At 44.9% G+C, this 288,358-nt stretch overlaps 1 protein-coding gene across 1 annotated transcript; it reads left to right on the top strand.

Annotated features, from left to right (window-relative positions):
• Positions 1-117,233: 117,233 nt before the first annotated feature.
• Positions 117,234-278,192, top strand: LOC133349280 (disks large-associated protein 2-like). Its single transcript, XM_061562650.1, has 12 exons — positions 117,234-117,281; positions 189,581-189,662; positions 194,256-195,463; positions 199,028-199,233; positions 201,338-201,482; positions 213,794-214,022; positions 263,509-263,783; positions 265,977-266,305; positions 268,762-269,303; positions 270,022-270,113; positions 275,352-275,510; positions 276,656-278,192. The coding sequence occupies exons 3-12, from the start codon at positions 194,300-194,302 to the stop codon at positions 276,893-276,895; spliced, it is 3,381 nt and encodes a 1,126-aa protein (XP_061418634.1). The 5' UTR covers positions 117,234-117,281; positions 189,581-189,662; positions 194,256-194,299; the 3' UTR covers positions 276,896-278,192.
• The last annotated feature ends 10,166 nt before the right edge of the window (positions 278,193-288,358 follow it).

Genomic DNA, 288,358 nt, shown 5'->3' with positions numbered 1-288,358 from the left:
GGCGGCGATGTCTTGCACTGCCCCTCCCTCGTCGTCATCCTCTCCTGGGTCTTGGGCACGAGTCTTCCGTCTCGTATCCATGCTTGGACCACTTCCAACACCAGATGTAGTAAGTAGAGGAGGAGACGATGTCAAAGTTGAGGCACACTCTGTTAATTAACCCAGGGACAGGCACAATAGTTGAAGGGGTATCGGCCCCTTCACCCGTACTATGGGAAACCCACCCTAGTACTAAGCCCTCTGTCCTGTCCCCCAGTCCTCCTCTACTGGGCTACGGGAGGCTGACTGATCTGGCCCTGGCAAGCACAGATCTCGGCACCAGCTAACCAGCCTTGCCCTGATAAGGGCAGCGGTCTGGAAGCTCTTGGGCCGCGCCACTGGCTTACCCGGCTCGGCCCTTATAAGGACGGCGAGACCGGGGAGTCCCAGGGCCTAATCTCCGAGTCTTGGATCTTCACTGGTCAGCTTCGTGTCGAACTCAACTCGAGCTCTTTGGGTTCCACCTTTTATAGGGATCGCCTCCGAGGGCTGGGGGCGTGGGCAATAACTGATGCGGACGTCGGTGTGACCCCCCGTGTATGTGAGTGCCGACAGCCCTGTGTTTGTTGTCCGCCGTTTCTCCCGTAATAACCCCTACATCACCCCCCCCTGTACAGCTCGCAGCCGTCCCGGCTGCAACAATCCCTCAACCCCCAAGAATAAAGATTAACACCGTCAATACACGTGTGCCTCGTAACAGTAACAATAACAAGAACAAGCGTAACATCAACCGATGGTTCCCTATAAAAAAAATAAACCCCCACCCGGAACCGCAACACATATACAGAACGGTATAACAGCACATGCAATCAGCATATCGCGATCACACGCGTACATTGAAGCACAATAGCAAGCAAATCTGCAGGCGACCAACACACCATCAATCCCGTCGTAACTTTTCAACCACAACACAGTTATTCCCTCTCATGCAACGACCGCATCGCACACAGCACCTCGCAGCACAATACAGCCCAAAAAAAACATTTTTTTTTCTTTTTTTTTTCAATTAAGCCCATCGCGCACGGTGACCCACGAGATGGTACAGCACAGGATACCCGACGCTCCCACGTTAATAATTAACTTTACCATCAAGATAACAACTCCACGCAGCAGCGCACACACTCCCTTTGAAACTCAGCAACCACAGCAGACTCTCCGTCCATTCCCAACACACGCACACACTTACATGGACAGCAAGCAACAAGCAGATAGCGTGGTGATCGTAATTACACACACATACAACCATTAAAAAAACATATATACAATGAGCGGGTTCCGCAGCAACGGAACACGCGCGGAAAGCTAATCATAACAACCGGCGCGTTTTGGCGCGAGTCCGTGCAGCGGGCCCGTCACAAGGGGCCGGCTTGGTAGAGTCGGTGGCAGGTGTCGCATCAAAAGGTGCCTGGTCGTCCGGTTTCCCGGACGTGCCAGCGCCGCCCCCCACGGGGGAGGCTGGCAGCCAAGAGGGCTTCAGTCCTGGGGCTCCTGAAGACGGGACAGTCATTAGTGGATCAGAGGCTGGCATCGATTCCGCCCCCCCGGAGTCAGAGGACTCCCCACATGTTCGGCCATTTACGTGGGAGGAAGCGTGCGGAGCAAAAAATGGCTTTAACCGTGAAGGGTGCACAAACCACCGACGCTTCCCCCACTTAATGCACACACATTGAGGCCGCACAACCTGCACAATTTCAACGGGGCCCCTCCATGGTCGCAACAACTTAGCCGAGGTGGCCAATGGCACCTGGGGGCAGTGCAACCATGCTCGGTCGCCCGGGTGCCATTCGTGCGTGTGAGTCCGGCGCGACCGCAATCTCTCGTTTTGTTTCTGGCGAGAGTCAGAGTTTTGCATGGCTGCCTGCCGTGCCTCCGCCAAGCGAAGGATGTTAAATTTAACATGGTCGGCGATTTTCGACTTAGCATGAGGCACGGCAATCGTCAGCTGAGTCGCGACAGGCGGGTCAACCTCGCGACCATACATCAAAAAAAATGCCGAGAACCCGGTCGCCGCGTGAGGAGCCATCCTGTATGCCGCCAGGACTCCCCCGATCCGTAGATCCCAATCGTTTTGGGACTCAGATACCTGGTGGGATAGCATGGACGTAAGAGTCCTATGCAAGCGTTCCACCATCCCATCCGTTTGTGGATGGTAAGGCGAGGTACGAACTTTCTTTGTACCCAGAAGGCCACATACCTCGTGTAAAAGGGTACTAGTGAAATTCTTTCCCTGATCGGTCAACAACCGTTCCGGAGCGCCCTTGTCGAGGACGTAGCCCTGAACAAAAGCCTCCGCAACGGCCGCTGCGGACTGGTTGGCGAGGGGCCAAGCCATAGGCCATCGCGTGAAATATTCCACGCCAACCAGCAGGTACTTATTACCCCTCGGCGTGGAAGGAAACGGTCCCAAAATATCAAGGGCGACCAGCTCGTTAACCCGGGTGACCGAAATGGACTGGAGCGGTGGACTGGCTCCCTTCGCCGGCGGCTTCCGTTGTGCACACTGGGTACAGGACCGCAGCAGATCGTCCACGTCTCTTGCCATGCCCGGCCAAAAGTAGTTAAGCTGGAGCATGGCAAGTGTTTTGAGGGTACCCAGGTGCAGGAGCCGTTCATGAGCAGCCCATACAGCCCTACCCCTCAACGTGGAAGGCACCACCAGCCTGTGACGGCGGATCGTCCCGTCCCAATGCATGAGTAAGCCCTGGCACCACCCCCATGAGTCAACGCCCGACTTCCCTTGACCTGATCCTTCCGCGCGACGTCGTAGCGCCAGGAGGGTCGCATCCTCCATTTGGAGGCGACCCCACTCAGCACTCGACAAGCCAAGTAGGGAATCACTCCCACCCTCCGAAATAGGACCAGCGTCCGAAGGAGTATCAACTGCGGCCGCAAGAACCCGATCCTGGCCGTCACTTGCCGATTTGCAACGGCCCGAACCCAAGAAACAAGTGCAATCCGGGGCGATCGGCAGGCGTGATAGGGCATCGGCATTGGTGTGGCGAATCCCCTTCCGGTAAGTTGTCTCAAAATCGAAATCCTGCATTATCTCGAGCCATCGGGACAACTGCCCCGATGGCTGGTTAATTCGTAGGGCATACTGCAACGCTGCATGATCTGTACGGACGGTGAAATGCCGGCCGTACAGATATGGCCGGTACTGTTGGATAAAGAACACGATAGCCAACAGTTCGCGGCGGGTGACGCAGTACCGCTGCTCGGCCGGGGACAGTACTCTACTACCATAAGCCACAACGCGCTCCACGCCACCCACAATTTGTGACAGTACGCCTCCAATCCCGGTATTGCTTGCGTCCGTGTCGAGCACGAACGGCATGGAAAAATCGGGGTAGCTTAACGGCGGGGCCCCCACCAGGGCATCCCGAAGAGAGACAAAAGCGGCGTTCTCCACTGGCCCCCAATGAAATTTGACCCCTTTTGACGTCAAGGCATGTAGTGGCTTAGCGATGGAAGCAAAGTCCGCAACAAACCGGCGGTAATATGAAGCAAAGCCGATGAAGCTTCTAACCTCCCCCACTGAGGTGGGAATAGGCCAGGAGCTGACACAACGCGTTTTGGCGGGATCGGTTGAGATACCTGACCGGCCGACGATGTGACCCAAATATTTAACAGATTCGCGCAGCAAATGGCACTTTTGTGGCTTGAATTTCAAATTAGCAGCGCGCATCTTGAGAAAGACGGCCCGAAGCCTATCAAGGTGTTCCTCGAACGTCTTACTGAATACGATAACGTCATCCAGGTAAATCAAACACACCTCCCATTGCAAGCCAGCGAGGACCAATTCCATCAGGCGCTGGAACGTCGCGGGAGCAGAGTGTAATCCCATGGGTAAGCGATTGAATTGGAAGAGGCCGTGCGGCGTTCGGAAAGCTGTTTTGGGCCTAGATTCGTCGTCCAAGGGAAGTTGCCAAAATCCTGAGAGCAAATCCAAAGTGGAAAAGAATCGCGATCCCGCGAGGGCATCCAGTGATTCGTCCATTCGAGGAAGCGGATAAGCATCGGCCACCGAGATCTTATTTAATCGCCGGAAATCAACGCAGAACCTTAGGGACCCGTCGTGCTTTTTAACCAACACTATGGGTGCACCCCAAGGGCTGGTCGAGGGAGAAATGATGTCCGATTTCAACATGTCATCTACAGCCGATTTGACATGATCCTTTTCGGCGGGACTTAACCGAAAAGGATTTTGGCGGATAGGAGCGTTGTCACTGGTGTCAATATGGTGGCGTAGCAATTTGGTACATCCGATATCGTATTTGTGTTTACTGAAGACGTCGGAAAATTCTCGCAATAAGGCGCGTAATCTAGCACGTTGTGCGTCGGACAGGTCAGGTGACTCAGCACACAACGCATCCAGCCAACCCTCGTCAGCGTCTGAGGCTAATCGCGTTTGAGAATCGGTGGCCACCTGGCCAATGATCGGCGTTTCCGCAGGTACCGGAACCGCATGTGCGAACACGGTACCTTGCGAAACCACTGCCGTCCGTGTCCCGACATTGAGGACCGCGATAAACGGGTCCCCATCCCCTTTAACAATAGTCTGGGCCGTCACCAGATCTGGCCCACTCACCCCGGCTCTAGATGGTCCCAAAATAACGCCCCGGTCAGAGACCCCTTTATCGAACGGTCGACGCAAGCGCAGGGGTACCAACATCTGTGCCCCCGGGGGTACATGCACCGTCCGAGCAACAAGCGCCTGTACCGTAGCACAGGCAACACGCAAGGCAGGGGTGGCAGGTAGGAACGTCATACGTCGGCCCGATGGAAGCTCGATGCATTGCTGGTCAATCAGAATTTTGATGGGCAATTTGGCCAAAAAGTCTGTCCCCAACAGGCACGGAATAGCCAGCGAGGAGGAGACGAACACCGGGCCAGATAGTTTAATGTCCCCTATCGAAATTTGCGCTCGAATTTGACCGATAATACCCAACGAGCCCCCATTCGCAGCGTAAAACGGTATATCGACAGGGAGCAACGGGCGACTCTGAACGGGCAGGATATTATAAATCAAATCCGAAATGATAGTTGCCGAAGCTCCCGTATCGACCAATAGCCGTACCTCCACCCCGTCAATATGCCCCGCGACAACGGACGACCCCGCCGATGCAGCCACAACTCGGTGAGCCAACTCGGACCATTGGCCCGGTTGGAGCGCCCTCCCTGACATGCCGCGACCCGACGCACCAGCACCCAAACCCCGAGAATCGTGTGTCGGACCTTGTGATAGGAAAGTGGGTGTGTGTGCAGGCCGAACATGTGGGGTGCCATGACTTGCCCGAGGATGTTGCGAAGGCTTGTGAGGAGGGCCGTCCGCAGCTCCAGGTCTCGCACCGCTCTGTCGAGGAGCCCGGCATCCGGACGCCACGTGGCCCCGGAGGCCACAATTATAGCAGACGACGAGCGTTCCAGAGGACTTGGGCTGGTCTCGGTGGCTTGGAACGTCCCGAGCCGGTCGCTCGGCAGATCGCCATCCTGCAGAACGATCCGCAGTGAAGGCTCCCTCCATTCCGGAAGAGGTCGCCGCCACGGTGTGTCGTGCAGCTGCTTTGTTTGCCTTCCTCCGCTGGGAGATGAGATTGGCGTGAATGTGCCTTGCAGCCCGCAGTGATGACATATCCGCATCGTCCTGCACTAAGATGGTGAAGTCCAAATCGTCAGCCAGCAGCAAAATTTTCTCGGCCACCATCGCATCGATCCCCTCTTCATCCATACGCGGGAAAGCGTCCTTCGCCAATGACAGCAGGGCCGTGCGATAAGCGAGTGGCGATTCCTTGTCACCCTTCTGCCGTTCATAGAAGAGCTGGCGACAATCGGAGGGCGGCCCATAAACGGTGGCCAGCAGCTGCAGCGCCGACTGAATGGTGGAGCGAGCCGACTTGGGTGCAGCAGTGAGGGTGCCCAGGGCGTCGCCGTCCAGTAACGCCGGGAGAGCACACAGCGCCTCGTTGTCCGACCAGCCTGCCATCTCTTGGTGGGCCAAGAACCGGCGCTGGAACCCCCCCCAATCGCCGTCGCTTGCAACAAATACCTGCAGGGCCGGCAGGCATTGCTGGAATGTCGGCTCCGTCTCCGATCCTCTTGCAGCATCCGTAGCGCGTCCCCGTACTGTATGAGTAATGGCGGACTCTAATGGGTGTCGCGCCGTCAGTGACGTGTTGGTCGGGGCTTGGTCGGTGCTGGCGTCCGCTGGTGGTGACGTTGCAACCCCTGATAGGCCGCCACCGCGACCCGCCTCCGCCGATGACGTGGCGGCTGCTGGCTGGGCACCGTCCCCCGCGTGACGAGCTGGGACTCCTCCCTCCGCCCCTACTGTCTTCGTGGCGGGAATTTAGAGTCGCCCCGCTGTTGTAAAGGCGGGAGTTTCTGGCGGGCGTTGTCCATCTTCCCGCCGCGTCGCTCCTCCCGGCCCCAGGCGAGTTATTTGTTCCAGCATAGCGGCCGCTGCATACAAGAGCTCCGCCAGCCGCGAGTGAGCCAACGCCAACTCGTCAGTCGACGTCCCGGCCCTCTCCGACGACCCCGCAGATGTCGGAGCCGGCAGCTGTTGTGCAGGTACGTCGGCGGCGATGTCTTGCACTGCCCCTCCCTCGTCGTCATCCTCTCCTGGGTCTTGGGCACGAGTCTTCCGTCTCGTATCCATGCTTGGACCACTTCCAACACCAGATGTAGTAAGTAGAGGAGGAGACGATGTCGAAGTTGAGGCACACTCTGTTTATTAACCCAGGGACAGGCACAATAGTTGAAGGGGTATCGGCCCCTTCACCCGTACTATGGGAAACCCACCCTAGTACTAAGCCCTCTGTCCTGTCCCCCAGTCCTCCTCTACTGGGCTACGGGAGGCTGACTGATCTGGCCCTGGCAAGCACAGATCTCGGCACCAGCTAACCAGCCTTGCCCTGATAAGGGCAGCGGTCTGGAAGCTCTTGGGCCGCGCCACTGGCTTACCCGGCTCGGCCCTTATAAGGACGGCGAGACCGGGGAGTCCCAGGGCCTAATCTCCGAGTCTTGGATCTTCACTGGTCAGCTTCGTGTCGAACTCAACTCGAGCTCTTTGGGTTCCACCTTTTATAGGGATCGCCTCCGAGGGCTGGGGGCGTGGGCAATAACTGATGCGGACGTCGGTGTGACCCCCCGTGTATGTGAGTGCCGACAGCCCTGTGTTTGTTGTCCGCCGTTTCTCCCGTAATAACCCCTACATATGTGTATGTAGGCCAATGTGTGTGTGAGTTTATGTATGTGCGTGAGTCCATGTGTGTGTGTGTGTGTAATTCGATGTGTGTCCGTGGGTCCGTATGTGTGTAAGTCCATGTGTGTGTCTCTTAGTTGATATGTGTGTGTGTAAGTCCATATGTGTGCTTAAGTCGATGTGTGTGTGAGAGTCTACGTATGTGTGTGTGTCAGTCGATATCTGTGTGCATTTAGATCCATGTGTGCGTGAAAGTCGATGTGTGTATGCATCTTTTTTGCATGGGCAACGCCAGATGTGTGTGTGTGTACATCGATGTGTGTGTGTGTAAGTCCAAGTGTGTGTCTCAGTCCATGTGTGTGTCAGTCACTGTGTGTGTGTTAGTCGATGTGTGTGCATGGCTCCATGTGAGTGTAAGTCACTGTGTGTGTGTCTATGTGTGCCAGTCGATGTGTGTGTGACTCCATTAGTGTGTGTGTTAGTCCATGTGTGTGTGTAAGTCAATGTGTGTGTGTGTGAGTCGATATTTGTGTGTGAAACTTCATGTGTGTGTATCTAAAGTCCATGTCTGTGCGTCTGAGTCCATATGTGTATGTGTATGTAGGCCAATGTGTGTGTGAGTTTATGTGCGTGAGTCCATGTGTGTGTGTAAGTCGATGTGTGTACGTGGGTCCGTATGTGTGTAAGTTAAGTCCATGTGTGTGTCTCTTAGTTGATATGTGTGTGTGTAAGTCCATATGTGTGCTTAAGTCGATGTGTGTGTGAGAGTCTACGTATGTGTGTGTGTCAGTCGATATCTGTGTGCGTTTAGATCCATGTGTGCGTGAAAGTCGATGTGTGTATGCGTCTTTTTTGCACGGGCAACGCCAGATGTGTGTGTGTGTACGTCGATGTGTGTGTGTGTAAGTCCAAGTGTGTGTCTCAGTCCATGTGTGTGTCTCAGTCGCTTTGTGTGGATTAGTCGATGTGTGTGTGTTAGTCGATGTGTGTGGATGGCTCCATGTCAGTGTGTAAGTCACTGTGTGTGTGTGTCTGTGTGTCAGTCGATTTGTGTGTGTGTGTACATCGATGTGTATGTGAGTCCATATGTGTGTGTGTTAGTCCATATGTGTGTGTAAGCCTATGTGTGTGTCTTCGTAAATATGTGCTTAGGTCCTTGTGTGTGTGAGAGTCTACGTATGTGTGTGTAAGTCGATGTCTTTGTGTGTGTGGGTCAATGTCTGTGTGTGTCGGTCAATGTGTGTGTCTGTCTTTTTCGCCCGGGAAACGCCGGGTACTTACTGCTAGTGGACTTTAAATTCAAACATATCAGGTGCCACGGTATTCCAGGAATTTGTGGGTTCGATCCCAACCCAGACGCTTGTACATTTGGAGTTTACATGTTTTTCCCATGGTTGCATGGATTTGTCTCCAGGTCTTTCGGTTTTTCCCTCCACATTTAGAAACATGCATCTGGAATATTTGGCTGTTATTCATTTCCACATAAGCCACTTCGTTTGGGCTCTCATTTGTGTACCAGGTCACTACTGCAAACGCGCTATATTAGCTTGGTGGACCTCAAATTGTAAAATGAAAAAAGTTTAGTTTCAGTATCATTGTTACGTGGTTTCAAAACAAATTAATTTCCGTTTTCATGTCGAGTGTTGTATTGCAAGCGTAGAGCTACAGTAATTAGTAAATTAAAGTCATGCCGTAACACGATACATCTGTGTCCAGAGACGAGTGCTGCATTTATAACAGCTCTTTGTCTTGAGACACGAGCGTAGTTGCAGAGATAAGGCTTTGGTCTCTGTAAAATGTACTATCTTAACATGATGATTGACGTATTATCATTCAATTATGCATATTATCTGGGTCTTTCGGTAAAGCCACGTAGATAGATCAAATAAAAATTATAAAAAGCTTTAAGTCAATATTTAAATTATGCATGTGGAGTGTTTTTATTTCACGCAGACAACTTATTTTTCTCCTGTGTCACTTTTTATTGAACAGAACTCCTCGCGGTCAACACCCCGTGACTCCGTCACAACTCTCCCGCTTGCTCTGCTCGCCCACTTCGCTCATTTCGCTCTCTCTCAGCCTCTCCACTGCTAGCCTGTTACCATACACTCTGCTAGCCTCTCCACTGCTAGCCTGTTCTCTCTCTCTCACTCTCCTAGCCTCGCCACTGCTTGCCTGCTCTCTTTCCTAGCCTCTCTACTGCTAGCCTGCCTGCCACGCTTCGCTCGCTTCGCTCTCTCCACTGCTGGCCTACCACTACACACTCTGGTAGCTTCCCACCGTACACACTGCTAACCTCTCCACGGCTAGCCTCTACACTGCTAGCCTTCCGCTATATGCTCTGCTAGCTTGTCTACTGCAAGCCTGTTCTACCCTCGTCTCTCCAACTAGGCCTCGGCAAGGTAAGGTAAATTACCTTTCTTACCGGGTAAAAGGGTAAAGGGTAAAGGTTTCGACATGCCAAGTGGTAAGGTAAAGGGTAACAGGGTAAAGGTAGCTCAGAAGAATTGCCCGGTAGGGTAAAGGTAGCTCAGAAGAATTGCCCGGTAGGGTAAAGGTAGCTCAGAAGAATTGCCCGGTAGGGTAAAGGTAGCTCAGAAGAATTGCCCGGTAGGGTAAAGGTAGCGCGAATAATTACCTGGTAAATACGGTGTCTTGTTTACCGCTAAAAGCTCCGTGGCGCAGTCCGTGGCCTCAATTTTAAATTGCGATAATTGATGTCGGACCAGATGGAGACGGTCCACGTTCTTGAGGTAGAGGTACTCGAGGACGAGGTCGAGGATACCAGCAACGACATTCTTGGGGTTGCTGTGAACAGCAATCAAAAGAGGCAGCGGCATGCGTTCCCGTGGCAGCACACGCACAATTGGATGGAGGGTGATCCCAATGTACAGCGTGCACTGCCGCAAGTAGTTTTACACCCATACGAACGCGTCGGGGTAGAAAGCCCACCTCAAGAAGCACAACGTGCTCGCCCCAGGCAGCGAGGTCGGGACGTCGGCGTCGGCTGCCTGAAGGTTCCGTCTATTTGGGCCGGAGCGGCGCAGGATCTTATTGCCTGTCGTTCGTCTGAGGACGATGGCAATGACGAACTTGATCAGGTTGTTGATGAGATCGCCATCGACCAAGACGACTGGAACGAGGAGGTTATGGAGGACGGTGTCGTCGACAGCCTCAACGCCCGATTAGAGAGTATTCTATATGTATAAAGCGCTCTACCTAGCATTTACCGTTATAAACCTTGTTCGTGTGTAGTAGTACCCCAGTAATTACCCTGTAAGCGGGTCATTTGTATGGGATAAGGGTAAAAGGTAGGGTAAAGGTAGGCTCGTTGCTTTTTACCTTTTACCTTTTACCTTACCTGCTAAAGGGTAAAAGGTAGGGTAGAGTGATTGTATTGTGGTAAGGTAAAAGGTAAGGTAAAGGTAGTCTTGTTTTTTTTTACCGTTTAACTTTTACCTTACCTTGCCGAGGGCTATCTCCAACCTCGCTCTTGACTCCAGTGGGGGTTAAGCCATCACCGCTGGACAGGGCGAGAGGGGCCTTGGACTTCTCTCGTCTTTCCTCCTCACTCCGACCAACTCAACTCCCTCTCTCTCACGCTCCCGTATTTATCCCCCTCCTCATTCTCTCCTCGTTAATGAAGCTGGCGACGTCCCCGTGACTTCCGCCGCTATCGCCTCAAACTCCCGCCAACCTGGCGCCTGTTCTGTGCCGCCTGCATTTGCAGCCAGCCAATCACCGCTATGCATCTTACTTGACCGTCTCCTTTCCGTTGCTCCCTCTCGCCGCACCTGTTTCGTCCCGATGCGACCTCACTGTCTGCAATTCGCACGTGCGTGCACACAGCTTGTAGACGCCCGCGAGCGTTATTCCACTACACTTGCATAGAGGAAATTAATTTCATCATTTGTAAGCTGCAGTTTTAACAGATGACATCCGCCTAGGTCACTGTGAGTAGTTCAAAGCTAAAATATTAATGCAGGCATGGTACTTGACAATCTGGGGTAATTAACATTTCAAATTGCCACTTAATATCGAAATGTGCAATTTCACATTGCTGGGTTTTGACTATTAACACAGAAACAGTATTTGTATCAGTAGTATAGGTTGTTTCAAATACTGTACCTTGTTTATAATGATAGAACTACACATGGTTAGTTGAACACTTACGTTTTCGTGACCAATATTATCCATAATAGAGGTTTTTTGGGTTAGATCGCGTAAATATAAATGTGTCGTTAAACCCGCCACCACCCGACACCGCTAATTAGTAAAGTTCGTCACGTAAACAAAACATGCCAATTCGTTACGAGTTCAGCCCACCAGTGTGTTAGACAGTAAACCCACAACATTTACAATTCGAGTACGACGTTTTGCGGGTAATTACAACCAGCATCATCAAGGCTACATCCAGATTTGTGGAGAAATCCTCCTGTTTCGGTCACATGGTTATATACATTACATACATCTTTCTGACCAAGACATTAGCGATCAAAGGTACATAATTTCCTTGTGCTTTATAGGACTTGAAACAATGATTTCCTAAGACTGTGAATTATTAAGCATAATTTGCAATATATTTAATTGTGCAATTGCAATGCTAATATAATTCACGTGCAATTTCAATGATAAATGTCTCTAGAAAATGCACTGCAATTGTAACGCATCACTAACACCACAGTAATTTTGTAGGTCACGTGTGGAGGGTTAAGGCCAGAGTGGAAGAGTGGGCCAAGTACCCCCTAGAAAGGCTCTCTGAAAGTCTCTCCAGTGGAGGCCCTTCTGTCATGTTGGTGAGCCAGGTCACTCCGTATTTCTACTCCAATCGAATTTTTACCATCATTCTTTTGTTACATTTACTATGGGAGTTACCCTGAAGCTTAACAAAAAAAAATACCGAAGACCGGGCCTCATGTACTCGTTATTTCACATTCAACCTCTGCTGAAGACGTAAAGCTCTGTAATATATCCATGCATAAAACGTGAAAAATATAAACAAAAAATGGTTTGTTATTGTGGCAATTCCACAATCTTAACATTTTGGCTGAACATCTCATTATCACAATGTTGTAATCGTCTGGAATATGTTTGCATGAAATCACTCCCCACATGCTTTACAGAAGAAGAATATCAGTGGAAGCTTGATATAAGCACACCTTATATAAAAAGTTATGTTTTAAGCAACACATGCTTACATTCCACTTGTGCGGGGGATGGGTATGTGTGCTTATATCCAGATTCTCCTGCAAAGACATTAGAAATGGAGTTGCATGTGGTTTAGTCATGTTACATGTGTTATATCTTACGAAATATTTCACCCTTCAGTCACAGATGTGCCCTTGAAATAACTGCCACAGTTTAAATAACTCAGAAGTCTTATAATTAACCAGCAATCCATCGCTAAAGATAGACATGCGTATGATATTTTCCATCTGCTAAATCTATGGTCTTTATGTTACCGGTTTAATTGTGGCAGCGCCTTCGGAATGACTGGCATTGTGGAGTGGTCTGAGGATATCCCTATGGGATAGTATAGATTGGTTCTATGCTTGTGTGCTAAGGGCTAACGCTAAAGCTGTGGAAATGCAATTGAGGCCAATGGGTGGCAATGAGGTTGGAGATTGGGAAGTGTCCTCTAGCTCTCATTGTAAAATCTTACCACTGCTCATTTTCAACGGCTTCAACAACGACGCATTTGTGTTGAGGATCATAGTCATCTGGCTAAACGCATTGCGGCAACAACAGCCACTCCCGATGGGTGTTGAAATATAAGCAGTATTTCAAGAGCAATATTTCAAGAGCAGTGAGGCGTAGCTATTTTACGCGTACAGTGTTAGTAAAAATAGAGTGAGCGTCCGACCTGGTAAACGCTTTTTGTTGTCGAAGCGAGGTTATTTGGTCTTACGATGCTGCTACTTTTTCTCTGCAGCCATTGCACCACCATGTGCTAAATGATCCGTAAAATTGCAAATTGATCGAGAAGAAACTCACTATCGGGGAAGCTCTACGTTTAATTATGAAAAGCGCGGTTTCCCTGCAATGGCGTCATTTCTTTAACGCGACCATTATTGTTGCTGGTGGTATGAATGGCTGCATGTGTCTACATCATTCATCTTGACAATGAGCATTGTATTTATAATGCAGTACACATGTAACGTAAGCGGTGGGGCGATATGTGGCCGTAGTGTTTCACGCAATGCACTGTGAACTCCGGCGGGAGATAAGTTGACATCTAAGGTGGTGCAGCGCGCCTGGAATCCAGCGCTGGTGGTTCACAATACTCTGGCTCGCCAGGAGATGGCAGTGCAGCGAGTGGATTCGTCTCCATCCGTTTCCATCTGTATGGCAATAGTGTCGCCCGGTTGCGTGCTCTTGCGTTTTTTCCTAGTGCTCTAGTTTCCTACCACACGTATAAACCACTCGTCATTGATTGGCAGAAAGGCTCCGATTAATTGGGTTTCCTGGATAAATAAGTACATTAGTTCTAGATTTGAAGCTTTTGTGGCTGCAAGGATTCATATTCTTAGGTTTTTTCGGTAAAGTCACGTAGGTAAAACTTGGCCCTTCCCCTCTCCAACCATTATATATACGGAGTGGTAGCTCTTGTAATCTCTAATTTACTTGATACAGCTGTCGTGGCTGTGACGGTTCCACCTGAAGACGGAAGCTTGTGTTGCCTCCAAAACGTCGTGATTTTTATATTATTTTACTTTTATTAATTTTAATGTTTTACCTACGTGACTTTACCGAAAAAACCTAAGAATAAGTACATTAGTATTACTATTTATAAGTAAATGCTGCTCATTGCTGGTTCAATTAGAATGTTCTCGAGCTGTAACCGTTGCAAACGTTGTCTCAGTGTGTTTCAGCAAATTGTAAAAGTGATAATACTTCAGAAATATACCCCTCTCACTAATCTTAGTGTGGCTACATTGTTATATTTGATATTTAGTGCATGTTTAGTGCCCAGTATACATGTAAATGCTGTTTATATAATGGTAGGTCAAACGTATTAATGAACCTTCAGCAGTTTGCTGTAATCTTTCTAATTGCAAGGCCTACTTTTTATCTTTGCTGCTTTAACTTTGAGTAATTTCAAACCGTACGGTACGATACCTTTTAATGTTTGGAAACTCTATAGCAGATAAAATAAAGAAACCTGTTCATGTAAGGATATTGATTTCTCAGTCTTCTGCCAGAAAATTGAGCCCAGTGATCATTAGAAACATGATGTACCCTTTAACTTTCATAAATAATTAACGTGCGTTTGTCCAGGTGGTATTTGATCATACTGGTATTTCCGCTGAGGCTGAGCTTAGGTTTCGAAAACACTGCCAGACAATGAGCAGATTAGTTTAACATGTGGTAGGCTTTGGCGACTAATATCATCCATAATAGAGGTATTTTTCGGTTAGATAGCGTAAATATAAATGTTTCGATAAATCCGCCACCACCTGACACAGCCAACTAATAAGGTTTGTCGTGTAAACGAAACATTACAATTCGTTACTAGTGTCAGGGATCTGCGAGCCATCCTCACGCACTCGCACCACGCAGACATGAAATCTCCGCACTCAGCATAGCACGCACCAATCACACGCACAGGAACACACTCGACGGGGGTCAAGGGTCAAACGACACTGACGTCACACGGACCCAACGTGCGAGGCGAGGATGTGTATTGGGAACGAGGGCGGAGATCGAGGGTTTAAAAGGGGCTGCGAGACGCGTGTTCGGGGTTGGTTTTAGGAACGAGTGTGGCTGTGGGTTGAAGAATAAACCAGTGCGTAAACTAGTCTCCGACTCCTCTTCACTAGTAACGAATTGAAATGTTTTGGAAGAGTAGGCTAAAGTTCCCTCTGGATGGGGCTCTCTAGCGCTCCCTCTAGCAGATGCCTTTCAGTCAGTACTGTAGTTACATGAGCAAGAGTTTTCAGTATGTAATGATATGAGACGCATGTTGTATGTACACCTCTGCGGGGTTTTTTATGAGCAGTGGTGTCTTCTGTGAAATGAAGGTTGGGGCGCCCAGAATCTGACCTGTAACCACGTCACCCTGAATTCACCTGATCTCGTGAGTCTCAGAAGTTGAGCAGGGGTCATCCTAGCCAGTGCTTGGACGAGTGAATACCAGGGCTGTAGGTGTGGGGCATCTGAACAAACTAAACACAAAAATCAGTTCTAAAGATATGAGTTTTAAATCTAGATTTTAAATTGCATAGCGTGCAATACAGTGACGGTCTTTGTTCGATAACTAGGCAAAAGTTGCTGCAAGGGTGACCGGAGTTTGTGTAATGGTTTATGCTTATTGACGAGATCAGCAATAATCGAGCCTCGTCAATACTGTGCGACATGCCACCGTATTGGAAATGTCACTCCTAAATAGTGACCGAATGTGTCGCAGAGCCCCGATTAGAAAACTGCAAGACCTGGCTATATTTGGCAGGTGGTGATCAAACGGCATGTTCTGGTCGAGTATGGTGCTTGGGCCCTTCAGATGAGTAGAGAACTGAGTCCTGGAATCTGCGACCGTCACACCTGATCCTCACACGAAGCATCCCACTGCAAGATCCTCTTAAAAACGTTACTTGAGGGAAGAAATTGCATTCTTCTTCTTACTGCATTACAGGATAACACATTGTAAGACATACACAGTTTCATTGAAAATGTAATTGGACCCCCTTCTATTCTTAGCTCAATCAAGAGGGGGCCCTTTAAAACAATCCAATTGTAATTTAACATAACTAGCGCTATGTAAATGCAGCTTCGGCAATATATTGTTACCTTTCCACTGCAGGAGAGATAAACAATTCGTTCATTTTCATTATAAAGTCGCATACAAAGACAGAGCTTCATCTCATCTCGGGGAACTTGGTACCAAGCGTCAATCAGAGGCACGGCTGTCATACAATTATTTTGAGCGCTTTATTTTCAGCACCGAGGGTAATGGCGCTCACTTGGGCCTCGGTGGACTTTCAGTGACGGATGGAAAAGGGGCAGCCTCCGTAGCATAGTAATCAATGGTGAACACCTCAAGGTTGTGTAATGTATTAACGACGAGGTTTTATTTTACATTGTCACACACATTATTGTTTTTCCTCCCGTGCTTTAATTTGTTCTCGTAACATCGCTATTGTATGTCTCCAGCCATTTTAAATCCACCAAGAGATGAAGGCCTTCCACAAGGCATGTCATATAATGGATTTGTATTTTTTAGTTTTGACCATACTTCATCACGCTGGTCGGTGAAGTGGGAGAGGGCAGGATAGGTTCTGATGTTACTCGCCACTGACATCAGCCGTGACGAGGAATCAAACTCGGGTCACCGGGTTTATATTATACGAAACAATCTATCTTTTTTTTACCAGGTTGGGGCCACTGAACTATATAGCTCCTTTTTAGAAGTGACCTGGCCACAAATAATAGCTCAACGAAGTTCGCTATTGAAGTGGCAATTTATAGCAGCGAAAATTATCTCAATGCATGTTTCTAAATGTGAAGGGAAAAACGGCGACCATGGAGAGAGAGAAAATGCTCAATCAAAATACAGTATACAGCAGACGTCATGGTCGGGAATGAAGCCACGACCTTCCGCATACCAGACGAGGTAGTTCACATCTCGCCACCGTGGCGCCTGATATGGCGGTGCATTAACCGCCATACCACCGCTTCCCACTCTGCTACAGTATACTGTGCATCACTTTTCAAAGGGGACATGGGTTGTTGGCGGTGCTCTATTCTGACCTGATGCCACGTGTTGTGAGCTGCAGAGAGTTGGTGATTGACATAGCCACTGCGAAATACAACGGGGAGGAAAGAGATTGCCGGTGATGAAGCACAGACACAGAGACAGGCAGTCCCATCACTTATGACCCGGGTGAGAGCCCATTGAGACCAAAAGTATATTTTTCAAAGGAGGCTGAAATAAATAAATAACGGCATACAAAACAACAGCAAAAAGAAACACGAACCCAAAAAACTCACTCATTTACATGGCAACGAATACGTACTTACTGTACATTGCTCGTGACAGAAGTTTAAGATGTTTAATGCGCTATGCGTTTATACTAATGTCATAGAAATGAAAAAAGATATCATATTTCTTTACATGTATAATCTGCATCACATTTGTAAAATACCACTTTGTTTTTGTATTGAGAAAGAACGACAACAAAACTAACCGAATTAAAAATAAACCTACGTTTGTTATTGCTGTTTTGAGGCCATCCTGAATTAATGTACAAAGCCTCCAATTAAAAGAAGCAATATGCTTGCGTGTAATAAGAAACCAATATTCTTTTTTATGAGACTCTCATAAGAATTGTATAAAATCTTGTATGAATTTCGCATTCCTAGGGGGGGGTCTTGTATTATTTTTTATATATTTGTATATACAATAAATGTAAGTCATTTGGTACAGAGCCACATGGACCCAAGTCCACATCGTAACATTTTACAATAATTACTCTATTAAATGGTTGTCAGAATTGTGCCAAAGTCACTTGAAAGCGACGTTTGCCCAACACGCACGCAAGCCCGCAGCCTTCAGGCCATTAGTGTCCCGCTGACAGCAGGCAGCTCATGGGCCACGGTCCCCTTCTTGCCCTTCGCCACCTCAAGGAGCGACTCGGGACTGGAGTCGGCTCCTGTAACATGAGCGGCAGCGACGTGCGAAGCGACCTCAGAGAGGAACGCCAACCGCGCGAGTCGGGCGAATCGCCCCTCGTGACGGCAAGAGATTATTGCGTCGTTCGGTAAAAACTGACGTTTGCGACTTTTTTGTGAAGTTAATTCTCGAGTCTGAAGCCAAGCTGCAGACGACCTTCCGTCTCAAATCAACATTTTCAGTGGAGAGTTAACGTTAGAACTGGCTCAGCGGTAGAGTGGGCAGGCTCGCATTCAGAAGGTTGCGAGTTCAAATCCTGCTGGGAGGTTCACCCAGCCCATCATTCCTCCGGGGTCGATACAATCAGTAACCATTAGTCCACAGTGGTTGTCCTCCCATAGACCCCACCTCAGCGATGTGGATTTCATCCACTGGCTCAGGGTAGAAAACAGCGGAAGAGCAAATTTAATCAGCAGATCTATTTGACTAATGTTCTGAAAAACAGTTGTAAGCATTTGATGAAGTATTACAGTTATCGGAAATCCTGTGCGCATGTAATAAGATACTTGCTGTTATGACCGCATGTTGCATCTGAATGAAACATGTGCAGATGTCATCTATATGTCAGCTTCTAAAGGGTAAAGTGCTGATTAGGTTGTGATTTATTTAACAATGTATTTCTTAAATTACAAAACATGAGCCGATGTTTTTTTCCACTTGTTTATTTCCATTACATAATGTACACTGCACTTTGATCATGTAATTTGTCATTAATGAAACAAAAAAGAACATGATAAATAGATATGTATTCTTTTGGCATAAATGTAATGTCTACCATTTCATGGATGTTTGTGTGTACATGCATACTATGCTATGCATGCATGGCGGTAGTGTAGTGATTAGTCCACTGCGCTACAAACCCGGCCACCTGAGTTCAATTCCCGCTCACGACCAATAATAAGAACTCGTCCTGGGCCTCCCCCTGGGTCAACTCACCCTCACATGAGTAGCTCGTGCAATGTGTACATCAGCATTGGGGGAGACAAAAGCAGCCAGGCGTGGTGTTGGCAACTCACCCCCATGTGTGCCGTGCCGGCCTTAATAGGTATTAAATCGTTACATGTACAGTAAATCTATATATATAAAATCGTTCATGTCTGTCTGTGTGTGTGTGTGTGGACTTTGGCCCATACGCACTTTCATTGGACGGCGGTTGCCCCTGGCAACGGCTAGCCACGCCTTCGCCGCTTTCATTGGACCTGGCAACGGCTAGCCACGCCTTCGCCAAGGGCTGCAGTTTCATTGGACGGCGGTTGCCCCTGCCAACGGCTAGCCACGCCTTCGCCACTTTCATAAGCTCCGTATTTAATTAAATAATAGCCATTACACAGTATTGTTGGAGTGCTAGGGGGGGGGGAAGGAACGCCACCCGTACCCTGCCTCTTCCAAGCCGACAATTTTAGGTGAGGCCGCAGGCTTTGCACGCTACTAGGCCTCGACACCCACAACGCCACTCTGAGGTAAATTCATCAAAGTTTTTCCTACTCTTCACTACACCCCCACCACAATGTGTGCTATTAATATTACTTTTAAACCCAACGCGCCAACAATCGATTACTTTAATGTTCACTGTACAAATACTCATTAAGCTGGGTGAGCGTACTGCCAGTCTATCATGTACACTGTAGCCTGCTTATTAAGCTCGGTGAGCGTACTGCCACTCTATCATGTACACTCTAGCCTGCTTATGAAGCTGAGTGCGTGTACTGGCAGTCTATAATGTGGACTCTTGCCTGGTTATTATAATCGATTCTTTATATGTTCTTTGTACAAACAGTCATTAAGCTGCTTGAGCGACCCCAGTTCGATTCCAACTCACGCCCACCACCGCTGACGATTATTTGAAACGGACCTGGCCCTCCCCTAGGTCCACTCAGCCTCAAAAGCGTAACTGCTGTCGTGTGTGAACATCGTCACTGGGGAGACAAAGGCGACGGGGCATCGTGGATCCAAGTCCCGGGCGAAGCCGGGTCATGTGTATGTGTGTTTGTGTTTATGTGTATGTCTGTGTGTCTCTATGTATGTGTGTATGTATGTGTATGTATGTGTTTGTGTGTATGTGTGTCTGTATGTATGTGGGTTTTTTTTATGTCTTTATGTGTATGTCTGCGTGTCTCTATGTATGTGTGTATGTACGTGTGTGCATGTGTTTGTGTGTATGTATGTGTGTGTCTATGTATGTGTGTGTCTATGTATGTGTGTGTATGTGTGTGTATGTATGTGTGTTATGTGTCTGTCTGTGTCTGCATGTATGTGTGTGTGTATTGTGTATGTGTTTGTGTGCATGTATGTGTGTGTTTGTGTGTATGTGTATGTCTGTGTGTATGTGTTTGTGTGTATGTGTGTGTATGTATGTGTGTGTATGTGTTTGTATGTGTTTGTGTGTTTACGCTCGCATTACACAAATGTGTTGCTGGTCTAAGGCGTTCCTCGCACAGCATTGCCGCTTTATTATTTCAGTCGTTTACTGCCTTACGCACCCTGAAAGTCGTGTGTGTCTGCAGCAAGCGCGTGTATGTGTACCTATGGACGCGCGCGCGTGTGTTGTGTAGGGGGAACGGTAGTGTAGTGCTTAGCGTGCTGTCTGTGTCTGTGTGTGTGTGTGTCTGTCTGTGTCTGTCTGTGTGTGTCTGCGTGTGTCTGTGTGTGTGTCTGTGTGTGTGCGTGTGTGGTGTGTGGGGAGCGGTAGTGTAGTGCTTAGCGTGCTGTCTGTGTGTCTGTGTGTGTGTGTGTCTGTCTGTGTCTGTCTGTGTGTGTCTGCGTGTGTCTGTGTGTGTGTCTGTGCGTGTGTGGTGTGTGAGGAGCGGTGGGTGTAGTGCTTAACGCTACGCTGCGCTACCAACCCGGCGAACCCAGTTCCATTCCCGCTCACGGCCACCACCGGTGACGATTATTTGAACCTCCCCTAGGTCCACTCAGCCTCAAACGAGTAACTGGTGTGGCGTATTAACATCGGCACTTGGGAGACAAAGGCGGCTGGGCGTGGTAGATCCAAGTCCCGGGCGAAGCCGGGTCATGTGTATGTGTTTATGTGTATGTCTGTGTGTCTGTATGCATGTGTGTATGTATGTGTGTGTATGTGTTTGTGTGTATGTCTGTGTGTGTATGTATGTCGGTTTTGCCGCCGTGGTGGATCCAAGTCCCGGGCGAAGCCGGGTCATGTGTATGTGTTTATGTGTATGTCTGTGTGTCTGTATGCATGTGTGTATGTATGTGTGTGTATGTGTTTGTGTGTATGTCTGTGTGTGTATGTATGTCGGTTTTGCCGCCGTGGTGGATCCAAGTCCCGGGCGAAGCCGGGTCATGTGTATGTGTGTATGTGTTTATGTGTATGTCTGTGTGTCTGTATGCATGTGTGTATGTATGTGTGTGCATGTGTTTGTGTGTATGTATGTGTGTGTGTATGTATGTGGGTTTTTTTGTATGTGTTTATGTGTATGTCTGCGTGCCTGTATGTATGTGTGTATGTACGTCTGTGGATGTGTTTGTGTGTATGTATGTGTGTGTCTATGTATGTGTGTGTATGTGTTTCTGTGTTTGTATGTGTGTGTATGTATGTGTGTTATGTGTCTGTCTGTGTGTCTGCATGTATGTGTGTGTGTATTGTGTATGTGTTTGTGTGTGTTTGTGTGTTTACGCTCGCATTACACAAATGTATAATGCGGGTCTAAGGCGTTCCTTACACAGCATTGCCGCTTTATTATTTCAGTCGTTTACTGCCGTATGCACCCTGAAAGTCGTGTGTGTCTGCAGCAATGGACGCGCGCGCGTGTGTTGTGTAGGGGGAACGGTAGTGTAGTGCTTAGCGTGCTGCCTGTGTCTGTGTGTGTGTGTCTGTGTGTGTGTGTCTGTGTGTGTGTCTGTGTGTGTGCGTGTGTGGTGTGTGGGGAGCGGTAGTGTAGTGGTTAGCGTGCTGTCTGTGTGTGTGTTTCTGTCTGTGTGTATCTGCGTGTGTCTGTGTGTGTGTCTGTGTGTGTGTCTGTGCGTGTGTGGTGTGTGAGGAGCGGTGGGTGTAGTGCTTAACGCTACGCTGCGCTACCAACCCGGCAAACCCAGTTCGATTCCCGCTCACGGCCACCACCGGTGACGATTATTTGAACCTCCCCTAGGTCGACTCTGCCTCAAACGAGTAACTTAACTACTGTAGCATATTAACATCGCCACTGGGGAGACAAAGGCGGCCGGCCGTGGTAGATACAAGTCCCGGGCGAAGCCGGGTAGTACAGCTAGTATGATATATATACACAGGAGATATTAAAGTCTCTAAATATAACATGTTTAAACCTGTAATTGCACAATTATGAATGAAATTGCAATGATTGTCTCTGATGAGAAATGTGTTAGTGCAGAGAGCACTGTGCCTTTTCGGAACGCCGTTGACTTTAAAATGTTACAAACCGAAATAGCAGTAATCTGGGTGTGCCTTAGTCATCGCTTGTGGCCTATCTTTAGGCATCTGTGGAGGCATGTAATCGAGAGCCATCGCGTGCCATTCAATATCCATCACGTGTGCGCAGCAGAATGGACATTGAACGACGCGCAGTGATACCGTATCACGATGTAACATGACATGAGCCGACCAACTGATTGTTGTCAGTGTGTGCATACAAATACAAACTGTGTTTATCGATATGTAAAGAAATTAAACTATCGTGATTATATTAGTTGCCTTTATATGAATTTGTTTCATATGAACTCTGTGTGCAGTGAAACACAATCTGCATCAATTTGGGGACTGCTATTGGTGAATGCAACTATCTGCAGCTATGAGAATAGCTACTGTATTAGTATCCACGCATAAATGTGAACGCAATTACCTTTATGGTACAAACCTCCACACATAATATGATGAATGTAGTCTTCCCATGAGACCACTTTTGGGTGACAATCTGCAGTTATTTGCTGCTAATGAGCTGAGGGTTTCACGACTTGTGGCTGGCTCCTCCTATTTACGGATACGTGTGGATGATTAGGACTGCATTGTCATCCCTTCTGGGTGACTCCCATTAATCCCCTTAAAGATTCAGACACGGCAAAGAATACAACTGCTGATAGTATAGAAATGTTGTTGCTGTTTGACCGGGACTCACAGATAATAGGGCAACAAGTAAGAGGATTCCCCCCTGTTTTTGTACGTGACATTTAGTAGGGACCGTCGGCGCTGTGTTGAGGACAGGGCCTTGAGTTCGGTTTCCCAGCCTGAGCTAATGTCAGTGATGAGTCCCCTCCCTCTGCCCCCATCCACCAAACCGCAATGATTAGTGCGGCAAAAAAACACATGGTCACACAACCCCACGATCAGCAGTGGATTGACAAAATCACTGTTTACAATTATCACTGTATGAGAATAGGTTTTCCCCTTTTATCTTGCAACAAAACAGGTGTAAAGTTGTTAAAACACCAAACTGAAACCTTTTACAAGGAATCATGTCTGCATTAACCACAATACTTGTGGTCAAAATGCAAACAAAAAACACTGATAATATATGCATTGTCTTTGAAACTGATTGGTCCACACCAAAGACAGCTTTCTTTCGAGCCTCGTCTCAAACAGTGTTAGACCAGAGGACGCCAAAAGGCGTACAGCCCAAAGACAACGCACTATCAGAGTAATGAGAGCTCGGGGTGAGCAGCTACATCATGGGACCTCCTTTGCCAGTACCAAAATATGAGAATAGGTTTTTCCCCTTTTATCTGGCAACAATTATCATTGTAATTGGCATTCATGGATTATCTCTCCTAGCCACAATTTGAATTTAATGGTCACAATTTCGGGGTCCCAATTCCAGTAAAGAATCAATTATATTTTGCGTCGTATTGTACCGTTAATATGATGTCTTGTTTGCTTCTTTAACCTAAATGGAGCATTTGCATGCGAGTTTATTTCTCAAATGCACGATTCGACCGTGAGCAAAAACATAACCGTCGTGTACTACAGCATACGGTACATTGATTGTCAACATTACATCTTCGTTTGACCTTGTCACGTGCACTGTACTGAAAGAACCACAAAAGAAGCACTGTCGTTACGTGGAATCTTATTCTCGGGTAATTTTCTGACATAGGGTAGTGCAATGCTCGCTGCAAGCCATCTGAATGCAATTTTCTTTGTCTAACTTGAGCAATGATTATAGCGCAAGTGGGGGAATCTGTATGGGGGGAGGGAAAACCAACGAGGCAATGTTAAAGAAGTGAATTTCTCGTGAAAAATCACATCTCATTGGAAATTATTTGAAAAAGCCAACTGCTAACAACTGTCATAATTTTCAGGTTTCGATTGTATTTCGTTTCGTGAAAAGCTACGCGATTTTTTATCACCGGGAAAGAGACGCTTCCAATTCTCAGAAATGTCAAGAATACCTGTCACCATGTGGTCCATTCAGACACTGAAATATATCCCAGAGCAGAGCCTTGGCAGTAGATATCCTGCTGACAGATGAGTTTGGAGGGTCATCTAAAGTGCAACAAAGTGACGACACTCCTGCAACATTCATATTTAGAATTCGTATTGATTTTTGTAACCTTCGTCTTATTCGTTTTTTATTTAGGTCTTATCCGTACAAGTCTTCTGGGCAATACATTCTCTGAGATCACTCACAGCCGAATGCTATCTTATATATATGGACAGCATATGTTGGAAATAATGTACGCATAAAGTCCATTATTTCATATCTTGATGAACAAAAAACTTGAATCTGAGACAGAACATATCTAAACTTGAAACGATAATACCAATTACAATTATTTATCCGGGAAAAGCCTCACGTCAGGTAAGCCTCCAGGTTATTTTCCAGAATCGTATTGCATTGGGATGTTCCGTTCAACACCATAAATGAGCGTATGGCTTTATGTGGCAGGAAACTGGAGACATCCAGAGATAATTTAAACATATGTAATAACAGCTATAGAGGATTCACGTGGGGATTGGCTTGCCAGTCCTTGCTTTGTAGCCAATAAGGGGTGAGCCAGGGAGCATGGCCCCGGCGTGATCATGGCATGTTAGCAGGGGTGATTGGCTTGGCCAATTGGGGCCTCAGCTAATGGGGAGCCGGATCAGGGGTGTGGTCCCGGGATTGACAGGGAACCATCTGGAACGGTCAACGCTGTCCATGGAGGATTGGCTGGGGAGTACCACGTGACGATGGGATAAAAGGAGAGAGAGAGGAGACAGTCGGGAGAGAGACTGGGAACCGAGCAGAGCGGGAGTCACGTGCGTACGGGGCTCCGGGTGCCACGTGCGCGGTGGGGACTTAGCGAGAAGTCTGCCCTCTCTCCGTTGTCAGCCAGCAACGAAGAGTGTGTACTAAAGTGTAACTGTGAAAAGTTGACAATAAAGGACTGATTCCGGAAGCCGTGTCAAGAAGGTTTATTACACATATCAAGATTGGGTAACACTCAACACGGGCATCTCACGGTAATTCTGATGCCCCACGCATACAATGGCTCTCAATCAATGAATAAAATGGTTTAATTATTTCAACATGAGCCCGGTACAGAGCACAAGCCGTGACGTGGGGAAGGGGGCACGGAAACTCCACGGACAGAAGTCACCAACTGCGCTCCTGGGTTTAGAGGAGGTGAGACGTTGGGCTCGCTGGTCCCTCCCAGGTGGGGCTTGCGAGTAGGGTAAATGGACGTTCATATGGGGAAGGAAAGGCGAGGGAGGACAAAATTAAGTGAGGGGGTAAAGGGGACCGGGAGAAGGAGGGGGGAAGGAAAGGGGGGGGGGGCAATCCAAGATTTCTTTACGTGCACCATATTTAGAAAAAAATCTGACATCACATTTTTTGCTTATTTTATTTTACCAGGTAGGGCCTACTGAGTTATATAGCTTCGTTTTCAGAAGCGACCTGGTCGCAAATTAAACTCCAATGAAGTGACTTATCACGTTTTATAGCAGCGAGATACTCCAAACGCATGTTTCTAAATGTGGATGGAAAATCAGAAGACCCGGAGAAAAATCTGCACGACCACGAGGAGAGAGACACGCAATTTCCAAATATACAGCAGGCACCAGGGTCGGGATCGAACTCACCGCCTCCTGTATACCGGGCGAGGTAGTTAACATCAATGGAAGCGTGGACGGAACAGAGAAAAAATCACGCCCTGGTGGGGGTCAACCATACAATTATTTTTTAGACTAATTTATTTTTATTTACCAGTTAAGGCCCACTGAGCTATTAAGATGTTTTTTTTTTCAGAAGCGACCTGGCAGAAAATGATAGCTCAACAGAGTGGCTCATCGTGTGAAAGTGTAACGCAGGCAAATGCTCTAAACTCATGTTTTTAAATGTGGAGAGAATAAGTAATATTAAAAAATACTTTTTAAAAAACACGCTTTAATGAAATGTACCGTACGAGTAATGGCAGAACTCCACGACTCCAGGAAGTGGCCCCGAGGCTTGCCATAACATAAGGGAACGTGGTGATTTACAGCCAACGTCAGTTGTACGTGGACAATTAGACCCAAGGCGAAACATAACATATAAAAAGATGGTTTAAATTTTTATTTTTTTATGATAGAATATAGTGTTGGCATCAGTATGACATAAGTATACCAAGTTTGCAATCGATACCACATTGGGAAGTGGGTTAAAATCGAGTTACAAGATTTGAGGCTACAACAACAACAGACAGAGTTAAATAAAAGCGTGTAATAATAAAAAACCGGAGGACTCGGAGGAAAATATACAGGCGGAACATGCAAGCTCCAAATATAGAGCAGGCGTCAGTCGGGATCGAACCCACGATATCCTGCGTACCAGGCGAGGCAGATAACATATCGCCACCATGGCGCCCAATTAAATAGACTGACCCCTGCTTCACCTTAGAGATATGGTGAAATTGAGCACATTTAAGGAGCTTCGAAAACCTGTTGAATTTTGTTTTAAAAATACATTTGTGTGATATTTGTAGACTAGCCCACTGACCAAAGGAATCCAGACATTTTGCGCCTTCAAAGTGCTGGCCTTGGAGTAACCCTCTATAACTACAAACAAGGAACACCAATGTAATCTACAAAAGAGCTTACACAGATAAAGCCAACAGCCATTGTTGAGCTATTTGAGAGATAAGGGGAATTGCCACAATGCGGAACAACATCTTACAAAGCGTAAGGGAGAAGCCACTGAAATAAAAACCTGCATTCGGCAACGGCAGCTGAGAGGGGTACACGTGCTGCATGTGCCTGCACAGAGAGTTGCTGTGGCTATATGAGGGCCTTTCTCCTGACAAGTCAACACCCTACGCAGTGGCAGCTGCTGCTGGTGCCAGGCCTCACTTGTGACAACATATACAACCTTAATCACTTGCTTGCTCATCACAGTGCTGTATACCCCCCCCCTTCCCCCAACGCCCCCCTCCCTCCCCCTTCATTGGCTTCAAAGCCCCACCAAGACACCGGCTGCCGCTAACTCGGAGTGGAGTTGTCCAAAAAACACAGAGGTTCTTTCTTCACCAAAAAGCTCCACGTGTTCCACGTCTGCTGTCAAAGACAACATGCTCTGAACAAAGCCCATGGACGGCTCAAATGTGTTGTAGAAACCTGTGTGCATATGTTAAGCCTTCTGTGCTGGCTTTTGAAAAGGCAGATGACGCATTCTCTTTGACTGAAGGAGTTTGACCTGCCTATCTCCACATGCATTATACACAATGCATTATAGTTGGTTTTTTTTAACCAAAATAGCCCTGGATGCATTTCAGCTTCTTCCAATTGTATGCATGTTTTGCAAATTTACTAAATTATCAATCACTTTGAGAGGAAGAAAGTGTTATAACGAGCTCAAGTTCAGATGTCTATTAAGAATTCATGCCAGAAATGTTTATAGCTGTTTGACTGTACCTGGCACAGCATGGGGAAGCCTTCATCCAGCAGTGTTTTGACAGAGGGCTGAATCATCGTTCATATTATGTTTAAAAGCAGCAACATAACAAATATGAGTGATACCGCAAAAATAACGCTTATTGCGTTTGCTCAATAACCTTTTTGTTAATCTAAATTTAAAAAATGTACTCATGGAATCGCCGCAATCATTTATCTATTTTTGTCAACATAATCTCCGTTGTTTTTCTATGCAATTTGCGCCAACGTGAAACCAGGGTTAGCATTCAGGAAGAGTTTGCATAGAGCATCCCTTGCAGCGGCGACATTTTCAAATTGTTGCCCATCGATGTGCCATCCTTCAAAGGTCCGAGCGGATGAAAGTTTTTTTTTGAGTGCCGGATCTGAGCTGTACTCAGGCACGTGCACGTACGTGTAATTTCAGTAGAGGCATACGTATTTACTTTGCGGATGTCACACGTACGTTAAACCAAAAGGGTTGTCGTGTAAATGTTCGTTTCGTTCGTTGTTCGTTTCTCAATCCGCTTGTCCTGGTGAGGGTCGTGGTGGCAGCGTGTTGAATATATTTGTAAGTGGGTTGCCAGTTTGGGCCCCCATTACCGCTGGGCTGAAGGCTACAGAAGCATTTGGCAATCCAATTATAAACACATGCCATCTGCCTCCACACCTGATATCGTCTCTTAAATAATGGCATTATTACATTTAAATACTAAATATGCACTAATGCATTTAATCACATATACATATGTTTCGCCGAATTTACAAATTCGTTTCTTTTGCTGCAGAAAACTTGTTTACGTGTTCCCTTAAATGTAGGGTATTCATGCGGCTTCTTTCGTGGTTTGTTTCTGTATAATTTAATTTCAATTTTAATTAAGTAGGACAATGAATATCTTGAATAGACTGATGCTGGCCATACATGTAAAATAAATTACATTACGATCTTAATTAAAACCCCGTCATTATTTGAATCGGTAAGATGGAGCCAATGAACGAAATGTCAACAATGATGAAGGCAAACTTGTTGTCTATTTTTGTAAACAGTGCGGGGTACATCTCAACTGAACCATACCATCGAAATGCGTTGTCTATTTTTGAACTGCTGTACGCATAAAGGAAGTAGAACGTGACATTCGTATGAAGAGAGGCTCTTTAAGCTCTACGGGGTCACAATAAGCAAAGGAGTATTGTTACATTTGCTTCATGGCCATGCCCTGGCTGATCACTCACGCTAGAGTGTGAGCAAATTGGCAGAGCAATTCTAATCATTGTGAAACTGGACATCATGTTCAAGTGCCTTATTAACATTTAAAGTCTCATTTGTACTGAACCCTGTTCAACAAAGTTGGGTAATAAATGTAGAACTATATTCTCTTTAGCCACTGAGATCGTGGTATTGTTTTGTATAGGAAAAATGCCAAATGTCTTGCAGAGGTAAATCAACAGACAGTGATGCCTATCTGCAGCGATTCAGAAGTCATCACTACCGACAAGTCGTTGGTGAGAGTGGCAATCTTAGAGCACCCGTCGTCATATCAGAGCAGGAAGCTGTCACTGGGTTTCAGGTTATACCTTGAAATTGTAGATGTTTTTCTGCACGAAAAGTGATGCATCGCTTACCACAAGGCCAGACAGGTGAACCAAAGCAGCTGTCTAAAATAAATATGCAATGTTTTAAAGATGGGCCACTGTGATGCTCAGTGCATTTCTGTGTTTTACCTGTCTGTCGTTGAAATTATTCACTTATTCTTCTTGTAAACCTAATGAACTTCGCGGTTTATACTGTACGTAATTAACTGTCACAACTTACATGAGGCCATGTGCATAATACCGCCATGCATATCAGCGGTGTATTACGTGAGCCATATTTATTTACCGCTGGTTCAGCTGTTCCACTGCTGGATTATATTTTTTCCGCCTGAGGACGGCCGCTTGTGTTGCGATCGAAACGTCGTGATTTATTATTTTTTGTTTTATTTTATTTTTCTACCTACGTGACTTTACCGAAATAACCAAAGATTATATTTATTTTATTAAGGACATACCACCACTTAAGTTTTCGCGGTCGTGGTGTATAGTTGTCCAATCTATTATCTAGTTGTACTGAATGTTTATTGGCTCGATTACAACATTTCACATCACGTGCTGAATTGCATTCAGTTCCTGAAGAATTTAACCAATGCAACACTTTGGATATTAATACATAACAATTTAGAGAATGTTGTATATTGTTCAAGGTAATCTCCATCATTAATCTAAGCACTTGTGCCAACATGGAACCAGGGTCAGCATTCCATCCAGAAAAGCATTTTCACAAGCAGGAACATGAAAAAAAACCTGCCAATGTAAACCATCCTTCACAGGGCCGAGCAGATAAAAATCTGAGGTCCCAGATCTGGGCTGTACAGGGGATGGGGTAGCATAATCCACCTAAACTATGCATTTGCATCTGATGTTCTCAGGATCATGTGTGAGATGCCATTGTAATGCTGAAGGAGAACTTTTTCCAAATTAACATATTTTACATGGCATGTATGTATGTTGAACTTCTTTCGCACTGTACGTAGCTAACCAATGTTCTCGGCATTACATTTTCATTCATGAATATCTATAACATATATAATCAATACTACGTTATTGAGAAAATTGTGTTACTTTTAAGGGACATCTCTCATATTAAATGTCACAAGAATCTCAGGGAACATTGGTGATAACGGTGTTCAACCTCTTGACAATTAGTATTCAGTTTATGCTGGGTCAAAGTTTGCAAGGTGTTACCTAGACACGATGACAACATTCAAACCCAAGCCTGTGTTGGGGAAGCACACTTGCACAAGCGACGAGTATAACCCAAATGTGTCGCTATCCCCTAATCCCAGTTTCCCACACGGGGCCATCCGTGACGTAAGTTATGACCTTGAAATGTGAAAATGGCACAGTGAAGTTTAACATCGTGGTGCCATTCTGTCTTACTATTGCAATTATTAAAAAAAAAATACTTTCTTACGGCCAAGTAGAAAGCAAAGGTCATTTCATAGACCTTTGGAGCAGAGCAATGCGTTATCGATGGGATCTCCTTAGCATATTTATAAGCGTGACACTTGAGCAATTCCCTCCGGCGCATACCCACCCAATGTTCTCTGCACATAGCGGCGTTACACTGCAAGACGTGAACAATCTATGAGTGCCCAACACAAATTGAGGATGCAAAACGACCCATAAGTCGGTCCATAAATAGATTGACTGCACAGCAGATGTGAATTGTATGCCCGATACAATGATGATGAAATATGTTAATTTGGCAATTGATCATTGTGTGCGTGTCTGCTATTGAACACTTTCATAATGCAGAGTTAGTAATGCTGGAATAACATTTCTCAGCCACTGGCCACAAATTTGTTAGTTTTATGGCAAGTGCAATGCAAATTCAGTTGATGCCACATACCTCTAGAAAGTGTCAATTAACACGTTCACACCATTCTGCAAAATTACATTCCTGTCATTAGAGTGAATATCTTTGTGTTTAAAGGTTATGTGAAGGGGATTAGAAAAAATATACATTTTCAAAGATCACAAATCGTTGAGGTTATCTTAACATTAGTTTTTTAAAATAGTTAAGCTCCTCTCAGTATTTCTATGTCTGAAGGATTACTGTCTGTCCTGACATAAAGTCCGTTTGCATCAGCGTCTGGATTTCTTGCAAGGCAGGGGACTTGCACAGCTACTGCCATCACTTCTGGCCATTTCCCAATTGTATTGATTTAAACATTACTACAGTGGCGACAGGAAGAAACATCTCAGTAAGTATGTCTGGATGGCTGCTTGGATAAGTTGCAGGAGTATATTCAGTGACCCTGCGACCAGAGGACCAATTCATTTGTGTACTCAAAAACAAAGATCCCCCATATAGCCTTAACAGGCTGTTGGGGCAAGTGCTGTTAGCGAGCACCTATGAAGGCCAGAACGGCACACGAAGGGGTGGTTGGCCAGTACCACACCCGGCCGCCTTTGTCTCCCCAGTGGCGCCAGGTACTTATTTGAGGCTAAGTCGACATAGGAGAGGCCCAGAACCGGTTCAGATAATCGTCACTGATGTCGGCCATGAGCAGGAAACGAACTCGGGTCGCCAGGTTCGTAGCGCAGTGCGCTAACCGCTACACCACCGCTCCCCACTGAAGTGTGCTCACACATACACTCGTTATACTGTGTGTATGCAGCACAGTGCAAGTGTACGCAAATAGTAATTCATAGAAAAAAGGTAAATTTTCACTACGTAGCAATAAAATAACATTTCCGTCCAACGGCCATGAGCCACATGAAACAATGTTTTCATTAGCTGAAGAACATTCTCTATCTAAACAGGGAAGAGCATATGTAGCTAAACTTTTTAAATCGTGTTTGATAGAACATTCCAGTAATGCTCTTTATTGTCGTTTCAGTATTTGATTTAAACCAGCCTCGGAGTGAGACACGTTCACTGTCTCGTCTGGTTAAGATACGGGCTTCTCGTTTAAATCTTAAGTTTTATATCATACTTATCGTAAGACTGAAAAACAGCAGAATTGCTCAGGAATTAAGTGACAAATAAAAATGACAAATTAGAAATTGATCATGTGGCAGATGCACTGCTGTGAACGTGTGTGCTGAATGAGAATGTATGGCCACCGACAGTCAGTCGATTGGCAGGCCGCGTGCGGTGGGGCAAAGTGTTGGATACTCCTTCCCCTTCCTCGATGTCTGAACACCGTGGAAGAGTAGGCCAAATAACCTCTAGAGGGGGGCTCTCCAGAGTTCCGTCTCTTGGAGGTCCCTTCCACAAGCAGTGGTGTGAGCAAGTCATTGTGAGCCTGCAGCTTTATTTATTAGTTCAGTCAGAAATATTTTGGGGGAAATTGTGGAAAGTTCGATAAAACACGGACATCAGAAAACCACGAGGCTTGATGGATTCGTGACGGTCAGAGTGTATCGACAATACTTTGTTAGATGCTGATGATTCTGGTGATGTCAAGAACATGTAAATACAGTTCATTTACATACATTTATTTATTTTCAATTGTCAAACTAAAAGGTTTTTTTAATCAACTTATTTATGAATTAGCGATTTCTTGCCTCAGCTGTCAGAACTAAATATTACAATATTTCAGAGCGAAAACTATTTTGTAAGCTATTGTCAAAGCCATTTAGGCCTATTATATTAATTTAAAGCTTTCGTGACTGCAGGGATTCATAGTCTTGGTTCTTTCGGTAAAGTCACGTAGAAGGGAAACAACAAAATAATAAAAATATAAAACAATAAAATTCTCACGACGTTTCGACTGCAACACAAGCAACCATCATCAGGTGTGAAAAACACAGCAAGAAAATTTGCTTTGTGATGATGGTTGCTTGTGTTGCAGTCGAAACGTCGTGAGAATTGTATTGTTTTATATTTTTATTATTTTATTGTTTCCCTTCTACGTGACTTTACCGAAAGAACCATTTAGGCCTATTATATTAATTTTACATGATCAAGCTATCCAGTAGTGCACAACGTTACAACGTTGCCTAGAATGTATATGTTCTAATTCTAGCTGAAGGTAAATGCAGGTAACATTGTTTGAACTTTGCGTTTTCTTTTTTACTGGGCATATTACAATGCTAAAACGTTCACAGGTGAATGACACGGACTTCAGTAATTCTTCATCTTTCAAAAGAATGGTCCAAAATGATTCATTCCAATTTTAATAGTCTCAGCAAGTGTTATCTTAAAAGTCATTGTGTCAAAGTTAATTCCCACTGTCACTTCTATAAAGAGCAAGCTTTTTAATAACCTGAACTCCTAGTCCATTACATTGTGAGGTCCCATAAATAATTATGAAAAGGGAATCTCACAAAACTTCTCATTTGTAGACATGCGGGTTGTTTACAGGCCACTACGTTGGTATATGTCCAAATTGATCTTGGTCTGATGAGACGTGAGGTATATATTGTAAGAGGCTGAGATGCAATGCTATAAGCAGACATTACTGAGAAGTATAATCATAAAGGAGGGTGGCATATGTGGGACATGCTAAAGAGGTCTCTGCTGGAGAGAAGGATGATGATGTACAGGGGGAAATGTAAGGGAAGAGGAGGAAACGGATCAGTCGGTGCGCCGACGTCAGCAGTTGGATGGAACTCTGCACGAGCGAGAGGCCGAAGGTCGCAAAACGTGGGAGGCGTCCATCGTGAGCGTCGATCCTCAGCGGCGAGGACGACACTAGACGGATAGTGCGTGTTGCAAAGCGATGTCGGGTCGTGCACTCATGAAAAAGAACGTTCAGAAAAGCCATTCGATGTGTTGTTAGTGTTTAATCAACACAAATCATGCTTAATTACGTCGCAATTGACATCTAAGCAACTTGAATGCGTATCAACACAATTTGCCATTATTTAATTTGACACATAATGAAAGGAAGTATTGATCATTGTTGTTTACATTGTTCTTGGTTAATATGAGGTCCATTTTTGTTGGCCCCAAATCACGTACATTTGTCTTTAATGTAATGATCTGAAAAAAATCACCATTATGACAAATTGCATTCCACTTACAGGTTATTACAATGATTGAGTCTTGTCACTTGCAATCAATACAAATAAAGTAAACTAAGCCTTGCCCTTATTTAACTTCATGGTATAACACTATCCCTTCACTTGAATCAAGTGAACAAGTTTATTGCAAAATATATGAATACATTCCTAAATTAGTGAAGATACAAATGAACAGGTACCAACTTCCCGGGTTCAATGTTTGTATGAAAGTGTGTTAACGTTGTTCGAATTTAAATATTAGATCATGTTTAAATGCATTTGCTTGAAGTTTGGCTGCAGGGAAAATTTGCACAAGATGTTGAGTGTTTTCCCACCCCCTTGCTGTGGCAGGCTCAATTATGTTACCAAGATGCATGCATTTTTAAATATATATTGAAAACTCATTTCTTTAGAACTGCTTCTTGTGTTTAGTGTGTTGTCCTTTCCCCGCACCTCCGCTTAGGATGGTTGGCTACATGCAGTGTGAAAGAAGTTCAACATCCATACACAATTTCTCCACCATGGAGGCATCTGGAGAGGTCGAGAATTTCTAGAGAAGGTGCCTTGGATGTCCTCGAAAGAAATTGTTCATTACCGAGGCCTCAATGTGGCAGATGTCGTCATTGCTGCAATGTCCGTAGGTGGACACCTCAGGGCAATTTAGAAAAAAAACATATTTTACTCAACAGGTTACCAACCGGTTTATGTCAAACGGATACCCATCACGTCCCCTGAAAGGGTCCTTCCCGATAGACATTGGGCCGTTCACCAGCGTTGGTCCATGCAAGTCTGACTCTGCTCATGAGACTTTGAACGTCTAAATTTGTCCAGAGTTTTGCTTGGTAATGAACCAATGCCGCTCACAAGATGCTTTCCTAAAAGTCCCAGAAGGCCATGTGGCCTATTGGTTGTGTTAAAAAAAACTTTGTTTGATGAGGAGGGACTATTATAGCAAAGAGGTGTTATTTATCATGTCTTGTGTTAGGTGGACTCAAGTTCGACGTCAGTCTGCTTCCAATTGTATACCCAGCAGGATCCTGGCCTGAGGAATGTACTCACTGCATTTTTATTAATTCCCTCTCATTATAAACAAGGCGAACCACACACAACGATGCAATGGACTTCACTGACGGTATTTACAAGTGCTATACATGACCGAATTCTGTCGGGTTGGGTAAAAATGATTCTCGAACGAAGGCACTATCCGCACAAAACCTCCCTGAATGTGATGAGTAAGTTTAGAAGCCGTTGTGCAAAAAACGAAGTTTGGAAATTTTGCACAAACCTGTGGTGAAACGCCCATGGTATGTACGCTGCCAGCCAGAGATGCTGCGGAACTCATTGGGGTCTGCAGTTTTTTTTACGTCAACAAACCTGATGGCTCGGTCTCAAGAAATGGTCTACGCCTTAATGAGGCCTGTCGGCTAAAAAAGAAACCACACACATTGACACTGCCGTGTTTTCCCTTCCGGCGAGAATATCTCGGGGTTTTATCGTTCGCTATATTATCGCACACGTTGCCAGCGAAGCGCATTCCTGTTGCAACCAACGTACAAGTCCACCACACGAGGCTGATTATGGCTAGACCGTCGTAGCAAATGGCGTTAGGGGCCGTCCATAAATGACGTCACGCGATTTTTTACGATTTTTGTCCCCCCCCCCCCCCCTTCGTCACACGGCGTCACAAAGAGTCAGACCTCCCCTCAAATATGACGTCACAAAGCTCTGCTCCCCTCCCCCCCCAAAAAACATGCTTCAAATCGCTTTAAACTATTGTCATTGTAGTGTGTTTTTAATGTGGCACTGCACTCTGTTGTTGTAGGTGAAACATGTATTAAGAAGTCTATTTAATTAAGTAGAACGTCTTCTTGGTTTTTTCGGTAAAGTCACGTAGAAGGGAAATAATAAAATAATAAAAATAAAACATAATAAAATAATTCTCACGACGTTTCAGCCACAACGCAAGCAGCCGTCCTCAGGTGAAGAACAGGTCTGTCGGGAAGACAGCGTCTGAATGGGCACCACCATGCTTGGCAGCGTATATTTAAGCTGGGTTGGAGGGGGGAAGGGGCGCCTTGACAAAGGAATTTTCATATCAAAAGGAATTTAGCATATTTATGGAAAATGCAGATATGGGATTAGTCACTACTTGTGGAATGCGTAGGAGGTGGGGGGAGTTTCAAAGTCATATTATGCCCGTGCATTATGCAGTATGCAGGATTAGCAGCATCAAAGGGAGGGAGTAGGGTTAGCAGTAATAGAGGGAAGGAATTTTAATAGTAAGGAGCTGCAGAAGCTAAACCACCACGTAAAAAACTAAAATATAAACTACATCAGTATCATCAATATACTAATTATACTCTCCAATAAGCTGAGCTACTAACAGTAAGTTATACATTACAATTATATGTCGCAAAAAATATAATATGCTTCCAGCTAAACTTTTTTCTCTTACATCACATGGGTCTACCCCGTACTATATACTGCCATAGACAAACCCAACATTAAATTATATACTGCATTACTATACACCACCCTATACCTTAGACTATACATTGTAATATTACACTATGTATTATTCTACCCACCCTACTGTATACCACACTGCTGTATATTCACTATACAATTACGATACTATATATTACCTTATACATTATATTAAACATTACACTTTTATACTATTTATTATTATACAATCTTCTATACACTATACCATTGACCGTCGCGTGAAAGGTACTAAGAGGAAGCAACGAAATATGTCAATGGGAGAGTGGTGGTAGGAGACTTGCAGCGGAGCAAAGAATCCATTCCATGCGGAGAATAAAAGATATATAGTCAATGCCAGTGAGTGGACTGTGGTCTGAAAGTCACAGTAAACGTGAACACAATCAGTTAAGATCCGAAATGGTTTATTACGTCCTTCCAATGATTGCTGAGCCAGAATCCATCTTCTCGGTTGAAATTGTCTCTGTGTTTGTATATGTGGATCGCCTCATGAACGAATCTCTCATGGTAGCCAGATGGCTTGCAGAGAACCTCTGTCTTGGAGAAGTCAATGTCATGTGAGCCCACTGAATTGTAACAGTGATCTGCCACGGCTGAGGTGTTTGTCCTACCGTGTTTCAGGTCTGCTTTATGTTCACGGATACGGTCCGAGACATGTCGTTTGGTTTCTCTAATGTAACTGCTACCACAGAGGCAGCTTAGTTTGTAGACGCCAGGGTACGGTATGTCTGGAACCACATCTTTTACAGACGGGACCAGATCACGGATTTTATGTACTGTGTTGAATCGGACCTGGATCTTGTGTTTAATCAGGATTTTGTAGATACTGCATAATGCACGGGCATAATATGACTTTGAACCCCCTCCCCACCTCCTACGCATTCCACAAGTAGTGACTAATCCCATATCTGCATTTGCCATAAATATGCTAAATTCCTCTTGATATGCAAATTCCTTTGTCAAGGCGCCCCTTCCCCCCTCAAACCCAGCTTAAATATACGCTGCCAAGCCTGGTGGTGCCGATTCAGATGCTGTCTTCCCGACAGACCTGTTCTTCACCTGAGGACGGCTGCTTGCGTTGTGGCCGAAACGTCGTGAGAATTATTTTATTATGTTTTATTTTTTTTTTTTTATTATTTCCCTTCTACGTGACTTTACCGAAAGAACCAAGAAGATGAATCCCTGCAGTCACGAAAGCTTTAAATCGAAATTTAAGTAGAACGTGTTGTCTATATTTTTTTTAAGTTGCGTATTTTGATGTGACGTCACATTTCTCACCCCCCCCCCCCCCTCGTCACACATTGTCACAAATGTCTGACCCCCCCCCCTAAGTGCTTGACGTCATTTATGGACGGCCCCTTAAGGATTACCTGATATGGTGGTCACAGCGCATGGTGCGGGTGTTCGAGTCCTGAGCCATTCTTGGCACCTTCATTTTTCCCGACTGCTCTTTTTTTGACATGCAACACTGGTTGTGGTTACTGAATCACTTCGGACTGAATTATATTCCTGCGTATGGCATTACGCTCAGAGGCTAAATGCCAATGTCGAGGTCTGCTGGCCATGGCGAGAGGGCTTCAGGAGAGTGTCCATGTAGTCTTGCTGTTCCTTCACTGAAGGAGTTCAAACAGGGGCGGTTTCTTCATTAGGGCGATTGGGCGACGCACCACCAATGTCATTCAACCACAGTCACGCTAGCCGTCACTGTGCAGCCTCTGGATATAGTCCAATCAGCGTCATGTCACGTTCTGTGGAGTACCGCCTCTTTTGGGGCGATTTCACTCCGGCTGAGAATCGCCCCGAGTGGTCCCATAGACTTACATTCAAAGATGTTTTTTTTCGAACGGGGGCGCTCCAATGCATTCTCTATGGCTACCGGGAGGGCAAGCCCTAACGTGCTTACGTCATCATACGTGCTTACGTCATCATACGTAAGCACGTTTCATCCAACAATATAATTTATCGCTACCTAGTGGAATCTTTAATAAAATAAACTTGAGTGGTTTGTTTTAATAGTGAGTATATAAACAAACAAGATGTATTGTAAGAGTCACTTTATTTTGCATTAATATTAAAGAAGTGAAGTTGCCTTTACATGCTTAAGCTGTTAATTTATTCATTGCATGGGTGGACCTTATCCTTATCAATCATCCAGACATTTGCCCCCCCTGAGAGATTTTGCAGGAGCCGCCACTGAGTTCAAATGACAGCGTTTGAACTGGATGACCATTTATTATCATTCGTGAAAGGGTATTCATCACCTGCTGATGTGTAAGCCGCTCATAAATTAAAATACATACGCGTGTAATATTATAATCATCCTTTTAGGCCTCATTTTGCTTTTATTTAAGAATATTTAAAGGATTAGGTTTGGGTTGTTTTAAGGAACGATAGGTTAATATCACAGCCTGCGTTAGTTTGTACTGTTTGTTTTATATTGAGCCTCGTGGCACCATACATAATTGTGGTGTTGGAGTCACCAACTTCTGCTCACCACACTGACATGATGGCATCCGAGTCTTCTTCGAAGGGTAAACATAAATTTACATCTGTGCCTTACGTTATGTTGAATCCCACCGAAGGATAGGAGAAACACATGGTTATCCAAAGGTAATGTAGGAGGTAGAGTACATTTTTTCACCAAAACTACTTTATTGAGATGGCAGAAGTGAAGACTTCCACTGCAGTGCAGTGTTCCCATTAAAGTGACCCTGTTATGGGTCGGGCCACTTGCTCTGAGCCAAACAAAAAATTGTGATCTGTCATTGGAAGGAGAATATCTCACAATGACAAAAAAGGGGAGAGCTACATGTAAATGAATTGCCTTGAGTGGTATTTTAATATGCGACTGACCAAAAAAAATCCAGCATTTCGAATGTCTTACTAATTTCCTAGGACAGCTCCTCGTAAAAAGGGTAATCCTGGAAAAAAAACCAGGACAGGTGGCACCTCTAATTATGGAAGCCTTGGAAAGGAACACTTTCGAAATCATGGACTTAATGAACTGAACTGACTCTTTTAACAACAGCAACAAAGGTGGAGAAAACCATTGACCTTCGCATTCCAGCGCTGGAGGAGGCGATGAATCAGCTGGAAGCCAAGGCCAAGGGCCCCGCACATCAAGTTATTCTGCCTACAGGAGGGCACAGAGGACATCTTGCCAACGGCTGCACTAGACTACACGAGGCAACATCTATTGCCTATGCTGTTCCCTACGGACAAGAGGCAGCCAAGGAAAATGAATCGGCGATAACTTGGGATTATAGAATGGGTCGACCTCCAGATAACAGCATGGATCCCAGCTGTCCGTGGGGTCCTAGACCCATCCTGGCCACTTTGATATCAAAGTCCGGCACTTTGTAAGCACTCGCCATGGCCAGGAACTTCAAGAGGCATTGGTCTCATCCGAGAAGACACAGACTATATTTGACTCTTGACGAAATTCCAATGGATGTCTGCAAACGTGTGGCCTTACTGCCACTAAGTAAGACCTTGGTACGATAACCGGGAAAATTATTCTTTGGTTCTTTCGGTAAAGTCACGTATAAAGATAAAATAATAAATTAAATAATAGCATACGACGTTTCGATTGCAACACAAGCAATCATCATCAGGTATAATGAAATAGCGACATAAAATCTAACCAGAAAACTATAGACATACATATAAGCAGACATATCACCAAGATACATAGAGAGAGCAACACAGGTACAGAGAGGGGTGATCGTCTCTGTGGGGTGGCCTTAAATAGACAGAGGGGGGCGGAGGCAGAGAGAGGGAGGGGTTAGAGAAACAATTTACATGTCAATGAGTACGAAGAGACGCGTAGTAAAGTACGCAGGCTTAGAGGGAGAAAGAACACACTAAATTAAATAACCTAGCAAAGTATCGAAATGTTATGTAAAACGACACAGAGAGTCGGTCAACACACAATTAACGCATAGCCTGGTCGATTACGTATTTCAAAGATTGCTAAGTTAGAATTTAAGTGTGAAAATTCCAAAGAAAGACAAAACATAAAAACAAGAGGAACGGAGACACACAGACAGAGCAGAACATAAGAACGACAAAAAACGAGTGTAGACAGAAAAATACACTAAATATACAGGCAGAGAGAGAGAACAAAATACCAGAGAGAGAGAAAAAGGTAAACTTAGAACTTCCCCGTAGAAGTGGTTCAATCTTAATTTTGGAGCTTTCGTGACTGCAGGAATTATTCTTTGGTTCTTTCGGTAAAGTCACGTATAAGGATAAAATAATAAATTAAATAATAGCATACGGCGTTTCGATTGCAACACAAGCAATCATCATCAGCTTTAATGAAATAGCGACATAAAATATAACCAGAAAACTATAGACAGACATATAAGCAGACAGATATCACCAAGATACATAGAGAGAGCAACACAGGTACAGAGAGGGGTGATCATCTCTGTGGGGTGGCCTTAAATAGACAGAGGGGGGCGGAGGCAGAGAGAGGGAGGGGTTAGAGAAAAAATGTACATGTCAATGAGTACGAAGAGACGCGTAGTAAAGTACGCAGGCTTAGAGGGAGAAAGAACACACTAAATTTAATAACCTAGCAAAGTATCGAAATGTTATGTTAAACGACACAACGCATAGCCTGGTCGATTACGTATTTCAAAAATTGCTAAGTTAGAATTTAAGTGTGAAAATTTTAAAGAAAGACAAAACATAAAAACAAGAGGAACGGAGACACACAGACAGAGCAGAACATAAGAACGACAAAAAACGAGTGTAGACAGAAAAAATACACTCAATATACAGGCAGAGAGAGAGAACAAAAAAACCAGAGAGAGAGAAAAAGGTAAACTTCTACGGGGAAGTTCTAAGTTTACCTTTTTCTCTCTGTCTGGTTTTTTCTGTATGTGTGTCTCCGTTCCTCTTGTTTTTATGTTTTGTCTTTCTTTAAAATTTTCACACTTAAATTCTAACTTAGCAATCTTTGAAATACGTAATCGACCAGGCTATGCGTTAATTGTGTGTTGACCGACTCTCTGTGTCGTTTTACATAACATTTCGATACTTTGCTAGGTTATTTACTTTAGTGTGTTCTTTCTCCCTCCAAGCCTGCGTACTTTACTACGCGTCTCTTCGTACTCATTGACATGTAAATTTTTTCTCTAACCCCTCCCTCTCTCTGCCTCCGCCCCCCTCTGTCTATTTAAGGCCACCCCACAGAGACGATCACCCCTCTCTGTACCTGTGTTGCTCTCTCTATGTATCTTGGTGATATCTGTCTGCTTATATGTCTGTCTATAGTTTTCTGGTTAGATTTTATGTCGCTATTTTATTATACCTGATGATGATTGCTTGTGTTGCAATCGAAACGTCGTATGCTATTATTTAATTTGTTATTTTATCTTTATAAGTGACTTTACCGAAAGAACCAAAGAATAACTCTAATTACATGTTTCTAAATGTGGAGGGGAATCCCAGAGCACCCAGAAAAAAAATCCATGCGACCACTGGGGAAACACGCAAACTCCAAATACACAGGCGTCAGGGATCGAACCCACGACCTCTTGTATAACCAGGCGAGGGAGTTAACATCTCGCAACCCACATACTATACCCACGTCCAATATAAATTAGCACTCCTAGTTTGATGGGGGGGGGGGGGGGTTTGTACGACTGCATGTGGGTTTACTGTCAACACTTGGCTTTAAAGTATTCAGTGTTCATTCGGTGCCCTCGATTTGGGCAGTGTTTTTTTGTTTTTCATTCGTGATACACAGCACCTAATGGGCTGTACTTCTGTAGATAACAGTTTTTTCCACTTTATATATATTTTTCCTTAAATCCATAGGTTAAATAAAACGTTGAATAGTTGAGACCTGCAGAGATACATAGGCACCACTTGTTTAAAAAGGTGCGTAGACTATTGGAATTGTAGAGTTAATTCATTGATGGGTTCCAGTTCATCCGACAGTACTGCAGATGAGATTGTTTTTGTGAATGTTTCGCTACTTTTAGGGGTTTTTCTTTCCTTTTTTCTCTCGTTTTATTTATGTATTGCCCCCCTCCGCGCCCCCACAATATGACTCAATCCTGCATGGGGAATGACAAAGAAGCTGTTTGCTTTGCTCTTTTGAAAATGTTTATTTTTTTATTCAATGCAATTAATACACATGCTGCACTTGTAAAATGTCTTGCTTTGACACGATATCTAGGACGTGGTAGGTTTTATTTGGCACATGCTTTTATTTATTTGACAAGCATTCATTACATAACAAATAAGCTCATCGTGTAAATTACAGCGCTGCAGAAAACTGCTCGTCCTAACCAACAATCAGCGGCTAAATGGTTTAAAATAAATTCACACGTGTATGGATACAAGATCCAAAGTGCACGAGCTGCAGGCAGCCCTAAATCCTACGACAATATTGTCTACAGGAATGGAATCACGCAGTCGCATTTTAATCCTTGCCTTGAGCTTGTGGGAGGGAGGAGTGGTTTGGTGGATGATCCTGGTGACCTGAAATTCCCGGCCACGGCTCACATCAGTAGGGAGTGGTCGTTATCTGAACTCACACTGGGCCCCTGCCTTCACCAACCAGGACTTACCAGCATGGTGAAGTATGGTCAAACGAGCCCTGTGAGCACTCGGACTCGGAAAAAATCCAGCAACGGATTGGCAAGATGATTTACCGTCATTATTTAAATGTAATTGCGCTCAAGTTTTACACTCATATGGTTTAGTTAATATTGTTTTTATTATCAACGTGAGAAACGATACATACCAACTTCCACATGTAAAGAAAATACATTTGTATATGGACCAAGAAACAAGGCAAACTTTAAACCAGTGGCCAATTTCCAATAACATTGTACGTTATTATAATGACTTGCTGGGGTGGGTAGAGGGGGTAAAGTATTTTTTCCCCACAGAAGTAGAACGAAACGGGTTGAACATGCTCTATCCAAATTTTCACATAAATATGCCAATAGCGATTGGTGTCTACTTGCATTGTCAGGTACATTTTACTCGATGTATACTTTCATCTACACGGAGTTAATTTTGCACGATGGCTGGAGTTTGCCGATTGCCCCCTAACCCATGGTTCACTCCAATCTACCCTTTAAGGCCGTAGTCACGTAATTAAGGAGATCAAATGAGTAATTAACAGAACAAAGTATTCCTTTATCAGAGCTGGAAATCTTATTACACTAAGATAAGTAGGATAATCATGGTAGAGTGGCAGTAAAATGCTCATACTGCCTTGACAATCCACTTTAAAATCCAATTAGTGCTGCTTATTCGTCATATGACACATTAAAAAAGAGTAAGTTTACTATACTAATGTTCAGGCCCATTGTCATCTACTGTTTAACAAAGACTTTCACATCACACTGCGTTGATTGTGGGAGTTGTTTGTCCGTACTCTGCCTAGCTAGACAGGGGAAGGGCTCAAATATCACCGTTGTTAGTTGTAGACGAGGATGCAGATTAAATGCATAGCTCAGTGTGATGACCGCTGCACCACCACCACTCCCCCTGTAATAAAACACATGTAGGTTTTCTTGTGTTCCTTTTCTCTATCTTGTTCTGATGGAATTTTAATGGGGTATGTGAAGAGACGTTTTGTCGAGATAGCTTCCACAAATGACAATTTTTTCCAGCCTTGTCTTATGAACATGCAGCGAGATATTCACAGCACAAGCAATGCAGTAAATCACATTAAAACCCGTATAGAGTCTCAGATAACTTTTTTGCATGCATTGATAGATTGCATTTTTTCCTTCCCATGTTTATGTTGCAGGAATGCGTGTGTGTTAGGCTTCATGGAGTTTTGGCCATCGTAAGGGTATAAACAATTATCATGAACACGACGACTGTAAGCAGCTTGAGAGTGCTGAGGCTGAAAATCACCCGCCTGGATAGAATGTTCCAGTACACCGGTTAGCCAGGCGAGGAAGGGTGAGTCACAGCCTTTCTGGCTCTATGCGGAATACACCGCGATAAATTAATTGAGAGCCTTTGTTGTGGTGCTGCCTGTTGCTAGGGCCCAGTGAAGGTGCCAACATTAGCAACGGTGCACAATATTGTATTGTGTTGCTCTCCGAAGTGTTTTCCACGTGTACCACGTGTGGTTAGGCATTATGTCCGACGTTTCGATCCACGTGCTGGGAGCTTCTTCAGGAATCGAATGGGAGCAGGTCACTTTCTCCTCTTGATGTTATGAAGTTGCCCGTAGAGTTGCCTCCCTTCGCCGGGTTTGAACCGGAGAGTCCAGGAATTGGCAGCCGTGTTCGGGCGGCATGAATCGATGCATGCTTCTGTCTGCTGGTATTACGTTGAACATTATGAACAGTTAACTGCACAGTATTGGTAGACCTAGGCTGCCTGAGACTTATGTTCAGCTTTGGTTTGGTGGAAAAGGTGGCTAGGTTCGAGGCTGCTGCTGCTGCTGCGAGTATTTAATGTAGGCGAGGAGTCGATATTATTCGGACGTCGTGCACAGCAAGACGCGGAGCAAGCCAACGCCACATCAGAGAGCTGTAACAGCAACAACCGCAAAACAAAACCTGTGCAGTGTTAATGATGCTACGTTACCATACACACCCTTCGTCTTGTTCACAGTATAGGGCAACCGTGTTTGTGTAAATATATCTTACTGCATTCTCTTAACTTTTTTGTTCCCACCCCCAACAATATCGCTGCTTTACAATGATTTTCATCTCATGAGAGGAAGACGTTTCTATTTAGAACTCTGACAGTCAGGAAGCGTATATCGCCTCGGATTAGAATATGGCCCCGGAAGATGAAATCATAGAACTACTCTACTTCTTAAGCTATTTCGGGAGCCTTAGCTGGACCGCGCTGAGCATGGCATACGTTTTTACAAGCCCCGAAATGAGTCTTGCTTGTGTAATAATCCTTCTGAAACGGCTTCGGAATCGGTCCTTTTTATTTCCACTTCCACAATACACTTTAATCACACACTCTCCGTTGCTGGCAGACAACAGAGAGCGGGCAGACTTCACACCAAGTTCCCACCGCGCACGTGGCACCCAGAGCCCCCGTACGCGCGTGGCTCTTGCTCTGCTCGTTCCCCCGTCTGCTCTCGATCGTTCTCTCTCTCTCTTAATCCCTTCGTCACATGGTACCCCCCAGCCAATCCTCCATAGACAGCATTCACCATTCTCGATGGTTCCCTGTCAATCCCGTGACCACGCCTCTGATCCGGCTCCCCATTAGCTGGGGCCCCGAATGGCCAGGCCACTCCCCCCTGCTAACACGCCGCAATCACGCAGAGGCCATGTTCCCTGTCTCAACCCTTATTGGCTACAAAGCAGGACCGGCAAGCCAATCCCCACGTGAACCCTCTATGGCTGTTATTACACTTGCAAGGCAATCAAACGAGCACCTTGATTCTCGTAGCCGGAATGTTAAACATTTTACGTACTAGCTCCTGCGAAGGGCTTCTCAGCACTTTACCCGTCATCCCCCACTGATGCCCCCCCCTCTCCCCACCACATGCGGATACTGCTGGCTCTATTGTATGTAGAGTGTGTAGCCATATATGCCGACAAAATGTTTTGGGTGGGGGGTGAAAACTAATTTGGGGGGGGTCGACAATTATTTGAACCCTGTTTGATCAACTGTTTACCCTCACACCTGGGGGTTGGGGGGTCCACTTTCTATAACTTTTTTATTCAGGCCTTTTGAAAGGTTCTTATAATTGAGTTGATGGACAAACGGAATGCAGGGCTTTTATAATAGATGCATGTTGAACTTCGTTTGCACCTTACGTCGCCAACCGTGCTGATCGGAGGTACGGAACACAAACCGACTTAAGTGACAGATCAATTTTAGTATTCATGTGTAGTCATTGATGACCAAATTTGAGACAACTTAAGAATCTGGTTTAATAGGCACTTATTTGCTCCCACTTTTAAACAAATGATTTCAGCAGTGCTGACTCAGTGCTTTGAGTTGCTCGTCGCCTTCCGAGCCATCTGGCTGTATCCCTTGCTGTATATATTTAAGATGAACTGTCTCGGCCTCGCTGTGCGTTGCGTTGCACCACTATCCGAGTAGTTAACCTCGCATTCAATAAACCTTCAGACTCCGAATGTATTTAATGAATAGAACGAGGTAAAACTGATGGAAAACACAGCACAATATACGGCATCTGTTTCTACTTGGAATATCAATATAATGAACACTGCAGCATCATAGCATTGTCTTAGGTAACATGAAACTCAACAATAGGTCCTGGATGGACCAGGCACCTACATTAGCACTGAATAGCTATACAAGAGAATAAGCTACTGTGTTGAATAAGGTAACTTCGTGTAATCACCATATTGCAGCCTAAATGTACAACGCTGCACATAACACTGAACTGTGGATGAGATACTTCTTCATCCTTGCTCTCAAGATCACATTAAAGTTACATGTGTACAAGTCTGGCTCGACTTATCCAACTACAAGTAACATTCACAATAATGCAAGTGGCAGGCTTCGTTGTTAACTAGGCCTCATATTTATCATAACAATTTAACAGCATTATGAAGGCATTTACAGCATTATAACGGCAATCCTAACATTACAACAGCATTCCCAGTATTATAAAAACATAAACGAAATTACAGACAATGCTTCTTAAAGTTCCACAATGAACAGATGCACTTGTCTTCACTGAGACGCTATTTGTGCCTCCATTTTGTACTCTGTGTAATGGCGGACACCCTGACACATGGCTTAGAGAATCTTAACTTCCTGGTCACGTGACCAAACTCAACACCATATCCTGTATACGTACACCCCCATACCTGCTGTGAGGCAGAATATGAACACACTTCACATATTTTAATCTCCAGCAATTAAAAAGGTGGTCTAACATGTTACGGAAATTGTGTTTTCATGCAACCGATTTTATTCAAAAACATCCGCTCTTCAAAAACATTCCGATATTTCGTTAAATTGCATTGTTACGAAAAATCATTAAATCCATACTCTTTGGTTCATTCGGTAAAGTCACGTAGATAGAAAATTAATAGATCACGACGTTTCGATCGCAACACAAGCGAGCGTCTTCTGCTCTCACCTGAAGACGGTCGTTTGTGTTACGATCGAAACGTCATGATCTCTTAATTTTCTGTGTACGTGACTTTACCGAAAGAACCAAAGAGTATGGATTACTGCAGTCACGAAAGCTTCAAATCAAGATTAAATAATTAAATCGTCCGTAAACCTGATGCGCTGTTATCTAGCTTTAATAACTGTGTGTATAGTTGTACAAGAGATCATACGATTGAAGAACGATGTATAATATGTAAAATTAGACACAATAGCAATGTATATAAGGGTTTATTCATCATCAGCAGCCATGCTCTATCCACTGCTGTATGAATGCCTCCCCGAATTGTTGCCATCCCTTACATTCCTACGATGCCACAATCCGTCTAGCTCCTGACCGTGATTTGATTTCGTCGCTCCATCTCCGGGGTCACTGGCCTATCGGGAAAGGTTCCCTCCTTGGACTGCAATGCCACCACCAGTCTAGGTCACCAGCCCATCATGCCTTCTCGCCACGTGTCCCTGCGTGAACTGACTTACATTTCTTAACACTCACAATGACGTCTCAAGCATCAAGGTTCAGCACTGAGACATCAGAACCAGCAGAACAAACACCAGGACTACAAGGACTACCAATTTGACCTCCAAAACTATTAGAAAGCCACTGGAGCTATATACTTTTAAATCCAGATTACAAACTCATTTCTTGAGAACTGATTTTGTGTTTTGTTTGTTATCCTTCACCCGTACCTCAGATGAGCAAGGTTAGTTACATACAGTGCGAAAGGTCAACATACAAACTACCACTGGGACTCATCAAATCACTGGAACTACCACGTGGAGTACCAGGACTACTATTTGGTCTATTAGAATACTATGGTTGGCACAGGTCCTGGTAGGAGATATGAAATTGGGTCCTCTGTATTTCATCAATGGCCCCTCTCACCTCCTGTGTCCACATGACGATGCATTTCAACCACCGTGCTTCAGGACACAGCACGTTCTGCTTCTTTCCTCGCACTGTTCGATTTTCGAATTCGCTCCCACCATCTCTTTTTTCAAGTTTATATAGCCTTGACTCAATTCAAGGAATGTATGTATGTTGCTAATCAGAGGTGCGGGGGTGGGGGGTGAAAGGACAAAAAACTAAACATGCAAAAGCAATTCTCAATAAATTAGTTTTCAATCGAGCTTTAAAAGTGCACAGCTCCAGTGGAAGGACGAGCATTCCAGACGGCCACAGTAGCGCATCTCAAAGGGCGCAATGCCGTGACCGTCTTTAAAGTTAAATGTGTTCACTTTGGTAGCGTTGTGTCTTGCTGGTCGCTTGATAATGTGTTTCCCGTGCTTGGCAACTGGGTAAAGAAAATGTGAATGCACACGTGTGCATTTCCATTGATGTAGATCGAGGCAACGTGGTTGTCACGTGAGCAGTCCACATGAGCACGTGGTCAAGTCCATGGTATCGGAATTACAGCATTGGACTGCGAACCGACGATGATGGCATTGAATAAGCACAAATGAGGCTTTGTCTTTTTTTTACAAATCTCGCACAGCAGGTTCATGCATTGCATAACAGAACCCATCTCATTGCTTTTTCTAATATTTCCCAAAATTGCTGTTGTTTCAATGAAATTACCCATATAAACAGCATTTACGATGCAAGACATCTTCATCTGATTCAAGTAACTATCGTGCCACTATCCACGTCATTCCACAACATAAAATGCATTATTACTCTCATCAACTATCGTTATCATCGTCAGTATCAATATACTGTTATTGCCAAAGTCATTGGCATCATTCTTGTTATCACGAGGAGATTCCCTGCAGCTTACAGACAACAATATACTGGGACTTGGATTCATTTATTTCTTTTTTTCATTTGGCGCCGTTCCATTCATTTCTAGGTCCCACAAGGTCACATCAGTGGCTTAACTGCTTGCCTGTGGGCGTATGTCCCCAGAGCCCTTCATATCAACAACGTATGCATTGTAATCCTGTAAGAAAAAAAGAAGTAAGCCGCTGGATGAAAAATGTGTACTCAAATGGATCCAACGTAATGAGCGTGGACAAAGTTTGCACATTTATATGCAATACCATTACCAGCAACCTTTATACTTTTTATAGCACTGTTTCTTTTCAGCACATACACCTGCTTACACTCGGACAACACTGTTATAAAGTTAGCTTATGCTCATGCTATGCATGTACGCAATAGGTAAAGCATATGTTAAGCCATAGACGATATTGCACTGCATGCTGTATCATCACCAACCTTGGTCTATCCACTGCTGGACAAAGGACTTCACCATCGAACATGGTCTTGAGATGCAACAATCCATCTAGCTTCCTGCACACAAGATGCTCTCATCACTCCATCTCCTCATTGGTCGCCAACTTACTGTATATCGGTATACTAAAATATCATCATCAGAAATGTATACACAACCATATGAATGTATGTATAAGTATAGAGTATATAGGTGTAACAATACAATTGATCAATTCATTGAATCGCAATTAATCGATCTGCTTTTGCTTCGGCTGAACCATTCACAATGCCAATTCGTTACTCGTACAACACACCGGTGTGTTGGAGAGCCAAAAGTAACGAATTGGCACGTTCTGTTTACGTGACAAACCTTACTAATTGGCCGTGTCGGGTAGTGTTCGGTTTAACCTGTATTATAGTATATACATATCTTGCTCTTCCACCACACAATGTCTACTGCATTGTAAAGGCTACTAAACATTTCCCAATACGACTGAATTCGTCCTTTAACTCGGTGACTTGCAACATCATCATCATCTCCATAGCAACCGAAGGGATTCTCCCTTAAGTGGGAGATTTTTAAAAAAACCTGATGGATGGCCGTGCGGGTGCAGAATTTGCTGACATCCGTGCACCGAGCGAATGCCGTGTTCAGGACACAGAGAGGATGGGGAAATCCTTGGCGTCACTGCGCCTTGCATTAAAGGCTGTGTGGGAAGAGGGCGAGCCACTCTGTGTACGTTAAGGCCGGAATCTGATCCTTATGGCAGTACCCCGGGGTACCAAATAATACAAAATGGCCGAGGCAATTAAATATTTTATTTCTGGAACGCTTTTTTTTCCAGGGGTGTACTTAACTCTGCGACTGGGGTACCAATCAATCCGAAATCAGTGCTACTCCGCGATGTCGAAATGCAGCGAGGACGATTGCGCCGAAACCATGAACGCTCGTATGCACCGTAGTGGTGCATCGTGTACAGCTCGTCGAGATGAGTCGGTTGCCACGTCGCCGACCATCAACAGACTAAAAGTGACTGCATCACGGACATGATGCGAGAGCCGGGGTACTATGGTACCCCGGGGTACTGCCATAAGGTTCATCTGTCCACCACCTGGGCAGTCTACACCACCAATGCTTGCCAAGTGATTCCAGGAAGGGTACAATAATGTTTTGCCTTTTCAGAAAACTGCACGAGAACACGTAAAAAAAAACCCATGGGGAGACAACACTCATACGAACATGTGGATACGTCAACTAATGAAACCTTCGTTGGTATTTTAATATATTTCAATTGCTAAGTTAAATCAATGCGAGTGCAGTAGTGGAGTGCTGTGCCGTATGGGCCAGGAATAATATATAGTCGTATGCATCAAAGAGTACGAGTGTGTGTGAGTTTGCCTGTGCAAACTAATATCAAAGTGAAATAGTTGATTAGAACATACATCTTTATGCCAATTATGTATTCACTATATTTATGCATTGCATGATCCATGTACGTGCCTCTTTCTGCCAATGAATGATGAATTATTGTGTTCCACTTCATCTGAACCACTTCTATTTTTCGCACGCTTCATGCATTGGATATGTAGTGAGTCCAACTGAGTCGCAGACGTTGTCTTGGGAGCAACACTATTTATTCTAGTAACTCAACACAACACAACCTACACTTGGGTGTTGAATGCCCATCTAGCCATGCTACGGCAGAACTAGACACGGTTCGCTATCCCGGCCCGGACCACAAGCTGGGTCCCGGACCGCGTGGCTAGAGACTTCTTTAACCCGACGTGGATCTTCTTCACCAGCAACACGAAGAGTCCCGAGCCCCTCACAGGGCCCCGTTATATCCGCCTGGGTGGGGCTGGCTCCACCCCTCGGCCGACCCACCTTCTAGATCTCTCGAGCTCTTTCCCGAAGGCTCCCGAGAGATATTTTGTACCACCTGACCGCCCAGCGGCCCACATTCACCGGTGGCCCCCCTCCAATATCATCCAGTCACATGTCAGCAGGTGAACCAACGTATCATGCCCCAACGTAACCCTGGCTGGCTGACACTCCCTCTCGCTCCCTCACCGGGAGCCCGCACCGCACACTGTACGTGGTGCGTTCGCGCTGACCAGCGCTCTCCCAAGCCCCTCTAGGGCTGGTACTATGCCCAGTAAGCGGGCGACACATAATGCCAACACATTATCCGCCGTGGCTTCGTAAGCCCGGCACGACACAGTGATATTCACAGTCACTCCAGATATGTTGCTCTTTGTAACTGCACCACAGTGCTACCTAATGCGAACATCACTCACTCACTGCGGTACTGCGTATATTTCGTCTGTGTTTTTTATTTGCATGCCAACGTTGTTTTTACGCTGGAACATGACACACTTTATGATAATTGTGTGACAGTTCTCACAAAGATTCCTTATGATTTGAATCGCGTAATTTTGTATGCCATTCATTATTAAATCTTGTATTAATTGTACTGAATGTTGTATATTTATCCTAATACGTTTCTTTACAACTCATTAAGGCCAACAATATGACATGATTCAATTTATTTAATTCGTAAAATGTCTATCTTTATGCTGTTTTTCACTTTTTCACATGCATGCTCAACAAGAGGGAATTGTGATATTTATATATCATAACAATTAACTTTTTTCACACAAATCACGCAGACATGGAATAATATGAATGTCAAAACAGAGTTCTCTTGATGTGAAATCTTGATGAGATGGCACAACCTTTTTAAACCATCACTTTGGAGGCAAGGGTTCGTGAATCACAAAAAATGCGTGAAGCTCCAAACCCCACTGAAAGTGCGAGTTGTCTGGGAGACAGACAGCAGTAAAGCAAATGTGTCCGTGTACCCAACTGTGTCCCACCTATGCATGGTATCCAAATGCAAAACCCTCCTGAAAATTAGTATTGAGACTCAGTGAGGCCTTTCTGGATAAAAATAGGCATTTACACTACGGGGGAGGTGGGGGTGGAATAAAATATCGATTCATCTATTAATGTTGATGTATAAGCTCACGATGCACCCATGAAATTACTTTGCAATTATAATAAATGTGATTATTTTTTTTCGTATACGTTGTATCTAATGGGTTCTCGATACACCTTTAACCATGAGTGACTGCTACAATTACAACATTTTATATATTTTAAAAAAATCTACTCTTGAATGAAATTGTGAATCTACATTGCATCAATTCATGTAATCACCAGTGAGTAAATTATTATAATTCACATTTTCATGACTTTATTATGGACATGCTTTGTAAAATTCAAATTACAGGGGGTAATAAACTGTATAATATACGAGAAACCAATGAAGGGCCTTGCCTGCTTTCTACTCACACTTTTCTGAAATTGCAATAAACTTTGAATGATTGAAAATATATTGGCACATTTGGATTCAGCACCCTTGTAGGCCTATTTTAAAACAAGTTCACAAAACTGTAACCTTTGGCAGTTGGATGTTTCTAAGTTTGGACCCAATCATATGTATGCCAATTGTCAGTTTTCTAACTATTTAAGTCTTAGTTTCCGAGAGGCCGTAATTTTTAGGAAACTTTTACAATTTTTTGTTTCTGATACCACGTTTGTATTTGGGACCTCGCAAAACATCTACTTGGAAACAATCATAGGCAGAAGTTTAAATAATAAAACGTAAAAAAAATCCCCCAATTTTTGAAGGCCCAAAAATCAAACACTTTGTTGTGTTTTTCTCGCTAACATGTCAGGCTCACCAATATTTGTGCCAAACTTCAAATTTCTAACCCTTCTAGAACATCTATTCTAAACGTTGTTAGAACTTGTATTGGTCACTCACTCACTGACGACTCATTATATATGTTACATATAAACTTAACACATCAGTTAATAACGCTGCCTAAAAAAAAAATCGGTGATATTTCAGGCAATGACCCTTCATCTGCTAAGATGTGTGAAGTCTACAAAGCATATTTCGGAATGCCTGGGCACCTCATTTCACCTGCGAGCAATGCAAAAAATACTCTGGAAGGTAAGATGGATAATTGTTGCTCGGAATTTTATGGTATAAAATTTGTTTTAAAAAATGTAATTGTAAAAGTTCTTAATTTTAAAATGTATTACAATTTTTTATGTTATTGAAAAAATATATCATATATGAAAAATGTTGCGAGAATCACTTATACATTAGTCATTGGTAAAATAAATGTATTTTTACACGCTTTGATTTAACTCACTCTGTCTGTTGTTGTATCCTCAAATCTTGAAACTCAATTTTTACCCACTTCCCAATGTGGTATCGACTGCAAACTTGGTATACTTATGTCATACTGATGGCAATACTATATTCTATCATAAAAACATCTTTTTTTTAAACATTATTTTTTATATGTTATGTTTCGGCTTGGGTCTAATTGTCCACGCTCAACTGATGTTGACTGTAAATCACCACTGTCCCTTACGTTATGGCAAGCTTCGTGGCAACTTCCTGGAGTCGTGGAGTTCTGCTATTACTCATACGGTACATTTCATTAAAGCGTGTTTTAAAAAAAGTTTTTTTTAAATATTACTTATTGTAGGATGGTACAGAGGGGAAAAGAGAGCCATGAAGTTCACTATCCCAAGAATTTGGCGGGAACCCACTGACCACTCAGGCAACTGCTACTTCTTCATGGTGGACCCTTCCAAACGTTGGAATGGCAACAATGCACCTGCTATCACGTATCTGGACCTTCCTTCATCACCTCGGTGCCACACTGCCATGAGCTCCCCATACCCACTCCTCCAGAGAGAGAGCAGCCGTGTTTAGAAGAGAGCAGCAAGTCAGAGAGCGAGGAAGACGTTGTAGATCCAGATGACAATTTCAGAGGTGGAGCTGAGGAGAGAAACCCATACTACCCCAACCAAAAATACCTCAACGACTTGATAAGAGATCTTGGTCTTACCAAGTCCAATGCTGAGCTTGTGACATCTAGGCTCAAGCAGTGGAACTTGTTGGATGAAAGTGTGCAAGCCGCAAATGAGAGGAAGCATCACCAACCTTTTTGCAGCTTCTTAACCCGTCAAGATGGGCTCTGCTTCTGCCACAATGTGACCAGTCTGTTCGAGGCAATCGGAATCGCCTGTAACCAGAATGAGTGGTTCCTCTTCATTGACAGCTCATCTAGGAACCTCAAAGCCGTGCTGCTCCATAATGGTAACAAGTACCCGTCTCTTCCCCTGGCACACTCGGTGCACCTCAAAGAGGATTACAACAGCATCAAGACCTTGCTGGATGCCTTGAAGTATGATGAGTACGGCTGGGAGGTCATCGGAGACTTCAAAATGGTGGCATTCCTGATGGGTCTCTAAGGCGGTTTTACCAAGTTTCCCTGCTATCTTTGCCTTTGGAACAGCAGGGACACCAAGGCGCACTACCACAGGCGGGACTGGCCACAGCGGACTGAGTTCTCTGTGGGGAGGAACAACGTCAAGTGGGAGCCACTGGTGACCTTATGAAACAATTTGTCAGAGCTGTAGATAAGGAGTCGGCAGCCTTCAAGTCCCTTCAAGACATCTTCCCTAAGCTGTTTTAGGAAAAGGTCAAAGCCGGTGTCTTCATCAGACCACAGATACAGAAGATACTGGAGTGCAATGAATTCCCCAAGAAGCTCACTAGTAAGGAGAAAGCGGCTTGGAACAGCTTTGTCGCAGTGGTTTGTTGCTTCCTGGGCAATCACAAGGTCGAAAACTATGTGGAGCTGGTTAAGACTGTTGAAGAACTATGGCACATTGGGCTGTAGGATGTCCCTCAAAGTCCATATTCTTGATGCTCATTTTTATAAATTCAAGGAGAACATGGGAGTGTACTTGAAGGAGCAAGGCCTGTGCTTCCACCAGGATATACTGGACTTTGAACGCCGTTACAAAGGAAAGTAAAACGAGAACATGACGGGAGACTTCATTGGGGGCTGATTCATGAAAGTGATTTACAGTATAATCGTAAATCTCGAAAAACTACTCACTTCTAAATCTTTTGTAGTAATTTTTGTATAACTTTAGTATAAATACATGTAAATTTTGATTCATATGTTGTTGTTTTCTGACTTTATGTGAACGAAAAGACACACATTCGCCCGTTTTCTCATTGAAAATATGTAAATTTCAAAATATCACTGTCCTGGTCACAAAAGCAAAGTTTGTGGGGAATAATAGCCATTTTCTATACTTTTTAGGCATAAGAAATTACGAAATAACACTTACTACCCAGGAACAAAAATTGTGTTACATAGTGTAATTATTCAAGTCAGCTGTATCATCCTTTCGAATTGAACAGTGATGAAGGCATCATTGCATGAATAAGATATTTCATTTTGTGTAAACATTTAGTAAATATTTCCACTTATGTTTTTCAACAACACGCCCACTTGTTTAATGGTATTCACAGTTATACTCTCTCCAGTTCGTTTACCTTTTTCATACTGTGAAGGGCAGCGTTCACTTTCAAGTATGACATCTGGAACTTCTTTTCATATGAAAAATGGTTTGATACTTAGGATACAAACTGTTTCTATAGAGATCTGCATAGCATTCTAGAAAAAAAAACCACATTCCTGCGGAGGGAGCTGGTAGGAACGTTGGGTTGCTCGGTCAATGGCCTGCAGGGTCAACGGCGGCGTGGTGTATTCCGCAAATATGCCCGACTGTGAGGGCGGGCACAAGCCGGCGTGAGTAGGTTAAACGTTGAGTTTTATAAGGGCACCACGAGGTGACCAGCCCCTCCCCACCCAGCCCCACCCCTCCCACCCCACACTCAGCCCCACCCTCCCCACCCAGCCCCTCCCCACCCTCCCCACCCAGCCCCTCCCCACCCTCCCCACCCAGCCCCTCCCCACCCTCCCCTCCCCACCCAGCCCCTCCCTGCACGATGGACACAATAATCCCCTGTGGGCTGGTGTAACCAGGAGGTTCCTACCAGTATAAGATCCTATCTCTCACGCCATCATATGCTATTTGGCCATTTTTTCCCCAGAAAGGGTTACGATTTGTGAATGATCAATCAGCAACCTCCCGTTTGATGCTTTCATGCTCCCGAATGCTTGCAATGATGTCTTCAATTTTGACATTTTGTTATGTTGCCTCCTCTGATTTCGTTTCTCATTCGTTCCCAAAAGGCTTTACGTAATTTTGTGATTGATTCTTTAATTTGGAATTGTCATCTTTATATATATTCCCTTAGACTGAGATTTCAATGATAAAATAGCAAATTACATTTTACAACGGGAGTCAGACAAGGAGCGAAAGTTTCCCTAACGTAATTTACAAAAACTGTTTTCAAAATATTGGATTGGACAAATGTATTTATCTTTTTTTTTATCACAAAGTCATTATTACAATCAATGGAAATGAACTTCAGAAAATGTAATCAACAAGACTGCAAAGTTGAGCTCAAAATAAATATCAGCAAAATAAAAGTCACGAATAATGAGCTTGCTAAACAACTGGAAATGTCTTGCTAAACAACTGGATATACCACAATTCCCTCTCGTTGGGCATGCATTTAAGGAACGAACCAGGATGATTTCTCCGCAAATCTGGCTGTCCGCCAGATGATGTTAGTTGTAATTACTGGAGAAACGTCATACTCATATTGTAAATGTTGTGGATTTGCTCTCCAACACACCGGTGTGCTGTACTAGTAGCGATTTGGCATGTTCTGTTGACGTGACAACCCTTACTAATTGGCTGTGTCGGGTGGTGGCGGGTTTTAACGACATTTATATTTACGCGATCTAACCCAATAAAAACGATACAGTATTCTGGAAACATTTGTTTGAGAAACACAAGCAGAAAACACATCAGAGTATGTCAATTTAGGGCATATATTGAAGGTACACTGGGTTGAAAATTATGAATATAGAAATTTTTTATAAAAGTGAACTTAATAATGAAAAATTACATAACAATTTGCCTAAAGAAGAAAGTTTTACATTTCACCATTAGCTCATAGACAATGCAATAATGCAAACTATAGGGTTGGCTCTGTCCAATATGTATATTACTCACCAACAATGAAAGTGCTAATTTCGCTCGAATAACAAGAGGAGCTGATATTCTGTGTTAAGCTGCTGAAATTCGTCGCATATTATGAAGTTAATAAGCGAAACAGGTTGCATAAAACACACCGTCTGCCAAATTCGTTGGGTAAAATGTTTTGAGAAATAGCATAACATTTATCGCACTGTGGCGGACTGTCCTGCGTTTTGATGTTATTGTGGTTATTATTAGTATTATTTGCAGCCCCTTGTCAATCCCCCTGCTGAATGAAGGGCACCCCGTGCCATGTCTGACATGGCACGGGGTGCCATGTCAGACATGGCGCTTGCCTGACTTGCTTGACCGTACTTCAAAATGCTGCACAACGCAGCACGGCACCGCTACTCGCATGATAAACATGGATGCAAAGTAAACCAGGCATCAATGAGCAAACACTATGGGAACCTCATTTGCCAGTAAAAATATGATAATTGGTTCTTTACCCTTCTATCTGGCAACAAAACTGACACCTTTTTACAAGGAGTCATGTTTGCATAGACCGCAATACCTGCAGTCATAATACAACCAAAAGAACATAACTCTGATAATGTGCACTGTCCTTGAAGTTGATTGGTCCACACCCGAGACAGCTTTCCTTAGAGCCTAGTCTCATATGGGTTGGACCAGATGACGCCAAAAGGCGCACAACTCAAGGACAATGCACCATCAGAGTATGAGAGCTCGGGGCAAGCATCTACACTATGGGAACCTCATTTGCCAGTAAAAATATGATAATTGGTTCTTTACCCTTCTATCTGGCAACAAAACTGACACCTTTTTACAAGGAGTCATGTTTGCATAGACCGCAATACCTGCAGTCATAATACAAACAAAAGAACATAACTCTGATAATGTGCACTGTCCTTGAAGTTGATTGGTCCACACCCGAGACAGCTTTCCTTAGAGCCTAGTCTCATATGGGTTGGACCAGATGACGCCAAAAGGCGCACAACAATGAGCAAACAATTGTTGACTTGGTTATTATTTTATGGTGTGTAGATGTTGACTTAATTCTGTGGTAAAGTGAATGTTTTCTTAGTGACGTTGGCAAATTACATTCCCCATTCTAGTACCAGCTGCTAAATGTGCCTGGGTCTAAAGGAAGTAAGGAACTTATTGTATTGTATTATTTGCGAGTGATTGCTTGACGGAATGTTTTACTCTTAAAAAGCTTCCACTGCCATTGGAATTACAAGTGGCAATGAATCATGCAATGTCTGGATTGACATGTCCTTGCCATTTGACACTTCCAATTTGTTTTAAATATAGGCGAGAGTGCGGAAGCACGAGGTCACCTTTAGACAGACATGGAAACTTTGAATTCCCTATGCTACGGGGAAGTTATTGCATTGCCAAGATCATGTTGGCGGAAAATGCGGACTATGAGACTCGCGCAACATCCATAAAAGAAAAAGAAAAGCCACGAAGATGTGCAGTTCAACTGCAATGGAGCACAATGGTAAAACATAACTGTTAACTGAATTTAAATTCAATGTCTGGTCTCTGTCGCTCTGTTTGTAGCTGACCAATTGTGGCTCGTATCTGTAGCGCTCACAAGGCTAATGAGACCCAAACCATCCCAAGCAAACAAACAAATTTTGATTTATTGCATCTAAAGAGAAAACATTACCCACAATATACTCTAATTGCCATATATTATGGGTGTAATTATAGGTGTGTCTCATGTGAAATAACTATTCTACCTGTCAAGACAAATGGTGCATGTCGCCCCTACTGTCGTGTTTGCACATGTGTGTTAGTTAAATCTCTATAGCGCTGACATGGAAAACTATCTTAAAAGTGGCATTCAGATGTCCTGGTGGACGTAAAAATAGCGCTGTGATAATGTTCTGTATGCAATGCACACGGAAATGGAGATGCTGTCCTGGTTACAAGTCAAATAAGAATATGTTTGACCCTTTCTGGCAATTAAATAGGTTCTTAAAATGTTCAAACACCAAGTAGATACCTTTTGCAAGGAAGGCTGTCTCTGGTGCAGGTCAACCAGTGTCAAAGACAACGCATACATTATCAGAGGACGTTTGTTTGCATGTTCATCACAAGTACGTGCGGCTAATGCAGATTTTATTCCTTGCAAAAGGTTGTTTGAACATCTGTTTTATTGCCAGAAATGGTAAAACCTTTTCTTATCTTTCATACTTTGATACTGGCGAAAATGTCTACGTGGTGATTTGCAAAATATCAGAGGCGGCAATGGTGGGATTTCGAGCGCACACGTTGACAAATGTAGCACGTGATTTTGTGATGCTGCCTTGTTGGCGTACAAGGACAAGTAACATTCGCCAAAAACACTGCCTAGGACAATCTGCTTGTGTGTTTGGTCTCCAGCAGCTTTGTTTAGTGTCTGTGTACAAGTCATTGCTCGGATTGTAATGAAGAGATACACTGTGTATCACATTTGTACCATCTCAGGACACCCATGAAATAAAACCTAACGGTTTACTGGTCCATATTCTTAGGTTTTTTCGGTAAAGTCACGTAGGTAAAAATTTTAAATTAAAATTAATAAAAGTAAAATAAAATAAAAATAAAAATCACGACGTTTCGATTCCAACACAAGCAATCATCATCAGGTATAAATGAAATAGCAACAAAAAATTATAACCAGAAAAACTATAGACAGACATATAAGCAGACAGATATCACCAAGATACATAGAGAGAGAGTAACACAGGTAGAGAGAGGGAGATCGTCTCTGTTGAGTGGCCTTAAATAGGCAGAGGGGGCGGGGGCAGAGAGATGGAGGGGGTTAGATAAAAAATTAAGGCCACTCAACAGAAACGATCTCCCTCTCCGTACCTGTGTTACTCTCTCTCTATGTATCTTGGTGATATCTGTCTGCTTATATGTCTGTCTATAGTTTTTCTGGTTAGAATTTTTTGTTGCTATTTCATTTATACCTGATGATGATTGCTTGTGTTGCAATCGAAACGTCGTGATTTTTATTTTAATTTTATTTTACTTTTATTAATTTTAATTTTAATTTTTTACCTACGTGACTTTACCGAAAAAACCTTAGAATATGAATCCTTGCAGTCACGAAAGCTTCAAATCTAGGTTTACTGGTCCCCTTCCTGCTGAAATAAATTCTAAAATCGAAAACAGGTTTGACTTGCAACCAATGATAACAGTGACGCCTTAACGATTGGCTTTTGGATATTATTTTGTATTGCCTGTGATTATGGAATAAATAAGTCAACGAATAATCATTTAAATATAATGACCACATTTTTGCTCGCATGATTTGACTTGCAGCCAGTGATGATAGTAACTCTGTTATGTTTTGCTTTTGGAAATAGTGTCATTTTGTATCCACCGTGCTTCTGGACTTTTTATATGTTTATATTTATGAATAATAATTTTAATTTGTATTTAATTGTACTGGTGGATTTATTGCTTTTTCATGTGTTGACAGATCTGACTTGCAGCCAGTAATTATAGTGACACCTTTATATTTTGCTGTAGATATAATGTTATATTGACTGTGCTAATTGGGTTTGTCTGATAAATTAATAAATATTCGCCAAATATATCTGATCTGGTCTGCATCTGATAAGTGCGTTGCATTCTTAGGTTTTTTCGGTAAAGTCACGTAGGTAAAAAATTAAAATTAATAAAAGTAAAATAAAAATAAAAATCACGACGTTTCGGAGGCAACACAAGCTTCAGTCTTCAGGTGGAACCGTCACAGCCCGACAGCTGTATCAAGTAAATGAGGGATTACAAGAGATACCACTCCGTATATATAATGGTTGAGGGGGGCAGGGCCAGGAACGGCACACTTTTTATTAATATGGTAAGGTGAGGCTTAAGACTAACAATATACTGCATAACAATTGACTGAGCCTTTGTTATGGAGAGGTGTGGTTTGTGACTAACACCTAGCCTACATAACAAATTCTTAGTCTTAAGCCTCACCTTACCATATTAATAAAAAGTGTGCCGTTCCTGGCCCTGCCCCCCTCAACCATTATATATACGGAGTGGTATCTCTTGTAATCCCTAATTTACTTAATACAGCTGTCGGGCCGTGACGGTTCCACCTAAAGACGGAAGCTTGTGTTGCCTCCGAAACGTCGTGATTTTTATTTTACTTTTATTAATTTTAATTTTTTACCTACGTGACTTTACCGAAAAAACCTAAGAATATGAATCCTTGCAGTCACGAAAGCTTCAAATCTAGAATTAAGTACGTTGTACAAAATGATTATGCCCACAAGCATAGGGTAACATTTCAGGGCATAGGCTGTATATATTGATGCAGGATGTGTTTATGCATGTGTAGTGTCAGTGATTCGGAGACAAGGTTTGTCGGAGGCACCTTCTTTATCATCAATGTTCACGGTCTCGTCCACACACTCTTCACAGTCGCTTAGCCTCGCCTGTACACAACACGAACCATCAATCACTGACGGCGCCGACTGGGATAGCCAACAACTATCCTGCAACGCACGACAGCGACGACGGCGACGAGACGACAGCAACAACGAGACGAGTCCACTCCTAGAACCGGCAGCCTCGAGCTCCCACTCTCGGCTCCTTTTATGCTCCCAGCGCGGCCTGGCTCCGCCCTGACCGCGCCTCCCTTCTCGAACCCGCTAGCAGGTTCCAGGGGCCTCCAGATGGGGTCCTCCGTGACTCTTGCCCTAGTTTCTCTGCTCTGCCAACACACACCGTGCTCACGCTCACCGGTGTGTATCCCATCTGTCCACTACAGTTGCTGCTGTCCACCAGCCAGCGCTATTACACTACACATACATCGACAGTGCTTTATAGTGCTTTATAATGTTTGTTTTAAAAAGTGTCGTACATGTGTATTGCGTCTCATAATCACTGAGGATCCACCAACAAGCTGGCGCCAATAATTGTCCAAGCTCTGCAGTCCTTTACATAATAAGACGCTTTCAGACAATTAATTATTGTGTATACACTCGTGTGTTAGTATATACTGAGGTTTCTTAAACTCCAGTGTGTAACTTTCACATTCACCAACCTTCTTTAATTAAAATACAAATTAACCTCCTTTAAGATTGCACACATCTGATTATCGTTGAAAACTAAGCGTGTAGTATTGGATCGATTAATCATATAAAACGCATTGAATCATGCGTGTGAGAATCGATTGCCATACATTTAATGAAAAGTACATTCAAATATTTACAATTTGTGTTAATTCCGTTATCAATAACCTGGTGGATGAATGCTTCCTCATTGCCTTTCGGACACGGGATTTGTTAGTCTGGTCAGTGCAGGTTCGTGACATGGGTGACCCAGCATTGATTCAGATATCACTTGCCACTGCCGTCAATAGTGTCCAGAAATTGAACTCAGGTTTCCGGTTTCACAGCGTAGTGCTCGAACCACTCCATCGCTCTACCCCGCTGTTACATTTAGACTAATTCTGTATAGGAGATGGAACACATGCACACAATAAATATGGAGAACACTGTGAAAACGAGATGGAAACAAACACCCTCATAATAATATCTTGAATCGAATTGTTACACTGATTGGGACGATTTAATCTATCTCTGCAGGGGCAAATTATTACGAAAATAGTAAATTACAAAGACCTGCGCCATGGTGAGTCATAGAGACTGCAGTTTGACAAACACTGAGAGACACTAAAGAGGAAACCATGTATTACGTAACATACTATGTAAGTATGTATATGTACGTACAATGAGGGAAAAAAGTATTTGATCCCCTGCTGATTTTATACGTTTGCCCACTGACAAAAAAATTATCAGTCTTTAATTTTAATGGTAGGTTTATTTGAACAGTGGGAGACAGAATAACAACAACAAAATCCAGAAAAACACATGTCAAAAATGTTATAAATTGATTTGCATTTTAATGAGGGAAATAAGTATTTGACCCCCTCTCAATCAGAAATATTTCTGGCTCCAAGGTGTCTTTTATACAGGTAACGAGCTGAGATTAGGAGCACACTCTTAAAGGGAGTGCTCCTAATCTCAGCTTGTTACCTGTATAAAAGACACCTGTTCACAGAAGAAATCAATCAATCAGATTCCAAACTCTCCACCATGGCCAAGACCAAAGAGCTCTCCAAGGATGTCAGGGACAAGATTGTAGACCTACACAAGGCTGGAATGGGCCACAAGACCATCGCCAAGCAACTTGGTGAGAAGGTGACAACAGTTGGTGCGATTATTCGCAAATGGAAAAAACACAAAAGAACTGTCAATCTCCCTCGGCCTGGGGCTCCATGCAAGATCTCACCTCGTGGAGTTGCAATGATCATGAGAACAGTGAGGAATCAGCCCAGAACTACACGGGAGGATCTTGTCAATGACCTCAAGGCAGCTGGGACCATAGTCACCAAGAAAACAGTTGATAACACACTACGCCGTGAAGGACTGAAATCCTGCAGCGCCCGGAAAGGTCCCCCTGCTCAAGAAAGCACATATACTTTCCCGTCTGAAGTTTGCCAATGAACATCTGAATGATTCACAGGACAACTGGGTGAAAGTGTTGTAGTCAGATGAGACCAAAATGGAGCTCTTTGGCATCAACTCAACCCGCCGTGTTTGGAGGAGGAGGAATGCTGCCTATTACCCCAAGAACACCATCTCCACCGTCAAACATGGAGGTGGAAACATTATGCTTTGGGGGTGTTTTTCTGCTAAGGGGACAGGACAACTTCACCACATCAAAGGGACAATGGACGGGGCCATGTGCCGTCAAATATTGGGTGAGAACCTCCTTCCCTCAGCCAGGGCATTGAAAATGGGTCGTGGATGGGTATTCCAGCATGACAATGACCCAAAACACACGGCCAAAGCAACAAAGGAGTGGCTCAAGAAGAAGCACATTAAGGTCCTGGAGTGGCCTAGCCAGTCTCCAGACCTTAAAACCATAGAAAATATGTGGAGGGAGCTGAAGGATCGAGTTGCCAAACGTCAGCCTCGAAACCTTCGTGACTTGGAGAATATCTGCAAAGAGGAATGGGACAAAATCCCTTCTGAGATGTGTGCAAACCTGGTGGCCAACTACAAGAAACGTCTGACCTCTGTGATTGCCAACAAGGGTTTTGCCACCAAGTACTAAGTTATGTTTTGCAGAGGGGTCAAATACTTATTTCCCTCATTAAAATGCAAATAAATTTATAATATTTTTTACATGCGTTTTTCTGAATTTCTTTGTTGTTATTCTGTCTTTCACTGTTCAAATAAACCTACCATTAAAATTATAGACCGATCATTTATTTGTCAGTGGGCAAACGTACAAAATCAGCAGGGGATCAAATACTTTTTTCCCTCACTGTATGTTGAATTTCTTTTGCACAGTATGTAGCCAACCATGCTAATCGGAGGTGTGGGAAAAGGACAACAAACTAAAGACAATAAGCAGTTCTAAAGAAGTTCGTTTTCAATATAATGTAGACTTTAAAAGTCCATAACTCCAGTAGCTTTCAGATGGCCGCAGAAGCGCATCTGAAAGCACGCGATGTGGTGACCGTCTTTGTTCGATGGCCAGCCAAAAGCCGCTTCTGCGAGCCTGACCGGAGTTCGCGTGATGGTGGTTTATGCTCCTTGACGAGATCAGCAGGGCGTTGTGGTTCATTTGTGCCAAGCACTTTGTGTGTAATGAGCGCGACCTTATAATGTGTTCGTTCAGCAACTGTTACAGACATATTGACTGCTTAAAAAAAGTGAGTTGGCTTGGGCAGTGCACGTCCTGAAAAAGATGAAGTCTGCAGGTCAGGACGAGCGATGGAGTGGCTCTTTACAAAGAGAACATGCCGAAGAGTCTGGACCTCCAAGGAATTGAAGCGGGCTGCAGTTGTTCATTTGCAATTATCATGAAAGGCATGAAATTATTTGCGCTTGTGAAAATGTCTGAATAGATTAAAGTGTGTATGTGTGTTTGTGAACCAGTCCTGGGCCTCCCCTAGGTCGACACAGCCTCAAATTAGTACCTGGTGCGGTGTGTGAGCATCGCCACTGGGAAGACAAAGGCGGCCGGGCGTGGTGCTGGCCACTCACCAACTCGTGTGCCGTCCTGGCCTTCATAGGTGGTCTCTACCAACACTTGCCCCAACAGTCTGTTTATGCGATACGGGGGATCTTTGTGTTTGCTGCATTGTGAGACCGTCAGAGATGGTGATGGCTTTAGGAGGCCTTCAACCAGCAGTGGATTGATCACGGTTGATGGTGATGATGAATTAATGATGAATTGTAGAAGAGGCAATTAACCCTAAAAAATGTACACGTTTGATAAAACTCCATGTACATGCTGGAGCAAGTCTGATGAGAATAATACACTGCTTGGCCACAATTTAAGACATTTTTAAATCGTGCGGTGAAAGTACTGTAATTTTTCGGTTCATGAAAGTGTCCGCATTCTTTCTGAAACTTACTTTACAAAAAAGTCACTTGACATGTGCTTGTTACAGAACAAAGAAAGCATGCACTTAGCGTTTTTTTATTCTTTATTTACTGTCACCAGATTCACTTCCCCGAGGCTGCGAATGCCAGAGCTAAAATGTACAAAGATTGCAGCTTCTCACTATTTTTTGCTGTTGCTGCTGTGCTGAAAGTGAAACTCCACCTTCGTCGATGCATTTTGGCAGGAATGGGGGGGGGGGGTGAACACTTGTGTAGTGTTGACCACGGAGGCACACACTTGACTTGGAGGCAACACGTGTATTACACAGCCCAACGGGGCTACACTACATAAACGACACTACTTTAATCGGATAACTACATAACCGGGTCAGTCAGTAACGGCCTGACTGACCCACGATGCCGAGTGGAGACCGAAGATTGGAGAGACGTGGCGCCGAGGGTTGATTCCAGAGACCAGCCAAGAACGCTCTAGGGGCTGCCCCTTTATGCTTCCGAGCGTGGCCTCTAGCTCCGCCTCCCGCCACGCGCCCTTCGAGACCTTACCCGAAGGATCTCGAGCGAGCATCACGTGTCCCTCAAGCCCCCCTCGGGCCCCTCTCCCTACCTTCTTCCGGCCACGTTCCCTCTCGGGTTCACCCAGACTACCATGTCCTGACTTGACCTCTCTCAGGCCGCCACCAGGACTATGCCCCCTCGGGCCCGTTCGCATGCCGCACTCACTCTGGCCCCAGGGAGAGGTTCCAGACGCACAGTAGCACTCTTGTGACAGTCTCTGGCGCTAACACCATAGTGACACCCTTAACGTCACTACACTTGTACATAACATCAGGGAGGAGCTCGGGAAGAAAGGAAAGGGCTCTCTTCCCCCCCAAACCCCAACTCTGCAGCCGCAAAGCTCAAGGGGGCCTCTGAGAAATGCACGGCCGTCAAAGGGAAGCCCCCAGTCCTTTTGAAAGCAATGGGAGATCTGCAGATTGAGCCACATGTCAATGTCAGGGCCAGACGAGTTCAAATGTAGCTATCTGATGGGAGGTTGTAGATCCAATTCTGTTTACAATTAACCCAGCATTACCTCAAAGATGAGGCAGAAAATAATAGTTTGCAGGACTTAAGAAGAGTTTGAAATGATCACTTTTCCGAATACGTTTTTTTTTCTGATTACATTTATCTCTTACCTGCGCTTCCAATTAGAGTGCTTAATTATGTACGGTGCTAAATAAGTTAATACATCCATCTGAATCAGAAAAGCTGCCATAATGTGATGGTTAGCGACCTGGACTCACAATGCTGGCAACTCCCCGGCACGGCAGTTAAAACAATGGGACCCTTCTTCCCTCCCCACATCTACCTCTGTCGGTAGGTCACTGTGGTAGGATAAAATGTTGTACTCCCACCTCGTCTGGTCAGTGTGGAAAGCCTCGGACGAAGTAGCCTCGAGTGGAGCTCTTCAGAGCTCCCTCTGATCGAGTCCCTTCCAACGGTGGGGGTGTAAGCAAGAACTTTGAAGTGCTGCACATTTGCCTTCTGTTTGAAACGCTCTGACACATTTTTACACTTTACTTTGGTAGTCGTGCTTTTGTGAGGTTGTAAAGCGGCTGTGATGTTAACACAACGTTCTGCATTCCAATGTTGTGTAGCAGTATCCCCCACTGCCACTTTCTTATACTAATGGACATTGCTTCAGTCTCCAGCAGAGCCGAGTCTGACATGTGTATGTTGTGCCTTGATAAATTAAATGTGTTTCCGCAATGGAGTTTTAATTTAACAGTATGATACATATTGTTGAATACAACTTTTATTTTTTTATTGGTTATGACGAGGCTTTGTGTTATATCTGTAAATATTAAATAGCTTTTTAAACTAAAAACGAAACTATTTGTCTTTTACCAAGAAAGGCCCACTAAGCTAGACAGCTCTTTTTAAATCCTTTATATTAAGTTCACTTGCTTGCTTGCTTACGACCGTGCAAATCTTTCGGTCGTTTTTTAACCCACTTCCCGTGATCCAATCGAGCTGACATTTTCCACACAGACTCGTTGTGCGTGACAATTAATCTTCGTGAAAATTTTTTCTCCAAAATTTTACACTTTTTAGGACAAAAATATTCTATTTAATTACCAATTGCTTAATGCTTTCATGCAATCATCTGACCCATAGGTGGCAGCCATCTCAAGCCAGAAGACGAAAGGACTCTAGCCGCCACGCATATAAAGGATTTATAGTGAAAAACTTTGTTTTTACGGGTTAATTTTTTCAGAAGTGACCTGGCCACAAATGACAGCTCGACGAGGTGGCTTGTCCCGTGGGAATTTCTAGCAGCAGCCAAATACTCAAAAAGGGACACAACTACACTCCTACCCATATTTAATTACAGCATGAACATAGACACAATCGAGACGGCCTTTAAATAATAAACTCTACCGAATCGCAAATTAAAAAAAGAGTTTAATAATCAGGTGACCAGATGGCTCATGGATCAGAACAATGCGCCGGTATTGCTGAGATGCAGGGTTCAGATATGGGTTGCATCCGTCTGTGATTAAATGGGGTTCTTAAGTACAGCGAGTTGATCGTCTCAGCCCGATCCACAGACCGAAGCTATATGGGGGCACTGCGGAGCGCCATGCACTACCAAATGTCCCTTTATCCCTTGCCGAAGTTCACTCTCCTTAGCGGTGAATCACTGCTATGATGCCCCCCCCCCCGCCACCACCCCCCCCCCCCCACTCCCCATCCGAGATGAGCTGGAGCCAGACCTGCTGGTCACTAATGACTGCAAACAACAAAAAGCAAATCCTTGGTAAATGTCGTGATTCACCTACTAAAGATACATCCCAGCTCTACAAAAGAACACATCGTCCAACTGACATTTCTCTCTGCGTCAGGGTGCATAGGAACGCGCACACACCGCCACCATCCCCTCTTAAAGTGTGTGGATGCATTTTATTCGGAGGGATATCAATAGTGTTGGGCATTGTATATGCCCACGGCTTATGCGCTGCGTTCCAAGAGTTCACAAATTATATATCGTTAAATTGTATGACTCCAGGAGATCGGTTGGAATAAAATTGGAAGGTGGAGGGGTGAAATACATACAAATGTGATACAGTAGTTGAAAAAAATCCGTCGCATTACATATTTATCTGTGCATTGCCTCTAAATGTTTTAAAACAGCGAGGTTAGGTTGCACATTGCAAATTATTTGGTTGTGCGCAAGGAAAAAGCCGGCGGGGTCTCGGCCATTAGGGACACCTGAATCCAACTGCCGATGGCGGCTCTTGTTAACTGTTGCCTGACCAACTGCCGATGGCGGCTCTTGTTAACTGTTGCCTGACCAACTGCCAATGGCGGCTCTTGTTAACTGTTGCCTGACCAACTGCCGATGGCGGCTCTTGTTAACTGTTGCCTGACCAACTGCCAATGGCGGCTCTTGTTAACTGTTGCCTGACCAACTGCCGATGGCGGCTCTTGTTAACTGTTGCCTGACCAACTGCCAATGGCGGCTCTTGTTAACTGTTGCCTGACCAACTGCCGATGGCGGCTCTTGTTAACTGTTGCCTGACCAACTGCCGATGGCGGCTCTTGTTAACTGTTGCCTGACCAACTGCCAATGGCGGCTCTTGTTAACTGTTGCCTGACCAACTGCCCTAAAACCACTGGTCACGTTCACCTGCCCACGTGCCCACCAACTGCTTGTGCAGGATGAACCCCGTGTCAGTGAGAAGTGGGCTTGCTTGCCGTGCAAATTTATGTCCTCGAAATTAAAATTCCGTGGGCAGAAATTGTTTTCGAATATATTTTGTCCCGACGTTCGTGTGTTTTTTTTCTTCTTCTCCGTTTCATTCAAACTATGAAGTCATTTTTATCATTTAACTCATGCATTGGCATACTGCAATCTGTGTGATTTTGTCTCTTCGTGTGCTCCTAAGACTCTCTCTTGATGTTGCAGTAAAACTTAATTATTATTATTTTTACATTATGTTTAAATAAATTTTAGAACAACCTGCGGTTTCGTCAACATGATATCTCTACAGTGTTACTTTAATATTTGCAGACAAAATTTACGTATTCGTTTATTCATGCCAGGAATGTGATACGCTCAAAGTGAAGCTAATTAATCATTTAAAAGTATTATAAATACTATTAAATAGACACGATCGCATATAATCAATAACAAAATACGATATAATTAAGTCCAGCATGCATGCTTGGTCTGGTACATTCACTAAAACATTCCTAAAATATGTCATTGAGATGGTCAATAATAGTAACGGAATGGCAGTCAAGGAATAGAATGCGCCCCAGATAACGTCCACTGAGGAGATGGAGCGATGCACCCTTTTTGTGTGCAAGTGCTAGGATGATTATTACATCATGAGGAGTGGTGGTGGCTTGGCGAGAACTTCATCCAACAGTTGATTGGCCATGGCTGATGATTACGATGATGATGATGATGATGATTTCACTGTGGAGGATTTGTTGGAATCTTCGCTCGGCTTCTGTGAGTGTCCATCTCGAGAAATGTGCTGTGCACTGCAGGGTTAAAGAATCCTATCCCAAGGCCGCTGTCTGTATGCATTTAATCACCCTCAGTCAGCATGGGGAATCCTATGTCATTTTTCACAAAGGCATCATCCATTTTCTATTATCTCTGGCCAGACTTGGGGCATTTTGGAGGCTTTTGATTTCGCAGCCGGACTGTGTTTGGGATTTCCTTTTGGGAAGGAGTGGGTGGTTATTTTCCTGTACGATTTTTTTTTAATACAGTGCATGTACTATGTTATCCTCTTCTAGAGTGGAAGAGTAGGCCAACTATCCTTGAGCGGGGCTCTCGAGAGCTCCCTCTAACGCAGGGCTCTACAACCTCCTACACTTATCCTCATCGCTTTGAATATGTAAATATGTACAAATAGTCAAATATAAAATGCAAACATATGCAAAACATTGGCATGTTTTGCTAATAGGAAAAATAAGTGGTTCCGGTGATTGAACACATTTACGCTTATGTTGGCAATCATGGTTATAATTGAAGTGGGCTGCAGTTGTTTATTTGTAATTGTCATGAAAGGCATAATGATTCGTGCTTGTGAAAACGTGTGAATACATGAGGGTGTGTATGTGTGTTTGTGAATCAGTCCTGGGCCTCTGCTAGGTTAAATCTGTTTTAAATGAGTACCTGGTGAAGTGCGTGCACATCAGCACGAGGGAGACAAAGGTGGCCGTGCGTGCTGCTGGTCACCCATGCACTATGTGCCCTGCCAGCCTTCATAACAGCACTTGCCCCAACAGTCTGTTAAAGTCTACATGTGAGAACTTTGTCTTTGTCGTCATACAATAGATATTTTGTACAGCATATTTTAAAAGTGTGATTAATAAGGACATGTTATACTGAACGTTGATGGATACATTTATTGCCGAGCATTTTCACTTTGAATTATACCGAACTTGAGTGTGGTTATAACTATCCATAACTCTTGACTTGCCACTTATGTACATTGCGCTTTTAAAATCACGTTCTTAGCCATTTAATTTAACGTGAAGAAATTAAAGCTTGATTGCAAAGTTTAAAAAGTAATTGAGAGCACATTACCTCTTGAGCAGTATTTACCCATATAGTAACCTCACTGCCACGTGGGTAGCATGGTTAATTAAGTAGCTAAATGCACTGCTATATGTTTGGAATGTTGGTTTTTATTAAATTGGCGAGCAAGTGTCCAGTCGCAAGTTAGGCTCTTGGTTTGTCCAATTTGCTCTTGAATGAATTCCAAGAAAAACATCTATCGGTACTAATTGCACAGCATCCAGACGAAAGTGGGGATGGGCCAACACACTCCGAGCAGCGACTGCTTGCACGCGTAATCCAATTAGACCCTCGGTGTTCAAATCCCTCAGGATCCCACTTGGAATTAAAACAAGTCAACTATCAATCCAGAAGGTCCTATTCTATTATTATTGAAATCATTTCTGTAGGATATTGCATGAGACATATGATTATATTTCGGGATTGTTGCGGTCGCAGTCTCTGTGTGGCTGTCGTATACGCACCGTAATTTTGAGTTTCATTTTGGAGAAATTTTAAGCGGCTGTACATATCTCCATTTAAGTGACCTTTAAGCTCCAGGGAAGTTCATAGGAAATCACAGAAAATCCCAAGCAATCACGATTTATCGTGTGAATTATATATGTAGTCAACATTACTTGACACTGAGATGGCTGAGTGGCTCAGGCGTCAGAACAATGAGCGAGATCTGCTGAACTCTTGAGTTAAATTCTTGAGTGTCAACCACCCGTGGATACACAACGTTCTCAAGTGTCATGAGTTGATGGTCTCAACAAAACATATTTTTGTTGCTAAATACCAGCTCTAAGAGTTTTAATATATTTGTTTGATTTCCATTTGATTAACAACAAAAACAACAACATTAGAAGCATGTCTGGGCCATCTCCTGCTTGGGGGCATTCTAGAACGCATGGATATTTGGTCTCTCGGTGCCGATTGTGTAACTGTAATAAAATTATGAAAACAGACAATATAAAATATTATCCAAAAGTAAATTATTTCGCTGTAACTATTATTACTGGTTACAAGGCATACATGTTTCTGGTCAGATTTTTTTAAATGAAAAGTTGACAATGCCCTCACTGTCCACAATGGGACAAACTAATACAATTACAGGGTTCAGTCCATTTGTCAAAATAGCAATGTGGCCCAGAGTGTGCAACTTCTAGAACTATGAACGAGACTCTCGGATGTTTTAAGGTCGCACATTGTCCGATGTTTCGCTCCATGTGTTGGGAGCTTCTTCAGGAACTGACTTGCCAGCTCACGTTCTCCCTCGATTGTGATGAGCTTCTATTAGCCGTTAACGAGATGTTAACTACCTCGCCTGGTATACAGGAGGTTGTGGTTTCAATCCCAACCTGGAGGCCTGTATATTTGGAGTTTGCGGTGCCTCTCTCCCTGTGGTGGCATGGATTTTTCTCCCTCCACATTTAGAAACATGCATATTAGAGTATTTGGCTGCTATAAATTTGTGCTGTCATTTGTGGCCAGGTCGCTTCCGAAAAGAGCTATATAGCTCAGTGAGCTTTACCTGGTAAAATAAAAATATATAGTTTAGTTGAAAAACATGAAACATCACCAGCAGCCAGCAACTGTGAAAATCTATGCAATCATGTTAATGAGTATCAGCCGCCATGCCTTCGTTTCGCAACTGAAAATTGCAGTGCATGACGCTACACCAGTGACAGAATGGCAACAACACACGAAACATCTTAGCAAGGTGCCCTGTGGCAGTATAAAGTTGCTGTTTAAAACTCGTGTACGTACTTAGTTCATCACCCTCTAAATAGTCGCACCCATATGTGAGCCAGGTGTCGTCCAATGCCTCGTGGAATCCACTGTTTTAATTAGACTCCACATGCTACAAAAGAGTGAAAGAATAGCCTATACAAAGTTTCTTAACACAGCTCGATTAGTGAAAAATTGAGGCAGGTATTGGTTTTATATCCAGCATTAACAGTCAACTATCAATGAACAGCATAACAGAGCATGTACAACAGTAATGATTTAATAATAGTTCTCAGAACTGCCAGCTCTATTATATATTTCATGGATTTATATCTCTCGAGGAGATGACCGTAGTTTTTTTTGTACTGTTTAAAAACTTTCACATTATGAAGCCTCTCTCTACTGATTAATCAGATCTCAGGGTGCGACGTAATGGGTACTGGCAGTTTGTAGTCGTACACATAGTGTGAAGTTGTAGTCGTAGACAGTGTGAAGAGTGCAAGAGATGTACGTGCGGTGGTTACTCCACCTCCGATTAGCTCGGATGCCTACGTACGGTGCGAAAGAAGGTCAACATACAGACATACGTGTGTGATCATATACGTGGATTAAAGTAAAGCAATGGTAGTTTAATACAAAGGCAAATGAAGCATTGATTTACACAAGGAACATTACTGAAGTACAATATTAGTATAAGGTGATTAATTTTTCCAGCAATTGAAAAGAATAAACACACATCTCGAATAATGCTTATCATGTGTGTATTAACCACGTGTATGCGAGTGCTTACATATGTAATGCGGGCGTAAATGGGCGGGGCGGATATGACGATCCGAGAGGGAGGAGTCAGGGTGACGTGGGGGAGAAGTTATAGCGGGGAGACAGGAAGCTATACGGGAGCAGTCGGGGGAGTGAAGGGTGGTGAACACGTTGGGTGGTCGCCGTGCCTCAGCCTGGTGGCTGAGGGGCTCATGACGGTGCCAGCCAGCGGGGTGGAAGAGAGAATGGAGGATTGAGGTTGGAGATGGCGAGGTAGCCATAGAGGCCACGAAGGGCTAACTGGGGAGGTGGCGAGATCGCCACGCACGGAGGAACAGGGAGCAGCGATGGAGCTGCTGTGGGGGCAGCCGGAGGGCTGCACCAAGAGCCTGCAGCGGAGCTGCAGGAGCGTGGAAGGCTACGGGAGCGAAGGCAGATGTGGGGCTGCCAGGGAGAGAGTCTCAGGAGGAGTGCCGTGTGGGAAGGAGAACGCGAACCCCAAATAAAGGACAAGGAGTCAGTAAGAAGTGTCTAAGTCCTTTTATTACACTGGAGTCAGAAGTGAAACGGCATCTCAAAACAACTGAGAGAAAGAAGAAAAAAAAAGAATATTCCTGCTACATCATCCGACGACGACGACCTTCCTCAGACGGTGGACCTGCCTGCGATGGAAGAGGAGATCCGTTCTGGAACGAGTACGGGTCCGGGTGAGCAAGGTGTCGCCGCCTCGGTGGACCTGTCTGTGCCGGAGGACGCCAACTTACGATGGAGACAGATGGCGGCGCAGATGGGGACCTTGAAAATCGTGCTGGCGCAACTGTGTGAGTTCACCACGCCGAGGACGACGTCGGGGAGGCCCGGTGGTGATCCGCAGGCCTCTGCCTTTCCTGCGCTGCCAGCGCCATTGCCACGTGGCACGAAGACGCCATCTTGTCTTCACCGCGGCGGGAGGACGCCGCCATCTTCAACATCGCGGCGGAGAGGCAGCCTTGCGCTGCCATCTGGAGGTGCCGCGGGGTGAGCAGCCTGCTGTGAGCTGCTGTTTTTCGAGGGGGTGCTGCGAGGAGAAGACGCCGATGCTGCAGCTGCTGGGGCGGGAGCTTCCCGTCCTGGCTCGGGTGCGTGACAACGGAGCCGTCAAGTCGCCGAACGAGTTCTGCGAGGCGTCTCAAGTTGCCACCCTGCCGTCCTCTTCTTGCTGCAGCCCCGGGCGAGTCATAACGATACGCACCCGGCCTTAACACACACCTCACTCATCTTTCGAGGGCCGGGGGGCTATTTTGGTTTTCTCTTATGACTCGATTGTGCGGAGCGCGGTTCGGACTGTGTGTATATGTGTGTAATAACGATGAACGCGCTATCTGCTTGTTGCTTGGTGTCAATATAAGTGTGTGCGTGTGTTGAGAATGGACGGAGAGTCTGCTGTATTTGCTGAGTGTCAAATTGTGTGTGTGCGCTGCTGCGTGGAGTTGTTATCTTGATGGTGAAGTTAATTATTAACTTGGGAGCGTCGGGTATCTTGCGCTGTATTATTTGTGGGTTACCTTGTGTGATGGGCTTAATTGAAAAAAAATATATATATTTTTTTTGGTGTATTGTGCTGCGAGGTGCTGTGTGCGATGCGATTGTTGCAAGAGAGAGAATAATTGTGTTGTTGCTGCAAAGTTACGACAGGATTAATGGTGTGTTGGTTGCCTGCAGATCTGCTTGCTATTGTGCTTAAATGTACGCGTGTGATCGCGATATGCTGATTGCATGTGCTGTTATACCGTTCTGTATGGTTATGGGGTGCGATGCAGTGGTTGACTATTGGAATTGAGATTGTTATTATATTGTGCGTACTTGTTGGAAATTGGTAACAAATTGGAGGGGGACCCAAAAATTTGGTTGTATGGGTGTTGTGCACACGAGATTGCGTGTATATTATAGGGGTAATTGAGCTTTTTGAAAATGAGAGTGCGCGATGACGCCGTTGTGGGTGGCTTAGATGTTAATGCTAATGGGATCGTAAATGGGCGCCAAGTGGCGTCGTGTATTGGTTGATTGCATGCAGCCACGAGTTGCTTTGCGAGTTGGGTTGTGTAACTAATGTGGTTGGTAAAATATTGGTTAAAAATTCCCCGATATGACTGCTGCGCGCAGCAAGCTGGGGCTGTGCGTCTATCGTTGTTGGGGTTGTTACAATAAGACGGGGGATGCATTTTGTGACCCCCAGCATAGGGAAGCTGGGGTGCACGAATGGAGAAAACTGGCCACGTGTTCGCACGTTGGGCCGCCATTTTCTGGCCACGTGTTCGCACGTTGGGCCGCCATTTTGCGCGCACGCGGGGTATGGCGACGATGCGCTTTGCGGAAAGGGCCGCCATTTTGAGTGCGCGCGAGAGATTGCGCGAACGCGCTGGGCGAAGGGGGACGCCATTTTGAGCGCGCGGGAAAAACCGGGGTGGGGCAAATATTCCATCTGTTATGCCTGCCATTGTTGATTGGGTGATGCACGAGTTGTGGTCACATCGGCCTATGGCTGATGGCTGACCTGACAGCCCGGAGGCGAAACCTCCGTGGTATGTCTTAAACTAATGGGCCATGTGCTCATATGGCTCGGGGAGTCATGGTTCAGTTGTGCGGTGGCAGACTGAACCTGGTGTGCCGGGGGCTCACGGGATCTGGGTTAGGGTGTTATTGTCTCTATAAGAGAACATTGCCCCGTGGGGGGAGTACAGGGGGTCTGGCATTGCTGGGGGATGAACCTTCCCTGGGCTATAAAGCATCGGACTATACGAGGCTGGTGTGTGTCCATCTCTGATGGGATAGTAAGGGAGGAGCATGGCCGAGTTGCTGCTCATCCCCGAAATTGCACTAGCTGAGAGTATGGTCAGTGGATGTTGCTGTGGGTTGACGACCACGGTGGGGGTTAGGGCGAGTTAAACGTTACCGCTGGGGAGCGTGGCTCTCTCCACGCGAGGGTGTGTGATTAGGTGTTTTGTTGGGTTGCTGAGAGTGACCGTGGGTACATGCTGTGTACGTGCGATGTCTGTGCTGGTCCTCAAGGGAGGACTGCTGGTGGGTAAGAGCAGGAAATTTTGTTGTTGTTGTTGTCACGTGTAAATAATATTGTTGTTAAAATGTAAATACTGGGGCATTCATTGCGTTATTTTGGGTATTTATGGGGAGTTTTTTTTTAAGCGGGCCGGATTTACATCATCTCCACTACCCTGGGGCCGGGTGGCTGTCGTGTACGACATGCGGATGTGCGTTGTTGTGCTGTGCCTCAGGGGATTGGATTCTCCTTCTCGTCACAGATTCTTCAGCTCCCGTCGCACTGGGTGTTACCTGGTGTGCTAGCTGGATGAGGACTTGAAGGAGCAATTGAGCGCCGTTCGTCATTCTGCTCTACCACTTGCTCTTTGACGTTGGACTTGAGCCGAGCGGATGGAACTGCAACATGGACACGCACTAAAACATCACATTCTGGGTTGTGCGCGTTGGCCGTTCTTGCGTGTCAGTTGCCGTTGTTGTTCATTGTGCCATTCTTATTCTTGTTGTTGTTGTGCGGAGGACAGGCCGGTGTTCTGTTCCAGTTCCTGATACCTCCCCTTTCGTTGCTTGTGTTGTTGTTGTTATAATCTCCGTTGTGTCTGGGGGACTCCTGATTGTGATGCCTTCGCCCGCATTATTTTGTTCTGTTTCAGCCGAGGACGGCTGGGATTTTCTCTACGGGGGAGGGTAGTGTAATGCGGGCGTAAATGGGCGGGGCGGATATGACGATCTGAGAGGGAGGAGTCAGGGTGACGTGGGGGAGAAGTTATAGCGGGGAGACAGGAAGCTATACGGGAGCAGTCGGGGGAGTGAAGGGTGGTGAACACGTTGGGTGGTCGCCGTGCCTCAGCCTGGTGGCTGAGGGGCTCATGACGGTGCCAGCCAGCGGGGTGGAAGAGAGAATGGAGGATTGAGGTTGGAGATGGCGAGGTAGCCATAGAGGCCACGAAGGGCTAACTGGGGAGGTGGCGAGATCGCCACGCACGGAGGAACAGGGAGCAGCGATGGAGCTGCTGTGGGGGCAGCCGGAGGGCTGCACCAAGAGCCTGCAGCGGAGCTGCAGGAGCGTGGAAGGCTACGGGAGCGAAGGCAGATGTGGGGCTGCCAGGGAGAGAGTCTCAGGAGGAGTGCCGTGTGGGAAGGAGAACGCGAACCCCAAATAAAGGACACGGAGTCAGTAAGAAGTGTCTAAGTCCTTTTATTACACATATACAGTGCAATATATATGTATGAAGGATGTTGGTCATGAGGGTTTTGATCATACTTCACCATGCTGGTCAGCACAGGTTGGTGAAGGTGGGCCGGAGGACAGGACCGATTTTAACATCACACGCCACTGACGCTAACCATGGCCGGTTAGCATCATACTCGGGTCACCAAGTTCATTGCAGGGCACACAGGCCACTACGTCATTGATTCCACCCCAGTGCTTCATTAAAGTGTAGTAACCGCAAGAACCAGGGCATTTTCCTCGTCTCAACCATGGCCTGCACTTTCCTAATGTGAGCTGGCGAAGTATTCGGTCATCTCACACTTGTGTCGCATCCTGCCGAGTTTTGTCATCTTTTTTCCTCCTCTTTCTGCCTTCGACTGCCCCGTCTATCCTTCACACCTCGCTCAATACCAAAGACATCGCCGCATTGCCTCACCGCCCTTTGCCATCTCTTCATTCGGGGCCGTTTACAATCCATCCTCGCTCAGTCTGGCGATCCCTCAGTGTCAATTCGATTCGAGTCTCCAGAGCAGCACAATCCATCGTAATTGGAATTAATCGTGCTTAAATGGAGCAGATGCTATCACATTCAGCTGCTGGCCTGGCTGGGTTTTAGGCACTCACAATATATCCAGAGATATTAGAGGCAGCAGATACGCCATAAGGAGCATAAACCGTCACGTGAACTCCGGTCATCTTCGCAGCGAATTTTGGCTAACCATCGAACAAAGACGGTCACCGCATCGCGCGCTTTCAGATGCGCTTCTGCAGCCGTCTGGAACGCTCTTCCTTCCGATATTAGGAAGCAACTGGAGCTATGCAATTATAAATCTAAATTGAAAACTCACTTCTTTAGAAATGCTTTTCATGACTAGTTTGTTGTCCTTCCCCCGAACCTTCGATTTGCACGGTTGGCTACGTGCGGCGAAAAAGAAGTTCAACATACGCACATGAACCAGGCGGCCGTAGTCTCCTTCCCAGCCACAACTTACACCAGTGGTGAGTGATATGAGAACCGGTCCGGCTCCCCACTCCCGATGCAGCAACCTACATTAACCAGCGTGGTGAAGTATCTTTAAAAATATATATATACAATCCCATGACTGACATGGCGTGGGGAGGCCTTCATCCACTCATGGATTGAGAAAGGCTTGGAATATATTCATAATTTATGAAAACATATGCAGATATTACAAATATCTGGTAAAATGCCTTTGCTTTGGAGCACCTGTATTCTCGTGGAGCCCTCCTTCTCACTCTCACATGACACCCACATACTTGTTAACCCCTTATCAGTGCCTACCTTATTACAGAACAATTCAGACCTTATTGGTCACCCCGTGCCCTTATAAATCTCAACGTTCATCCTACAAAGTCCCATCACAAAGGAGAAACACAAAAAAATAGAAAAAAATTGTGTTGCCCATATTTAAACGTCTGTACGCCATATGGACCTGAAAACTAAATTTCTCTGTACACGAATACGGATACACCGTATGGGTTGACAAGTATGCACCCATGTAGCAGTGGCGTAATTATTTTCATGTTTCAAGCGCTGGATATGTTTTGACTTCAACCGGGATCCGAAAACCTACGAACAACAGAGGAATCTGCTCCCCTCAAGCTAAACCTGTTATAACAGTGCACTTGCTTACTTACAAAATACAATGATCTCGAGTAAACACACGGCAAATGTTACACAACCTATGATTGTTTACTTTCATGTGCAACTTCGGGTAAACCTTTTTTCACGTTGCATTGATGAATAAAGCCAATGGTCGCAGCTCGGTCTTGGGCACATCAGCATGGCTCTTCCGCAACCTACAAAACTCACTCAACTCGTCTTTCTCCACCCTGTGCGACCCCGATGATCACAATCCCACCAACCACCAACCAGGAGAAATTTCTCGAGCAAAGATGATGAGAGTGGGAGGCAAAGATAATGAAAGTGGAGAGGAGGGAAAGATGGATATCCCAGTTTTTTTACTGCAAAACTCCCACTATAAAAGTGAGGAAAGTGAAGTGGCTGGATAGCTCAGAGGTCATAGCGATGAGCTGATACTGCTGAGATCATCGGTTCAAAGCCCACGCAGATTCCGGTACCCTTTAATGGGCTAAAAATATCAGTGTGACCGTCACGTGATTAACAATACTCTCTGTAGCTGGGCAGGTGTGAAATGTCCACTCCCTCGTGTTGGATAAGGGGTCACTGGTAGGCGTTGTCAGAAGTTATTTGCTTTTGTGATATGCACTTACACGGACCGTTCTATAAAACGGAGGGACGTACTGCTCTGCGAGAGTGCCTTGTTTCGTGGCTAAAACAATCAGAATAAATCATGAAAAAGCTGAAAAACTCAAGAATAAAGTTGCAGCCATGACTCTCACTGTATCTAGAAACGATCAAAAACGGGGAATGTGGGGTATCAGCTAATGCAAGAGTATCTTTACCACACCACATTTTAAATGTTTAATTCCCTTCGATGCCAAAATTTGGTCCATCTGCTACCCAAAACATGGATTCCCCCATGGAGCAAATTGTAATAACGTAGACACACATTATAAAGCCCCATGTTTCATCGGCAATTTATAATATTAATTGCTTGATTTCAAGACAGATTGATGTTTCCAATGGACACTGGACAAGCGGAATTGCATCGTGATTTGTGGCGTCTTTAAAGTGCACAGATGCGCTGTGCACTCTCGGTTTCGGCAACAGACTTCTCTTCACAATCCATTGCCCTTAAGCAGTGCAGTAATAGTTCACCGTCTGCTGTGGATTCCATGGCATCCAGTTGAAGTTCTGGGATCGACTGGTTGTTGGAGACAGGAAGCTGCTAGATTTATGACGACATATCTGTAAACACGTGAATTAATTGACTGTGGAGGACATTGGAACGAATTGAAATGTATGGAAAAGATTAGAGTCATCGCACTCATTTGGTCGAGTTGAATAGCAATTTTACTCAATTAAATACGACAAACTATAAATGCAATCATTCACAGACCATTGTCAGTCCACTGCTGAGTGAGGGCTTCATCGCGCTGTGTCGATCATGGAGACCTTTGACCATATGTCACACTGGTCGGTACATATACAGTAAAACATATATTTATAAATGTAATCATCATCAGTCATGGTCAATCCATTGTTGGATGAAGGTCTCACCAAGCTTCCACCATCTATCTCAAAATGCTAATATTCCCCGCTACCTTCACCTTGTCAAGAGAGATAAATCGGTGTTATTAATGTTTTCCTTGGTTAAAGAAATTAACTGTTTGGAGGAACAACAATTGTGAAACACAGCAGATTATGTTCGCTACTAAAAAAATGTTTCGAAGATAGAAGAGATTGAGATGATGACGTAGATAGTCGGACGAGAGTAGGTTGGAGTATTTTTTGAGACATTCAGTTTGATAGAGAACAGTGACCTGCCAGGAAGTAAGTTTTCAATCAGTGCATATCGCCTGCTGCAACATGTGGCTCTGAAACGTGGACCTTGACACGCGATAATGGAGTAAAAACAGAAAAGTGCACAAAGAAGCACAGGGAGGTGTATGCTTAGAAGCACGCCGAGACGCAGAAAGTGGGACTAACAGATCGGGCTGACGAATGAGACTGGTGATGGAATTGGAACCGAAGGAGAGAACGTGCCTCGGAGGATCACAATTGTGGAGATGGAGCGATGACATCAGCTCACCTACAGTAGATGGAGTATGGCATTGCAGGACCACGAGGGATGGTGATTTCATGGGGAGACCTTTATCCAGCAGTGAATAGACCATGGCTGATATGATGATTTTTTTTACTGCATGTGGTAAATCTATTGATTTGATAGTTTAGTTCCAAACAGCCAGAAGCTCGAGAGCATTGACGTGCACAAAATGTGCATGAGTCAGAATATTTCCTAAGGTTGTAGTTATGGAATCGCTTCACATGACATCAAGCAACTTTGCCATGAGTAAATCGTTATTCCCGGGGCAATAGAACATTTTATAATGCTTTCTGAACACACTGAATCGGTTTTAGCTAAACGTGTCATCCTTTAGCTCCGGAATGCTCTTGATCTGCATTCAGCTCGTAAAAAATGTATTGCAAAGGTATTATCCCTACTACACGTTTGCATGCAAATTCAGAAAATGCTGGTATATTCTTTTAAATAAAAGCATTTTTTTTGTAGGAATAGTAGTTTTGAACGTTGTACACCTGGGGAAATGGTCTGAAACGCACTCAACAATACACATTCCCAGTAGAAACAACACATAGTTAGCCGCGTTCATGTGCAGGTTGCTCAGGCGGCAGGAGTGTGTCTAGATACCAGAATGGGCAGGGCCTGCGTGCCTAATGGGCCCCGTTGCTTCCGAAGTGTGCATCGGACGTGCACGGTCTACGCAAACTGAAGGCAACATCCCAACTACTGTGACGTCAACAGAAAGCTCCTCTTTAAACAACAGAGCTGTCAGGAGGGCTTGGGACATTCTTCTCGCTACTTTAACATTATCTTAAATTTAAATTGCTTTTCAGTTTTTTTTTACTCTTAGAGCCTTTGGCATTTATACTGAATCGTAGGAAGCCCTAAATGTGGTTTGGAGTGATTTAGGTAAGCGTTCAATGGATGTCTCCATCTCAGGATTATTATTATGAATAATATTGGTCGCAAAAGCCTACGTGTTAAACCAATCCATCTCAGGACCATGCACCGTGGAAGTGGCTGGGAGGGGTGTGGGAACTTCATCTTGCAGTGGACTGATCATGGCTGAAAACGATGACGGGAGCAAACCTTGCAACGTTTAACACGTTGCTTTCGCGACCAATATCATACATAATACAGGTTTTTTTTTGTGGTTAGATCGCGTAAATATAAATGCGTCGTTAAACCTGCCACCACCCGACACGGCCAATTAGGCTTGTCACGTAAACAAAACGTGTCAATTCGTTACTAGTACAGCACGCCGGTGTGTTGCAGAGTAAACCCACAATGTGTACTAGCAACGAATTGGCATGTTTTGTTTACGTAACAAACCTTACTAATTGGCTGTCGGGTGGTGGCGTGTTTAACGACATATTTGTATTGACACAATCGAACCCAAAAAAAACCTGTATTATGGAAAACCTTGCAACGCTATTCACTTCCGGCCATCCTCTGACAGGTGTAGCACAATCCGGCACAAACTCCAAAGACAACGGTCATTTTTACATTACGGGCTTTCATTTAAAATGCACAACGGCAGCTGTTAGAACCAAAATCGCATTAACATTGCAGTGCCGGTGCAGCGGAGCGCTCAATCAAACAAGGGCATCTCATTGGGACCCACGGTGAGTACACCCCTGCAGTGTCAGAAAAAGAACACACACACACGTGCCGAAATCCACTTGCAAACAATGTCTATTGAACAAGTGCAGTACACTTGATTTATAAATGAGCTTCAGTGGCGCAGCATGGATGGCATTGGCCCTGGTGTAAAGATTGAAATAGGACACCCCTCCCCCTTTCCAATTTTGCACCCTCCCCTCCTTTTCGCATATATGTTGAACTTCTTTCGCACCGTACGTAGCCAACGGTTTTTATCGGAGGTACGGGGGAAGCACATCGCATGGCCCCCCGGGTGCGATTTGAATCCCGAGTGCCCAAGAGCAGTTACACCGCCTGCACACTCGATAGCTACGCCGCCGATGGACTTGCCAAAGATGCTTGTGCGTTTGTATGAACGGGCACAATGTCGTAATGAAGCGTACGCATGCGTCTCATTTGTGTTACGCTGTTAAACATTCCATTGTCTTGTGTGTATGCGGTCAACAAAAAGTGACCACGTGGTCGTCTTTATGGCGACAATTTCAAATGTCAGCATCTGTGAAGCATTTCATTTGGTAACTGTTATGGGTTCCTCGTCTGACCTCGTGTGATACTGTGCCGGTGAGAATTTATGTGCATAAAATTACATCCTCTGTATGTACCGTTTACATCTCCCACGTCCCATTTTTTTTAATGTGAGAATATTCTCCTTAATGACGATAACTTGTGTGCAGCAGCAGTGGTGTATGAACCGATGAACCCGGTGATGTGAGTTCAATTCCCGGCCATGGCTAACATCAGCGGCGAGTGATATGTGGATCAACCCGCACTGACCAGCGTGGTGAAGTTTCGACAACCCCCCACCCCCTCCCACCGCATGAATGGAAACAGCATGGCCAGGCCTTCAGCAATAAATACGCTGACGAGGGGCTGTAATTGAATATTTGATTCTTATAAGAGGCATGTGTTACTGTGGCTGTTATGTACTTCACTATCAAAGTATTTTTAATTGCTTACCGCTCGTCTTCATACCTGTGCTTAGCAAGTGTGTTCACACCAAGAAGAAGACGAATCCTTAAACGGAACAGTTTATCTTTCCAGTTCGGAGTGTATGCGTCTATATCGCGCCAAAGTTTCCCAATATTAAAGTTTCTGTACAGGGTGATCCAGATGTCTTTGTGATCCCTAACTAATTGACCCCTAACATATTTTTTTCCCTTTGCATATTCATTTCTGTTTTCACGCCCATTGGTATAAAAAAAATATGACGTTTTAGAAAATTAAATGGGGGGGGGGGGGGGTCACAAGGACATCCGGACCACCCTGTACCTGTGACTACAATGTGGTGGAAGAGATGCGGTGGCTTCAACATCAGCGCTCGCACCATGGATACGCTTGTTCGTGACAAACGTGCGCCACTATAATTAGCTACTTTTGCTAATTTGGCACATGGTGCTGCGCGTACCCTGGCAATTCAGATGCACTTGCTGACCCAACACTCTTCTAATCGCTGGAGAATGCACTCGGCCGTTGTTTTAATTGCCCGCACCTGGAGAAGCTCCCCCTGCTACATGTTCAGCGTGCTCGGGCGTCTGCGTGGTTAATGCAAGACTGGTGAATCGATATTGTATAAGTTGTGTGTCCGTGCCATGCTGGCCTCTGTACAGTGTTGATTTTATGAATGAAATGAGTGCTTTAAATATGTCAACAATGTTTTTTTTATTTTAGTCAAAAATATTACTATTATTGTACAAATATGATCAACCCACCAATGACATAAGCGTGACTTACTATGACGAGATGGAATTCGGCTGCACAAAGGTGGAGACAAGGATAACTTAACAATTCTATTTGGGACAGCAGTGAACTTAAGAATAACAGAATGTTGTGTCCGTGGCGTGCATGTAACTAGTTGGTGGGGAGCGGTGGTGTAGTGGTTCGCACGCTCTTTTACGAATCCGGCGACCCGAATTTGATTCGGGCTCACGATCAAGACCAGCGAAAATTATCTGAGCCGGATCCTGGACCTCCCCTAGGTCGACTCAGACTCAAATGAGTACCTGATGCAATGTTTAAACGCCAACACTGGGGAGACAAAGGCGGTCGGGCGTGGTGCTCGCCATCTACCCCCTCGTGTGCCGTGCCGGCCTTCATGGGTGCTCACTAATGGCACTTGCCCCAACAGTCTGTTCAGTCTGTACGTGGGGATGTTTTGTCTTTGTAACTAGTTCGATGTCCCGCTGAAGTAAAACCATAAATACAGTGCAGCCGTTTTGTCAGTCCACTGCTGCATAAAGGCCTCTTCCATGCCACGTCGGTCATGGTTGGTCAGTGAGGGTTGGTGGAGAATTTGGAGAGGGCCAGGAGTGATTCAGCAACCGGTTCGGATAACAATCGCCACTGAGGCCAGCCACGGCTGAGTTGATGGCGTGCTTTGTGCAGAATCTTTGCACCGCCGCGTGCACAACGCTCACGCTTTGGTAATGCCCCTTAATTGCTGTATATGTGAGACCTAAATGCACAGCCCCTTTCTCATTACATTTTAGACATGCTTCATGAAGCCTGAATAGTCCCAGTGGCCTCTGATATATATCATTCAACTTGGTGTAACCATTTCCCCAGTCACTGGCAAGCTCAATGCACAAAATCATTATTCAAGCATTTTGCGTTACCGAAACATATTTGTTTTTCGAACATGCTCAAAGCAATATTTTCTAATATAATAAATAAAAATAGTAATTGTTCGTTTAAAATATATATGGGGAAAAATGTACTTTGTAAAAGGTAAATGAGATGAAATGTCATCGTGCAACGGCCGATTGAAAAGAGAGAGATTAGGCAAATAATTTAGTTACGTCTCTGTAAATTTCCTTGGCGGCTGTAATGGAAGGGAGGCGTGTGAGAGTTACCGTCTGTGACTTTCTTTGAGAGAATCAGGTAATAAAGATGCCTAATGCCGTATTCCCTCACATCCTTACACACAGCTGTGATGTTGCCACCATACTTAAACAGATCACTGCACGGCATGCACTGGCACACTAAGTATACCGACTATCGTTGTTACTGCACAGTCGATGTTAAATCCCGCTGGAACATTTGGAATTTGCGATCGTGTTGAAGACTAATTGCTCCGAGCAGCTTCTTGCTTCAGTCCTTTTCTGACGAAGCACAAATTCCTTCAACCCATGGGCATCACAACACACGCAACACACACACTCACACACCATTCAGTTCTCCACCCAACACCAAAATGCTCCCCTGCTCCCTCTTTAATAACCTCTCCACACTCTATCACGTGCAGCAGATCCTTTGTGATGTGGTTAAAGAGTCAAGGGGAGGCGAGAGAGAGAGTCAACATTCGGGCTTTCATTTCCAGGCACCGTAGCATGGTCTTTTAGGCACAATTCACACTCATTAACGATGCACGCGCATTGGTGCAGATGACACAAAATGCCTGAGTGCGCTGACCCAGTCACATTGCAATGCAATTCACAGCCACGCATTGCTTACTCTGTATTCCCTCTTGCATTGCAGCGTGAGCCTGGTGTGGCGATTAAGGGCAGACGACGACGTAAGAGAAGCTGATGGGAGACGGGCAATATTAAACTTTGGCGTGGATTCTAAAGAGACAGCCAATTAAGTTGAGGCAAGTCAGCGAAGGAGGTGGTGAGACAAAATCTAAAACACTTCGGAAGCAACGACTGGACTGGAGCCACGAACAAAGGATGGAATGGAAGAAAATGTGGGAGGCCTTTGCAAGCCGTGGGATGTTATTGGCCGGCAACTGCAATGGCAACAACAAAAACTTCAATCTTGATCATTGAAGCTTTCGTGACTGCAGGAATCCATACTCTTTGGTTCTTTCGGTGAAGTCACATAGATACAAAATTAATAGATCACGACGTTTCGATCGCACCACACGCAACCGTCATCAGCTCTTTCTCCTGCGTCAGCAGTTCTCCTGCTGTTTGTCTCACCTGATGACGGTTTCTTGTGTTGCGATCGAAACGTTGTGATCTATTAATGTTCTATCTACGTGACTTTACCGAAATAACCAAAGAGAAGAGAAACTCAGTTAAACTTGGAATAGGTCATCTACAGCAAAGCCAGACTCTTAATTATTTTCGAACAAGTTGCAGTGAATGTTTTTTTTATTGTTAACATTCGCGCAACCATAAAAAAGATTGATGTTTTTATTTTATTAAAAGCGGGGGCTGTTAATTTTTGATGTTGGTTTATCTTATTATTTATTATTATTATCATCCACATCAGACATGATCTATAGAACTGCTGGATGAAGGCCTCCTGTTGGCGTCCTTGACGGTCTCGCAATGGCAATAATCCATCTAGCTCCAGCGCACGACAATTCATCGCTCCGCTCCGCGTCCAAGGTGGACGCCCCATCCGATGTGTTTCCCTCCTTAGGCTGCCGCTCCGACGTTTGCCTCGACCACCGACCATCGTCAATTCTAGCGACATATTCTGACCAAGCCCCGCTTACTTTTCTAAGCGATCGATATAAGGTCTCCTCCGACTTGTATATGTTCTCTGATCCATGTTTTCTTCTCTTTGCGTCTCTCAGTCTAATTCCGAGCGCACATCTCCCCATGCTTCTTTGCACAATCTTCAGCTTTCCTTTCATTTTCTTTATCAATTTGTCATGAGCCTGACCCATATGTCATAGCATGTATGCAGAAAACATATTATTATTATGTTTAATATCTGCAGCATATATCCTGCGTGCATGGTGAACTCAATAAACTCATCTTTACGGTCCTGTATCTTCTGTTTGAATCATACAATGTGCACATAGCTCTGGCCAAACCACTTTGACATTAAAATTTATCGTGGCATTTCTTCGTGATTTCATTATTCAAGCCTCTGAAATGCTAACCAGAATATCACTCTGGAATCAGAATATCACTCACGATGGCTTGAATAATTTAAATGATACCTTTTTTTGCATGTGCTTAGAATGCATGGTCTAGCCGTTGCAGCGTTTACTAAAATGTGGTGTTATTAGTAATTCTTAACTCGTACATCGCTGTTGGGGAGAGTTTGGAAATGTATCTTAGAGCTTTTGTAAATATTCAGCAGACATGTGATGAATACTGAAGTGAAAGAGCCATTTGAGTCCATTGTTTACTTTGTATTATAAGAAGATTGCCATATCTGTGTGTGAAATTGACTTTGAATTTCAGTTCGAGACTGCATAATACATTGCCATAAAATGTACTATGTTAAACCCACAGGAATGGAAAGAAGAACCAGTTTAGGCATTTATTCCAAAGTAAATTCCACATATGGTTTTTTATCACTTCAACCTGCATAATAATATAAACATTGCCACCAAATAAAATGTAAATCAGAAGAAAATTATCAATGATAAATAAAAGCTAATATCTAAACATTTCTTGATTCTACACCGTAGCTTTAATTACATTGAAATAAGAGATAGCAGACATTTTAACTTCCTGTGCAGTGATAATGTATATTGCCTGCTCGTGATGTCCCATTTGGATATATCATGTACAGCGGAGCGGCCCACTTTAGTGTGAAAGTATCAGGAACATTTTAACTTGGTAGCCACATTTTTTTCAATAATAAAACCTCCACAGGGTAGCAATTGGCATGCATGTGCGAAAGTGATTGTTGCACCCATGATACAAGTTCAGTATTTGCGTGAGGAGTCTGAAGTTTGATTTCATGTATGTTACTTATATAGGCCGAGGCGAACCCAGGAGGACTTGAATTGATGACGCAATTGCTTGGACAGCGCTCAATGTGGGGCAACTCAAGGAACTTGCCGAAGACGGAGCCCTGTGGTGAAGACGATAGATCATCTCGCAGCCAGCACTCGCACTTAGGTAGCCGAGAAACGGAGTGGTATGTGACATGTAATTGGTTGATGTAAACCCTGCAGCCACTAGAGGTGCTACATTGACCACATATATTAAAACATAAACATTCGAAGTGACAGATAAAGTACACCCATTGTTAGTAAAGCCATGAGTTTCGATTTAAAGCTTTCGTGACTACAGGGATTCATATACTTGGTTCTTTCGGTAAAGTCACGTACAAGGGAAATAATAAAATAATAAAATAAAAATAAAACAATACAATTCTCACGACGTTTCGATTGCACACAAGCAATCATCATCAGGTGTGAAACCCACAGCAAGAAAATTTGAAAAAAGTGGCGTTTTTTTCTTAACGTTAGCACCACGGACAGGCGGTTGTGTGTTTATATCCAAAGTGTGCTTGTATCAGAAGTTGGCCTTTTCTTTCCCCTCACCAGTGGAACGTAAGCATGTGTTGCATGCGACAGAACTATGCTTATATCAAACTTCTACTGAAAATGATTCAGGAATTGGATTCTCAAACCACGGTATTTTTGAATCTCATAGAATTCCCCGATGGAAAATGTAATGATCAAAAGTTATGGACGCATTATGGTAGAATGCGTATGATACAATTATAAGCGAATTTTAGCTGGAGGTAATGTTCGCCAGTAAAACTGTGACTAATGGGTTCTCTCTGGCGACTAAATACACATCCACTGAAGCAACCGATCAAAACCATCATTTTGGGATTTATTTATTTTTGGGATACATTTTTTGCGCATACATCATTTTGGCAAGTGTCGCGTGGGTCGCCAAGCAAGATTTCCAGAGTTATTCCATTGTAACCATATGTTGCTCACACCTTAATTGGTAAATTTGAAATACTGTGCGCTGCAGTCATGTGTGCAGGGTATCGCCATGGCGATGGGCTGCTTCTGTTTGCTGCTTTCATAATTGAATGCCGCGCACGACTAAACGAAGCGATGTTCAATGTCGACGTGTCCAAGTTCTCCAACTTCACGGTTAATTGAGGCCGCTGCAAGCGTATGAGGACGAGGCGAAGATGAAGTGTCACTGATGCTGCTAATTTCAAATTAGTTGCCAGCGAAGTGTGTGCAGATGGAATTCTTGATTTGAATCTCAGACGATTCTCAGATTAAGATATTAAATGTAATTTTATTTTTTACATTCCCCACAACCGAACAACCAACAATTGTGTAGGATATTCCCCATCTAAGTGGGTACATTACGAGGCCACGTTGTAATGCCTAGATTGGAGATCGGTGGTATTTGGAAATGTACGCCTACACATCCTGGCAACATACGTTTCTATTTTTTATGAGAATGAATTTATTAACCATAAAAACTGTAACCCAACTACGATGAAAACATTTAGCACAGATGCAGTTTCAGAAATCACAAATCTGCCTAGTTTATAGCATTTATAGCGATTTTTCTTTTACGCGTTGGCTGTTACGTGCTCTGGTTTTCGTAATTAAACAGTAAGTGCTTCATTATCTCGGCAAATACCAAACACAGCGCCGTTGCTTAATCATTTATTCTTGTGTTCCTGTTTCACACCTTATCGAGCCTACTTTTGCCTTTGTCCTTGAAAGGGGGGGGGGGGAGATCAGGATGAGCCAGTATTTCTTTTGATATGCCATTATGTCAGATCAGATCGTGCCCACGTAGCCCACTTATGAACTGCATATTCAGCCCTTTCAAAATATAATCTCAAGCCTTGTATTTTTGATCCGCTGTATTGTGCCCTTTACATGGAAGAAAGAGCTCCCATCAGTACGTCATGTGTTTTCATACTGATTTGTCATTACAATTTTTTATGAAAGGTAGTTCGGCTAAAAACCCGCGTCCTATAAGGAGTGATATTCTAATCAGAAAGCTCTCTTCATAATCATCTCATCTTTTTCTGCAACAGAAAAGAAACTAAAATATCGAAATTCATGTGCCATTAAAAACGCACTGTGCCTGTGTTTCTGGAGGGTGTTTGTGGCAAAACGTATTTTTCTATATTTTATTTCAGACACAGTAAATTTGATCGAGGACGATATTAAAAAAATCCCATAGCTGTCTCAAGACAGAAATGACCTGTGGGATATTCCTTTTTTCATCCTTATTTGTTTTTAATAACCACAAAATGTGTCAAGTTGTTTGCATGTTTTCCATCTGAGTAGAAAAGACATGCGTGTATATTACCGGCATCATCATCATCATCATATTCAGTCATTATCTATTCACTGTTGCAATCCCTGATAGTCCAGCACTGATACCATACATCTGACTCCTGCATATGACCTCATCGCATCGCTCCATCTCCACTGTGCCGTACTCTTGGACACATTCTCTTCCTTTGGTTGCGATTCTCTTGACGTGACTTGTACTGGTAGGAACCTCCTGGTTACACCAGCCCACAGGCGATTATTTTTTCCGTCCGTCCATCGTGCATCCAAAAATGGGAGGGGTGGGGCTGGGTGGAGAGGGGAGTGTGGGGAGGGGCTGGGTGGGGAGTGTGGGGAGGGGCTGGGTGGGGAAGGTGGGGAGGGGTTGGGTGGGGAAGGTGGGGCTGGGTGGAGGGTGGGAGAGATGGGGCTGGGTGCGGAGGGAGGGGCTGGTCACCCCGTGGTGCCCTTATAAAACTTAACGTTTAACCTACTCACGCCGGCTTGTGCCCTCCCTCACAGTATTTGCGGAATACACCACGCCGCCGTTGACCCTGGCCATTGACCAAGCAACCCAACGTTCCTACCAGCTCCCTCCACAGAAATGTGTTTAAATGTGGGTACTAGAAACAATAGCTTAAAGGTGTTGTACATAGAGCAGACAGTATTTTTTTAACATATTTTATGTACGTTGTTTTAAATTTAAGTGATATTTGATGCTTTTTTTTCAAGTGGAATGTTTTTTTAAATAACATTTTAAAAAATCATTTTGGATCTTTCGCAGAGCAGCGCAACTCTCCGCATTGGAGAATGGCTTACTGAAGCAAATACCGCAGAGCGACTTCTTAGGAGCCCTTAAAGTGACAATCAACCCTTCTCACGACTTGCAACTCTCCATATGAGAGTGAGATTTGTCGCACCATGCTCGGAGCGAAATTGTAACATTGCCATAAATGTAATAATGAGGTTTATTTGTGTGTGTGTCTGCAGTCATTGGTGGACCAGCCTGAGGCCCATCAGCTCACTATAATCAAGGGCCCGGTTAAATCACTGGCAGCTGCCTGGGTTTGAACTCCACTCCTCGGCGTTGCCAGCTCAGCACTCTGACCTCTGAACCAACTAGAAATTTTTCTGTTTGAAAATAAAATTGTAAAAACCCACTCATTTTTGAAACAGAATAACTGAGCAAAATAGGTAATTTAATCAAGTCGTTGCAAGTAGTTGGTGAACTCTCGACAATGACACTTCCTGACATATATATGTCTGATCTGTGCACCCATTCCCTATGAAAATAATATTTGTAGCGCAACTCAATTTACCTCTGGAATAAGTTGTTACCCTTCATTTTGAAACTTTTATTCTGGGTTTGAGGTCAAGGTTCTGACTGTAAGTGCCTTTTTAAACTCTCTCCAGTGTGCTTTATTTATTATTACTACTATTATTTCAAGTGTGTCCCATTTATGTCCGATGGGTGGAAGTAGTGGGTTTGATGTAACAACAAAGGCAGAAATATTTGGAGCAGAAATATCTGACCCAATGGGCTGTATGATGTCCCTCAAAGTCCATATCCTTGATGCTTATCTTGATAAATTCAAGGAGAACATGGGAGTGTAATCGGAGCAAGGCGAGTGCTTCCACCAGGATATGCTGGACTTTGAACGCTGCTACCAAGGATAGTATAACGAGAACATGATGGGAGACTACATTTGGGGGCTGATTAGTGAAAGTGATTTACAGTATAATCGTAAATCTCGAAAAACTACTCACTTCTAAATCTTTTGTAGTAATTTTTGTATTACTTTAGTATAAATACATGTATATTTTTATTAATGTTGTTTTTTCTGACTTTATGTGAACGAAAAGACATAAGTTCGCCCGTTTTCTCATTGAAAATAGGTAAATTTCAAAATATCACTGTCCTGGTCACAAAAGCAATGTTTGTGGGGAATGATAACCATTTTCTGTACTTTTGAGGCATAAGCAATTAGGAAATAACACTTACTACCCAGGAACAAAAAAACTTTGTTACAATGTTATTATTAGACTCACCCGTTGAAACATATTTTATGACTCATTGTGTTGTAGTTCGTGTAATTTAGTTTGCTCGAGTGTTTCTTTCAATGGTCATTCATATTAATCTGTACGCTTGTAAATTCTAAATTTCATTTAACGTGCACTAATGTTGTGCCATTACCGACCACGTGCAGCATGGCAGAGGGAGATGTGTTTGGATGTGCGTGGATGTGCCGAGTGCCTAAAAACAAGCAGCCACAACCTGGCGAAGGGACTTTCGTAAAAACCCAAAAGCAGATTATTTTGACTCGGTTGAATGAAGCCCAGTAACAATCCCCGTGTAAATTTTGAACATTGTGTGAACCACAGACACTGTGCCCTCTGAGTTGCTCTTTCCTGAGACTACATCCATCTTCAGCATTACATATGCAGACTCTCGGATGTTTGCTTTAATTAAACCTTTTTTACAATTTTACCAGGAAAGGCCTACTGAGCTATATAGCTCTTTTATAAGAAGCGGCCTGGCCACAAATTATAGCAAAACGAAGTGGCTTATCACGTGGAAATATATAGCAGCCGCATACGCTAAACGCATGTTTCTATATGTGGAGGGAAAAACCGGAGTACCCTGAGAAAAATCCACACGACCACGGAGAGAGAGAGACAAACTCCGAATATACAGGCATCAGGATCGAAATCGAACCCACAACCTCCTTCATACCAAGTGAAGGAGTTAACATTTCGCCACCGCATATACATTCTTTATGAATATATAGCCATCTTCAACATAGAGCATTCAGATTCTGGGATGCATTCTTTATTAATATGTAGCCCAGCAAGTATACATTTTGTTGTCGTCTTCTTATAAGGCTATAAGTCACATACATTTATATGGCGGCGGCTTCCGTTTTATGCCCCAATTTATATTTGACGTGCCTTCGAACTTCGGTAGGGTGATGATGTCTCACCGAAGAATAGTGACATTGCGCACGAAGATGTGTTTATATTTATATATATATAAAACCCGTAGCTTCAACTGATGGTGGACACAATGACGTTGTTCCTGCCTGTTAAACGTATTCTCCGTTGTGTCAAATATTATTTTTAATTTGAATGCGAAATAATGTCACCACTTTGGATACTGAACCACATTCACTGATGGCAACACTAAATAGAACTGAGCAAACGCTCAAACAGCCAAATGAAAGAAATTATTGCGAGGAAAACATTTTTTTTTTAATTCTCAGCATTTTGTTAATCCACTGCTGGATGAAGGCCTCCTCATACATTGTCAGCGGGGGGGTGTTGAACCATACTTCACCTCGTTGGTAAGAGTGGGTTGGTGATGGAGTGGAGTCTCAGAACTGGTAAAGATATCGCCCTCGATGTTGACAATAGCTATGGCTGGGAATCTAACTCAGGCTGTGGAATCATCATGCTCCTTATTATGAATCGCATTGAGATACTTCAATGATGAAAGGCGCTTTATAAACTAGAGGTTATTGTTATATTATAAGTATAATGCAGTGTGACAACGACTGCGCCACTGTACGACCCCTCCACAAATGTGAAACATAGAACTATATATATATTTTGTCATAGTCTTAATTATATTTTATAGATCAATCTTCGAAAGAAGTGCATTCTCTATGTTTATTTTTTGGTATTGAGAGTAAACATGAAGATGTTGTCACGTCAAGGGCAGATGTGTGTCGACTGTGCCATTTACTACCGGGAAGGCAGTGTTTGCCTTAAACAGCAAATCAAAGCCAATCTTGGCATTGTCAAAGCAAGTATGGCAAGCGAAGGTCATCAGATATTACACATGTTACACAAGCTTTGCACGATATTCACTTTTGTCACCTCACTTCAAGCTTTCAGCAGAATTGAATGGAAATTCTTATAAATGACTTTGTCCATATTTTTAACAGCGAAGTGGTTTTAGACTTCTTTAAACATTTTATACCAAAACTCAACCGTATATGTTTATAAATATACATTCGTTCGCTTGGAAAAATGAACAGATTTTTAAAAAAACGAGCTCTTTCACGTGAATTCATTGCTTTCACAATGGGATATTTAACTGTCACCGTTAAGAGAGGACTGCTAAATTATTTTTAAAGAAAATCAAGAAAGCCGCCTGCATGGCTAAAAATAAATAATTTCATACATTTGAAATCCAAAGATGCCAGGTGCATTTAGACAAGAGTGAATCACATTTATTCGTTCATTCTATGAAATTACATGAAGAGGAACACGCGGATATGAGAGCACGTGCTGTTTAAAAAACTCAAGTGGGCTTGGGCAAGGAGACGTCACTCGAATGGAATGGTGACCGATGGTCGAGAATAATGACGGAGTTGCCGGCCACGTAATAAGAATGCGTCCGAGAGGAACGTCCACTGGGGAGATGGAGTGATGATATTAGCTCGCGTGCAAGTGCTGGATGGCTCATTAAATTGCATATATGTTGTATGTATGTTGAATTTATTTTGCACTGTACGTAGATAACCGTGCTAATCGGAGGCGCGTGGTGGAAGGACAACAAACTAAACACAAAAAGCAGTTCTAAAGAAATACTTTTCAACCTAGTTTTCAAAGTGTATAACTAGAGCGGCTTCCAAATATCGGAAGGAAGAGCATTCCAGACGGCCGCAGAAACGCATCTGAAAGCCTCCGTCTTAGTCCGATGGCTAGCCAAAAGCCACCGCGAGGAATGACCGGAGTTCGTGTCATGGTTTATGCTCATTGACGAAATTATAGGATCATAAGAGATGTTAAACTGCTCGGAGGATCCTTCATCCAGCAGTGGGTTGACCATGGTTGACGATGGCTCATTTCACATGTTCAGGTCATGACATTAATTCTGTCATGGTCTTAATGCTCTAACCATCATATTCTCCGAACGTCAAACAAGTGTATCCCAAACAATGTTTTGTCTATGTGTGTGCTCTGTGGCACAAGTGGTTAAAAACCAGACCTCATGATTTTGAAAAAATTAAACTGTCGTCACTCTGTGGCTAATGTGAAGAAGATTTTCTCACAACCTTGTTTTACGTTGTGGTTTAAGACTTCCCCACAATTTGCATTTACATAATCTTTAATAGTTACCACATGATTTGTCTTTCGGAGCTGTCAATAACACTTTAATATTTGGTCAGAATTATATTGTTAACTTGCTGTATTGGGGTATCAAATATAAGACATCAAAGTATCTATGTAGGCCAACGTAGAATTCACATTTAAGTGACCATGAAATGTAACTGAATAGTTTAATATTAGTGATGAGATAGTATTTTTAAAAATGTCATAGTATTTTCTGCAGTTTATTTGAAAAGATCGTTGAAAAAAGTTTAACACGTATGCTTTCGCGACCAGTATTATTCATAATAAAGATGTTTGAGTTAGATCGCGTTATTTATAAATGTGTCACAACCCTCCACCACCCGACACGGCCAATAAGTGAAAAGAGAAGGTGTATATCAGATCAATTGCTTATGCAGTGTTATATTGGATATACGGGACGTAACATTAGCATAAGACTAAAAGAACACCAAAGGAACATTAAATTATACCCAAATACAGCTGTCAGCAGTGGCAGAGAATACTTGACAACAAGGACATTGAATTGATTTTGATAACGTTGAAGTGTTATGCAGAACTAATTATTACTGGCCAAGCTTAGTTAGAGAATCAATTGAAATTGAGAAGAATTCAATTAATTTCAATCGCTGTGATAGCTATAGACTCAGCGCAGCCTGGAAGCGTATTATTAAGTAACTAGCGGTTAGTACCCGGCGTTGCCCGGGCGAAAAAGGCAGACATGTAGTTACACACGCAAATGGACTGACACACACACGTAGAGTTACACACACAAATGGACTCACACATACATACATTGACTGAACAACAACAACCACCATTGGCCACTAAGTGGCGGTGATGTCACGACAACGCTTGTGCCAGGCCATGTCCACCTTGAGGCCACGTGAAGTGTCGAACGCCCGCTGGCAGGAGGTGACGGGGCAAACCCAGATGGCACAGGTCGACTGAGTGAGTCGACTGGCTGATGCACCACCTGTGGCCCCTACTGTGCCAACTTGCTGTACTTTAGCCACCCGGCGCTCTGCTCGTTGTTGTGAGCGTCGCTCCTCTGCCCTCCGTTGTTGTTGGAGGGCGACTGCCTCCAACTGCCCAGTAGCATCCTTCAGGAGCCTCCTCCACAGAGGCCGATCTTGACACGGCTGTTACCAGTCATCCGCAAGTGGACTCAGCTCCAAGTCCTCCTGTACCACATTACTCCATGTCTTCTCCAGCCCGTGCCACGCTCGTTTAGCCCCCTCGATGCGGCCGAACAAAAGCTGTTTAGGCATGCGGTGGGTGACCATGCGGGCTAAATGACTCAGGAAACGCAGCCTTGCCTGCCAGAGGAGGTCACCGATGGGATTTTGTCCACATCTTTCAAGGATTTGTGAGCTCACACAATGCAGCCTGGTTAAAGGCAGGATGGATCGTAGGCAGGCCATCCTAAATGTTCTAACCGGCGAAGATGTTTCATTAGGAGGGTCCAAGTTTCGCAAGCATAGAGAAGGGAGGGAATGACCGTGGCCGAGAAGACCTGAAGCGGAGTGATAGACCAGGTAGATTCCACACAGCGTTACGCAGCCAATGAAAAGATAATGCGGCTCGACTGATTTGGAGTGAGACCTCTGCTGTTAAACCGGAGCCGGTCATTAGCACACTGGCAAGGTATGGGAAACTCTGCACTGTCTCCACAACTGCCCCATCACCAATTGGGAGTTGTGGTGGTAGAGTGTCCGATGGTACAAAATAGGCAGGCAGGTGCTTAGTTTTGGTGGGGCCGATGGTAAGGTCCCACCTCTTAGTGGCAAGCTCCAGGTTCAGCAGCAGCGCCTCGGACTCTTCCGAGTGAGCAGCAATTATCAGATCATCGGCATACATAACGTGGTTGAGCAATAGGGAGCCATCCCTTTACCGCACCCAGACATCGATCAGCCTCCCATTGTATCTGTACGAGATGGGAATTCTTCCGGTACAGGCATTGAAGGATTCACGAACTACGTGGTCGAAATATATGTAAAATAATGTGGGAACCAGAGGACATCCATGTTGCACCCCAAGGTGTACAGGGAATGGCTCTGACTCACGGCCACATAGTTTGACGCGGTGCCGCTCACCATCATGAAGGTCCTTAAGGATGGTGAGCAGTGGGTCAGGGAGTCGAAATGCACGAAGAACAACCCAGAGGGCAGGCCTACTGATGGTATGATAGGCCTTGAGCAGGTCAATAAAACACACGCATGGACTAAGACGCACACATGGACCTACAAACACGTAAAACAATAGAGTTATACTGACTAACATGGAGGCATGCACACACAGCGATTAACACACACGCACATGGACTGAGACACACACACATATCGACTGACACACACAAACACATCGACTTACACACACACATATGGACTCACACACACATAGACATGCACTTAAGATACACACACATGGCGTTACGCACACATATATGGACGTACACACATACAGCGACTCACACACACACACCGACTCACACACAACAATACGTGGACTCAAACACACATTGACGTAAATACACATGTACTTACACACACACATATGGACTAAGACACACACACATGCACTTACACATACATAGACTGACACACACATAGCCCTACACACACATACACATATGAACTGTGACACACAGACATCTACTTTAGATACACAGACATGGATTTACACCAATATGGACTCACACACAGACACATTGACTTACACACACATCGAGTGACACACACATGTATAGACTTACACACACATGTGGACTAACACACACACACATATGGACTGACACACACACATAAATACTTTGACGTACACACACACATGGGGCGTTGTCTGTTCGAAAAAGACACTCACATGGAGTTAAAGACATGCATGGCTCTACACGCACACACATATGGACTCAAAGACACACACATGGACTCACACACACACATCGACGGGCACAGCAATCCCCGATGATGGCACAGCTATCAGTATCGCAGTACTACGTATGAGTAAATAGCGTGACGTGAGCGATGGAAAAAATAGAAATGCATTTAGGAAATAAGCAGGAATCAGACTGGCAGTAGACCGTGGCAGCGGCATAAAAGCGCAGCAAAAAAAGGGGAAATTAAGCAACCGAAAAATGCAAAAAGAGTTTTGTGCACACAAACATAATTATTGTAATATCTGGCGACGTATTTGTTTCATAATAGTAAGCAATGAAGCATATTTTTGATCAGCACACAAACATTATGATTGTAATGTTTGTCAACTAATGTGTTTAACAATAGTAAACAATGGGCTTGAGTTGTTAGCGTAAGAAGCAAGGAAATTTTCACTTACGATAGGCGTGTTGAGGCCTTGTGCCATGCGTAGCCCCCCGTCCTGGCCTACATTGGCGAGGCGGCGGAGTTGGCACGTTGGCAGGCTAGGGGCTGGGCCGCTACCCACCCCCCCCCCCTCTCCAGCATCTCCTGCCCGTGCAAGAATTATGCTATATAAGCAGTAAAATATTATTATCTACGGAGTCTGTAGTATAAACTGGACGCATCGTGTTGGGGGGGGGGAGCGAAGACGACATGACACTGTGAAGAAATGTCCGCAGCGTTATGTGTGTATGTGTTGGCTGTAAAACGCGTAAAAGAAAATGTCCCCCGTGAGCTCGAGTGAATGCGCATCACTTGGTAGGGTCCGTACCCCCACGCAATTGTCGTCAGTTGGTACGGTCGATGTCGTGCAATAAGTAAATAATGAATAATAGAAACGGCACAAATGTGTTAATTAAACTACTTTAAAGTTTACGGATGGGAAAACGGAATAGCCTATTCCCACCACGGGGCTTAGGGCGTACTGGCTGGCAAATTATTTCAGTCTTAAACCCCACCGTCCGAGAGCCAAATCCCCCGCAAGCGCGCGGAGACTTTTATATATAAGAAGATACACAACACATATTGCAATTCCTTACAGGTGAGTCACATGCTAAGTGGCTGATTACTGATCTATTACATAATTACACCCCCCCCCCTCCCCCCACCTCTGATCTCAAATCCTGATGGGGTTCAACAATGATGACGTCATCCTGCACGATTTAAGACCGGAAGCAGGTGGATGGCTTCATTATTCTGGCAAATCACCCGAAGATGCTGGATGTGATTGCCAGTGAAACGTCGTGCTACTCAAATTGTAAATGTTGTGGATCCACTCTTCAACACACGAGTGGGATAAGTAGTGAACTATTTATCTTTTGTCAATGTGACACTTTTTTTATTGACTGGCCGTGGTGGAGGGTTGCGACATGTATAAATAATGCGATCTAACTCAAAATACTTTATTATGATCGTTGAAGAAGACTTCAATTAATAACTGAAAGTAAAGTAAGAAATGTGAACAAATGGTAGTTGGCCCACTTGTCCCAAAGTTTGTAATGAGATACTGGCAGCGATGAACATGAAAATTAGACCATGGTAAACATTATGGGGACCTCATTTGCCAGTAAAAATATGATAATTGGTTCTTTACCCTTCTATCTGGCAACAAAACTGACACCTTTTTACAAGGAGTCATGTTTGCATAGACCACAATACCTGCAGTCATAAATACAAACAAAAGACATAACTCTGATAATGTCAGTGCACATTATCAGAGTTATGTCTTTTGTTTGTATTTATGACTGCAGGTATTGTGGTCTATGCAAACATGACTCCTTGTAAAAAGGTGTCAGTTTTGTTGCCAGATAGAAGGGTAAAGAACCAATTATCATGGTAAACATGTTGTTTTGCCAGAATTAGTAAAGGGAGCTGTAATGGAACTCCAGCTGTTTTTATACATGAATGTGAACATTTGTCTTGCCATGCATACGGCATTTGCTTCAAAACATTTGAAAATATATTTCCCTGAACTGAGAGTGCTAATATTCAAGGCAATTTGCCCCATTCCTGCGCAGAGAAATGTTTTAATAGCTTGCGGTTAGGTATTCACAAATATTTCTATAAAAAACAGAATTGTCATTAAAAAGTTTGGAATCTCAACATCAAGAAATGCATAGCAAACATGTCACAATGTAAAGTTACAGATCAAAGAAAAATTAGTTTTGCGTTTGTCTGGGTATTTTTGTAAATACAAAAATTTAAATGTAAAAAATTAAACCATCAATCTTAGGAGACTGGAAGATTCAGAAACTGGGGGTTTGTGTTCGAGGCTCCGCGTGTTCGCAGTGCCACGAAGTAACTTAGCATCTCCTGGTGTTATGAATGTGAAAACAACAAGAAAACAAAACCTCTTTGTGTGCTGTAACAGCAATGTATTCTTGGCAATACGTAAAAAAATCTGTCTCGGTTTCATATCTTCACATAAAAAAATACATATAAAACTCTTCCATGAAACTTAAGATTTTTACACGAAATAAATCTAGCTAGAGGATCAACAAGCAAACATATGAATGTAACTGCCGGCAAGTCCATTTTAGATTTACCAAAATTGCATTTCAGTCACTTGATTGTAAATTGTAACCTTTGGCGCAGTGTCAAAGGGCTGGCGAGGGTGCCACGACACCTTTTGTAGAATAATCAAATCTAAGCACTGAGCGAGCATTCACTGTCGCGTCACGCGCACTGCAGTACAAGGCACGTTGACCGATGTGCCAGCAAAAAGCTTTCATCTTCTGTATATTTGTGATGTCCCTGCCAGTTTCACTGCTGGAGGCGTTTTCAAAAGTTGGAAGCTTAATATGTAAACTTCTAGTCTACAAGGTTGAACTTTGGGCTTCAGGCTTAATGATACACACTCCTCTTGGAAACCACAAGGTTCATAGTGTTCCCAAGCCTGAAGCGAGTAATAATTCAAGCGTAATCCGTACGTCAGCCCAATATGTGTGTCCGTGTGTTTTCTGTCTCCCTAGCGGAATAAGCACTACACATGCACTCGACTCTTTCACGCAGGAGGAATTTACAGATTTCACTATGGAACACAATTTTTTTTACTGGGTAGTAAGTGTTATTTTGTAATTGCATATGCCTAAAAAGTATAGAAAATGGCCATTATTCCCCACAAACTTTGCTTTTGTGACCAGGACAGTAATATTTTGAAATGTACTTATTTTCAATGAGAAAATGGGCGAATTTGTGTCTTTTCGTTCACATGAAGTCAGAAAAAACCAACATAATAATACAAATTTACATGTATTTATACTAAATATAATACAAAAATTACGACAAAGGATTCAAAAGTGAGTAGTTTTTTTAGATTTACAATTATACTGTAAATCACTTTCACGAATCAGCCCCCAAATGTAGTATCCCATCATGTTCTCGTTATACTGTCCTTGGTAGCGGCGTTCACATTCCAGTATATCCTGGTGGAAGCACTCGGCTTGCTCCTCCGAGTACGCTCCCATGTTCTCCTTGAATTGATCAAGATGAGCATCAAGGATATGGACTTTGAGGGACATCCTACAGCCCATTGTGCCGCAGTTCTTCACCAGAGTCTCAACCAGCTCCACATAGTTGTCGACCTTGTGATTGCCCAGGAAGCCACGAACCACTGCGACAAAGCTGTTCCAAGCCGCTTCTCCTTACTAGTGAGCTTCTTGGGGAATTCATTGCACTCCAGGATCTTCTTTATCTGTGGACCAACGAAGACACCGGCTTTGACCTTTGCCTCAGACAGCTTAGGGAAGAAGTCTTGAAGGTACTTGAAGGCTGCCAACTCCTTATCTACAGCTCTGACAAATTGTTTCATAAGGCCCAATTTGATATACAGTGATGGTATAAGCACCTTTAGGGGGTTCACCAGTGGCTCCCACTTGACGTTGTTCCTCCCCAGAGAGAACTCGGTCGGCTGTGTTCAGTCCCGCCTGTGGCAGTGCGCCTTGATGTCCCTGCTGTCCCAAAGGCAAAGATAGCAGGAAAACTTGGTAAAACCGCCTTGGAGACCCGTCAGGAATGCCACCATTTTGATATCTCCGATGACCTCCCAGCTATACTCATACTTCAAGGCGTCCAGCAAGGTCTTGATGCTGTTGTAATCCTCTTTGAGGTGCACCGAGTGTGCCAGGGGAAGAGACGGGTACTTGTTACCATTATGGAGCAGCACGGCTTTGAGGCTCCTAGATGAGCTGTCAATGAAGAGGAGCCACTCATTCTGGTTACAGGCGATTCCGATTGCCTCGAACAGACTGGTCACATTGTGGCAGAAGCAGAGCCCATCTTGACGGGTTAAGAAGCTGCAAAAAGGTTGGTGACGCTTCCTCTGATCTGCGGCTTGCACACTTTCATCCAACAAGTTCCACTGCTTGAGCCTAGATGTCACAAGCTCAGCATTGGACTTGGTAAGACCAAGATCTCTGATAAAGTCATTGAGGTATTTTTGGTTGGGGTAGTATGGGTTTCTCTCCTCAACTCCACCTCTGAAATTGTCATTTGGATCTACAACATTTTCCTCGCTCTCTGACTTGCTGCTCTCTTCTAAACACGGCTGCTCTCTCTCTGGAGGAGTGGGTATGGGGAGCTCATGGCAGTGTGGCACCGAGGTGATGGATGAAGGAAGGTCCAGATACGTGATAGCAGGTGCATTTTTGCCATTCCAACGTTTGGAAGGGTCCACCATGCAGAAGTAGCAGTTGCCTGAGTGGTCAGTGGGTTCCCGCCAAATTCTTGGGATAGTGAAGTTCATGGCTCTCTTTTCCCCTCTGTACCATCCTACAAAAATACATTTATTTCACCCATGGCTAATGTGTAAGAGATTCTCACAACATTTTTCATGTATGATATCTTTTTTCAATAACATTGAAAATTGTAAAACATTTTTAATTAAAAACTTTAACAATTTTTTTAATTTTAACGAATTTTATAACATCAAATTCCGAGCAACAATTGTCAATCTTACCTTTTGCATTGCTCGCAGGTGAAATGAGGTGTCCAGGGTTTGTCTTGATCCCCGACAGGCATGCCGAAATATGCCTTGCAGGCCTCACACATCTTAGCAGATGCTTCCACAGAGTACTTTTTCGCTCGTCTTGATAAATTGGCCGCAGACATAGCAAAATGTCTGCCGGATGCTTGCAGTCTCTTGATGCCATCTCAGAAAAATGCAGATATGTATCCACTTTGGCAACTGGAACTAAACTTAACTGGTGGGCTTAAAGCCCCTGTATTTATACTATTTATATTACTGGAAAGTTCTAAAATGTTATAGAAGTTACTCCAAGTTTACTCAGCAATTAATCTATCCGGAATGTTCTGGAAAATAGGTACATTTCAAAATATCACTATCCTGGTCACAAAAGAAAAGTTTGTGGGGAATAATAGCCATTTTCTGTACTTTTGAGGCATAAGCAATTCGGAAATAACACTTAATGCCCAGGAACAAAAAATACATTTTTACAGTGTTTTCATCCGCGAGACTAGGAATTCCGTACCGGAATTAAGCCATCCACTGTGTAAGTGGTGTTTTGTTAATGTGCAGTGTTTTTACATACATATTTAAAATTTTGCACTTTAAAAAAATATACTTCTGCCCACGGCGTTGTAGGTTCGATCCCGAAACTGACGACCCCTGTATATTTGGAGTTTGCATGTTCTCCCCGTGGTCGCGTGGATTTTTCTCTGGGTCCTCCGGTTATTCCCTCCACATTTAGAAACAAGTGTTTCTAGTAATTGGTTGCTATCAATTTCCACGTGATAAGCCACTTCGTTGAACTATCATTTGTGGCCAGGTCGCTTCTGAAAAAGACCCCAGTGGGTCTTAGCTTGTAAAATAAAATATGTTTTAGTTTAATGCGTGAGAAATATGAGAACGTTTTGTTAGCAATTGTTGAGATGACATTGTGCACAATTACCTACTCTTACCAGTGTCATGGGAGGGATTATTTTCATAAACAAGGGAACAAGCAGGAGAGATGCATGGTCTTTTTTAAAAATACCAAACTCTTTAAAAGAAAATTCCAACTCAATTTTACCAGTGGCCAAAATGTAGATTAAAACCGGCATATGTTTGACTCAAGGGCAAATACGCTTCTGTGTTTGGGCTTTTGTCAAATACTTTTTATCTGAAATGGCAGTCAAGTCGTTTTGGCAATGACATGCTCAACAAGTAACACTTGCCTATTGTTGGGTTTGTATCGATACCTCTTGTTTTATAGCTAAACGTATTGGTGTTGTGTTAGAGTACGTAATGGTGTATTGCGTACTTGGAGCTATACCTGTTGGTTTACAGCCACTGGAAATTAGCTTGCTGTTGTTTGAACACATATGCTATTCAATGACAATTGCGACAGGCAGGTGAAATCAGTGTGAGCCTGGGCCTACTTAATACCGTAGCCTATGTAATTTCTCGCATACCAGTGTCCCAGGAACCTGGTGAATGTGATCAATCGGTGAAGTGCAATTTATGACGATGCATGTAATTTATATACATGATTGGTAAAACAAACTTTTTTTTTTAAACTGCAATACCACGTAATCTATCCACATCAGAATGGACGTGGGAAATTCATGACAGCAGAGAGAGGCTTTTTGTTCATGAAGCACTCTCTCACTCCACCCACAAACATTGCCTTTTTCGCACTTGCATGTCCATCAGGTTCTGGAACAGAAAGTGCACGAGGTTGAGCATTGGTGGGCTCTGCCCTCTATCCCCCAAGGGGCCCGCCTGTTTCACAACTCCTTGGATGAGGCACTGCCAAGTGCGTGAGGTTGCGTGTGTGAGTGCATTTGGAGCGGCAGTTGGAGCGATTTAGAGAGCTATGAACCGGGCGACCGGAGCTCGATGTTCCGCTGACGGCCACCAACACCAGTGATGATTAGCTGAACCGGTCCTGGGCCTCCCCTATAGGTCGACTCAGCCTCAAATGAGCACCAGGTGCGGTGTGTAAACATCGCCACGAGGGATACAAATTGCGGCCGGGCGTGGTGTTGGCCACCAACCCCCTCGTGCTCGCTAACAGTACTTTTCCCAAGTGTGTTAAGGCTATATGGGGGATCTTTGTATCTGTACATTTGCAGCAGGAATAGCTTTTTGTGCTGATAAAATATCTCGCCTTTTCTGAGCAGGTAATTAGGCCCAAAAGTGCTAAAATAGATGTTTATTTTCCCACGTGGCAATGCAATGTGCGGGACATTCTTTTGTTTTTAAGTTCTTCCCAAACAGCTTATGAAACTATTCTTAGGACTTCGATTTTATTAATCTTTGCAGAGTAATATGGTGCAATGGCTCCGATTCCCACAGCAGTATTGGTCATTCCTGAAGGGAATTACCATATATATGGGCATATTTGTATATATTATATTGCATATGTGTATATATGTACATATTTACGTGTGTAAGCAATGCTGGGATGGAGTGATGGGCAATGGTTTGTGCACTGCAACTATGAACCTGGCAATCTGAGTTTGATTTCCAGTCATTGCTAACATGAGTGGTGAGTGATCTGTGAACCTATTCACCAATCCCACACCACTGTCCAGCATGGCGAAGTATGTTCTAACAATCGTCATTACCCACGTCTTCCTTAGTAGATAATCAACCCAGAGCTCTTCCTCAACAAAGGTTGTGTCCTCCTTGGGAGTAAGATGAAGTAATAATTGTGGAAACCACTTCCTGTGGACCATTAGAGATTCCGAGTCTGTGTCACTTTTTAAATCACTGTCTTAAAACTCACCTATATGTACTGCAGGCTTTCCCTGGAACTTATGTCTGATTGGACTACTCTGAAATTATTCATCTATTTTACCATGGTTCTTCATTTTATAGGAATTTTGAGAGTCATCATTGATAGTGTAGAGATGTTACGTACCGGGGTGTAGCAAGCCATTACGTTGCGGTGTCTACATCACGGTCCGTTCGTGGGGTGTCTACATCAACGTCCGCGTACAGCCCCGCCCCTCGGGGGGCAGTTGGGTATATAAGGCGGTGCGCGAGAGAGCTCGAGGCAGTCGTTTGAGCAGAAGAGCCAGTGAAGACTGAAGACCAGCTAGCTAGCCCAGGGATTACCCTGACTCGCTGCTCTTATAGAGCCGAGCAGGGCAAGCCAGGGGCGACCTCAGCAGCGAGGTCTGTGTCCTTGTGAGGGCCAGGCTCGTGTGGCTGAGGGTTGGACCTGAGCCGAAGCTGGGCCAGGTGAGTTAGCCTCTATAGGATGGTCTGGGTTAGAGGAGTGTAGGAGCTAACGGGGAAACGTTAGCCGAGGGACACTGCCTCGGATAGACCGGGTGAATGGGCCGTTACCCCTTCCAGTGTTAGGGTGCGCTACGTACTGTATAGTACCCATTTGTTAATAAATACGTGTTGCCTCCGTCAAACGTCTCCTGCGCTACTTACGCCGTTACAATAGTATCAACTTTCTATTTCGCTTAGATTTTATTTGTGAGTGTAGTTTATTTTTATATACAGCGCTTTGAGATACTTCAATATGAAAGGCATTTTATAAAATGAAGGTTATTATTAAGATATAAATAACGAGGATAACGTTAAATCAATCCATTAATAAAGAGTAGATCATATTTAAATACACGTGGGCATGCATTTAGATGTATACATTTGTTTAGTTTCTTGCTCTCGTTAATTATTTAGTGGAATAGATTACCGATAACAAAAAAACACTTTGAGTTAACACTTTACCATCAGAAGTAATTACAGTATCATTAGCTAACAGCATTTGCAGTCTCGCAAAGTGGTTAATAGAGTTTGCGCTACTCGCCACAATTAAGCAGGAAATACATTTGCTCTGCCATTCTCGATGAAATTGAACTGGACTATATTCTTCTAAAACATATATAAATGCATTGAACCCTTTAAATCTAGAAGTCCTGTTAATTATTGAAGCGTTCCCCGGGATGTAGAGATGCATGCTATTTCAAATGTTGAATGCGAATTCTGTTATTGGGTTTCTGCAAAAGCCGTTCAGCAACATGTTCGTGCGCTTGTTACATTGAGCCTCAACGCATCCTAAAGGCAGCACGGTTTTCAAGTCCAGACCTGGCAACTCACGTCAACCATTAAGACGCTTGTGGTTGCAATGTTACGGAAACACAATGCTCAGGAAACTCATTATCCACAAAGTGCTTTCCACAAACGAACCACAATACTGTACCTTGCTGATCTCGTCAAAGGAGCATAAAACTACGTCTCAAACTCCTGTCATCCTCGCAGCAGCGGCTTTTTGAGGCCGTCTAGAACGCTCTTCCTTCCAATATTAGGAAGCCACGAGAGCTATGCACTTTTAAATCGAGGTTGAAAACGAATTTCTTTCGAACTGCTTTTTGTGTTTAGCTTATTGTCCTTCCCCTCACCTCCGATTAGCACAGTTGGCTACGTACGGTGCGAAAGAAGTTCAGCATGCATACATGCATACCTACAATATCCAAACATTCCAGTCCGCCTCCCTGTGTGTGCACATGTACTGCCCTTTTGTCAATCTGCTGCTGGATGAGTGCCTCACCACACTGTTAGTTCAAATGTCACCTGCCACTGCTGTTAGCCTTGACTGAGAATGTAATTCCACGTCACTGGGGTCAGAGTGCAGTCCGCTGTACTATCATCGCTCTATTCGCTCGATTTGAATAAGCCCACTTATTTATCTGACTATTTGATAGAAGCACAGTGTGTGACGCTCAGAGCAAATTTGAGCACGGTTTTTTACATTTTGTAATGATACAAATGTACAGTTGATATCCCTTTCACTAAAAATAACAAACTGTGGGCTTTGCAATTAATGTCTTACCCAGAATCGATCTCTCTGCTTTGAAAAATGTAAATGTATTGACTGCATGGATTGGTATCGACACGTGCTGTATTCAGCATGCACATAGCATATGGTATTGTTGTTTTTACGGTAGAAAGTGGTGAGTGTAATTCCGAATGCGCTTCACCCCATCACATTACTGTCAATGATACTGCTGGTGTACTGTAGGAGGAGAACGAATGGGATGTGGAAGAGGGTAGACTTTTCTCGAAACCAAACGGGTACGACGTCGGGATGTTACGCATATACGAGACTAGCTTTACTACCCGGCTTCGCCCGAGACTTGGATTCTGGTCTTGGATTTAATACACGGCCTACGCGGAGGGTGGGGGGATGCGTGACGTCAGCAGGCACACTGCGTGACGCTGCCGCATGCGGGTGACATCACAGATGTGACGTCACCGCTTACTTCCCGTTCAAAATATATCCATTATTGCGCGCCCCCCCCCCCCCCCCCAAAAAAAGAAAAATTTATTTGTATACGTTTTGCATTGTGTACAGTCTGGAAGCTACTCACATGCCAAATTTCAAGTTTGTTGCATGTTGGGAAGTATGCTAAACATTTTGAACAGACACACATATTCACAAATTTCCCTTTTATATACTGTATATAGATATAGATGAGCGCGTTTTCAGTCACTGTTACAGGCTGCTTATTAAAGCCATGTGAATTGCGAAGCACACACTACCAATTTCAAGCTTTACTGCATGCTGCAATAACTCACAACCACCTGAGAGTGAGCCGACCATAGCGATGGCATGGAGATGGGCAGGGGGGGGGGCTAAACTAAGCCAAGCAGAATGGTGGTCAGTGCCTAATTCCTTTGAGTGCCATGGTGAGTGTTGGCTGCATGGTTTGAATTGCTAGCCCCAGGGACCAGGACTTATCTGCAGAGTTATGGGGGGGGGGGGGGGGTTTCTCCTGCAATTGATGACTTAAGTACATATTTCCTCATCTTAAATCCACAGAAAAATTCCTACTGTCTACAGAAGAATAAATAAAAAAATAACCTCCAGGGGGAAACTCGAATTGTAAAGATTCTATCTGGGACGAGGAAGAATGGCGGTGTGGTGGTTCGGGCACCATCCTATGAGACCAGCTTTCTAAATTTGATTCCCAATAAAAGGCTAAGATACATCTTCTTCTTCTAGAACGTTTATTTTTTTTAAACAGGTAAAGCCCACTGAGCTATGCAGCTCTTTTCATAAGTCTCCTGGCCACAAATGATAGCTCGACAAAGTGGATTATCGTGTGGACATTTATAGCAGCAGCCAAATACTCTCAATTCATGTGTCTACATGTGGAGGGAAACACTGGAGGACCTGAATAAAAGTATATTCGACCACAGGGAGAACATGCAAACTCCAAATTACAGGCATCGTGAGGGTCGGGATCGAACCTACGACTTTTGTATGCCAGGCGACGTAGTTAACATCTCATCACCATGGTGCCCTTGATTTTTAAGCCATTGGTGCGTGACAGTTTATTTCAATGATATCCCCCTTGAAGCGGTCTTTCCACTTCTATCTGTGCGTGATTGTGTATTCCAACTAAGATAAATTCCATCCCATCTCAGTGTTTGATGTTTGACATCCAGTCATATCGTGATGATTAACGTCAGTATATAAAGTTGACCTTCACCTTGCTGCACAGACCAGCCATGAGTGAACTATGCTCAAAACCCCCCATGGCCATAAGAGCATGCGGAGGCCTTCATCCAACAGTGGATTGACAATGGCTGACTTCGGTGATGATGACCATGCAGTATTCTCTGGAATTAAGTCCAGAATAGAACGTGGGGTTCTCATAATTCGGGGAATATCACTGTGGATTTAATATAATAGATATATTATCGTTAAGTTTCTTGTTTGCTTTGGCAGATTCATTCACCTTTACTTCTCCTCTGGGTTGGCCAGCTGAGGGCCCTCCTGAAAAAACACAGGACAGTATTGACATCGGCATACATGCTGGGCCGACGACCACATCACCGGAATGGGTCTGATCCCATCAGATCTCCGAAGCGAAGCAGAGTTGAGTCTCGCTAGTGCTTGGATGGACAACCAGCGTGCAAATAAACAGGCGTTATCAAACTAAACTAAGTAACTTTTTTTACCAAGGCCCACTGACCTATATTGCTCTTTTTTTGATGCGACTTGGTCCCAAATGAGAGCTTAACGAAGTGGCTTATCGTGTGGAACTTTATAGCAGCTAAACGCTCGAAACACATGATTCCAAACGGAGAAAAATCCACAAGACCATGGGGAGAACATGTAAACTCCAAAAATACAGGCGTCTGGGTCGGGATCAAACTCACGACCTTCTCGCCAAAGTGGCGCTTTTGTAGAGCTACACTGTGGGTGTCAAAAGGCAGTGTAGCCAAATGTCATCGCTGTACTAAAGGTCTATGCTCCCCACCTGCAGCCACACGGAAACAGTGGAATGAAATTTAGTTTAACATTGTCCACAACCCCGCAAGGATTGACAAAAAACATATCCGTACATTGTGCATGTCTGTCACTTTAACACGGCCTTAGATCATTTGCTTAAGCTTCCTTGGCTGAACGTTTCTAGTGCTTAGCTTACCCACCTTTGATTTGGATTGAACCAGTGGAGTGCTCTTAATCCCCCGTATGCCCTATCTGGCGACACAAATTACTCGGAGCCACCTCGGTGTCACCCCCAAGGAAAAGAGGCCGATCCCAGCATGACCACCAAATGCGTTTTGCTAAAATTCACACAAAGTGAGGAAGTTAAAAAAAAAATCTCCCTTCTTCCATTAACCGTTGTATAAAAAAAAATGTAAAAACAAAAACATGCGCACTTGTGCATTGGTCATATCCGACGGGAGGACTGCTTCTATTATCGACGAAACAGCCGTTACGGAGATTTCGTCCATTATGCTGATAGCAAGAGATTTTACGACGTCTCCTTTTGCGTGCAAGTCGGAGCAACGCACCGCTCACTCAATCAATATGACAATCTTCTTGAGAGCGTGGGGTATCTCTTTCAACATTCTGTGGGCGTCGCAGCTGCGTCAGAGAGCACTGGCCCCCCACATTAGCATATTGTCGTCATGGTGCCGGGCAGTGGTCCTCCCGGGAAGGTAGTCCGCCCAGGCGGGCAGTCTATCTGCACCGTTGTGGGTGGCCCTGATGTTAGGGCACATCAGAACCCGGGACGCTAGGGGGTACCGTGACGGGGTTGGGCCCTGCACTACCAAAGTGTCCCTTTGCCCCCCCCCCCACACCCCAGCCAAGGTAATGGATTTTCCGTAGTGGTACCCCCCCCCCACACACAATAACTCTACTGCCCCCCCCCCCCCATCCGAGAGGAGATGCAGCAGGGCCTGGGCTACAAATTAAACAAAGATGTAATCTCAACACGATACAGGGCAACACGTGAATTACAATCAGATGTTTTACCTCATAACTTGATGATTTTGAATTCTTTCTTTAGCAAAATAGGTCTAAAACAATCCCCTAATCAATATCAGATGTGTTGTTGAAATTTATTTAATTTGCGTGGGTTCTACATTTATTTTACATTTATATTTCGATTACAGAAAAAAAGTCAAACATCCTGATGTGCACGTTATTGGGCATTGCGTTTATCACGTGACGTCTCTTGGTAACCTGCACCGATTTGACATTTTCATTCTGGAAATATTGCCGGAGCCTTCAAGTCTCGCTTGAGACATTTGGAACATTCTCTCAGTATTTTCGCATGTCGGAGGTAACGCCAGAGAGCGCTGAAGGGATAACACACGGACTCACCACGTCGTTGTTGCAGAAACCGACTTGGCTATGCTGCCTACTTACAGCTCATTGTCCTGCAGACGGATATTTTACATCACCCCCAACTCCACTTCCACGTCAATGGTTGCAAGCGTGTGTCTGCATACGTTACCGGCGTTTTATTTCACTTTGCCGTTTGCAAAACTTAGCAGAACTGCATTCTGCTTTCCGCGTGGTATTCCGACTGAGCGGATTCCCATCTTTGACAGTAATGTAGTATTACTACGGCACTTTTATATTTTTTACAGAGATTTTTTTTCACATATTTTAGCGTCTGTTGACAGCCATGTGCTTCTTTTATAGCTGCACAGTTGGGGCGCTATTGTGTGTGCCTTACTGACAGCACGTTTGTATTTACAGAGCTTGTTAACCGAAACCACGCATATTAACGTACTTCTATGTATATGTGCTCCTGTCACGTTAAACACATTATCACACGTGATACTTTTACCTAACTCTTCTGCTGGCAAAATATAAGCCGCAACCATTGCTGCAGACATGCAATTTATATTATTATTTTATTACTATTATATTATTCAGGAAAGCGTTGCAGATTCTCAACTCCTTTTGAGGAGGGTCCTGCCAAGTTTTCGCAGTAGGGAGCAATGATTGTTTTCTATGTTCCAATTTGTGGCGTAATTTCTCAAATTTCTACCACGATGCCTGCACACAATGACCTACTCTTGCGAATGACATCACGGGATTTTCAACGTCCGTCGTGAACCGGACGCCGCATAGTATTTGCATGGTTAGTATGCACCACTGTATTATATGCACACTGCAGTATTAACCAGGGTGGCCGCCGGAAATTGGACCGTCAATCTTTGCAACGAGCGGTGAACGCGCTACCTACCGCCAGGGCATGTCACCACCACAATTACAAAAGCAGAAATACATGAAATAGAAAAACATTAAACTGCTTGGATCAAATAATTTGCAGTCAACATAAGAGGCTACTGTGTGCGTGAGCATATCCTGTCATTCGTGTGTGGCTGGGAGGAATTGTGTTCTATGTGCGAACCCCCTTACATCATGATCCCACTGCATCGAACCACAATCTCATTTCTCCTGATAAAGTGCTGCAGGTAAACAAATGATCAATATCAATATGCCCGCCAAAGGGAACGTTCATCCTGATGTCCTGTCTGCTTCATTGTGAACATGCAGTGTCCCCTGGTGATACTCACATCCATGTGTCATCATGTGTCCAAGTCGCAATTGAATTTCCTGGAGAGAAAAAAATATATAGCAGCAGTTTTACGAGGTGACCGACCGCTTAGGAGGGGCATTGTTTTGTAAATTCTGAATGCCTTTAGCAGCCACTTTTGTATTTGTGCAACATGATGCGGGGTTACATTTGAAACAAATATCTGCTGTATTCATTGGCCCTCCGGTCTGCTGATATGCAAAGGTCGCTGAAAACAGACGACGGGTAAAACGACAGAGATGATTACCGCGTGGAGTCGCATCCACAGTGCCCTGTGGAGAGTACAGTGTTCGGTTAGTTGCACACTCTCGCTGCTGTTGATGTCAGCCCGGTTGTTTATGGTGTGAACGAGCTTTGCAAAATTACGCACAGTGTTTCCATATCCACACGAGACCCCTCCTCTCCATTTACGACACGTTGCTAATTGGATGGTGTATAACCTTGAGTCAAATGTTGCATGGCAGGATTATTACATCATGCATCTGCACAATACTGTATTTGCAATTATACGTGCTAAATTAAATTCAACGTGTATCCTATATATGCAATATGTCCACCAAGGTGAAGCACACGTCATAATGTGCGATTATGCAACGTCGTTACGTCGAGTGAGAGGGTGGCGGTGTGGCAGCGTCGTGGTTAGCGAACTGGAACGCGAAGCCGGCCACCCCATGAGTTCGATTCCCGGTCACGGCCCACAACATCAGCGGTGAGCGATATCTGAGCCGGTCCTGTGCCCTCAAGCCGCAGCATAGCGATGCCTACGACCCCAGCGCAACTGACGGCCGCTGCTTACAATCACAATAAACACAGTGTCCTCACACACCGCTCACACCGTGAAAACGAGTGGCAGCGTAACGTGCAACGGGGAAACTGCTGTCGATTTACATCTCGGGGCACGCCGGGGGGAACAATCCCGTCGCTTTCACGCTGCTCACGCGATCTGCCATTTTCGGTGACTCTTCAAACACCCTCTGCCGTGCAAAACAAGCAGGGGCTGTAGCTGCTGCTGGGGCTGTAGCTGCTGCAGGGGCTGTAGCTGCTGCTGGGGCTGTAGCTGCTGCTGGGGCTGTAGCTGCTGCTGGGGCTGCTGCTGCTGCTGGGGCTGTAGCTGCTGCTGGGGCTGTAGCTGCTGCTGGGGCTGTAGCTGCTGTAGCTGCTGCTGGGGCTGTAGCTGGCTGTAGCTGCTGCTGGGGCTGTAGCTGCTGCTGGGGCTGTAGCTGCTGCTGCTGGGGCTGTAGCTGCTGCTGGGGCTGCTGCTGCTGCAGGGGCTGTAGCTGCTGCTGGGGCTGTAGCTGCTGCTGGGGCTGTAGCTGCTGCAGGGGCTGTAGCTGCTGCTGCTGTAGCTGCTGCTGGGGCTGTAGCTGCTGCTGGGGCTGTAGCTGCTGCTGGGGCTGTAGCTGCTGCTGGGGCTGTAGCTGCTGCAGGGGCTGTAGCTGCTGCTGGGGCTGTAGCTGCTGCTGGGGCTGTAGCTGCTGCTGCTGCTGTAGCTGCTGCTGCTGTAGCTGCTGCTGCTGGGGCTGCTGCGAGGCAGGTTCACTCAGCCCGCGGCCACCGCAGAGGCTGAGACTGTTGCGCATCCAAGTCGCGGGTTCGTGCGCTCCCCAAAAAAACGAAGTTGCGACCGCGGTGGCGAGGATTGTGAAGGATAAGAAGCGGCACGCACCCACCCACAGCAAGCAGCGTGTGCCGCAGCTACCACCAGGCTCGCGGCAGGCAGCACCCAAGCCGATCCTGCGCTCCTGGGTCTCCCCACCCCCTTCATCCCTCCCTCCTCCCGGCCTCGCCGGCTCTCTTCCCCCCCTCCCGGACCCCCCCCCTCCACCAAACCCCACCTCACACGAGCCTCTACCCCCACCCCCCACACCATTGATCCTCAGTCCACTGCAGCGGCATCAGCATCAGCAAGCGTTCGTCCACGCTGCAATGGAACAATAACGTCTATTCGCTGTTAGCCCTCTGTGGCCGCTGCTGCCGCGTGAATTTAAAGGGGAATTCATAAGTGGGTGGTTTAGTCGACACTTTTTGTGAAGAAATAAAAAAGATAGACATTTAGACACGCGAATCGGGTGCGCGCGTGTGTCGGAAGCGTGTTTTCCACTCTTTTTGACTCTGGCTTGCAGCGAGATAAAGCGACGCAGTTTGTGTTGGGGAACTCTGCCATGAAACAGCAACTGAAAGACGCTCAACTCGCCTTTAGAACTTCCCTGCATCGGGGCAACTAGCATCCAGCTGTGGGTAAGGTGCAAGTGTTGTGTGTTTTTTTACGCGTGTGTTATTTTTGCCCAGTAGTGTCATTGTATGTGTTTATAGTGCATTGCTAGCGTGATTGGTTTTATTATTAAAATCAGAATATGTATTTATACCGGAGTAATCCGATGAGCTATGCGGCTCTTTTTCACAGATGTCAAGTAGGGGCGGGTAAGAAGGTTACAACATCAACAAACAATACAAAACACGATCGTAGTGCAGAGTACAACAGTGTACCTTGCCAGAGTGAGGTGTGGTTTTGTTGCCATTAAAGTTCATGGTTTATTGTAAACCTCTTAACGCACACGTGGAGATGAACCGTGGTCTGGCTTGATCTTTGCTTTGGCATTACCCTCGACAGCTTCAATCTCTGGATAATTAAACACATTGGTCGCACGCGTTTCAGTCTCTGGCTGGTGGAAAACGTGTTTGTGTGTGCGCGAAAATCGACCAAATCCTTCAACTTACATTACGCTGTGGGATGAAGTATGGTCAAACACCCCCCCCCCCCCCATACGAAATTAAGTGGGGAGAGGGCAAGGTCTTCATCCAGCAATAGATTGAAAAGAAAATTGCTGGAAATGTATAATCTTCATTATGAAATGGATCTCGAGATTTAACTTCTCAGTTTTTTGCTCTTTCCTTAAACGCGTGTTTTCATGGGAATCCAAACCTGTCAACCCCTTAGCAGTGCCTACCTTATTACAGACCAATTCAGACCTCATTGATCACCGCGTGCCCCTTATACATCTCAACGTTCATCCTACAAAGTCCCATCACAAGGGAGAAACACAAACAAATAGACAAAACAATGTTTGCCCGTATTGAAACGGCTGGACGCCGTATGGACCTGGAAACTCAATTTCCCTGTACAAGAATACGGGTTAAACCGTATGGGTTGACAGGTATGAAAATGTCGTATTGCATGAGTGGAACCTCAAAATACTTCACAACATCTACGTATGTGTCTGTTATTATATTTTCATACAGTCACTGATTAAGAAAATTTATGTTGTACTGGCACGTTTTCTCTTGGTATATATTGAATGATTTTTTTGAAGGACAGAAACAACTGATGCACAGAATTCAAAATGATAAGTACAGTATGTAAAGTAGTGTTCATAAGTGTGTTTATAAAGCCAAAACACACGTCTGCGTGTGTAAACCCAAAGGACTTATCAGATATATATATATCCCTGGCGAACCTTTGAAACATACTTTTACGTGCAAATGAAAGCAATTATGAGGTGAATACAGGGACTCTTATTGACATTCGTTGATGTAAGGGACTGTTGTTTAGTCTTTTACATTGCATATTTGTGTGCACTCCTAGAAGGATGGGTACATTTCGTTTCAGATTAAAGTACCTAACGATGCAACTTGGGTACTGTGATTATTTTTGAGAAGATAGCAAATCTATTTGGACAGGCGTATCCCATTGAAACCCACCACTATCGCCATCACCATTTGGTCTTGAAGTGATGTACAGTATTTAATCACTGTTTCCATCGCAGTACTTATTAAATGATAATTCCTCCGCAATATCGGCTCCCTGAACGATTTGCCCAACGTCGCATAAAACCTGCAGGATCAGCTTAGTGAAATCAATCTGCAGCGAAGGCAATACTCTGTATAACCTGTAGTTTTAAAAAAATGATGCTTTTTTAATTGATGAACGCTTTTCCAATTACGGACTATACATTGCACATAAATCGGGCTCTTAATGTCATATAACTGCCACCCGAACTGTAGATCGTGAAGACAGTGATAAAGGAGAGAAAACACGTCTGGTGTACCTGGGGGAAACCAGAGTAAGCCATGAATGTGCAATTAAACTGAGGGTGTTGTGGAGGGGAAATTAACGGAATGTGCTAATGACTTGAACATGGCACTGCCTACATTGAAGCTGACGCATACATACTGCACCCTCTCGTCAACATCAGGGGAGAGGGTGGCATAGCGGTGGGGCATCGGTTAGCACCCAGCTCCATGAACCTGGCCAACGAGTTCGATTCCAAGCCCCGGCTACCATCGGTGGCGAGTGACATCTGAACAAGTCTTGGACCAACGTCTTTCACCAACCAACCCGCATTGACCGGTGTGGTGAAGTATGGTCAAAACAACCCCCATAACCCACATGGCATGGGGAGAATTTCTTCCAGCAATTTGATTGGGGAAAAAATATCTGTACATTATTATCATTTACTTTACGATAAAATGACAATGTTGGTTCGGAAACGTAATTTACAGTGGAGTAACAATTATTTTACACGTATTTGAAGATTGTTTTACATAAGTAGTAAAATTAATTATATGTATTAGCATGCAATTGGTTTGTCAGATATGAATTGTCAGACATGAATGATCATTTTTGAGTCAACGTTCAGTGGTGTATCAACAAGAGAGAATTGTTTCTGTTAGCTTACATAACATTGTCAAACCACTGCTGGATGTGCCAGTTGTGGAAGTTAATGAACCATATTTCACCACACTGATCAGCGCCGTTTGGTGAAGGGGGCACCCAGGGACTGGTTCCGATATTACCCTCGACTGATGGTTAGCCATGGCTGGGAATCGATCTAAGGTCACTGGGTTCATAGTACAGTGCACTACTGTTATCACTTTCCCTAAATTTAATCAATATAATAATCGTCATCACATTTTACGTGATAACAATTATCAAGTAATTATCATAACCTTTTCAATCAAGTGTTTCGTATTTACACTCAAGATATGCTAGACATAAAAAAATTAAGCAAAAAAATGTGTAGCTGAGAAATTAAGTTGATTCAAACATTGACCAGAAGCCATTTTCCACGTACGACTCTTTAATCATTCAGTGAAATAATGCACCAACTGGAAATGTTCGATTACATTTAGCAAATGTTTCTTTTTCTGGTTGATTAAATATGTCCTTTAGAAAACCATATTTTAATTATCAAGCTAAATATACATTTACAATTGACTTCTAATTTGGCAAGGATTTGCAGCACTTTTAAAGATAGTATGTTTTAATGTTTTTGTATACTCATGTGTTTAATCTCTAGGTAAAAGTTAGGTCGCAGGCTCGTTAGTTGTTCGCTGCTATCAGCTTACAATGTTGCAAGGGAGCTATGTAATTGGGTGCTGTTGTTAATGGGTAATTGCTTGGAATCTGAACATATTTTTCTTTTCTTTTTAGAAATGTATACAGTGTCACAAGTTCTTGCTCTAATTTACAAACAACGGTTTTGGATAATGAAAGGGTTTAAAACAGGATAATTATCATAATACCAGGAAATAATCTGTCTCCAGGCTGTTAGAAGTAACACTTCGATAAGTTACAAGTACAGCGCATATCTGTGGCACGAGTCAATGGTTGGCATCCATCCCGTTACTTAGAGAGATTGCTTACTATGCAAAACACTTCCTAGCACTCAGCAATATAGGATGAGCTCTGGTTAAGGCTGCCACCCGGCTTTGGAGCTGAGTTATTGCCTTGTTTAATAAGCCTGGAACGGCTGGCAAAGGAAGCAAGTTGACTGTGTTCAGCCCTGGCAAAAAACACATCAGCATTGTTTCACTGAGTACCCATGCCAGGTATGGCCATTGCTATAAATTGGCATAGTGGCATTACACCCGGCGTAATTCACATCAGTGACTTAATTTATTAGCGTCAGTCATTTCTGTTGCCAGAGTTCCAAACGCTGAGATATATCTGTCTGCCTCTCGCCTTAGCATTCTACATTTGAAATACAAAAAAAGATGCCCGTGGAAGGTATTCAGGTTACATGTTCAACTGCTACTCAAATTGGCGTGCCAGCAACGAGGATTATGCGTGGCAATTTTAGAGCTTTCCACAACTCAGTGGAACATTTCATCATAACCATGTTTTGCGGGGGATTCAAATGTGACATGTTTATCGCATTCCTTGTTTTTTTTATGGCAGTTTAATATTTTTATTCAGAGAAAGATTAAAAAGTGCCTGTTTCATTATTCAATTGGAAACCTTATGTATGTATGTCTTGTTAGGATTTCATATAGAGACCAAAGTATTTTCACACAGCATTGCAACGGAGACAGTCTCAAGTGTTCTCACGACAGCAACAATCCTGCATTCAGGAGAATCCCGTCTGTCCATGGTCAACAGACGTGGCCACTGTCTATGAAACACTGTCATCTTTGTGCGGCATTTGGCTGCATAAATCTGCATTCCTCGTCTCCAAAAGTAAAAACAGCGTGGGCCTCTCAATAAGTTCTTGTCATCGAAATCGCGTTAGATCCTTGGGTGATTAAGGAAAATCGAAAAAGGAAGTTGTAATTTTCATTCAAAAAAAAATCATGGCTCCTTTAAACGTTTCTCAAATGTTCTGGAGCAGCGATGTTCAATGCCTGGCTTTAATGCCCAAGAGACCAGAGCCATCCACATCTTCCATTCAACATCCACATCTTCCATTCGACATCCGTGCGCGGTGGCGAGTGAAGAAATCCATGAAGCCAAGCTGCTCTCCAGGGAAGTACGACCTCGACATGGACGCGGTTGGGGTTTGCGTGACGGACAATGCTCCGGCCTTCTGAGATCACGACTGAAAGGGAAAAGTGAAGGCCGAGGGGCTAAAATGAGCCTATTTAGCAATCAGCGCACATTTATTTTCAGATTGCGCAAGAATACGGTCGAGACCGTAGCGTTAAGAAATCACCAACCGCTTCCTTTCGTTGCTACAAAAATACGATGTCACGTGCAAGCCATACAAATGCCCTTTAATAGGCGTGAAGTTGTGGGGAGCAATTGGGGGCTTCTTTGGCAGCCTGAGTGAGGCTTCGTCACCACGCATTATAGCGGTGTCCAAGCTGGGCCTGAGTGATGCAAAATTATAGTGCTTGCCACCTCCTCCACCCTTTCATCGGCATATCAACAATATATAATGCGCACCACGTTGTAACACAGCATTGCTCTCAGTGAGTTTACGTGTGTGTGTGGGTATGTGTGCGTATGTGTGCGAATGTGTGCGGATGTGAACGGTTGTGCAGTGTTAGCCGGTTGCGCTGCTAACCTGGCAATCCAAGTTTGATTCCCGCTCATGGCCAACACCAGTGACGATTATCTGAACCAGTCCTGGGCCTCCCCTGGGTCGACTCAGCCTCAAATGAGTACCTGGTGCGGTGAGTTAACATCACCACAGGGGAGACAAAGGCGGCCAGGCATGGTGCTGGCCACCCACCCCCTTGTGTGCTGTGCCGGCTTTCACAGTGCTCGCGAATACCACTTGCCCCAACAGTCGAGTTAAGGTTATACGGGGTATCTTTGACCACTTTGTTACAAATTCGGAAACCTTAGATCGATTCCCGCTCATGGATAACATCGGTGATGAATATCTGAACTGGTATTTCGCCTCCACTCGGTCGACCAACAACAGTGGTGAATATCTGAACTGGTTATGGGCATCCCCTAGGTCGACTTAGCCCTCAAATGAGTACCTGGTGTTTCAAGTTTCATTAATTTGGTATAGCCCTGTGACCCATGGGGCTCTTGAGTCGGGTGCAACCACAACAAACAAAATATGAACAGAGAACATCTAAAAGCGACGACGCGCAACAGAAACATCCTGGATAAACCAGCAAATCTTCCAGAAAAAAACACCGTATTACAACGCTGTGTGCAAAAATCCCAGTGTGATGCAAGTCAAACAATAACAACCATACGACAATTTAAATTAAAGTTATCAGGCCAACTCCGCACTTCTGCAAGAAACATGGCTTAACCATATGTTTTCGAAATCACCAAAATAAAGCTATAAAAACAATGTAACAACAGTAATCATAGGAACTGTGATTCAAATGTAACATGGTGTGATGTGTAAACATCAGCAATGGGGGAGACAAACGTGGCTGGACGTGCTCTGTGCCAGATTGAGTCGATGATGGTCGCTCAAGGCAATTGCCCCAACAGTCTTTGTGTGGGTGCTTGAGAGTGTGTTTTTGTTGCTTTGAAGGATCCATCTCGGGACCAAGTGGCCAGGTTGCATATCTGCCTATGGGAGTCTTTTTGCATGATAAGTTCAGTGACAACCTTCTTGTATGTGCGTATGTTGAACTTCTTTCACGTCGTATGTAGCTAACCGTGCTCATCGGAGGTGCGGGGGAAGGACAACAAACTAAACACAAAAAGCAGTTTTAAGAAGTGAGTTTTCTTGGTGTGTTGTGCTCAGATATTGCGTCAAATCATTGGGAATATAAATATTAGGTTGGATAGGATATTGGTTGGCATGGCCACCACAGTTTTAATGGAGACCACTGTTCAATTCCTACAGCTGCGTACTAATTCCTGTGGGGAATTGGACCCTGGAAATTGAATTCCAAAGATCAGGTGACATCATTCACAAGAGACAACCATTGTGTCCTGCTGTCACAGCTGAAATTTCAGATTTAAGATTTATGGTATTCCAAACTAAACAAAATAATTTGCTAGAAATCATTGTTGGAGACAAACCAAAACAAAGTATTATAAACAGGTTTCCCTCACTCTATGCGGTAGATGCATTCCAAAAAAATGTGTGCACAAAGCGATATTGCATAAAACGAACGCATATTTACATGTACAAGATAGGGACACGTTCCAAAACGTCTGCTGCCTCCCGACCCAGATGCACGTTTACGCGGCAAATGCAAACAATAAACACCGAACGCAGTAAAATGAAACACAATTCAAATGCTCATATGAGTACGCAGAGAGAAATCGGGAAATATGCGCGCCACAGCAATGAGAGCAAGAAACGTGTGTGCGCACAGCGCGCGAGAGGACGCGAGACTGATTTGGTGGCTGCGTGGATTGCTCACCCAATCCACAGTGCACCGCACGAGGCAACCGCTGCCTGGCGAGTAGCGCGCACACCGTCCACGCAAACAAGGCCGCCCCCACGGCTGACCCGCACAGCCGCGTATGAGTGAATTAAAACTCTTTGGTTCTTTCGGTAAAGTCACGTAGGTATAAAATATAAATTAAAAAAATATTTTATATTCCCTGCAGTCACGAAAACTTCCAATCTAGATTGAGTGAATTCATACCGTACACAAGCGAATTTTAGGTCGAAATAGGTTCGCCACGCATATACACATAATCGCAGAAACTGAATCCGCATGAAGTAAGGGAAACATGTCTGGGGCCAATTATTTAAAGTGGGCCAGAGTCAAAAAGTCAGCAGACACAGGATCGAGTGCTTGTGGAAAATTACGTTTTATAATGGAAAGCAACTTAACATTGCTCTCGGAGAATACGGTTTTTCAATCATTGCATTCGTTTTACATGCCACGACACATGAACCAGAGACATTGGTACTCCAGCAAAAAAGGAATCTGGAAACAAAAGTTGAAAACTCCACAAAGAAGCATGGAGAGATGCATCCTGAGAATGATACTGATATGGCATAAAGAAGAGCGCGCGTGTGACGAGAATGTCATCGTATCTCACGATCAATACACGCGAGTGGGCTTGGGCAGGACACTTTGCTAGAAGGGATGATATCAGAGGGACGAGACTGATGATGTCGTATCCAGCACCTCCGATTGGCATGGTTGGCTACGTACGGTGCAAAAAAATAAGTTCTACAAACATACGGTAGAATGTGGAGACGGGACGATGAGATCAAACTTGCGCATATGCACAAGATAGAATGTGGCATCGCACAACTGTAAGGAATGGTAATGATGACGACTTCATCTAGCAGTGGATAGAACATGGCTGCTGATTGTATTCAAAAATGAAAAATTCATCAATGTGCCCTTAATGTCATCCAATTTCTATGAGCAAAAACGTCACTGGTTTCTGTATTGTTAAGTAAATAACTAAATGTAATATTAACATGTTGCTGCTTGGTAAGAGAGTTCAATGATCTTAAAAGCATTCTTTTGTATCCGTGTTGGGTTCATTTTAATTCTCAAAACATTGCAGCGTATGCAGCCAAAATGCATTACCATCCGTCAGATTCATAATACTATGTGTGGCTGAAAATATTTCAGGTAAAAAGGTCGGGGTTTGGGTAACACTCTCCCGAGGTTAGCGAGTGTTGTCTGTTATTTACGTAATTCCAGTGCTCGCTAAGCTGCATTGGCTTCCGGTTGCCGAATGAATACATTATAAGCTTGCACTCATTGCACACAAAGTGCTTGCCACAGATGAAGCAGAACCCCTCGCTGATCTCAAGTGGCATAAACCATTACGCAAATTCCGGTCGTCCTCGCAGCAGCGGCGGCTTTTGTCGAACCATGGAACAAAGACGGTCACTGCATTGCACGCTTTCAGGTGCGCTTCTGCTGCCGTCTGGAACGCTCTTCGTTTCGAATTTAAGAAACAACTGGAGCTCTGCACTTTTAAATCTGCATTGAAAACACATTTATTTAGAACTGTTTTTTGTGTTTAGTTTGGTGTCCTTCCCCGGCACCTTTTATTAGCACGGTAGACTACGTACGGTGCGAAAGAAGTTCCATATACATACATGCTGCTGTGGTGTAATGGGTAGCAGACTGGACTTGCGATCCGGAGGTTGCCGGTTCTATTATAACTTCTGGCGCTGCAGTGGAAGCCATAGGGCAGGTTTATTTAATCCCTCCACCTCCGTTAACTCAACGGTATAAAATAAATGTACAGTACCATAGTTAATCAATGGGTTGATGTGTGGGTACTCTGGTCGCTTACCAAGACGTTTGGCCAGCATGGAAGAGTAGGCCAAAGTTACACTCTAAAGGGGCTGTCTGGAGCTCTCTCTAGTGGAGGCACTACCGCCAGCAGTACAACGGCTGCACCTTATTTACTAGCGCTCAGCTGGTGCTCATATTTTATGCATGGAGATGAATGTTGCAATGCATGTCGAGATGTGGTAGGTATGATTATTATATAACATGCATGGATGATATGAAATGCTCGATACGATTGCTATGACATTTTATATTCATATAATTAATCTTATTTTGGAATACGTTCGGCTTCGGAGATTTTAGTATTCTGCCCAAAGAATACTTGACATGCCAACTGTGTAAAGAATTGTCAGAAACTTTCAGCGGTAATATGTATTTGCACGCCCATCCATACAGAGAAAGAAAATAAATACCCCGATATTTATTTGATTTCGAGGGACATCCGTTGGCAGAGAACAACGCAAAGGTACTTTAATTAACTTTAAAACAATTAAGCAGCAATGTAATGCGTTGAGCAAAGGGCAGAAAGGCTACATTCTGCATTGCATACAATACGCTGAAGATAAAGTAAGGAAAAGTTCAGTTGCATAGAAAATACACAATGTTTTATCATTAATAAAAAAATATTAGCACATATATTGAATGCACTGCATCCTAGCACTGAATTATTTTTAGACAAAACAGTCATAAGATATGAAATGCAACAAAAGATTAAAAAGCAAAATAGGTTATTTTTTAATGTCTTTAGTCTTATCTTCTGAAGCACGAATGGCTTTGAGGATATTCGTGCTGCTGATTTTGTGGCTATACGCGTGGATTCTTTGGAGAATGCAGATATGCATGAACATTACAGATGCAATACTTAAAGGTCACTATTGCCCATCATTGTTGGTAGTGCTACTAGAGAGCAACAACACATCCATGCAATGTTGCATTACCAATATTAATCTTTATACGTACTGTATTATCAAAGTTTTACAAAGTACACGATTTAATACAGCTTTGGTTGGCAATATACCTGGAGCTTAGCAGCAACTCGATTTATAAAAATTCCCATGCTTTATGACTTTAGTTTATGAATTTAATACAAATATAAAAAAACGAATATTTTTCATGCGGGGAATTGCTGTGTAATTTACATAGTCTTTAATTAAAAATGTGACGACTCTATAATGCACGTTTCAATTGTAAATACATTTTATATGACTACATTTAATCAATGCATATGAAATATTGTAGTTTTATAACTGTAGAATTTTTATGCTGGAAACGTTGAATTCATTTTCTCTAATTTGTAAATTGAGTTGTCAGATATTAAGAGATGCATTGAGATACAGAGGGAGGGACATGCATCTTAAATATATACTCAAACTGTTAAGTAAGGTAAGTGGCATTTGCCCTCCCCATATTTTAGAATCAACACGCGTTTAGAGTATTTGGCTGCTATACATTTCCACGTGACAAGCCACTTCGTTGAGCCATCATTTGTAGCCAGGTCTCTTCACAAAGAGAGCTTTATAGCTTTGTGGGCCTCGCCTGTAAAATAAAAAAAAAACATTTGTAGTAGTTCGTAATTAAACAACGTAAGGTAAGTGGGCTTAAGTAGGATACACTTGCTAGCAGGTGGGTCTTGGGTAGGACAATCACTCGAATGGATGATGGCCGATGGTCAAGAATAATAACGGAGTGGCAGCGAAGGAATGGAACGTGTTTGAGATGACGCCACTCGAGTAGATGGAGTGATGAAATCACCTGGTGTGCAGGTGTCGAGTGGATTATCACATTTCAGGATCGCGAGAGATGGCACCGACTTGGAGAGCCTTTCATTCAGCAGTGGATTGATCATGGCTGACGATGATAAACACATACAAACTGATAATGTGTGCAGCCAATAAAATGTAAGTGCATAATAGACTATCTATTCACGGTATGTTCGTGTATGACAGTAGGTGATTGGCTTGTGGAGAAAAGATTAGCTTACTTTCATCTAACAAAGTAAATAAGCAGATAATACACCTTCACATATCTGCCCATCCACATGAAAACAAGTTAATGCGTATTGTTTGTACAGGTAGTCCTCTACTTACGACGGAGATGCGTTACGACGACCCCATCGTAAGTCGGACCATCGTAACTCGGGGACTCTCTGTACATATCATGAGCCATACGGTTTTCTGTGAGTGCACAATTTCAGCAGCAATTGGTTCAAACATAAGCAAAACTCTTGGACCGGTTTCAACACAGCATCTTATCAGCAGTCAGGCTTTCTGAAATTGCGCACTTACAGCAGGGCCATGTGGCTGATGGAATGTGTAGTAAAAAAAAAAGTGTTTTATTACGTGCAGCGACATATATGTGTAGGTGAATTGTCCACTTATTTATTGCGTTATTTTTTATCGTCCACAAAAATGACGCGAATTATAACTTTTAGTTCCATGGTGGGGTTCATCCGAGTTTCACTGAGCTGAAAAGAGAAAAGCAGAAGCGAGTCATTTACATATCATCATGAAGATGAGAGAATAAACAATTCATTATTGGGATAATACATGTATGTGCAGACTCATGAGCACTGCATTCTTGTTTAATGGCTAATAATCCCTCAGGCGAATGGAATAGTTATTGTGTACAATATTATCTCATGTTGCACTGTATTGTATTATGGCAATCAGCGTGTGCGAAGATGGCTCGGTGGTGTATTACATTGCAGGATTGGGAGGCTTGGGAAGGCCTTCATCCAACAGCGGAGTGACCACTGATAATGATAAAAATATAAAAAATATATTTTAAAAATAAATTATATATAAATGCAACTAAAGATGGAAGTTTAATGCATGAAGATGTAAATGTTAACTTAAAATATATTGTTTTGTTGTTATTTATTACGTCTATATATTGAATTATTTTGACTCACGGCTCCTGTTCGACACGATGTAGGCAGCAGGCTGATTTTGTTTCCACATGCTTCAATGTGACGCAAACGATCCTTGACTCATTGGTCCTATAAAAGTCCGGCGTTACCCTTTAAAAAAAATCACACAGGAGTGTGCGGTGCACAGACGGTCACAGGCTATTTTACAGCTGCGCAGGGCACGCAACATTCCCCTCGCAAAGCCGAAGCTCAGAGATGATGCGATCAGCTCCAGTGGAGGGAAACAAAGATGGTCCCTGCCACTGTCAGTTCGCAGCACGGAGTTGCAATGTTGGGGAAAAACCTTGCATGGCCAGAACATTTTGTGGGGCAACGTGGAGTGCATTTATACTGCGCTAAATGAACGGCTGGTTTCTCTTTTTTTCGTGTGTGATCGTGGAGGATAAGTTTTATTTTATATTTGTGCCCTATCTAAAGGTCATCATCATCATCATCAGCAGCCATGGTCAATCCACTGTTAGGCCTCACTAAGCCACTGCCATCTCTCGCAATCCTGTATTGTGATTCTAAAAGGCCAAATCATTCAGATATGCAAAGCACCACAGCGTGCAGCCTGCACATAACCTGCTTATATACTCGATGTGTAAATATTGTGGAGTAGTGGCACTTTAGTTCCCTTACCGAGTTACAGCAGTACAATGTCAGTGGGCCCGCGTTCATTTTTGGGTCCTTCAGACTACTCCCAGAGACTCGCCGTCAACGAACGGGAGCTCCGCTACGACAAAGGTGAAATAACCAAGTCGCCACGGGCCACATCTGACGACAGCGGTTGGGAATGAAAAGCACCGCAAAGTGCAGCATACTTTTGGCAGCCATCGGTGGCAGAATTTCGTGGCATAGGTCTGACCGTTGCAAACAGTGGATACATCGGAGCGTTCGTCTTTCTCTTATGTTGATTTTGATTTTTTTGCGTGTTATTGTTTACAACTCTAGCTTCAGTTTCGTACAGAAATTTTTCAATTTGGACAAACCAATAGATAGGTTGACCCTGAGAGGTATTGTTTAGATATCCCAGCTTCAAAGGACTGAGGATATTCGTTCACGGCGTTTCCCTGACACGTGCTCACCCCAATGGCCTCCCTTAGGGAAGCTGACTCGGAGTGTTTAAATTGCATGACCACTGCTTCGGCATCACAATAATATTGTTAATTTTGTTTCCATCAATTGTTGAAATCCCGTTTGCAGCATTGTTGATGTTTGCTTTTGAAATGTAAACACGACAAATTGTCTTCACCAATTGTCTTGGAACAAAGTACACGTGATTGGATCAGTGAATTGTGAGTGTCTCCAGTCACGCTCGCAGTGGCTTTTGGCTAACCATTGAACAAAGATGGTCACTGCATTAGACGCTTTCATATGCGCTTCTGTGGCCATCTGGAACACTATTCCTTCCGATATTATGAAGCCATTGGAGCTATGCACTTTTCAATCTACATTGAAAACTAATTTATTTTTAAAATGTTTAAGTGTTTAGTTTTGTGTCCTTCACCCGCACCTCCGATTAGCATGGTTGACTACGTACGATGCCAAATAACTTCAATATACATACATGCAACACGTCTAACGTAACACGACTGTCCCTGCCCATTGGCTTTCTGTATGATAGCCCTTCTGTCAAAGCAAAACAAACACTTTAATCTGCGAGCTCACAAACATTGGCTGGACCTGCTTGACAATGTCACCATTGTGATTGATCTTGACGTGGTGCCACCGCGGGCCTTCATTGATGTCTGGTGTGCACAGGGGCCAATGGTGGACACTCATTTTCGAAGACACTGCAATCTGTCAAGGGATTTTGTAGGATCCCCTGAAGCAGCTTTTTTGTCAGGTAATGTGTGCTTGTGATTTAAAAAAATACATTTTGGGTTAAAGTAGACACTGCATGCTATGCTCGTGGAACTGATTACGTTCCTCTTTTTTCTTTCTTGGTGTTTTTTCTCAATTTTATTCCATTAATTGGCTGAAAGTATCTTTATATATAGAGCACTTCAGAACTTTGGCAATTGTTGGTGACAGCTCACTGCCTGGCTGCCTGCCAGCTTGTCTGTTTCCTTTGCGATTGTAAGGTGTAATTTGCATTAAAGACACTAAATACAATTAAAATGATTATTCGAATTATTAGTTGCACTATCGGTGTTATGTGATGAGATGAAATGTCCATTCGGGCATGACTTCATGTCCGTGCTTCACCCTGTGTCTTCGAGAATGGCCCACAGAAAGACATTTCTTATAACTTATGAGATCCATCCTAGTGACAATTATTTTTCTCACAGTAACTGCACCCTCCCACAAGCCCTACACTCGATATGAATACATCCAATAGTGTTTCTTCTCCAGAATTGCAGTAATGTAATAATACAAATATATTGTCATGTTCTTTTGTGTACAGTCACTTTTTGAAAACTAATTTCTCCAGAACTGCTTTTGTGTTTTAGTTGTCCTTCCCCCGCACCTTCGATTAGCACGGTTGACTATGTACGGGGCAAAAGAAGTTCAACATACGTACATCCATTGGTGATTGGGCTGAGACCTTAAACTCACTGGCACTTGAGAACCCAGTTTTACAGCAGGTGTTTGCATATATTCGTGCTCAATGCCTTGACTCTTGAGCCACTGAGAATCACCCTCGTCAGAAACGTTGAGTGAACAGTCAACCGTGCTTGTCAGATAGATCAGCTGTAAACCCCAAGGTTATCCAGGCCCTTCTCCACCACAAGTTATTCTGCGATTGATGTCAACAAATCTGTTCGATGTGTAAGGGATGCCGAGAGGCAAATGTTATGAGGAAATAAATAAATATACTACCACCGAGTCTTAACGGCTCCTCGTGAGTTCAAACAGTGCACTCGACTCTCATTGACGAGGAGCTGCCACTGGGGGAGCCGACGTAGGGGGAGACAATCGCATTTGATGGTGAAGAGCCATTCAAATCGGATTGGTCATCAGGGAAAAATAAATGTAGATGAGGGGTCGGTTGGGAGACCGTTATAGGATTGGTGGAGAGTCATGGAAAGTTTCAGATAGGATGGATAAGAGAATAAAAGGGGGTAGAAGGAGGGGGGGGGGGTGGTTCGGGGCACCTGTACGGAGTGATTCCCTGACGTGCGACACGCTGTGCGGAAGACGAAACAAAGACAAAATGTTCGGCTCACCCTGGGCTGGAGCTTCTTTACGAATGTACTGATGGGTGCATTGAAGCATTGCTGGATGAATTGACTTGCTCTGGTCTCTGCCACTTTATACACGGACATTACATTGCATGCTTGACCAGGGACTGAGCCATGCATCTTAGGGCTACTCAAATGGTCAGTGAGTTAGACAAAAAAAAGTATGGCAAATTACAGCCTCGGTAATAGAAAAGTTTATAATTGCCTCCAGGGATAAAGCTTCAGCTGCCTTATTAAGGGGTTTTTAACCACTAAGCACCTTCTCCATCTCAGTTTTAAAGGGAATTAGAATCTGGTAAATTGGACACTGTGACCAACTAGCCCAGAATGTGACGCATCTCGTCAGCTCTCAGAAGCTAAGCAGGATTAAACCTGGATTGTGCTTGAGTGGGTGACCGCTATGCATAACAGGTGATGTAGGCTGTGGGGCTGACCAGGTGATTAGTGCGTAGTGCTTTAAATTCCATTGTTGGACTGTACTACTGCGTTGCCACATCTGTGCTCCCCATCGTCACCCAACCGCCGCCGACGAGCACGGTAGAATAACCCCCGTGACCCCGAACGGCATCCAGCAGTGGATCGGCACGAGGCTGTACGTGCAAAATGCGCATGTGCAAATTAACACTCAGTGAGCGAAACAACCATGCAGGCAATAATGTCTGGCAGCTCATGCGTCGCCTTCTGTGATGGTTCCATTGTGTTTGCATAGACAAATGCGAAGGCAAAAATATCCCCCGCATGTAGGCATTCACGTGTTGTTGGGGGAAATACTGAGCACTATTAAGGCGAACGTGATGCACAAAGGGGTGGTGTGGCCAGAACCATGTCCGGCCGCCTTTGTCTCCCCAGTTGTGATGTCCTTGCATAGACAATAAACTGTAACACACATACAGAGCATTATTGTAAAGCAATCTTGATTTATATTTATTGCTAGCGGGAAGTACCCGGCGTTACCCAGGCAAAAAATACACACACACACATTGACTTACATACACAAAAACATTGTCCCACACACACATCGACTCACACAACAACAACCGCCATTCACCACTAAGTGGCGGTGACGTCACCACGACGCTTGTGCCAGGCTATATGCACCTTGAGGCCACGTTAAGTGTCAAACGCCCACTGGCAGGAGGTCACGGGGCAGACCCAGGTGCCACGGGTCGACTGACTGAGATGACCGAGATGACTGGCTGATGCACCACCTGTGCCCCCTACTGTGCCAACTTGCTGTGCTTTAGCTACCCGGCGCTCCGCTTGTTGTTGTGAGCGTCGCTCTTCCGCCCTCTGTTGTTGTTGGAGGGCGACTGCCTCCAACTGCCGAGTAGCGTCCTTCACGAGCCTCCTCCACAGAGGCCGGTCTTGACACCGCTGGTACCAGTCATTGGCAAGTCCACTCAGCTCCACATCCTCCTGTACCACATCACTCCATCTCTTCTCTAGCCCGTGCCGCGCCCGTTTAGCCTCCTCGATCCGGCCGAACAAAAGCTGTTTGGGCATGCGGTGATTGGGCAGCCAACGCAGCCTTGCCTGCCGGAATAGCTTACACACACACACACATATCGACTAACACACACACATGGACTTACACATCGAATGACACACACACATCGACTTAAACACACACCGCACACACACACACACACATGGACGTACACAAACACAGCGACCGTCACACACACATTGACTCGCACACACATTGACCCACACACACACTGACTCGCACAGACACAACGCACACATACATATGGACTCACACTCTAACTTTTATGAAGACTAAATAAGTTTGTAAATAATAGTTTTTTTATGTGACTTTAGCGAAAGAAGCAAGGGAGAGGGGAAATGCACGCATGTATAATAAGTAATTAGGAGCGACTGCGAGGGTGTTCCGCCATTTTGAGACGTAGATCAGCTCTGAGCGGCCGCTCCAGGCTGGAGACTTGCTGGGCACTGAAGATTAGCATGCGTCGTCAGTTTCTGCGTTAAGTGCGAACTGACCATGCCTCGCCTCCAAAATCAATAGTGCCGGCCCTGCAGTAAGAGCAGGCGCAGGTTTTTCAAGTCGTGAACATGATATCACATCAGAGACATCGCTGTGCCCTTTACAAATGCCTTTGTTGCATTGTCGCTGAAGGTTAATGGAATCGATAGGAAGGCACAAATTATATCAAAAGAAATTTCAAGTGCGGAATGGCATATTTTTGTTCTGCCATTAATTCACCCATTTTCGAGATAACCTTTAATTAAATGCAAGAGCAAGTGTTTAAAAAGTCTGAAATAAAAAAAAGTCGAGCACTGTTTATAACGCTATTCTCTTGTCTAATTGTTGTAGTTGGTAGATTAATCTGACATCCATTGCTCTAATGGTAGGATTGATTGGATCATTTTCAAATCTAGGCACATGTTTTTTTGGCGACTTGGTTGCTCAGAGCGCATAAGTCGTTCAGAACTCAGAATGCAAACGTGGCTTCAAGGGTAGGTGGTGCTTCTCATCAAGTCTTCGTCGTCAATCATTATCAGTCATGATCGGTCCACTGCTGGATGAAGGCCTCCACAAGGTGACACCACCTTTTTTATGACCCTGCAATGTGACATCACAATCCACCATCTGCCCACACACAAGCTGCTTTCATCGCTCCATCTCGTCGGTGGACGTCCTCTCAGGTTGAGTTCTATTCCTTGGCTGACACTTCTCCTCGCGAAGTGTCCTGTCAAAGCCCAATTTGGTTTTTCATATCAAGTGGTACGTACAAATGAAGAACCTGTATTATGCTACTGTAAAGGTATTATCACTATTATATACTATTATTCTCACCTAGATACAGACTTATCACCACCGCCATCCAAGATGGCGACAGCGCCGCAGCAGTTGGTTGCAGTCCCGTGTCGCTCCCACTGTTTATCTCCTGTTACCACACCTCGTACCTTACCCACGTCCTTCTTCACTATCCCCTGCTTTTCTTACTTTCACTCCATCTTTCTTATTATCTATTTTGTTTTATTATTTGCCTCATTATTACTTTGGCGGCGCCCGAGTTTTGGGCGGTGGCAGATCCCTGCCTCCAACCCTGCCTGCCTCCGCGCGTACCGCCCACACCCCGTGGCGCTGCAACAGCTGACAAACGCCAGCTGCTGCAGTGTCACACAGCCCGGCTTACCTGCCGCCTCGCACCGCTGAGGGGCTGTGCGGGTGAACGAGGCCTGCTGCTCCCACGCACGAGGCTGGAGGACGCCGGCTGCACTGTTCACGCAGTGCGGCTTAACAGCCGCCCTGGGTCCGTTTCCTGACAGCGACGTCCTCACAAGGGGCCTCTTCCGCCACTATCAGTGAGTGGGAGCTTTGGCGTGCATCGCGACGTGTTCCATTCACTGTTCAACACCACCAGCGAGTGGGAACGTGACGCAGACTGTCCACTGCTCAACACGAGAGAGTGGGTTTTCCTGCTGCCCAGCACCACCAGTGAATGGGAGCTCTGTGAGGTTCGTCCACCCTGCCGCATCACCTGTGAGTTGGAGCACAGCTACTCCACTGGACCTCGTGTTCTTCTGGCCGCTCCCATTGTACGCGCCGCGTGCGTGGTCGTGTCCGCCCGCATATGTGCTCAACGAGTGTTTACGTAGGCGTGTACGCACCCGCCACGTGTGGGGAAGCGCGTGCTGACGGCGTGGATGTTGGACACCACTACCTGGACTTGCTGCTCCGGGCAGCACAGCCGCTGATCGGAGTCCACCCGAATCCTAGCCCCCCCCCCATCACCACCACTGGTACAGCATGGGCTGATATAATAGGGCTTCGTCATGCACCATCTCTTCATCACCTGCACTTGGAATCCGCGCTCCTGAGGACGCTCTCTGGCCTCGGGCTTCTATGAGGTCAATGTCAGAGACTGCATTGGCACCGTGGTTGCAGAGGCGGTAGGGGCCGATGTTCACAGGTCAACTTTCAACCAGCTATTTTCTCTGATCGCTCGATGCCGCGCCTCTTCGGATCTTCACATCCACCTTTACACATCCGCCTACTTAACTCACACTCCATTACCAACAAATCAGCCCTGATTCACGATATCATCTCGGACCACCACATTGACCTTTTGCTTATTACCGAGACCTGGTGCAGGCCAGACTCCCCGCCAGCCATCTCTTTGGAAGTCGCGCCCACGGGATACAAGGTTCTTCACAAACCTCGCGCAACTAATCAGCGGGGTGGTGGCTTAGCGGTCGTCTACAATGCACACTTGAAAATTAATGAGCTCTATCTACCGATGGCTCCCGCCACCGTTGAGGTCCAATCCGTGTCCCTCACTACTAACACCGAGTGCTTTTCCATCATTTCCATCTATCGCCCTCCAGATGGCAGCATCACTACCTTCTTAAAAGAGCGTTCCGAATTTCTTTACCTCATTCCTAACCCATCTCACAGGCTCGTGCTTACTGGAGACTTTAATTGCCCCGGCAATACTCCAGCCTTCATTGATAGCCACCTCGAGCCAACCTTGGCCTACCATAACCTGGTCATCACCAACTCAGGCCCCACCAGAGCTTCCTCAACAAATGTTGAGAGTATGCTCGACATGGTTCTGGAACCTGACCAGGATCGACACATCACTGCACTGGGAGTTTTCCAAACTGGTTACTCCAACCACCACCTCATACTATTTTCCCTTCAAATTCCCAAGCCAATCACCATCAAAATCACCCGCCACGGCTGTAATTTCAAGGGTATCAAGTTTTCCACTCTACAGCACCTCTTCGCAAACTCGCCTTCAATTTGATCTCCATCATCCGATCCAACTGTCTGCGCTCTTCAGCTAGAAGCTGACCTGAGGGCGGCACTGGACAGCTGGCTCCATTAAAACCACGAGCCACTAAGCAGCCTTCCCACGACACTCGCTGGCTCTCAAGAGACGCTATCCTTGCTAAGCGAATCAGGAGGCGCCTTGAAAGGATCGCGTCCCACAGTGGTCTTCCTGTTGATCGAGTTGCCTACAGAGCTGCCTGCAGGAAAACTAACAAACTTATCCTTGCCTTACATTCCTCCTACATTGAAGAATGCATCAAAACAGCTTCCGGAAAACCACGCATCCTTTGTAAAACCCTCAAGGATCTTCTACATCCTGGTAGCACCATGGTCCCTCACCTTTGCGATCCCCTGGCCTCACTGAATCTTTCCACCTCTTTTAAAACTTACTTCACAAAAAAGCTGATCACCATCCCAAACTCCTGCATGTCTTCTCTCACATCGCACCATTGTACCCCACTCCAGTTTTCTGAAATTGTAAGCACTCACCCAGACACCTTTCTAACAACGTTCAAGCCAATCTCTTTAAAATACGTTTTCTCTTTGATGCAATCACTTCACATTAAGTCATCTCCAATCAACATCCTCCCAGGTTCCTTGTTCAAGCAATGTGCTCCAGAACTCGCCATCATGATCAGGAACATCGCAAATGCCTCATTCTCTACGGGGTGTTTTCCGTCTAACCTCAAATCTGGCCTGGTTTCCCCCCTGCTAAAGAAACCAAGTCTCGACCCTGATGACCCGTCCAGTTATCGTCCCATCACTAATCTCTCGAACCTCTCAACTCCTCGAAAGACTCGCCCTCACCCAGCTAAAACCCAACATCACCTCCTCCCCAAACTACTGCTCCTTCCAGTCAGCTTAACGTCAAAACTACTCCACAGAAACAGCACTCACCAGAGTGCTCGATGACATTTTAATGATTATTGACTCCGGCTCCATCGTTGCACTTATAAGTCTGGACATTGCATCAGCCTTTGACACCGTCAACCACTCGCTCCTTACTTCCCTCCTGAAATCCGACTTCGATATATGTGGCTCAGCACTCAAGTGGATACTGTCGTACCTTTCTGATCGGCAATCCTCAGTCAGGGTGGGCTCGTCCACATCTCCTGAAACAAAAGCGTTACGTGGCGTCCCCCAGGGCTCCGTCCTCGGTCCCCTGCTGTTCACCGCCTACACTTCCCCGTTCGGCCGCCTCGCAAGCTTCGGTGTTAAGCACCACTCATATGCGGACGACACGATTCCGTTCACCGCCATCAATTCTACCAATGCGTCTGGATTTGAGAGGCTCTCGGAATGCACCACTGCCTTGCAACAGTGGTTCTCTGCACACAACCTTGCCCTTAATCCGTCAAAGTCAGTGTCCATCATTTTAGGTACCAGGCAACGTTTCAACTCATCCACGCTCCCAACACACATACACATCTTTGGTCACAGCATCAGGCTCACCGATCACTTTATCCTTTGATCGTCAAACCAATCATATCATCAGTTCATGTAACTTTCACCTGAAGGCTCTCAGACACTTACGTCCTTTCATCTCCACTGAAATTGCCAACACGTTGGCATGTTGCATAGTTGGGTCTCGCCTCGACTATTGCAACTCCGTCCTAGTCCGGTCCTCCTATGGCAACTTAAATAAAAACTTCAAAGACTACAAAACAACCTGGCACGCATCATTGGCCATACTCATCCCCGTCTCGACTCACTCGCCTGTCTCCATGCCCTCCACTGGCTACCCATTGGCAGCAGGGTCACATACAAGATTGCCTGCCTCTGCCACCATGCCTTCACATCTGCCTGCACCACGTACCTCTCTTCATTATTGACGACTTGCAGCACAGCACCTGGCAGATGCCTTCACAGCGCGACTCACGACCTCCTCTTGATACCAAGATCCAGGATGGTCACGTCTATGCGCTGCTTTTCGGTGGCTGCCCCAACAGTCTGGAACGCCATCCCTCTGCACATTCGCAGCATCACCTCAATCGTCTCCTTCAAGAGACACTTGAAAACTCGCCTCTACAACCACGATTTGGAGTGACACTGAGCCTGGCTCCGTGCCTCTGAGTAACGGTCGTTACGTCCGCAAATTTGTGCGTGTTATAAATTGCATTATTATCTTTACATTACAGTCGCTCGTCCTAGTATATTTTATGTTCTTATTTATTCACACCAACATTGTGCTGTTTACATTAGAAGAGAGGCAGCTGAGCAATACACTTTTTCTTGAAAATTATGAAATACAAATATTTTATCAAAAAAATGTCACTGCAATCACCTTTAAAAACAGACACACAGATGGAATGATGTATACATGTGCGGAATACTTATTGCACACGCAGGGACTCACAGTTCCTATGAACCTTGGACCTGGAACTCACCTCCATGTGCTCGTGACTCTGTTAGAGTCCCGAGAGTCAATTACTTGGGTCTCCTTGATCCCACCCAGAACTTCTTCACTCATCCCCCGTGAGCCCCTATTAGACCCTCGTGTGGGAGCAGCTACCCATGATCCTCTATTATCCCCCGTGTGGCCCGCTAAGCTCACCGCCACCAGTCCATCTTGAGGGGCATGAAGCCAGAGATGGAAATAAAGTTGTTGCTTTTGTTGTTGTCAGCCTGAAACTTCCCGCTGCTGGGAAGCGGCCTCCCCCAATCTCTTCCATTTCCTCCTTTCCTTCGTTGCTCTTGTGCAGTCGTGTCCCTCTAAACGTTTTGATTTTGTTTCGTTGCCATCTCTTCGGCTCACTTTCTCAGCCTTTTTCTTTTTACCCTCTCCTCGGTCTCTGCTTGCATTGTTAATTGTGGCTCTCGTATCCTGTCTGTCGTTGTCATGACATGTCCTGCCCAATTACACTTGATCTCGTTTTGCTTGAACAATGGCATTGGAGACCCATTTTGTTTTCCCCTGTGCCTTCATTCCTTAACCCATCTCTTTGACTTACTCCTAAAATAATTCCTCAAATTCTTTGTTCCATTGATCAAGAGTGAAAGTGCTATCATTAAATAAAGAAATAACCTTGAAACTAAACCACATATTTTTTTACTTTACCAGGTAAGGCCCACTGCCTTGATAGCAATCAGTGGGATACTTTCCGAGTGATCTGTGCCTCATACTTACATGGTCCGTGACTCGTTTACCAGAAATAGTCTAATGTGTCGCTCTTTAAAGCGCAGTGTGAAGCATGCTGCATGAATGCCTGCAAGCGTACCCGACTTTTCATCAACACTCATCGAGTCTGAGTCTGGGTGCCTCTCGATGGCATTTAAACAAGCCCAGAAAATAATCATCGATGCCAGTAGCAGGAATTAAAACCCCCACCTGGGACTAAATATAAAGTTAGGAAGAAGATAAATAATAACATATGGTGCTTTGGCCAAGAGAGGTGGTGGTTGTGCACTTTGCTGAATGCCACTGGGTTTAAATTAAGACAGCACCACCACTCTCTTTTTAAACTTGGGATGCCGAAGCCGTACGTTGTTTAATTTTGAACTTGCCAGCGCTTGTACATTTAAGTCAATTGATCGGGGGAGATGTTTGGCATCAGCCCACTAGAGACACCACCACCACTTTTTTTGAAATGTGTGCCCTGCAAGAGGTTTGGGAAACTTCAACCGTGAACATTAGGGTCAATGTGAATGCAGCGAGAACAAGATTAGCACGTTTTAAGTTGTTTGTTTTTTCACTTGCCAGTTAAACAGGAGCGGGGAGGAAAACATGCTTGCATTGAACATTTTGAACAGACAAGCCATTTGAAAAAGGAATGTTATATAAATGCCTAAATTATTTACAGTGCAATGATATTAGTCTTCATTGTTGAAGGTCGTGCTAAATAATAAATACATTTCCAAACAATCCTTTAAATGTTTTTCCCTGTGCAGTTCAACACGGGTTACAACTATTATTTTACGACGCTTCATTTGATTTTTGCATCCACATTAAAACTACTACTACAGTAGATTATTAATTTTAAACCCATGTAATTAGCAAGAAATTTACGATTTTTTATTTAAAACTGGGAAAAACCAGAGATAATCTATCTGAGTAAATGTCCAATTGCCCACAATTATTTGTAAAATATTTTGTAATGCCTAGCACTGTACTCAATTATGCCCTGAGGCAATCTTAATGACGACTTAATTTTTATGATGAGTTAAATAAATAGGAAGTTTGTAAGGTCGGGCGGAGGGGCGGCATAAAAAATTGTATTTGTAATAGTAAGCAAGCACATTTGATATTGCACACTCTTATGAGTCCAGAACACCACTGATGCGCATTGATCACGCATTGAAGTAGGCTCTCTGACACAACACTGTTTTGAGTTCTTTTGCAGAACTGGCTCAGACTCAGATATGGATCCCCAACATGAGCTGAAATCCCAAATAAGACCGCTGCACTGTGAGTACGTCGAGAAAATACACACAGGCTCTGTGCGACATTGTCCCATGAACCAGAAAGACTTCAGATTGTCTTCTCCTGCACTGGAGCATATATAATGCACTTCCCACATTGAGGGATTCTATGAAGGTGCCGGTTGCTTATTTACTCGGAGGCCTTGCATCCTTTCATGAGACATTAACAGATTATTTGCAATAATAACGTGGCTGACTGGTACACGTGTTTAATTGATATTGCAAGACAGCACAGTTTTTTGTATTAACATGCACAGTAAATATTGTCGTGTGAAAATAGGAAAATATTAATTTATTGTGTTTTTTTCATTACCTTTGACAAACAATAATTTTTGTTGCATTTATATAACGGTAACTACTTACATTGTTGTCATCAACATTCTTCTGCAAAAGGTGATGGCCGACAAGATTGAGCCACCAAACACTGAAACAAATGCCTGTTATCATATTCCAATGTAGGCGCTGTATTCTTTCAGACGATCATTTAAACAATTTTACATAGCCAGGCGCTATTTTTAGCAACTAAATAAATTGGCAAGAGCGTTGGAAATGTACATTCAGTGTTTTGCAGATTAAACATTCTTCCAAATCTGATTTCATTGAATATAAACAAAGAGTAAAGTATGGTATAATCTAAGAAACCCAAACCAATCAGGGAGAGCAGCGATGTGTCATCTAAACATTTACCCTGAATGTTCATGGTGGGGTTGGATGGATAAAATGTGACCTAAAAACCGACCTTTAGACAGAGAATCCAAGAAAGAAAACACATTTAATTAGCAATGTATTCAATTACAGGTTTGAGATTTAATATATATACCTCCACTTTACATGTAACATGCATTCATTCATTGATTCATGTCGATTCCATCACGAACTGTACACGAATCGAATTGTTCATCTTAAAATCAACAACAATGCCCAAGCGTGCAATATGCTGTTACTCTTGTAACAATGATATAACACAACTGTGCGAATAAGATGGGGGATACAAAAAAGAGGATGAATGAGATGACGAAAAGAAATCCGTTTTCAAATCTAACCATACCAACGACTTGAGAATGCATTACATTTTTAGAAGGGGGCTGGGGGAAGGTGAATGGGAGAGGGGGCTTCCTCACCTACAAACATCTGGCAGTTCACCAGCATTGGATAAAGCAAGCCTCATTGCTCATGAGACACTGAATGTCGAAACCGGTCCCGAGTTTGCAAGCATTGTACCAATGCTGCTGAAATTCTTCACTCCCAAATGGCCGCATGACCGATGGGATGTCGACAATATATCTTTATTTCTTTATGTGGAGAGACACATACAGCAGATGCGAAGGAGGCATATCTTGTGCTTATTTATTGTATATAGATATCAGCTCCGCGTGCCAAATGCAAATTGGTTGTTTTGGAATATAAAGTACTTTGCTTGGAATTCACTATCAGCTGACAGGATGCCCTGTTGTTTCCCAGTACTAATGCCAACCGTACCCCACCCTTAGTATTCATCTCAACATTTGGACATCACGGCTGGTGGCTAACCCATTTCTGCTCCTCAAGTGCCAAGCGCTTTTTAGCATCCTGATGCTGCGAGCCAGACCGCATGGCCAGAAAATAGCAAACCCCATTTCATGTCCAACTCTGCATCCCACGAGTGCAATAGCTGTTTTATTGTAAGCATAAAAAAAGCCCTTGGGGTTTTCATGCCACCAGAACTTTTGTGTAACAACCAGGGGCAGCCGTAATAGTGTGGGGTGACTAAGAATAGTAATTATTAAAAAAACAACTGCGGCAGGCTGGATAACAAGAAACCTGCCACCAGCAGAGAAAGAGAGAGAGCTGTGTGTGCGTCCTGAGTCTGCCTGCAAAAGCACATTCACGTATTTTGTGTGTATGTGTCTAAACTCTGCCTCTCCATTGTGTTGATTGAAGGTTGTGATAGCCACAGCACAAACCTCTCATTAGAAGCATTACCTTGTTAAGAATCTCAGTGGAGGACTATGAATAGGCCACACTTAACTATGTTGCCTCCGAAAGGAGCCTAGTTTTGCAGGCACCACTTACTTCATCACTGTCCGTGACCTTTTGGTGTTTAGCTCGTTTTATGAACATGATAAATGGTGAGGCTTATTTTTGATGCAACACGTGTTTTGTTTGCAAAACAGGGCTGCATACTGGGTTCAGATGTTGAACGAAATGGACTTTCACTGCTAAATCAAATTATTGTATCAATTTAGGACTTGCTCAACAAGAGATTATTGTTTTTTTCTTTTCCATTCCCAAATAACCTTTATCAGGCTATGCCAATGATTGACAGTACGCAATTCAGTGCATATTAAGTATATTGCCCGTGTCCTGGGCAATACACTTTTGAAATATCCAAACCATGTCTGGAAATTTCAAAAGTGAGCCCGAGTATTTTTCCATTAGACGTTGATGTATTGTTTGCGTGAGACGTGGCCAGGCTTATCCCGATTGCCCCGACCTCATTGCCCCGACCTCATTGCCATAGTTTATTGTGCGCGAGCATTGAGTGGGTGGATCGTGTTTTTCATGAGCCATATAAACCCAAGCATTTTACTTCTTGGACATATATCCGCGCAATGGCGAGAGGCATAGCCATCCCTCCCTGCTTCCAATTGCCAATGTTTGCATTTAAACACCCTCTAATGATAGCGATGAGGAAGGGGCTGGGTGGCTTTGTTGACCAAGTGTGTGGGCTTGTGACATAGTATTTCATTTACCTTTTTCTTGGTGTGGTAGCGGGGGGGGGGTCATACCTAAAATGGGACACCACCATTTTGCAGTGATTGACACACTGGACTTGCAAACCAGAGGTCGACGGTTCGACCTCACGGTATGGCAATTGATGTAATTGACAGGTTTCTTAAATCTCCCCATCTTTGTCCATCCAGTATTAAACCAGAAATACGACACAAACTAACACACTCAAGATTACTTGACCGATACAGTTTACAAAATCACTAACATATGCAAATACAGGTACAGATACTGTATCAATGCTGTCTGCATTATTGCTGTCGTGCCCAAAACATTTACATTCATGATTATCATTTGTGATTCATTCTGTGAGATGGAGTGGATGATTTGTGCCAGTATATGGCGGTATGCAAGATCTGACCGTGTCCATCAAGTGGTAGCTAAGCTGCATTGGTTTCTGGTTGCTGAACCACAATACCTCGCTGATCTCGTCAAGGAGCATAAACCATCATCATCACGCGAACTCCGGTCACCCTAGCCATCGGACAAAGACGGGCACTGCATCGCGCTTTCAGATGCGCTTCTGCGGCCGTCTGGAACGCTCTTCCATCCGATATTAGAAGCCGCTCGAGCGATGCACTTCTAAATCTAGATTTCAAACTCATTTCTTTAGAGCTGCTTTTTGTGTTTAGTTTGTTGTCCTTCCCCCGCACCTCTAATTAGCACGGTTGGCTACGTATGGTGCAAAAGAAGTTCAACATACATACATACTTGCGTGTGACGGCACTAACCACAACAATTCATTTTCCCATGCCGCGATGTTTCCTCATAGGGGAACTGGCAGTGGATGTGGGCTGCAGGACAAATATATTTTCAAGCCGGGAACTTTTACATTTCCATTTCAACCACTGGCGAGGCATGTGGAGGATTAATTTACCACGCAATTCGATAAATTGTTACAATTCAGTCATGATTCAATGCAATGGATCCATTATTTGTCAAGTTCATGCTGTCCCATTTGTGCTGTCTGCATTCGATATGTTCTGTCTTGTTTACTGCATGCAGTTTGTTCCATTAGCCTAAATCTATCATTTTGTATACAATTTGCATAAATATTACTTGATTCTTGCACAATGCATAATGAGTGCATCATTTTTGACTGATAAATCTGTGAATTGCTCCACGCTTACAATCTGTCAAACTAACACATTGAATGAGTTGGTAGATAAGCACAGACATGGAAACTTTCCATGTATGTACTGCAAAGGTATTTGATGGTATCTTGTATTTGTACTCAAAACGGATCTCAGGTTTGCCGTGCAAAAACAACTATTTTTCACTGAATGGCAAAATGTTGGCGAATGTTTTGTCAACAAAATGATAAAAAAAATTGCAATGCATGCACGCAGCCTACGCATGTGTCATGTGCTCTTCTCTGCCTCGGATCAAATCAGCTAAAATGTGCTCGATCTCATCAGATCTCAGAAGATGTGTAGGGTTGAGAGCCTGGATAATACGTGGATGGGCAACCACCATGCATAAACAGGTGTTATAGGCTTCGACGGGGACTACTTTGTGGGCAGCAGAAGGCAGTGCAGCAAATCCGCTCTGTAATTAATTCTACGCTCCAACGGCTCGGCTTCCTGCCTGCAGCAACCGACACTGATGGGCGCGATGAAGTCCAGTGAAATAAACCCCTCCTAAACTGCGTGACACGGGGAGGCCCTCATCCAGGAGTGGATTGACGGAAAACGTCTTACGTGTGTATTGACTAACTCGGAGACACTAAGATTTGGAGGCACTTCTTTATTAACAAGCACCATCGGGGTTAACACTTTACAATAGGGCCGTCGGTGATCGGCGACGTTACTTAGTCGGGAGAGTTGGTCGTCGGCTGCCTGACTGGTGACGCCCCGAGATGGTGAAGACGGAGATGACGACAAGCAGGATGATGAAGAACGACGAGAAGGATGATGAAGACGATGAGAAGAAGTGTGAAGACTTGAGCAGCACGACGGGGATCCCACTCCACACGACAGCCCCGAGGTCCCCTCCAGGGGCCCCTTTTATACCGTCACGTGGCCTGGCTCCACCCCCGGCCACGCCCCCTTTCTAGAACCTACCAACGGTTCTTGGTGTGCCCCTTCTGTGACCTTTCCCCTAGACCCCCCTCTGGAGTATCACGTGACCTGTGGACGTCAGGGCTGCCGTAAGCCGCGGATCTCCTTCCCTGCCAGCAGCCAGCGCTATGCTGCTACGTTACTATTCCATGCCACTGCACATGAAAGCGTGCAATATATTCCTGCCGTTGAAAGACGTACCAAATGTAAATGACCAATGGGATGTCAGCCATAACAGGCGCGAAGGGTGCAGGCTGGGGTCAGGCTCACCCTCGGCGACGTGACCTTGCGTTTGGGGACGCGGAGATGGGGGGGGGGGGGGAGCCAACGAGCTGATGTCAGTGGCATCCGCCACGTCCGCAGGCATCCAAGGCAGCAGAAGGCAGCAATGCCTCATGGGGACCTGCACAGTTACGGGGCAAAGTTGATGGAGGTGATTTTTTTATTTTTCCAAGATCTCCCGGACATCAATTATTAATAAGTTAGGCAAGCTCACGCTCACTGCCGTGTCTCAGAAGAACTCTGCAGTTGGCCTCGTGGCATTTTTCAAAGATCGCTGAATTCGTGAATGCCACTATGACACCGACAAACAGCGTTAGTCATCGACGTGAATGGGTGTTTTTTTTATATGAAAAAGGTATTCACTCATTTTTTTGCCGAGACAATAGGCAGGGATTTAGTTTGTTTACTGGTGGCGTAGAAATGGTTTGAAATGGATTATGAGCACATTTCGAGCCTCTCATCAGTTGTCACATATGGCACATAACTAGCCTGCCATAAAGGAGTAGCACGGTAAGTGCACACTGCATATAATTGTGACAAGGTGTGCCTCCTAAGCAACAACGTTATGCTTTGAACTGTGCACCAGTTTCACTGGAAAAAAAATCTGATCACGTGAAGATATTTTAGCCATTTTCATTTGGATACTCCCTGGAATGTTTTGATGTCACTGTCATGCTGCCTTTTGGGATCGCGGGATGCACACTTGATATTTAAAGTTTATGGGATACTGCCGGTGGTGTAATGGTTAGCACACTGGACTTGATCTCCCAATGAAGCAGTTGAAACAAAGGGGCAATGAATATTTATTTATTTATATAAATCCCCTTGTCGTTGTTCACCCAGAAGCATACATGGGCACACCAGTTGTTTCATTTGCCGGTCGTCTGTGGTGAGGTAAAGTATGGGTACTATTGCCTCTTCACAAACACTTGTCTGCTGTGGAAGAGTAGACCAAATACCCTCTAGCGGACGCCCTTCCAGAAGCAGTGGAGCGAGGAAGTAATTGCAGGGTTGCAATCCTCCCCCTCGACCCCCCCCCCCCCTGAACAGCCCCTCATTACTGCATTCAATCGTCACTACTTATGATCACCATCGCATACATGAGTCTATGCGATTTTCTAACAGAGGGCGACGTGAGCGTGATGTGTGTTCCCCGCCCTGGTAGCGGCCACTCAGCGCGTTATCACAGCGAAGAACAGGTAAAGGTGCAGCCCCTGCAATCGTTTGCTCGCACCGCTGCTGGCATGGCCCACTTCTGTCTGTAACCTCCACTGTGAGGCAGACAGCACGTACCGTATGGTTAATACAGGTGGGCAGGTGTGATTGCTGGCTCTGTAACCCGCTCACGTGCCATGCAAGGCTGCAGATGGGGGGACTCACCACTAACAGGTCCTTGCCCCCATAATCTGCAATGCTGAATGGGAAACGTTCATGAATGCGCTTGAGGGAATGTAGAATGCGGAGCCGATTGTTTTCCCAAGGATAGGGTGAGTAGAGGAATATGGTGTGGTCATAGTGGGAGTTTGAGCAGCCTCAAAAATTTTGAGGTGAAGCAAAAAGAAAGTGCGGGCTTTAGCTCTCGCGTGAGGCTAACAGAAGGGAAGGGTCATTTGCTATGACCCTTACGGCCTGGCTTTATAAAATATTCATATAACCATTGCTATATGTTGAGTTGTGTATACGTTGGGTAAATATAAAATGATACATGCTCTCTCTCTCTGTCTTTGCTTCGGTGTAAATTTCTGACATGGCGTTTTTGAGGTGTGAGGGTCACACCCTCACCTCCGAGTCTAAGGCCTCGTCCAAAGCCTAAATTCACTCCAATCACGTGGTGCGGCGGATCAGGTCCACAATCCAATTTTGAACTCATCTGATCCGATATTGATCATTTAAGATCTGATTTAACTGTATAACATGTACATGGTAACGACAATACTTTTAAAAATTACGTAAGTATGTTTTAAGTACATACAAAAAGTAATTTGTTTATCCAGAAAAGTCTAATCTTTTCCAGGAAAATTCAGAAATTTAGTTGTTTGGCCAATGCCTTTTTAAATAATGCATGGCTTGCTTCTCAAAGAGAAAACCCATGAGAAGATACTACTCATAGGTCTACACAGATGGGTGAACCAAGCCACCCATATGGTGACGTATCCTGACCACTTCGGAGCCCAGCAGGTTTGTGAATTTCAGGTTTGTGAGTTTCACAAACCTCGATGTGACCCACCAACCATTGCCTTCAAAGCGCTAGATTCAGATGTGGACCACAACTTTGTAATACAGCATGATAATTAATTCCTGAATGTGTTACTACCACAGCATCTATGTATCTATTTATCTATCGCAATGCTAAATTATAGAAATTATAAGTTTATCAAATTGTGAGTCAGGTGGCCGCTATACATTTTTTATGGTAAATACACACATTTGACAAAATCGAGTAATGGATTGAATTGTAGTTCCTTTAGACTAATTTATGATGCTTCCTGATGAAGTTGAAAGTGTTAATTCTTTCGCCATGACCATCTGCCTATAATATCCATTTGTAACGAGGGGGCACTATAACTCTCACAAAGATGATCTAATATGAATCAGACTTTTGTGCAAAGTTGAGTTGCTATTTGGGACTTACCTTTTGGAAAACCGGACAAATTGACCTCCATTAACTCACCACAGCCAATGGCTTGTCGCAAGATCAACTGTCATTATTATGAATCACATAGTTCTGAAGACAAACACAAGTTGGAAAGTGTTATAGTATCCATGCATATGCGTTGTTCTTCTTCCCTATATAATGTATAGATCCTAATCAGATTTTTCTTTTTTAATAAAAGCAACCAATCAGCCGGACAGGACATGACCCGATATTCATTGGGTCGCGTTCGGATCCAATCACAATCGGTCTAGTTCGCCGAAGATGTGTTCCTGCAAAAATCAAATCAATTAATTTCCGAACTGAACAGAAGGTAACCACCCCCAACTAAACATAGTGGGTGGCTGAGATTCGTTTCTTGGAAACGTATCATCCCCAAGCACTCCGTTGTCTCAGGAAGCAAATTAAACTATTAATCTAAACTGTTTTTATTTATTTCTATTATTTTTACCATGTAAGGTTCACTGAGCCACATGGCTCTTTGTCGGAAGCAACGTGGCCATCACAAACGATAGCCCATCGAAATGGCTCGCCATCATCATCACGTGGAAACTTATAGCAGCCACATTCTGTGCTCCTGTTGCCCAGCGTTGCTTGTGAACCGTGAAAGACTTCACTGTTTCTCATTGAAATAGAAATCCTTCAGTTGGCACTGCAGCCAATTTACCTGCTCCAGATGCATTTAATAAGTCATACTCTCCTGGAAAGAGCTTCCTTGTAGTCATGGTGTCTGCGCACTTTCATGTGCACTGTACAGCTTCCTATTAAACCGTGATACGCAATGCGAATAAAAGAACATGTGATTTTTTGCTCAAATGAGCATGGTAGCGTTGGTGTTAATCTCCTGTTTACAGCTCTGAGCCGGTGGTGGAAACTCCACATTCCTCTGGTGGTGGCGAATCTATCCATTGAACAACCACTGTTGACTTGCCCACAATATGGTACTCATCTTAGTGACCGTTGAGGGATGATGGGCTGAGTCAACTCCTAAACGAGCCGTTTGCTATAACACTGAGCCACCTGTCTGGTTCAAATAAATGAACCAACGGTTGCAATGCCTCAATGAGAATTTGCATTTGTCCTGAACGCATTCATGCTCAGTATGCTGGCTCATGCCCTTAGCCCATGGACTCGAATGCAGATTTGGTAGATCGCACATAAATGAAGTATTAACAGTTATGAGTTTCCCACCTCGAGGACAAAAGGTTCACTGAATAAGGTAGTCCAGCAAGTAGGTTCCCAGCCTATATGTGTAACGACTGAGTCTTCTCTCCTTGTGTGCATGGGTCTCTGTTTGTACTGCAGATTTCTCCTATGCACGAAAATGTAATAAAAATGAATTCATAAAAATATTGAGAAATAGTGAGGCCATCCAGGGTGAATCAAATATCACCATGGACGGATGAGGATAAATATTCCAAGTCCTTTATGATTAAGAGAAATACAGTATACAATAACACCCTTCCTTTTAAAACGTGTTTACATAATACATAGTACATACCATTACACACATGACACTTTGCGTGGATTAAGTTAAATTTTCGTTTTCATTAAAGAAACATTTTTGCTGGGCTGGTGATTTCCTTGGCTTTCAGTCGGTCCTGCTGCTAAATTATTAAATTTGGCATCTTGAGCAGGTGGGATCCATAGGCTGAGCTTGTGGAGGTGGAGAGGGCAGAAGTAATATCATCAGTCAACCCCCATTTTCGGAAAAACAAATATATCCTAAATTGAACCACACAGGACTGAGTTCTGCCTGCTTCCAGGCCCTGTGACCCCACTTCACAGGGGAGTTGTCTATGCATAATTACCTAAAATAATATTAAACAATGTTTATGTGATTTGCATGTATGTATATATGTTGAATATTTTTAAGACCGTACGTAGCCAACCGTGCTAATCGGAGGTACAGGGGAAGGACAACAAACTAAACAAAAAGCAGTTCTAAAGAAATTAGTTTCCCATTTAGAAACCTACAATTTTCTATGTAGGTTTCCATTGAAATAAAAGTTGGCTGATGCTTACGTCCTGTTTACCGGCCAGCTATGGAAATTCCACATTCCTATCAGAGATGCAAGTCTGTCCATAAAACAATAATGTAAATCATGCACACAAAGTATTGGGAATGTTGAACAATCAAATCCTTTTGCGAGTAATTTACGTATCAAATACATTGCAATGGAAACGTAAATATGGTTTACTGCAATAAAAAAAATGCTTGCAGTCATTTCCGAATGCATTTACATTTTCTCTGTAATATTTTCCATTACGTCGTTTGTTAATTATCACCGTCGCACTTACGTGTTTCTGTACTAATTAGCTTTTTTGTTTAATATACGCATTGGCGATAGCAATCATTTTAGACAATTGGCACGCACTGGAAAAGCACGTCAGTTCGCTCCACCCGTGTATGGATAAATTGCGTACATGTACAACGCATCAATTTCCTGGGACTCAGCTGGGACAGTGTCAGAGCGACAATTTTCGAGAGTGTCTTTTGGCCTCTATAAAGAACTGTGCGTACAGAATATACCCTCCACTGTTGTGATACATACACACTGCTGCATTGTTTTATATTGCAAGCCGCAGCGGCTGTGGTCACATGGTATCCTTTCTGTTTTTTTGTTTAAAGTGGCGTTATCACATCATAATATAGTGTGGCTGCTTGCTGCTGCTGCTGCAGTATTCAGGAATATGGATTAAGCAAAGGATGCACAATACTCGTGTGGCGTTAATGAAGTAGGAATGGATAATGATTTATAATTTATCCCTAATTACATTCAACAATAGACTTCCCCTTCACCTCTGGCAGACAAAAGGACTGCATTCCGGCTGGGTTTACTCGTACACATATATATATTCTACTTGCTCGCGTTAATGTCCACAGTTAAGTGCTGCTATCAGGACAGGCATTTGAACTGCTGTGTGCCAATTTTGTAAGAAGAGAGAAAGCAGAGCAAATGCTTGCATAAAATAGATCAATTACGTAAAGTACGTCTACACTGTCGTCTACAGCAAGAGTGGGACAACGCATTTGCTATGTTAAAAATAACAGGGTTATATTTTCGCTCTGTTTTATCCCTAGTAAAATCATACCGTTTCATGTTCGCGAGGTTCGTTACTGCGTTTAAACAAGGGGTTTGAATTGTGTGTAATGATAAAACAGGAACATGAGCAGTTAGTTATACAGTACCATCATATCGTTTAATACATTGCATCTGTTATGTGATTGCCGACCATAATAATTAATTATTGAACTTGGCACACATCAGATTTTTACATTTTGTTTGAACATCTTTTACTTTTAATGCGATCCAAAACAAAGTATGGTAATTTGTAAATATTTTGAATTTTGTTTGCGAAAAAGTAAACACTGAAATAAGCTCATTAAGGCCTAAATACTGTGAGGAAATGTGCTGTATCAATGTGCTGTATCCATGGGCTGAACCCGCCGTTAATGCCGACTCCGGAGAAACATTCCAGACCAAAATCTGCGCCCTAATCTGCCGTAACTTCAAAGTGAAATTCCGTTTCCATCCACCTCGGCCACATCTTTAGCACGCGGTGGCCAATGGGGCCATTGACTTGCTCCGAGCATTGCACAGATCAGTAGCTGCTGAGCTATATTATACGAGAGAGGCGGGGAGGTGGATTGTACTTTGAAGTCGTCGCACAGCCTTGTGCCTCAATTTGTGAGACATCTGGAGAGACATCACAGCAAAATGGGGGCCACGTGACCCTAAGCCCTCATGAATAGCCCGGAGTGCAGTCTGCCAAAGGCCAAAGCAAAGGAGCTTCTAAAAAGTTGTTTGGATCCTCTGATATATTTCTTTTGTTGGGCTGTATCCCTCACAAGAACAAACCGGTGAGGAGTTTTCAGATGTGGAAACTTTATAGTGTGATCAATTTTATTTGTGTGGACTTGCAAGTTGTCTGAAATGTATAATATGTGTGAGTGTGCTCTGTGTGTGTGTACATACATACCATATTTATGAAAAATAAGTTTTACCCTTGCTGGCAATAAAGCAGTTTCGATGTTCAAACACAACATACCTTTTGTAAGGAATCAAGTCTGCATTAGCCGCACGTGCTTGTGGTGAACATGCAAACAAACATGCTTTGATAATATACGCATTATCCCTGCAGCTGATTGGCCAACACCAGTTTCAAACATCTTAACACCTCTTCTTGGTTCTTTCGGTAAAGTCACGTAGAAGGGAAGTAATAAAATAATAAAAATAAAACATAATAAAATAATTCTCACGACGTTTCGGCCACAATGCAAGCAGCCGTCTTCAGGTGAAGAACAGGTCTGTCAAGTCATTCAGACTCTGTCTACTTGACAGACCTGTTCTCCACCTGAAGACGGCTGCTTTCATTGTGGCCGAAACGTCGTGAGAATTATTTTATTATGTTTTATTTTTATTATTTTATTACTTCCCTTCTACGTGACTTTACCGAAAGAACCAAGAAGATGAATCCCTGCAGTCACGAAAGCTTTAAATCGAATCTTAACACCTGTGTTATTTCCAGAAAGGGTCAAAACCTATTGTTATTTTTATTAACTCCCTCTGTCTGTTGCTCTCGTTGTTGTCGTTGTATCCTCAAATCTTGTAACTCAATTTTTACCCACTTCCCAATGTGGTATCGACATCAAACTTGGTATAATTATGTCATACTAATGACAATACTATATTATATCATAAAAAAACATATATTTTAAAACATTATTTTTTATATGTTATGTTTCGGTTTGGCTCTAATTGTCCACGATAAACTGACGTTGGCTCTAAATGGCCACGGTCCCTTACGTTATGGCAAGCCTCGGGGCCACTTGCTGGAGTCGTCGAGCTCTTCCATTACGAGTACGGTACATTTCATTAAAGCGTGTTTTTTTTTACGTTTTTTTAAATATTACTTATTTCATACTTTGGTTCTGCAAAAATGGCCCCATGATATGAATGCATCACGTGTACAAGAAGAGTTATTCAATGCTGAATGAAAGTGACTTAACGAGCACCTTCGCTAACATAGTTTGCAATATGTACGCGAAGATAGCCGGGGCTACGCTGACGGCACCGCCTCTTACCTTCAAGCTCGCCGTGAAGTCACCACACAGACGCGGTGGCACGCTCAGCCGGAGGGACCCCCCCACCGCTCGCCGTGCCCCCTGTGGGCCGTAACTGTGTGAGATCGCGTGTTTGTGCGCGACACATCCCTGCTGGCATACACGAACAAAACGACAGATTCTCTGAACATGGAAAGCGACGAGACTTATCTTGGTGCGTGTAAGTATCTGGCAAATTACCAAATATATATATACTTTAGTGCTATGTTAATGAAGCAGCCGTGTGAGTCGTGCATTTTTATAGAAAATGCACGATAGCTTTACTTATCAATAAAAATGTAAAAAAACATTTAAATTTACAGCTTCTGCATCTTTTTCTTCGAAGACAAACGTCCCATTATCGCGCCAGGTTAGCCGCTTGGATTTCTCTCCCTCTCTGTCTGAGTACCGTACTTCTATTCCACTATGAAAATTATTTAAATAATTTCAACGACCCAGAGGCACGAGGAACCACAGACAAGTGGATAAGGCAGCCGGACGCTGAGCCGGCACCTTCGATTGCCCAAGCTCTGCAGTCCTCTATGTATCATGGTGTTATCGGTCAATTTAATACGTCTTTACTGGAAAAAACCCCACGTGAACAAGGGGGCAATACTCTAAGTAATTGTTGTTCATTGCAAGGCCTACGGAGTACTGGTGGCCCCTCGTGGCCTTTAGTGTGGCCCCTGTTATTATACAAATGCGAAAACACCCCATCAACGTGCTGTCAAATCCAATGGATTAAAATGTGTAGCGGCCCACATCCTGATGTCTTATCAGCGAAAGTGCCCCCCCCCGACAGTCAAGAACAACACTGCTCTAAGCCAAGACTCGTCGTCTCTCTTATCTCGATTCACCGCATCCTTCCCTCTCACCCTCAGTCTGCCTCTATTCCTTCTGCCCTGCGCCAGCATCTTGAATTCCCTTCTCATTGCATCTTCTTTCTCAACTCCTGAATACGACAACAAACGTGCACAATGATTGAAATAAATTCCCTCCCACTTCCTGCAGAAAAAGTAGGTCTATGATATGGATAATTAATTATTATCCATAACATAGTTGCATGACCATTTTGAAATGTTTGAACGAGGCAATGAATAAAAAAAGACACGTGTTTGATATGCATCTGGAGTTGTTGCATTCATAAAGTTGTTAACATTCTGTGACAGGTCCACACATCAATTGCTGACCTCTGCAATAGGCAAGAGCAAACCCCACTTAGTGAAATAATTCTCAACGAGCGGCTGGATGAGCCGAATCCTCGGCAGGGCAGTTTGAAGAATCCCCGAGGTCACGTAAGTCGAGAAAGCGGAAGGGAAGAGAGAAAGGTTGTGATCGCAGCGTACATTTTTGAGAGGGTAAAATGTTGTTACGGTAAACTTGATGGAACAAGGTTTGCATTGGGTTAGCCTGAATAGATTTTTTTTGGGTAATTGATTCCAGGGTGTAATTTGATTAAGACAGATTGTTATGTTGGATTCTCACGACTATCCCACAAAATATAATGAACCAGTAGCAATGGGTGATGCACAATATTTGATATTGTTCACAATTCTTTGACCTACAGAAAAATACACTTAATATTTTAACAAGGAAACAACATTTTACAAGCAAAAAAACAATCAGGGCTAAGATAATCATGTCGAATGATAATCACATTGCTACACCAAGAATCACAATGTGCGAGTCAACATTTTCCAGTCTTTTGGTGGAGCGCACATATTGGATTTGTGCCGCCTTGCCAATTCGTGGAAATGGCTACCAAGACAGTGATGCATTTTATTTAGTTTACTAAACTGCTGTAATATATTTTAGTTGATGTATTTTCTCAAACTGGGATATTTATTTTTTCTCCCGATTTCTGGCAGGGTAAAACAACAGCACTCCGCTGTTGTGCAGTTGCTGTTCTAATCCACGTGGATCGTTTCACTCTTAAGCAACACACGTTTCCTGATACCGTATCAGCAGCGGTGCGCAAACTCAAATTACAACAAAACGCAACGCATTCATCAACAACGCTGCGCGGCCTTAGCAGGGGGAGAAAACACATATGCGGAAGGTGACGTTTTGGGGCAATGGACCTTCCTCATCGCTCGTTTCCTCGACCAAAGAGTCACCTCCCCCACCTCCCCTCAACAAACATTCTGGGTAAATTGTGTAATAATCGTTAAATTTTGTATAGAGGGTTGACACAAGAGTTAAAAACATTGTTGTGTAGCAGGACATTGATCCCAACCATTTCTAAGGACATGGCCCAAAACGTTGAAATGCCCTTTCTGGTGCCCTTCCGATATACATCACCACAGTGCTGCACTGTGTTTGTGGCGTGGAGTTGTGACGCAGCGGTCCGAGCACTGCGGATGAACACGCCGACCTGAGTTCAATCCCCAGCCGTGGCCAACAGCCGCGGCTGGGGATATCTGAACCGGTCCTGGGCTTCCATTTCCACAACCCACACACTGATCTGCAATAGTGATGTTTGGTTGAACAACTTCAATGTATTAACAAGACCGTGTGTACGTTTTATTATGTATTATTCATATCGCGTATAGAGTAGGTCCATAACGAGCTGCACTACTCTATTTGCTTGGTATATTACCACAACATTGAGGTACTAAACGGACTAAGTGATACAACTGAGATGAAATCTGCGATGAATTGTCATTGGTTTCTATGCGAGCGAAATGGATGCGTTTGTAAATCCTTCCGCGGGATTGGCTTTGCAGTCGCCCGTCCCCCACCGATCTCCGAATGCTTGCGATGTAAATATCAGGGGAAGAGACCGTGGCAAAGTAATTACGACGTAACAAAAACGGGCATTTGACCGTTGGCACCTGTCCTGTAATGTACGGAGCTGCATGTGATCGATGTCGCCCTATTAACAAGGTCAGATGTGCAGTTATCACACTGCCACTGGTACACGCAGCTCCCTCGTGGTGTCCTAGTCATGGTGCTGGGTTTTAAATAATCCCCTCGACTTCAGTGGTGTTTGCTGTTGTTCACCACTGCCGATACTGTTGTCTTATCACTGTTATAGATATGTAACGTTGAAAATAACTTACCGTTTGAAAACACATATATATATCGTGTCCTCAACACCAACAGCTTACATTTTAAATGCTTGCAACTTTATGAGAAATTCTAGGCTCTGATGCAAGTGAATTTTCCAAGCAGTGACATTTATTTTCCTGAGTAACGTAGAGTCCAGGATTTAACGTGGCAGTGTTCACAAGCAGCCCGCGTAAGCTCATGCGCGCATCAATCACATGACTCAACCTTTAATGAGACATCTTCAAACTTTCTCCAATGCAGCAGAGTTCTCAAAGTTTCAAATTTGCTTTTTCATCTCACCTTGTCTGTTTTAATATCGCCTACATTTACGTTTTGTTAAACGGGGGTTTTAATTGCAAATTTCTTAGGTAATATAAGGAGCTAAAAGTTAATGTAGGTTAATTATCTGTGATATAAAAAAACCAATGCTTGCATATTCACGAATCTATCCCAGATAAATCATACACGTCCATAACTAAACGTGTGCAATTGCGTTCACTTTTGCATGCTCCACAGTCATCAAGCACTGCAATTACATTCTTGCAGTCGTTCTTAAATCTTCACTTTCTTTCCTTAGACAAAACATTTTCTTACGAGACGTACTGCTTAAACCTATTCACAGAATGTACGTGACATCGGTGAAATACTGCAATCATTTCAAATTCCATGCCATGCCGCGCTTCTAAGGAATATTCTTGCCCTCATCCTGGCTTCAACAGGTTCATTTAAACACGCGCAGCCCAGTCATCGCCAGGAAGGTTGACTAACGAGAAGAACCACGGACCACCCATCTGGAAACAATGGTGCAGCAGTACGCTTATGGCGCATTATGGAATGGAACGCCTGAGCAATAAGCTCAAGGGAAAGGAGGTGGAATTCGAGGCCAGATGGGCCCCCTTCATGCAACACCTGTAACACGTTGCCCAGGAGGGAGGGTCGGGAGACAGCGACCGAGGATGAGGGGCACAACCATTGCAAATTAGATGGGAGCCAGCATCGGAGGGGTGGTCAGGAAAGAAACGCTCATTTAGGTCGCCTCTTGTGTTTGTATTTCCTTTGCGTCAGGCGTTGTTTGGATTATATCCCTCCTCCCCCTTGTCATCCCTTCTCCCTTACTTGAAAAAAAAAGTTACCCTCCCCCTTTCGGTGGGACCCCCCCCCCCCCCAAGCAACCCACGTATGGTTTGGGATAGCAAGCCCGTTCCCCATCTTTCTACACCCCCTGATTTTCATAACCTGTTTGGTTCACGTTGACGGCGTATACGAACGTCACAACGCGATGTATCGGGCCCGCACATTGCCTCCATTAACAAAACAAACAAAAACAGGCGCAGCCGTGAAATTCCCTGCTTGCGCCACTGCCGGTGGAGGAGCCTCCACTCCAACGAGCTCTGGGTCTTGAGAGAGCCCCCTCCTCTGGAGGAGAAGTTGGCCTACTTTCCATGTCTTGGAAGACGTGGGAGCACCCACACTTTATCCGACCGCACGCGACCTGCCGCTCAACGAACTCTGGTGAACCCATTTGTACCACGGGGTGGACAAAGGCACGGGGGGTGGGGGGGGGTTAACAAACTCGCCTCATTGTTTCAGCTGCCACACGTGGAGGTCGAATCGCTAACCTCTGGATTGCAAGTCAATTGTCATAACCATTACACCACGGCCGCACAATTTAAACAAACACCACTTATTCAATACAGCAAAGGGAATTTGTAGAATGTTTAGCGTGAGGAAGACTTCACGAAATAAAAACGGCTATAACTAAATTGTAAAACAAAGTATGTCATTGTAATGTCCTCTTGAGCAAGCTAAATGTTACATGTTGTCTCTATTCAGCATTACAATGTTTTTGTAAATAGCTGCTTAAATAACGAAGCAATAATAAACATCGCTCATCACCATTCCAAATTCCTAAAACAGGGGCCAGTTTATGTATAAAACAAGCACTTATTCAGCACATTGAATAGATAGGCCTTTGTCAGCACCATGCTGGACGAGGTAATCCACACACCACGCCAGTAAATAGAGTTGTCTGACCAGAATTCATCATGCTGCTCAGCACGGGTTGGTGAAGGGGTGGGGGGCTGCCCAGGAGTGTTGGGGGAGACATCACTTACCACTGATCTTAGGAGCCAGGAATAGAACTCAGGTCATTGAGTTTATAGTGCGGCACGCTCACCACGGCACAATTGGGTCACCCCGATTCAACAGCAACATCATAAATTATTATTAATGTTCAATCCACTGCTTAATTGAGGCCTCCCGAAGCCGCTGCCACTTCTCACCATCCTGGGTTGTGACAATCCATTTGGAAGCTGCTCATGAATCGGAATATGTATTTATACTGGAGAAATCTGATGAGCTATGAAGCCCTTTTTCACAGACATCAAGTAAGCTGATAAAATTACTCCATCTCCGCCCGAACGCATTCAATTCCTATCCAATACATGAGCGTGAATTTAAAGCCATGCAGTAAAATGCTTTTCTTTTGTATGTAAGGGATAATCTCCTTGTGACAGTTTGTAGGAATGATGTTTCCATGAAATTCAGCCTTTTGACCTGGAATGCAATTACAGGAGAGATGTGGTTTTCAGGTCACGATTGGTCAAACGGATCAACGGCTATTCTGTGGACAGCTATACACACAGAAGCATGGTTAAATATGGGACCTTTTATAGGTCAGCTTTAAGGTTTTCCAAGGCCTCCCCAGCAATTGCTGCCAATGTTGTTTAAATTGTTCAACGGTTAGAGTGTGTTGGCACTAAGGTCAGCCGCCAGATAGACAGATGCACAGATGAATAACAGGAGGGTTAACTTCGCAGGTGGTAAGTGCTTTAAGATGTTTACATGAGCATCACGTAGCTTCCGGTTCGAGAGTTCAGCCTACCAAATCAAGTCCTTTATTTTGGGCCAGTTTCTTCTAAATGTGCCTCACATCAACAGATCTTGAAAGCCAAGCATAAATTAGCCCGGTCAACACTTGGTAAGGTGACCACCAGGGCTTGTCCAGTCTTTACAGTGTGGAACACTGAGGTGGCCAGGAGATGGAAAACAAAATAAGTATGAGTCCCTTCTTGGTAAATGTGGTATTGGGAATTTGTATTATGAATTTGATCTAAGAGCCATTAGTCTCATTGTAAAAACTGTTGTTATACCATAATGTAAAAGTGATAATAGTAAAAGTAAATATTACAAATAAGCTATTTCATTATCTATATATAAATAGGAAATTTGATCAAAATGTTTAGCGTACTTCCCAACATGCAACAAACTTGAAAATTGGCATGTGGGTAGCTTCCAGACTGTACACAATGCAAGTCTAAAAATTGACTTTTGCACGGAAAGTGAGCGGTGATCTGTAATGTCACCCGCATGCGGCAGCGTTACGCAGTGTGCCTGCTGACGTCACGCACCCCCCCACACCCTTCACGGAGGCCATGTATTAATCTAAGACAAGAATCCAAGTCCCAGGCGAAGCCGGGTAGTAAAGCTAGTATATACAGTGAGGGGAAAAAGTATTTGATCCCCTGCTGATTTTGTACGTTTGCCCACTGACAAATAAATGATCAGTCTATAATTTTAATGGTAGGTTTATTTGAACAGTGAGAGACAGAATAACAACAAAATCCAGAAAAACGCATGTCAAAAACGTTATAAATTGATTTGCATTTTAATGAGGGAAATAAGTATTTGACCCCTCTGAAAACATGACTTAATACTTGGTGGCAAAACCCTTTTTGGCAATCACAGAGGTCAGAAGTTTCTTGTAGTTGGCAACCAGGTTTGCACACATCTTAGGAGGGATTTTGTCCCACTCCTCTTTGCAGATCTTCTCCAAGTCATTAAGGTTTCGAGGCTGACGTTTGGCAACTCGAACCTTCAGCTCCTTCCACAGATTTTCTATGGGATTAAGGTCTGGAGACTGGCTAGGCCACTCCAGGACCTTAATGTGCTTCTTCTTGAGCCACTCCTTTGTTGCCTTGGCCGTGTGTTTTGGGTCATTCTCATGCTGGAATACCCATCCACGACCAATTTCCAATGCCCTGGCTGAGGGAAGGAGGTTCTCACCCAAGATTTGATGGTACATGGCCCCGTCCATCGTCCCTTTGATGCGGTGAAGTTGTCCTGTCCCCTTAGCAGAAAAACACCCCCAAAGCATAATGTTTCCACCTCCAAGTTTGACGGTGGGGATGGTGTTCTTGGGGTCATAGGCAGCATTCCTCCTCCTCCAAACACGGCGAGTTGAGTTGATGTCAAAGAGCTCCATTTTGGTCTCATCTGACCACAACACTTTCACCCAGTTGTCCTCTGAATCATTCAGATGTTCATTGGCAAACTTCAGTCGGGCATGTATGTGCTTTCTTGAGCAGGGGGGCCTTGCGGACGCTGCAGGATTTCAGTCCTTCACGGCGTAGTGTGTTACCAACTGTTTTCTTGGTGACTATGGTCCCAGCTGCCTTGAGATCATTGACAAGATCCTTCCGTGTAGTTCTGGGCTGATTCCTCACCGTTCTCATGATCATTGCAACTTCCATGGAGCCCCAGGCCGAGGGAGATTGACAGTTCTTTTGTGTTCTTCCATTTGCGAATAATCGCACCAACTGTTATCACCTTCTCACCAAGCTGCTTGGCGATGGTCTTGTAGCCCATTCCAGCCTTGTGTAGGTCTACAATCTTGTCCCTGACATCCTTGGAGAGCTCTTTGGTCTTGGCCATGGTGGAGAGTTTGGAATCTGATTGATTGATTGCTTCTGTTAACAGGTGTCTTTTATACAGGTAACAAGCTGAGATTAGGAGCACTCCCTTTAAGAGTCTGCTCCTATTCTCAACTCGTTACCTGTATAAAAGACACCTGGGAGCCAGAAATCTTTCTGATTGAGAGGGGGTCAAATACTTATTTCCCTCATTATAAATGCAAATCAATTTCTAACATTTTTGACATGCGTTTTTCTGGATTTTGTTGTTAGTATGTCTCTCACTGTTCAAATAAACCTACCATTACAATTATAGACTGATCATTTCTTTGTCAGTGGGAAAACGTACAAAATCAGCAGGGGATCAAATACTTTATCCCTCACTGTAAAATATAAGCGCACAACTTTATCTGTGATGAACGCTGCACTTTCCGTCGTTTTCATGCAGGGGGCCCTGCAAACCTACTGCGCCCCCTGCATGAACGACGGAGGCGCAGGGACAGACGTTCGATTACGTTGGGATCGATCTGCAGACGGCGGTCTTCTCGGACGGCCAGCTCTATGTCGCCTTATCTCGATCCCGCAATCCCAAACAGGTGAAAGTTCGCATCGAACCGAACCCCCAGCAAGGCCGTCTACTTAACGACGAGAGAAAATTAACACGAAATGTCGTTTTCAATTAAGTCTTCCAGATGTAAAATGATATACGCTTTTAATGACGAAATAAAACATAATACGATGTTTAATTTTCAAACTTCAAAACGGAGCATCGGGTGCTTGCGTGAATGCGTCGTTCGAACAACCCCTAGTTTCATCATAATAATGGAATCCTTCAGTTAATTGTAGCACTATTCCATACAGCTGTACGCTTTCCTTTTAGCCAAGAAAAAGACTTCTGACAATTTTGCACAGTTTGCACAAAATGCAAATAAACCACTACGCTCCGAGGCGTGGTCGGTTTATAGTCCATCGGGGAAACTGTTGCATTCCAATTTCAAGTGCATGAGCGTTAAAGGAAACATTTTCTTTCAATTTCAGCCACATTGCAGTGGATTTCATTGCTTGGAACACTAAATCTGACTGAAAACTCTTTGCACTTTCAGAAATAGGCTCTTAACGACATGGTGAATGATGGAGTGAAACAAAGTTATAGGTCTCTGGTAGTGCACCAAACAATCCTACGGTTCAACTTCGTGTCATTTCATATTCTCACTAGCTGTACTACCCGGCTTCGCCCGGGACTTGTATCCACCACGGCCGGCCGCCTTTGTCTCCCCAGTGGCGATGTTAATACGCTACAGCAGTTACTCGTTTGAGGCAGAGTCGACCTAGGGGAGGTTCAAATAATCGTCACCGGTGGTGGCCGTGAGCGGGAATGGAACTGGGTTCGCCGGGTTGGTAGCGCAGCGTAGCGTTAAGCACTACACCCACCGCTCCTCACATACCACACACGCACAGACACACACACAGACACACGCAGACACACACAGACAGAGACACACACACAGACATCACGCTAACCACTACACTACCGCTCCCCACACACCACACACGCACACACACAGACACACACTCAGACACACACACAGACACACACACACAGACACAGGCAGCACGCTAAGCACTACACTACCGTTCCCCCTACACAACACACTTTATGCGCGTCCATAGGTACACATACACGCGCTTGATGCGCGAGGAACGCCTTAGACCTGCAACACATTTGTGTAATGCGAGCGTAAACACACAAACACATACACAATACACACACACATGCAGACACACACATAACACACATACATACACACACATACATACACAGAAACACATACACAGAAACACACACACATACATACACACAAACAGATACACACACGTACATAGACACATGCATACAGACACGCAGACATACACATAAACACATACAAAAAAACCCACATACATACACACAAACACATACAGACACATACATACACACATACATACAGACACACAGACATACACATAAACACATACACACATACACATGACCCGGCTTCGCCCGGGACTTGGATCTACGATGCCCGGCCGCCTTTGTCTCCCCAGTGACGATGTTCACACACGACAGCAGTTACGCGTTTGAGGCTGAGTGGACCTAGGGGAGGGCCAGGTCCGTTTCAAATAATCGTCTGCGGTGGTGGGCGTGAGTTGGAATCGAACTGGGGTCGCTCAACCAGCTTATTGACTATTTGTACAAAGAACATATAAAGAATCGATTATAATAACCAGGCTACAGTCCACATTATAGACTGCCAGTACACGCAGTCAGCTTCATAAGCAGGCTAGAGTGTACATGATAGAGTGGCAGTACGCTCACCGAGTTTAATAAGCAGGCTACAGTGTACATGATAGACTGGCAGTACGCTGACCCAGCTTAATGACTATTTGTACAGTGAACATTTAAGTAATCGATGTTTGGCGCGTTGGGTTTAAAAGTAATATTAATTGCACACATTGTGGTGGGGGTGGAGTGAAGAGTAGGAAAAACTTTGATGAATTTACCTCAGAGTGGCGTGGTGGGTGTCGAGGCCTAGTAGCGTGCAGAGCCTCCGGCCTGGCCTAAATTGCCCACCCGGCAGAGGCAGGGTACGGGTGGCGTGCCTTCCCCCCCCCTTCAGCGCTCCAACAATACTGTGTAATGGCTATTATTTAATTATTTACGGAGCCTATGAAAGTGGCGAAGGCGTGGCTAGCCGTTGGCGGGGGCAACCGCCAGTCCAATGAAACTGCAGCCCTTGGCGAAGGCGTGGCTAGCCGTTGCCAGGTCCAATGAAAGCGGCGAAGGCGTCGCTATCCGTTGCCAGGGGCAACCGCCGTCCAATGAAAGTGCGTATGGTCCGAAATCCACACACATACACACAGACGGACAGACAGACATGCACGATTTTATATATATAGATTTCATTGCTAAAAAATACTTAAATTGACAAATACATTGCCAAACCCAAAATGAAAATGTTTCCGTTCGACCCACATTCAACGAGTTTTATACACATATATGCGGGAGATTTTAGAATAATAATTACGATCGAATGTGTTTGATTGTGTAGCCAGAATAATATACACAACCTTGAGTGGGTTGTTGTCATATAAATGTAAGAAGAGTGTGGCAGAGTTTTGCTTTAATTACCATTATATCTGTAATAATATTCTTGGGGAAAACCACAATTGGAGTATTATTTTAATTCTAGATTTGAAGTTTTCGTGACTGCAAGGATTCATACTCTTTGGTTTTTTCGGTAAAGTCACGTAGGTAAAAAATTTAATGAAAAAACAACTAAATTAAATCACGACGTTTCGGAGGCAACACAAGATTCTGTCTTCAGGTGGAACCGTCACAGCAACATTACTACATTAAGTGATTATTTTAATCTAAATGTTTCATACACAAAGTGTTTTTTTACTATGTCAAATTGCATCTGTAATTAAACATTTGCATTAAGTGCATTTATACCCATGGGACACTCCTGCTGTAGTGCAATGGTCAGCAGACTGGACTTTGCAATCCAGAGGTCGACAAGTTGGAGGTCTCGGCATGACGGCTGGTTTCTTCAAGCATCCTGACTCTCTCCAACCCAGCAGCAATTCATTTGTACACACGCCACAGTTGGTCAATTGGCTCTGTCACGCGTGGTGGAGCAGAGTGTGGGTACCCCCCCCCCCCCCGCCTCTTGCAAGACATCCAGCCTGCAGGAGAGGAGTGTTTGGTCAGAATGCCCTCCGCAAGGATCTCTGGAGAATACCCTCGCGTGGAGGAGGCCTTCCACCGGCAGTGGCATGAGCGAGATATCGCAGGGCTGTGCCTTTATCTTACTTAATTTGTACAGCATTTGAAAAGCATTCATCTAGTGTGTCTAGACTATGTAAAATTATGTTAGAATTTTTGTTTGCAATAGAATGAAAAAATATAAATTCTTGGAAACAAAAGTGTTCACCTCCTCCCACATGTAAACTTGTACACATTTTTTTATCTGCTGCAAATGAAAAGGTTAGACGTTCTAATGACATTTTGCAATGGCATTCAAATGCTGATTAGTAACACTTTTAATAATGTGATGCATATTCTACTCTGCTAAAGGTGCCACACAGCGAGATAATGAGTGAGCACCAAAATGTATTTTAATCCCCGCAAACTAAAATTGTTTGCCTTTTCGTAATTCAACAATGTACATTTCATTTTGGCCAGCATACCTTGAACGTGTACCTTGGTTGGCATTTGAAATGGCCCACGAAATTAAAATCGAGGTTCAATGTCACCGTTCACTTGTGTAATTCATAATGATGATAATAATTTTAAATAGCGTTGAATTTTATCTCATTTCCTGTAACCACGCAAGGACGTGTAAGCAATATGACATTCTGATATGTGTGTGCGGGGAGTGGTAGTGCAGCAGTGAAGCTGGAAACCTAAGTTCGATTCCCACTCACAACTAATAACAGTGGCAAATATCTGAACCGGCTATGGGCCTCCCCTATGTTGACTCAATCATAAATGAGTATCTGGTGCCATGTGTAAACATCAGCACTGGGAAGACAAAGTCGGCAGAGCATGGTGTTGGTCATCCACCCCTCGTGAGCCTTGTCAGCCTTCATAGGTGCTCGCTAGCAGCACTCGTCCCAACAGCATGTTCTATACGGGGGAATCTTTCTCTCGTGTTAATTAACCATCATGTAGGACAGTTGCTGTTGCATATAATGATATATCACTCTTGTGTCATATGTGTCAAGGGATCCTGACCATGCTTTAAGCATTCTCCATATACAGTAGCAATTGCAAGTGGCCACTTCAGGACAGCTGGTCAATCTTGAAGGAACCGTATGCAACTCTTACGATTTCCACCTGAACAATGCATGCAGACATCCTTGTTATTCCCTCGGGGTTAAAATATACACACTGTGCGCATCCTTGAGGGAGTGTCTGTGAGGGGTAAAAGTGCACACGTTAGTGTCCAGTTGATAGCAATGGCAGTCGTCTGGTTGGTAGTTCCGGTAGTTTCAGAGACTTGAGCAGTCCCAGTGATCCTAAGAAGGGCTGAATTATTTCACAACTCACATCGTGAGCTCTGGGCCGTGGCAGCGGGTGGAAGCACTCGATAAGTAGGGAAACCAGGTGCCACTGCACGGTTTGCTATGTATGATGCAAAATAAATTTAACATACAGGGACTCCTCCACTTACGAACGAGTTAGGTTCCAGAGGTTTTGTTCGTAAGTCAATTTATTCGTAAGTCCAACTTTACTACTGTCGATTCCAGACATGTTGTACGGCATGTACATACATACAAACATACTGACACAATAAAGCAATAATAGTTAAACTCCACTTTTGGCAGGTGGATCGAGCGGTGAAAAAAACAGCATGTGGATTAACAAACTCAAGTGACTAGATGAGAAGGTGAATCGCGTTCAAGATTGCGAAGGTTGTTGACGTTAGAGCAATTGAGCAGCAGATGATGGAGCAAAACAAGAACATCACACAGGCCAAGGCTCTCGCGACAAGGCGACACGCTGGAGGAAGCAATTCAATGACATCCTCGATTGGCCAGGACTCAACAGCGCAGACAGAACGGGCTTGCACAGCAGGTTCAATGAGCTCAACCGAACCCCAAGAATTGCCACCTTGCCAATCACTCCGGACGAGGTCCGGTCCACCTCCGCACAACTCAGTGGACCCAGACGAGATCGCGGAGGTGCTGCTCAATGGAGGCGGTGCTGACTGCACTGAGTTGCCACTTTATCGCTTCATTGCCACAAGGGAAGCAGCCTGACGACTGAAAACGTGGTGTAAACGTAAAACCAGTCAAGCAAGACGATCCTTGTTACTGCAACAGCTTGAGTGGCATAGTGCTTCTCTCTGTGTTGTGTTGCTGTTTGGCATTAAAAAAACAGTGAAATAGGTTGGATTCCAAATCTATTGGTCATACGAGGATCGATGCATTCTGCTGAAAAAAAAAAACTTTTGAGTTCCAAAGGTTTCACACGTATCACCTGTCAAGTTTGCCAAGGCGTTTGACAGCGTACACTCAATAACACTTTCGAACGTCAATGACTTTACGTGCCAGAAGTTATCAAGTTGCTAAGGGACGATTACAGCGACGGTCAGTGTTGTGTACGGGCCAGAGGCCAACACGTGGATTTTTTCAGCATTACTAGTGTGCATCAACAATGCATCATGCTGCCCCACCCGTTTGGACTTGTCATAGACTAGGGTCATGCATGAAGTGAATGTGACCAGCCTTGGCATAAGCTCGGGACTTACACGTCATGAAGGATACCTCAAGTTTGCATACGACTGGCGCTCATCACCGAGAACACGAGTCAAATGCGGACTATACAGTAACAGATCGCTTCCATCAACTTGGGAATAGCATAGACCCATCAGTCAGCACGAAGAATGCAAAGTAGACGCAATCAGAGAACTTGGGGCGGACAGTTACTTCCCACGGTAAATGGTGATATAGCGGGACAGGCTTGTACGCCTCAGATCAAACTTGCAGCGCGAAGTTAGCGCAGCGTGTGAAATAATAACACACATTGGCAAGCCCGGCATCAGCCTTCACCGTGCCAGGAGAAAATCCGGTACGATGCGTGCCTGGCGCCTGACGACGAGAAATGATTTTCGCAACGGCAATGTCACGTCCGAGCTTGCATCCGGCTCTGAAGCGCAGACTCTAAAGGAAACATGAACTAGACGCCTCTGACTCCCAACTGCCCGAGTAGAACTCTCAAACGTCACTGTCATCGTACGAGGCAGGAAGTGTCGGGACATCAGGACAAAGTGTGGACTTTACAGTGGTCGGGATGTGTAGACCGTATGGGTGGAGAACGTCTTCCGTAAGCTGTGCATAGGAATGGAGACCATTGGGTATGGGGCGATGCAGAGGGCAAATAATGAAATGGCAACAAATGATCACGAAGTCTTAGATAGGAGAAGAGAGGTGTGGTATGGGAGTTGCGGAAGAGAATGGCACATGGCCTTTCATCTACACGATCTGCTCGCTCATTGGCTAAACGGTGCCACACTGGCGAGATGTTAACTCCATCACCTGGTATACAGGAGGTCGTGGGTTCTGCTCAGTCATTGGCTCAGGGGTGCCATGGTGGCGAGATGATAACTCCTTCGCCTGGTATGAAGGAGGTTGTGGGTTCTATGCCGACCGTGACGCCTGCTACATATTTGGAGCTTGCATGGTTTCCCCGTGGTCATGTGGATTTTCTCCAGGTCCTCCGGTTTATCCCTCCACATTTAGAATCAAGATGCATTTAGATTATTTGGCTGCTACAAATTTCCACGTGATAATTCACTTCATTGAGCTATCATTTGCGGCCAAGTCGCTTCTGAAAAAGATCTCTGTAGCTCATTGAGCTTTACCTGGTAGCATAATAATAGTAAATCGTAAAAGGCAATACAATAACAAGAAGCTGGTCATGTTGGCACTGATGGTCCCAGTGGTAGTCCTGGCAGTCTTGATGGCCTAGGAGGTACTCACGGTCGTCTCAGTGACATGCTTTGTGGTCCACTTGCAGTCCAATTGATCCTTGTGTTCCCAGCCCGTCGATATCGACCAGACCTGCCTTTGAAAAGTATTGCATATGCAACGTGCATACCTTTCCATAGAAATTACGCGAGGCTGGCCATGCCCCATAGGCCCTCACTTCTTACTTGAATGTCACGCTGAGCTCAACACAGACTCCCCATGATTCTTATGAGTTTGACCCATTTGGAATTTAATTGAATTCTACGACCTGAATCATGGTTCCCAGCTAGGATATTTGAAATATGCTCAGATATATTTCCCAAAGAGATACTAAAAAAATATATACTGCCCTACAGACATGCTAAATTTGAATGACAATTTTGGGAAATAATGATATTCAGCAGTCTTCTCCTTCGTTTATATGCCATTTGATAAGCAATGGATGACTTATTCACTGTATATTGAGTTTAGGAAGCCATTCGATGGCACCTGGGGTCACCAAGTGGATTCCATTTGCACCTCCTGCAAAAGTGTGCATTGGGCAATGATAGTTGATGTGAGTGATGGGGTGCGCCACTGTGGTGAAATGTTAACTGCCTTGCCAAGTATACAGGAGGTTGTGGATTTTATTCCAACACTGACGCCTGTATATTTGGAGTGTGCATGTTCTCCCCGTGGTCGCGTGGATTTGTTTCCAGGTCCTCCGGTCATTCCCTTCACATTTTGAAACATGAGTATTTGGCTGCAAATAAATCCACATGATTAGCCACTTCATTGAGCTATCATTTGTGGTCAAGTCACTTCTGAAACAGAGCTATATAGCTCAGTGGGCCTTATCTTGTAATATTATTTAAAATATAGTTTAGTTTAGAGGTTGCATTTCACCGACATAGAGACCCATAGACTCACAGAGATTCGTGCTTTTTATTTAAATAAAATGTGATTTGAGCAATGGGTGGCACTTCAACCGCAGTCATAATTTGGCGACTCAACTTATGTAGGAAGTGGCCACACCTCTCATGGGTAGTTATCGCATACAATAGGAAAGTGTAGTCCAGCATTCAGAGGCCCGATTGGAACCCTTTGACCCGAATGGAGTTCCAGGGATACCAGCTGTTCAGCAGTATCAAATAATTATAAATCAATAAATAATACTTGTGACATTCCGAAAGCAGGTATGCATCATAGCTTGTTCTCAAAATTAGCTAAATGTATCCCATGCACATATGGTTATTGATACATTTTCAGAGCTCTTCCTAATAATTGTCTCATGGATATACTCAGCCCCACCTTAGGAATGTGGAATATTCATCACCGACTCGGCGCTGTAAACTGGAGATAAACACCAACTCAATGCTCATTTGAGCCAGAAATTACTTTGACTTTTTTACTTGGTGATCCTAATTAAAGAGGGAAAATATATTGTCACAACAAAAAAGTGCAATGTATTAATATCCCAATTATGAAATCACATGATTAAACATCCCATTTGTCATTTGACGCATAATCTTGCAAAAGATTGTACCTGCTGCTGCTAAATATATTCCCAAGTAGCTGTTAGAACCAGAACAAACTGCACCTAGTGTCTTCCTGCTAAAGACCAGAAAATCAATTATCTTCACAAAAAAATAGCAAGGAACTGTGCAAATTTAATGAAGAATTTTACATTGAATCAGGCTCCAGGAACATAATGATACGGTAAGGTTTAAAACCAAGGTGCTGTGACTGGCAGCCCTATGGGATGATTTCACAGGGCATTGTGTCCGACATCCCTGGGGTCCTGGGTTCAAATACAGCCCCTGGCCGGACAGTTAAAACCAGTTCTGCTCTGACAGTTTTTGGATCAACAGGAGCTGATGAGTTTCATGGTCTGCTGCAGTCAATATCGGCCCACACATTCTACTAAATGTTTGATATTGGCATGAGATTGCCAATGCTTACAAAGTGACTTGACAATAGACAGAAGTCTTGCTGCGCTGCAGCAAAGACACACAGACGAGGCAACAGAGCCATAATCTGACCTGTGTTGTTCTGCTTTGACCCGCCAATATCGATTAGCTTATTGACAGCTGCTTTAGTTGAGCCCGCATATCCGTGGGACACAGGGGCATGAAAGTGTAAATTGTGGAAGCCGTTCCACTTGATTTAGGAAACCCTAACAACGGTTATAACAATTATTGTGGTGATGGGTTGCTTCTCCCCAATTATATTGCAATTGTGCTTTTGGCGGCACGTCTCGAGACGAAGACATTTCAGTGCTCCGGAAGATTGCAGCACCGCCACCACCCTGGAGCGGAGAACCGCCCTGGGAGGTGACATCTCAGAACTGCTTCTGAAGTCACTTCAATAGGGCTCTTTGTCCACATTAGGGGCATGTTTTATATGTCAAGCAAAGAGGCTGTCCTGCATGATAATCAAGACAATATAAGTGGACATACTGTATATATATTATATGATGGGGGAGGGAGGGAATTGTTTATAGCGATTGGTGTTCAAGCTGAGAAATTATGCTTCTGACGATGATTGCAGTATTAGGGGAACTAACATGGAGACTCAATTAAAAAAATGCACAGATTTAGATATGCCCTTGCTACCCTTTAGATCAGGGGTCCTCAAACTTTTTAAACAGGGGGCCAGTTCACTGTCCCTCAGACCGTTGGAGGGCCGGACTATAGGTTAAAAAAAACTATGAACAAATTCCTATGCACACTGCATATATCTTATTTTGAAGTGAAGAAACAAAACGGGAATAAATACAATATTTAAAATGAAGAACAAGTAAAGTTAAATCAACAAACTTGCCAGTATTTCAATGGGAACTATGGGCCTGCTTTTGGCTAATGAGATGGTCAATGTCCGGTTCCATATTTGTCACTGCTAGTCGTAACAAGTGATGCAAGTGTGCATCCGTTAGTCTAGATCTGGTTGGAGATTTCAAATGTTTCATTCTGGAAAAAGTCTGTTCACAGACATAAGTGCTGCCAAAGATGGTTGCCATTTTGAGTGCATGGTTCCTGAGATGAGGATATGTCTCAGAGGGGAGAGATGCATAGAAATTATGAAGGCTGCTTGACTTGAATGCGTCTTTCAGAGAGTCACAATTCTGCAGTTCAGCCAGTTCCATTTGGTAAATTGTATCCACATTTTCAATGTCAATAGAAAATGGGTTACGGAAAAGCTGTATGTCCTGTTCATGGAGATGAAGCTCTTTAAATCCAAATTGGAACTCCTTTTGCAATTTTTCCAGTGAATCCACACGTTTTGTTTGGGAATGCAACCAATGGTTTTTCCGCTAACAGATTTTGAGTTGTGGGGAGATGGCAGAATTTTTCCTCCTTCACTTGTTTGATGAGGAGGCCTAATTTTACTTCAAATGCTTTGACATGTGATTGCATATCACAGATGAGCTTCTCCCTTCCTTGAAGTTGCACATTGAAACTGTTGAGTAGCTCTGTTACATCTGTCAGAAAGGCAAGGTGCCATTTCCATTCTGCATCATTGAGCTCTGGTACTTCTTTGTTTTTTTAAAGCAGAAAAGCTGTAATCTGCGGAAGTAAGTCATAGAAACGTTTCAAAACTCTCCCTCGACTCAGCCAACGGACTTCTGTGTGATACAGAACATCTTCATAGTCAACATTTAGCTCAGACAGAAATGCTTGAAATTGTCTGTGGTTTAGTGCATGAGCTCTAATGAAGTTAACACAAGATACCACAAATTTCATAACCGAGTCCCACTTCAGTGATTTACTACACAGCGCTTGTTGGTGGATGAGGCAGTGTATGGCTATTGGATGAGAATGGTTATGTTTGTCCATCTCTTGGTTAATGCGAGCAATTACTCCTTTCTTAGACCCCACCATGCTAGGAGCACCATCAGTTGTCACACTGGCTAGTTTAGCCCAGTTCAGCTCCAAACCATTCACAGTTTGGCAAACCTTTTCATAGATATCCTCTCTTCTTGGTTCTTTCGGTAAAGTCACGTAGAAGGGAAGTGATAAAATAATAAAAATAAAACATAATAAGATAATTCTCACGACGTTTCGGCCACAACGCAAGCAGCCGTCCTCAGGTGAAAGCCAGGTCTGTCGGGGAGACAGCGTCTGAATGAAACAGCACACGAGCTTGGAGCATATATATAAGCTGGGTTGGAAACGGGGGGAAGAGCGCCTTGACAAATAATTTGCATATCAAGAGGAATTTAGCATATTTATGGGACATGCAGGAATGTTATTAGTACTACTTATGCAGCACGGGCATATGCAGTACTAATCACATTCCTGCATTTCCCATAAATATGCTAAATTCCTCTTGATATTGAAATTATTTTGTCAAGGCGCTCTTTCCCCCGCTTCCAACCCAGCTTATATATGCTCCAAGCTCGTGTGCTGTTTCATTCAGACGCTGTCTCCCCAACAGACCTGGTTTTCACCTGAGGACGGCTGCTTGCGTTGTGGCCGAAACGTCGTGAGAATTATTTTATTACTTCCCTTCTATGTGACTTTACCGAAAGAACCAAGAAGATGAATCCCTGCAGTCACGAAAGCTTTAAATCGAAAGATATCCTCTCATGTAGTTGTTCCTTTGATGCTTTGCAGTGCAGCAAGCTCTTCTGTGACTTCGAAATAGTCATTCGTCGCACGAATAAAATTTTGAAGTTGTGCAGAATCACGAACATCATTGCTTTCGTCGAGTGCCAAGGAAAAATAGGAAAGTTTTTTTGTGGAGTTTTGCAAATGCTGATGCAAATTGTCTCCCATTTCTTCAATCCTCCGTGTAATTGTAGGTCCTGAAAGACTCACTGTACTAAATAAATTGGCCTTCTCTGGACACATCTCTTTGGCAACAGAAAGAAGGCATTCTTTAACAAATTCTCCCTCCACGAATGGTCTGCCAGTGCACGCTATTAGCTTGGAAACTTGAAAACTTGCTCGCAGTGATGAAATATTTAGCTGCTTCTGCTTCACAAAACTATTTCGCTGAGTTGTTAATGTATTTTTCAGTTTTAATATTTTATCTTTTCTCACTTCTCCGACCAAACAAGCATATTTATCTTTATGTTGAGTTTTATAGTGTTGACGTAAATTGTATTCTTTGAACACAGACACTATATTCTGGCATATCAGACACACAGCTCTTTCCTTGTACTGCATGAAAAAGTAATCATAAGTCCACTGTTCTTTGAATATCCTACACTCCGAGTCAATTTTTCTCTTTCTTGACATCATTGTTTCCTAGGGAGTCAAAATTGATATTAGTAAAATACCAATATATATACAGCGCTACAAAAACAATATACCAGTAATAACTTTGCCCACACAGAGACATACAGACTGCACTGCCCATCAATGCAGTCTGATTGGGGGAAACTCCGCCCCCTCTCCCTCTTCCACCAATGACCGTCCTTCTCATGCAGAAAAAAAGTGACAGGCAGCGGCGGCAAAAACACCCGGCGGGCCGGATAAATGTCCTCGGCGGGCCGCATGTGGCCCGCGGGCCGTAGTTTGAGGACCCCTGCTTTAGATTGACGGCGTCACTAGACAGGATGATGACCAATGGTTGAGAATTATGACGGAGTGGCAGCCAAGGGGAAGGAGCGTACATGAGAGGGCTTCAACCGAGAAGATAACGCTAGAACGACAGCTGGAGTGCAGCTGTTGTTTAGATGTGAATTGCCTCGCCTGGTATACAGGAGGCCGTGGGTTCGATCCTCACCCTAATGCCTGTATACCCCGTGGTCGCGTGGATTTTTCTCCGGGTCCTCCTGTTTTCCCTCCACATTTAGAAACATGCATAACGAGCGTTTGGCTGCTATACATTTCCACGTGATGATAAGCCACTTCGGTGAGCTAATATTTGTGGCCAGGTCGTTTCTGAAACAGAGCTATATGGCTAAGTGTGCCTTACCTGGTAAAAGTAAAAACAAAGTTTTGTTTTTAAATAGTAATTATTGCCATTGCGGGACCATGGGGGCTGGCGATGGCTTCGAGAGAGATTCATCCAGCAGTGGAGTGATTGTGGCCGACGATGTACGTTTTACTTCTTTCGCACCGTACGTAACCAACCGTGCTAATTGGAGGTGCGGGAATGATGATGATGGGGACCATCAGGCTGCACGATCACTCCAAATTACTTTAACAGAATTACATGACAGGCCTTTTAAAAGTTCACTACTTCAACAATATAATCACGCGAAGTGCCTACGAAGGTTTCACTTTCACCTATTAAACCTGATTGAGCTCACAAAAAATGTACAAGTTACATCATGACTGCACGCTTTTAAGATAAAATTAAATAAGTGGAGTCAACTGGTACTGTTGGGCCCTGGGTTTGATTCTGGCTTTCAGCCACCAAGTTATCCAGTGTCGTGAGTTTATGGGCTCAGCACGAACACCAATGATGGCACAAAACAAATAATATGCAATTGGTTTTGCACTTTAGTTGGTGAAATTTAATGTTCTGAGAATTAAAGAAATGTTGAACTGGCTGCCATGCGACAAATAATCTCATAGCAACAGATTGCATGAAAGTGTAAACATAACAAGGCCACTTGAAGGTTTCTTTTGGCGGAAGTCCTGTGAAAAAACATCTCCCGCAGCTATTCTCTGCAATACTCCGCAACATTTATGAATGGGTGCTTTTCATCCGATTAGCATGGTTGGCTACGTAAGGTGCGAAAGAAGTTCAACATACAGTGCCTCGCGACAAGATTTCATAGCAGAATTGGAATTAATTGGGGGTGGAAGACCAAAAATTGTTTTTTTTACAAATGACACGGTAATATAAGTTCGTGGACAATTTCCGCTGATTTATCTGATACGACAGTTTTACCGCTTGAGCAATTAGCCTGAAGCAATACGGCCATGGAACTACTTTACGTTTATTGTTTTTTTCACTTTTCGTTAAACCGGGTTCGATGAGAACTACCTCAACTGATAGCGACAGGCAAAGCTGCCTGGTGCTGTATCGCATTCGTTTCGCTGTTGTCAGACTGGGGATAATATCTCAGTGATGCTGGAGCAATTTTTTATCGTTGTTTTTGCAGATTTGCTAAGATATCGAGGACACAAGGAAGCTCCAAACGTCAATGCGGAAAGGACAGCATATCTCTCACAGTGACCACAAAGCAAATAGTCAATCAACAGCTTGATGCTTGCAAGCTATTTTGATTACATAGCCGTTGTTTGTTGATTTCCACTCGCAGCTCACAATGTTGCAACTTCTGCCGAATGTTTTTGTCTACCGTGCCCTTTAGTTGTTTGGGGGAATAGTTTTCATGTTGGTCTTTTTGTTGTGCAATGATGCACAGCTTTGCCATTTGCAAATGGCAAACTTTTGAATAATTGCCGCGCTCAGACATTCTAAAAATATTGTTGATGTCGGTCACATTTTAGGGGTAGTGTTTTGGTGGCAAGGATCAGTGAATCGCAAGGCTTTGTGAAACTCACAATCCCACCGGATTGCGTGGTGGCCAGGAGATGACAGTACAGCAAATGGTTCATGAAACACATTTATCTAGACCTTTGCGAGTTATCTCAAGTGCAACAAATATTTTTTCATGATGGAATTGGGCAAATATCCTATTTCAGAACCATTCCTCTAACAATGGCCTTGAGACTCAGGCTGTTTTGAATATTTTTTATAAACCCTTGGAAATCATTGAAATATACTTGGAGCATCCATTTGAAACAAAACGACACGTATACATGTGTAAATAATATATTATTTAAATCGTTATATTGCTTCTTGCAAAAACAGTTTCGGACCACAAACAACAAGAAGAAATAGCAATGTATAGGCAGCAGTGAAAACTAATTAGTAAACTTGGCCACTAAATGTATGAAAAGGCCAAGTGTCTGTGTTCTGTTGAAGCATCATCTAACATGCCTTCCCTGGCCCTGAGAATTAGCAACCGAGAAGACATCAGTCTTCAGACTAATGCTGCCTCGACTCACTTTTGTTCATATTGAATTGCGGTGACTGAGCATCTGTTGTCAACTTTGTTCGTAGCAATGGATTTTGTACTCAGTTCTTGCTTGCAAATGCATTACCAAAACCCAGGATTGACATCCAGAGCCGTGATAAATACAACAGAATCCTCCACTACGAATATTGAGACTCGGCTTGCATCGAGTTTATTTTGTGAAATGTATTTTTTTTTTTACATGTTCGATGCTATTGTGAAAAGATTGCATTTAGAAGGGGATCAAATTCAACATAATACAACGTTTGATCCTAAACAATTGCGACAAAACATTGTTAAGCCACGTTTAAATTTGTCATTTATATAGTACCATAATTATCACATGGATACTTTCAATTGATAATTAAGATATATAGTTAACATAATTAAAACAGAAGATTGATTATTTTGAGTAGGTTTCTAATGATTTTTCCCAATTTTGCAATTTGATTGTCACATATTCTTGGTTCTTTCGGTGAAGTCACGTAGATAGAAAATAAAATTAAAATAAAAGATAACAAAATTTAATTAAATTAAATAATTCCTTTAAATCATAAAAGCAAAAAGCCCACGACGTTTCCATCGCAAAGCAAGGAGTCTTCATCTAGTCAAAGTTTGATTATCACAATTTGTGGCCAGGATTTGTTTCAAACCTTTTTTGCTGAGATTGTGGTGTACGGTTCCCCTCTTGTGGCGGCATGGGTGACGTGGGTGACGTGGATTCATGGGATACAAATCACAAGGGGTGGCACGGCGGTGAGTGCACGCCACCATGAACTGAACCTCCTGAGTTTGATTCACGGTCACAGCTGACATCAGTGATGAGTGACATACGAACTGATCCCTGGCACCCTCTTTAACAACCCTAAACCGACCATTGTGGTGAAATATGGTCAAAGTACCAACATAGTGTGAATAGGCTTTCATCCAGCAGTGGCTGTAAATTTATACAAACCAGAAATAATGATCACGCGTACGGATCTGTGCGTGTATCATGAGCATGATATATTTTAATCAATGTATCATTACACTCCTCATACTAACACGCACCACCTAGCGCAAGGTCCACGAGACATGCCCGAGCACGGCACTCATTTGGGAACTGCATTACACACAACATATCGATTGCGAGAGTCTCCGCGGGCATGAGCTTCCCTCCTACCCCTCTCTTCTTCATGCCCTGATACTCTCCGTCTCATTGTGTGCCGCTGAGATATCAGCTCAGAGAGACTCTGAGTGTAGAGTCTCCGCGGCTTTGTCCCCGGCCCTTCCTCTGCAAATTAAGCTGGGCCCCCCCCCCCCTGCTGTCCCTGCTCAGATCTTCTAATGCCTGGATAGGACTCTGATTATAGTGAGTGAAAGTGGTGGATCATAAAAATATAAGAAGGCCTGTTTACATGCGGCTCAACGTGAGGCCGGTGGATAGTCCACGTGGTCAAGTGGGGCTGGCAAGGATAAAACGCCATAAATTGTGCATGCGCCACTTGTGACTACCTTTCATAACCGGGCGATAAATACATTCATCACACATGCCCAGTGCCTCTAAGAATATTTCCCTTAATGTATTAAATTATAATTACTTTGGGTCTTTTTAAACTCTTTTTTTTTTCTCCCCCATTTGACTCATGGTGCATAAACACTTTAATTAGTTCAAATAGCTTTGGTGGCTCTGTTTGCATCATTCTAATTCAATTTGCGTAATATTTTAAGTCACTAAAGTGTAGAGCTCTTGCATTCAAAATATTATTGAAATGAATTTGCAAGGGCTGCAATTTTCATTCAGTTGTGAAAACACTGCCAACATAATGGTGTATTTTGATACTTTGGTAAACAAATGCGTATGCACTTCTGTATTTCATATTCCAAAAAAATCATGAAATGTAAATGTTTTCTTCCAAAAACGCTTCACCCATGAGCGTAGTTTATATCACTTCCGTGTACTTAGTCAGCGAGTGCGCGTGTGAACCAACTTGTCGCCTACCGATGGCGTGGTTTATAGCCCATAACGGGTATTCCTTCCCCTTATTTTATGGCTGTACTTACGCGGGTATATCCGTACCCCCACGTTGTCAAAGTGGAAGGAAAAAAAACGACCGTTCGAAAGCCTCACTGAGAAACTTCTGGAGTCTTGTTTATTTTAGTCTCTGCCGTAGAAGCAAAGCGTCTCCCACAGGGTCGGGAAGAAACGCTTTAAAGGCATTTCAAGGTGGCCACTGTTCACTTAGAGCGGCGTCAGCCAGCAGGTAAATTAGCGTTGGCAATTAATCACTCGGGCCACACAGTGGGGAGCGCTCCCAATCAGCGGCAAGAGATGCGTGAAGTTCACGCCGTGCTCACGGTACACCCGTGGCCCTTTGTACGAACACAGACGTCCCCCAGGGCCGCCGCACCTCGCCAGCGCTCAAGGGTGAGAACATTGGGACTCGACTGCTCGGGTTAAAATTACCCGTAGCACCCGTGAATCTGAACGTCCATGGGCGTGCACGCCTAGAAAACTGACAGCAGGAATCTCAGCAGCCGAGTCTGCTGAGCAAGGGAGGTCGGTCGGTCGGCACTTCTGCGTAGGTTTTCGCGGTTGAACTGCCGTATTGTTCAGGGTTGTGCTGCCCATTGTTTGGCATGGTGTCCGGCGTTTCGCTCCACGTGCTGGGAGCTTCTTTGGGAACGTAATTAAGTGGCTGGAAGCGTATGTCAGAGGCAGTAACATGGAGGTCACTCAATTTATTTCAGTTTCTAAATAATTGTATCTATAAATGCAGTTTTGAAAAAGCTCCCCAGCTGTATCTGAAGCAAACGTCAGGCATCATGCCCAGCAACACACCGTACAACCCAAAAACGCAACTGAGAATTGACATGCCAGTGCGTGTGGAATTTTGGGGTGTCATGGGGGCGAGATGTTTACGACCTCGCCTGGTATGCGGGAGGTTGTGGGTTCGATCCTGACCCTGACCCCTGTAAATTTGGAGTTTACATGTTCTCCCCGTGGTCGCGTGGATATTTTCCAGGTCCTCCAGTTTTTCCCTCCACATTTAGAATACACATACATTTAGAGAATTTGGCTGCTATAAATTTCCACGCAATAAGCCACTTCGTTGGGCTATCATTTCTGACAGCCAGGTGGCTTCTGAAAAAGAGCTATGTTGCTCAGTGTAGGTCTTACTTGGTAAAATAAAAAAAAAGTTTGAGTTTGCTGAAAATTACAGTGTGGTAGTGTTATTGCACTCTGACGTTCTTGTGGGTATAGACCCCAACATCGACTGGTGGTGGCCAAGTGATGGAAGTCCACCATCGATTTCGAACCTGTCTGTGTAAAGATTTGAGTGTCAGCCCCATAAGTGTGGGCTTTCTCCGTGTACTCCGAATTCGTTCTGCACAACGCCAATCACTCATTCACAAAATTTGAAAAAAAAAACATCACAACGCAGAGACCCATGAGTCTTGAGACTCATTCAGGCTCCCCTGGGTGAATAAAAGGTGTGTTATATGTACACAACATAATAATAGTTATCAGCAGCAACCATGATCATTCTATTCTTGGAATTAGGCCTCTCCCAAGCCATCATTATCTCTCACAATCCCGCGACGTAATAATCCGCCGAGCACACGAATACGTGCACATTTCAGGACCTCCATCTCCGAGGTCAGGGGTCGGCGGCAAACCTGCGGCTCCGGTGCCCGCGTGCGGCTCTTTAAAGAAACTGCTTCGTGGCGTCAGTTGCTGAGGGCCGCCGCCGCCTCGTATTCACGTTGCATTGCGGCTCATGAAATATGGAGTGGTGGTTTTGTTTTTTAAAGAATTCGAAGGGGGAAGGAAACGGCCCCCCCATCCCAGGTGGACGTTCTTCTCAAATGCGCTCACACCCCTTGGCTGCCACTCCGTTTTTACTCCTGACAAATCCACCGTCATATGAACCTTATGGCAGGACCCCGGGGTCCTGAATAAACGGAAGTCACAATCGTAATTACATTTTTTTTTGGCGACTCCGTCCCACCGCGCACATAAATGGCGCGACCCACCTGGCGCAGATCATTCTGTTGTCATGTCGTCTAAGCGACATGACAACAATGTGTCTCGGCCTCGCTGTGCGCTGCGTTGCACCACTATCCGAGTAGTTAACCTCGCATTCAATAAACCTTCAGACTCTGAACGTATTTAATGAATAGAACGAGGTAAAACTGATGGAAAAACACAGCACAATATACGGCATCTGTTTCTACTTGGAATATCAATATAATGAACACTGCAGCATCATAGCATTGTCTTAGGTAACATGAAACTCAACAATAGGTCCTGGATGGACCAGGCACCTACATTAGCACTGAATAGCTATACAAGAGAATAAGCTACTATGTTGAATAAGGTAACTTCGTGTAATCACCATACTGCAGCCTAAATGTACAGCACTGCACATAACACTGAACTGTGGATGAGATACTTCTTCATCCTTGCTCTCAAGATCGCATTAAAGTTACATGTGTACAAGTCTGGCTCGACTAATCTAACTACAAGTAACATTCACAATAATGCAAGTGGCAGGCTTCGTTATTAACTAGGCATAATATTTATTGTAACAATTTAACGGCGTTATAAAGGCATTTACAGCATTATAACGGCAATCCTAATGTATTGACAACGTTGGATGTCACTGCATGTCACTGTGTGAAGCTGGCTGGGAGAGGCACGGTACGGGGTTCAAAAGGGGCCATGGCATTCTCGTTGAACCCGGAGGGCACGTGACCAGAGGTACCGACCCGGGTACCCCCCAAAGGGGGAGCTGGGGTGATCACGTGCCCAGGTAAGATTCTTCTCGGGGTTTCGAGAAGGTGGGCTAGGGGCGGGGCGAGCCCTGCCACACAGGTTATAAGCGGGAGCCCTGGGCGGCATGGGCTGCTGTTGTCTGGATGATGAAACCTACGTCATCGCCTGGAAGAGGAGCTCGGACTACAGCTGGGGTCCGGTCCGCGATAGCCCACCCCGTGTATTGAAAGTAGCTAGCCCGGGGGGTCTACCCCCTTAGGTTACCTGGTCAAGGGGCAGTACCCCTTTGTGTTATAGGGTTATCTGTATTAAACGTGTTGCCTCCAAGAGAAGCCTCAGTCTCCATCTGTATCAACTACAACTGGTGTCAGGAGTGGCCAAACAGTTATTTAGTTAACTAGTTATATAGTATGGAGGCTAGACGAAAATTACGTACCAGGTCTCCGGATGAAGAGGACGACGACTCGACAGCCCCGGGGTTGGCGGCCCCGGAAGAGGGAGGAAAGGCGCCACCGGTCGAGCATCATGCCGTCTGGCAGTTCGACGGCTCATCACCACCGGGGAGGGCGCTTCGGGTGGCACACTCCCTCCTCACCGAGCTTCTCTACGCAGCGGCGTCCATCCTGGACAAAATACACTGCAGAGAACCCGCAGCGGAGGAGGAAGGGATGGAGCTGCGCGTGACTGCAGTTCCTGCCGCCGCTTTCGGAGTTCCCGCCGAAAATTCTAAAACTCCCACTGAAAGTGTGGGGGTTCCCGCCGAAAATCTCTGCCAACCGGAGGCCCCCACAGTTCCCGCCCAAGATTCCTGCCAATCAGGAACCTCCGCGGCGCATCCAGAGCAGGTGGCCGCCATCTTGTCGACAGAGCGTGGCGGAGTTCCCAACAAGAGCGAAGCTGCGCTGCGATCGATGCTGCGTGTCCCGTCTCTTCAGCAGCGCCTGCCCATTTTTAAGGAGTTTTCAGCCGCCTGAGATGACTGCCTTCCAGCGGTACTTCCTCTCCAACAGCGAGATGGCGGGGTGGACGGAGGTGGAGGCGCTGCGAGCACGTCCCGCTGCCCTGGATGATGACACCCTGGCAGCCTTGGTCACTATCCCACCGGCCGACAGATCTACGCTGTAGCAGGCACTGCAACAGATGGCGGTGATCTACGGGCCGCCGTCCAACACGCGCCATCGCTTCGCTGCACAGAGGCTGGGGGAAGCCGAGACGCCCCTTGCCTTCCGCAGCACGCTGCTAGCGTTGCCGAAGGCTGCCTTCCCCCAGATGGACCAAGAGGGAAACGACGCTTTGGTCCTTGAGAAGATGCTGGCGTTGGCGCGGGACCTTCGTGTCGTCGTCCACACCATCGACGATGACGACCTGTGATCCCTCCAGGCTGCTAAGTGCATCCAGGCGCACTTGCTCCTACAACTGGAGACGGGGCTGGTGGCGTGTGCTGGGCTTGGTGAGGCTCGCAGTACACTGGAGGAGTCGGAACCTGCCCAGGCCTTTGCATCGACCCAGGGCAGAGGATGGAGAAGGGACGGCCGGCCGCGTCGGGACGGCTCTCAACAAAGGCGAAGGACGTCACCACGCCTGGAGCGGGGCCTCATCACCTGCTATAACTGCGGCCTGCAAGGCCACGTGTCGTCGGGTTGCCGGGCGCCACGACGACGCTTCTCTGCATTTCAGCCGTCATCCACCCACCCATCCTCTTCTCCGCGGCAACCTGAGGCGAGTCGTGGCACTACAAACACTCGGCCCCTGAATTCACCTCATGCATCTAGTTGCGCCGGTTCACGTGTTCATCGTGTGTTGGTGAAGGGGGGTATGGAATGCGTTCGGGCCGACTGGCCGCTCCGACCAGGTCAGTGGTCGGAGCTGGCCCATAGGGTTGTTGCCGCAACTGCGGGTTCATTTGTCATTGGTTCCATAGACAGGGTCAATTTTAGGATGCTCGTCGATACTGGTGCGTCGGCGACCATCATCTCAGAGCTTATTCCAACATTTTGCCCGACAAATGCCATTCCCTATGCCCCTTTAAAGTGCTGTGCTTTGCCGCTCACGGGGGTTTATTGGGCATCATTGGCCAAATTAAAGCTCAAATATGCATTGGCGATGTTGAATTGACGGGCCCCATTCTCGTCTCTTCTTCCCTTGCCGTTCCATGATTGCTCGGGACCGATTTCTTGGGTAAAATGCCTGTAAACATTCTAATTGACCAGGGGTGCATCGAATTGCCATCTGGCTGTCGTATAGCATTCCTACCCTCTCCCACTCGGTTGTGCACAACCAACGCCACCGTGCAAGCGCTAGCATCTAGAACGGTACGGATTCCCCCTGGCATGCAAATGGCACGTAAATGCTGGTTCCCCTTCGCTTGCGCAAGCCACTTGATCTGGCGGCGACTGCGGGAGAGATCCTCTTGGAACCTTCCAATATGCTGTTCAGGGATTGGAGTTAGTTGGAGCGCAAATCTTAGTGTCCAACGACAGGGAACCCTTGATCTAAGTCCTCAATACCGGGTTGCAGACTTCCGATGTTCCGCAGGGCACAGTGCTTGCCCATGCGATACCCGCACTTCGCGGGGATTGTGTTGTGGGAAATCTTGGGGCTGAGCCACACCCGCCGCCGCGGATAGGTTCGGATGAGCAGTGGATACGTTCTCTTTGTTCGGAAGGTGCAGACTTGTCCGAGTCCCAAAGGGGTAAGTTGAGGACACTCTTACGGGAATTCGCTGACGTTTTTAGTACGAGTAAATTCGACATTAGCCGTACTACACTTTTAAGCCATCACATCGACACGAGCGATGCCGCTCCCATCTGGCAGAACCCTTACCAGCTGAGCCCTGCAGAGGAGCATGTCCGGCTGGCAGTTGATGAAATGCTAGCCGCGGACATCATTTCGCCATCCACCAGCCCGTGGAGGACCCCTATCGTTCTCGTGAAAAAACATAGTGGTAGCTTGCACTTCTGTGTTGATTTCCACAAGCTCAACAAGATATTGGTGGCGGATGCTTACCCTCTCCCTCGGATGGACGACTCCCTGGACGCCCTAGCGGGCGCTCATTACTTTTCTACCCTTGATCTTCTGTCCAGATTTTGGCAATTGCCGCTAGATGAGGCAACTAGGCCCAAAACGGCCTTCCGTACGCCACAGGGCCTTTTCGAATTTAATCGGCTTCCGATGGGACTCCACTCCGTGCCGGCTACGTTCCAACGTTTGATGGAGCTTGTGCTAGCTAGTCTTCAGTAGGACTGATGTTTGATATATCTTGATGATGTTATCGTCTTCAGCCGTACGTTCGAGGAACATATCGATCGGTTGCGGGCTGTTTGTATCAAAATGCGGGTGGCAAATCTCAAATACAAGCCCCAAAAGTGTCACCTCCTGCAGAAATCCAAGCGGTATCTCGAGTATATTGTCAGAAAGTCAGGCATTGCTACTGATCCCGAAAATACAGCGTGCGTTCGGACTTGGCCGACCCCCACGTCGGTGGGGGAGGTGCGAAGTTTTGTCGGTTTTGCATCTTACTATCGTTGCTTTGTAGCTAGGGTTCGCTACCATCGCAAAACCCCTCCAGGCTCTGACGGCCATGGGTCAGAAATTTCATTGGGGGGAGGAGGAGGCCGCAATTGCCGCACTTCGTGAGGCTTTGGTCAACGCCCCTCCCCTCCGCTACCCCGACTTTGCTGCGCCGTTCATCCTTGATATGGACGCTAGCAACACTGGCATCAGCGCGGTTCTGTCCCAGGTCGTCAATGGGGTGGAGTGCGTTGTTACGTACGGCAACAGGGTGCTGTCTCCGGCTGAACAACGTAACTGTGTCATGCACCGAGAGCTCCTGGCAATCGTTTTTTTTGTCCAACAATACCGCCCGTATTTGTATGGCAGACACTTTACAGTGTGCTCTGACCACGCTACACTGCAGTATGCGTTGCCGGTTGAACAGCCATCCGGCCAACTTTCACGTTGACTCGAGGTCTTCCAGGACTATTCTTTTATTGTGTCCTACTGCAAGGGTACCCAGCACTCGAACGCTGATGCCTTGTCATGGTTACCACCGAGCGACAAGTGTGCGTGCTTTTTGGGCGCAGGGCGCTGTAAACCGCCGACCGACGACTAGCCTCCGCCCCTTGCAGCGTCGGCTGAGGTGGCTTCCCCCGAGGTGGAAGATGGTCCCGTGGCACGTGACGCCGTCCTTGGCCTTGACCTCGCTGAGTGGGGGTGCCTTCAGATGGAGGACGCCTGCCTGGTCACATTGCGCCGCCGCGTTGTGCACTCGGATAAGGATAAGGGCTGTAGGGACTTGGCCTCGGTCGTCCTGAGGGATGGCCTGCTGATGCGCTGGGATGGCAGCGTGCGCCATTACAGTATTGTTGTGCCTACCGCCCTGCAAAGTAGTGTTGTATGGGCTGTTCACGAACGACTTTTGCACTTGGGCGTGCACAAAACCCTTGCCACGCTCCAGCCGAGCATGGCAAAGGATGTGACTGATTTGCTTAAGGGATGTGTGCAGTGTGCGAGGCGGAAACACCCGGCTAGGCCCTGTTGTCCGCCCTTGCAATCGATTCGGGTCTCCCACATTAATGAATTAGTCACTCTGGACATCCTTGGTCGCTTTCCCGCTACCCCTCGGGGTAATACATACTTGCTGGTGGGTGTTGAATATTTCTCGCGCTGGCCTATAGCCTGGCCACTCCCCAAACAGTCGGCGGCTGCCATTACCGACGCTTATCTTGATGGCTATGTCATGGACAAGGGTACTCCTGAACATCTATTGACCGATCAGGGAAAGAACTTCTCGTCCAAATTACTGCGGGAGGTGTGCAACCTATTGGGCACAAAGAAAATTCCTACATCACCATACCACGCCTGAACGGATGGAATGGTGGAGCACCTGCACAAGACACTGACTTCTATGCTGAACCATTAAGTCAGCGAGTCCCAGCTTTATTGGGACTTGCGGGTCCCCGGAGTTCTGGCCGCATACCGTATGGCTCCTCATGCATCCACCGCTATTCGCCATTCTTTTTAATGTACGGCAGGGACCACGACTCCCCAATTGATGTCCAACTGCGTGTCGCGCCGCACAAAGCCAAATACAAATTTTCAGATTCTATGCGCTTCAACATTCAGAAGCTGTCGGAAGTGCGTGAGGCTTCTAGGGTGAATTCTAATTCACGCCAATTGGCTAATGAGCGACTACGGGGTGTCCGTGCTTCCGGCCACGTGTGGATTGCAGGGGACAGAGCCTGGCTCCACTGCCCCCAGGTACCGGGGAGCACGTCGCCAAAATTGGTTAAACCCTGGAGAAGACCTGTCGATGTCGTTCGACCACAGTGCGTTCAAATTCAGTGGGGCCGGCGGTGCTGGTTCGTTCACCCATCGCGCCTCAAGCCCTTCGTTGCTCCGCGTGATTTCATCCCATCTCCACAATGCAGGGGCCGAGTGGGTGACGTGTCCAACGAGCTGAGGTGGGTCCTCAGCGGAGTCGTGTGCTCCCATCCTCAGATGCCGCGTGACTGATGCCCCTACAGTCGTCACCTTCTGCTCCGGATGTGGGGAACTCATCTGCCCACCCGGATTCTCCCCGTGAAGAGCCGGCTTCGCCAGAACACTTGCTGGTTCCCCCCGGGTCCTCCGGGGTGAGTGGGCCCACCTCCCCCGGGGGCCCGGCCACGAGGACTCGATCTAAGACGTTTCGCTTATCATGACCCCGATTCACCCACACTACCACACCGTCAATTGATTGTCGCACTCGGCAGGCCGTCTTGGTCATTGGCTGAACCTGGCCTTTATTGTGCTGATGGGTGTTGATATACAGTGGGGGTAGAAGAGGTTGTTGGTGTGAGGGGTTGTACTGCATTGGTTTTTATCTATCTCGTGTGGTTTTCAGTACTCCCACCCTTTTCCTTGGTTGTTTCTGTACATTTGTAGATAGTATATATATTGTATAGGTGGGCTTGGGTATTTCATTGTTGGGGTTGCTATTGAGGCATATTTGTTGAATTGTTATTGAGGGCTAATTGATTTCTATGGGGGAGTTGGCAGCCGGGACGGCTGTGTGCTATGAAGGGGGGGTGATGTAGTGACATCGTTGGATGTCACTGCATGTCACTGTGTGAAGCCGGCTGGAAGAGGCACGCTACGGGGTTCAAAAGGGGCCATGCTACTCTAGTTGAACCCGGAAGGCACGTGACCGGAATGACCGACCCGGGGACCCCCCAAAAGGGGGGCTGGGGTGATCACGTGCCCAGGTAAGATCCTTCTCGGGGTTTCGAGAAGGTGGGCGTGGCTAAGGGCGGGGCGAGGCCCGCCACACAGGTTATAAGTGGGAGCCCTGGGCGGCACGGTTTGTTATCTGGATGAAGAAACCTACGTCGTCGCCTGGAAGAGGAGCTCCGACTACATGACCCGGACCCGAGCTGGGGTCCGGTCCACAATAGCCCCCCCGTGTATTGAGAGTAGCTAGCCCGGGGGGTCTACCCCCTGAGGTTACCTGGTGAAGGGGCAGTACCCCTTTGTGTTATAGGGTTATCTGTAATAAACGTGTTGCCTCAAAGAGAAGCCTCAGTCTCCATCTGTACCCACTACACTAACATAACAGCATTCCCAGTATTACAAGAACATAAACGAACTTACAGACAATGCTTCTTAAAGTCCCACAATGAACAGATGCACCTGTCTTCACTGATACGCTATTTGTGCCTATATTTTGTACTCTGTAATGGCTGACACCCTGCCTCATGGCTTACAGAATGTTAAATCGTAACTTCCTGGTCATGTGACCAAACTCAACGCCATATCTGGAAATTCCTGTGTACGCACACCCCCATGGCTGCCGTGAGGCAGAACACAATGTCTGCAGCCAGGATCAATCGATGACAATCCTATTACCTGCAGATATTTAACAGATGAGATGCCATGCACCATTAATTCCTCCTGTTTGATAATACTTCTCTTGTCCGTATGCATCTGCGCACATAGTTTTTTTTTTCAGTTAAGCCATAGTTCCCACATACCGCTCGTATCAATGCAGATAAGAGGGGTGGCGACCCACTACTCTGTAGAGTAACATTGGTATAAACGCTTGTTACAATATGAACAGCGCATTTAAAACGCGTACTATTTTATTTACTGTTTACAAAGTGTGTTCACAAATCCACACTGAGAAACACGATGATTGACAGAGGGGTGTAAACTATTTTTTCGATAGTGTATTTATATAGAGGTACTGCAAACCCATTGGTGAAAAACAGCAAAGTTTTTTTTACATTATAATATAATGTTTATGCGAGAGCCGGGGGCTTATGGGACCCCGGGGTCCCGCCATAAGGTTAATATCCCCTTTAATCCACGTGCTCTGCCCAACACAAATCTAAAGCGCTGTCGAAAATTGCAAAATGCATTGGCTACCCCCTTTTCGAATTGTCTAGAATTCATTTAAAAAATACATTTCTGTGCAGAAGCTGACTTGGAACGCGTTTACAAAGGGAAAACGGCGCAGGCCATCTAGAAGCATCGCAGCCAGCTTCCAAAGGCAGTTCGGTAAGAACTGACATGTGTGGGGGGTGAGGCCTCAAAGGTGATACTAAAAAAAGTGATAGCCCTCATTTGCAAGCAGCAGTGCAGGCTCAGCAAGCAGACAACACTGGCAGTCCCAGATTGCAAGGGCTGCAGCAGCCACTGCCAGTCCGGCGCTCGTGCCCATTTGATGTCACATTTATAACACGAGAGCTACAACATCCCATACTCCTGCGATTGATCGAAATGCTTGGTTTGGACCGTACCTCTGCAGAGTCATTAGCACCCACTCTCCAGGCGGTGAAATTTGACTCGCCGCTTGCTCAACTCGCCCAGCGATTCGTCTCCAATTAAACGAAAAAAGTTCGCAATTCCTAACCTGTGTAAATGAATGCCCCACGAGGCTGCTGTGAATGTGAAGCCTGCTACCCACACCATACTTTGCCCATCATTGTAAGGCCATTGCTCCCCCACTGTTCCTTTCACTAATGCACTCATGCCGACGAGGCCAGGCTTAAGCCAATTCTGCCGGCCAAGCTACGTACGCTATGCAGTGCTGCACACAGGGTACATAATCCGATATGACACATGCAGGAATGGAACGCGCAAAGCCCATTTCTTATTAAGCCAACTCAAGACAGCATCTAATGACGGCTCATTTGTTATTTCATGGCTATTCATGCAAATTATCTGCAGAATTCCCATGGTATTAACGCCGACAAGTGTGCATTTCATGAAGCACCATACCAATAATTGTGTAAAGGAGTTCAGCCCGGGTGAGACTTGAACTTCATTTTGATTACGTCTTCTGCAGAGCACGTCACACATCAGAGAATCACCCCCCCCCCCCCCCCGTCTATCCCTACCTTTTATTCCCTTCCCCATCCTTTCTGGAACTTTCCATGACTCTCCACCAATCCCCCTTCATGTCTCCTATAACGGTCTCCCAACCAACCCCTCATTTCCATTTAGCTTTCCCCGATGACCAATCCAATTTGAATGGCTTCCACATTCAAGACCCTACGCCCCGTCCCCTCCCCCGTGACAGCTCCTCGCCATTGAGAGTCGAGCGCACTATTTAAACTCACGGGGAGCCGTTCGACCCGGTGAGTGTGTATCTATATACATGTGTGTAGTAATATTTATTTCCTAATAGGACGCACCTCTCGGCATCCATTACAATTGTATTCACGATGTGCCAACTGCCGTAGCATGGGTGGCATTGTCGCATTGTCGGCATGGCTTCTCGTACAAAAAATGAAATGGTGGGGGGGGGGGCGGGTGCCTGGCCCTATCTCTGTCCAATGTCTCCCCTCCATTCTTTGTAGCCCGGTGCCTGGGTCCCTCCAGCTCAAAGGCCCCAGTGCAGTTCCACCGCCTGCACACTCGATAGCTATGCAACTGATGACCCTGCCGGTGCCAAAAAAGCAACTTATAATTTTTTTTTTTTAAACGACAGCAGCATCAACATTGACAGTGGATGGCGTGCACCCTGGTGCAAGGAATTAAATGGGGCTCCCTGTCCCGATATCCCCCGGCCCACAATTTGTAGCCAGGTGCCCTGGGCCCTCTCCAGCCCTGGTGCAGTCCCATTGCCAGCGACGCTCGTTAGCTATGCTACTGCGATGTCCTCTCTGTGGCTGTCATTACTTTCATTGTTTAGGCTATTGTTGTATATTAAAACTATATTTGTTATTTACTTTTATTTTACCAGGTAAGGCCCAATGAACTATATGGCTCTTTTTTCAGAAGCAACTTGGCAAAATGATAGCCCAATGAAGTGGCTTATCACGTGGAAATTTATAGCATGTGTTCTAAATGTGGAGGATAAAACTAGAGAAAAATCCACGCGACCACAGGGAGAACACGCAAACTCCAAATATACAGCAGGCGTCAGGGTCAACATCGAACCCATGACCTCCTGTATACCAGGCGAGGTAGTTAACATTTCACCACCATGGCGCCCCTGTCTGCGGTTTCCTGCATTATTAGCATGTAGATTCCCCTTGCAAAATGTACACTATGTTAGTGCTATTGCCAGGTTCTAAATAAAGGATGTGTATGATCGATCACCGCTTCATTATTCATTCAATTCTTCATCCTTTGACGTATTTTAAAGAGTAAGCATTGAATGCACCATAGGCTTTCTCTGCATTCCCCACAGGGCCCTGCAAAAGCCACGCGTTTGGCAATTTGCTTTGTTAAACAGCAGTGGGGGTTATTCTGTACTTCAAGGAGTCATTTTGCTCCAAACTCCCCCTCAATAAAGAATCCCCCAGAGAATATTTAGAAAACCTGTGAACACATTCTCAAGGTCATCTAGTTGGGGGCCACATCCCTAATTGTATTATTCAGTCCCAATAACAGATGGAATATATCTCAGCGAGGATCAGTCGAAACACTGCTACTTCTCAAGTACCCTTGGTGAGAAGTCGTGTGTGGTGGTGGTTGTTGCGTGTCAATACTGGATTGTGGAAGTTCCACCCAGTGGTGTAGCGTGGTTGCAAATGGCCCTGGTGCAGAGATCTAAATGTGTGACCCCCCCTGTCCAATTTTCTCCATCTTCTTAGTCCAGCCCGTGGGCCCAGGCGTGGTTGCACATTAAATAGCGCACCACGGTGGCGAGATGTTAACTACCTCGCCTGGTATGCAGGAGGTTGTGGGTTCAATCCCGACCCTGACACCTGCTGCTGTATATTTGGCATTTGCATGTCCGTCTCCCCGTGGTTGCGTGGATTTTTCTCCGGGTCCACGGGTTTTCCCCTCCACATTTAAAAACTTTCTTTTAGAGTATTTGGCTGCTATAAATTTCCACGTGATAAGCAACTTCATTGGGCTATCATTTGTGGCCAGGTCGCTTCTGAAATAGAGCGATATGGCTCAGTGGGCCTTACTTTGGTCAATTAGAAATACTTTAGTTTTATAGTTTAAAGTATACAGGTCCCTTGGGAAAGTGAGCCCCGTGGCCTGGTTAGTACTGGCGTGGCATGGCAAGGCTGCTCTGGCAATCGGGGCCGGGCCTTCTTACCCAGTTCGTAAACCAAGCCGGCTCACTTGCCAGTCGGGTTGCCACCTCCACGGTATAAGAAAAAAACACATGGGATATATCATGGAAAGAGGAGTATCTGTCAATTCCAGATGAGTGGAGAACGACATGTAAATGCATTGTCTTGAGCGCTATATTATTACACAGCTGACAAAAGCCGGGACGTTAATGTCGTGCGAGAACATATTTCCCATGACAGCAGCTGTCTCACAAAGAGGATGATTCTGGGAAAACCAGGACAGGTGGCAACCCTGTTTCCCAGTGGTAATGAGAATCTGTAATTTGCTTAACAGATGACGAACAGGATGTGACAACATGCTGTTTGTATCTAAGGACATACTGGGTCAGTACATATAACAATTGGGTAGAAATACCCAATAGGGTATGGGGGAGAGTGGTGTTCAGGCTCACAACCTCACACTTTCCTGCCCCACAATGCAATATCGTCCTGCGTGTGTTTTTCTTGAAAACTTATAATTGGCTGTGGATTCTGCAAAAAAGCGAGAAATGTTTTAAAATGAATCGGCTTTTGCAGTTTCCACCTTAATCCTATGAGGACTTTTTTTTGCGTGTGTGGGGTTATTTTTAATGACTGCATTGCAGGAAAGCCCCGAAATTGGCACTGCCAAAGGGTCCTGCATTGTATTTTGTCTCTCCCGCTTCACAAAATACGTTACCAGGCTGCCATCGTTGGCTTGATTTCAAATCGACGTTACGTCAGCAATACCGTACTCCCACGATAGAGCAAACATTGCATTACAGCTTCTGCTTCTTGCTGCTTTTTGCTATTAATCGGTCCTATAAACAGGTGTTGGTAGTCACATTGTGCTGGGTGAGGTTGGAGCATGCCATCTGCTGGCCTTTGGCTTCATAAAAAAAAACCTCATCTCTACATCCCATGCATTGATGCCTCTTTTGGGTTAAGAGTGCAGGAGTAGAGCCCAAGCAAATTTGCTTTGAAAAAAAATATTCCTTGACACAATCATACTGATTCAGGAGCCTGCATCTGTGTCCTGAATAGCAACCTACGTGGAGTGGTGCAGCATCGGTATGCGGACGTCGTCAAGATGCTAAACGCAACGCGGGCTTTTAAATGCGTGTCAGCGCGTGGTCTCACAATAGCTGTAAATATTTACTTGCCACCACGTTCGTGTCCCATCAATTAGTGCTGTTCGCCTGTGCAGTCTATTAATAGCCGTGACAGCATTAGCACGTTGTGGTAGATGCCATTGCCTGCCAACAAGAGACATTATGCTCTCGGTCCACTCATTAATAAGCCGCACTCTTCCAAACTTTGCATTTACGTGAACAACCTTAAATGCTTCTATTCTATGTCGTGTGAATCCCAAGAGCAAAGCATAAACGAAACGGGCGGATGTCTGAAGCCCCGTCAGATTTGTGTTGACACTTCCCCGCTGAAGTAAAACGCTCGCCAGATGTTCATTAAAGCTCTGCGACGGCTTGCTAATTGTGAGCAGTGCAGCCCGTCGACAAGCGCAGCGCCGGCTTTCTAACTCCGCGTCCGTTTCCTGTCGCCCCTGCCGCTGCCGACGTGCGCGCAAAAAACCCAGGCGGCTCCTCGCGCGCACGGCACGCAGCGAACCCCGCGGACGAGATGAAGGGCCTGTCGGGCGGGCGATCGCACCACAGCCTCGTCGCCGACGGCTTCGAGCGCCAGCACGACGCCGTGCCCCCGCGCCAGCACTCGTACCCACGGCTCAGCCCGCCGGACCCGCCGTACGAGCGCGCGGGGCCGCCCCCCGCGTTGACGCGGCAGGCCTACTCGCTGGCGCACCACGCCGACCGTCACCCGGCGGGCGAGGCGCCCTACCACCGCTACAGCCTCCGCGGCGCCCCCGCGCAGGCCGAGTGCGCCGAGGCGGCACCCGGCGGCGGCGGCACGTTTCCGCGCTCGCACTACGGCACGCAGTTCGACGGCGTCGACGACTTCCCGCCCGCGCTGGCCGTCGCCACCTACCAGCACCCGCACCAGCACGCGGCGGTGGCGAGCGGGCGGGTGGCGCGCCTGCCCCCGGGGCTGCTGGACCAGCTGGAGCGGCAGCTGCCTCCGGGCCGCGACGGCTTCTGCACGCTCCAGTACCAGCGCGCCAACAGCGAGAGCCCCGGGCGCATCCGCCACCTCGTGCACTCGGTACAGCGGCTCTTCGCAAAGTCGCACTCCATGGAGGCGTCCGCCGCCGCGGGCAAGAGCCTGAGCAAGAGCGACAGCCGCAGCACGGTCGGATTGATGGACGACCAGCAATATCACCACCACCAACTTCTGCAGCAGCAACAGCACTTGCAACTGCAGCAGCAACAACAGCAGCAGCAGCTGCAGCAGCAACTTCAGCAGCAGCTGTACCACCAGGCGACGCTGTCTTCCTCGTCGCTGAAGCAGAGCCGGCGCAGCAAGAGCAGGGAGCGCAAGGAGTCGCGCCTGAAGGGCAGCCTCTCGGGCTGGTGGAGCTCGGACGACAACCTCGACGCGGACAGCGTGTGCAACGCGCCGAGCGTGTCGGGCCGCCGCTGCCGCGAGCGGCCCTCCTTCCACGAGTTCCCGTTGCGGCCCTCCAAGAGCATCGGCGACGTGAAGTGCGCCGCGTGCTCCGGCGGCACCGAGCCCGACGGCGGGCGGACGCTCCGGCGCGGCGCCTGGTCCACGATGACGGTGAGCCAGGCGCGCGACGCCTACCGCGACCCGCTCGCGGCATCCCAGCGGACGCTGCACCGCGCCGACACGCGGCCGGCCTCCTTCGACCGCATGTACCAGTTCCTGCAGGTGAAGGCGGCGTCGCGCGGGCCCTGCGTGCCGCCGCGTAGGTTCGTCGCGGTTGTGCCGTTGCCGCCATCTCTCTGTCGTTGCCGCTCCGTCGTTCTCGCCCCGCTGAGTTTTTGTTGACGTTCGGCGTGGCGGCCGGACGTTCCGCGCCGCGTGCCGGGAGCTTCGTCCGGTTCCCAGCACGCAGAGCGAAACGTCGGACTTCGCGCGAACGCAACAATGCGCATGGTACGATCCTATAACATGCCAGAGAACCCTAAGTGCTTCGTGTCTTTGGGAGCGTGACGTTAGCAAAAAATGTCCCCCGTGGCTCAAGTCAGTCCCCACTGGATTAATGGCAATCGTCGTTTTGTCGGTCTTGTCTTCCGTCGTTATTCATTTTTGTTCACTGAAGATGTTTCCACGGGACTCCGCGTGAACCCACTTGTAATGGAACATCGTGTGCTCCTTGGGGTCACGTGAACAAATTAAAAATCCGTGGATTTATTTCGCAAAGCGTATTTGGATACACTTTAGATGAAATTTTGATGAAATTATTAAACCTGACATCACCAGATTGGGGGGAGTGGGGTTAGCCGTACTTTACTGGTGTACTGTACTGGTGTCACTAATTAACTGCCAGATGCCTCCAAGAAGATTGGCGAAAAGTTCCCAAAGAGGATGTCCTCTACTGTGAACGAACGGAACGCGTAGCTTTCCAAAAAAATGGGTCTCTTCTGAAATGAAACGTGCGTTGTTCCCTTCAAGACGCACCGAAGGCTCCACAACGGAGCGTAAAGGTTGCCGATGGTTCTTTGCGCAGCAGCAGCAGATGGCACGTTTATTTCAATCGTGGTCATTGCAATTGGGGCAAATGTTCCCCCCCCCCCCCCGCCACTTGGTAATAGGTGACAATTTCCTGAAAGTCGTCGGCAGATGGCAGTGTTATTGCGGTGGCTTACGTGAGATCCGAGGCTGTCTCCAAGGGTACCAATGACAAGGCCAGCAGGCAGGCAATTTCTGCACGGCCACTCTCATTACCCAGCACCTTCGCACACAGCGCCTGGGTGATTAGGAATTGCCCATTGTGGTCCTCCCCCTTCAGTGGGCGTACAACTACACTCCGGTATTAAAATGTACACTTGAAAAAATAAAAATGTTTTACACATCCCGTCAATCACACACACAGCCTTCTGAGAGGGCATTATTTCATCAGCACTGGTTCAATGCAAGCAAAATCCTCTGGACCGGTTTTGACAAACGGCGTCTCATCAGCAGCATCAGGCTTGCTTGAACCCAATGCAGGTGAAACTGCCAGACGTGTCTGATTAAGGACCCCTGTCGAGTTAGACCCAATATGATGTAATACGTGATGATTATTACGCAATGCAGTATATTGGTGCATTGCAGATGCCCTACATCATTCACCCTTGGATCACACAATGCAGGTCACCACTGGTAACAGAAAAGTAATTTTACGATTAAAATTTAGACTTCTGCATTTTTGGGGGGATTTGCAGTTTAATAGAAATTTGAAACAAAATCCACCTGCTCCGCAGTGATCAGTAAACTTTACTGACCCAACGTAGTTAAATGTTTTCTATAAGGGCTTTCATGTTTTACCCCCATAAGAGACAACTCTTGTGAACTTCTCAGAAAAAAATCCGTCGTGCACTAACAAGACTTGAATCCATCAAGAAGAGTTAAAGAAAGACTTTAACTCTAAAGAAAGACTTTAACTCTAAATAAAGACTTTAACACTTCCTGATACCAATTGCCAAGCCAGCTCCTTGTGTTTCACTTGTGAGAACCCGACAGCGTGAGCCACGGTTGAGCGGATCATAAATGAAAGCAGGTGAAGCGTGGCTTTTTTTTTGGTCCGACAGGTAAACTGCGAAATTCGACGGATAAGTCCGTTAGTTCTGCGTATTTACGGACAGGTCTCGTTCGCTTCACCCTTGGTTCACGTGCCCGCATCCTATGTACTCGACTGGCCGCATAATGGAATGTGAAGCATATGGCCAAGGATGAATACGACTCTTGTCAACAATGAACATGCTCACTTGAAGTGTAGGTTTTTTACCTAGCCAACACAATGATCCATATTTACTTCCTGGGTTAAGCTACATGGTCGCTCTATGTCAAACGTCACATTAAAAGCACCCAGGCCCAAATGCCGAAGATATACAGTATTCCCTCGTTAGTCACTTAAACGTTTCTAACTAATATATCTTCACAAAAGATGTAAAACATTTCAAAACGGCCTTAAAATGTTAGGTACTCCGGTAACGTTTCACACTCATGTTTCTCACTGAGTCATGGTGGTGAGATGTTAACTACCTCGCATGGTATACAGGAGGTCGTGGGTCGCTTCTGAAAAAAGAGCTATACAGTTCAGTGGACATTACCTGGTAAAATAAAAAAGTGTTTTTAGTTTCAAGTCTTTATTTACGGAAGGGTACTGCCAAGTTTTCGCAGTAGGGGGCACTATGTTGATATTTTTTAATTGAAAAATTTGCGGGTACATTTTCAGCATTGAGATACTTGGCCATTACTAGTTCGTTACATTGTACGATTTTTTTTATCTATGGGAGGAATCCAGAGAAACCTGTTGAAACTCGTGCAAAACAGGGTGAGATCATACACACTCCACGTAGACATTTGCCCGAGTTAGGAATCGATTAGCATGGTTAGCGACGTACGGGGCAAAAGAAGTTCCACGTACATACAGACAATGGTTGCTGCCTAAGCTTGTGTGTCATTATTGTTTGCACTTTTGTATTCCATTGTAAATATCTTGCAAACATTTCTTCCGAAAGTTTTCCAGCTGCAATTCTTAATTATTTTTTTTAGTTCTTCCACATTTCTTGACTTCGAGTGGTACATTTGTATTTTGATTACCTCTTTGACACTATTAATATCTGCTCGCGCCTTGGGTATCCTGTCAGGGCACATATCAGCACAAACAGTCGTCAAGCACGAGGCTCACTCAAAGGGTTGGTGACGACTAAAATGGGCAGTGTTGAGCCGACATCATCTTAAATCTACAAATGATCAGTGACAAAATCAAGAATGAAAAGTATTGAACTGTTTGCAATTCTGTCGCTGTCGCAACTGTTGCCCTATAGTACACTACGCTGTATATTTCCATGGCTACATGACAGAGCACGATGCTTACTTATCATTTTTTAAAGTGTCCTTAAAATATGCCATAATAATTCAGGCTCATTATATCCGATATATTTTGCATCACATCCCAGCCAATAATCTCCACACATTTTAGACTATAATTGACATTTATATTTGCAGGGTGATTCGTGTATAGATGCCCCACTATGGCTATGAGTTTCTGCTCTTAGAAATTGTAACCATGGAAGCAGTGATAGGAAAGTGATAATGAGGCAAATTGCTCCAAGTGACTGAGTGAACGTACGTTGGACTTCTTTCGCACCGTATGTAGCCCACCATGCGAATCGGAGGTGCGCAGGAGAAGGGCAACACACACAAAAAAGAAACGAGCTTTACACCTTTTGTCCCACCGCTAAACAAGGTCGCGCTACGGGGGCTGTCTCCCGCCACGCGCAGGTGCCCAAGGCCGAGTGGGGCTACCCGCTCGTGGGCAGGACCGAGATCCCCTGCCGCAGGATGCGAAGCGGCAGCTACATGAAGGCCATCGGCGACGAGGAGGGCTCCGACTCGGACGCGAGTCCCAGGCAGTCGCCACGCCGCCACTTTCAGGCGAGCTACCGCCGCCCGTCGAGCGATCGCCCGCCCGTCGGCCAGAGCCAGAGGTATCGGCAACTCTCGCCTGAGAGACTGAGAGAGAGCGAGCGTACCACGTCTGGGTCGTTTGAGAGAGCGCACGCATGCGGTTTTCTTTCGCCTCGGAAGATGTCGTACGTTTCGCCCGTGTCGCTTTTTTTCCACCGTATTGCGCCTCCGATTAGCAGAGTTGGCTACGTACGGAGAGTTGGCTACGTACGGTGTGAAAGTCGTACGTGTGTACGACCGGGCCACGCCGGGTGCCGTGCTGGGCCAGCTCCACGCATCACGGGAGGCGCCCGATTGTTTTTATTCTACTACGGGAGCCGAGCCACTAATGTCTCACGTCAAATAATCTAGCCAAAACCAGTTGGTGACACCGCGTTTGAGTTGTTGGCTGACTGACATCACACGCCTTACCTAGTAAAATACAAACAAAAATTTTTAGTTTTAGATAGTTTTACATTTTGCAATTGGTCACGATTAGCAATAAAACTATTCTTAGAGGGGCTCTCCAGAGCTCCCTCTAGTGGAGGCCCTTTGGTCAGCGGGAGTGTGAGCAAGCAGGGCTGCACCTTTACCTTTTAGCAAAAAAAATACATCCCATCAGTGAGATAGTTGCGATCGCGTGTCCGCATACATGACCGGCGAGCGACCAGTGCGAAGAGGCACTGGTATCCACGCATAGAAATCTGCGGTCGCTGTCTGCATTTCCCCAAGCGGGGCCACGCCATCAGACCATAATCCGCTCCAAACGTGGCATGGTTCAGGACCCATTCCCTGATCCAGACAGTTCTCTGCTTGAAGCATCCTCTATTATTTGTTCATTCATCGCGCACGGTCAGCGAAGGACCGTAGCGCCAAACGTGTGACCTCTTGCGATGGCGTTCGCATTTAAACTGCTTCTTGTTGCCATGCACCAGCGTAGCGAGCGATTTGTTTGATCCACGTATCACGGGGGGGGGGGGGGTGGACTATCGGGGGGGATGGTGACCACGGAGATGGCGCCATTCCCTCTGAGGGTCTCAAGTCCACTTCGAACGTCGACCACCGACTGAAGTGCGCAATTTTCTGGAGTTTGCGCATCAAGACGGACGACGTGTTCAAAAAGTGACAGCCGCATCACTCGAACTAAGCGCTCAATCGCTAGGAGACCGGCCGTAGATGCAACCGTGATATTGCTGAAGAAGTCGAACCATTCGGATGCCGTCTTATAAACCATAGCTGACACAGCACACATTATGGGACCCTCCTGACGGTCCTCTATTTTCAGCCTCCTCTCGCTAATTATCCTGACTCGCACCACTCCTTGCCGTAGTTTTGCACTCGATTGCATTAAACGCTGCTGCACAGCATTGCACTTTGGACGATTGCTTGGGATCAATGGGATACACCACAGCGCAATCCGATTGCACCCAAATCGATCCCACGGAAATCGCATCGCGTATCTAGGCTTCCAGAAGTATATTAAGCCATCCTGGGCCCGTTCTTGGTCCAACTTGGTGGGTCGCACACGTTGCGGCATGGATAGCGTGCAGGGAACATTTTAAATGTACGCGGGCCACGTCGGCGCCAAGTTGCGGTGACAATCACACCACTGCACAGCATCAAGTAAATGCCTCACGAACACATAGCACACTGATACATCCACATGAATAGAATGCCTTACTACCGCCGTGTTGACTTGAGGTGTGGACGTGTGACCTCTCTCTCTGTATTATCGTGTGAGTAACCAGGGGCGCGGTGGTGGCGAGATGTTAACTACCTCGCCTGGTATGGAGGAGGTCGTGGGTTCGATCCCGACCTTGATGCATATATATTTGGAGTTTACATGTTCTCCCTGTTGTCGTGTGGATTTTTCTCCGGGTCCTCCGGTTTTTCCCTCCACATTTATAATCAATAAGCATTCAGAGTATTTGGTTGCTATAAGGTTTCACATGATAAGCCACTTTGTTGAGCTATATAGCTCGGTGGGCCTTACCTGGTAAAATAAAAATAGCTTCATAGCAAATAGACATTCGTAGTTTTTGTTTGTGGTTATGGCGCTGGGGTTGAGAGCATGGGGACCAGGTTGAGAACTACCGCTGTCGATCGAGCTGAGCGTCGTTTTTCCTTGCCGCCGTCTCTCAACAGCTACCTGCGTGCGGTGAGCGAGGCCTCGCTGAACCGGAGTCTTGACAGCCTGGATCCCTCCAGCCTCCTCTCTTCACCCAAGCTGGCCCCACGCAGCAGAGGTTACGAAAGAAGCAGGCTGAGTCAGCCGTCGTACCACAGCCAAGTGAGCGCAGGCACCCAACGCAGCCAGAAACGTCAACCGCCGTCGTCGTCATTGTATTATTGTTATCATTACTAACCTGTCGTTCTCATTGGGACATTCGCAGAGATGAGCTGTTAAATGCCACAGGTTAATTACAACTGGGGGCTCGCCGTTTATCACGACCCAGAAAGGTGCACGCCAATTTACGGCAATGTTTTGGGGAATCATATAAAGCTTTTACGAGGCTTACAGTCTGGGGTTTTACAAGCAAGACTGCCTAATGTCGACTGTTTATCGTCTATGCTCATGTCAATTAACATATAGTCCAATTGCAGGGTTCAGGTTATTTTATAATGCACACAGAGAAGCATTAAGAAAGGTGTTTAAGTATCTCAAAGAGCCACCCATTTGGCGTGATGGTTGGTTCATCGATTTTAAAGGTGGTCTTCTCTTAATGAGGCCATTGATTAGTAAGCGTTTGAAATAATAATGAAAGCAGTTCAATACAAATCATCGCAAGACGTAGGCTGATAAGGATCTTATTTAATGAATAGCAGCAGTTTATCAGGGACACACCAAACTGCAATTGCAGTGAGGTGCAAACCATCAGGCTGATGACTGCCCCAATGCGACACGAGTATTCCCGCGGAACAAGTGGAATTACACTCATCTAGCACGGATGCCATGGAACGCCATGCAAAAGAGGAAGAATATCAGCGGTGATGTTATAAACGTAACTCCAATCTTAGTTGTTGTCACGTACCACACTCCACCAAGAAACCTGCCCAGCATGGAAGAGGAAACCTTCCGTGTATTTAGTTTGTTTCCCCCCCGCCCGCTCGCACCTCCGATTAGCGCGGTTGGCTACGTACGGTGCGAAAGAAGTTCAACGTGCACACGTACAAAATACCCTCTCTAGTGGAGGCCCTTTCATCAACACTGACGTGAACAAGTAATCGCGACCTTCACGTTTTACACTAGGCAACAGAAGACCTTTAGATTAATACGTCGGCTTTCGCGACCAATATTATCCATCGAGGTTTTTTGGATTAGATTGCTTGAATATAAATCTGTCGTTAAACCCGTCACCACCCAACAGAGTTGGTAAGGTTACAATTTAAGTACGTTTCGCTGGCAATTGCAACCAGCCTCATCAGGCGACAGCCAGAGTTATGGAGAAATCTTCCTTACCAATTGGTTGTATCGGGTCGTGGCAGGTTTAACGACGCATTTATATTCACGCAATCTATTTTTAAAACACTCTATTACAGACCTTTAAATGTTTTGGGGAGTGACCATTTAAGTACAGAAGTGTCACACAACAGCAGCAGCAGCAGCTGTGAGGCAAGAGCAGCCTCTCGCAAGGACGTGGTGTCACGCGCTCGCTTCGGGACTGAGAAAAGTTAATAAATACAGTCATACCTTTGCCTAACGCTGTTTTATCAGAACACGTGTTTCGGCTATACGCGATTTACTCAACATGTGTTTTCTGGAACCTGGGGTTGACGTTTTGGCTATACACTGGTTACTTGAGGTCTGTTCTCTGGAACAAGGGGGGTGAAGTTTCGGCTGGACGTGGTTTGACGCTGCCAAGATTCTCATCTCGGCGGCAACAAGTCGTGCGCCGTACGCCTGCACGGTTCCAGTAGACGCAGCGCATGGATATCTCATCACTATTGTCCCTCCCCGACACTCTCACGTGGCCTCGCTCCACGCGTCACCAGCCCCATCTAACCCCCCCCACCATTCATCGTTACTGAAATAGATGTTTTCTGTTTCACTTGAATATATTTTTTTAGTGTGTGTGATACCAACCGGGGGAAAAAATAAAAGTTAAACAAAGATGGAGCGGTGATCATTTCGGACCCAGGAACCCAACCCGATTTTTCACATAAGCTCTAATATTTGTCGAACATGGTTTTGTCCAAACATGGCATTTTCCAGGAACGTAACCCCCATCTCTGGCACGTGTCGTGATGGGTACTGCAAGATTCGACCATGTCCATCCAGTGCTCGGCAAACTGCGTTGGCTTCCAGTTGCCGAGCAAATAGAGTGAGGGGAAAAAGTATGTGATCCCCTACTGATTTTGTACGTTTGCCTACTGACAAAGAAATGATCAGTCTATAATTTTTATGGTAGGTTTATTTGAACAGTGAGAGACAGAATAACAACAACAAAATCCAGAAAAACGCATGTCAAAAATGTTATAAATTGATTTGCATTTTAATGAGGGAAATAAGTATTTGACCCCCTCTCAATCAAAAAGATTTCTGGCTCCAGGTGTCTTTTATACAGGTAACGAGCTGAGATTAGAAGCACACTCTTAAAGGGAGTGCTCCTAATCTCAGCTTGTTACCTGTATAAAAGACACCTGTTCACAGAAGAAATCAATCAATCAGATTCATAACTCTCCACCATGGCCAAGACCAAAGAGCTCTCCAAGGATGTCAGGGGCAAAATTGTAGACTTACACAAGGCTGGAATGGGCTACAAGACCATCGCCAAGCAGCTTGGTGAGAAGGTGACGACAGTTGGTGCGATTATTCGCAAATGGAAGAAACACAAAAGAACTGTCGATCTCCCTCGGCCTGGGGCTCCATGCAAGATCTCACCTCGTGGAGTTGCAATGATCATGAGAACGGTGAGGAATCGGCCCAGAACTACACGGGAGGATCTTGTCAATGATCTCAAGGCAGCTGGGACCAGTCACCAAGAAAACAGTTGGTAACACACTACGCCGTGAAGGACTGAAATCCTGAAGCGCCCGCAAGGTCCCCCCTGCTCAAGAAAGCACATATACATGCCTGTCTGAAGTTTGCCAATGAACATCTGAATGATTCAGAGGACAACTGGGTGAAAGTGTTGTGGTCAGATGAGACCAAAATGGAGCTCTTTGGCATCAACTCAACTCGCCGTGTTTGGAGGATGAGGAATGCTGCCTATGACCCCAAGAACACCATCCCCACCGTCAAACATGGAGGTGGAAACATTATGCTTTGGGGGTGTTTTTCTGCTAAGGAGACAGGACAACTTCACCGCATAAAATGGACGATGGACGGGGCCATGTACCGTCAAATTTTGGGCGAGAACCTCCTTCCCTCAGCCAGGGCATTGAAAATGGGTCGTGGATGGGTATTCCAGAATGACAATGACCCAAAACACACGGCCTAGGCAACAAAGGAGTGGCTCAAAAAGAAGCACATTAAGGTCCTGGAGTGGCCTAGCCAGTCTCCAGACCTTAATCCCATAGAAAACTGTGGAGGGAGCTGAAGGTTCAAGTTGCCAAACGTCAGCCTCGAAACCTTAATGACTTGGAGAAGATCTGCAAAGAGGAGTGGGGAAAAATCCCTCCTGAGATGTGTGCAAACCTGGTGGCCAACTACAAGAAACGTCTGACCTCTGTGATTGCCAACAAGGGTTTTGCCACAAAGTACTAAGTCACGTTTTGCAGAGGGGTCAAATACTTATTTCCCTCATTAAAATGCAAATCAATTTATAACATTTTTGACATGCGTTTTTTCTGGATTTTGTTGTTGTTATTCTGTCCCTCACTGTTCAAATAAACCTACCATTAAAATTATAGACTGATCATTTCTTTGTCAGTGGACAAAACTACAAAATCAGCAGGGGATCAAATACTTTTTTCCCTCACTGTACATCATGAGGTCGCACTCATTACACGCAAAGTGCTTGCCACAAATGAATCCCAACACCTCGCTGATCTCGTCAAGGGACATAAACCATCAAACTAACTCCGGCTATCCTCACAGCGAATAGCTCTCAAATAAAGAAGGTCACCGCATTGCGCGCTTTCAGATGCGCTTCTGGAAATCTCTTCCTCTTCCAATATTAGGAAGCTACTGGAGCTATGCACTTTTAAACCGAGATTGAAATCTCATTTCTTTCAAACTGATTTTTGTGTTTATCTTGTTGCCCTTCCCCCGCACGTTCGATTAGTGTGGTAGGCTACGTACAGTTCGAAAGAAGTTCAACAGACAAACATACATACTTTGGGCGAGGTATTACCGAGTTTGAGGGTCACGCGCAAATAGGACTTATGGTGCAATGTCACGATGCTGGCATCTGACACGCCGCATGGCAACCAGGTCCGACGGCACCTCTCCGTCTCGTTCTTGCACGCGCTGCTGGTAGAAAACTGCTCCGTCGCGCGTGTCACAACGAGTGCTCACGTCACGGAGCCCCCGTGCCCTGCCATTTCCATGTCCATGTGCAGCAACTCAGCGTTTTTCCCACTTCACTGTTTGGCGTTTCATTTGGGATTTCAAAAGTTACGAGCTACAACGCTTCGCGCACGGGAGAACATCCTGTTGTCTGACAAGCAGGCAATACATTGAATGTACATGGGTTGAGGAAAAGTCTGGCTTTCTGGGCTTGTGCATTTTCACACTGAAATGGCATTACAGCCTTTCATGTTCCTTTTATACGTGATTTTTTTTTACTTTAATTCCCACATGGCACTGGGTAATTTAATCTTCTGAACGCTTGTAACTGCGAGCGGGAGTCTAATTATATGGCACGTATATAACTCACAGCTCAAGAATGGCATTTGCAGGGACTCTAGCAAGGTTGTTAAAATGTGTTGCTTGCTCATCTTGACAGCATATCAACTGCAAATTACATCCGGAGTTTGATGCTATTTAAAGCACCAGCAGTGTCTGCTCACCATGCACAGGCATTGCAATTATAAAACAAAATTAGTCTGTGTTGATTCATCCAGGAAGGTGGCTTTTTTCGTCAAGCTTACTCATCTTTTTTATTTGCATCTTCAGTCCCATGCGATAAGAACCTAGCTGCTATGGTGCAGCCAAAGCGCACTTCCAAGACACAAAGGATTGGTTCTTTCAAAATATATTCGCCTCCTCTAAAAATTATTCGTCCAAATATTTGGGGCTTACAATCAAAATCTGTAATTAAAAACAACAACAACAAAACTGAGTTGTTGCGATTGCCAGATGTCTCTGGGATCAAAGCACTGAGCCAGCAACTGCTGTGTTTGAATCCAGCTTTAAGCCACCCGTGATTTCATTGGGTTCTCATATTTAGTGAATTGGGGGTCTCAACCCGATCGCCAAATAACTACACAAAACACAACAAACATTTATTTGCACTTAATTTTGCTCAATTTCAGCTCTGAACGTGGAACACATTGGTTCGACTACCGTGTCACAAACACATTCCCCTCTGTAGCAGGAAATGTGGCAAAGTGCATTTCCCTCTTGTGTATGGATATGAAGTCATTTTAAAGGATTCCTAAATAGTTATTTCAAAATGTGCTTCCGTGAGTCACTCTAACATGGCATTGCACTTCACAGAGGATGGATACTTCATCTCATACATGACACTCATAGCAAAATCTATTTTAAAAGCCGGGCGTTCAGTGTGTCCGTTTGTCCATCAACTTTCAGAAGGCTCGAATCAAAAAGTTATAAAAAGTGGGGGTCAAATTTTGATCCAGCAGCTTTGCAACAATTGCCAACCTCCCCCAAAAAAAATGTTCACTCCCCCCCCCCCAACATTTATTTTGTAGGCATATATACATACACACCCTACATACAATAGAGTCAGTAGTATCTGGACACATTTGGGGGGGGGGGGTAAATGTAAACACTTTCTTTTTATCGCTCATTAAGAGTTCGTAAGCATGGACATTTTCGTGGTCATGACTAGTTTTAAAGCCAGCTGGGATGGAGCAGGTGGACACGATTTAAACAGATGCAACAAATGGAGCCAAAATTAAGCAAGAAATACTTCTGCATCACGATTGGGATTTTCAGTATGCAGGACACTGGCTTATTGTGGGGGAGCATTGACCACCCAGGCCCTCCTGTCACTGTTGGTTTGGCCATTACTGACAATCCACTTAATCCAATTACGACTGGTTCCATGAATAATGCCTCTGATATTTCTAACACTAGAATTTCCGCGGCCTATGGCCACATTCAGTATGTGGCCTGGGGGCCTTTTCCCGTGTTGCCTCCAAGCTGTGAAATTCACTTCCATCGAATATTGGATATGTTGAGTCCCTCGGTTTATTTAAATCCCGCCTTAAGAAATGTTTTTACTTAAAGGCCCTTTCGTCTGATTAATTTGGCTATATGTTTTGGGAGTGTGGGGAGGTATTTGTACCTGTGGTTAAATCATGAGCCTTGCGTGCTTATATTAGATTTTATAATTGTGTCAGTTATTTACCTGCTTGCTTTTAGCCCTCTGGGTGAAACGCGCTTTATAAGTGTAAATGATTATTATTATAGCTCCCGCGGAGGGCTTCCCCGCGCTTCGCTCCACTGATGTCTTCTTATTCCCCCCCCCCCCCCATGTGTGCAGATACTACCGACTCTGTTGTTGTAAAAAAAAAATCTGGTAGGGGGGTCAACAATTTTTGGGAACCCATTGGATCAACTTTTTACCCCCACTTTCTAAAACTTTTTGAATCAGGCCTTCTGAAAGGCTCTTGTAATTTAGTTGACGAACAAATGGACAACAGAATGACAGGTTTTTATAATAGATTACTCTCCATAACTTGTATCGCCTCATACAAATGTTTACACGTATGCATTTCTTCGAGGCGTACATGAATCGAATGTCCATAATCGGCAAGTGCATCCAGATGTTCACATGGTAGTTCTCGCCCAATGCGGCAATGCGAGAGCACACACCAGCCTGAGAAGCTCAGAGGCCATTTCACCATTTGCGCGGACGATGCTAGGTACGATACCCTTACACATTTTCATATGTCCAGCCCTCTTTAAAGACAGCTTGTGTGGGCAACATTTTAAACACGATGCTTGTGAACAGAATGCCATTTGAAATGGAACAATTATTTAAATGACGCCCGTGACTTATACTGTGAAGGGAAGCTGGTCCTGGTTCCATGTTGGGGCAAGTGCATAGAAGTTGGTGGAAGTTATGTTGCAAAATGACGAGTGTCAATTGCATTCCCATTTATGAAAGCTTAAGATTTGTGTATCATTGCAACAACATGTTATTGATAAATATAAATAGCAGGCATCAATTGCATGGAATTGTGTGACTCAAACCTGATAATTGCCCAGTTTAGCAATTCACCATGAAAGTCTTCTAATTTTTATTTCCATAGTATTCCCACGACACCTCTGCCAATTACAACGTGATACTCAAAGTTGTAAGTCATTATCTCAAATCCCCATGGCTTTCTAGTCGACTCAAGTCAGTTGACTACAAATGCATCACCATCTCACAATTCTACACAACGCAAGCTGAAATAAATGCACGGAACTTTCTTTTTCTGCACATCTTGAAAGCTCTTTCCGATGCAGCATCTGACGTTTAATTACGTGCGTGATCATTGCACAGGAACACTTGACTTGAACAAGTGCTCTGTAAGCAGATAACTATTTTAAACCTCGATTGAAAATTCATTTCTTTAGAACTGCTTTTTTGTGTTTAGTTTGTTGTCCTTCCCCTGCACCTCCTTGGCTATGTACGGCACAAAATAAAGTCGACAACAACATACATTCACCCCTCCAGAGAATTGATGCATTGTCACGATAGAGATTACATTTTTGATGTTAAATCGATTCTTTGTTTGTCACATTTTTTTACCATATAGTTAGAATCGTTTGTCCTTTTTTGTGCGAATTTGTCCAATTTTGTTTGCACCCTTTGCCTAAATGTAAATGTTGCATGCTATTTAGATGTAATGTGAACCAGGTAGGATGGGAGTGCAGTGGTTTAGTGCAATTAACTATGAACCGGAGTTTGATTCCCCGCCACAGCTGACGCAAGTGGTGAGTCCGATCTGAACTGGTCCTGGAAAACCCCCCACCCTCAATTATTTTACTGACCAGCACGAACCAGCGAGTTCAAGTGTGGCCAAACAACCCAAGTGACCAGCACAGATTATTCTTATCACAATAATTAGTACCATGAATCATCTATAATCAATTTTCACATGCATAATTCAATGCATGTCTTGTGAGAATGAATTTTTTTTTTAATCAATACATTGGTGCACTGTTACGTGCACTACTGCTCTGCTCTGTTGAAGGTGAGCAATTTCAATATTTTCAAGCTCAGCTCCAGGTCAGCCACATGTTAGCTGAGGTGCAAGAAACCATGAATTTCTTGGTGTGCATCAGGCTGCTGTCATCTTCTTGTGAGCTATGCACAGCTGATTTTAAAAGGAAAACCTGCGTTCCTTCTTGCGGGATGTCACTTGCATAACGGTTGCTTAACTTTGCCATGCATCGACGGGCAACTGCAAAGGGGAGCGCTTGCATATCAGTGTCAATAAGTGAATGGAAAGGCCCGCGACAGTGTATTTCCCATGTGTCTGCTAACTGCACACTATGAATTTCACTGGAAAAAACTCAGCCTCAGAGGTGCTCCTGCTGCCATTTGTACACCCCCCTCCATCCCCAGACAATGTCAGAGATGTTGAATTTCAGGAGGGTCCTACCAAGTTTTCACAGTAGGGGGCGATGTTGCTGTGCCTAACCCTAATTGAGTAATTTTCAGGTAGTTTTTCATCAATGGAATATTTGGCCAATTCCAATTATATTGTATGGGGGGGGGGGGGTTATCTATGAGGGGAAAAAACCAGAGGAGCTGGAGGAAACCCATGCAGAGCAGGGGGAGAACATACAAATTCCACACAGGCACCCGAGTTGGGAATTGAACTCGGGGCTTTCTTGCTGTAAAGCACAAGTGTGAGTACTGCGCCACCCTGCGCCACCCTGCGCCACCCTGCGCCACCCTGCGCCACCCTGCGCCACCCTGCGCCACCCTGCGCCACCCTGCGCCACCCTGCGCCACCCTGCGCCACCCTGCGCCACCCTTCCATAGGAATCATTTCAAACACATTCCTGCGGAGGGAGCTGGTAGGAACGTTGGGTTGCTCGGTCAATGGCCAGGGTCAACGGCGGCGTGGTGTATTCCGCAAATATGCCCGACTGTGAGGGCGGGCACAAGCCGGCGTGAGTAGGTTAAACTTTGAGTTTTATAAGGGCACCGCGGGGTGACCAGCCCCTCCCCACCCAGCCCCACCCCTCCCACCCCCCACCCAGCCCCTCCCCACCCTCCCCTCCCCACCCAGCCCCACCCAGCCCCTTCCTGCACGACGGACACAATAATCCCCTGTGGGCTGGTGTAACCAGGAGGTTCCTACCAGTATTAATTTATCGTTAGCTTCTTCTGTTTCATGTGGACACGTATCGCCCTTTCCTCATTCCATTGCTGGATGAGAGCCTGTCCACACCATGCAGGCTATCAGTGTTATTTGACCATACTTCACCATGCCGGTTCAGTGTGGCATGTACAAAGGTGGGAAACATCGACAAAGGAGCATAGGCGTACAGTATAACAATGGATTTTAGTTTCACTGCCCTCCGTTGTCCGCTGTATATCCCAGACAGCCCTACGGCAAGCTAAATCAGGGCTCGGAACCTGCTTAGCTTCCGAGATGAGGTGAGATGGGACAACATTTATTTGTAATTTTTTTGTTCATTCGCCTGCTTTCACGAGGCCAACTTTGACGATCGGCATGAAGAGCGGTGGAGCCCGAAATCGATTTCCCCCACGCAAATCAATCGTTGTTCAACTTTGAATGAGACACGCGCGCGCGAGACCACCTCCACCACCACCAGGTACGGGCAGCTGCCCTCATCCGGAACGGTCATCCCATCTCTGGCACGTTGCACAATGGCCGCGTTCAGGATACTGCGTGACTATAGAGGGCGGGCGGTGTACGTCCAGTGACAGCAGGCATCATACCTCAAACCCATCGCCGATGTGGGGGACTTTACTCTGAATGCCTGCAGTGTTTTGCTATTTTAGACAACTTAGCCCTCGGGATGACATTCTCTCCGCTGCAGACCCCATTTTGTGCCCCAACCTCTATTTTACTGTAAAACCTCTGAACTCAACCACGTGCCCATTTCTGTCTCCCCAACCTCGTTCATTTCCCAAACCGGTCACAATAGTTTTGTTTCTTCCTGCAATCCAACAACAAAAATACAACACTAAGAGAGGAGCAAGCGTTGCCTGTTTGGTACGACATTATTTATCTATCCGGGAAATCCTAGTTTTCATGCGGATCAAGCTTTGGGATGTTTAGACAATTCCTTATTGCATAGAGGCAACCCACATATGTGAATGTTCTTCATTCAAAGGCCATGAAAATAGACTACCAGAAATGGGCTTGTATTTGTCTCCTAAAAGCAGCACCTGTTTTCGCTCCAAGTGAGAGTCTTGTGAGAAGGCATCTTGAGACGCGACTGCATTCAGACGTTATATTTGAGCCGGTGGTTATCACAAGCATGTGTGCAGAGTGTGTGCAAGAATGGCCGATGCCGTCTTGACTCTTGACATGCCAAGCATGCAAGGATTCTTGTTATTCTTTAACTGTTAAAGACATCTTCCTGCATATACATCATCCTGCATTGCACATACACATTGTATTGTATAGTGATACTGTACTCTCTCTTGGTATGGATGGATGTTAAACTTGTTTTGGACCGTACATAGCCAACTGTGCTAATCGGAAGTGTGGGAGTATGTGATCCATCACATCAAGGCATCTGAAGCTCAGGAGTTACTCTCAGCTCACTGTGCATGTGATCTAAGCGGAAAGGTGTAACGTTCAAAACGCTGGTCATGCTTGTCACAGGCGAACTCACAGGAATCAAACGCAACAACCACGTAAGATGATGAAAGATTACCGACTCCTGATGCAAGAGAGGTCATCGTCCTTGGGGACGGGCTGCATGATGATGACGTCAAGGCAAAAACATTGTCAGTACAAATGAATGTTAATTCCCTTTACCTAAAAAAGTCTTACTGATTCTTAAACCTTTCTTTTATTTATTTCAGGAGGACCCCGTATTAGGATGTCGGTCAATTCCACGAGTATATTACGAGTGGCAGCAAATTCCCTACGTGCAAAAATGTGCGTGTTTTGGACAGATGGGAGGAAACTAAGTGCCTGAATAAAACTCATGCATTTGAATGGATAACGCTAAAAGTTTCACACAGATGGATTCAATTCAGACCCAAACTGTTGACTCGGTCCATGGGTCCCATTGCTCTACTGTCATCTCCTAGCCACCTTGCAGCCCCTTCCGCCTACAGCACCTCCTCGTTATGCATTCATTGTTCGTCTCCCATCCGAGTACGAACCTCACTCAACCCTGCTTGGCTTCGGAGATCTGACGAGGTTGGGCACATTCACTGTTATTTGGTTACGCGCATTGCAATAGAATACGATGGATTTGCTCGTGTGGTCATTTTCATGAGAAGTTTGTTTAAGGCTATTCACGTTCATAGTGAAATATGCGGCAGTATCTACATAAAGACAAATGAACAAAGGGATCAACATCCATTGAAAAAAAACATGCAATCCAATACTATGATATGCATAAAGATAAAAACCAATCCATAAAAAAAAACTCACATCTGTTATCGTATTGATGAGAAATGAATGTTAGTACATGGGCTGTGTGGACTGAGCTGCCCAACACGACTTTGAACTTTGTCCATGAGCAGGAAGTAGCCTAGCAAGCGTGCTGTGCTGGAGAGGTTGGCCATGACTTGTTCTTATTTGTTTTCTAACGAAGTCTCATAGTCATTCTGGATAGCCTCGGACACACCGCCGAGGTATGTATCTACAAGATAATTGCTGTCACCTTTTTTGTTGAAATATAAATATCTGCCTTTTGTGTGGAGTGGTGGAAGAGCGGTTCACAAGATGAACGCAGTGACCTGGTTCTGATGCCTGGCCACAGTTAACGCCCGCGGCGAGTGAGATCTGAAAAGGCTGTGGGTCCCCTCCTGTTTCAAAAAGCCTCACTGACCAGCATGGCGAAGTACGGTCAAACAACCCCATGACGTACACAGTATAGGGAGTCCTTGATCCAACAGTGGATTGACAAAGGGCTGTAAATGAACGCTATTGAGTTCTTCCTATCTTCCTTTAACATATGTTAAAGGGAGATTAGCGCGGTTGGCTACGTATGGTGCGAAAGAAGTTCAACATGCATAAACCATCATGCGAACTCCAGTCATCCTCGCAGCGTGCTTTTGGCAGGCAATCGAACAAAGACGGTCACTGCATCGCGTGCGTTCAGATGCTCTTCTGCGGCCGTCTGGAACGCTCTCCCTTCCAATATTAGAATTGACAAATAATGTCTTTACAACTGCTTTTTGTGTTTAGTTTGTTGTCCTTTCCACCTGCACCCACGATTAGCGCGGTTGGCTATGTACGGCACGAATGAAGCCCAACGCACCGTTACGTACATTATCTCACCCCCACCCCCTGCTCCCTGTTGCCCGGCAGGACATGAACGGACAGTACGGCTCCCTGCGCGACTCTGCGTACGAGTCGCAGGCGGTGGAGGCGCTGGACCTGCCGGGCTGCTTCCGCACGCGCAGCCACAGCTACCTGCGCGCGATCCAGGCGGGCTTCGTGCAGGAGGGCGACTGCCTGCTGCTCTCGCGTCCCTCCGCCTCCTCCTGCACGCCCCCCGTGCCGGCACCGCGCAGCGGCGTCCCGCGGCCCAGCACGCGTGAGTGTCCGCGGTGGGAGGGGCAGGAGGGGGGGGGGCTTTCGTGTCGAGCGGTGGAGAGGGGAGGGGAAGCCAAAACGGACGTGGTTTTTTAAATGGCCCGAACGTGGAGGCTGTAAATGGGTGACATGGAGATGCCATGTGGCTGGCTGGCTTATAAGCGCTTGCGGATTTTGGTGAGGTCACAGGAGCTACATTTGAGCTGGAGCAGGACCCAGTGACTTGTTGTTGTAACGTTCTGAGCCACCCCGACTGGACATCAGTGACAAAGTGCTGTATAGCTTATCGGATTCCTCCAGTATAAATAAATATACTGATTCTGGTTTGCATGGCCCCTGGTGCAAGAAATGAAATGGACCCTCCTTTATCACAGCCCAATTTATGTCCTCTTCATAGCCCGGTGATTGGATACCTTTTGGCCTGTGGGCCCCCATACAGTTACATTGCCTACTCACTCAATAGCTACGCCACTGAAGAAATCCCAGACATGGGTGCTGTGGGCGTCCCTGCGTGATCTTGAATCATCATCCAGAAGAAAAATTAAATTGCTGGGTCTCGAGGGCCCTTTGATGACACGGGATATCCTTTATTGAGTATGACCGAAAAGCCGAGAGAAAAGCCACACAACATATACGTGTTTTTTGTTCGTTGGATATATTTCAAACCTCCGCTTGATTATACAGAGTCTGTTTTCTGTGAGGTTCCTCAATTAAAAACTATGGAGTAGTCAAAGAATAACAAAACCCCCGAAATAACAAAGATCACTTATAGATGCATATGCTACGTCTCTCTGGCTATTCGACACCCTTGAAATGTACGTGGAAGAGTAGGCCAATATCATAAATAGCTCTCTCGAGGCTATCTAGAACTCCCCATAGCAGAGGTCCTTCTGCCAACAGTGGCACGGGTAATTTGAAGGGCTGCACTTTTATCCCACTGTAATGATTTTTTTTTAAATCAGGCTCAGGTGCTCGCTCCTTTGTAGTGCCCTGGTGATGTCAAAGCCTTGAAGCATTCTTTAAATGTATGGGAATGACATCATAGTGACTCATTACAGCGATGTTTACGCCTCACCGTGACGTAAGTATATATGTTTCAATTAAATAAGCTTCAGTCTCAAGCTGTACTAAACCATGCCTGTTTACATGTTAGTAGAGTTGTTTGAGTAATTTTAATTGTTGCACGGATTATCCCATTTAGCCAATTGCCCGGCTGTTTCACAAGGTGCGATTCGTGTTACTTGAGCACAGAAATGAAAAAAACGAAGACAAAAACATTAACATCGTAAAGAACGAGTACCGGGACCTTAAGGATATTTAATGATCATACACGAAAACACGCGTGAATAAAAAAAAAACTGTGCAAATATAAAATGAGAGCAAGAGGCGGCAGAAAAAATTCGGTACATGTGCAGTGACATCAGGGATGTCACTGCATACTGCCGGCCTGGGAGGGTCGTGCCGTTCGATGTTCTTACATCGTGGACAGCACCGCGTGGGTGGCTGTGTGACACAGCCCTAGTGGGGACAGCACCGTGTGTGTGGCTGTGTGACACAGCCCTAGCGGGGACAGCACCGCGTGGGTGGCTGTGTGTGACACAGCCATAGTGGGGACAGCACCGCGTGGGTGGCTGTGTGTGATACAGCCCTAGCGGGGACAGCACCGTGTGGGTGGCTGTGTGTGATACAGCCCTAGCGGGGACAGCACCGTGTGGGTGGCTGTGTGTGATACAGCCCTAGCGGGGACAGCACCGCGTGGGTGGCTGTGTGTGATACAGCCCTAGCAGGGACAGCACCGCGTGGGTGGCTGTGTGTGATACAGCCCTAGCGGGGACAGCACCGTGTGGGTGGCTGTGTGTGATACAGCCCTAGCGGGGACAGCACCGTGTGGGTGGCTGTGTGTGACACAGCCCTAGAGTGGACAGCACCGTGTATGTGGCTGTGTGTGACACAGCCCTAGAGTGGACAGCACCGCGTGGGTGGCTGTGTGTGATACAGCCCTAGCGGGGACAGCACCGCGTGGGTGGCTGTGTGTGACACAGCCCTAGAGTGGACAGCACCGTGTGGGTGGTTGTGTGTGACACAGCCCTAGAGTGGACAGCACCGCGTGGGTGGCTGTGTGTGATACAGCCCTAGCGGGGACAGCACCGTGTGGGTGGCTGTGTGTGACACAGCCCTAGAGTGGACAGCACCGTGTATGTGGCTGTGTGTGACACAGCCCTAGCAGGGACATCACCGTGTGAGTGGCTGTGTGTGACACAGCCCTAGCGGGGACAGCACCGTGTGGGTGGCTGTGTGTGACACAGCCCTAGAGTGGACAGCACCGTGTATGTGGCTGTGTGTGATACAGCCCGAGCGTGGACAGCACCGTGTGGGTGGCTGTGTGTGACACAGCCCTAGAGTGGACAGCGCCGTGTGGGTGGCTGTGTGTGACACAGCCCTAGCGGGGACAGCACCGTGTGGGTGGCTGTGTGTGACACCAGCCCTAGCGGGGACAGCACCGTGTGTGTGACTGTGTGTGACACAGCCCTAGAGTGGACAGCACCGTGTGTGTGGCTGTGTGTGACACAGCCCTAGCGGGGACAGCACCGTGTGGGTGGCTGTGTGTGACACAGCCCTAGCGGGGACAGCACCGTGTGGGTGGCTGTGTGTGACACAGCCCTAGCGGGGACAGCACCGTGTGGGAGGATGTGTGTGACACAGCCCTAGTGGGGACAGCACCGTGTGGGTGGCTGTGTGTGACACAGCCCTAGGGGGGACAGCACCGTGTGTGTGGCTGTGTGTGACACAGCCCTAGAGTGGACAGCACCGTGTGTGTGGCTGTATGTGACACAGCCCTAGTGTGGACAGCACCGTGTGTGTGGCTGTGTGTGACACAGCCCTAGAGTGGACAGCACCGTGTGAGTGGCTGTGTGTGACACCAGCCCTAGCGGGGACAGCACCGTGTGTGTGGCTGTGTGTGACACAGCCCTAGAGTGGACAGCACCGTGTGAGTGGCTGTGTGTGACACAGCCCTAGCGGGGACAGCACCGTGTGGGTGGCTGTGTGTGACACAGCCCTAGCGGGGACAGCACCGTGTGGGTGGCTGTGTGTGACACAGCCCTAGCGGGGACAGCACCGTGTGGGTGGCTGTGTGTGACACAGCCCTAGCGGGGACAGCACCGTGTGGGTGGCTGTGTGTGACACAGCCCTAGCGGGGACAGCACCGTGTGGGTGGCTGTGTGTGACACAGCCCTAGCGGGGACAGCACCGTGTGGGTGGCTGTGTGTGACACAGCCCTAGCGGGGACAGCACCGTGTGGGTGGCTGTGTGTGACACAGCCCTAGCGGGGACAGCACCGTGTGGGTGGCTGTGTGTGACACAGCCCTAGAGGGGACATCACCGTGTGTGTGGCTGTGTGTGACACAGCCCGAGCGTGGACAGCACCGTGTGGGTGGCTGTGTGTGACACAGCCCTAGAGTGGACAGCGCCGTGTGGGTGGCTGTGTGTGACACAGCCCTAGCGGGGACAGCACCGTGTGGGTGGCTGTGTGTGACACCAGCCCTAGCGGGGACAGCACCGTGTGAGTGGCTGTGTGTGACACCAGCCCTAGTGGGGACAGCACCGTGTGAGTGGCTGTGTGTGACACAGCCCTAGTGGACAGCACCATGTGGGTGGCTGTGTGTGACACAGCCCTAGTGGACACAGCACCGTGTGTGTGGCTGTGTGTGACACAGCCCTAGCGGGGACAGCACCGTGTGTGTGGCTGTGTGTGACACAGCCCTAGTGTGGACAGCACCGTGTGTGTGGCTGTGTGTGACACAGCCCTAGCGCGGACAGCACCGTGTGTGTGGCTGTGTGTGACACAGCCCTAGTGGACACAGCACCGTGTGGGTGGCTGTGTGTGACACAGCCCTAGCGGGGACAGCACCGTGTGGGTGGCTGTGTGTGACACAGCCCTAGCGGGGACAGCACCGTGTGGGTGGCTGTGTGTGACACAGCCCTAGAGGGGACATCACCGTGTGTGTGGCTGTGTGTGACACAGCCCGAGCGTGGACAGCACCGTGTGGGTGGCTGTGTGTGATACAGCCCTAGAGTGGACAGCGCCGTGTGGGTGGCTGTGTGTGACACAGCCCTAGCGGGGACAGCACCGTGTGGGTGGCTGTGTGTGACACCAGCCCTAGCGGGGACAGCACCGTGTGAGTGGCTGTGTGTGACACCAGCCCTAGTGGGGACAGCACCGTGTGAGTGGCTGTGTGTGACACAGCCCTAGTGGACAGCACCATGTGGGTGGCTGTGTGTGACACAGCCCTAGTGGACACAGCACCGTGTGTGTGGCTGTGTGTGACACAGCCCTAGCGGGGACAGCACCGTGTGTGTGGCTGTGTGTGACACAGCCCTAGTGTGGACAGCACCGTGTGTGTGGCTGTGTGTGACACAGCCCTAGCGCGGACAGCACCGTGTGTGTGGCTGTGTGTGACACAGCCCTAGCGGGGACAGCACCGTGTGTGTGGATGTGTGTGACACAGCCCTAGCGGGGACAGCACTGTGCGGGTGGCTGTGTGTGACACCAGCCCTAGCGGGGCTTGGTGAGCACTGGGATAGTGCGGGCATCACGCACAGCATGTGGTGGGGGCTCCCACGAGGCAAAGTGGGTGAGCGTCAACCCAGGCGCAGGGTTGCCCCGGGCCATGGCACTGTGGTTGACCCCGTGGACACGTGATCCGGAATGTCCATACAGGGGGCCCCAGGTGGGGGGACTAGTGGGTGATCACGTGTCCGGGGAGAGCTCTCGAGAAGGATCGAGAGGGAACGAGAAGGCGGGCGGAGCCGAGGGCAGAGCGGCCCCGACCGTAGGGGGATATAAGGCGGGTCCCTGAGAGGGACCGGGGTCGCTTCAATCTACAAGCTGGAAGCTCAACATCTAGAAGCGGGAAGCTCTACGTCTCAAGCTGAAGCTGTTCGTCCTACGAGGCAACCACGTGGTCGGAGACCCGAGTGACGGTCCGACCCTTCGTAGCAGTAACTCCTGTGTATAGGGTAGTTAGCTGGGTGGTCACTACCCTAAGCTGCATCTGGTAAAGGGGCAGTTACCCCTTTGTGTTATGGTGTTAGAATGTGTTGCCTCTTAAAGGAACAACGTCTGCAACTCAGTTGGACTCACTACACGTGTGTAGTGGAGTAATGCACGCGGGGTTTTGCAGTGTGCATGCACGTGTGAGCTGCGGACAGTGAAGCCACGTCAGGGCAAACAGGTGCTGGTGAGAGATGATTGGCTGGCTGCAAATGCAGACACGGTGCAGGCGCCTCGGAGTCTGCAGATTGAGGCGATAGCGGCAGAAGCCACGTGCGAGAGGCGACGGGAGGACGCCAGCTTAATTAGGGCCTTTAATGAGGAGCAGGATAAATACGGAACGTGTGAGGCAGGGAGTTGAGTTGGTTGGAGCGAAGAGAAGAGTGAACACAAGAGAAGTTCGGGGCCGCGCTCTCCACACCTCGCCCTCTCCAGCGGTGATGGCTGACCCCCCCACTGGAAGCAAGGGCGAGGTTGGAGAAGCGAGGGTAGAAAGGCTAGCAGTACAGAGGCTAGCGGAATCCTAAGTGTGAGTACGTGAAGGCTAGCAGTAGAGAAGCTAGCAGAGTATATAATGAGATGCTAGTAGTGGAGAAGCTCGCAGAGTGGAAAATAATAGGCTAGCAGTGGAGAGGCTAGCAGAGTGAGAGAGCGGAGCAAGCGGAGAGAGCGGAGCAAGCGGAGAGAGCGGAGCAAGCGGAGAAAACAAAGTGAGCGCAGCGTGGCAGAGCAGGCTAGCAGTGGAGAGGCTATCAGTGAGACAGAGCAGGCTAGCAGTGGAGAGGCTAGCAGAGTGAGAGAGAACAGGCGAGCAGCGGAGAGGCTAGCAGAGTGACAGAGAGCAGGCTAGCAGTGGAGGGGCTAGGAGAGTGAGAGAGAGCAGGCTAGCAGTGGAGAGGCTGGGAGGGAGAGAGCAGGCTAGCAGTGGAGAGGCTAGCAGAGTGTACGGTAACAGGCTAGCAGTGGAAAGGCTGGGAGGGCGAGAGCAGAGTGAGCGAAGCGAGCGTAGCGAAGCAGGCGAGCAGCGCAAGCGGGAGAGTTGCGACGGAGTCACGGGGTGTCGAACGCGAGGAGTTCTGATCGAATAAAAGTGACACAGGAGAAAAAAATTAGTTGCCCGTGTGAAATAACAGCACTACACATGTGCAAGCAAACTCTGTGACATAAACACACGCGACTCGAAAAATACAGAGCAATAGTCTCCCTATATCAGAATGTATAATTGTACTATGGTCGGTGTATTTATCACCAGGTGTTTTACCAGATGACGTTGGTTGAAATCACCAGCGAAACGACATACTCGATGGTAAACGTTGTGGGTTTGCTCTCTGAACACACCGGTGTGCTGAAGTAGAAACTAATTGGCACGCTCTGTTTACACAGCAAAGATTACTGATTGGCCGTGTCAGGTGGAGGTGGGTGTACGACACCGTTACATTTACGCGAAATACCGCAACAACTAGAATATTGTCACGAAAGCCTACGTGTTCAACATGAGAGATGTTCGTTTGTGGGTCGTGTCTTCCTCTAAGTACAGCCTTTTTACCCTGGAGGGACCCATTTGCCTCCCAAATGTGTGGAGGTCTGAGAAGCACTCAGGTTTATTTGTTGCCATTGGAGCATAGCTTGAGGATTATTGCTCTGGACAATACCGAGCATCTGTCGAACCAAGTTGTCGCTTTACGGAGTGCTTTTGAGCTGAATGCATTTTGTATGGCTGTTTTATTATCTTCGTGGTAATGTGACCACCACAGGAGCCTCTTGTGGCAAGTCTTTTATTTTTATGAGCTCACATTACAGCATTTCATTACTTTATATTCTGTGAACATTTATCTCACTAATTGGCACGTAAAAAATAATTATGCCTACATTGTATATATATTTGCATGTATAGCTTATTAATGCGATTTTCCATTTGGTATTTAATCCAAATGGAAAATATCTAATAAACATCGCTGGTTGTGAGTTCAAGACGGGCTAAGTAGTTGAAGTTATAATCGAGTCAATATTTCTAACGATAAAATACAAATAAAGAATTTTTGACTTTGAGCCCCTCACATTTGGGAAGGAAAACTGTTCAACTTTTTAATATTTTTGGAATCTGCGCTGATGAGGGTTTGCATTTTGAGATTATCAATGGTGATTGATCCACACATGACATCAGACTTAAAATCCAAAAATCTAAAACCGTCGTTCTGGTTTGCAATATCTTGGAGGCAACATTTATTTTGCCTCCTAACCTTTTCATTATTTAAACTAGCCTTCGGAAGGTTTTGTACCTGAAAAATGTAAAGCGTACTGAATGTGAGTATGACATTGGTTGTTTGATAACAAGTTTTTTCAGTAACATTTTGGAAAAATATGCAACTGAAGCTGATAAAAGATGGATATATATTATTAAACTAATAAAAACGCATGTAGTACTTGTGTCAGATAACAGCACGCAGTATTCTGATATTAATATTTTTCTTATAGATATTTGTATTTATTAAGTGGAGCAAAATTATTAAGCACAACAGACCACAAAGAGGTTTCAGAGCACTGTACAGTGTAACAAAAATATATTTTCATAAAAGTCACAAAAACACATATGTAAGAAATAATAAAGGATAATATATCAATGGCAAGGTTATCAATCATAAAAGTACAGGGCGTGTTGCAAGTGTGGTTAGTGAAACCTAAGTTCTATTTCAAACCACAGCTAACATCAGTGGCATGGCTTATCTCGGGGAAATTTCTAGCAGCCAAATACCCTAAATGCACGTTTCTAAATGCTAAGGAAAAACCGGAGGACCCGGAGAAAAATCCACGCGGCCACAGGGAGAACATGCAAACTCCAAATACACAGCAGGCGTCAGGGTCATTATCAATCCCACAACCTGCCGTGTACACGGCGAGGTAGTTAACATCTCCTAGCCACCGTGGCGCCCCAAGTTGTGATAGCGTAGGGTCACCGGTACCTGAAATTAAATGCTGTGCCGTATATAAACCGGTCCAAATGCCTCTAAAGATAAATTCAATCGTTATTCAACTCAGAAAATGTTGAAATGGCTGCAGCCGCAGACTGTGGTTGCTAAGTAGCCAGGAAAGAACACACTCTTAATTATGGTGTATCATATTCATTCTGAAAAATGCAATGTATTAATGTATTTGTCTTTTTTTTCGTAGTGAGTCAATTGACATGTATGGTACAGTTCCTATATATATGAATGTGTAAAACGGTATATTTTTTACTTTCATTTGTGACTGTTTTTTGTGCAGTAAATACTTTGTACGTAAATAGGAAAACATCACTTTGGTTCCTATCATTGTACATGCGTGCACAACTTAATCATATCGTTTGTGTAACTCAATTGATTATTATGGACATCATCAAGTGATGAATGGTGGCCGATGGTCAAGAATAACAACGGCAACCCAAGGAAGGGAACACGTCCACGAGCACGTCAAATGGGGAGATGGAGTGCTGAAATCAGCTCGTGTGTAGGTGCTAGTTGGATCATTACATCGCAGAATCGTGAGAGATGGTGACAGCCTCGAGAGGCGTTCATCCAGCAGTGGAGTGATACTGACTCATGATGATGATGTATCCGTTTGGATTTTGAGGCTTCAGGCATGACCTGTCAAATCCTGTGTCGGACCTATTTCTGCTTGGGCAGCAGGCTTGTCTGCTGGATTATAATAAGAATGCACCACCTAGTCGGGGACTAAATAAAAACAATCGCAGCATGTTGCTGCCCAAGAGCAGTGAATAATGCACTACATGGTGCAATGCACTCTCCACGTGCGATGGTAGACTTCTCTTCCTTTGGGAACAATACATAATACAGCTCACAGAAAAAGTGGCTCCTGTGACGAGGGATTCAGCATTCTCTGCAAATAAATATCTCATAAAGGCCCAATTCCTCACAGTGTATGATTCAATTTGCACTGGAGCGAATAATCTTTCATTGAACATTTTGTTTCAAAATAGTTTTCCCAAAGAATAATACAGTGAAGATTATATATAGACAGAACATCCCGATGTACACTTGGAATTAGGACTGAACAATTAATCGATTTCAAATCGAAATCGCAATTTGAAACAATGCGATTAGCAAATCGCCAAGGCTGCGCTTTTTTGCGATTTGAAAAGTCCTATTATTTTGTTATTGGAATTGTTTAATTTTTTATTATTATCACTTTATTTATTTAACTTAACAAATGTTTTATGTTTGATTGTTCTATTTCAATTAAAGCATTTTAATAAATACATGTTGGAAGCAAATCATATCTTTTAAGTTCTCATCCTGGCATTAGAATATATAGAGCAGTTGATATTTTGATGATATCAGGTGGTAATGCTTCATCATATGTTTTAAATCTATTACACAGTGAATATTGAACTGAAGCTTGACTTTAAAAAACTTAATCGCAAATCAAATCGCAATATCAGTGAGAAAAATCGCAATTAGATATTTTCCCCAAATCGTCCAGCCCTACTTGGAATGTAACTTCCAGTACCAGCCACAGACTTTTGTACCTGGACATGAAGTCTTTTGTGATGGTCCCAGCAGGGATGAGATGAAAAGGCAAGGGATGAAAGGGGTTTGCTGCTGCCAGTTGCGCTGATTGATTCGCAGTTTGTCACATTTTGATTGGCCGCTATAGTTCATTTGTACTCTGTGGATCATGGTCATCAAAGCAGGGGTCGCCTTTGAATGCGAGGTTCATTATAACGACCCCCTGAGACGTGGCTGTGGTTCCCTGGGCATTTTGAATCAATATCTTCGGAAATCTGTCTGTTGTATGTTGTTGAACTTCTTTCACGCCGTACGTAGCCAACAGTGGCAATCGTAGCTGTGGCCGAAGGAAAACAAACTAAACACAAAAGGCAGTTCTAAATAAATTAGTTTTCAATCTATATTTAAAAGTGCATAGCTCCAGCGGCTTCCTGATATTGGAAGAAAGAGCATTCCAGACGGCCACAGAAGCACATCTGAAGGCGCGTGATACAGTGACCGTCTTTGTTCAATGGTTATCTGAAAGCCGCTGCAAGGATGACCGGAGTTCACATGATGGTTTATGCTCCGTGACGAGATCAGCAAGGAGTTGTGGTTCATTTGTGGCAAGAACTTTGTGTACAATGTTGCGAGCTGTCACTCTACATGTAGCGATACTGCCGTGGTGCGTGGTGTAATGGTTCACACACTCGACTTGCAATCCAGAGGTCACCGGTTCAGTTCCAGAGCAAATTTGCTTAAATCTCCAGACCTCTATCCGCCCAGCAGTATGCGGTGGGGTAAAGTATGGGTGCTCCTACGTCTTTCAAAATGTATTGCCAGCATGGAAGAGTAGGCCAAATACCCTCCAGAGGACTCCCTAGAGCTCCCTCAGTTGGAGGTTCCGCCAGTAGCGGTGTGAGGAAGAAATATCCAGGGCTGTACTTTTACCTTCACTCTGTATACGTGCCTCCATTGATGTTCATGCATTGGATTTTTAAACAAGTTTTTCAGAATACATCTTCTAATGTTGCTGTGAATAACTTTGGTAAAGGCGTGTCACCTTGTCTAACGCCCCATCTAAGATATGTTTTGCTGCTTTCTTCATGAGATCTTACTGTAGTTATATTTTTGTAAAAAATAATAATTACACCTTGGTTTGTGAGGGCTTGGATGACCACGTAAATTTCCACTTCGTTAAATGCCTCTTCATAGGCCAAAGACACTGGGCACAATGGTATTTGACGATCTTATTAGTTTTTTTCCAGTCATTAGTTAATTGTCTTGATCATGACCGATGATAATAATGACTAAGATGGCAATATTCGCTTCTTCAGTTTGCTACTCAATGAACCTGTGCATTTGGAATATCTTTTGGAATCTAGTTTTATATTTTTACAGCACGAATAAGTAAAAGAGCAAATGCACCATTATTGTAAATAGTGTAAAAATATACCAAGCTTGTTGGAGAACCTGCTTTTGTACTCAGACTCCTGTTACCTCAGCCGACCGCACCTAGGATAGGAAGTTGAGAAAGTCTGGTACAGATTAATTTTCTGGATCGTAATGGGGAGTCTACAGAGAGCTGGGCTCAATGCAACACGCATTACTCAGGGTAAGGTCATGCCCATGGCCAAATCTATGAAGATTGACTCTACTTTCATTATTCAGCCTCGATATAGGGTTGCCACCTTTTCCCCGGACCAAACCCAGACATTTGTCCGTCAGCTTAGGTGAGGGGTCGGCAACCAAAATAACAAGAAAGAGACATTTTTTTCGAATTCGGTAAAAAAAAACCTTCAATAATTCAAGAGCCACAACGCACAAGAATAACGTCACGAAGCGGCTCCTTAAAGAGCCGCGATGTGGCTCCAGAGATGCAGGTTGCCTACCCCCTGGCTGAGGTCTATCCCATTCCAAATCAATTCGTGCCACCCAAACACAGATGCCAATTCGCAGACTGTCTGGGTCTTACCTAGACATGTGGTAATCCTACTCTGAAACCGTAGGAATCTGTTGGATTCCCTCTGCCAATCCTTCATGTAAGACTTAGACCAAGGTCAAGAGGTCATCACTGCTGATGCAGTTGATGACACAAAACCTCGCAATCACTTTTTTCCTCGTGAAAAAAAGCAAGATACAATAAACCGTAGCAATTCTTACTTGCTTAGCACTGTATAAAGATTATAAACTGCTGCATGCACCTTCCCCCTTCTCTCCCTGCTCACCCTCACTGCTTGTCCTGCCTACTCCCCCATTCCCCCTCCCTCCCCTTCTGGTATACAGAAGGTCGTGGGTTTGATTTCGACCCTAACGATGCTTGTATATTTGGAGTTTGCATGTTCTTTCTCCCTGTGGTCGCATGGATTTATTCTCCAGGTCCTTCATATTTAGAATCAGCATGCATTTAGAGTATTTTTCTGCACAATCATTCATTTGTTGCCAGATCGCTTCTGAAAAATGGCTATATAGTTCAGTGGGCTTTACCCAGTAAAATAAAAATAAATAGTTTAGTTATCCGCCTTTCACTCACCACTACGGCTGCCACCGCTGCTGTCACAGTATCCCAACATCTCGATATTTATCGGTCTTCCGCAGGGCCACCACCCTCTGTGTTTCCACTCCAATGCCCATCTTAGTAACCTGATACCCACCATCCCAAGCACGTCGGACCCATCGCGACCATCTCATCCTGATAGCATTCGCAACACTCTCCTGACAAATTCTGTTGACAAACGCCCAAATAGCTTGCCCCATCCTTCCATGAAATTCTGGGAATTCTCCGCACCCACATGTATTGCCGAAAAATAGTCTTATTCTTATTATTATTTCGTTTGGCATTTCAAAAAAGCAACAGGCTGATATTAAAATTTTATTTTGTGAGACATTCCACAGCATCCGGGGGTAGCTGAGTGGAAGTCTGCTTGTTTGTTCCATCAGAGTATGCATTTATTCGGCAGCCATCGGTGATATGCCTGATGGTTTACACCTCACCGTATTCACCGCATCGCAAGAGGCTGAATAAATACAAGAGCATATAAACTGGTATTTTTGGAGTCACAGAGCTTGGCGCAGAGATGGCATGTGCGTCATTGTGCTCCCCAAGTGTAATGCATTGCCCAGCAACGCAGCAGATAATTATCTCAGCGTGTGCTATTTAACGGTAACAATGATCACACAATCAGACTTCGTTCCGCATGTTCACGGTGAGGTCGATTATTTGCCATGAAACTTAACCTTCCCTGCTAATAAGCTGGAAGGGAAATATTATTGGACATATAACCTGACGATCATGAGCTCCATGACCTCAAGTGATAATCGTTTTCTAAATTTGCCCAAAGCTATTAACGAAGTTACATTTTTGGTAAAAGTGCTTTGAGGGTGGCTTAGGGAATCGGCACAATTGCAAGGAACAAAAATGTCTGAAAATATGTTATATAATTGTGTACTTTGGTTCGTTGAACTCACTTTAGTAACACTTTTTTTAAATGTCTGAAATCATCTATATATCCATTAATGTTCATTTATTTGCGTGCAAATCTTACAAGCCCTCATTCTAAAAATCTCAGGACTCACACGTGAGGGTTGTTAAGTATTTTTGAACCTGTTAAAAAAAGTGTAAAATCCCGACTCCGTACCCAATGTCTTCTTCATTGTGAATGTAAGACTGTAACATTTGCGGGAAGCGTCCTAGGTTCGTCTGCGTTACCACTGTGTTTGACAGTCTCGGAAACAAGCAATGATGATAAAGTACGGTCCATACTTCATCATCATAGTGCGTCCAAGTGGTCATGACTTATTTATTCAATTGCGCACTCAATTGATTACAGCACTTCCGGAACACTCTGTGGTTCCGTAGAATATTTAAGAGCGTGGTAGTTTGGGATTATGAGGCTGTGCTTCTTCAAAGGCCACAGTGGGGGCATCTTTTCGTTGGTGTATTTATTTATTTAATGGCATTGTTGTTATTACTTAAACATATCGGTGCAGGGTGGATCCATTAGGTAGCATACAGACCATTTACAAGAAGTCCACTCTCTCGTTCAGAGATATCACTTATTCAGGCGCCTGTGCCTTTTCTTTTCGTAAGCTTGCGCACGATGGCATGCTTTTGTGAAGACTATCACAGGAAAGTAAAAATGATCAAATAGGCAAACCAAATGTTCATGTTGTTCTAAATGGAATTTTTTTTAAAGGCCATTCCAAAATGCGTACGTTGCACGAGTGTCCTCAACAGTGTCTCCAAAGCAAAATGCGTGTCTCATTGCAATGGTTAGGCTTATAGGCCCTTAATATGTGGATGGAGAGCCCATGTACATGTGCCTAGTTGGAGAAATTTACATTTTAGGGTGTTTGAATATAGTTTGGTGGCTTCTTTGTTTAGCCCCTGACAATGAGGTTGGTTTTAAAACATATTAAAATGCGATGTTGGCTGGCCCTCGCATTTTAAAGCACGATTGGCTCGCTGGTTGACTGGCTCACAACAAGGAACGTTGAACTCAATAATTGTGGCTTTCATTACATGACAGAGTTTGTACCATTTTTCAACGGTCATCCTGACCTAACTACCCAAGCATAGGCACCCTTTATTGAACTGTATTGAACTTTCTGTCCAATTCAATGGACGTGCTTTTTGTTTAATGTGTGCTTTGCATTTGTACAGCATTGTGGATTTAAGTCATTTATGTATATTGCTGCAGTGTTTAAAATCGAACTTTTGAATGTCGTGCAAAATGGGTAGGTGCAGGGATTTGGTGAGTGTGTGAATTACGTGTGGCTCACCTAATTGATGTGCTCTATGTAGAAAACAAGCATCTAATCAATTAACATGCACTGGCCTAACCCGGTATGCTGACTGCTGTACCGGACGCTCATTCCATTCCACACTCCTTGTGTTTGAGAATGACACTGCATTCGGAATGATACTGATGCTGCATTGGCAACACTGTTTATAAAGTGACAGTACAATGCTTTGAATATGTTTGAACACATAGATCAACATTGATATTCCTACATTTATAAAATATGTACAGTACTATACGACTACATTCATCCTACAATGCGTACTGTAGAACTGTGTACCAGTGCAGTTCATCATTTGAATAACATTTATTTCCATACAACTCAATAGCAACACATTTCTAATAATACTACTACACTTCCGTAGAGCTAAGGAACTTAAGTATTATATGTTCCATTTATTCATTATTGTCTACTGTAGATATTGAAATAAGTATTACAATCTGAACACTCATCTATATGAAAATCTCTTTTCTTAACATCCATCTGTATGGAACAGGTATACTGCTGATGGAACTGCCTCTTCACTCTTATAAGCATGTCAGCGATGGGTAAATTCTCAGGTGAAAATGCATGGCAGGCAAGTAGGCATTTGGTTTGCAGGCAAATGAATTGTTCCAAATGGAAAATAAACTGTCGTGTAATGAGTTTGTGAACAATATGTATTGAGAGTTGAACAAGCCCCCATCGTATAGATGAAGTGCTTTTACAATAGTATCTAGAAAGCCAGTCTTCCTCTTTCCTATGGCTAATATCTGGAAAGCCAATAATGTTTGCTTAACAAGCATCACACAGCCGATGAGACCCAGGAGGTCAAAACCGGTCCAGAGTCTGCTTGCTTAAACAAATGTTGCTGGATAAATATTGGTCTGGAAAACCAATAGACTGATGAACTCAAACATGTTTTTTTTCTTTATATGTGAGGATAAAGAACAGAGTTCTACTTATATAGTATATGCTCTATTGATATAATAGTTAACTAATAGTAGACACAAACTGTTCTTCATGGTATCATACTCAAGCAATGTTTAATTGTTTAAAAATACAACTGAACTATTACACAAAACAATAAAAAAAATGGAGGAATTAAGTTAATTTTGCTCTGTGGTTGAGTTTGTAAGTGACAGCATCTGTAAGGTATTTTCAACAAGCAATAACATGTTGTGCATTTTATTTCTTGTGCCTTGGGTAAAATTACACGCAAAAAGTCAAAGTGATTTCTCGCTCACATGAGCACCGAGGCGGTGCTCATCTCCTGTTTGCAGCCCTGAGCCAGTGGTGGTGGAAACTCCACATACCTCTGGTGGGTGTTGTCGAGTCTCTCCATAGTACAACCACTATTTCCTTCCCCACACAGTTGGTACTCGATATGTTGACCCCAGAAGGGCCTCGCCTGGTATACAAAAGGTTGTGGGTTCAATCCCGACCCTCTACATTATGCATGTTTGTTCCATGGTCGCGTAGATTATTCTCTGCGTTCTCTGATTCTTCCCCTACATTTTGAAACATGCATTTAGAGTATTTGGCTGCTATAAATTTCCACATGATAAGCCACTTCATTGGCTATCATTGGTGACCAGGTCGCTTCGGAAAAAGAGCTATATATTCTTTGGGTCTTTCGGTAAAGCCACGTACAGTGTAGATAGAAAAAATAACAAAAATAAAAATCACGACGTTTCAATCGCAACACAAGCAATTGTCTTCATGTGAAACAGAGGGAAATCTGCTGAGGCAAGCTGTTTATAAAGGTTTAGAGATGGGCGGGGCAGCTAATGTTAATGTGAAAGCGAGTAGGAGAGAGCGAGTAGGAGAGAGAAATTTGCTTGTAAATGTAAATGTAAGCTCGGCTAGGGCCCGGACGACGCAGTGGCAAGCCACCATTTACTAACACACCTAAAGTTGGCTGTGTTAGTGAATGTAACTCAGATAGTCCAAAATTACTGATAACATAGGTAGGTAGGATAGGAACATAACAGCCAGTTATGACCTAAGCTGGTTAATAACATCCTTCCAATGATTGCTCAGTTTGTACCCATCTTCTCAGTTGGAATTGTGTCTTTATATATCTGGATGGCTTCATGAACGAATCTTTGCTGAAAGCCAGTGGGTTTGCAGAGTACCTTCGTCTTGGCAAAATAAATGTCATGTGTGCCCACCGCGTAAAAATAATGATCAGCCACGGCTGAGGTGTTGGTCCTACCGTGTTTCAGATCCGCCTTGTGTTCGCGAACACGGTCTGAGACATATCGCTTAGTTTCTCCAATGTAACTACTGCCGCAGACACAGCTTAGTTTGTAGACGCCGGGGTATTGCATGTCAGGGATCACATCCTTCACAGATGGGATCAAATCACGAATGTTATTTACCGTGTTGAACCATACCTGGATTTTGTGTTTGCTCATGATTTTGGAAATATTTTTTGGTGACCCCTGTTATGTATGGCAAGGTGATGGTTTAGATTGGGTCCTCATATTGTTCTTTCCCAACGGTTGGGGTGATAGCTTTACGGATTGTGTAGTCTGAATATCCATTCTTCTTGAGAGCTACGGTGTATGTGCTCCAGTTCACTGGCTAGCTGGTGACGGTCGGAAATACGAGCTCTATGGTGTAGAGTTTTGATGAGGGAATTCTTCTGGGATGAATGGTGGTGGAAGTCAGGTTTTAGGTAGACATCCATGTGGGTGGCTTTCCTGTAGACAGTGTCCTATTGAGCCATCAGGTCTCTTTTCGATTAAAACATCCAAGAATGGTAACTTGCCATCCTTTTCCACCTCCATGGTGAATTTGATGGCTGGGTGTATGGAATTTATGTGGTTGAAAAATTGGTCCAGAGCTGGTAGGCCATGTGGCCAGATGATGAACGTGTCATCTACGTACCTCTTCCACAAGGATGGACGTAGAGTGGATGCCTGGATGGCATCTGTCTCAAATTTATCAAATGAAAACATTGGCTAAAACTGGAGATAAGGGAGAGCCCATTGGGGTACCTTCAACTTGTTTGTAGAATGTTCCATTCCAGGTGAAGTAAGTGTTGGTGAGGCAGTGTCTAACCAGGGCCGGTACATCAGCATTCAGTCCTTGTTGGACCAAATATTCAATGATTGCAATGGTGTCAGGCACAGGAACTTTGGTAAACAAATATACCACATCTGACAAGCAAATCACCTGGAGATAGTGAGATGTCTTTAATTGAAGATATCAAGTGAGCTGAGTTAAGTACAGCTGACGTGGTCTTACCAGTTAATGGTTGCAAGGACTCAGACAGAAATCGGGCCAGTTTGTAGGTGGGTGAGCCAATGGTGGAGACGATAGGACAGAGTGGTGTACCTTCTTCATGGATTTTTGGCAAGCCATAAAATCTGGGTGGTCTAGCAGCAGAGAGTTTTAAGGAAAGCCGCTTGATTGGTTTGATTAAAGACGTCGAATCAGTGATGTTGTTGGTTTTAGTAACCAGGCGGTTGGTAGTATCTCTATTAATTTTGGTATAGCTGCCATCATTAAGTAGGTCCTGAATTTTGTTATTGTATGTGGTTTTGTCCATGATGACAGTAGCATTGCCCTTGTTGGCTGAGAGGATGACTATATCATCTCTCTTTTTTATTTGAGAGAGTTCAAGACGCTCATCCTTGCTGATGTTGCTTATAGGTGTCTTAGCGTTTTTGTGTCCAAACCCTTAAGGGCTACGTCGACCTGGGCAATTATATCATCAACTGGGATGTGTTTAGGGGTGACTGCGAAATGCTAGGCTGGCCCTGAACAAGCTCTCTCTTACTCGCTCCTACATTAACATTAGCTGCCCTGCCCATCTGTAAACCTTTATAAAAAGCCTGGCTCAGCATATTCCCCTCTTTTTCACCTGAAGACGATTGCTTGTGTTGCAATCGAAACGTCGTGATTTTTATTTTTGTTCTTTTTGCTATCTACGTGGCTTTACCGAAAGACCCAAAGAATATTAATTCCTGCAGTCACGAAAGCTTTAAGTCAAAAGCTATATAGCTCAGTGGGCCTTACCTGATAAAATCACTAAAAATAGTAAACAGTACAAGCACTATGTCCTTCCCCACAGAGTGGTACTCGTTTTATTGACAAAGGAGGAAGGATAGGCCGAGTCAACTCCTAACAAGGGTTTGAACTTGCATCCGTCCGCTTGCGAGTCGCCCGCTCTACCAGAAAGCCATCTGGCCAGTTACACGAAGACAGGGAGATTGAAATGCGTGCGAATGGAATTGGCAGTGCTGCTGGCATCAAGGCTATGGACGGCTGAAACACCCCATCGCTAATTGCCTTGCATCAATACAGTACGTCAGAGTGCTTTCTGTGTGGCTGTAGCTCATGGCATGCATGTTTCTTCTCATCGTTGCCCTCAAAAAACCTATGCAAATGTAATTGGTTTGAACATTTTTTTTCCCAATTACTTGTAGTTTTGGTTGCAAACAGTGTTTCATTGTAGGTGCAATGGCAGTGGACATTATACATATTGCAATAATGGACTAATACACAAAAACCCATGATGCAATATTGGCTGACTTTACAATAAAAATGTATTCTTTTTACTGAACACAAAACACCACGTTGTGCCCTTAATTATTCTTTTGGGCGTCTTCATTAATTGGAAAAAAAAGCTATTTTATTGCATTTAAAGCGATAAGGTGGAAAGTGTGCATTGTAAAACTTGGCATCCACTGAACTTTCTGGGTTTTTTTGTTGAAGTTCATTTTGTCCTTGTAAAAACCAGCCATTTCCTGCTTGGTTGCCTTTCAACCGCCGTGTCCCCTGCTGTTGGCTGTCACCGTGTATCTCATCAGCAGAGGCCCGGGGAAGCGACCACAATTCAGAATGCCACCAACTCTGCCCATCTCGTAAAGCCGATATTTTTTGAGCAGAGCTTAAAGGGCAGGCAGATTAAAGGACATGATTTAGTGTCAGTTGTGTGCAGACAGAGCCTCGGCAGCCACCTGCAGCGATGCTGTTTGCTGTTGACCTACATCAAGAGGTGGCTCTCCACCTCCATTACTAAACTCGCTAAGATCCCCGTATTAGCCAGCGGTGGCTATGTGTATCCTCGCTGCCTCCATCTGCAATTAACTCACAACGAGAAGCAATACGTGTCTATGTGAAATACTGTACCACAAATTGCCCTAAGAATTCAGTTTACGTGCAGGTGCATGGTGAATGACTGCATTTCAGCATCATGAGTGGTGGCAGCTTAGGGTGGCCTTGATCCAGCAGCAAATTAACCATGACTGATGATGTAACATCCAAGTATTGTAGCTTGGATGTGACCTCTAAAACAGGCCTCTGTCATCAAGAAACATATGGCACACACTACACCTACCATTTAAAGAGGGGTCATAGGTCTGGTTATACATAGGGTGCAGTTTTAGTTTAAAAAACACACTTGGTGGAGGGGGTTTTGTTCCATTTTAATAAAAGGAGAGATGGTGATTGCGTACGTACATTAGCACACTACGATTTACAATGTGGCAGCCAAGTGCAATAGGGGACACATAAAATGACCTATAAAATGAATTGTCCATGAATTCAGAAGCAGGCTAGTGCCTTGCGTGCTGAAGTGACTGCACACTTTCCCACGCTCTTCAATACAATGGTTCTGTAATGAAGAATTGTGAGTTGTTACAAGGCATCAAGTTAGAAAAAAGTTAGTAGCACTGCTTATTTTTCACATTTTCTGTTGAATATTGTGTTTAGATCAATAATTATATTTCCACAGGATGTTTTTTTCAGAGATTGTAAGCTTTATAATTGTATTTATAACATTTAATTCAGTTTTATCTCGCAATGTATTTGAATGTTTCTTGTATAGCTTGGATATGGCTTTAATACATGTCACAGTTGTTGCTTCAGATAATTCTACATTGTGGTCACCTCACAGTTCACTTCTATTTTGTTTAAGTTTTGGTTTATTGACCATAAAAAGTACCGCTGTCAAGCACTGTCTTGCATATGTGCTCACAGTTGTAATGGATTTACTTTAATGCATTACTCCAAATGCATTTCAATTTTTTCTCAGTTTGTTAAACTGGTACCGTATTCTATGGATTACTAGACGCTCGAGAAAGACACACCCCAAACTTTGTGCCTGCTCACCCATACAGATGTGGTCACACATACACCGACTGGGTAATAAGGCACAACCCTTACCTTTGGTTTAAAATACAGGAACAAAAAAAGTGCATCTAATAATCTCGGGAATTTTTTTATTCTGAAGATCCACACGCACATTGTACAGATTAAAAGATTTAAAAGCACCAGTGGATTTTATTTTTTAAATGTCATTAACAGAAGTGGCTGAAACCACTTGTGCCAATTACCAAGGTTTTTTTAAAAGCTCCTTGCGTGACCACACAGAAGTTGCATTATTTAGCTTGAAACCTGGCTCTATTCGTGGAGGTGAGCAGTGGCCTGGGTATTGGTCCACGTGAGGCAAAGGCACCGTCTGTTATGCAATCTCTTGATTCATAGCAGAATGAATGCACTCGGAGAAATGCGGTGATTGACAAGTAACATGTGTTCATCTACTCATGCCTAGGGTTATTTATATTCATCATTTTCAATTCTTATCTTCCTAATTCATGTGTAAGATTATTATCGATTCATTCAGCAGTGAATTAAAAAGGAGCTGTAAAATATAATTAGGATTGTTTGTATTATGTATGTTTATTGTTTATACTGCATCTTATTTTATTGGTTGTGGATGGTATATCGTTTTGTGAAATGCTTTGCGATGTTCCTTCACAAAAAGGAATTTGTGTGGCACGTTGACATAATAGTACAGCAGTATATATTATGGTATATTCAGGTTTTTGTTTTTGTAAAGATATGGATTCTATACATTAGCGTCACTATCAATTTTACGATCATAATAGCAAAAAAATATCGATATGTAGTGACGTAGAATAATGAAGGCAGGGGATGAAACTCAATTTCAGCATATAAGCAGCTTAGATCACATGAGGGCAAGTCATTTGATACTGGAATGACACACACCACTATACCAGTGTTTTGGAAGAAACGATGAATGGTTTAAATAGATCTGCATAACTTTCAAACTTACTGGACTGTGATGTGGCCAGTAGATCGCAGTCCAGCAAAGTTTGTTTGTGAAACCATCTGTGTGGACATTTGTAGCAAGAACGCCTCGTGTGTGTGGATTTTATATTCCACATGCAAAACATTATTCAGAAAGGAATTGCCTGAACATCCCCATAGAGGACCCTTTTGAAAGTTGACACCCTTTCATACTTTCCTGGATAAATTAGATGGTAAAAGTAAAGCTGCAGCCGTGTAAGTGCTTGCCTATGCCACCACGAGGGAATGGCCTACATCAGAGAAACTCTAGAAAATCCCTCTCAGAGGGTATGTTGGCCTCCTCTTAACGCCTGGTCAGATAAACTAAACTAGTTTTTTTTACCAGGTAAGGCCCACGGAGCTCTATTTTTTTTTTCAGAAACGATCTGGCCATAATTAATAGTTCAACGAAGTGGCTCATTATGTGGAAATTTATAGCAGCCAAAGACTCGAAAAACACATGTTGATTCTAAGTGTGGAGGGAAAACCCGTAGGACCTGGAGAAAAATCCACGCTACCAGGGTCGGGATCGAACGCACGATCTCCTGCTTACCCGACGAGGTAGTTAACGTCTCACCTGTGACATGATGGGTAGACAAAGGCCATGGAGGAGGGGGGGGAGGTCCGAATCTTGCACCATTGTTTAAACTGCAGTGCCAAGGGAATATTCTGGTGACCAGTGTTGCTTACCATTGCACCACAGCAATATCCTGGATAAATAACAATTGTTCATGTATTGGACTTTTGGTAAAAATTAAAGTACAACATTAAAAGTGCATTTTGCAGAATAAAAAAATGAAATTCATCAGCCCGTGGTGAACTTCATTATTTAGACTTATTTGACATTGAAAAAAAATGTAAGACATTTAGGGCTGCCATTAAATTTTTCTTCATTCCAGCTTAGTGCGAATTCAGCATGAATTGAATGCCCACGTATGAGATTTTTTTGCAGGGTGTTTAAAATGCTATTGAATCGACTTAAACAATAGTTGTTAAGTCATTTATTGCACGACGGTTCAATGGATACGGGGTGGTTAAGCTTCTCGCTTGCCAGCTGCGAATTCTTCCTCATGCCATATCGGAATCGCATAACGTGAGCGGCACAATGGGTGGGTGTCATTTTCAAGACACGAAAAATAAAGGCGAGGGAATATCAGACGAACAACTCCTTCCAGTGTACCAACCATGACGGTGGTGGTGGTAGTGGTGGTTGCTGCCACTCCATGAGTGAGAACAGGGAGGGCCCCCACTGGCCCAGACACGCGGACCCAATGACGTCACGCGCCACGTCCGGCCGCACCCGCCTTTATATGAAACCTCTCGCCTCGCCCATTACCACCGCCCGGGGGGGGGGGGGGGCTGGATTATAGGGTATTCTGCGAAAACCCCATCTTTCTCTAGACCTCACGTCTTTATCAATAAAAACTGGATTTATTAACTAAAGCTAGCAATTCGTACATTAAACGCGATGGCGATGTGTGTTTTTTTGGAGGCGCGGGGAGGGGGAAATATTAAATTTATAATTCAACCACCCCTATTTTAGTTTTGGCTTTGGTGGGGTGCCACTTGGTCGCGTCCAAACGCGAGTTAGCGTGCGCGCGCCGCGCTCTATCCGGTCACGTGGCCCCCGCCCCCCCCACCCCCACCGCCCGGCGTCTTGAGCACGAGGAACGCGGCGCGGGCATTTAACAGCGGGCGGGCGAACGCGGACGAGCGTTTAAATGTTCTCTGTGGCTCTCGTCTGTTCGTTAAAGTAAGATAACCCCACGACTCATCGTTGATCCATTGGCGAGTGTGAATTGGTACAATTGCGGCCGCACTTTAAGCGGTGTAGTGTTAAAGCTCTCCGTGGTAGGACTGCATGTGTAATGCATTATTGTGCTAGGCGAAGTCCACCGGTGTGGTAGAAGAGGCGGATTGGCGTCTTGGCTAATTAACTCGTCTGGTTAGTTGGTTCGTTGTAGGAGAGAGGCGACCTTGATGATAGGGAGTTAGCAATGCGGGCGAGTCGACCCTAGCCCAACTTAAACCGAACGTGGCGGCGGGACTTGAACCGGGAAGCCAGAGCTTGGGGGGGTACCGGCGTTTCATCCTCTTCGCAGTTCCTCCTCGACCTCGACTCCGTCGTCGTCTTCGTCTTCCGGCTGCTGCACTCGTCGTTGCTTCTTGGTGTTCGCGAGTGGACCGATGGCCGCGGCGGCGAAGGAAGGTAAAGAAGCAGCGGGCGGCTTCCCCCGCTCCACGACTGCCGAACAATAGCGGAGGCGGAGGAGGAGGCGGAGGCGGCGTCTCGAACGATCCGAGACGGCGTGGCCGTGGCGAGAAGCGCTGCCCTGCAATAGCGCGCCCTCGCCACTGCTGCCACAAGGCGTTACCCCCCCCCCCTCTCCACTAGAGGGATTTCTGTCCTCGTGTTTTGGCCTACTCTTCCACGCTGATCTCGGAAGTCTGAACGCTTGAGCCGTAAGAGAGTTTCTGCCCATCAATTGACCGTGGCGTGTGAGCCCGGGGTGGTGGGGAGCGACCTCGACATCTTTAGATTTAAAGCTTTCGTGACTGCAGGGATTCATATGCTTGGTTCTTTCGGTAAAGTCACGTAGAAGGGAAATAATAAAATAATAGTGTTAATATAATTGCTATTGTTTTATATTACTTTATTATGTCCCTTCTACGTGACTTTACCGAAAGAACCAAGAATATGACCTCGACATCGCTTACAACTGCCGCGTCGGGAGATCGAACCGGCGACCTCTGCATGCAGCACGTGTACCGTGCATCCGTTACACCACAGTGCGAACTACGATGACGGTGATGTAAGAGTCAAGCCTGCGATGTCGGTGATCAGGGGCTGTGCTTATTGTATCTCGCATAACATCACTTTTTAGTCCGTTTAGCCATTAGAAGGGTTCCACCCCCTGGACCTCGTCAGCAGTCGACTTGCTCGCCATGTTTCTGGATCCATGTGCTGTGGTTGGTTTCCGTCGTCACGGGGGAGAAGGTGGAAGGGAATTTCCGAGGCGCAAGTCGGAGGAGCCGGTGTGGGAGGAGAGAGGGGATGTGGGTGGTGGTGGTGGTGGTGCCGGCAGCTGGGGGACAGTGTGAGTCTCGCCGTGACTCCTTGCTGCTGCTGCTGCCCAGTGTGGCAGGGCCTGGACCTTCAGGGGGTTCTACATTATTGGTGTGCTGTGTGTTGGGGGGGGTGTGTGTTGGGGGGTGTGTGTTGGGAGGGTGTGTGTTGGGAGGGGTGTGTGTTGGGAGGGATGTGTGTTGGGGGGGGTGTGTGTTGGGGGGTGTGTGTTGGGGGGGGGGGTGTGTGTTGGGGGGGGGTGTGTGTTGGGGGGGGGTTGTGTGTTGGGGTGTGTGTGTTGGGGGGGGGTGTGTGTTGGGGGGGGTGTGTTGGGGGGGTGTGTGTGTTGGGGGGGGGGGGGTGTGTGTTGGGGGGGGGTGTGTGTTGGGGGGGGTGTGTGTTGGGGGGGGGGGTGTGTGTTGGGGGGGGGGTGTGTGTTGGGGGGGGGTGTGTGTTGGGGGGGGTGTGTGTTGGGGGGGGGTGTGTGTTGGGGGGGGGTGTGTGTTGGGGGGGGGTGTGTGTTGGGGGGGGTGTGTGTTGGGGGGGGGTGTGTGTTGGGGGGGGTGTGTGTTGGGGGGGGGTGTGTGTTGGGGGGGGTGTGTGTTGGGGGGGGGTGTGTGTTGGGGGGGGGTGTGTGTTGGGGGGGGGGGTGTGTAAGTATCGTTTTTTGTCTGTGTGTGTGCGCACGCTTGCGAGGGATTTGGCTCTCAACAAATGGGGTGTACGTAATAAAATATCCGGGTACCACGCCGTGAGCCCCGTGGTGAGCACCCGTCCACTTTGAGGCACTTCTATTTAGCGATCTGGCGCGTTGTTTATTTATTTATTGCGCCGCTCGGCTGGCCGCGGGTTGCCCCTGGCAACGCACACGCGTCATCGGCGGAGGGGGGATCTCTCTCTCGCTTCATTATGCAAATAAAATAGACGCAACGCGGAGGTAAATTCTTCAAAGTTTCATTCCCCCATCCCAATGTGTGCACTTACTACTACAGGCTCGCTAGATACTAATATTATAGCGCTTACATAGCATTATTGTAGCGTAGGTGGGGGGATGGTGGGGGGTGGGTAGCGGCCCAGCCCCCAGCCTGCCAAGGTGCCACCTCGGCCGGCGAGGCAATCTAGGCGAGGGCGGGGGCTCTGCACGGGACTAGGCCTCACCATGGCAATGTTAAGTGCAATTGTCTTGCTTTCGCTAAACTCGCTTTGAGTCCATCTGCGCGTGTGTGATTTGATGTGTGTGTGCGAGTCGATGTGTGTAAGTTGATGTGTGTGGGTCCGTGTGTGAAGTCGATGTGTGTGTGTCAGTGCATGTGTGTGTGTGTTAATCCCTATGTGTGTGTAACTCCATGTGTGTCTATCTAAAGTAGATGTCTGTGTGTGTAAGTCGATGTGTTTTGTGTGTGGGTCAATATCTGTAAGTGTGTGTAAGTCGATGTATGTCTGTCTTCGCCCGGGCAACGCCGGGTACTTCCCGCTAGTTAAATGTGTGCTTGCTAAGCAGCACTTGCCCCAACGGTCTGTTAAGGTTATACGGGGGGTCTTTGTTATGTGTGGCACTGTGTGTGTGTGCTGGTATGTCTAGGTCGACTCGACCTCGAAGTACCTGGTGCGGTGTGTAAAAACATCGCCACTGGAGAGACAAAGGCGGTCGGGCATGGGGCTGGCCACCCACCCCGTCGTGTGCCGTTCCGACCTTCATAGGTGCTCGCTAACAGCACTCGCCCCAATCAGTATGTTAAGGCTATAGGATGATATTTGTCTATGTCAGAGGGTGTGCATTTGAGTGTATTTTTACGTGTCTTTTGTCAGTGTGTGTGTCAATGGGTGGGTGTTTGCACTGTGTACTATATCCGTGTTTGTAAACACGTGCGTTTGTGTATGTACAGTATGCGTGTGTGTCTTTTGTGCAACTTTGACAAACACGGGGTGTTTATTTGCATGTGGGTCTGTATATTGTGTACATTGTGTGGGAGAGAGTTTGCGTACAACACGTGTGCATGCATTTACCTTCGGCATGTAATAAGTGGCCCTGTTGCGCATGCGATTCCTTGCCACAGGCATCATCAGTGGCACGTGGTATCTGAACTATCTCGGGCCTCGCCTAGGTCGACTCAGCCTTAAATACGTGTCTGGTTGCTGTGGGTGATTTAACGTCATCACCGGAGATAGGAAGGAATGGTTGCTGAACGAGAAACCAGCACTTGCCCACCAACTGTTTATAAAGCTATACGGGAGCTCTTTGTTTGTGTGTGGGATTGTTGCTGGGTTTGCTGTGTAGTGAGCAACGTGTGGTACGGAGAGATGATTATAATGGCACAGCTTGTGAGCAATGTGCTTATTAACAATGTGTGTAGTGCACGGGCAATGTACTCCAAGAACAATGGAATTAACAGTCGTGTTTGCGAGAACAAAGCATTGCAGGGAGGAGAGCTATGCTGCATATGTTACGTGTGGCCAACTTAGAAACTAGTTGTTGGAAGTTAATTATAATTACAGCATTGTTAGCTGAAAAGAAAATTACATTGCCATTGCAATTAATGAGGAATGGCACCAATGCACGTACGAGCACGGTACAGTACGTAATAACTATGTATTAGCTTGTTCAGATCAGTGCGAGCTATATTAAGAGCTGTGAATGTACAATGAGCGTGGCATGTGTGACCGTGCATGCGAGAGCAGTACTGTCCGTGTGTGTACACAAGTTTCTACTTTACCGCTCTGTGGTCACCAACATTTTGGCGTTAACAATAGCACGGTGCATTGTGCGCGGAGTTGCTTAGTGTGGTGTGTTCATTACGATGCCATGAGCCGGAACCCCAGCCAGCATTCCCACACGTTTCGATTATCTCTTGTTCAGTGGCGATTATGTGAACCGGTCATGGGCATCCCCTAGATCGACTCGGCCTCAAATGAGTACCTGGTGCGGTGTGTAAAGTAAAAAAAACATCACTGGGGAGACAAAGGCAGTCGGGCGTGGTGCTGGCCACCCCCATCCCCTCTTGTACCGTGCCGGCAGTCTATTTAGGCTATACGGGGGATCTTTGTCTTTGTTTCCGTCATTGATTCAGATGTTGTATTCTAATTGTGTTTTTTTATCGTCTTACTACATCACGCTCATGTTGGCTGCTGCTCTATCTATGGCGAGCCCGTACTATATATATATACATACCCTTTATTGTCCATGCGGTTGCACCAATAAAACAGTGGGGGGAAATAGCTAATCGTGCAGCAACAAAAAAAACACAAGCTGGCACTGTAGACAAATAAAATTGTAGCCACGCGTGATGACATTGCCACCTCTGGCCGGTGAGACGTGGGCAAATCTGAGGCCAGTTTTTTTTTCATTCCCGCCCCATCACCACCAAACCTTCCTCCGCCCCATTTGCGATGGCTATGCCTCTTTCTGCCTTTGTGTGGCGTGTGTGTTTTGAAGGGTGGCTGCTGCATGGCTAAGGAGTGTGAGCCTGTCAAATCGTCGTCATGGGGACCGCACTGGGGCTTTAACAGTTACGTCATTTGGCATCGGCATCACATTGAAAGCTTCATTAGCCTAAAACCATAAAATGTCAACCCCCCTCCAAATACAGGGCGTCGACAAAAAATTCACTCCCGGATAGACGCCGACAAAGATCCCCCGTGTAGCCTTCACAGACTGTTGGGGCAAGTGCTGTTAGCGAGCACCTATGGAGGCCGGCACGGCACACAAAGGGGCGGGTGGCCAACACCTCGCCCTGCTGCATTTGTTTCCCGAGTAGCAGTGCTTTTACACCGCACGAGGTACTATATATTTTTTTAGGCAGTCGATCTAGGGGAGGCCAAGGTACCAATTCTGATAATCGTCACTGGTGATGGCCGTGAGCGGGAATCAAACTCCCATCACCGGGTTCGTAGTGCAGCGCGCTAACCGCTACGCTACCGCTGCTCCCGGATTGAATGCACTGTGTGTCCCACGCTCTCCAAGCCATTTTGACAATTTCTGAGGTCTGGGTGCCGTTTGCTAGTGGGACGCGAAAGGTGTTTTGACTCGATTCGCCAGAACTCGCTAGCCACCGGTTGTGGTTTCGAAGACGATATCTTCCGCCTCGAAATTGGCCGCTGATTGGCTGTGTTGCAAAATTTTTTTATTCCAAAATGTTTATTTTGTTTATCGCAATGGATCACCGTGATTCACCGTGGTTTTCTATTTTCCATTGTGAAGGAGGTAATACATCTCGCGCGGACTCACTTGGATTAAGGCAATTGATTAAGACCATACAGTCCACCAATACGTCACTGTGCTGTGGAGGTACACACCCGTATGTATAACATCAAACATTGGCTGGCTGCATTGGCATATGGATTACCCGTTTGAGAATATGACACTGTAATATTTGTACCGCTGTGTTTGTCGGTACATTTGTTTTACTATTTGGCTTTTTATTTCAGCAGCGATGGCTAAAGTCTAAATATAAAACCGCATTACTGTGCGCTGTCGTGGTGGAGCCCAGCTGGTAAGGTCTCTGACCCTTCACCATTTATAGACGAGGTTTTTATTTTATTTTAGTATTTTAACGCACTCGTATTTATAAACTGCTCGGCGATTGTGCACGCTTGTGGCGTGAACAGTACAGTGCATTGTCTTCAGTGCCAATAGGCCGGCGTGGGCAATTATTCCACGTGCACAAATGTTAAAGAGACCATGGGGCCATTGGTGTTGGACTTTGCCTATGGCTCGACAATTTGTGAACAACTTTCAGATTCAAAATGAAAAATAATTATACACTGGGTCTGGATAATGATGCATGTGGAGTGTATGCCCTGCATTGTTAACAATGGGTCAATGGCAGCCACTGTTCACTTTTAATTGTGCTTTTCACCAAGGGTTGGGGTACCCGTTTGTGCACTTCATGCATAATGTAAGCCTAGTGCTTACTGTACGTATGCAGTGGAACGACCGTAGTAAATTACAGTTTACTCTTCCTTGGAGACGTGGGTGTTCTCCGGCTATATGCTGATTAAAAGACCAAACATTACAAATGAATCGAGGGGGAGAAAACGTTATTTTCTTGGCAGCATCGTACAGGAACAAAATAAAAAAAGCCATTGCCTTTTTTTTTTTACTCAAAAAAATTAAACGAACGGTTGAATAGGCTAATGTTTTAGACCAAGAAAGGACAATAATGATGGTGGACACTGGAATCCTGAAGCAAAGGATTTGGGACCATGAGCACCACAATTCTGAGTGAATTGACAGACGAGTCTGAATGTATTTACAGACTTCGGCACAATGCCATTCTTGCACAAAATAGTCAAACAAAAATTGTAAGAATACACAAAGCATACAAAATATAATATTCCATCTCGTCACAAAATAACAGCGTGTGCTTTTACATGTATTCAACAGAACAATTTCTTAATTTCTGGACCAGGGAACATTTTAATTGTCTTGCAGAAAATAATTTTACGGGTGTTTGAGAATCTATAATAACCCACTATTTAGACTTCTAGTGTTCCATGGCATAATTGTTTCGTGAGATGTGGAACAAGGTTGTGCTGGTTATATAAAGGCAAGCCATTAGTAACCACAACGCTTCTTATTACTTGGCAGTAGGTAGTCTTGTTGCTCCTGTGCAGGTGTTTGAATGTTCTTGCTACTTGAATATAACGTCAAAGAAGCAGTGTTTTGAATACACGAGGTGTAATTTGATCCAAAATATCCATTGCATCTGCACTCAAGAGTTATGGCAGCAGTGTTCTGCTTGCCTCTATCGATTTGTATGACCATCTTTATCTTCTCTAATAGTAACAGTGCAAAACTATAAATAGAGCCATATTTCAGATTAAATGTACCGTGCTGTAATTTAGATTTGCGATGCTTTCTCTTTAATTGCAGCAGTGCATTTGGCAATTTGCAATCGAAGACTAAATGCTTTTCCTGGCCAGTGTATTCACGTATTATCTGGCAGCAGATCGTTCTACAGGAAATCTGGCAATGACCTGATTAAAGGTTTAATACAGTAAATGGTGACGTGTATTCTATTAAACACGTGCTTACACAATGTCGTATTTACTCACTGTTGCCATGAATTAAAATGCAGTTTCCTCCCAGTGACATCTTGAGTTATTGTATTTGGCAAGCGCCTTCAGTCTGCCTTTGTCATGTTGTATCCACCGTTTAAGTATGTAATTTGGTTAGATTGGCTATGTAACTTTTTCCCTGTTTGATCTACACTCGAGGTGACTTCAAGAACAAATACTTTTAAACTGAAGATGCCATTTGATAGTGGTGTAATTATTTATTGAATCAATGATTAATGCAGATTCTTCTCGTCTGCAAATATACAATGTTTTTCTATTTGCATGCCATGGGTATTCACAACCCCTCCAGCCGCTCGAGGCTGCTACATTTAGCACGATGAAAAGAGAGAAATTCTTGAATTGGATCTCGACCCAAAATCGTGACGATTCATTGGATCAATAAGGAGGGGGGGGGGTGGATTGTTACACTTGTCGAGTCTGTCCTGTAGTGGGCATTCACTCAACTCTCAGCACGGTACCATGCTTCAGAAAGTTACACGTAAGTGCAACGTCTGACCCTGAGATAACTTAGTGTTGGTGTAATATTAGAGGACTATGATTGTAAGTCATGGCAAGAAACAACTCCTATCTTCGAGGGAAAACCATGATGACATTAGGCAATTCCTTGTCGTTAGAATACATTCTCATCCTATTGTCTGCAAAAATAATCCCTCATCCATCAAATTATCAATGGATGAACCTAGATAATGGAATACATTCATCCAATGACTCCTTGGATGAATTTTCCCCACGACTCCATTTTTGCGTGAAAAGTGTGAATTTGATTCATTTAGCAATGCAGTCGACCAATTGTGTCTAACTCGTGTCCACGAAATATGGGGATAAATTATAAAAATCCATCTCCAGAGAGTGGGAGATTTTACAGATGGATCTGGTGCTGCAAATAATATGAGTCTGTGATAATCAGGTCACGTTTAAGATTTATTTCAATTTAGTAGTACTGTAAAGTCATTTTGTGTGTGGCATCCAAGTGTAGTTCAGTGCTGTGTTTGCTAACAAAGGCATTTGTAGGACATTGCATGTTTCATCGTTCCCTTTATTGTATTATCCTGTCGACCTGACTTGGTGAACATCCATCATCAATCTCCAGCAAAATTCTATTCCGGTTTTTTTCCCTGTAAATTTTTTTAAAGTGAATAAAGCCCAGGAAAATGTGGTGACTTGACGCAGTTGAATAATTTTGCTTCAACATGAGATCTGTGCTGAAAACTGTTACCTTCTACCAGCGCAGCTTGTTCAAAAGTGGCCACGCTGCATTTCAAATAATGATTCTAGTCGCTATGGAAATGTATCTTGCTGTCGAAACTGTTGTGGCGTGATGGCCGGGTTTTGATTGTTAACCTGATGGTGCAGACTTTTACAACTTAAGATTTCATTTCGGAGCCAGGCATTTCAACATGTGTCATGGCTGACCAGAGTACAACTTTTATTTGTAACAGAAGAAGGCCTGCGAGTCTCTTACACGTGGCTTACATTATTGTACATATCTTCAGAACGCATATTGCTTCGTTGGATGAAAAGTTTTGTGGAATATTGTAGTGCAAAAAAATGCGACAATGAATCTTGTTGAATGTGTCTCTGTTTTGGCTTGCACCTCCTTAACCGGGATGTTGGAACTTGCAGACAATTTTTACATTCAAAAAGCAATTAAAATTTTATGTCATCCATAATCTTCTCGCCTGGTGTGAGCTACCCTAATAATGTGGCTTTGAGACTTGTTTATGCTAATGCGATGTTCGCATTGTCTTTGTGTTTATGAAGTGGTAAAGACCGCCCGCCCTCTCTGTTGTGAACAATAAATGTGAAGAAGTTGATTGTGGGAGACGTAATGAGCCTCCCTTTGTGTCCACGTCGCTTTGGAGTTTTACAAATGCATTTCGCCACGTGGCGCTGCATTTAATTGCCCGGGTCATGCAAAAGTAGCTGCATGCAGCTGTGTGACGTGCTTGGCATACGCACTGTGACTTTATTTTGAAGAGTCAACACAGTTTGGTACGTGCTCATTCATAAACAGTCATTGCAATGGGGTTGCTTGGAAAATATATACGAAAAGTGGTATTTATTCAATGTCGTATTCCCGTGATATTTGCACTTTTTGTGCGGTTGTTATTCGTGTGCTTTGTAAATAGCAGATGCCTTTATTCCAGTGAATCGGCCATGACTTACAAAACAAACAACTTGGGAGGCTACTTACCCAGAGGCAACATCTATTTTTATTCTCATCAAAACGTTGATGACACGGTGTAGAGACAATCGTGCAGGCTTTTTTGGCGACTGTTCTACTTTTTATGTATTGGTATTTTTATATCTCCAGTACAATACAATATCATATAAATTAATTAAAGAGAAATGCAATATGGGAAAGCAAATTTAGTGCCAGTTAGCATTGAAATGGGATAATAAAAAAGACAAAAGAATGCATCCAATATTCATCATTGTGATGAAATACCGAGCGCTCGCCCATCGCACTGGGTATCATGCAAACTGACGACAGGCTGGCTAAAGATAGCTTTGCCAGTGTTGAGGCTTTGCTGGGGGGGGGGGGCTTTCTGAATTGGGTCCCCCATTTTTCAAACTGTGCACTCTTTATCCGATCGGGTTATCATCGTGCAGGTTTGTGGTGGTCAGATGTTGCAGCGTCTTTTTTTTATTGTTGTGGGAGGACACAGCCGTTTACCCACCGAGCATGACCGGAATAATGCTTTTGTGGAAATCCAATGTCCCATTGGCTACCAGCGTGTGTGGCCCGCTGTGTCCTTGTTACCGTCTTCTTGGCAGCCACGTTAATTTCCACTGAAACCTTTTCAACAACTGCAATAGTTTGCATGTACAACCAAGTGTCAAGTGATCTGGTGATACATTCTCGGCAAAGCTGAGATAAAATACATATTTGCCAGAAAATATTGTACGCTACTTAACAATGATTGAGTGGCTTGTGAAATGGCATGTTCACGAATGGTTGATGCCGCAAAACTGTTCGGCTTTTTGTTACAAACGTTAGATTACATTTCATTATTACCTGGCATTGGAAATGCGTTTGGGAACTGCCGATCGCAGTGCTGATTCAGTCTTGTGTCTTGTCATGGCTGGAACAATTTAATACTTAAAGATTCTATTGTTGAATTTATAGCTAATTAAGTAATATAAATGCCGCTTTCGATTAGTTACGATAACTTGCATTCCTTTGCCAAGGCACTACTGGATGAAGGACAACTCAACCGTTGTCGGTCATGCATATGTTGTCTGACCATACTTCACTCTGCTGGTTCGTGCAACTTGTGAAGGGAAGGGTGCCCAGGACAAGTTCAGATGTTGTTTGACAATTTTAGCCATGGCCAGGAATGGAACTTGCGTTCACGGGTTCATAAAGCAGTGTGCAAAAACTACTTAACCACCGCTCCACTCCCAATATCAGGATAGCAAAGTGGAATTTAATACAGGCACGTGTTTATAACGTACAATGCTCATCTGCTCTTCACGGATACTTCGAAAGTAAATATTTTACGTTCCTTAACAAAACATGGCTGCCAAAGCTTTTATAAGACCAGTCACATTGTGCCACCATTACCATAATGCCTACAAAGGCTTTTTATTTATTATATATACGACTTCATTGGTTTAACAAAGCATTACTGCCAAGCTTTGATATGGTCATCGCTATTGTTCCATCACTAAAAAATAACTTTTTTTTATATATGGCAGCCTGTGGGAATGATCAGATAACCGTGTCTTTTACATAATAGGACACTTGTTTTGGGCCTGCATCAAAACAGCCAGCAGTCGCATAAACTTGTGAAGCATTCACTCCTCCACACACAATGCAAACACGAGGGTTTTTTTATTATTTGTGAAGCAAGGGAAGCGTGGAAGCTTAAAAAGATTGAGTGCATTCTTTGACTTGGAGGCTATTCAAGGACAGTGTGGAATTGGGTGCTGTTAACCAAGAGACACCTGAGTAAACTGCCCCTTGGAGCTTCTCAGGACAGCTTCTAACGAGTAGGATCCGTTCTTCCTGTAGCCCACGCGCAGAATGCTGTTGCCCGAGCCTCTTGTCAACTGGTAACGATCATAACCTCGCCTTTTACCGCTTTAGGGTTGTTATCGGCGCATGTGAAGCCAAGATGTGTTGTAGATTTTCTGTAAAATTGATGGAGGCGATGAAAAAGGCGTGTCACTGAATTGCGCTTTGTGCATTTTAAGCCATGAAACAATGATAGGATCTCTCCTGTTTCATTGAGGCTACCCAACTATAATCCGTGAACTGCAGTAAATGTTAATTTGGTACTTTGCAAAATGGTTTCGGTTCATGGAGGCACTGCCGTTTGTTTGGAGCCTTGAGTGAAGCTCTTGCTACTTTTTTTGGAATTTGACGATCTTAAGAGATTTGCGTCTGTGGTTTTGTGTTTTATTTCCTTTTTCATGCATGGGTTGTAAGGGAGTGTTAGCTGAAGGGTTTTTTTGCTGTTGCTGTGCGAAGTCTATTTGAAAGTGGCAATGAGGCAGAGTTAAATACAATTTCTTTCTGGTCTGTCTGTTTTTGTAATACTATAATAAACATCACACTAATCTATAAGCAAACTCTGGACCAGTTTTGACAAAGTGTCTCATTATCTTATCTGCTGATGAGACACTTGAGTTTGTGTGTACTGAATTAATCTTACTGTGGGTCGGATTGTTTATTACCTATTGCGTGGATGGACCGATATGAAGGGGACTTGTCTTTATTTTGTTACGTATATTCACAACAACGCTAATTATTCTTTTGTGCAGCGGTAGAATGTCCAGCTTGCAATTGGAAGGGTCGTAAGTTCAAATCACTGTTGAGGGGCTGAGATGATCCTTCATTTGATAATTTTTTTTAGAAAATCAGCAGTGTTTGTACGGAAAGACTTACCCCCAACCATAGACTTGTATACAATGCCATACAGCAGTGGAGAGATCATGGCTCGTAATTATTCGATGATGTTGTGGTGATACCTTACATTGGCAAAACTGTACAGAACAAAAGGCGAGGAGGAGGAGGAGGAGTGCGCACGCGGCAGTTTTCAGGGACCCGAGTTAATTCCCAGCCACGGCTAATATTAGTGGCAAGCAATGATGTCTGAACCATTTCTGGGCCCCTGTTCATCAACCCACATTATTTAACATGTCGGCTTTCGCGACCAATATCATCCATAATAGAGGTTTTTGGGTTAGATCGCGTAAATATATAAATGTGTTGTTAAAACCCGCCACCATCCGACACAGCCAACTAGTAAGGGTTGTCACGTAAACAGAACATGCCAATTCGTCACTAGTACAGCACTAACCGGTTGTGTGTTGGAGAGCCAAGCCACAACATTTGCAAACGGAGTACGACGTTTCGCCAGTAATTACAACTAGCATCATCAGGCGACAGCCAGATTTGTGGAGAAGTCTTACTCCACAAATATGGCTCTCCAACACACCGATGTGCTGTACTAGTGACGAATTGGCATGTTCTGTTTACGTGACAACCATTAATAGTTGACTGTCGGGTGGTGGCAGGTTTTAACGACACATATTTACGCGATCTAACCCAAAACCCTCTTAGGAACCCACATTATATTAACCAGTGTCGGTAAGTTATGGTTAAACAATTTCTTGACAAACAGCATGGGGAGGACTTTATCCACCGGTGGATTTACAAAGGCGGTGATGCCTATTTTATTATTTATTCTTATAGAACAGGACTTAAACAGGTTTTTACCTCTTTTATCTTTTTGTTGTTGTACATGAAGCAGCCAGGATATGATTTTCAAGTATCAGTTCACTAATTCTCAGTCACTGAAACCTTTAATGATGAGACATGTTTTGTTGCAAGGAGAGCACACTGTATACTAAGGATACAAGATGCAGGGGAATTATTTGCGTGCCATGAATAAAGAGAGGGCTTAACTTCAGGCTCGGCATTAAGACCGTATTATTTCCAGTACCAATGCGTAGCCAAATTAGTACATCGTACAAACACACGGTCGTCCTTAAATGAAGATATTGGAAAGTAGTCTATTTATGGAACCTTAGGAAAAGCCACACGAGCACATTTTTGGAATCCTGTCTCGCACCCTCTCACGGTTGTCTATATATTTATTTAACATCCAGAATTAGTGGTGCCTCTAAAATATGTTAAGCATCGAATTTGCGGTGGGCTGCTAGCTGCTTGGAATTAGCTGAGGTTTGCGAGAATGGAATTTAGCAACCCATGTTAAGCTCTTTTTTTTTTAATACCCCACTGCAAATCGCTTTTGAAGATGACTGCACGTGTGTCGGGGAAATGTAATTTTTACACTCAATACTCAATTTCAGAAACGCGCAGGGATGTCACATGGTGAAAATCCACCAGTACAGGGGAACGGGCGTGCCCTTTGTAGCTTTATTGGAATCCCATAAATCGGCCGCAGACATTTTTGATCTCTCTGCTTTAGTGCCTGCAATAGTATTGACGACTCGCATCGGTGAAGAACTGCGATTGATTTTAGTATTGTCTACAAAATGATGCATAATCTGCTTTCGTATGATCACATTTTTGGTGTGGTCAGTCTTCTGGTTGTCATGAGAATACTTCCAACTTTGTATCCATCTCTTGAAAATTTGTTTACGTTCGTATCTGTTGTGCACACCTTTTTTGTACGATAAACTTGTAACAAACCTACAATTCCAACCAACTTGAGGTTTATATGTATGTTTTGGGGCTTAGCCACGCTTTCATGTAGTTCACTGGGATGCATTTCGAACGAGGATGTTTTATATTTCACCAGTAATGTAATGAAAAGTAGTCTTTGTCAATCTATAATTATAATAAAAAAAATATTTGAGAAACCATCTCATTTAGCAGTGGATTGAAAAGAGACTGTAATTTAGTATTACTACTTAAATGTGGTCTTGACCAGTAAAACCTTGCTTTTTCCCCATGTCCGATGATGGCATGGTGCTGCAATGGTAACACTCGTGCGTTACAGCAAGAAGGGGGCCCTGGGTTTAATTCCTGACTCGGGCACCTTCTTGCGTGGGGTTTTTGTATGTTTTCTCCCAGTTCTGCATGGGGTGTTCCTCCGGCTTCACCAGTTTCTTCCCTTGGATAATGGACCACAATTTTAGTGTCATTGGCCAAACATCCCGATGCTGAAAATGTACCTGTACATTAGTCACTTGGGATTTCACAAAGCAACATTCCTCCCTCTGTGAAAGTTGTGTCATAATGACACCTTTTTAGTTGAGCTTGACTCTCTTCCACTTGGTTGCGCATCAAGTGAACCAAACTAAACGACGTTTAAGATTGTGTGTTATCTGTGTATGAGAGCTGTTAACACACAGCAAGTCGTTAAACCCATTTCTAGAGGCAATTGTGCATGGCGAGTTGCTTGAATGCAGTGCTACATGTTCCGATCATGAGCTATTCAGCTAAAATGCCTCGTATGTGAATGGCCATGACTGACAAAGGCTGCATGTGTGATTGCCTGAAACAGTTCATTAAGCTATATAGCCATACAATTCTGATCTAATCTGGGGTTTATTCATGTGATCATATAACTACGCTAATCCTGTGATAGTTTTCCAAAAATATACCTTAAGGTTCTTAGTTATTTCTACAATTTTACTTTGTTATCTGCATGTCAGACTGCACAAAACATGGCAACAAGACTCTTGTAATTTCTTTGAGGTGTTGTTTTTTAATGGCTAAATAAATGGTCGTTTTAAATGCCGTGTTTCAACTAGCGTTGATAAATGTGGACAATTATGAAGTCGACCAATCAGAATTGTGTCGTCATGAGAGTGGATGATAGGAAACTGAAGTATGTTGATCCTTTTTAAACAAAGTGGCTATGAACTCGCTGAATTATGTGAGGTGAGGCGGAAGAGGGGGAGTGGTGGCGGTGGAGTTGGGAGGAAGTTTCATTCTCAGACATTTTTGGCGTGAGCAGGATTTACACAACCAGCTCCTGTAAGGCCACCCAGCTGCGCTTGTGTGTCACATGGCTTTAATATGCCTCGCATTCCCCACATTCTTTCAGCCGAGTTGTCCGTGTAAAGTATGTGAGCGAGTGGGTTCACGTGACGTCTGAGGTGGTGTTCACGTGACGTCTGAGGTGGTGTTCACGTGACGTGTGAGGTGGTGTTCACGCGACGTCTGTGGTGGTGTTCACGTGACGTCAGCGAGAGTACATATCCGTACTTTGTCTTTGCTCATTTGTTTTTACTACTTCAGGGTAACGTTGCCACAAGTGTGTGTTCACATTCTTAGACGGGAGTATCGTATGACACGGTGCCTATTGTCAACAAATTGCACGCGCACGTCATTCTGTGTACGCCAACACCTCCCTTGCCAACCTGTTTGGAGGTCCTGCTTCTCGAGTTTCGTATTCGATCTCGGGGTCGCATGCGCACGCAAGCCAGGACTGGATGTCGATTCGACAGCAGCCCGGTCCCGCGTGTCCATGCGAGGCCGCCCGTCGTCGTTGCTCGTGTGCCGCAGAGGGGGGGGGGGGGGGGTCTGTCTCTTGAGTGCACGCTGGTTTGTTTTGGTAACGTGCGTGCGCGCTTCCAAGCCGCCTGTTTTTTGTTTGAAGAGGAAGGCACGCTTACCGTGTCCCGCTCCATTGCTTCGAGATGTTAAATAATCCATAATGCTCTTTGCAAGAATACAAGCTTGTTGTGGTGCCCGTTGTTGTAGAGTTAACAGTTTGCAATTTAACACGGCCCACTGTCCTGTATCTTTAGGACCATTATTGAATGTCGGTGGTTTACTACACTTGTGTACTGATCTTTAAGCAGATTAGCATGGTAAGCGTTTGTTCAGAACATGCTGCATGGAGAAATTGTATTCCAGTGAAGTGAAACACTTTAACCTCCAAAGCTCTTATCCAAGTGTCTGATTGCGCGTTGGGTCAACCTATCTACGTGACTTTATCGAAAGACCCAAGAATATCAAGCAATCCAGTTTCCCCACCACGGTCACTGGATTGATTTTGGTTTCAAGTATGCGCAATTGTGCGGATAACGCAACTCACATTGTGTCGGGTAATAAGCGTTTCACTTTACTGTAGTTGGCCACAACTGGCGTGACACATTGGGAATGGAATTTAATGCTTCGGCTACTGAAATTGCTATTTTTTTGTTTCATCCCTACCCTTGGTGGTCAATACAAAGTGGCGAGTGTTTTAAGAGGAGATCATGGCATTGTTAAACGGAACTGATGACGCAATTGTTCCAATGCACTTTTTACACAAAATGTTCGTTTGGCTGATGGGTTTTTTTGTCGCGTGAAGCCGAACATCTCTCGCTTGAATGCAGCGGCAGGGTAGGATCAAGGTCACGGTTTCGTTTCCCCGCTCTGTGGCGCTGGAGTTGGTGATTGCTGGTTGCAGCGTTGGGTTATTCTTAACCGCGCATATGACTCCCATAAAAGCTATCTTGAAGAAGAGCATGTTTTCTCACCTCCTTGTCAGATTATCGTCTTTAAATGCAGCCTCTGAATCTGGCAATTGCTGTTCATGTGCTACATCAGTCTTGCCCCTTTTTGCGAGACGCTTTTACATCAGTGGCTCGCACCTGTATTAACTAACTCTGAGTATCGATGTAACCTTTGGACAGGTGTCCTACTGGCAAGCATTTATTGGTACACTTAGCACAATAGCTCCGTGTTAGTGGAACTCTTCTTATCAGCATTATAGTGGTAAGGGGTGTGGGGGGGCAGAATTCGCCGATACGAAAATTCAAGGATGACAACCATTTCTCTACCTCTGGCGAAGATATCTCTAACAACGCAATGGAAACTCATGCAAACCTCTTGGTAGCAGGCTATGAAGTATCCACACACGCATGCTTACCTGGGGAGTTGGGTCGCCTTGGCACAGGTACATTGCCCTTGTTTCTCAGGGAAAAGGTAAAGGTGCATTATTGCTTGCTTCCTCGCCACTGCTAGATGCAGCTCCAAGAGGATATTTGGCCTACACTTCCACGTTGACCAGACGTTTCAGAAGATGTGGGTGTAACCCACACTTCACCCCACCACCGACACGTGACCCGCCGATTCAATGACTGGCGTCCCTATTCATCCTGCTGGGTAGACAGATGCGAGGGGGGGATTTAATAAACTTACTCCATTGTTTCGACTGCCGCGTCAGGAATCAAACCAGCGACCTTGCAAGTCCAGTGTGCTCACCGTTACCCCTGGCAGTTCCCCTCGTTTCTTGGTTAAAAATATTTTAAAAACGTAATTTATAGCGAGACGTTTCTTTACTTGTGGAAAACTGACAACCACATTTTCTTCCAGGCTTTTTTTTCTCATGTGGTTATCAGTCATGCAAAAAAAAAGATTTGAACAGCCTGGTATTATAAAGAGAACATGTGGATATGTGTGTGTCTGTATAGTGTGTATGTAAATATATGGACGTGTAGGTTTAGGTGTCTGGTATTTAATATAAGTCCGTGTATAATATGTGTAATAGTGTACATGAGGGTATGTGTGTTGGTTAACATGTACTTTTGAATAGATGTCTGCTGTGTATGCATATGTGGATCTATGTATCGGATAATGTGTTTACACACGTCTTGTATTATCAGTGGGGTTTGCCGGAATGAATATCCCCGCACCTCTGTGAACCTGGGTTGGAGCCCAACACAATCAGCATCAGCCCCCTTTCTGTGCGGTTTGTTTCATGGCACGAGAACCATTACTGGCAATTTCCAAGTACAGTGCTTTAAAAAAACAAATAAGGATCGTGTGTAAAATAAATCTTGTCTCTTGAGGATTGTTTCCCGGAAATAGGGTGGGCCAGCCATACCCAGAGTGTGTCTCGGATTCATAATGGGGTACAGAACTTCTGAGTCACTGTCTGCCTTCAGGCGCGGGATTGCCACGTGAATACTTTCCTGATGAGTCTTGTTCTGGGGAACGGCCTTGATGTCGGACGAGTGGGTCCATCTTACCAGAAAATTTTTGAGCACCAATTGCTACGTTCCATTTTTGTTGTTCTGCACTTAGCAATGATGTCAACAAAGTTCTGAAAAGCCCGAAGGCTCTTGAGAGCGGAGACTTTCACTGCAAACGAATGGACGTTCTGGCATTGTTTCCAAAAAACGTATAATTGACTTGCTTGTGGTCTTACATTTGTACATGAATTTCACAACGCGGTTGTGTTGACTACAGAGTGAACTGGCTAACCTTATACCGCTGTCTGCTGTGTTGAGGTTGCAAATGGTTGGTTTAGGTGCTGTGGTGGATATGACTCCACACAAAATTATGATGGCCCTGTGATTTGCTTACCAGCTTAGTGCACTACATATGAACAGGAGTCCTTACTTTTGATAATACCAACAACAATTATTTCCAAAGACACTTTTTATTTCTACAAAAAGCAAAAAGAATGTGCATTATTATATCAGCAAAAAGGGATGTCATGTTTTTTTAATTCAGGTGAAGGGGGAAACATTTGCGAGAGGGGTTTGGTGGAGGAAGATGATTGCTGTGCAGGCGGTGGAAAGCCAATTGTGTGGCTATCGAGTGTGCAGGCAGTGCAACTGCACCGAGCCCCACAGACTGGAGAAACCCAGACACTGACCTCTCATGTAGAAGTGTGGGGGGGGGGGGGGTGGATCCCCATTTAATTCCATGCACCAGGGCCCATGCCAACCACGCAACACCGAGTTCTTGGCTTATTCGCTCGTTTGCATTGCTGCCAGGCATATCCAGATCATAATACACCTGCAAAATATATTGTTTTGACAATAAAAAGACTGGTTTTTGCCATGTGTTTGGGAAAGGGCAGGACAGCGATCTCAAACATTGGGGCGCCACGGTGACGAGATCTTAACTAGCTCTCCTGGTATACAGGAGGTCATGGGTTCGATCCCGACCCTGACGCCTGTATATTTGTAGTTTACATGTTCTCTCTGTGGTCGCGTGGATTTTTCTCCGGGTCTGCAGGTTTTTCCCTCCACATTTAGAATCCACATTCGGCTGCTATAAATTTCAGCACGATAAGCCACTTTGTTGAACTATCGTTTGTGACCAGGTGCCTTCTGAAAAAGAGCCATGCAGCTCAGTGGGCCTTACCTAGTAAAATAAAATAAAAAGTTTATTTTTATTATTATTCCTCAGTGGCCATATATTTTGTCCGTCGTGTTATCGGCTCTGCATGTGACCTGTGTACAGACCATAACATGGTATCAATGGCATGGTCAGTATTTCTTGGGGAACCATATCAGGTAGGCAAGACAGTCTTTCATTTTGTCATTGTCCAACTAATGTTAGTTTAAAAAAATTATTTTGTTTTGCAAGGAGTCGAGTGTATTATAGTAATGTTAATTAATTAAATTGTAACATACTATTATTTACTAATTTTACTTTATATTCTTTTATTATTTCCCTTCTACGTGACTTTACCGAAAGAACCAATAATATGAATCTCTGCCGTCACGAAAGCTTTAAATAAAAATGTAATTTTATTTTGCTTTGTACATTTATCGTGTTTAATCAGCTGCTATTACTGCCACCGTGTGGCCATTATTTTGCATTACAATTTCAGTCCAGTAGTGCAGGTGGCATAACAATTCTCACCCTGTACTATGCACAACTGTGCATTAGTAGAGTACCATTAACACTTCCTCATACCGTACGATTTAAATTTATGAATATTTTCAATGTGACAGCATCTCAAAATAGCAAACCATGACCTTTATTAGATTGCGGCAAGGATAACGGAAATGTTTTGCGTTTATTACGTCCAGGTAAAGTAGGAAGGGTGGGGAGAAACACAGCGCTGGGGAATGTAAATATTCGTGCTGATCAAAACACCTTGAACTTGGATAGATGCAAATGATCGATCCTTGGCAAGGAAAGAAGAGGAAGGTATTAAGCCTGTATGTGAAGATGGGGATGATATGGTCAGCATTGTGGACAGCTGTAGGAGGGTGGCGAGGGCTACAGTCGTTCCACATGCCAAAATTCTTCTCGTGGTTTACTTTTTTGTGTTTGTTTCACACAGTGTTGTGTCGAGCTAGGCCCCACGTCTGTCGGAGAAGAAGGCCATTGCCTCGTAACGCCTGGAAGTTCACCGGAATTGGTTCAAGCGAGCCTGACTGCAGATGAGAGACGCTGAATGTCCAAACTGGTCTGCAGTGCGCTTGTGTTGAAAGGGCGCTGCCAGAAAGTGGTGTGGCAGAACCATGCTTTTTTTTTGTGGTGGCACAGATCTATAAAGGATGCTGGTGTTGTCGGCTTGTTTAGTTCCAGATAGTGTCTACTGATCAGTATTGTCTCTTCAGTGTCATTTGTTTAATATAATTTGGTGTGTGTGTGCATATATACGTATTAATTGCCATTTTAATAAGTCAAGTATATAAGCCCATCGTGTCTATACGGTTGTATTATGCATGGGTTTGTGTGGGTCGTTGCAGGGACTTGCTGCAGTCCAGGTTACAATGTCGAAACATTTATGAATCGGCAAAGGTTCATCCTCCACTTAAAAGTAAAGTGTAATATTACTGTGGCCCTCGTAGGCTTTCTTTTACGGCACCGCAAGTCGAACAAAGTGGAGCGGTGGCACTGCTATAAACCCAGCAACTCGAGTTTGATTGCCGGCCACAGAATTCGCAAGTGGCGAGTGACATCTGCACCAGCTACTGGGCACTGCCTGCCACTCCTTGGCAAAACCCATATTGACCATGGTGGTGAAGTACGGACAAGCAATCTGCATGACTGACACGTGTCAAACAACCCTGACATCATCCAGCAGTGGAGTGACAAAGGGGCTATGAATAATTATTTGGGATTCACTCCTTCACGAGGGCTTTGGATCATGCTGAACCGCGCTCGAACGCATCATACACGTGGTTCCATAAATGGAATATTATACAATTATGTATGGTATTGGTCGCTAAAGCCTACGTGTTAAATGGAATATCAAAGAATCGCCAGACTGCGACTGTGGTGAAGCCCAAACCTCAAACGCAAGCCGACGGGTGCGCCATCCACACCCTTTCGGTGTCGCCGCAATCCACACAGCGTCTACTGCCACCTTGGGTTGGTTGAGGGATCCTAACATTGAACAATGACATCATTTATACAAACGGGTTGCTATACGAAAGAAGAAGATTTTGCAGGACAACAGCAGTTTCCTTTAATCTGTACATTTGTTTTCGAAGGGTGGCCCTGGTGGCATGAGGTTGAAATTCCAGACTGTGACCAGGAGAGGGCGATGCTTTGCCAGGCAGTCGCGTGAGTGTTGGGTGTGACTCGCTGGCATTTGCTGGACATGTCATCACCCCTCAGCTATGCTTTCCCACAGGATTATCACACTGGGAGGAATTTTTTTTGGCACAGAATGTTTTGCAGTGACACAACATAGATGAATAGCCGTGCCGGAATTGGCTAGTCATCAGCACAAGTAAAACAGGAGGTTATTCGAATGCGTGATTTTGTCAAGAAGAATGGACAGCGATTGGCAGTAGTTGAGTGTTATGCCTGATATACAGTACGGTCACATTTCTGGCTCCACAGTCATTGTTTTGTTAACCATGCCGCGGTTTGTGCAGCAGTAGTGCTAAAAGTACCTTTAAAATGAGTGTCCATTTTTGAGAATTTATAGTTTTTATTTCATAGTCCTGTTTTAATTCACTGCTGGATGAAATCCTCACAATGCTGTTGGCCCTCGTGGTTGTTCACCATCCTGGTTAGTGTGCATTGGCGACATGGGGGGAAGGAGGAACCCAGGACTGCTTCAGATGTCACTTGCCGCTGATGTTAGCCATGGCCTGGAATTGAACCTAGGTAATTCGATTGATAGCGCAGTTAACTATCCACTGCACCATCCCTTCCTGCCCTCAAGCCCCCCACCAAGTAGTTAGTCGATTTAACGTTCCTCGTTAAAGGACAACATTTCACTTTGCTTTATATAATTAACATTAACAGCTTAAAGGCTGTGTAATGGTAGTGTTAATATTACATTTGGTGCCACGCTGATCCAAAGCTCAATCTGTGGACGTCTTGCTCACACGTCTGGAAACCCTGGGACTGTCATGAATCTGCTCCATTACACAATTGCACGTGTGCATTGCCTGCAACAAATCGTGTGCTTCCGGGGAGGGGGGGGAGGCTGATTTATGAGTGTCTGACGCTCTTCTTCACATAGTTTCCTCCGAGGCTTTGTTATGGAGCAAGGGGCGGAGAGGTGAGGAGGCTTCACAGCCAGGCCCTAATTACTCCTGCCTGTTAATCGCATTCTCCGGCTTCCTGTTTGCATGATGAAGCCACCCCTCCTCCTTCCTTGCCCCCCAGTTGAGCTCGCAGTCACTTCAAAGACTTTGTATGCAGACCTGCGTTTCCTCCATTGTTTTACTTTTTTCCCTCTCTCTCTCTCTCTTCTGAAGCGGAACTGATGAAAAAACGTCACGAGCTGGGAAGATTCAGTGGTCGTTTTAAACTCGGGGCACACGTGATGAACAACAATGCCCGTAGCTGGCATGGCTGCTTACTTTGCCTGTCACATGTATTTAAAATTTCCCTTCAGCCCCTCCCCCCCCAGTAAGTGATAAGTCTAGTTACATAAATACTTCTTCCTGCTTGTGCAATGGATGAGGTAATATTACTATTGGTCATGCAAAATGCTTTGGCGAGAATGTTGATTCTTCAAGTGTCACTTTGGAAGTTGATTGTGGGCCAAGGCAGCTCGCGTAAGAGGCTGGCACCAAAGTGCTCACACTTCAGAGAAGGGGGTGGGGGGGTAACGTTTGGAGCTTTGGATTTCAAGCCGTTTCACACTCCTCCATGCAATTTCTGCAACATTCCAAAGCCGTCCTGGGCATTGCACTAACGCGAGTCGGTCTTACACTTTGCTCTGAATTCGATTGCGGTAATTGTGCATACTCGGCCATGGCTTGTCTCCCGCCAGCACGCCCCACGCACCACCCATTAATCCTTGCTCGGCTGAAGTTCTGAAGCAATCTGCCTGGGCGATTGGGGAGGGCGACACGGGTGTTTGAATATATATTTTTTGCCCTCCAAATGATGAACACGTGAGACGGTCGAAATATAGACTGTGAAAATTCTACAAAAAGTAACACCTTGCTTTGTAAGATGTAATGTTGACTGGCTAATGCACTTAATATAATGGTTGCTCTGTGATAGGTATCACTGTATATCAATATATGCATCAAATCGTTCGTCTAAGAATCGATGTTTCTGTACTGTACACGTATTTGTATATGTTGTATGGGGTGGCGCAGCAGGGCAATGGTTAGTGTAGAGCACAGCTAACATCAGTGGCGAGTGGTGTCTGAACTGGTCCTGGGCGCCCCTTCCTGAACCCGCATTGATTGGAGTGAAATATGGTTGAGCAAAAAACAGGACTGACATGGCTTGGAGAGAGGCCTTAATCCAGCAGTGTATTGACAAATGTATGTAAATGGTTTTAATTAGTATTATGTATACACTATGTAATGGGTGTACATGAAACCTGCAGCAATTTGTAATACAACTTTTATTATGTAAAAAAAAAATTCAATGCAATAATAATCTTGAATGGCGACAGTGGATTGTTACGTTTCTACTTTATGGTCCATTCTAATTTCATTAAACGTTCATGCCCTTTATCCACTGCTGGATGACGTCCCCTCCCCACTGCTGTGTGGGTCATTGAGAGCTGTTTGACCATACTGCACCATGCCAGTCGGTGTGCGTTAGTGAAAGGGGTGGTGCAGCACCCAGAACTGGTTCGGATATCTCTCTCGATTTATCTTAGCTGTGGCTGGAATTCAAACTCGAGTCACGCGGTGTTTAAAGCGCAGGTGTGTTAACCACTGCGCACCCACTCCCCCCCGTGTTATATCATACCTGTAAAGTAATATTGACGTCTTCATTGCATCGGCCATAATTAACATATAATCTGTCGAATTCAAACTATTTTTTCCTATTTACAAGTGCTTAAGACGCGCAATCAATATGTTTGATGGCGATTGAGACCTGATTGATCAGAAGTGTGTTTGGTTGCTGCATGGGAATTAATTTCACGTACTTTTCAGTGGCAAAACGTGCTTTTACAGTGTTTTAATTAAGGGCAGGATGATTATCTTCCCTGGCACCATGCAAAGCAGGCAGGCGACATCTGGACCACGTGGCAGGGAAACATACGTCAGGAGCGGGGGGATGCTATGTCAATGTGTCCGGGTAATCCCAGTGGAGCTTAAAAATTTGCATTTTGGATTAAACATTTGCACCATTTTGCTAAACTGTTGTAGAAGCGGATGATATGTAACATTGTTTTTAAAAGTGGATTGTGCTGATATGCAAGAAATGAGAGGTGAAAGTGCAGTGCCTGTACTTTGTGGGGGTTAAACGGTGTGTTTTTGGCTGAATAACGATGCAGAAGTCATATTTCTGCACGAGTAAATGAACCTCGTTTTGCCTTGTTTTGCTGTTTTTGTATGTTTTGGACCCTCTCAGTAATGAGGTGTTGTTTGCAAGTGCACAGCAAGTATCCTTGAGGCTGCACTGCTTGTAGAACGTACGACAATTTTCTTTGCACGTTATTTGTGCTTGCGGCTGTAAAGTGTGGTATACGATTGCAGTAAAGATGAGTAAATGTTTTGGAGACGGGGGACTAACATTGAACTGCCCCCTCATTTTTGTCGCTGTCCCCTTGCCTCATTTAGTTGTTTTTCGATGTTGCTGTCCGAGATGCTTGTGTGTCTGGCCCTGGGGCCTGCCTTGGTTTTTTTGTTTGCACTTAAAAAAAAGAGATTACACCCGTTTAAATGTTTAACAAAGCCAAGGCTTTTTGATCAATAACAATGGAAATAAATTACTTTGGAGAACACCCCTCCCCTGCATTCCTTTAATACCATTTGTTACATGTTTTTGTTGTAGGGACACTCACTGAATGAAACCTGTTGGTGAATTGTGGATTTTTTTAGATTCAAGAACGAGAGTAAGGAGACAGCTAAAGTTGCAAAAAATTTAAAGTTTCTGATAGCTTTTATCTGTCAACCGTATGTGCATATTGACCATATGGCCCTGCTGGTGTTTTCACTGAGAGTCCAGGAGGTTGTTGATGTAATAGCAAGACTCGAGCTGTGAGGTGCTCTCACTCCCCAATGACTCAGAGTTACCACGGTCTGGCAATGCTGTCACTTGAATGTCATCACCCGTATGCAAAATATCATGATTTTCATGGCTCATGCGTTCTTGTCGTTGTTTTCCTTCCCAACAAAATATGGGAATTAACAACGGTGCATTTTAAATGCATTTTTCAACAGCTATTGCATATTAAAGGAGTGCTTTGCAAAATGTTTTCTGGAGTTAATTGACGACATGACGATATGGACGTAATTTTTGTAGTTCATTGATTTATTTTTGTGGAGTGTAACTGACCACATGTGCCTCATAATTGTTCTAAGTTGTAAAGTTGCAATTATTAAATAGCGATAGCAGGTTTGTGATTGACCTGCAGTTGTATAACTTTTTAAGCTATTTCCACTGATTATGCAGCGAAGCACAAAACGATACAATTAAATTCTGAAATGCAACTTAAAAGAATGGGATAATCCTCCTTGTGAGAATTAACATTGTATCTTATGATAAAATACTTTTTGCATGACAACCGTACCATATGTATGTATGTTTGAACTTTTTTGAAATGCAACTTAAAAGAATGGGATAATCCTCCTTGTGATAATTAAAATTGTATCCTATCATGAAAGACTATGTGCGCGATAACCGTGCCAGATGTATACTGAACTTATTTCCCACCGTACATAGCTAGTCGTGCTAAACGGTGGTGCGCGTCTCGAATGCAAGTCTCGCTCCTCTCCAGCGTGTACACGTTCGCCAATGGCGGTCCGACTCTTTTTCCGCCGTCTCTGATCCCCGCCACCCCATTGCATGTCGCGTCCGCTGTGCGTGCAGTCTCCTGTCTGGGCGTGTACAAGAAAAGCGGCCCTCCGGTGCCGCCTCGGCTGGGCCCCAAGCCCTTTGTGTCCGTCGGGACTCAGAGCAGCACGGAGTCGACGTCTGCGGCGGTGACCGCGGTGACGGCGGCGGCGGCGGCGCAGGACGTGTATCTGGAGCACATGCCTCAGCAGGGGGAGGTGCCGGTGCGAGACGGACTCCTCCGTGAGCCCTGGGGAGGAGGGGGTGGCTCCGAGGTGGCACAGCCGCCACAGCACAAGCCCTGGTCTCGCGTGAGTGTCGCAAATGCATTTTCGCACGCGAACAGCTGCGGGTGGTTGTTTGTTTAAAACTAAAAACAACTATTTTGTACTTTACCAGGCAAGGGCCACTGAGATATCTAGCTCTTTTTCGTGTGGCTTTTTCTCCGGGTTCTCCAATTTTCCCTTCATTTTTGAATCATGTGTTCAGAGTATATTTGGCCACTATACATTTCTGCATGATAGGCCACTTGATTGAGCTGTCATTTGTGGCCAGGTCGCTTCTGAAAAAGAGCTATGTAGCTCAGTGGGCTTTCCTCTCCTGGTACCATAAAAAATAGTTTAGTTTTAGTTTATTGTTCCTGTGAAATTAACTCATTGATTCCTGCACCCATTTTGAGGACTGTCTGCCAGACTGACTTTTTGTCTCTCTGTTGTGTTCTCAACTACCACCATGCTGAAGGTCACAAAACACATTTCTGCTTCTTCCCTGCTCGATGTTTGGAGTTCCCTCTCATTGTCTCTTTTCGCAAACTCTTATAACCTTGGAAAATTCAAGAAACATGTTAACCCTTTATCTATATTACAGCTTCGACAAGTGCTGTTCGTTGCTTGCCGCTTTACTCTATGGGCCTGTGCCCCGCTGCTGTGATTCTTCCCATGCAGCAATCGGAATACACGCAAAAACTCACTCGTACATAAACATTCACACGATACACAGAGAATGCCCATCCATACACACTTTATACCAATACCCGCCATTCGCCACTAAGTGATGGTGATGTCACCAGGCCAGGTGCACCGAGGCCACACGTATACCCATACTTACACACACACACCTACCAGGCAACCAAGCTATACAAAGATCCCCCATATAGCCTTTACCAACTGTTGGGCCAAGTTATGTTAGCGAGCACCTATGAAGGCCGGCACTGCACACGAAGGCGGTGGGTGGCCAGCACCACGCCCAGCCACCTTTGTTTCCCTAGTGCTCGCGTTTTACACATCACACCAGGTACTCATTTGAGCCTGAGTCGGCCTATGGAAGGCCAAGGACTTGTTCAAATAATCATCACTGGTGTTGGTCATGAGTAGGAATCGAACTCGGGTCGCCGGGTTATCAGCGCTGCACTACTGTTCCCAATACTATACATATATACTGACACCCATACAGACACATACCGATACGTAATACTGTACCGACACAATTATACATAATATATTATACGTAGTCTCTGAGTTCGCCCCCTGATGTAGACTGTTGCTGTGACATATGGAGTGACTTCATAGCCTAGCTGTAACGTTACATCGTGCCGATTGTGGGCTCGGTTGGTGCAGTCTACATGTATTACCGTACTGGTACAAACTTTTGCTGTACATTGTAGTGTTTTGTAAAAAAAATCCTATGGAATTTCGAAATTACAATGTTAATTTTAAATGCACATTAATTTAGGCTACACTATTTAGAAATTTTCATATCTATTTAATTGGCTTTGTGGTTTCACAAAATGCATTATTCAGAACAGTGTTTACTTTGTGGGGTGTTATAGCAATTCACTGTATTTTGACTTTTCAGAATGATATAACATTTTTTTCTTACGTGAATATCGGATTGGTTTTTATGACCAAAGTCACCATTGGAAAAAGGAGACATTTAATCTCAACCTGGTTTTTGTCATTTACTCCAATTTCATCTGTTATGCTATTGGCATCATGTCATGAAACAAAGAATCGTTTTAGAGTAGCCCATGGGAAGAAAATACACAGCTACCTCGAGAATTATTTAAGTGGCCTCTGGTGCACATGATAGAGTGCATCACTTTCTCACCTGCTACTCCACGTGAGAGTAATGTTTTTCACATGACGGCAAGACCAATGTTTTTTAATTGAGAGGCTGATGGGCGGTGGGATTGTCAGTTATCATCCGGTCGGTCTCATTCCTAATTTCACCATTTAGGCTTTACCACATCCCTTACTCATTATTATTTTCATGGTGAAACCATGAAATCGGCTCGTGTGCGCAGGTGCTATGCGGATTAGTAAGTACATTGTAGGATTGTGAGAGTTGGTGACAGCAGTTGAATCGGAATATTAATATACACTTGAGGAATCTGATGAGCTATAAAGCTCTTTTTCACAGATGTGCAGTATTGATCGGGTCCAATGATGATGATGATGATGATGGCGGTGACGATACCGGTGGTTGCGTTGTTCGTGTGCACACAGACAAACTGTGTGACTATGAGCGCCTCCCTGGAGAGCGTGCGTGCTTCCCGTGACGGGCCCGCGGCAGGCCGCAGCTCGCCCGCGCGCCGCTCCATGGACCGCCAGGCGTCGGGCTCGACAGACGGGCCCGAGAGCCTCGTCTCGGACGAGTCGGGAAAGTCTCTGGCGTCGCCGGGCGGCAAGAAGCGGCCCTCCGTGGCCGTGCAGGTGGACATTCCCGAGGCGGCAGCCGCGGCAGCCGCGGTCGCGGCGGTGCTGTCGGATGCCGAGAGCGGGGAGAGCGGCGAGCGCTACCATTCGATAGGCGTGCAGGTGGAGGACGAGCGCAGGTGAGAGGTGGGGAAGGGAGTTGGGCGGATGGGGTGGGGGGGCCTCCTCATGCCGCCGCCGCCACCAACATGCTCAGGTGTTTGACTTCTTTCAGAGCTGCTGTGAACCAGTGTTCATTCCTGGCGGAAATATGTTTAAAGGCTTAGTGGGTTTCCTGGAGTTGACTGTTCGGATTTAATTGTATTGATCTATTAATAAACAACCAGCTTTGTGGGTGTTTTTTTTACAATAAATTTTTTTTTAGTTTTGTGTTAAAGCTTGCATTCTTCTAACTTTTACACTGCAATGTTGTGAAATCCGAATGTAGTGTTTTCCAATATTTTTCAGTTACATGACTAAATCCTCATTGTGAGCAGGAGTCTTTATCTTGCGAACATTTAATCACTTAAGCACATTTTCTGGTGGCCTCTGCTAAGGAGCATTTGCTTAGTTTAACCACACTAAGATCATCTATTATCAGGGGGTGGGGGGGTTACTGGATTTTCAAAAATGCTGGATAATCACATTATTATTTAAAATAGCTTATTTTTGCACATTCTTGTATGACATGTTGTAGGTGTTCTTATGGTGTTTTAAATTTGTTTATTACCTGAAATTGGCATAAACAAAACAAAATATCCTACTTTAAAGAGTTACTATTTACTGTACCATACTTATTACTCCAACCTCGAAGAGTCTGCATAGGGTAATGCATTTTTACATGCGGTATTGTCATTGTTTAAGTTGTATGTAGTGTATTATGTACTGTATATAATATTTAACTCTGATATCGAGCATAGCTATTTTGTGTGTCGCGCACATGGTGCCGATTTGCTTAACTGGTGTTACAGCCTTTGGAGCGGTTTTGCTGGATCGCCCCCGTAACTGCCGGATAATCATGGAAGCTGGATAATTGCGTGCGCCGGATAATTTATGATCAACTTTATTTTTAGTTGTTCCCCAATGCTTTAATGTTATTGTTCACACGTGTAACTTTTTAAAATGTATACTGTAAGACTCGCTTCATCCGCTGAACACGCACTTCAAGTGCTCTTATAGATGCCCACATGCTGGTTGGTATTTAGAAAATGCATGTCTTTAAATTGTGTAAATGTCAATAGCAACATTTGCTGCAAAACGAGCAGTTGCCAGTCTGAGCAAGTAACGATTGGAACTATTCTATCGGTAGATCATTGAAAGGTATCAAGTTATTGTAAGGTATCGTGTATGATTCTCCTTACTGTCTTGGCATAAGGTCATATTTTAAGCTTATGCACTTAAAACGTACTCTGAGAAACTGGCATGAAACACTGATACCTCCCGTAAGTTTCCAAAGGCAAACTGCCAAGCTGTAAATGTTTTTACACCTCCGCATTCAACGTGCAGGATAAGGTTAATCAAACGCGAAGTCGTCGACGCTTGTGGACCAGCAGGACAGGTTAATCCTTCCGACAAATTTGTTCTACCCCACACAAAGGGCCCATAGCGCATACAGTAGTGTGCACTCTGCGCAATTCACTTTGCGCCCTGTGTCTGTGGTACGCCAGTTATTCCACGGGGGGTGCAGCAGTTGTGAGATGTTAACTGCCTCACCTGGTATACAGGAGAAGCCGTGGGTTCGATCCAGACCCTGACGCCTGTATTTTTCGAGTTTGCGTGTTCTCCCCATGGTCGTGTGAATTTTTCTTCGAGTTCTACAGTTTTTTCCCTCCATGTTTTTATAAAAGTGCGTTTGGCGTATTTGGCTGCAATAAATTTTGACGTGATAAGCCACCACTCCATTGGGCTATCATTTGTGGCCAGGTTGTTTCTGATAAAGAGCTGTATAGCTCAGTGGGCGTTACCTGGTAAACATTTTTAAAATATCATAATTAAAAAATAAATAACATTTAAACCTTATGGGTGGCCCTCCAACGTGTGCTTTTGCAGGTATGCACCCTGTCTCGATATGCAAGACGCGTATCTGATGATAATAATGAATGATGTGTGGTATTGGCAGAAGAGTCGTTGTTTTAACCTTGTAATTGAAACACTTCGTGTATGGTTATGATGTGGGTTACGTTTATGATATTATAACTGCAATTTGCTTGAAAATCAAATTAAAATTATAAATGTCGCATAAGTATTTTTTTGGAAAGTCGATATGTAGACTATTTTCTTAATCTGCCATGAGAGTACAGTGGTTTTGCAGATGCCTATAAAAGGCACAATGCCAATCTATATTATGATGCATTTTGGCCATTGGTAAATAAAGTTAATTGTAGAGGGTTTTTTTGCAGTTTCATATAGCACCCATGACCACCTTGTAATGAATCCCTTTCGCTCAGCACAGTGGTTTTTTTACAGAAGGAAAACTATAAAGGAAGCATGTGGACCAATAAACTTTTGTTTCCACAATAAATAGGTCTGCTATTTGCCTTGTACATCCCGTGAAATGTCTTTACTCAATGGAGACATTCATCCTGTGCCATGTCAGAGCCGGCCGCTACACAAGATCCAACAGCGTGACCACCGCCGTGCAAGCAGACCTGGAGGTGGAAGACCTGGCCCGCCTCTCGATCTTCACACCGGAGAAGGTGACCCGCTCCGCGTCGTCGTCCTCCAGGGCGAGCCACTCGCGGTCGGGAACGCCCGTCGCCGGCCACTCTGCCTTCCAGCACGTGGCGCAGCAGGCCTCGACGGAAAAGGGGAGCCAGACCCCTGCGAGCAGCGACAAGCCGTCGCACAGGGAGGGCGGCAAATCGGGCAGCCGCGCCGCTGCGTCGAGCGTCGACCGGAGCGGCGTACGCCGCAGCAGCTCCCAGCAGCAGCACGGCCGAGCCGTCCTGACGCAGGAAGACTGCGGAGGCCAGGCCGCAAGTCTCGACGGCGGCCCTCCTCCCAATGGAGGGCGCGTGTCGCCATGCGTGCGAGACGGCCGCTGGTTCATGCGGCTGCTGCAGAGCGAGACAGAGCGGCTGCAGGGCTGGTGCTCTCAGATGGAGGTGGAGACTCAGGGCAAGCAGCTGTCCGAGGAAGGTGAGGGGGCATCCTTTACGATTCATTTCTGTCTTCGTGATTTTTAACACTCAACTAAAGCTATTGCCAAAGTATGTTTATTTTAGCAGGTAAGGCCTACTGAAGCATTCTTCCCATTTATCAAAAAAAAAAATTGTCTCCCGTGCTAAAAGGAAAATTCTGTGATTTTTTTTTTCTTTAGATCTTGAGTGGCTTTTAATTGACCATAAGAACATAATTTGTAGTGGTAGGAATTGAACGTCCTTCAACGAAAATACCTAACATTCCAGTTTTGTAAATAGTTGGTTACAGTCAGAATTAGACTGCATATTTATGGTTGCATTAGGAATGTCATGCTGAGTTTATTGCTGTTCTATTTCAGGTACTTTTTATTTAATGATAATATGCATTTGTCAGTGTTGTGGTCATGATACAATAACTGTGCAGCATGCTGCCAATGACTATACACTAAACAAATTATATCAGGTTGTGCATAGACAGAATCTTTGTAAACAATTCCACTTGGTCACCTGTAATCATAACGTAAAGTTGCCTTGCTTATAACTGAGATACGAGAGATGACTGCACCTTGAAAAATCTTTCAGTTAAAGTAAGTAAATGAGTTAAAGCAAATAAAAAGGAAACATGGGTTTGTATAGAACTGTTTGAACTGGAGAAGGGTTTACCCTTGCGAGAGATTACTGGGATGTGTGTGTGTGTGCGCGTACGCCTCCTGCAGTTCTGGGGAAAATTCGCAGTGCTGTAGGCAGTGCGCAGCTTCTCATCGCCCAGAAGTTCAAGCAGTTCCATGGTCTCTGCCAGCAAAATTTGGTGAGTCTTATGCTCTGAGCTTGCACCATTTTCCCTCCTTGGAGACTGAAGCGTTACATACATATCACCTATTTCAGATGATCTGCTTAAAAACAAATACTTTTCCCGCCAGCCGTTTAATTGGCTTTCTGTCAGTACTGTAGATGGAATTGTCTAAATTCTTTGGGGTATTCGCACACCAACCCGAACAAAAGCCCCCCACATAGCTCCCTGGACCACACCCATATCCCACCACATTCGAGCTATGCCCCTGAGCTATTGAGAACCTAATTTGTAAAAAAAAAAAATACCAGGGCCTGAAGAAATACTCGAATATAAATGATCAAAACTGCTTACCAAAAGGAACCACTGCTACACTGCCACGAAATAAGTGGCGTGAGCCGATGGAAAACACGGCACAATGTTTGTACCGTGAACAATTATTCAAGTCGGGGTTTGGATTAAAATGATGACGCAAACAGGAGGTGAACAGGAAGAGTGTGGGATGCTTTTGTTATACAATTTTTTTTTTTAAATGAATAGCAACATAGCGAAGTGCGTGATTAAATAGCACCGCAAAAAAGATGCCTTTGCAGTGGGAAATACTGACCATAGGTGAGAAAAGATGCTGAAAGTTGCTCTCCACGTTTCGGACAGGGGCCAAACAATGGGCTTATCTGTCATTCCGTCAGGAGCTGAGGGCAACTTATACTAATTTTTCTCACCTCCGGCTAGCGTTTCTTACGACCGAGGCATCTTGCCTTTGCAGTTTTCTCTGCCGCATCTTTAAAAAAAATTCAAATACCAATGTGCCTCAAAGTACATTTTTAATCGGTGCATAGTACTGCTGGCTGTGGCATATGCATCAAAAGCAGAGCCAATGACAAATACATTAAGTAAAGGGTGTAAATAAGCATGGTGAGATGGAAGCTTGGAATTCCACTCGGGCTCAGAAAGAGAAACGCATGGATCAGGGAGCAAACACAATTCAGACATCATTTTGACTGTTAAAAAAAGAAAGTGGCTCGGAACAGAATACACCATTAGAAGGAATAAGGGACAACGCATTGGACGAGACTGGTGATGAAATGACACCCATGGGAGACGACATGCCCAGGAGGATGGACACCCAAAATATGGAATGATGAGGAGGGAGATGCATTGTTGCATTGCAGGACTGTTAGATGCTGATGGCATCGGGAATACTTCATCCAGCAGTGGATAAAGAATGTATGCCCGTGATGATTCTCTGTAAGCCTTGTATACTTGAGCAGCATTTGTGTTAATGGATGTAATTGAAACAAATATTTGAAGGTTAGCTCTTGTTTTATAAAAGCTGTTTTGTGTTCGGGCACCCATTGACAAACTGTCTCTTTTCTCCTCGCTTGGCACAATACCAATAAATAGTTTAAACTTACCTTAATTACTCACGACATGTTCATTTGAATCTCAAATACAGTACCTACACTCGTTTTGTGTTTGTTATTATATTTTGTTTATTTTTAAGTGGACCAGAAACTGTCAAAATATTGCACCACATACTACAAGTGTGACCCGAGCGGTGAGTAATTTTCTGTAGTTATTTTAACTCTTAACACTTAATGCTAGTGACGTACATGCCTTTTTGTGTATATTTGTTCCTTTATCTTCACGCAGCAATCTCCATTCGATATTTTTCTTAAGACTATACATTTCTAATACATTAAATAATAACTATCCGTTATATATATATATATCCATAGACTAAATATATATATTTATGTCTGCCTATTGGCCTCCAGGACTTGCGTTGATAGCCAACATTTGTTTAAATGCACAAACTCAGTTTTTTCTAAATAAGCCCAAATAAGTTTGTATTCTTTTAAACCCATGTGTAATTGTGTGTCTATTGTAAACAGCACACGCGCCGATTGGTATCGCCCATAAGATGACCGGTAACTTTTACTTGCTGCTTTTCAAAAGCAGGTTGTGACAAAAGTTCAGTTTAATCCAGCCACTTCCTTTTCATTACAGTGCCCTCCCATGTGCCTTTAGGTTTTTTTGTTTTCATGCGACCACATGTGAAGCGGTGAATGACTTGTCTTCCAAAAGTGGTCAAACCAGTTTGGCCAACAGTTGTCACGATCACATGTTTGAACGGTTTCTCAAGCTGGCCGTCAGGACCCAGTCAGTATGTCAAACACCTCTTCCGCAGCTCGGAGGCATAGGTTTGACGAAATTCAGTGACATCTGAACTCTTGTTTGTCACACATCTTTCTAGTTTGGCTGACGTACTTAAATACATAACTGTTGAGCTACCCCCACTGAACTATGGCCTAGTCGTTTGTGTAGTTGACCTACCATCTGGTGTAGTGGAAATGCTATGAAGGTGCCTTTTGCAGAAGGCTGATTACTTTTTACGTGGTAATTTACAAATAAAGATATCTTTTATTGTTAGTTTGAAAGATAGAGTAATATTATACACTTTCATTACACTGGTTAGGCATCATTCCTTTTCTTAAGAATGCATTAAGTATGCATTTTAATACAGGGTGCACAGAATACAATGTAGACAGCCATAGGAAGACCAATGTGAAATATACAGAGATAGGGCTAGACTGTTTAAGTCATGATTGTATTTTTGGGTTTGTATAGCATATGAGTGTAATGTAAAATTGTACCCTATAACCCTACTCCACCTTATGAAGCCAAATATTATACTTGGACAACGTTACTAAAAAACGATTACGAATCGGCATTTCTAGAATGCCTCGCTAATGTTTTTGGTTGGAGTGCCATTTGCACCTCTGACTTTTAGTGGAAATAAAGTTGGCCTCCATATGAACTGTAACTTACCCGTTATGTTCTTACTGTTAGTTTAATCGGATTAGTTAAATGTTTCATTAACCCGATTTAACAAATGCACTTGCGTGCTCGCAGTGCTAAGAATGAATAGCCTCAATTACTTGGGAATGCAAAACATTAGAATAGCATTAGTGGCAATAAATGTTTTGCTTTATAAAAGGAGGGATGGGTGACAGGTGCCCAGTGTAATGGCACCGTGTGTGCATATCTCCTATGCTGTGCCGCATGCACGCTGAGACCTTGTCTTATCTTGTTATGCATCTATCAAAATGACCACATTGTGTGGGTCCAAAGCGCTGCCACAGGGGACTTTACAAATAGGCACGGTGAAAGAAACGATCGGGCTCTTTGTAATTGTAAAAACTTACTGTCCTTGTTTTTGTTGCTTTGTTTCGTTCCTGTTTCAACCACCACCCTGTGTTTAATATAACAATTAGAGATTTGATATTTGGAGTTAGCGCAGTGTAACGGTGAAAAGGCAGAGGATTCTTTAGTTCCCACACAGTTGCCATGAGTCGCTGTGTACTTTAAAGTATTGCGTACATACGCTGGGGTATTGTTGACTTTACTTGTTATCGAAACATGGCCAATTTTTCAATGGCGATTCCGCGAGGCTGGCCAAACATCGAGCGGCCTCAACTTTCTTCCCTGAAACACCGCACCGAGCTCAACCACAGCCGCCATATTGTGCCAATCACACCATCCATCATCCGTCTTGGAATTGTATTCTGTTTCCATTCTAATAGTCAAATACAATTCCAGGTTGAAAACTGTGACGATCCACCCAGCGCGAATCTTAATAGAAACGACAAAACGTCATAAATGAGTAACCTATCCGAATTAAATACACATTGTTTTACATACTGTGAACTGTTTTATACTATTTTATTTTTTTTACTTTTAAGGCCACAGTGTTATTGACTAACGTTTCACGTTCTTGTGCACCACTACCGAACACAGTATCACCAAAAAAATGTTTCAAATGAAATCGAATTATATTTGCAGCTTACCTTTTTTAAAATGAAAATGGTATATATAGCATTGCCTAATTCCTTGACATTCTTATTTTACCCAAGGCTCAAGTCCACTGCACATTGCAAATAGATTTCCCACCACTGACGCCCAGAGAATGAGCCCCCTCCCCAGGAAGGGCCAACGTGCTAATTACTGAGTATCAGTTCTACACAATTGAACGCCCCAACCATGGCACCAATGTTAATGATGCTGTTGTGGGAATGTGAAGCTAAATTAATACAAAACAATGGGTGTGTGTGTGACACACACACACATTCCTCCCCGTCTCCCTACATCTGTAAGTAAAATGTCAAACTTCGCATTTTCATTACTTACATGGTGGGCAAAGTGATCCGTTTTATCTTTTTAAGGTCGGCCTCCTGCTAGGGCAGCAGTTTGCCCCCTGTTTGTCTTGCATGCAACCTCCTGCTGCTCCGCATAAGGAGTGTTTTAATTAGACCCTTGCTTTGGTGTTCAATTGGGGAGAAAAGCTATTCATATGAGGATAGTTTTGGACTTTCATCAGCAAATCAGTGCCCAATTGCAACTCAAAATAGGTGTTTGGCTTTATGAATAAATATTTTTACAAGTGCAAAAAAAAAAAGTATATTTATATAGACGTATGAATGTCTTTTTTTATTTGTCGTTTGACCGGATGAGAACTGAAGAGGCAGTCAAAATTTTGAAGTTACATGGGTTGCCAAAATGTAATGGCATGAAAACAATTCCATCATTGAAGCAAATAAAACCACGTGTTCATTATTGACTGAGAAGGCGTGTCATCTACAACTTGTAATCAATGTTAATGTTTCCAGAGTGAAACAGAAACAATGATTTGTATAGTTTTAAATGAAGCACTGATATACTTTAACACTAGATAAAGTTGATAGATTAGAAGTCGCACTTTGTAAACGTTTTAGTTTCGTTGGCTGTGTACATATTTTTTGTTTATATTGTACAGTTGCTAAGTTACCTTATGCATCCATGTTCATATGTTTTATTCACGCTTTTCATTTTGAATTGCTAAATTTGTGAGGCTGCCTTGTTTTTTCTATTTGTATTCAAGACATTTCGCGATAGCTCTTGCTTTGGAGTATTTGGACAACTTTTACTTTTGAGCATCTTGTGAATGTGCAAGGAAACTGCGGGAGTACCTGAGGAGACTGCTCAAGTCCGCAACCGTAGAACGTCCGCAAACCTTACTTGCTGTACTGTCGCATTGCATCACGACTTGGTGTTTCACACACCAACGTTAGCTGTTGCACGAGCCGTCATCCCCCACATCCCAAATTGGATTTGTTCTTTGCGAGTGGTCGATCAACCGGTACGTGACGGTCTCTCTGGCCAGCTGCTTTACTCGAACCTTAACACCTTAACGGTTCGTATTTTGCACAAATGCAGGACCCGGACGCCACGCCTCGCCCCACCTCCACAGACCTGGCTGGCTTCTGGGACATGCTGCAGCTGTCCGTGGAGGACGTGAGCACGCGGTTTCACGAGCTGCAGCAGCTCAAGGTGGCCGGATGGATTCAGGCCACGCCGCCGCCTCCTGCCGCCAAGGTGAGGATGGGTTGCACTGCCGTTGTCGTTATGAGCCCCCACACGATTCGCCTTCCCTGCTACCGACGTGAACTTCGCGAGCGAGCTTCGAAGTTTACGTCGGTTGCAGGGATCGATTTTCGTAGGTGAATTATGTGCCCGGTTGTACGTTTGCACCGTTAAACCCTTGGCGAGCAGAAATGATGTAAAAGGTGCTGCCCTGCAATTATTTGCGCGCGCTACTGCTTGTGGAAGAGCCTCCACTGTCGAGGAAGCTCGAGAGAGAACCCCCTGTCTAGAGAGCCCCCCCCCCCTCTCTCGGGTGACCTATTCTGTCATGCGAACCAGACAACGTCTTGCTCGAAGAGGTGGAAGTACCCATACGTTACCCCACCATTCCCGGCCTCCCGATCTACTGTCTGCTGATCCCATTCATACTGCCGAGTGGACAGAGGCATTAAGTATCAACTCCGATTGGGAAAATTTGAAAATAAGCTGAATAAAAAATATTTTCAAACTTGCATGCCGTTTCTTAACTACTTAGCTAATTTTACAAATGTATGTGATTAATGCATAACTTTGATAAAATATACCAAATTAATACTTGGCATATTAATTATTTTAAATTTAGATTTAAACAAATTTCTTTAGAACTGCTTTTTGTGTGTAGTTGGTTGTTCCTTTCCCCCGCACCTCCAATTATCACATGGTTGGCTACATATGGTGTGAAAGAAGTTATACTAGCCCCCCCCACCTCATATAACCATCCCCATAACCGCCTGTCCCCCTCCGCCCACACAACCCTAACATAGATCGTAATTGGCGCCACGGTGGCGATGTTAACTTCCTCGCCTGGTATACAAGAGGTTGTGGGTTCTATCCCGACCCCGACGATGCCTGTATATTTGGAGTTTGCGTGTTCTCCCCATGGTCGTATTGATGTTTCTTCGGTCCTCCAGTTTTTCCCTCCACATTTAGGAACGTGCGTTTTAAGACTTTGGCTGATTGAAATGTCCACACGATGAGCCACTTCGTGGCGCTATCATTTGTGATAGCCAGGTCGCTTCTGAAATAAAAGCTGTATAGCTCGTTTGGTCGTTACCTGGTAAAATAACATGAAAGTGTGGGATTTTAGTCTAATTATATCCGTTTTGTGGGCTGCACAGGAAGCGGGCCGCCAACTGGCGACGGCGGGGTCGGTGACGTCGCGCCGCGGAGGCCGCGCCCTCCGGGGCTCCCTGAGCCGCGACAAGTCGAGCAGCGAGTCGGCCGACAAGCAGCGCGCCGAGGAGGCACGCAAGCGGCTCATGGCGGCCAAGCGGGCTGCGGCCGGCCGCCAGAGCTCTGCCACGGAGAGCTCCGACAACATCGAGATCTACATTCCTGAGGCGCAGACGCGACTGTGAGGCGGCGGCGAGGCGGGGGAGGCCTTGCCCTCTCACGCCCGCCAGCCCCCGTCCACACCCACACCCATCTCCCCGTCATTGGCACAAACCCCAGGTTGGCACTGTGACTGGATCACAGCGAGGCAAAGCAACTGCAGAGAGCACCTTTTGAGCCCGACGTGTAGTTGTTATTTTCAAGTGGAGCTGCGATGTAGCCCCGTATTTTTGCAGCGAAGAAGTCGACAGTAAAAATGCAGAAATTGCCGCCTCGGGAGTTTCCCCAAGGCCCTTGGACTTGCAACCTCCTCCTACGCACCGTCGCTGCAACACAAGCCTGCATTCCGAATTGTAAAGAAGGCAGTCTGTTCAATTTGGATTCAGCATTCTACAATTCATTTGCGATGGAGATGTGATACTCCAGCAGATATATTTTAATTATTTGCCATTGGACATTTTAAATGAAACAACCCACTCAATGAAACAAAAAAAATCGTCTCGTCTTATATGAAACCAATAACATTTATACACAGTTCAGCATCGCCAAATTAGTAGCTTGCAACAGATGCTTTTTGGTCTGTGCAGAAGGTCTTTAAACGTGCGGATACCATGGATGAACATCAGAGAGACTAATTGAGTGAAAATTGGACTTTGAGCAAATGCACTTGTGCAAAAATGAGTGTACCACAGAAGTAGCCGATGTATGTTGTTTATTGCCTTCCTATACAGGTAAATATAAAGAACAATTTTGAATAAAACTACATTTTGACTTAAAATTTTCGTGACTGCAGGAATTAATATTCTTTGGTTCTTTCGGTAAAGTAACATAGATAGAAAAATCATGATAAGTGTACTGGCAATCTATAATGTAGACGGTAGTCTGGTTATTAAGTTTGGTGAGCGTACTGGCAGTCTATAATAGACTAGCCTACAGTCTACATTAGACTGCCAGTACACTCACCCAGCTTAATAACCGGGCTACAGTCGACATTAATACTATTTGGGTCTTTCGGTAAAGTCACGTAGATAGAAAAATAATAAAATACAAAATCACGACGTTTCCATCGCAACACAAGCAATCGTCTTCAGGTGACAAAAATACAGCGGGCAGACTGCTGAGGCAGGAAGAAAAATGTTCTCTATCTTCGTGGCTTCACCAAAAGACCCAAAGAGTTTGAATTCCTGCAGTCACGAAAAGCTTGAAGTCAGGAGTCTACATTAGTGTTTTTATTGTTATTTTATTTTTATTCACTTTATTATTATTTTTCTACGTGACTTTATCGAAAGAACCAAATAATTTGAATAAAACTAATTTAACATTCACGTGGGGATATTGTTATTTTTATTTAGTAAATTGGAGACCACACAACCAGGGGAGAGTGTCCATTGCCATGGTTGTAGCCTTGGTTGACCTGTGGATGCCCATGTTACACATTTTGCCTTATGAAGTTATTTTGTTCGGCTGTTCTATATTCCGGATTAATTTGAGCTTCATCATGGACCAGTACAAATGTGTAATGTGTTATATAAATGGCTCTGGGTGCAAAGTTTATACAATTCGGAGCAGCACTATGTGGAATACAACCACATTTGTAAACAATTGCCTCTAAAAAAAACTATTGTGAATTTGTTGGGAATCTTAGCTTTTGAGTCCTTTTTTGTCGTCGAGCATTATTGCACGAATATTTGTGCATCACGTCTAGAATGACACATTTTACTTCATGTACAACCTAACAGAGCCCAGGGAAGTCGCGATTTGATTCTGTGATGCCACCGTTAAAAAAAAAAACAATTGCAGCTTGTTCCTTAGTTGTTGGTGGCCAAAGTTATGCTTTGTAGTAACAACCCTTTAACCTATCCTTTTGAGAGGTTTAATTCCACAATCCCATGTGCAGAGCGTGGAATGGTTCCAATAGAATACCCGGTGCTGTTGTGTATCTGTTGAGGTGTGTGCTATATTAATTGGAGCACACCAGAATAATGCGGGGGGGGGGGTGTGAATAAAACCCACATGGCCAGAGCTTCATCGGCTCTGTCCAGTCATATGTTATCTAAATTCCTTGTGCGCACAGTTGGCAGGGTTGTGCACTGGCTCCGGTTCATCCATACAGGTCCCACCACGGATTTAATAATTGCAGGTGATGAGTTAAGAGTCCTAGGAGGGTGGAGATAATGTATTTTGTGCCAGTGGGTGCCGAGCTCACGCCAGACCTCTTCTCCCTCGTGGATACATGGATTTCTTTTGGCTATAAAATCTGAGATGGACCTCACCTGAATTGGAGTAATGGCACATATGACCGTTGGATATTTGAAGCACTCTTTAAGATTGTTTAATAATTTTAGTAAATTGCACGTGAGAGACTCCACATCAGATGATGTAGTCTATATTAGTTGAATACTGTGAATATTATTGATATTTGCCCAACTGCTTTGAGTTAGATAGCTGCATTCCTGCTTTTATAATGGTGGGCGATAGGCTTGGCTTAGTGAACATTAACACACAAATAAGCATAAATCAATGGGAATAAATAATGCATTACAACTTATTTGACCAAAACAGTGCTAAGTCACAAACTACTTCAAAGTGCATATACGATCCAACACTATCTTTTCTATACACTTGTGGCCATTATTTTCCATAAATCATCAAGCAAACTCCGGTCACTGCATCGCGCACTTTCAAATGTGCTTATACAGCTATTTGGAATGCTCTTCCTGGCAAGCCACTGGAGTCGTGCACTTTTAAATCCTCCAGATTCACAAACTCGTTTCTTTAAAACTGCTTCTTGTGTTTAGTTGTCCTGACCCCCACACCTCTGATTTAGCACGGTTGGCTACGTACTGTGTGAAAGAAGTTCAATATACATAGTACAAGTGTGTTGTATGCCACAACAACAACTTAGAACTCTTGTAAACTGTAAATACAGAACACTAATATGATAGTGCTCATGGGGGGTGTTTTTATTTTACAGTGGTTCAAATTGCAGCTATAATAGATTTCTAGAACAGTGCTTGATTTCCCCATTTACAATAGTTTTCCAGCAATGCTCCCGATTTCCTAATCTCAAATTAATAACTAATTTGTTTATTTAATCGTGCTAAACAGTCAAATGTTTTCCATATGTTATACTATTAATGATATCTGTATAGCTTCAGGTATTTATTTTGATATCAAAAATAGGCACAAATGGCCACTCCCTGTTGGGTTTGATGCAAAGGCAGCTGTTTGGAAGATGCCTTTTCCAGCTCGTGTTTATGTAGCAGCAGTTCTTCGTTACTTCCAACACCTTGTGATCGTGTTCGACGGCTATTTCTTTCTGTAAGAGTGTTTGCCTTTGTACTCTTATGAAGGTGTCTGAGATGCATAGTTAGCCAAGAAACCCATGGCCCATCACAGTTTGGCATTCATGTGCGAAACAGCCTTTTCCATTCATATGAGATTAACAGTGTACAATGACCAACTATTTGGGAACGTAAAATCTGGAGGTTGTGGCTGGCACTCTTCATTATTGGTACCTTTTATCCACAGTCATTTGGATAGCATAGCCGATTACAAACATATTCACCGAGTAATGTTTGGTATTTTATCATTCAACATTATAAATGTATACAGTACTGCAATATATAATTTAAAATTGCATCCATGCTAATATTCTGAAATGAGGATTTTGCAGTGTTGCTTGGTAAATATAGCACAATTATCAAGTGATTTATAATCCTAATATTACACACTAAATATATACGAGTAACAGCGTACGTTCCTGATAAAATTGAACAAAAATGTAACTGTTGCAGTTGTTTACATAATAATTATTTGTCAGAATAGTTTAATAATCACTTCGCTTAAGGCTTTATGCTCACCGTTGGGTGTAAAGTATGATGTGTTGCCACTTGCAGCTTCTCTTTGTAATTGTTTTTCTTGTCTTCTGACCTTTGCACAGTCAATTTTAAACGAGGGTATTTGTCACATCAGAGTGTCTTATACTGGTAAATAATATATGTATATATGTCTGTGTCAGTATGTATGTATATTCCTATATAATATACATATATAACTGGGTATTTAAATCAAAAATAGTGTAAATTAGGATGTACAAGTCACTTCAGTGGCATTGTTTGCAGTGCATAGTAGAATGACAGACTGAGACTTGTAGGGCCTATGTGCATTTGTGAATACAATTATACCTGCAATATTAATTGGTTTGTAATTGAATATATGAATCTGATTTACAAAGTAGATGCTCTTTATTTTTCCCGTGCAGCTTTGCAAGAAGCATGTTGTTGTCGCACTGCATGGAAGCTGAAGAAAATGAGTTTTGTCGGTGGCACAGATGGCAATGTTATCGGGTATCCCTTGACATGGTATAAAACAAAGCAATTAAGGGCTATTACACAACGTTTAAACCCTTATGTTTACCGACGTTAGCTCTTTGTATATGCGTTGTAACATTCTCAAGCCCCTACCTACACTTGTTCTGCTCAGTCGTTGTACTTTGTATCGTTACCATGGGTTTTGTCAGGACTAGTTCTCGGTATTTTGCTATTTTTTTTAGCTTAATTGTATTTCTTCTGGGTCCAAGGTAGGATTTGCCCTTAAAATTGTACTCCTTTGTCTTAAAACATTCTTTGCATTCTGATGACCGAAGAAGAGAGGCTGATCAAGTATAAGGAGGTTTGCAGCATACCCTTGTCCTGTGAGAAGAACTTACAGTGCAAGTTGCCTTCATAATAATCATACTTTGATACTTCCAGAATGAGGAAACGCTGACGGTGGTGTCCATTGCATCTGGTCGCGTGTATTTGTGCATTGCGAAAAAAATTGGTATGGACACAAAAAAGGATGCAACTCAAGTTTCGACAAGTGATTCACTATTTCCTTGCAGTGCTGTCATCTTGTGTTGATTGGGTGCCAAACAAGTGATTTGTATATTTTTGCCAACAATGGTTTGTTGGTTTGATTACGACCCAGGCCTATCCCACCAACCCCTCTTTATCAAATCCCTCTTTTGTGTTACTGTCATCAAAAGTACACCACTTAAAATAAGCCACTTCATTTCAATTATCGAGCTATGTACAATTTTACAATTGCTATAAACCGCCTTGGTTAAGGCGCTTTATCAATCTCATGTAAGATAAGATGGTACAGGTTAAGCCTCATTGATAGCTCCACCGGCGAGGGTGTATTGAGATGCTTCTCTCCATTGTCAAATCAAAGTCAATGATGTGTGTAATGACAACTATTATGCTGATGCCCCCACACGTGCATGAATTGAAACGGGGGGCTCCACGTGGAAGATTTAAGAGTAACACCTCGGTGAAAAACCCTGTTAAGTGAAATTGTCGGTCAGAATAGGTTTCCTAACATTCTGTAAGTATCGACAGCCATGTGACATTAGCTTCTGTCAACTGACGCTTGATTCGTATGTAAACATTGGGTGTATTACTATTCGTCATTGCAGTCAATGTACAGTACATGTTCAAAACGAGGAAATTAACAGCAGAGGAATACATGAAAAAGTCAAGCCCAAGGGTGTGTGAAGAGAGGTCTGGACTGGTGCAGTGTTTGTAGCTTCGGCTCAGCATTAGTCTTTATCTAAACAAAGTTGCATGGGAGAACCTTTTTAAAATCACTTATGGACATTATTCATGGGTAAACAATACAAATTAAAAATGTTTCAGTGTACCAAAACAATAACGACCTTAAATGTTTGCAAGGTCATTTAAATCTTCACGTAACTTGAAAATTCTAACCACTTTTGATAACATCAAGTTTCTACAGTTTTGAAAACTTATACTCTACATTTCCCCCCCCTTCCCCCGTATGCACTATCATAAATACAACTTTTAACAGATTGCTTACATAATTAATGATCTTTTAAGTATTTTGTAAACAATTATAACCAAAGTTTTCCCTTTACTCTCACATCTGGAATCCCCGCGCTAAGAAAATACAAATAAAACTTGCAGAGTACTAATTCCCACCCAGCAACAACTTGCAGGTCTTTATTTCAGGAAATTTTTGACAAAAATCACAACATTCGTGACATAAATTATCGTTGTGAATGGTATAACAATAATATAGTGTTTACCTACATTGAAGAATGTAATCCAGTTATTTATTAAGAACATAATTGTATCAAGCCATGTATAAAGTAATGCTTTATTTTAAGTCTCATTACAGAATCACAATGTGTAATGTATGGATGCTGTTTAGATAAAAAATAAAGTGATATACAATACACACAAAAAATTGCAATGTCTTCAATGTAGTTTGAAAAATTTTCGCTCACGGCACTAAATTTTCGGTTCCAAAATCCCAAAGTTATCACAAATGACAATGTATGATGTATTCTTACGGTAAAGCATTGCTGTGGGCTGTTTATCTTCAGTATTAAATGTTTTCAATACAGTTACGTATAGATACAAGTTTTTAGGTAATAATGTAAGCATAAGCACTACCAAATTTCTCAAAGTATCAAACTAATCTAAATTCAGATACTGTAGTACGGTTTTGCTGTGGTTTGTCATCTGTACTTGCACATTGTTCTCAGTCGCCTGTATTTTTACTGCATATTCCCACTGTGTTGCTAAATGCTATTTTCCCCCTTTTTTATTTTTATAAGAGCGTAAGTGTTTTAGATGTTAAGATTGTTAATTACAGTTGTATAAATGACGTGTGGTCGTTAATAAAAAAAAATGTCAGAAATGAGGCCCCTCCCCCCCCCCCGTTTGCCATTGTGCTGAGCTTCTACAAGATGTTGGTGCCAAGAATGCGCGTAAGTCCCCTGGAGGGCACGCAGATTGGCATCTTGGAAAAAAAAGTGAATTCTTAAAGTTAACTTTTTTTGTTAAGGTCTTGGAACGTTGGTAGAGGCAAGCGACATTGTAAAAATTTAAGTTTAATTTTGCCACAACTGTGAAATTAATGAATGTGTGTTAATGAATGCTCAATGCACCACTTATTTGTTTATACTTTCAAAACATATGAATGCGGTGTTATTGACAAACGTTAGTTTTGTCTAAGTAATTGTTTCCTGTAGATCAAGGTGCAAGTTGCATCCATCCTTGATATTAGAACAGGATATGGTTTTTATTAACTAATCACCATATCACAGAGGTCTTGTCTCTTATGACTGCAGAGCGAGTTGGCGAGTCTGCCGAGTACAACACGCGAAATGATTCACGCGATCAGTCATGTCTCAGTCGATCGAATTCCATCGCGCCAAGCATGGTACGTGGTGCGTAGATTCGTGCAGGCAACCCATCATAACACGGCAGTGTGCTTTTTTTTCCCAGTTGTCTTGACTCTTGCAATATTCCCCCTCTCTTTTACATACATAAACAACGCCTCCTTTTTGTTCTTCGCGTCAAAGAAAAACGTTTAAGCCGCATCTTCACCAACGACTGCGAGGTGGAACCAGATCTGGCCAATGCGTCACAACAAACCGTGGGGCCAGAGTTGTGGCCAGTGGAATTTGTTGAAGGGTGGTGGGTGTGGGGGGAGCGAGTTGGCTGTCCGCGGCACGGACCACGTTTTTTGTGGCAAGTTGCCCCCCTTCTCCCGCTCTGCGCGGCGTGGCCAACAAACAATGGGACCCGCTGGACCGACGGGGCCGAGGGAACGACGACGACGCCGCCGCGCACGCGCGAATGCGCAACGCGATTTGGCAATGCGTCATCCATGAGTTGCCGTACTGCCAAAGTTCTCAAGTACTGTCGTGTCAATGATGGGGGGTTTTTCTGAACAGGATGTACTGTACTTGGTTTTTTGTGTCATACCGAAAGCTACACACACTGACACACCGCAGCAGCGTTGGTCTTCGTCTCGTGGGGTTTTTCTCTTCGCTCCCATTATTTTGATACGGGCCTTTTAAACCCGTCAAACCGGTTTGGCTCTTGACAACCATCCCATATGTGTGCCTCTGCGCGCACTGGGCTGGCGTGAACAGAGGCAGTAAACGTCTCAAACTGAGCGTGCAAACTGGAAAGTGCTACCGCAAGGCAATGCCTGCAAAACACTTACGGACCAACGGCAAAATGCATTCGCATTGATTCCGTGACATGATGAGACTGAATATTGATGACAACTGTATTGGGATTGCACCTCAACAACAGACCGTACTGTGTGTATGTTGGGGGTAAAGTGTGCGTACTACCAACGTTTCGAGTCTGTCTCTAAATAATCTTCTCTAGAGGGGCTCGCTCGATCTCCCGCAGGAGTGGAGGCCCTTCCACCAGCAGTGCCACGAGCAGGGAATTGCAGGGCCTGCGCCGCTGCCTTCTACAGTACTATATCGGAGTGCCTGTTGACGGTGGGAACTATGCAACGTGAGTTTAATGAAGCCATTTGCTCAGCGGTCTTGGCTGGTGAGTCAGCACGCGGAATGCAGGTTAAGCCAACAAACAGCAGTGCGTTTGTTTGGGTGCTCTAGATGTGTGTGTGTGGGTGACATCCGCGATTCAATAAGCGCGGTGGGTCAGGGCAATTGTTCAAAACAACCGAGACGATGGGGAAAAGTTATTCCGTCGTTGTAATCCCTCTAACAGTATATATTGTGACTCATCGGTTTAATTATTACATTTAAATCAACGAGACGCTGTCAGTCATGCGTTGCCTGAGAGCATTGCTGACAGCAAATACGTATAAACACAGCTCCACTCTGTCAATTCACTGCTGGATGAAAGCCTCTTCAAGCCTCCATCATCAGCCAGGGTCAATTCACTGCTGGATGAAGCCTTCCCCAAGCCTCCACCATCGTCATCAACCAGGGTTAATCCACTGCCAGATGAAGGCCGTCACCACCTCATACCATTGCAGCGTGCAATGTAACAATTTGCCCAGCACCTGCACACAAACACCGCTCCATCTCCCCGGTGGGCGGACAACCTTCTGATGCGTTCCGTTCCGGCTGTCATCATGCTTGGCCAACTCTTCCCCGTTCTCGAGACGTTACCCTACCCACGCTCACCTAACAGTTTGAATCGTGTAATCAACCTGCGTGTCTTCTCTTATTCGCACGTAGATAGATATGTTCTAGTCCACTGGCTTTGCAGACCAATACAAGCAAAGATCGTCTTCGTTGGCAGTTCTGCACAATCCAGCAGATGCATGTGTTGATGCACCCAGACCGTGAGCTATTTAAATAGAGGGCACCTCTGAGACACCGTAGAGCGCCTGTTGCAATGGAAATTAGTTAAATATAAGTACGATGGTAAATGATCAGTGAAGACGACACAAAACATTCAATTGCAGGTGAGATTAAACAAACAACAAACAAAATTCTGTTAATTAAAATGTGCGAGCATTATGCGAACGGGGAATTTACTTTTTTTGCAGCGCACGTAGTCAGTCAACAGTGCGGCAACAACGCGAGTTGCGGGGAACAGGGAGGACGAAACGACGATTAGCGCACTAAGCGTGATGTGCAGATGTGCAGTGACATTACGCTATGGAAATAGAAAACGAAGTTCTATTCTGGACCATAGTTAGCATCAGTAGCGAATAATAGCTGACCCGATCCTGGGTAGCCACCCTTGACCAACCCACAGGACTCACCGTGGTGATCGTGGTGTGTGCCCATGGGCAAACATCTCCCCTTATAGCCTTAGCAGACTGGTGAGGCACGTGCTGTTAGCGAGTAGCACCTATGAAGATGGACACGACGCACGAGGGAATGGGTGGCCATAAATACGCCCGACCGCCTTTGTCTTCCTCGTGGCGATGTGTACACATCGCAGCAGGTACTCATTTGAGTCTGAGTCTACCTAGGGGAGGCCCAGGACCGGTTCAGATAGTGTTGGCCATTAGCGGGCATCGAACTCGGGTGGCTGGGTTCGGAGCGCAGCGCGCTTATCGATACACTATCGCTCCCCATGAAAGACAAATATCAGCGAGCTTTTGTAAACTAAACAAGTATTTTTATTTTACCAGGTGAGGCCTCACTGACCTACATAGATTTTTTTGTTTAGAAGCAACCAGGCCGCGAGTGTGGACATTTATCGCGGCCAAATAGTCTCAGCGCGCGTCTCAAAGTGCGGTGGGGCGACAGGGAGAGGACCCGGGGGGTCAATCCACGCGACCTCGGCGAGCGAGACAAGCAAACTCCTAATATACAAGAGGCGTCAAGGTCGGCATGAGAACCCACGACCCCTGTCATATACCAGGCGGGTAGACAATATCTCGCCGCCGCAACTGTCAGCGAGTAGCACCTACGAAGGCCGGCACGGCACGCGAGGAGGCTGGGTGGCCAGCACCACGCCCGGCCGCCTTTGTCTCCCTGAGTAGCGATGTGTACTACACACCGCTCCAGGTACTCAGTTGAGGTTCAGTTGACCCATATATGTGCATGCAAAGATCCCCCGTCTAGCCTTAACAGACTGTTGGGGCAAGTGCTGTTAGCGAGCAGCACCTATGAAGCCGGAACAGCGCACGAGGAGTGGGTGGCCATCACTACGCCCGGCCGCCTTTGTCTCCCTTACACATCACACCAGGTGCTCATTTGAGGCCGAGTCGACCTGTGTATGTTCAAACAAGCACCGTGAGAGACATTGTGCGGGGAAAAACATTCATCCAGCCACAGCCATGCACTTGTACATCTCGATTTACACCTCAATTGCCTAGAACTGCTTCTTGCGTCGAGTTTGTCGTCCTTCCTGCGCCCTCATCTGAGCTGTGCGACAACGGTAGCAGTTCAACTTGCACACAGATTGACTACGGGCGAAGAAACCCTCGTCAAATTAGCCAGCGCAATGCTTGTTGCACTCCCTGCCAACGCAGCTTCGCCAAATAATGAATTGAAGACTCACAATTGATTTTACCCGTTGTGCATTTGTCATGCAAACCGAGTTCATTCATCGCGCGCATGTTCCTCGCGCGGCGGCGCGAGCGCGACGACCAAGGGGCCTCGACGTACAAGGCAACGGCTTTGGTGACGCCCTCCTCCTGTATACCTGGCGAGGTAGTTAACATCTCGCCACTGCGGCGACCTGCCTGCAAGTGCTGTTAGCGAGCCCCTATGAAGGTAGGAAAGACACAGGAGGGGGTGGGCGGCCAGCACCACGCCCGACCGTCTTTGTCTCCCCAGTAACGATGTTAACACACCGCACCAATTACCCATTTGAGGCTGAGTCGACCTATGTATGTGCAAGACAAATATCCCCCGCATAGCCTTAAAAACGTTTTTGGCAAGTGCTGCTAGCGAGTAGCACCTATGAAGGCCGGCACGGCACACGAGGGGGTGGGTGGCCAGCACTACGCCCGGCCACCTTTGTCTCCCCAGTAGCGATGTTTACACCCCACACCAGCTACTCATTTTAGGCCGAGTCTACTTAGGGGAGTCCCACGACCGGTTCAGATAATCGTCACTGACGCTGGCCCTGAGAAGTGGGGGGTGAATCGATCTCCGGCGGCACGGGTTCGTAGCGCAGCGCGCACAGAGCTCCCCACGATTGCGGGCGTGCTGGAGGACCTTCATCCATTCTCCTTCA

The sequence above is a fragment of the Lethenteron reissneri genome, chromosome 29 (assembly GCF_015708825.2).
Source record: "Lethenteron reissneri isolate LAM-NWPU_2019-01 chromosome 29, ASM1570882v1, whole genome shotgun sequence".
Classification (NCBI taxonomy): domain Eukaryota; kingdom Metazoa; phylum Chordata; class Hyperoartia; order Petromyzontiformes; family Petromyzontidae; genus Lethenteron; species Lethenteron reissneri.
The sequence above is the reverse complement of the archived record's forward strand: the minus strand, read 5'-3'. Positions and strand labels throughout refer to the sequence as shown.

Coding starts and splice junctions, on each gene's coding strand:
- LOC133349280 (XM_061562650.1), top strand. CDS start 194,300: ATGAAGGGCCTGTCGGGCGGGCGATCGCACCACAGCCTCGTCGCCGAC. Junction 263,784..265,976: donor AGCACAAGCCCTGGTCTCGC/GTGAGTGTCGCA, acceptor GTGTGCACACAG/ACAAACTGTGTGACTATGAG. Junction 275,511..276,655: donor CGCCGCCTCCTGCCGCCAAG/GTGAGGATGGGT, acceptor TGGGCTGCACAG/GAAGCGGGCCGCCAACTGGC.